Source organism: Bactrocera neohumeralis, chromosome 4 (genome assembly GCF_024586455.1).
Source record: "Bactrocera neohumeralis isolate Rockhampton chromosome 4, APGP_CSIRO_Bneo_wtdbg2-racon-allhic-juicebox.fasta_v2, whole genome shotgun sequence".
Lineage (NCBI taxonomy): Eukaryota > Metazoa > Arthropoda > Insecta > Diptera > Tephritidae > Bactrocera > Bactrocera neohumeralis.
The window spans coordinates 14,093,556-14,381,913 of record NC_065921.1 but is presented as its reverse complement, the minus strand read 5'-3'; the positions used below and the strand labels follow the sequence as shown (position 1 = coordinate 14,381,913).

General features: G+C 35.6%; 1 protein-coding gene across 1 annotated transcript; it reads left to right on the top strand.

Moving 5' to 3' along the window:
- Nucleotides 1–50,759: 50,759 nt before the first annotated feature.
- LOC126755280 (protein sax-3) lies at nt 50,760–286,842 on the top strand. The gene is made up of 22 exons (XM_050467729.1): nt 50,760–51,733; nt 179,416–179,537; nt 183,380–183,560; nt 214,527–214,645; nt 217,541–217,724; nt 229,276–229,545; nt 231,020–231,297; nt 232,424–232,625; nt 233,570–233,652; nt 245,963–246,123; nt 253,743–253,824; nt 255,223–255,393; nt 270,326–270,418; nt 270,616–270,814; nt 274,191–274,312; nt 275,329–275,481; nt 276,427–276,748; nt 277,319–277,539; nt 277,640–277,856; nt 283,423–283,600; nt 283,719–284,036; nt 284,131–286,842. Exons 1-22 carry the CDS (start codon nt 51,406–51,408, stop codon nt 284,825–284,827), a joined length of 4,701 nt encoding a protein of 1,566 aa, XP_050323686.1. The 5' UTR covers nt 50,760–51,405; the 3' UTR covers nt 284,828–286,842.
- The last annotated feature ends 1,516 nt before the right edge of the window (nt 286,843–288,358 follow it).

The window sequence follows — 288,358 nt, the reverse complement described above, 5'->3', positions numbered from 1 at the left end:
TTTCGCTCCGGGCGCAACACCCTCAAAATTGTCACAATTTCCCACCACCTATTGGTTTAATTGCTGATCTCTGCATGCTTTTAGCATTTAATTAGCTAATTTTTCCACAATACCGTTGGGATTTAACGGGACTCAATTACCTAATGGCGGGACCTTGCTGCAAATTAAATACCAAATATTGCTCTAAATGGAAAATCAATCATTAATTTATAGTCTGAGAACCATTGCCATTAAGCATTAATAATATTAGCGGTACATTCCCCTTATATGTAAGTGATTGCCTTTCAATGCATTCTTGTTAGTCTTTTATACTTTTATCTCTCCGCCTTTTCATCCTTGCAACATCTGCTAGCGAGCGATAATAATTTTTCAGCACAAAATGTAGAGTATTTCTGAGAGTAAATTACGCTTCGCGGTTTCTTTTTCTTTTTTTGGTAATCTTTACCTTCACCCTTTACTGGCAACCAACTGTTCAATCGTTCCACAAACACACCGCCCCGATCCGGTTTGCCTTCACCGCCGATTCGATATTCTGGAACGCGTAGGTTGTTGCCTTATTTAATGTGTTCAAAACGCCCATTGCATCCTTTCATGTCGGCTGCTTATTTTGTCGTTGCTTCTTTTTCGGCCATGCCGCGCTTGTGTCGCATTCATTAAGCGCAAAAACAAAAACAAAATGTAAATATAAATAATCAAAACATACAATTGCAGCTGTTACAATATTTCGTTCCATGTTGCAAGGCATGGAAAATGCTCTAAATTGGCATCATCAGCAATAACCAGTGGTGACAGCAAAAAAGAATCACTTACAATAACAACAAGTACGCATTATGACTTGTGCGACTTGTCCTCGCAGCGGCAAACGAAAACACCGAGCGGTGCGACGACAGTTATCGTTTGTAATGAGACGACACCGCTCGTTCGTTCGTGCGTTGTAGTTGTTTTTGATACATGTGTGGTTATAAGAGTTATTTGCTGTTGTTTTTGTTGTTTTTAATACATGTGTGGCTGTAAGAATTTTTTGCTAATAGCTGTGTGCATACCCTGTCGGAATTTTTTGGCAAAAAAAAATAATTATTTTCAGTTTGCTTACTTCACCTTTGATTGAAATTTCCGCACTTCTTTTAGAGACTTTTTATTTATATTTTTATAAAAAGTTCATAGTTCTTTCATTTGTAAATAGTTATATAAAGGTTAAAAAAGAGATTAACACACTCAAAAAAAGAGTGTTCTCTAAAAAAACATGTTATAATATGATTATTCGATTCGCCATTATTAAGCTTGCTAATACTGTTTTTTTTTAATATTTGAAAAACTCAGGAATAGTTGAATTCGCTATAAAGAGATTTTTAGGAAGACTCATTGAAGTGGTGCAATGCATGATAGCTCTCTTAGTTATGTTTTCTGTTCGATTCACCACTCTCCAAAACTTTCAAACGCTAGAGCACGTTTAGCACAAAAAGCTTCTTAAAGAGCTTTATGACCCACAAATAAATTAGACTTTTTAACCGACCGCGGTATAAATTTAAGGCTGGAAAAGGAAGTGTGTAGAAGTTCACGCAAGTGAGGAAGGTTCTCTGAGCACCATTCACGTAGGAATGGCCAGAAACGACTTCCGGTCGTAGATCAAGTAGCCTCTGGGTACTTGAAATACATTCGTTTGAAGGCGAGCTGAAGTGAGAAGGCGAAAATCCCTCCCTAGGGTTGTGCGCTGGGTTTGGGACGAATTGCAATAAAAACAGAGGTTCACTCTGAGATACACTTAACTGTCTATAAGACTTTCCTGCAAAGGGGACATTGTTAGTTGAAAAATCCACTTTCAAAGCGGTTGAGACCACAGAATCTACAAAATATCACACTTCATCTATTATTACATTCCTCCTTGGGCTTAGCATGCGTAATGAATCGCGACGCGCTGAAAATGCGCGGCTCTGTAACTTCGTGAAATGCAACGCGCTTGGTTGCCTTCAAGTATTTCCCGGGCGTTTCAAATTATCTTTACATGCGCGCGGATATATCACCGCCTTTTCGCGTGCTTAAATCTTCCTGCTGTTTGTTATTGCACAGTTGACGACCCTTTGCTTCCGCACCCACTTATCCCTTAAACTAAAGCAAGGCATGATCCAACCCGCGCCTTATATAATCGCTGAATGCGCCTTCAATAATCAAATACCGGTAGTGGCGTCACGAAATACACGCAAAATTATTACAGCAACAACAAAAAATACTGATGACAATATCCAACGCGCACAACAAACTTGCACCGGAATGCTGGAGAGATTAACGCGCTTACTTAGTATGCGCCAGACAGCCGCCGCCAGTGCACGTTGTAGCGCTACATAAACGTATTTATATTTGCATGTGTTGGTTTTGTTGTTGTTCTTTACTTTATGTATGTAGAGCTGGTCTTCCTGTTGTTGCTCCTGCTGCATCATTAATGTACCTCCGATTACAAGCGCTGCATGGGCGCTCCGATTAGATTTCACTATAATCAGCGGCGCTGATATATTGTAAGCCGCGTCGAATTGCGTCGCGTTGCATACACATCAGCACCACGCGCTTCACATATGTCAACGCGCAACATGACGGCGCGCTATGTAGGCACAAATTTACATGCAAAACTTACACCTACATGCACATGCAACACTGCAAATTTGCTGACACAAAAAATGCGCCTCAAATATGTAACCGCGCTGTGGGCGTTGAATGAGGCGCACACCTACGCTTATTCACATATGCATATGTAGATGTGTGTTTCTGGCCGCGCGGCATAAAATTTGCTTACATCTGCTTGTTAATTTTCGTGCGTCGCTTGCTTGTGCGGCATGACACGCCCGGCTGATATGCGCCATCATCCTGTATGGCACGCAAATGTCGGCGCGCAGCAACAATAACGACAAAAGCAAGCGCGTATTAACCCTTAGGGTGCGTTTACTCTCGTCGCAAAAGGATTGTTATTCCTGCCGCGGGACAGCAAGAGGCGCAACGCCTTCAATTTCCTAACGCTTGTCTGTGTACGTGAGCGTGTATGCGTGCGTGATTGACAAGCACAGCAGCGCGCGGCTACCAGCCAACAGTCACAGAGACACAGAGCCACAGAGACAGTCGTCATCACAGCTGTACGCAGCACGGGAAATAAGATACGATCACACCGCGCTGCCGTGACGCATCTTCCGCAGCTGCCACATTTTCATATCCATGCCACATACACGCATTTGAGCAACGGAAGCCGCTTTCGTGCGGATTAGCAATGCTGGAAATGTTTTAAAGTGCTTGCGCTTGGCTGTATGTGTGCGGCAGCATTGTAGGGAAGAAGCTGTTGGTGTTGATGGCGCAGAGCCGCTTGTTAATTTCGTTGTAATTCGAGTCGTCGAGTGTTGTTTGGTGTGTGCTAAGTAAACGCTTTATTGCTTGTAGACATTTCGGAATTTACGCATTTACAGCTACAACAACATCTAGGGATCACAACAAAGTAAATGAAAGATAGACAAAAGAACGAAAGCATCGCTTCGAGGCATTGCTTTGTAGCGCCCAGCGCTCTTTTCTATGTCTGCCGTTTGATTTGAATGTGCACATTTGTTGCTTTGGTTGTAAAAAGTTGAAGTACTTTTGGCATTAAATGTGAGTAATGTTTTACTTGTGGCAAATTAAATGAAAATTTAAATTTTAAATAATTCGGTACTCGAAAAATGCCAGGTTTCTTATTTTGTGTGCATGTAAATATAAACTGGTTTTGTCAGCATATTTACCTCACTCAGTCAAGAAACCTTCAGGTGTAACGCATGAGTATTTTTGTGAAATTTTATTAATGTTTATCGTTTTTTACTTCCCGCTCTCCTTTAACTACAGTTCCTACTGAATATTAGAAGTAATGGACATACTTCAGAAATCGTTTTAACTCATAGCGGTCTATTTGTACACATTTGTGTTTCTTAAAGTCCTTAACAGCTTTGGGAAAGCAGAAGCTGGCTGCTTTAATTTGTTTGAGGGCTGCTTGCAATATCTAGACTCCAACTTCCACAATCATTGGAACACGATATAACACTTCTAGCAGAACTTATGTTTTTATCAAAATTTTTGAAATTTTCGGTGTTTTTGGTTTCTATTGCTCGCCTATTTCCCTCCAGAAAAATTATTGAATTACCGTTACTACGACAATTGGATTTATGTAACCGATACCTAACCGAAACTATATCCGGAAATGGTTTTTATCCTCAGCAACATTTCTCAAAATAATCTAATGAATGTTTTCTGCTTTTACAGGAAGAAGAAGAATAAAGTAATATATCTCCAAATCCATTATATCAATCTCCAATTCTGGCAGGTAATTTCTAAACAATATACCGTCTAATCAAGTTTGATCCGGACAGACAAAAACTACATTTTCACGCAGTTTAATACACATCTTCATTATCGCCTTTAAAACAGGCTTCTAAGACAATACAAACATTTCTACACTTACTCCAATTTTCTATTCACATGATATAAGTCTTGGCTGGGATGACCTTTCTTTCTTAGATTATTTGTCAGTTTGGAAAATTACCAACTTGTCATCAATAATGATGTGTTTGATGAATGTCGGGTCTGTTCTCACCTATGTTGACAAGCACCTTTTTTGTGTCCCGCCGTCGTTTTTGCAAAAGATTCAGGTATTTTGGTTAAGTCTACCATTGACACGTTTCATAACCAAAACATCATTAAAAGACGTATAGATGACTTCCATGATTTAAGTTTTAGATGGCTTCACGATCTTCACTGAATGCCTTGTATCACTAAGATATTTATGTTCGTCATAAAGTAGATGCGAACTCTAGAAAATGCTTCCGCAAAATTTTCAACGATTCCGTAGTCGAGATTCTATTGGAAACACGAAAGGAAAGGCATTGTTCAATCTTATTTATCATGTTAGAAAGCGCCAGACAAACAACCAGAAAAAAATTTATCGAAATAGATAATAGATCAAACTTCACACGAATATTAAAAAAGGACTACCAGTCAAGGACTCGCAGTTTAAATGGATCAGTCCGAGTCATTATTGATCAGATAGTAAAGTGGTGACTCTGAGGTATATTTTTGCAATGAGTACCTCTATCAGAAAAGTTCAAATTTAGTTTTTCCCTAGTCTTATTAGTAGATGAGTATAATAGACTGCCGCATAGTCGTTGTAAGACCCTTTCAAGAAAAGCAGCAACGTCCTATTGCCGCATATTGCAGTTTGAGTTCAAATTTAATGAAACTAACCTTGGATAAGTACAGAGTTTTAGAAAAAATTTCTCTTCTCACCACCGAAGAGCTAAAAGATTTTGAAAAATGTATGAGAAATGAAAAATGTGTGAGTCTTGTGAGCAAATATCTATGACTTGCTTGGAATAAAAGGTGGTCAACATAAATATTAAAAAAGTTAAAAAAAAAATTGTAAAAAAAAATATTTTATACAGATAATGGTTTAATATTTAAATAAGGGAGTATAAAATATAAAATTTAATATAAAAATACTTAATTTAAGAAAAATATTCAATATTTATTAATAATAGTTAAAGCCACTTCAGGAAAAAGAAAAAATTGTTAAATTGATTTATTAAAAAAAAATATTTTTATTATTTATACAAATAGCAATAGTGTTTTTATATTTTTTTCCACAAATGTAAATAAAATTTACATACTCATAATAAGTTCCGAGTATTATTAATTTAACTATAAACCACAAATTCCAACTCAAGTTATGAAAATATCAAAAAAAAAGGTAAATAAAAAACAAACAACAAAAACAAGCATTTCTTTGAATCGCAACAGAGTTTAATTAATTATGGCATTTCGCCTGCAGCGCGGCATGTTGATTTTTGTCTGACAAATTAATTATGATGCAATTTAATTACACACAACAAGCAAATAACAGCGACGGCGATAACAAAAACAAGAAAAGCAACATGCAGCAGAGAAACGTTTCAATAAATACACACTTAAAACAATAAATAGCACAAATAACGCAAATAATACAAATGGTAACACATGTACAGTTATGCTGGTTACAGCGAGCAGCAGCATATTGACAACAACAGCAACAGCAAAAGGGTTTGACAAGCGCCAGCAACGGCTGCCAATTGAGGTTGCTGACGGTTGTCATTTCGCTCATATTGTTGCTGTTATATATTTTGTTGCAACTACCGCCCGATATTTGCCAGTTCGTATGTGCAACATTGACAAATAACGGCACATTGATATACATCAATAATTTCTGTTCAATTGAAAATTGTGCAAATTGAATAAATAACAGCGACCAAAAAGCTGCAATTATAATTTGACGTTGCATACCTTTGGGCGTGCAAGCGGGCATGTCCGTTGTTTGTAGATATGTCACGCCATAATGAGATTCAATTAAAAACATCAATGCAAATATGCATTAAATCATTATCAAATGGTGGGGGTGTGTATGAGCAAACATAGCGGTAAACTTTTGATACATACAAATATACATTATAAACTATCGTACATACATATTTATGTTTGCATATATGTATATAAAAATATATGTGTACGCCTGTAGCTTAAACACGTGCTTTATTTGCAGATTTATTCGATTTTGGTGCAAACACTCGCATATAATTTTTTGTTGTTGTTGCAGTTTTGTGTTGTCGTTATGTTGTTGTAACTGACCACCGTCAATGCCACTGGCGCCCGCGCATTATTATTAATTTCGCTGGCTTAATAATGCTCGTTTGCTTGTTTGTTTGTTGTGTTTGCTGCTATTTGTGAGGCATAATTATAGGCGCTGCGGCATGGCAAATGCCATATTATTAAGAGAGTTATGCGCTTGATTTATTGGTAATTTTGCTATTTATTTATTTATATTGACAGTGGAATTGACTTTTGCGGATATTGGTTGCTAGTGGGAGAGCGTGTCTCTCTGCTTTTAATTGGACGGGGCCTGAGGGCAGCTGATTTTAATTAATAATTATTTGATATCTTTTGTATCACAAGTGGAGTAAATGTTCAAAGTGACGTTGTTTTGAAGAACGAAAATATTGATGACAGTTGTGGAGTCATCATAGTTTTTTAGACATAATGTTTTGCTACTAATTCAGAAAAGAATGGACACAATTTCGTTTCTTAAAATAAATATCCGTCTGTTTTTAATGGTTGCTCGAGTGGCTCTCGAAGATTTGCGAGCTTTGCTTGTGTTTGGCAATCATTTTTATTTTGTAATGCTTTCAGTTTCTTATCTTAAAACGTGTTTGGTCGCCCAGACATACAAGGACAACAACTTTTCAACGCATGTTCGTAGTATGGGTATCATTACTGCTTCTTTTTCCAAGCCGCATGAATAAAGTCAGTAGACACATGCAACCAAATTCCATTTCCATTTCTTATCTCTAATTCTGTCACTTTCATACTTCTCCTTATAACTGAAATTATTTTGCACGCTTAAAAGTATGCTACAGTATATTCTAGAGCTTAAAATTGTGAATATAGAATATCTATTATTATTCTTATTATTTTTAGCAATTTAAAAGCTGGCTTTTATGCAAGAAACTCGAATTTCCAAGCACTAAAAATCAGTAAAACTTACTATTATTTCCCTTTTCCATTAGGCAAGAGGTAAACACGGTAGGGAAGTAGCACTTGACATATTTCGCAGACAGCGTTCCCATAAACCTGAGCAAGCATGCGTTAGTTTTAAAACAGTTCTGGATTTAGAAGTCTGTTTAACTCAATTAGTTACAGGTCCTCGCGCCCTTTCTCTCGCATTTCGAACAATATATTACGAAGCATACATCTAGGCGAAATTGATTAATGAAAATATATCTATTTTTTTCTTTATATTCGTTTAGCTTAAGGGACGGTAAAGAATTATACGAATTATTTGACGGGAAGATCAAATTTGTTGAATATAGTTAAGAATTAGGGTTATCAGGCAGCTACACAGTTTTGAACTAAAATGTTACTGACAGTCATACTAACATAGAAAAAAATCGACTAATGGGTTTTCGCGTAAAATTTAAATTAAAAAGTTTGACTATTTTTTGCCCATGGTAATGTAAGCAAGAATAAATGATAGTTTCATGGAGAAAATATTTCGGTGTAAGTCTGTTATATATATATACTATTAGCTATATACTCGTACATATATCATATTGTTGTCCAATCTTTTCTCTTACACTAATTTCCAAATCAACACTTTGAATGATGGTCTCAAGGTTCACTCCATATATACTGACTTTAGCAAAGCCTTTGATCGTGTAAATCACAGAATTCTTGTTTCTAAGCTTCAAGTCTACGGAGTCGACGGCAATGCCTTGGATTGATTATATTCCTACCTGGTAAACAGATCCCTGCAAGTTAGAGTCGATAGCTACTTGTCTGAGGAATATAAGGATACATCTCGAGTGCCACAGGGATCTCACTTAGGACCTCTACTTTTCAACATCTTTGTCAATAATATTGGAAAAAATCTCCTGTCAGAATACCTGCTCTACGCAGATGACCTAAAGATCTACAGAACCATCAAAAATGAGCTAGATGTCCAGCTGCTTCAAGATGACATTGACAAACTCTCGGCCTGGTGTACTAAAAACAAACTTGTCCTCAACGCAAATAAATGCGCGGTAGTCTCGTACTCGCGCTCTCACAGCAATATTGCCACCAGTTATAAACTAAACGGTCACAACCTGCAAGAAGTTCCCGACATCAAAGACCTGGGCATCATCATAGACAACAAACTCACTTACTCGAAGCATATAGACAAGATCACACTCCAAGCTTTCCAGGTTCTTGGATTAATCCCGAGAACAGGCAAAGAGTTTCGTAATCTCTACACATTGATGTGTCTATATCGCGAACTGGTTCTATCCATACTTGAGTACGGCACTGTAGTCTGGTCTCCTCACACTGATGTCTCAATCAACAGATTGGAGAAGGTCCAAAATAAATTCTGTAAGTCTCTATCCTTTTATACAACCTTGAGGTCGCAGGTACTCTCCACTGATGATATTCGTTCACGCTATAAAATCAACAGCCTAGCTACACGTCGTCAAGTCGCTGACCTAGTCTTTTACTTTAAGGTTGCTAACAACCTAATTGATGCCCCAGAGATTCTTGGTAATTTTGAGTTTGCTCCTACTGCATTCTCGCTGAGACAATCACGGAAACTTAAAACAACAAAGACACAGAAAAACTACGTCTTCCACGGACCTCACAACAGGATTGCTAACCATGTAAATTCACTTCACCAGAACATCGATTGCTATGGAGGCTCCCTGAGTTCATTCGTCAATAATATAAAGGACAAACTCCTTCCATACCATTAATTTGATCACTGTAATACAATTGCCCTTATTATTATATTTTTTCTCTTTTTTCTTTTACTCATAAAAGTAACTGTTGTATATTGCCGATTGGCGTTAATTTGTTAAATAAATAAATATTTGTATAAAATTGGTATACCATTGGTTTTGGTATATATATATATATATAATCTCAAGAGCTTCTGAGTTGATTTTTATATATTCCAAAAAACCGATCAGTGATTTCTTTACGACAGTGCAGCCAGGAAAAGTTGTGGGTATAATTCTTTTAAATTATATTAGATTCTTTCGATGAATTATAGTATTTAAAATTGTACAGTAAAATGATTCCGTAAACTCATACTTCAATTTGTTGGACACAAGTCATTTTATTTACTCAAACAATAAGAAACAAATTTTTCAAATTTATTTAAAATTATTTTATCAACATTTGAGCGCAGCTTCGAAGGGAACTGCTTACTTCTTCATAGTATATGACTTCAATCACACTTTTCACTCTTCTTTATGCCGTTACGTCTTCAATTTAATTTTGAATTTCATCAAAAATATCTTTCTGCCTTTCTTACTGAAACAGCGCGCAATGACAGCGCTGGAATAAATAAATGCAACATAAATCAAATTGTTAATAAATCAATCAGAAATGCTTGAGATGAATTCAAAAAGCAGGATAATAAGTGGGCAAAAAAGAAAACAATAATTTAAAAAATAAAAAGGGCAATTTCGCAGATTGGGTTGATGAAATCGATTTTGAAAAGCGTGGCAGGAGCAAACGGCCGCAAATAAATTGCAATAAATATCTTTTAAGCGACATGAAGCAAACGCATAACTGCCGCTTTTATTTATTTCATAGCGTTTTTACGATAATTTAATTTGAGCCACTCAACGCGCTTGCTTTTGGCGCTTCCACAAGCACACAAAAGTCAACAGACGCACACAAGCTTATAAAGTAAGCGGCAATAAAAATTAAGAAAAAGGCCATGAAAAACTCGTAGAATACCTAAAAATGCCAAGTGGAGAGCGTAAGAATTGAAAAAATTGCGCCACTTGTTAGCAAATCAAGCGGCAAGTGGTTGGGGGGACTTGAGCTGGAGCGTATCAAGAAGCAAATAAGAAAAGACAAAAAATGTAGGATAGCGATCACTTCAACGGGTTTAATGGTTTTATGATGATAAGCCGAGACATTTGCGAATATTTATGCGTTCGAGCAGGCAGCTGTCGGCGTCGATGATGCTGCGGTTGCTGCCTGTGCGACAACGACGTGTGGGGCAAACGCGTCAAGTGCCGACGCATGAATGCGAGAATGAAATTAATAAAGCAATTGGCGGCAAGATTAAATGCTTGATAAAAGATAAAAATTTCCCAAATTAAAATTTAGAATTTTTATTGCTACTTAGATTTACGATTTTGGCATGGAATAGAAAAAAGTGTAAAAATTGAATAAAATTTTTAAATGAAAAAATTGATGAATTGTGTGAATTTAAAGCAGCCGTGTCAATGCCCGCGGACGATGAGTGGTCTGCAAGTCATTATATAGCGGCATATGTGCGTCGTGGGTCATAAAATTGCGTAATTGGCGCAACATTCGCAAGCGTCATTAAGGCAGCGTTACAAGTAGACGCGCATGCGCAATGCTTTTCAAGCAAACTTTCGTATTTTTGAAGCTATTTTGTAATGCCCTTAAGCTATGAGGCTATTTGCGATTGTGCGAACATGTAAAAATGTATTTATTCGCACTCATATAATATTATTTATAAGCGAATATACGCAAAACCGTCGATTACTTGCAGCTATGTATTTATTATTTGCACGCATTTGTAAGCGCCGTGCCACATGTGCGCTTAAAATGATTTATAGCAAGGCTTACGAAATGCGAATTCTTAAAAATTATGATGCACTCGGTGGCAAGAGAGCAATTGCTCGGCCTTTAAAAGCATTAACTTGCAACAAATGTGTGTTACTTTGCATGTTGCATATATAATAATAGCAAATCCGTATGTGTGCCTGTGCAAATTGCCACACAGACAGCAATAAAAATTTTATTACTGAAAAAATGTATAAAAATAATAAAAGTAATAACAACAAATAGCACTGCCAACAGCCTTTTTTTCCACAACAAGCGCTCAACACTTAGCGATTGCAACTCGTTCGCAATGCATATGTGCCACATAAAAAGTGTTGCAAGTGTAGCATGGCATAATTAAATGCGCCCACAGCGCAGCAAATTGTATGTATTAAGTGATTTAATATTTTTTTCCATAACTCTTTTGCCTCGAATTTACGCAGGCAATTCTTTTTCGGCTCTGCTGCGCCGCGCTGCTTTAAGAATTTAAATGATTTTTGGCTTAAATAAAGTTATGTTGTATTTGCTTTGTGGCAGGCAAAAATTATTTCGCAATTCACTTAATTTGTTGGTATCTTTAAGTGCAACCCACGAGGGTTGTTTAATAAAAAGCCGACAAAGCAGCATTTGATTTGACTTGATTGATTTTTTATGCATTTAATAAGTGCTTGAAAAAATGTATTTAATGGCAGATTAAAAAAACTTTCAAATTTATATTACTTTATTAAACTTTATAATACACTGTGACAAAAAATTACCCGGAAATTGTAAATAAAACATAAAATATTTGATTATAAATTAATACTTATTTTATCGCCTTCAAAGTAATCCCCACCAGATTTACTATACTTATGCTAACGGCTTTTCCAGTCCTCGAAACATTTTGGGATGGCCTCCGGCTCCTTCAGTGAATCAACTGAAAACCAGTTCCATGGAGTGGCAATGTGTTTCACATTAGAAAATGTTATCCACAATTGGCTGATTCATTGATGGTCGCCAAGTCGCTGCAGTTATTTTGCGATGTAATAATGAAACGGCCAGAAATATTGGAAAACGTCGAAGTCTCAGACGAGCCTTAAAGGTGTCAAGGTTGGGTCATTTATTCCTGAAATTGGAAATATTATGAATTTACGTGGATTTGTAATATGAATTAAGTCAATTTAACACGATTATGTCAAAGCGTTCTGTTATTTTCAGTTCCACCTCAAAGTTTGTTGCTTGAATCGATAACTATGAGTAAACATTCCCATCTTTTCCCATGTGATAATTTAAACTGAATGTAATTATATTATTTTAATAGTGAATGCATTCTTTAAAGTTCAGAAACTAAAGAAATTTTGAGAAGTAATTTGTTAAGTCAATTAGTTCAGTTTAGTTTTAAGAACATTAGTTGAGCCGTTAATTATTAAGTTTTTTTAGAGAATTTGAAATAAATAATCATATATTTATTTTAGCATAATCTTCAATTGAATTTAAAGTCATATGATTAATCCGTTTATTGCTGATTATTCAATCATTTAGTTAATTCATTAATTGTGGAAAAAGAGTCTGGCATATGAATTAACTACTAAAAAATTAAAACTCTTGAAAGAGTAATTTATTTAGTCAATTAGTTAAGATTAATTCTAAGAACATCAGTGCCTCAAATTGAGTTTTTTTAAGAATTTGAGATAATCATATAGTTATTTTAGTATAATTTTCAACTGAATTAAAAGTCATATGAATTTTGCTGACTTAAAATATTATTTAGTTATTTAGTTAATTCATTAGTTGCGCAATATGCGGGACATATGAATTAACTAGTGAAAAATGAAAGTAAAACTTAAAATTAAAGCGAACTGAAATTACTTATGCCTCAAAATGCCACATCTTTAAATCAGAAATTCTCCCTGGGGCGCACTTTAAGTCAAGCTCATGACAAACACCAAAAATCAAATATTCAAACACCTCTGTCTATATAAGAAGCTTAAAGATACACTTGCAGCTGCTTATTTACCCAATGGATTACGGAAATTTCGCAAGTGTGCACATGACAGCTATGTAAATAGGAGCACAAATATTAGAAATATATGGAGAAAAGTAAAAAAAGGGAATATATATATTTATGTCTGTATGGGTGCGTTGAAAAATAGACACCCTTTCGTGCATGGCTCCACATAAGTCACATGGCTATCACGTCTAACCTGTACGATCTTATTTGTCAGACCTGGAGAGACATGAATGAACGTAACTGTATACCATATATTCCTTAATAAGGGAGAGCAGCCAGTCAGCTAGTGGGGGGATGCGAAGATGGCGTTGGTGTCTGCATTAAGCTATCAAAAAGCAACACCGCGTGGAGCAATAAACGAGTACAAATAAATACGATGAGAAATATAAATTGAAGTTGAAGTTGAAACGCACACACACACACACACATACGCACAAGCGCAATAATGCCTATATAAATCAAGCCTGCAGTTGGGGGGACGCAAGCAGACACAGGCATAAATTGAAGTGGAAAGAAAAAAGTGAAAGGTAACACAGATGACAGGGTTGATTTTTTGCGTGCATTTGAAAATCGATTTTGTACGAGTCACCGTCGAGGAGTTGAACCACGAAATGATTATGTGTTGCGGCAAGGGGGTCGCGCTCATGAAATCATTTTATTATATTGAAAGGGAAGCTTTCATGCGTTGCTTGAGTTCTGGCGTGATATATATTTCAATGTAGGCTTTGGCATAACAACAACTGCATTTAAAACAAACAACAAAAAATTTCACGATATGAGTATGTACAAATACTGGTGCATAAGGCAGGAGAGTAAATAAACAATCGGAAAAATATGGTGACAAAGTGGTGGCGCATGGCGTCAATAAGGCAATCAAGCGCCAGCAATGCTTTGATGAGGGGGAAAAGTGGCGAGTGGATGTGGTAAAATGTTTGGGAGTAAGGGTGATGTCGGTTTAAAGTCGAATGTCACCTCAAAGTGAAGTCACATAGTAAAGATTATTTTAAAAATCATTCATTTCTACCAACACGCTGAACCTAGTTGATGAAGATTGTGAGTTTAGAGAGCTTAAACCCAAGGATTACCGTTTAGCGTAAGAGGATATTTTAAGATTATGATATTAAGATATTTTAATTGTCGTAGAGCTTTTCAAAGGCCAAAAATTACCATGACAAATACTTGGTCCTGAGTAATATATCAATATTATCTAACAAGAATCGGTAATTTGGCAAAATATTTGTTTATTTATCTTTTAATAAAGTACAAAAAAGACAAAATTGAAAAAAAAAATTATGATATGTACAATTTGACTCCGAAACAACCCCAACATTGAATAGTTTTAAAAAAATAGTTCTATCGACAACTTTTTCAAACTAATTTAAAGAAGAAAAGCACTTACGTTTGTCACGAAGTTTGTAACTAAGCCCGCAGATTTTGGAAAATCGTTCCGAAATGTTGAATACATCCTTTTCTGCTCAAAAAGTTACTCATTTGTGGAAACCGCCGATATCGGTCAACCATAGCATTTAGCTACTATACAAACTGAAAGATCGGAAGCAAGCACAAAAAACTTCTCTTTTGATGAGATATCTTCACGAAATTTGACGTGGTTTATTGTCCTCTAGTCCTCAGGAGGATAAAGTCATGTGTAGAAGGTACACGCAAATGAGGAAATTTCTCTGAACGCCATTCACTTGGGACCCAAAGCGATTCTTTTACATATGGCGAACCACATCCGGTCTTGGACTCTCTGGATAACCAAAGAACATCCGTTTAAAGCCGAGCTAAAGTGTGAAGTCCCTATCAAAGGTGGGTTTGGGACCCGCCCAGTGTCTACACCAATAAAGAAGAAGACTGAGTCAATTTAAAAAAGATTATTGAACCAATCGTTACAATTATTTAAAAACTTTCAAAATAGGCTCCATCTGTGCCGATGTAGCGCTGCCAGCCCGATTTCCAAGCATTGAAGGCGCTACGGAAGGCATTCTTCGGAATAGCCTTGAGAGCCGAGGTGCATGTTGTGTGGATCCCCTCTGTAGTTTTAAAATGCTTGCCTTTCATCGGCATTTTCAGGCAAGGAAACAAAAAAAGTCCGGGGGGCCACATCTGGGCTGTAGGGCGGCTGCGGAAACAATGAGATGCTGACCGTCTGTGTCACTCTCCGATCCAAGCTCCGAAAAAATTATTCAGATTGGTCCACTATAGCATATAGCTGCCTTACAAGTTAACTTTTGGAACTCATTGGAACATATTATTAAATGATTCCCTTAAATGGTTCCACTGACTTAATTTAAAGCTCGTAAAACAATCGTCGAAGTTATTTTGCATAATACTCAGCTGTTTCAAGAAAATTATAAGTAAAAGAAATATTTTAGCAGTTAGCACTTACAAACGTATATAAGTATGTACATATAAATATATTTCAGCAACCCCCCTTATACTTAAATTTGTAAGAACAGGAATAACACTCTTATATATGTACATATGTAAATTTGCGCGTGCCTGCGTGCCTTGGTATGAGCCTGTCTGAGGACCTTGACTTGAGCGCATAGACGCAGCCAGACAATGGTGTCAATGCTATTATTAAAGCGGCTCTTCTGATAAAATACAAATTATCGGCAAGCAAATCGATGGCAGTGCGACCGAAGGCGACAAAGTGGTAAGAGAACGACTGGCAAATGTGTCAAACGCATAAACAGAAAAGGGAAAGTCGAAATCAGATTGCGTTATTGCTTTGTTGCTTGTTGTTGGCCTTATGGATGCTTGCCAACGGCAGGGAAAATTTCTTGTGGCATCATAACAACAAAAAAAGCAAAAAAAAATTGAAGAAAATTAGAAAGCAACAGCAGGGTCGAAAGGAAATCATCTGAAGGAAGTGGCGGTGACGCAAATAAGGACTGTGGTAAAATTGATAAGTATGTGGCATTGTGGTGAACGCAAAAAAAGTGAAGAGAGCAATGAGGCTTTAAAAGATGTGCCGCGCGTCTGCTCACGTACGCGACTTGTGGGCGTGCAGAAGACGCAAGACAAATAAAGAATAAAATAAAAATAAAAAATAAAATAATGCCGGAGTGACAATGGCAAACAAATCTGTTATCAAATAAAACAAATGGCGACAGCGGGTGCAACAAGAGCATAAAGTGTTTATTGGTTTGGCGAATTTGCGCGCATTGAGACGGACTTTGTGTACATATATGTATGTTTGTATGTATGAAAGTACATATATATTTATATATTTTCCTGGCGTGTCCCTGTTTAAACACTCGCTTTTCTGCTCATTTTCGCCACCATGCCACTTTGCCACATAATATTTGCTTGTGTTTTGCTGTTGTTGTTGCTTGCAACACAAACAATTTTTCGCAATTTGCCGCAATTTACAATGTCGCTTTGTTTGCGATTTGTTTTTTGTTTTGTTTTGTAATTTTTATTTTGACATTTATGTGTTTACGAGTGTGCGTGCCTCAGAACGTTGGCGGCAGTTATTAAGACCCACATTCTCATATACAAATATATGGTATAAAAACATATCCGTGTTCATAATTTATATAGCACGGCACAATTTTTACGATCCATGTATACTCACACATATATATGTATATGTAATACATACATATGTATATAAAACAAATGGGTATATACTATTCTTCAACCAACAACCTCATACGGTTTGCCATTATAACATTTTTTATTGCCATTCTCAATTTATTTATTCAACACCTACGACATCACGTGCATAAATTACGGCCACGCACAAATCAGCTGTCAAAGTGACAGATCTACACTCGCTTCTTTCAGCTAGAAGCCATAAGCTGACGTTGTCTTCACGCTCTTTGTTGCCATCGGCGAGACATTGATTTTCACGCTTTAGTCTTTTACTATTCGGTAATTTATTGTTTTCGCCTTCTTTTTGCGCTGATCAAAGATTTGCGATAAAAGACCACATCTGCTCGGCTCTTAACGGATTTTATGTTCTTGAGTTTTGCCGAAATTCATTACTTTTATTTAAATTGCTATAGAAAGCATGCATATATACATATTTTAAGCCTTTATTTGAAACTTGATTAACTATTTGGTATTTTATGACTATTATGTAAGATATGTATCGAGACTTCTTTTGGTATTTTGATTTTTGATAATATATGGCGAACGTTTTTGGCATGGCAGATAGGCATTTTAGATCTGTGAGCACAGTTTTTTGTTGACAATTACTATAAAAAGTAATAACTAAAATTTATCGATAGCATAATTTTATCGATAACTCACAATTATCGATAGTATAATTCTATCGACGACTCATATTTTAGCCCATTTAAAACGATTTATACTCGAATTTCTTTATACATGCTATAAACGGAACTGAGCCGAATGGTGGTCGAAAGTTAATGTTGGAAGATCCTTTATTTATACATTTTATCAGTTACCGTAAATTTATCGATTATTTTCTTGGAAATTCTCGATAATTTCTTTTCGACTACAGTTAACTTTTCGATTATTTTCTGAAAATTTTCCGATAAGATTTTATCGTTTCTCGTAATTTTTTCGATTATTTTCTTGGAAATTGCCAATATTATCTTTTCGTGTATTATTATTTTTTCTGAAAAATTTTGCGATAACATTTGCTCGGATATCGCAATTTTTTCGCTAACTTTATGGAAAAGTTACCGATAATATTTTCGATTACTTTGTGAAAAATTGTCCGGTATCACTTAGTATATTATCTTAAATACTTCAATAATCTGTTAAAAAGTTGTCCGATAAAATTGCATCGATTATAGCACTTTGTTCTTATTTGAAAAAAAAAACACATAAATTATAATTTACAATATGTTGGAAAATTATTGATAATCTTTCTCGATTGCTGTTATTTTTATCGATTATCGTAATTTTTTCGATAACTTTGTGGAAAAGTTACCCACAATTTTTGCGATTTCGAATTTATCATTTCTGAAAAATTATCTTATAACACTTTGTCTATTATCCTAAGTTTTCCGATAACTTTCTTGAAACAATTTCGTTATAATTTAATCGATTATATCAATTCTGCTCTTAACTTGTGTTGAAAGAAAACACATAAGACATAATTTTGTAATTTTTCCAAACATGTTTTTTAGTATCGATAATCGAAATGCATTAACTAGTGAAAGTTATCGATAACAAATTATAATAACAAATTATCGATAACTTTTATAAGTATGCATTTTAATTGTATTTATTAAAGATATAAGATAACAAATTATCGAATTTTATAAGTATGCATTTTAATTGTATTAATTTTTTTGTTTAAAAGATTTTATATTCTCATATAAATCAATTCATATTTGTGAAGAGATTGCAGCGCTTGTGGTTAATAAACTTTTTTTTTACCATTTTGAACAATAGAATCTCTAAATCTTCACATCACATAATTTATATGTATTAAGAGTAAATTAATTGTTAAACTGAAGTATGTATATTAAGCAGCTGAACTTAATTACGAGTCTCGTGGATATTTTTGTTGTTGCAACCATTATTTAGTATACATTATTTAGTATATATTTATAGTAGAACTCAAATAAAGCTGCTACTCAGATATACAAGTATGTGTGTATGAACACATTTCATCCAATAAAACTTGCTACATTTTCCAAACTCGATTATCAAGTTATTAATAGTAAAGGCTAGGCGCTTAAGCCTGCGCACGAACTTTTAAATCAATCTCTGATCCACACTCGCCTTAATACCTTTGCTGCCAATCTCGAATTATTTACGACACTGCCGATCGAGTACAAAAAGCCAAAGATAAAATTGAATAAAAATGTAGAACTTAAAAGCAGACGTGCTTAAACGGAAAAAGGAAAAAAAATATAATAAAATTCGTTAAAGTAAAGATATAAAAAATCAAAGTCACCAAACTAGTGCTTGCAACCGTTTATCAATCAACACAAAGCGACACCAACACATCTACCCAACAATTTAGCCGTTAAAAATGTGTCAATTAACAATTTATCAACACGCCAGAAAGCCCAAATGGCTGCTTAAATTTATGAATGCCTAACGAAATCTGACCCAAATCGTGCCAAACGGCCGAAGACTACCCACAACACTGTTGCGCCTAGGTTGTGGATGTATAAAGGAACATGCATTTCAGTGTGTGTGTTTATGTTAATGTCTTTATGTAGAGAAGTGGGAATATCCGACAGCATTTAAAAGTTAAATAAATTAGAATTTACAACGTAGCATTAACCGCGCTGCATTATCGCTGTGATAAGCCGCAGGCAAACAAGCCTTAAACACACACACATACTTAGCATATGTATAATAAGCATACAAATACATATAAACTATATGATATACATACATAAGTTGTTGTGTGACACAGGCGCTTTAATGTTTTCACTCTTTTCTTTACAGATTTATCAAAAAGCAAATATTGTACGTGATTTAAGGCGGCACTAAGCGTGAGCAAGTACATATAGCTACAAATAAACATGCCTGTATATATACAGATATCTATACAAATGTATTATATGTAGATAGCTGCTTGATTTCCATGGAAGGATCACGCGTTTTTCGTTCAAACAAAGGTGAGTGCTTTGATTGTTACGTTTCCACGAGAACTTTATACGGACCACATACAACTAACGGTAAATAACTTGAAACTTGACATAGCTTAACTGCTACCCCACTATCACTAACCACCTACCGCCCTGCCCCCAACCGCCGTCCGTACGTTAAATGTCAAATTTAAATGATGGATCACTTGCCTAATGATTGAATGTGGCAGCTAAGCGCACTTAGATAAATGCAGAGTCTACGTATGTATATGAGAAGCACACCTGGAGTGCGCTGTAACACAGATATATTCTAAATTTCATGCATCATCAGCACATGTGATGGTTTGTGTGTGTGGCATGAAGGCGTGATGGCCCAACTTAACTAGCTAACTTGGCTGGTCTGATAAATCGCTGCAACGCCGGCGCAGTCACAGTCAAACATATGTATACCTTTACTAAGCATACATATATACATGTAGCCTTTTTCCATTTAATCATAAATTTTGTACATATTGACAGTTCTAGTGAAATTTCAAAGTTAAAGAAGACACATACACACTTATATATACACATGAAGATAGCACATACCGCTGCCCAGTGCAGGTGGCAGCCAACTTTTCCATATCAAAAGAAAGCATTGCGTTGAGAAATTCAGTTTTCGCTGTCAAAATACCGTTAACTGAACGTTGTGATAAGCTCAACCGCCAACACCTTCGCATATGTAGATTGTTGCAACTACTTTTGTATATAAAAATCATAGTTGTTGTTGTTGCTGTCAGTCGATTTTTGCGCTACATTTCAACTCCTCATTGCATATACTATAAGTAACTATTACCATTAATTCTTCCAATGATAAGCTATCTTTCTACCACCGGCTTACTGTGCTCCACTAAAATTAAGTATTTTGGTGGCAGCGTTGCAGAAGCGCCATTAATCATGCCACAGCGCATTTTTTAATCGAAAGTTCAAAATTATATGAAGAGTATGTATCTCTACAAGCGCTTATCAAGTCAAATATGCATTTGAACTATTTCGGTAGCCTACTTCGGAGCTGTGGCGTGTTTGTTGCACTGTCAGTTATCCATTAGCTTTGATGAATGGGTTGGTGCAACTGTTATGCAGCATATTTTGGTTTTAATAGTAAAAAAAGATTACAGATTGAAGAAAAGAAAGTACTTAAACCTACATTATAGTTTCTTTATAAGGTTTGACGCTTATAAGAGCTCTACTGTAGATTGAACAAAAGTAGAACAAAAATAATATTTTTTAATAGAAAATTTTATAAGCCAGTCAGCCAGTCATAAGCACTAAAAATTCATTAATTTAAATCTCATATGCATGAAATAACGGTAATTTAAATGAATTTGTATTCAATCAATGCGCGCTCTGAATTTCTCTTTTCTTTTTATTTTCTCTCATGTGAGTTCTGTTCTCTTCAGAGCACGCTGAGGAAATTGACTAAACAAGAACTAGAAAAAAAATTATATTTTTTATAAAAAAATATTGTGAGCCAAGCTCTTAGCATTAAAAAGTCATTAACTTAAATTTTCATATGCATGAAATAGCGGTAATTTAAATGAATTTGTATTCAACCAATGAGCGCGCTGAATTTCTCTTTTCATTTGATATTACTCTCTTAAAATTTCTGCGGTTTTCTGAGCACACTCTAAGTAAATTATTGTGGGTTGCGAACAACGCTCGCGTAAATGGTTCGAAAATTGACTAAAGTGTATAAAACAATTTTTTTTATCTCTTTTAAAAATTTTCTGAGTCGTAGTTCTTGTTTCAGTCGCTATTAGTTCCTATCCCTTCACGTCTTCACAAGCTGAGCCTTAAGTAATGCAATTTGAGCTGTCACTATGTCAAAGTTAACAAGTGCAATTGTCAATAATACCGGTAATTTTTGACTCTGCTACACCTTCGTCTTCTTTCGTGGCAAAATTCTGACTGCTTGCTGCTCACTTAGCTTACCTTGAACCTCGGCACATTCTTTGCATTTACCTGTTGTTCAGAACAATTTAACGCCCAATTATCGCAAGTATTTTGGAAACAAGGTTCACCATTAAATATCGAATTGCTATGTGTCAGCTGTTGCAGCATGTTGCAAGCGCCCAAAAATGTGTATGCCTGTCCTTAATTAGGGGTTATTTGGTGTGATTTTGGTATGTGAAGAGCAAAGCGGTTCTGAGATCAGAAAAAAATTTTTGTTGTTGATCTTTTTGTTGTGGTTGTTGATTTTTGTGTTCTTGTTGTTGATTTACTAGCGTTGTTGTTGTTTTTGTTATTGTTGCAGAAGCAAGTTTTAAGCCAGCTGTGCGAGAGTCGCCTTCAAATAAGCTTGATCAGCACTTTGCCAGCCATGTAGACTGGCAAAGCAAGCAAGAAAAGCAGAACAAGTGGCAGCAATGCAGCAACAGAAACAAAAACGCTTTCAACTCTAAAAATAAACAGCTGAATTTGTCAAGTGCTCAGTTGAAGCAAGAAAAAAAAATATTTCTTCTGCATATCTGCGAATATTTCGCTACATTGTTTGACTTTCAGTTTGTTGTTGCATGCAACATAGCAGGCATGCCGTATGCAGCATGCAACATCAAATACAAGCTACTTTGTAGTCTAATTGGCCAAAGTGAAATGCCAGCGCGTTGCCAAATCTCAGCTTTAGCGGCGCATTAAGCTGCCACAGACGTGCCACAAATGTTGGCGGCAGCATCCAAGCGTCTGGCGATGCGCCACGCCAACACGGTCAGGGCGTGGTCATGCCACACTATAATTTCGCAATATGCGGCGTAAATAATGAAGTGAAATTCACGTTACTTGGCCGGCTTAAACGTTGAGTGGCGGCATGCAGTAAGATGCTGCAACAGCAGGCAGCTAAGTGGCCAAATTTGTTGTTTTAATTTAACATTTTTTGGTTGCAGCCAACTTGGCAGCGCTCTGAAGTGGCACAGAGGCGTTATCGTTGCACAAAGCGGCAAACCGTGTGGCAGAAACAAGTTGCCACAGCTAGAGCCAATTGTATAAGGCTGAAGGCAGGCGGGAAGGCAGCTCGGCAGGAGGTTTGCCAATGCAGCAATACGAATTTGGACAGTCATTTCGCTAGTTAGGCTTATAAAATATTGCGATTTGGCGCGACGCCAGCCATGGGAGGTCACCAAAAAGCGATGAAAGCGATAGCAAAAGCTTAAAGCTGCCGCATTTTTAGAGCAGAAACGAGAAGAGGCGCAAAAAGGCAGCTCACAGCAACACAAGCAAACAATCGGCGCTGTTTGCACAGAATTTTGTAAAATTTAATTTAAAAAAATGCGAAATATTTTCCTTTCTTGCTCTGTTCCCCTCTATCCTCTTGCCACTCCGCTGGCAGCTAAACTTTTACTTACTTACTTCCGCTGCTATCAGCTACTTGTTTCCGCTAACAAGTTGCAAAGTCAACAAACGGAATGCCTACAATACGAAAATAAGCTGCAAGGCGGCAACAACAAAAAATCAACAAAATTTAAGCTTAGCCTGTTTGTCCAGCAGCTCGTTGTGTTTGCGGCAACAACATGCGCTTTGCGTGTAAATAACAAGCAAACAAATATATGCATATCAGCCAGCGCGCGCACACACACACAACTGCATAAGCTGACAAGCAAATATTGTAGTGTGTATTTAGGCGCAAGCACTTGTTTCTTGCCCAACATGCGACTACCTATCAAACGGCGGCTCTCTACAGCCCCTAAACTTACCCAACTAAGCGTGTTTTATCAAATTTATTCTCATTCCACATCGCGCCCTGCTACATGCTGCCTCATTTCCTGTGTTTCTGTTTTTGCGCCTAAAAGCCGACTTCTGGCATAGCAGCCTGCACGAGCATCCGCCTATTATTGTCTGCATACTTGCGCCGGTGATAAATGCGATAATTATTGTTGTTTTGCCATTTTCGAGACTGTAAGCTGTCTCGCAGGCAGGCAAGCGCGCCTAAAAGTTGGCAATAAATATGTTCATGTGTCGCAAAAAGTTAAACTTGCAAAGAATTTGAATATTGTCTTCCGCTCATGCGACTGACAGCTGGATTACTTTTGTGTTTTACTTTGTGATGTTGATGTTATTGTTGTTATCTTTGTTTTTTCTGTTTGTTGAGCGTAGGCAAAATGTAATAAAGAACTTGTCTGCAGTATTGAATCAGGCTTTAGTGAGATTTTTTATAAGGAATTTTTTCTTAGAAGGAAACAGTTTGAATGAGACTTTCCGGTTTTCTATTTTGGTTTAAGAAGGGACTATTCACTCTCTCACTCCCTCTCGCTCTTCTGGAAACTTTTGGATTGTTTTAGGATTTTCTTCAAAATTTTTTCCTTATAGGCTTAATTTCTCAGAAATGCTTTTCAAAATCGGATAGTAATTCACGTTGGGTCTCACTTTTTCGAAGTATGTCCTCTCTTGATGCTCATACCTTCTTTCCAGTTTTTCGCTCATACTATCGCACAGTTTTTCAAATTCAAAAATCTATGAGATATGTATTGATTATTATGTTATAGGGGTTTCACAAAGCTGCTAAAATAGATAGCAAGGTGCTGGAATTTGATTTATAGTTTATACCTAGTATTAGAGTCAAGTATCTGTTGATCAAGTTTTGACTAATATATCGGATAGTTGAAAAAGTCTTTTCGTATTTCTAATCAAACTTCAACTTATATTTTTATATTTATAATAAACTTTAAGTAACCAAATATATGTATATCATTTTGGTCGACCACTTATTGCCATTTTTCCGCTAGAGACATTGTATCATCAGTGTAAAACTTTTCTGATTTCTCGGCGAAAAACTGCGACAAGTAATTTTTACAGGCTTTTCTTGAAGTCAACTTTACTTCATTAAGGGAGCTATGCATTGACCAAAACAAATGGTAGTCCAAGGTCAGGGCTATATGATGGATGCATCGAAACTTTCCAGCCAAGCTCTCCCAGTTTTTGCCGAGCCATATAAGATACATATGTGCTATCCTAATGGAAGACAAAGCCCTTTCTGTTGATCAGCTCTGGCCGTTTTTTGGATTGCTGGCTTCAATCTCATCAGTTGTCAGTAAAATGTAATATCAATCGTTCAGCCAGGCTGGAGCAGCTCATAGTGGATGATTCTTTTCCAATCCCACCAAACACTCAACATAACCTTTGAGCTTCACCTTGCTTAGACCAGATCTTTTTCACACATTATTGTCGTATTTGATCCACTTTTTGTCTCCTGTTACCATTCGTTTCAGAAATAGTTCGATTTCATTTCGTTTCAGCAAAGATGTTAACTCGGTCCATCAAATTTTTCGTAGACAATTCATGTGGTACCCAAACATTGAGCTTCTTTTTGTAGCCAGCATTATTCACATCTGATACAGCAGTGAGTTCATAGGAAGTTCACTAATTGCCACTCAACTTTTCTGCCTCCAGGTCTATAAAAATGCTAAAAATAAACGCCGATAGCAGACTAAATAACGCACATACTTAATTGCAACATGAATTATGAGCAGTCGCATATACCATAACACAACCGTCGATTGGTTGACTGTGGCAGAAAATGTTGATGTTGCACGTATGAAGCGCAACTGCATGCAAAGCAGCTGCCCGTGGCTATAAACCCCGCACTGGTTGCTATAAAAAAATCATAAAATATACAGACTCGCGCAGAAGTAAGCAAAGCGCTACAACAACAACAACGAATTTGATACAACTACATAAGAAACATGCTTGCAACGCGCAACTAATTAAGCAAAAATTGCATTTCTTACGCCTGCCAAGCGAACGAAGCAGCAGCCACTGCGGCAAGCATGCGTTTGGCGGTCAAGCCATAAAACAACAACAACAAAGCTAGTAGAAAGAATTTAATACATGCAGCAGCAAGCAGAAACAGGGCACATGACATTAGTGGCATGCCACAATCAACACGATCTACAACAAATTATAGACACTTTTGGCGCATTTAAGAGTGGACCAAAGTAGAGGCACAAAGCAAAAAGGCAAAAGAGCGAGGCATAAAGAATCAGCGCAGTCAACGACACGCGCAATATTTTGCCTCATCACACGCTCACACACACACCCAGGGGTGCACAAATTCCCGCTTTGCTAATCACGTTTCGTAAATCTGCGCGCCTCCTCCACTTTGCCACACTTGTTGTTTTTGCTTTTGTTTTTGCTGGAATGGGCACTCGGCTGCCCTTCGCTGTGTTGCCGCGTAGGCAGTGGTTGCCACTGGGTGCCGGTATTTTATTGTAATTTGCTATGCCACATGCATGAAGCGCGTTTGCCGCATGTTGCAGGCAGCTATGTATATGCTGCCGAGCTTCCCTTTGCATGTTTTTGTTGCTTCCACATCCGCGATTTTAGTGCCTCCGGAAGGCATTTGCTGCCGGTAACCGCATATACATACATTCGCCACCACACGATCGTGTTGCATGCTGCTGCTGTGGCAATTTATATGATCAGACAAAGTGGCAATGGCGCTGCCTCTGCTCGACTGCAGTTGTTTTTACAACTCGTGTGTAAATATGTGTGGCAACTGTTTGTGCTCTCTGTGCTCCCAACACCCTACTTGCCACAACTCGTACTGTATATGTGTGTTGCATAGGCGATCGCGCCGCGCATGCATTCGTAATTAAATGCGCTAAATGCCATATGCGTTACATTTTTGTTGCTGTTGTTAGTGCTACAAAGTGTGCAATTGTTTTTGTTATTGTTGTTTTTTGCATATCTGTTGCCATATCTTGCATATGTGCAACATTTACCATTTGTCGCGCACTTACTATGTGTTACGTCTGCAACAGTATTTATTTGTTGTTATTATTTCTCTCAACATTTTTATTGTACTTGTTGTTGTTGTTGTCGCACAGCATGCGCTAATTGTTTGCATGAAAACGTTGTGCGAATTCCGCTCTATTTGCAGCTCTCTGCGGCTTTTCAACTACTGTTGCATGTTTCGCTTTTGTTACTGTTGTTGTTGGAGCTCTTACGCCCACTCTTGTTTGTTTTAGGCTCAGTAGCTGTTTTCCTTTCGCCGCATATTAAATTTACAAAGTATTTTTTCGACTTCTGCTTCACTTTGCACTTCTCTATGTTGTTGTTTTTTCGCCATTTGTTGTTGCATTTAACTCTTTAATCGTTTTATGGCCCTTATAAACCGTCGGGGTAGCGTAAATTATTGCTTGTTCGCAGCCATTTTGCTCTTAATGCCCGATAATTATAAGCAAATTTGCTAGCATGTTGTTGCTGCTTGCCTTGTAACCCTCACTAATGTGCTAAATGCCGTAATTCGCCGCTGCAATAAATTAATTAATTAACCGCTTGCTATTTTTGAACGGTTTTGAAATTGGTTCTTACTTCGTTCTCGTCTTTTTCTGATAGTCGGCGTGGCGTAAGCTGTCAGCGCTATTTTATTTGACGATCTCTTTGAGCAGCTGATGAGCTTTATATGAAGCCTTGTAGGGCAGAAATGCTCTCAGTGGTTAGCTATTCCATGACAAAGTGCGAACGCTCTTCGACCTTTTTTGTATTAGAGTATAACTGGCATCGAACTTTTGTACAAGAAAGTGGTAGTGCTTACTTCGACCAACCTATATAACCTAAAAACCTAAATCATCTAATTTTCCTTGAGCACAATATCTGATTATCTATATCGCTTAAGTCCTCAAATTTCTAGCTGTTTTTTCTACAAGCTGACTTCTACGCTTTCTAGCGGATTTCTATTTTTTGTCTCTTAACTAAACTCAGTGTCCCCGGAAATGGATATGATTTTTTGTCTACAAGGAACAAATTTATTTTAAGTCTTATCAGCATCTTCAGGTAATCTTATGTTTTAATAAGGTGATCTCATTCTAGTCTCAGTAAACTGTTATTTAGAAAATCAAGAAATAAAATATTGCAACTGAGGGAACTATTGGATTTATCTTCCCATCAAATTTGAACCAGACTGACCAAATAAACTACATTTTCGATGTTCTTGTAATATATTTCGGCTGGGATACCCTTGAAAGCCTTCAGAAAGTTTTACATTTTCAGATGGTCCATTCGTGGAGTTCAATTTTCGATGACTTGTTTCAACATTTCGACTGGTAACTGGCGAATGACAAGCGTGATGTTTTACTCCATGGCCTGAATCGAAGCGAAATTGTCCACATAGACTTCAGACTTTACATATTCCCAATAGGAAAAAGTTAACGGTGTGATATCACATGACCTTGGTGGCCAATTGACTGGCCCAAAACGTGAAATTGTCCGCACATCGAAGTGTTCTCTTAATAAATCCATTGATTTTTGCAAAGTATTGGAAGTGGCGCCGTCTTATCGAAACCAAATGTCGCCGAGATCACAAACTCCAATTTCAGGCATTAAATATTTGGTTATCATGGCGCGATAACGGTCACCATTGACGGAGACCTTCTCACCGGAATCATTTTTGAAAAAAATGGAGCGATGATTCCACCGGCCTACAAATCACACCAAACCGTTGATTTTCTCGATGAAATTGCAGCTCCTGAATCTCTTCAGATTGCAATTTCGCTTATCGACGTATCCTTTGAGCAAGAAATGGGCCTCAACGCTGTATTTCTAACGCTTTCAATTTAAGATCTCGACGTAAAATGGCCCAAATCGTTCCACTCGCCAGTCCGAGTTGCTGCGAACGGCTCCAAATCGACTCTCCACAGTCTTCGTGTACATCCTCAGCTCGGGAAGGCTGCTATATATTCTGCAAGATGCTGGGCGTGCTAACGACTTTCGAATATTATCCAGATATCGATAAATGCTGGATCTCAAGATGGGTGATGGTTTGCGAATAATATGTACTCTACGACCGATTATAAGTTGACCATATGTTGAGCGAAATGTGCGAAAAACATTTTTCACAGAACGTTGTTTTTCGTAATAAAGTTGAACGATTTGTAAACATTGTTTAGGCGTAAGTCTTTCCATAATGAAATGCCAAAAAATACTGAACAAAAATGACATGACAGCATGACACGACTCACGCGTGATCTATCAAAATAGAAAAAAGTACCTCTAAATTTTTTTTTTTAATTTTTAAGAATTTTCATTAAAACTATATCACTAAAAACACTCCATAAAAGTGGAAAGTGAAAAAGCACATTCAGAAAACTTTATTGCGCTAAAAGCATAAACCAAACGGATCATTGCGCAATCTTTAACGCTGTCATAAAGTTGGCAATTAAAATTCCAATCGTCCAAAAGGAAAATAAAGGCAATGTTGAATGAATTTAGCTGATAACAGCAACTAGCTGGTCTACGGAAGGGTATAAAAGCGCAGGGGTGCACGTGGTTATGAAGTCCTGAACTAACCATAAAAGATTTGAGTGAAAGCAGGACACTTTAAAACGCTTTGAAAGCAATAAAGCAAACCAACAACAAAAGCGCCGCACATAGGGATACACCCTCCATTCTACTGTATATACATTATAAAGCTCTTTAGAAACCAACGAAAGCTTTAATTTACTTTTATCGTTAGTTAGCCAGAAGCTTGTTGTTATTTCGCTATTGAAAATAGTTTATGCTTTTGTGTGACTGCCATTGCATAAATGGAGCCCGAAACAGATTCAAGAGCGTTTCGGCATAAAAATTTATTTTGTGAAAGCATTTTCTTTTCACTCAACGCCAGTGAATGCAAAGCTTAGCTTTCATTTCGTGTGTTGAGTTTCATTTTGTAGTTTAGGGTTTGCCTTTTTGTTGTTGTGTTCTGCGTTGCTATTTTCGTTTTTGAAGTGCATGCCAAAGCATTACAGTCGGGACAATTATTATAACTCACTGCTGAATGGTAATGGGAGCAGACCTCTTTGCTGCCTTTGTACCTTTTCATGGCTGAAGTGCGCCTGCTCTCGGTTCCCTCTGCAATGCTATGCTTGGCAATTTGGCGCTAGTTTTGACTGCGTTCGCCAGTTGCATGCCCCTATTTTATGTATGCTTTGTATTTTTATAAAATAATTTTCCTTCTACTTGCTTGTTGTAATGACATTCGTGCTATGCCGCCATATCCTGTGCGCCGCTTTTAAACATTTTCGCCCTTGCTGATGTGACTCTTGAACGCAATGCGCCCATTCCGCGGCCGCTGCTGCATTCAGCAGTGAATATAAATCTTCTGCTCGCGCACAATTTAATTATGTTGACGCTTTTTATGTATTTTAAACTTGCCACAACGCTCTGGCAGCGCTGACTTTGATAAAAGGGATATGCATAGCGGTGGATTTTTGTACAAGTGCCGCCTGCTTTTGGTTCGCCTACTGCTTATACTCTATCCTTTTCATTTTTGCAGTCCTTAACGGGAATTTTACATTTCACTTGAATTTCTTTGGCTTACTATTGGCTCACACGTAATAGTTGGAGCTTTTTTCAAAGAATGAGTGGAGGTTCTCTGTATGCAAGAAGTGAATATGTGGCATAGGGAGCAATAACTGCTAAGTGCACACATTCTCACACCCGTAGATTCTGCAGTCTACTTAAATATGCGCTCAATTATGTATTTAGACGGAAGCCTTGTGACGCTTATTGCGCGTGACAATGTTTGAATTTTAAATCTAAAATCTGACTTTCTTGTTTATACGAAGTTAGGTTTCCTCGGGTAAAAAACAGCCTTTTTTCAATACATTTTTTGTCAAATAAAAAATGAAAAATTTGGTAGTCGAAAAAGTCTTTTCGTATTTTGTCAGTAGATGTCGTTGCAGTCATAAATCTCCAGTGCTACCAATCACATTGTGTCATACCACCTTTCCAACACGAAAGTTGAAATTTTAAGCTTCCATTTAACCAAAAAAATTAAATTCGGGAGTTGAAAAACTGTTACAGCTGTTCAAAAATGTGTTAAAATAATGAAGAAATTCGCTATACTTTGAAAGATTTGTATAAAAAAGGGAAGAATGCCACGCAAGCCACTAATGAATTTTGTGAATTTTACGGAGACCATGCTGTATCAGTTCGTGTAGCACAACAATGGTTCGGTCGCTTCCGTTCTGGAAATTTCAATGAGAAAGATGCACCTCGCTTTGGTCGACCTATAGTTGAAAAAGTCGATGAAATTATGGAAAATATTGACCAAGACCGTCACGTAAACAGCCATGACATCGCCAAAGAACTCAACATTCATCATCAAACGGTTTTGAACCATTTAAAAAGGGTTGGCTACAAAAACAAGCTCGATGTTTGGGTACCACATGAATTGGCTGTGAAAAATTTAATGAACTTTATTTATTTTTATTATTACAAGTATTCTTTGCTGAAACGAAATAAAATTGAACCATTTCTGAAGCGAGGGGTAACAGGAGATGAAAAATGGATCAAATAAGACAATAATGTGTGAAAAAGATCATGGCTTAAGTGTGGTGATGATCAACAAATGGTCACAAAGCCGGGACTGACGCCTCGAAAGGTTATGCTGAGTGTTTAGTGGGATTGGAAAGTAATCATCCACTATGAGCTACTTTAACCTGGTCGAACGATTGATATTACATTTTACTGTCAACAACTGAAGAGATTGAAGCTAGCAATTAAAAAAAATGGACAGAACTAATCAACTGAAAGGGCTTCGTCTTCCATCAGGACAACGCTAGACCACACTCATCTTTGATTACTCGGCGAAAACTGGAAGAGCTTGGCTGGGAAGTTTTGATGGATCCACCATTTCGAACTACCAGTTGTCTCGGTCAATGCAGAACACCCTTAATGGAGTAAAGTTGGCTTCAAGAGAAGCCTGTGAAAATTACTTGTCGCAGTTATTCGCCGAGAAACCAGAAAAGTTTTACACTGACGGAATAATGTCTCTAGCGGAAAAATGTCAAAAAATGGTCGACCAAAATGGTGCATATCTGGTTCATTGAAGTTCAATATAAATAAAAAAAATAAGTTGAAGTTTTATTAGAAATACGAAAAGACTTTTTCGACTACCCAATATATTAATAACATGCTTTCCACAAATTAATATGTATTCATTTTTGGTGTTCTAGTTCTGAAAACCAAAATTAGTTTTTTACGCATTTCTTTGTGTGGCACATATCTTTTACGCTTCAGGTTATTGTATGGCGGCCAATAGAACACACCTGTCTGCTAGAAGGGAACGACATTTGAATATGAAAGGCTTACAAATGGATAGATGAAATACTGAAAATGCACATGTGTATGTGTGTAATAGATGGAAATCTTATATATGGGTGTGTGTGTAATTAAAAAGCATTCGTGGCATGCGGGTCACTGCATCATTTTGTATCTGGTTTCTTATACACTCCTTTCTTTCCACAATAGAAGAGACGAGTTGCTCTCTTCTACCCAGCTATACATATACACAACTACATCTACAAATATGTATACACACATTGATCTGCCTTGTGACATTTGAGGCACTAATTGCTTATTTATTCCCACATATGTATGCAGATGGCTTTACTCTATTATTCACGCGCATCTCACATCTTTCAACAAAGCTCTCAGCGCGTCTAAATATTTGATATTCCCATTACTGTTGATTAGCATATTGCTACATATTTGTTGCATTAACACCTAAAAAATACAATTAAATTAGAATATGGTGGAATGCTACTGGATTTACGTAGCTAAATAGAATAAATAATAAAAAAAAAAAAAGAAAAAAAAATTAAAATAAAAAGAAAATAAAAAAATTAAAAAATATTAAGAAAAAACTTAAAAAAAAAAATAATAAGAAAAAAATTCAAATATATTAAAAAAAAATTAAAAAAAGTAAAAAAAAAATTTAAATAAGAAGACGAAAAAAGTAAGAACTTGCAACACGGTGAAAAAAAGTGTATAAACAAGTAAGCATATACTTACAAAGTAGTCCCCCTCAAACCAACTTTGTTGTCATTTTTTAAGTCAACACGCATACATATGCAAATAACCGTACATTCCAAAGCCAAAGTGGAGGATGTTTGTTGGTAAATAACACTTAGAGCGAGTGTTTGGACAGCCAGCGGTCAAATTTGTCTGGTGACAAATGCTAATATATGGCCATAGTGGTGTATATAAATACAAACACATTCACAAATGTGTATGTATATGCGTGTTTGTGAACTTATGCATAACAACAACAAATCGAAGTTAACATTCTTCTACAACAACGCTTCGTGTAACACAGCAGTCAGCCATAAATGACAAAATCATTTGTTAAAATTTGTCAAAGAGTCAAAATTTACATACACAAATATACTTTACATATACTTATATTTTTGTAAGTATCTCCATACACATTTTTTCCAGACGCATTTCGAAGCTTCAAAAAATTAAAATTAAATTACAGCTCAAAGAAAATTGATATGTACAGGTGCGCGTCAACTCTGATAGGCTCTACGCAAGTATGTTTGTGCGTTGAGCTCTTAGCATGTGTGTTCGTGTATTTATATTGAACGTGTTCGTCATATTAAATATGCATAACATAACAGCCAAAGTTAATTCTTTCGCTCAATTTGAGTTTGAGTTTTTTTGGTGCTGACACGGTAAATAGTGTGACTGAGAAAATACTAGACATTTGGGGAGTAACAATAAATAAATATTTATAACATACATACATATATGGAAGATCTTAAATACATATGTAGGTCTTTGCTAGAAAAAAATCGTTGAAATTTTGGTGGTTACTTTTGTTTTTAGACTTAAGGCTGATCATAATGAATATATATGAAAAATATTCGACTGTAGCACTTCTTCCATAATTATTTTTAGTGGTATTATTTCTGAGTATCACAGCGATTTTCTGGTTTAAATCTCTTAATTTCCCTTCTTAAGTTCCCCAATCAACGATAGACCCTTCATTAGTAGGTACTTGTTAAAAATGATGGATAAGTAAAAAACCTCTAACCTAACTTATCTGTTACATTACAATAATCAGACTTAAGCATCATTTCTCGAAGAATGAACAATTTTGGAAAAAATATACTTCTTCCTTTTATAAATTCTTTTTTGATTATTATTTATTTTTACGATTCTGCTTAATTTATTTACTATACAAAAAGAGTTCTTCACTTCCGTAAATGAAGGTTAGGTAATCTGGTGGTCTGAAATATCTCTTAAAAAGAATTAATTGGGCCAGAAACTGCAAAATACATACTGAAGAACATATCATAAACATTGAAAATGTCATTTAGGAAGTCGAGTATGCGAGTAGTTCAGTGTAGATGAGCTGTTTCCTCCCTTCGAAGTATGTTGTGTGGTTTGTGCTCGTAAGAAAGGAAGAAGAAGAATCCCGTTTTGAAATAGTTTACTCATATTCCTGTTTCTTAAGATAGTTTCCGGTTTTATAAAATATTATCTGAGAAAGAACAGCTTATGCAGTTTGAGTTTAGGGTTCCCTTGATTCAAAATCGTGTGGACTGCAAAGGGTTAAAATTGGTAATCATCCACCCACAAAACCGAATATTAAGGAATCGAATAAAAAAGGATATCAATATAATATCCACCTTTAGGAGCAAAAATAAGCTGGTTATGATAGTCTGAATATTACAGAAGAAGGGGAAAATATAAAGAGCAGATTGGAGAGCAAAATATGTAAGTATGCTCAGAAGTCAAAAAATGTGATTTGAAGGTAGAGAGAACCAGTGGTGCTGAAGATATCCAAATTTCAGCAAAAATATCTACAAATAGCTATAAAGTCGAGCCAAGTCAGTCTTGAAAGAACCTGCTTCAGTACTAACTCATGGCATTGAAGTAGAACCATACAAATCTAAATGGTTTAAAAAACATAAAATTAGCATAAAATCACTTCCATTCATACCTCTTTTAAGGGGTTGTCATCCACTATCTCTCATCACCTCTCATAACAGAGTATTCCAAACAAACATAACCTAAAATACTAATACCCAACAAAATTATGACAACTAGAAGTACACTCAAAAAGATAAACAAACACAAATCACATGAATAATAATGATCCAGAGCAAGCAAAGTATGCAAATAAACATAGAAGATAAAGAAGAAAAATTGAGAAGCGAAGGGATAAAAAGGCAAATAATAATAATAAACCATCTGCATGCGAATTTGACATGTCACATGTGACATATGATGTCATGTCAATACGGCTTATTGACAGGCGAATTGTAATAACATGACAACAACAATAACGAAAACATATTATTACTTTTATGAAAGGAATGCTATGATATAAATGACAGCAATACAGAATGAAAATCAAAATGAAAATAAACAGAAGAAACCCTAACAAAAGCAGAAAAGTAAATAAATAATAAACATAAAGGCCTAGAGAATATGAGAGCGAAATTGAATGTGGAAAATATTTTATATCTATTTAAAATACCGTTGTAATGCATGCCAGCGCATAATAAACAAGTTTAGAAGTGAGTACACCACCTGTGATGGCGACACCAACGAGCTGCGCTTTGACAAGTGAGGGGTCATAAATTTATATAACTGTAAATTATTATGTATGCAATGGTTTAACAATATATATATATATATTTAACATAAATAACTGTGCTGTTAGATGGCAGGGTTTCATAGAATGTCTCAAAACTGTTTAGAATAGCACCATTTTAGGTTTAACGTGTTGCCACCGTAATCAAACTTAATGTACTCAAGAATTTTTTATTAAGAGCGAATCCAAAATAGTACAATTTTGTATCTTAAAATTACACCAATTTTTAAAATTTGTTTAAGTGTGGCAACCCTATCAAAAAAAATTAAGAAGGAAACCAAAGTAATATTATTTTGTTTCTTAAAAATAAATGATTTGCGAAATTTTTTTTATTAGAAGGGTTGCCACCCATTTTCATTACTAATAAGCAAAGAAGAGATCGTTGAAAGACAAAAGCATTCTGACTTGTGTCATTAAATAATTTAAAAAAAAAATTATTGGGAGTAATATTTTTTATAGGGTTGCCACCTTAACGTTATATTGTCGAAACAAAACTTAATAAGAAAACTCTTTTACAAAAGAAGAGCTCGTTAGAAATAAAAGCATTTTGACTTGTGTAATCAAATAATTAATAAAAAAATATTGCGCGCAATACTTTGTTTAGGGTTGCCAACTTAAAAATTACAGTCAAAGATACAAAAATATAATATAACTTTATATTTGTCGAAACAAAAATTAATAAAAAATATTTTGTTTTACAAAAAAATTATCAAACAGAGTTGCCACCGTAATTTAATCATTTAAGCAACATTTATATTTTTACATACAATTTAAGCAATTTAAACTCACATGCAATTTTTTAGCATGATAATTTTGTTTTAAATAACAGCACATAAGTAAGTTGCATGCACCATCCACTTCAAGTGGCACCAACATTATAGCCATCACATGCGAAAGCAATGACAGCTAATAATACTACGTGCAACACAAAAGAGAAGCTCAAGAAATGAAGTGCCTCCACAGATGAATTCCGATGGACTCTGACAATTCTATGCGCCAGAGATGATCAATGCATGCCACACAAGCGCACATGTTGCAACAAACACGCATAACAGCAAAAGATATGAACAAGTGTGGCATGAGTATAAAAATGCTGAATGGCCACTTTGTGATTGTTGCATGTACCGTGAGCGACTGCCACTGGGAGTAGTTGTTGTTGCTGTTGCTGTTACAGCGTAGCACAGCAACCGTTGTTTTTGTCAATGACTACGGTATTTCTGTACTTCCATTTTATTATGCAATGTATTTTAGTTGTATGCATTTTTCTCCGCAGCTTTCACTGCTGCGTTGACTTTCAAGTGCACTTGAAGCGATGTTGCATGCAGCAACAGCAACATCAGCTTAGTTACAGTTTACTTTTATGTATACACGAGTACTTGCACGCGTATGCTCGTACTTTGGGGAATACAACACGCTGCTTGTGCGTACTTTTCATGTTATTCGCTTTGGCTGCTGCATGTTGCATGCCACACACAAATGCCACAGTCGACAGTAGCAATTTACAAATAAATACAAAGTGCGGGCGCTGATTGCTGGCTTTCAAGTTGCAACTGTTCGTCTGCATTTGTCTATCTGTCGACATGTCTGCTGCCGCAGCTGCCGCCTCTGCTGCTCTCTGGTTATTCATTCGGGGCCGCCACATGCGTAGGTGTGTGGGGACGTGTGCGCGTAATAAAAGTAAAATGAAAACGGCACTCAACGTGGCAGTAAATTTAATTAAAAGTGCACCGCTTTTGCGCTTTTTCTATAGAGTTCTTGAAAAGACCTTGAAAATTTATACGCTTCGAGGCAATTACACTTCTCCCACATTCATTTATATTAACTGCCACAGCGTAAGTTTGTGTAATGAGTAGCAAACCAACTTGTTATTATGCGGGTGAAGTGCTCAGCGTTAAAAAAAGTAAAGCTCTACAAAAATATTTGCATTTAGTTGCTAATTGAAATGGTTGGCAGGGTTGTATTTCGGTGGTATTTGATGTCTGACGGTACGCAAAGTAAAACTGCAAATTGGAGCGGAGTAAAAGGAATAAATATTTTAAATTTAAATTAGTAGAAAACGAACAAAGTAGTTAAATGGTGCTTAGTCATTCCCACCAAATGATTTTTTTAAAGAATCTCTGTCTGATGACTTCTTTTATTTTACAAAGATCGAAATTGAAATGATTTAGCTGGTTAATCCTTTTTCTCTTTTAATAAACATTTATACGTTTGTATTGAAGTAAACTGTGTTATTTTCATGTCACACGAAAAGTAAAATATACCCCAAAATGTAGCTGAAAAACCTTGCCTACATTTCAGCGCCAAAAAAAAAATGAAAAGCGCTTAACATACATGAAATTCGATAACAAATTTCAGCACAGTCTTTACGCTTACTAATCACATAATAACTTTACCTCTATAAGACATATTTTCCTTTAAATACATAAGTTTGAGCATAATTTTTGCATTTAAATTAAAGTGTTTAAGTCTGTTGCCTACATTTCGGAGCGAAGAAAAGTATTAGTTTCTTGTTACTGCTATATTATTTATTCACACCTTGGTTAAATGGGCTTAGAAAGTTAGTATAATGGAGGAATTGGAAGAGGATATTATCTACCATATGTACGAGGTGTGTTCAGATTATAACTGGAAATTTAAAATTTCGCGCCTTTGGAGAGTCTAATTATCAAAATTTGTATTTGTTTTGTTGATTTTTTTTTATGCGGATATACTTTAGAGTGGGTTGATTTACAGGGAGCCAAAATACGGAAACTTGAAAACTCGCGTGTTCTACTGATCCGTCCGTTGTAATGACCCGCTCGCGTCATTGATCATTCATAGTCTCTTGGCTGAAGGGGTTGATTTACAAGGAGCCACAAAAATGGAAAAATCTCCTGCGCTGGAATTGATACGTCTGTTCTACTGGTCATTCTTAACAACATTATCCAAGAGAGAGTGAGATAAAAAAACAGGAAAATCGTGATTTCGGGAAATATTCTACTGAACCGTCCGTTCTACTGATCTTTTTGAACAAATTTGTCTAAGAGACTATGGGTCTAAAACCAGTTTCGAGCCAACGGTTTTTAAAGCAAAATTTTCTGAGGATCATAAAAATTTTGTCCGTTAGTTTTTGAGATAACCGACTGAAATTTAATACCCCGGTGTATTTTGATAATCTATTGATCATATGTCGAAATGGGATAACTATATACTATAGTATATCACATATTTTCCATATAACAGTTTATTTATATTTTTTAAAGTTTGCTCACACTTCGTTGCTTGTTCGTGAATTCTCGGTAAAAAAAAATACTGTAACGATGTACCAGCTTCCATATTCGTCAGACGAGGCTTCGTATGACTTTGTACTTTTTCAAAAAATAAAGAGATACTTAAAGAGCCGAAGTTTTACGAAGTAGATGCAAATCGTTGAAAGAGTTAATGGTTATCCTAAAAAAAGGGTTTTGAGAAGTGTTTCCATGAAAAGAAGAGCGTTGGCATAAGTATAAAATTTGGAATGGGGACTATTTCGAAAGTGACAACATTAATGTGGACGAATGAACAAATATTTTTTCAAAAATCGAAAATTCGCGTTATTTTTTTAACACACTTCGTATATTATAGTTACAGTGAATGCAAGTAAGAATTGAAAATGATACGGTCATAAAGCGTAGGGCGTTACTAGGACGAGCTTTGTCCTCTGTTAGCTTGCATTATAACTCATCTCGATCTTGTTCGGGTCCTTATATCTTTTATTGGCGTCAATAGGCTCCACACGCATTCTGAGTCGAACCTTATAGCTATTTTGAGGCTCTTTACTTTCTTACAGCAATTTGATAATCTTATTAAAATGTCTCTAATAAAGAGTTCTGACATAAGGTTCTGTAGAAGAAGATCTTTCCGATATTGCACAAGTCAGACTGTTCGCTTTAACACCCTCTATCCTCCACACTTACCGAAAAAGCTTAAATTCTGTAAAGCAAAAGCTCTGATCCATTAAGAGTACAACTTTGTGCCTTTTTAGTATCAAAGTTATAGAAAAATATTTCGTTCAGAATGCTTGGACGTTGCACGTAGAACACTTTTTCTATATTTTTAGTCAACCAGATTCTTCGTTGTGTTTTTAGGTTTTTATTTTTCTACACTGGACTATTCAGAACTACTTTGCGGTATATGAATTCTCTTAGATTTTTCGACATTTGAAGGTGAAAACTTTATTATAATTGTCCACAAATACGTTACGAATCTTTTAAGCCCGCAAGTAAATAGTATGTTTCAGAGATAGATTTTTCTTAAGGGCCATGAAAGAGTGAAATTTATACAGAAAAGACAAGCCCGACTCTGAATTGATGACTATTGGCAGTACCACTATCGGTTTGTTCAACCATGGTAAAAATTAGTACGACGTCAAGAATATTTTAAAATTTTCAACGAAGCTAGAATTCATACCCTACCTATAAACAACGTAATTAACACAATGAATCTCCCGAAAAATTACATTACCGTAAATAAATTAATTAAATACAAATTAAAACTTTACTATAAACAAATATCCGAAAACATATTCATTAACGCACAACAAGTAAAACCAACATTTGCAGCGGAAGATAAGCCAAAACAAATCGAGGAGTTCAACGCGTCCTAAACAAACAACGAGCACGACGGTGTCACGTTTTTCGGCATCCCGATACGTGAACCTTTAAATTAGAGTGTTGGGCACACAACGGGAGGTCAACGGGAAGTCTTCTGACAAAACTGCGAGCAACGCAAAAGCAAAGAAACGAACAACAAGTACACGTACTTGCAACACCGGATGCATTTATAAAATCAACAACAGCATCCTCCTACTCACCGAACTGAAGTGTGTGTTTAGTTGACATTGTTGTTTTAACTAAATTCTTGCTGTTGTTGCGCTTGCCGTTAACATCCCATGACAATGAACGAATGCTGACGACACTTACACTTAATGCGTGTCGCCAGTTGCTCCACTTTCTTGCACCGGGCACAAAGCGACACTTAAGTGAGCACGCAGACGGACGAAGGAATAAAACGACGGACGAACGGAGGAACCCAGAGACGGCGAAGGAACGTACAGACCAGCCAACGGGCGAACGAGCAAACTAACGGACGGACGGACGAATGAACGAACCGACGATTGAACAGAGGAACCCAGAGACGGACGAAGGAACGCACAGACCAGCCAGTGGACGAGTGTTTGTACCCACAGGCGGCTGTGTCAGTGTTGGTTAAATTGGAGGCCAAGAATATAATTGCGGTGGCGTTGAGGCAAAGAGGAGCCAGCGTGTAGGGACAACCTTTGTTTTTGGAAATGTAAGAAATTAAAACCGAAGACGCAAAGGAAATGCGAAACTGTAAATTTGTAATGTGCGGAGGATGGCGAGCTAAAATGCTGGTAAACAAAGAAAGTTGTTGAGGTCGTGTTTATGCGACTCCTGAAGTGGCAAAGTGTGTTTTCCGTCACCGCTAAGAACCTGTGGCGGCGCGTTGACAGCTGTTGCATGAAGAGTTTTGTTTGTAGTTCCATGTCAACTGCACAAAGAAGCGCAGAGTGGTGCGTACTGTTAGTTTGCCGAACGTGAAGAAGTGAAAGCACGACGCAGGATGTGGAAACAAAGCGAGCCTTTATCTAATGGCCGCCTTTTCAGAAATGCTGCGACCGCAGTTCCTTTCATTTAACTGCGTTGCGATAAATAGTTGTTGCGCGAAAGGAGGTTTGCTTTGGACGGAGGCGAAAAATAGCACAAGTGGGCAATGTGTGGCATGCCAAAGCGCGCGTAGCACCTTTCGGAACCAACTAACTGCATATATGTATATGTGGCACAATCAGTTTTCATGTTGGCACTGACACAATAAGCCAGCTATTTGCTTCAGCGTGCTTTGTTGTAGACAGCAAAGTGGTCTATGATAGCTGAATAAAGTTTGAATTCAACCGAATCACGAAAACTATGCACAAAGCTTGCCACAAAGGTGAGATTGCTGTTAAAAGTGCGTTATGTTTCTGAATATGGCAGCAAAGCGCTCGATTCCATTGAAACCACTTGTGAGCCACCAATATTTCTGTTATATGACGGTGTGGTACGCCTAAAATGCTATTAAGCTGCAGTTTTCATTATTTACCTAAGGCTAAGCACGTAGTGGCTTTAGAGGCGGCGAAGTATTTGAACAATGTTTGAAATATCGATCCAAAATTTTGCACACGTTCTCTTCTCTCCAAGACGCTGCCCGTACGTCGGAATCGTCGATATCACACCATTTTAGCATATAGCTGCCATACAAACTGATCGTTCAAAATGAAGTCTTTATATGGAAATCCTCTTTAGTTGACATGATATCTTCACGAAATTTGGCACATATTATTGTGTAGAGTAGCGCTATAAGCTTCCTAAATATTATTCAAATCGGATCACTATAGCATACAGCTTTTCTATAAACTGACTGATTAAAGTCATGTCCTTGTATAAAAAACTTTTTTATTTTCCAAAATATCTTTACGAAATTTACCAAAAATTAGTATCCTAAGAAAAAGTTCAAATAGGACCACTTTCACATATACCTACCATGTAAACTAACCAATTAAAGGCTTATATAGGAAATATTTTTTTCGACAAAACTTCTTCATTAAATTTGTCAAAAACTATTGCACAAGATCTCCGAAGAAATCGGTCAGATCAGACAACTATATCGTATGTCTGTCATACAAACTACTTGGTCAATTTTATTAAGCCTCAATATAGTCGAAGCTAACGGTTTTTCTTGGTTTTGTTTTATTTTGATCTCTCTTTTCTTTCTATCACTCCCTCTCTCTCTCTCTCTCTCTCTCTCTCTATCTCACTATTTCTCTGTCTTGATTTTTACTCATTAACTTTGTGCCTATAGCCTAAGTTAAGAATTTTGGTTCTCCATAATTACCTTCATATACATATTTTGTTTTGCGTTTGCCTTAATATTTGTTTAGGCACGCATATTCGACATAATCAGCATCAGCAACAGGATACACGCACAATTTGTAAAGAATATAACTAGCGAAGAAGAAAATAGACAATAACAACAAGCAAGCTTAGTGTGGCATATCCAGTTGGCTTCCGAAATTATTACCCACAGGATATGCAAACGGAAAGGACGCAGGAAATTTACGGAAATTTCGCGCTCAAGCACCGAGTACGCACTTCGAAGTCATTCAAGCGTTCAGCCATTTATCTGTTCATCCGCTGGCGCGCAGGAAATTGAAATGTAAATTCAAATCGCAGGAAATACGAATTTACATACATATAAACAATGCGTGTGCTACAAGGTGTACAGAACTAGAGAGGTAGAAAGAGAGAGAGAGAGAGAGAGAGCGGCAGTTATTAATGCACACCCCTCCTTCGGCTCACGCAACGAGCCAACTTAATTGAAACATTTGACGGCTTAATTCCGTTAGCGGATGTAGCTATATTCACACAACGCCCACACCTCGGCACTCACTTTTGCAACAGCAAAGAAAAAGGAAAATTGATGAAAGTGGCAAAAGTGTCACAAACAAAACTTTTTCAATTTAATACTCTCGCCATGTAACTGTTTAAACGATAAGCGGCGGCGGTGTGAGAGCCGCATTTAACCAACAATGAAGAGGGTGTTGTTACAACAGCAAAAATTCGAGTTTAGAAATTTTGCAAAATTTAAATCAAATGCAAAAGAACAACTGAAGAAATGCCTGCCACTTCGCTACAAGCGTCGGCGAAGAAGTGTCTGCAAGCAATCTGGGAAGAAGACTATGAGAAAAAGTTCACAACACAGTCTACATATTCCAACTAAATGTACTTGTATGCATTTGAAACTTTTGTACACGCTTATTTAAAAAGTTCTTTGCCACTTTTCGACTGCCTTTTTCATGTTGCTGACAGGCATTCTGTGGGCTGGGGGCGTTTTGGACAACCCACTGTGTGGCGAACCTGAATTCTCACACATATTATGAATGCGTATCGAGCATGTGTTGTTTTTATGTGTATACTTGGGACACAAGTAGTGTCGAAGAAACTTGTTAACCCGCATCAAACGCACTTTTTCGCACTTCTCTGCTGTGACTTAGGTGAAGAATGATGCACTGGAAAAAATTATGAAGATATATGTTAAAAGTGGTAGAAGTTTAGTAAAGTTTCGAAAATTTTAATCAAATCTTTTTACAACTTAGAGGAGGCACTTGTTCAGAAAAGATAGATATACTGAGAGATATATGTATATGTTGAAATAAGAAAACGGTTTTTTCGACTGACCATTGCGATATTTAGGAAACAATATTCATAACATCTCATACTTTTTTTGTACTCCTGCAGCTACATTATTTTGAATTGATACAAAAAGTGTGTGAAAGCTCTTTAATCCTCTTGTTTTTAAATATTCTACTTTTCATTTTCTAATTAAGTTCAATTTATTTTATATAGATTCTCATCAAAAAAATTATTTTTTTTCAAAATGAAACTTTCACTTGTGAAAGCTCACAAATTCATCGATTTTTTTATTTACTTAGTTAAGTTTTATATATTTTTTATAGACTCTAATCAAAAAAATGTATTTTCAAAATGAAACTTTCACTTATGAAAGTTTAAATTTTTTTTATTTTTTTTTATTTTTGGCTCTCCAAAAACTTTTTAAACTTTGCAAAGGTGTAAAATTGCAAAATGAAACTTTCATTTGTGGTAACACTAAAAGTTTTCGATTTATAAATAATAGTGAAAGCTCCAAATTTTATATTTCTCTCCAATTTTTAGATATGTTCTGAAAGTTAAGTTTTAATAAACAGTGAAAATTTTGCGAAAACTTGGGTAGGTTTTCAATTGTAGAAGCTACAAAATAACTAGATTTCACTTTATTTCGAAATGAAGTGAAAGCTCACAAATTTATAAATTCAAAATGATTAGTGAGTTTTTGCAGTTAGCAGTTAGTCTATATATACTGACACATAATTAAAATGAAAGCTTTTACTTGCGAAAGCTCCGAAATAATTCGTTGTGCCATTGTGAAAGCTTTCCAATTTTAAAATTTGTTTTCAAAGTCAAGTTTTAATAGGTGGTGCAAAATTTTGTAGAAATATATACTAAAGAGAGTCTTCATTTGTAAAAGCTCCGAGCGCATAAATACTTAGATTTATTATGAATATTTCGTTATTGTAGATAGAATATTAGTTTGCATATACGAATATATAATCATAACGAAAATGAAAGCTTTCACTTGTGAAAGCTCTGAAATAATTAGATTTGTCCTGACAAACCTGTAGACAAGTTATAATCACAATACCACGACTTCTTTTCGCACAGTGCTTGCTTGTAAACTTTAATACAAATCACCGCATTAAATCAATTTCAGAGTTGTGCATACATATACATACACATTCATATATGTAGGAGTTAAAAAAAAAATAAAATAATATCTTTAAGAACATTGTTTAACACACTCGATGGAGACCTTTTATTTTCTGCAAAAAGTTGTGAAAGAGCAACGCAAATCTGCGCTTGAGTGCACAGACACAACACAAATTCAGCTAAACAAATACAGACATATGTACGTATGTACATAAATATTTGAGACTCTGCACACAAAAACTCTATTGTGTGAGCGAGGGTCTTCACCACAGCGCCAGCGCCAGTCTGCGGGCTTCTTCTGCATGCGTGAAATAGGTCGCTGTAAGTTCAACGCCGCAGGATATGCGCTCCAAGTATAAATATGACCATACACACACACAAACACCCATACATGTATGTTTACACTGTCACATGGGGAACACAATAGTGCTGGCCCTGTACCGTAGCGAAGAATACAAATACAACAATAAAAGAACACAAGTCCACAGTAAAGAAGATTTTTCGCTTGAAATGCTCAAAAGCTCTGAATATGAATGTTACAATTTTATTTGAGTTATTATTGTTATTTGTTTTTGGTGGCACACATTCTACTTGCCAGTCTGTAAATACACACACACGCACACATACACATACACGCATGTGTGCATAATTCCACGCAGTTCATGCATTGTTGAGGCGTTGTCGCAGGACCCACTGGCCTCTTTCACGCTCCATATGTCCACGGTAGCGCCGGCATTATGTGCGCTTAGTCCTTCACCGTTATTATGGCTACACTTCACACACACGCACATATGTATATGTGAGCAAGTGTGCATTTGTTTAATTTTTCTGGCTCAAAAACTCATTTTTGCTTTCTCGTTCACTTTTTCTATTTCGTACTTTGAATGGCATTTTTACCGTTAGTTGGAGCGTAAGCTGCTTGCTGTGTGGAAAATCGTTAAAACGTAAGCGCATCATTGAAAAAATGACAGTACATAAATAAAAGCTGCACACTGAAGGGCGCGCCTTGAGTGTACTACTGCCCAGATGAGGCGGGATGTATTTGCAACGGTACTTTTGTGGATGTATGAAATGAGTATATGTGTTGTTAAGACTGTGCAGCTTTGCTTAAATTGCTTCTGTGTGCTCTTGCAAATTTTATGCTTCAAAAACCATATTTTTTATTTGTCATTCTTTCGTTGGTTAAAGCATATTTTTGGGCGTTAAAAATGATTTCAATAAATTTCGTTGGTATTAAGAGTTGTGTTCATATGAAAAATTATATAAAAATCTATCGAAATATATGTGTACATATATATTTTGAGCGCTTCATTTACTGCGTGATGAGGTATACACAATAAAGACGGAGAAGGTCTGAGAAGATTTGTATTTCTATATCTAAGGTGGTATATTCGACCGGGTACTTTAAAATTTGAACATTTAACCATCTGCAAGTCTATTACTCAATATTATTCAAAGTATTGCTCTATCAAAAATTTCCTCTCAAATGAACTACGCCGGCAGCCAAGACTAAGTCAACTTTTGATACCCTTTTCTGAAATGGGTCATATTTCAGTGAGGGCATTCTGCATCGTTCAGAACAAATGTTGGTCAAAAGGGTTAAGATATGTAAATACCACGTGCTTCCAGGTTCTTCTCCACCTGATCTGTGCAACGGAGGGAAGGTCCTCCTCTTCCCCTGCTTCAATCGAATCCTTTCAAAACTGGAGTATGCTCACCTATCCGCACAACATGACTTAGCCAGCAGAGCCGCTGACTCTTGATTCGTTGAATTATGTCAAGGTCGCCGTATATCCCGTACAGCTCATAATTCCTTCGTCTGCAGTATTTGCCATTGCCAGTGCGTAAAAGACAATAAATCTTGCGAAAACTTTTCTTTCGAACGACCAAAAGGCGTACTCATAAGATAATGCCATTGATCATGCCTCAGCACCAAATAGTAGGAATGATGAGAGACTTCTAAAGCGTGGAACTTTACTTTTCAATTGCGTACTCAGTCCAAAGTAGCACCGGTTGGCATAAGTGATTCTGCGTTGGATTTCAGTGCTCATATTGCTGTTGGTGCTGGTTCAGAATAGATGAAATTACTTACGACTTCAAGTTATGCCGGTCAGCAGTGATTTGTAAGCCGAGTCGCGAATGCGATGACACTTTGTTTGATGACAGGAGATATTCGTATTTTTCTCGTTTTCAACCAGACCCATACCTAACCCACTAAGAAGGCTTATCCCATGGTTTTTGGCGGAGATTATGAGATCTCTTTTAAGTGGATTGGGAAGATCAGATTTAGGTAGCGGCAGAAGTCTACCGAGTTGACAGTCCTTGGCTGGATAAAAAATCCGTGTAAGTTCCAATTACGTAGACCCGACTGTCGTGGGAACGGACTTAGGTTTTAATCGTCGGACATCGACTCCTGCCGCTTTATTGTTCTTTAGACAAATAATTATTATTAGTATCTCTTCATAGTCGTTCAACAGAATATCTGTTCCTTCGTCATGGATTGAGGAATCGGGTTTGCCATCTCCTGATGTTACACTTTCACTACCGTTCACCAGGCTGGAGAAGTGTTACCTCCATACATTCAGTATGCTTAGGATAGTGGTACCTGTATCACTTATTTGGATTGTAAAAGAGTGTGCTCTGGCCTTCAAATTGTCCTTTAGTCGCCGCATCTTTTCGTAGACTTTTCGACCATTAACCTTGTCTGCTGCTTCTCTGGCTCCTCATATTCACGCATTTCGGTGTCTTTCTTATTTGTCTTCTTTGGTCTTCCTTCTCAGTTACGCCGCTCGTATTGTGGTCGTTCGTAACAATTTGAGGTAAGTAGTCCGCTCTCTTTCCAGTTCAGTTCTCATCGCACCAGCTGTTCTTTTAAACCATGTTCATACTTATTAAAACTTGATATATATTACCTGCATACTGGTCCATGTTTAGATATTGGCTACGCGCAGTCTAATTTACGTGATTTACAAACACGTTTTTTCATAATAAAATTTCTGATGAACTACTATATATCTAAACCCTTTACTTTTCAGATTTCGCATACTCACTCATTTAGAAATATATTTTCAGCAATTCACTGTATAAAACATGATTAACAATGCAACTAAATATACCAATTAACTCATAAAATTCAAAAAAATAAACCATTACACTAAGTGCACTTGAATAATTTATTTCATTGTAAGCCTACTTTTGTGCGCTGCCAACATTTATTTATATTCTAAAAGTATCAAGCATGCAGTGCTCCAAAAATCATTACGTTTTCAAACAATTATGCGAACTCTTCAACTACTTTATGCTAACAAATTAACAACTGCGCTTTAAACTTTGAAACTTTTCATAAATAAATAAAATAAATGAAGTATGCTTTAATTGCAACCTCCGCCTGCAAGTATGCTACAATTACTTACATATAAATATTTTTGATAGACAAAATAATTTTAATAGCACAAAAAGCATATTTATGCTTAATTCATGCCACATCATCGGATATACACCACCTGCCAACCATTATAATTAGTTCTAGCGCCGACTAATGGTTAGTTAATTTAGAGTAGCGCGCATATTATCGCTATCCAATGCGGTTAATGAGGTGGAAAGTGCGGTCAAAAGCGAAATGTGTAATTTAATGATTTTCAGCGCAAGCCTTATTAGAAAGATTATTAATTTCTGCTTTCTTCATAAAATCACTGTTGTCCCTTTTGCCCTTTACTAGCTTGTTTTTGCCCTATAACATTTTGTTTTTGCTTCTGTTTCGACATGCCTGCGTTGTAGCAAGTGGCGAGTGCGCTGCGACGCTGTTGCTGAAATTAATTTGTCGCAGCAATTATTTCCAAGCGAGTTGACTTGAGTCAAATGGAAAGCTGCAGTAAAGGATTACGCGTTTCATAGCGGGCGAGTAGTTGAGTACAGTGGCGTTTGAAAATGAATTGCTTGAAAAAATAAAATGTTTACATTTTTTTTTTCTAAATTATATATAAACATGTTTTTAAAATTTTTTTTTTCTTTTTTCTAAATTCTTGCTAAAAAATTAATATAATAAAAATTAATATATAACAGAAAACAACTGCACAAAAAATTTTTTGAAACTTTTACTAATTATTGCAATTTTTATATTATTTTTTTAATATATATTACCCACAAAATAAAAAAAATCTACATACCTAAAAAAATATTAGGTAAATTATTTAACATTTTTATAAACTCATTTTTTTATTCAAACCTTCATTAATAAAAAAAAAAATTTAATTTAATAACAAAAAAAATAAAAAAAAATTAGATATTAATTTTTTAAAAATTAATTTTATTTTGTTATTTTATTTTGATATTTTTATTAACATTTATTAGCCAAAAATTAAAGTATTTTTTGTTTAATTTTTCATCTTGTGAAAGAAATCTATTAGAACCAAAAAAAATTAAATAAATTATTTGAAATTTAAAAAAATTTGTTTGAGAAATAAATTTTAATAAAATTGAGTTTATAGAAAATTTGTGTCTCAAAATATATGTATATTAAATTTAAAGAATTTTTAAAAATATTTTTTAAACATTTACTGTACACAAATGTATCTTAAGAAAATTTATTTAACAAAAAAAAAAAAAGAAAAAAAAAATTTTCCAACATTTATTATTCATAAAATATTTTGCTAATTTTTTTTTTGTAATTTTTTTGAATATTTATTAACGCAAAATAAATGTTTTTTTGATATTTCGTTTTGTATTAAAAAAAATCCTAAGTATCTCAAAAAAATATTAAATACATTTTTTTAAATTTTTTGCGAATTAGAAATTTTTTATTGATATTTTTTGTACAATAAATAAAATTATTTGTTTTACTGTCTCATATATGTATGCACGTATGTATATTCAAACCTAAAAAAAAAATAATTATGGTTTTCTAAAATATAAATTAAAGAATCACTAAGAATAACTTTTGGTAAAAATAAAAAAAATATATAAACTAATTTCTCAGAAATTGTAAAGTGGTACCAAATATTATCGATAAAAACTAAAAAAATTAATTATATATTTGTTTTCTAAAATGTATGTTATATACTATATATCCATATCGTATTGAAGAAAATACATTTCCAACAATTTCTGCACCCAAAATATCACACTTCCATTATCAAGGGGTTTCAAACCCCTTATACTGTCACCCCTTCAAACCCAGCGGCGCTTATCTCCCAACAATCTGAGCCAACCAAGCGGCAACGTCCATGTCTCATAACTTATTTGCCATAATTTCTCACAAGTTTATGATAAAAAGCCGGCAAACCGGACAGAACAAGAAACAAATTCGACACAGACAAGACGAAGACAACGAAAAAGACAGCAACTTACAACAGCTATAAAAGCGAAGGACATAAACGATACAAAGAAACGCTGTAGCATGACACAAAAACTTATCAAAAACTTGTTTACAATTTCTAACTTGAACTTTTCCGCTTCTCGAATTTTTATTTACAGTTGCATAAGCACCATCAGCAGCAGCAACCTCAGCAGCAGCAGGATATGGACGCCCAAGTGAAGTGCACTCCAGGACACACTACACCAGCGCAAGCTGCAGGATATTGAAGCCAAGCCAAGGAGGAAGTCCGCAATCGCACTTGCAGGATGCTTAAGTGAAAATGTCGGCACGTCCACTTGCGACTCGCTCGCTGTAAGGACATGTAACAGCAAGCGGCAAGGACACTGCACACAAAACTTCGCCGCCGTTTGCTGTAAGATAGTGCACGATAAAAATAAAAACAAACTTGAAATGAATAAATAAAAAAATCATAAACATAAATAATAGTCAACAAATAACATGCAACATACTTGCAACATACTCCGCAAAGACACCATGTAACCAGAAATATTTTTATTATATAACAGCAAGCATAAAATCGAACAAAAGTCAAGTGTTGGCGCACACACAATGACACGTAACTGTAAATATGTGGCATGCAACACACAACAAGCAATAAAGTAGGTAGTGATAAATTGAGCTGAAAGTATCAAGACGCTCATAAAAATTTCAACTGGCGCAAATTTATGGCGCAAGGACTTTGAAGAAAGCGCAAAAACCGTTATTTACTTGCTTTTTAAATTTTCGTCATTTTTTTTTTGTTTTTTCGCCGACGCGCGTCGTCTCGCGTACGTTGCACGTAACCGTGTCGTCTTGTAATTTTTCAACCTCACTGTGCTGCTGTCGCATCCACACGCTGCAACATGCAGCATGCACGTCCTTGCCACATCAAGTGCAAGGTTCGCTCATGCTAGTTTAACGCGCGAAAATTCAACAAATTTCATTTTCCTCTCCACCACTCTCACTCTCTCTCTCTCTCTCTTCGCCTCTCTTTCAGCAGCTGCCACATGAATTTTGAAGCATTTTGCGCGTAGGAGCAACGCGTCTAAGTGGCAGCGACGCGACACAGTTTGCCGCTGATTTTAGGGGTCGCAGCACGTCGCCGGCTATACGAACCCGGAGTGACACACACATACATACAGCAGCAGAGTGCATGATTGTTGTGTAATACCAGCAATTCGCTCGCTCACACACAAACACACACATGCGCACACTTCATTTTATGCGACACGATTTTCATAGTCGCCGCTAAGAGCACGCAAAACAATCGTGCAACAGTGAAAACAACAACAAAAAAAAACGAAAATAAAGTGTATTTTGAATAAAAGTGAAATATTACGAAAAGAAAGTCGAGTCGAAAAAACAACAAAAAAAGAAACTAAAAACGACAATAAACGCGAGTTCAAAACAAACACAATCAAGTAAGAATAAAGTGCAACGTTGCAATCGCATATCGCGTCTCGCGCAACCGACCGTGCACCCTGCCCGCCAGCCAGCCAGCCTGCCACAATGCAAGTTCAAGTTCGGCGTTCTTGAGCTACTTAAGCTACTAGCTATCGCGCATAGTTGCAACGTGCCACATCTTACGCTGTGGTACGTTCGTTCGTGTGGTCGCTCGGTTGGCCATTGATTCTTGTTGTGGTCGCGGCAGCATGAAATCGAAATCGAAATTGAAATTGAAAATGGCAAATACAAAAACAAACACAAACACAAATCGAAATCAAAGGCACAGTCGGTGCAACAGCAGCAATAAAAGTGCACACAATGCCACTGCTGTTGTTGCCGATGTTGTTGGCCAAAAGCGCTATCGTGCTATAAACATGTCACGCAACAGCGGCAGCACGTCGTCAGCCCTGCCACATGGTAGCGCCCGGCAGCGTAGTCGGCATTACTGCGGAGTCCGCGAAGCACACCCAGGATTACTCGTTCATGCAGCACTTTGGCTAGCATTGTTGTTGGCGCTTGGCGTTGGTGTTGAAGGTAAGTGGCTATGCGAGTTTTAATTGAATTTATTTACTGCTACCGTTATTTTGTATGGATGCGGTGCGGTGTTAAGCAGCTAATTTAGTTCGTTGTTATTTTTTAACTTTGTTGTACAATTATTTCCTATGTGGGAGGATATGTTTCTTGAGAACTTCACTAATGTAAATTTATATTTTGTATCTAAAGTTTAAAAAGTTTTAACTCCCTTATTCCAAATTTAGTTTTTATCAATCCACTTATCTTAACTTTATCAAGCCTTTTTATATGTTCGAGCTCAATAAAAAACTTACCGGCAATGTCATGATGTTCAGTTCAGATAAAATATGAGCCAAACCATATCATACTTCAAAATTGTTCAAACGATAATCTCTCTTCGAAACCTCTACGAGAACATGATTTAATAACACAGGTCAACACGATTTTTGGGTCTGACATCTACATGTTAAATTTTAGTTTCTCCTATGACAAAAATAAGGAAACAAAATTTTTTCCGGTTAAAGTTTGCATTCGTAGAAATTAGAGCAATTTTTCGATTTTTAACCAGAAATGACTGATTTTTATATTTTTTCTACTATAGATTATAATTAGAAAACTTTTTTTTAGATACAAGAGTCGTTTTTATTCCAGATGTGTGATAAACAATAATATATAAATGTAAAATAACAAGAAATTACTGTCTAAAAGTGAATATTTTTTGTATTTCTTTTATGCTCATATGAGCTCTCTCGTATTAAACCCCAAATATACTTATCGATGTAGATCAGCCCAAAGCAAACTTAAAGAACTAAAGATTAATATTTAAGTGTTTTTCAATGTCTAGAAACAGAATCAAAGCATGAGAACAGAAACCCAAAAAAAAATATTTTTTTTGTTGACCGGTGTAATCGATACAATTTGAGTCAAACACAAGAACTCATTGGTTCCGTTACATGCACTTTTGGTTAGGTTAGGTTAATTTTTCGATACCAGATGGAGATTAGTTGCTAAGTCCATGACGACTTGGTCTTACCAATGGGGGAGAAATGCACAAGAGACGCTCCATTGTTTTCCTGGTAGGCTCTAGATATTTCCTGACGTCTTCTCGATCTGTCAGCCCCATTCTGCGGACGTGCGTCGCCAACAAGACAGGGACCAGTGACCGCATGACTATTGCAGTTTTGCACCCAGGTAGCTCGTTCCATCGGTTTTTTATTTTCTTTATCATGTTTCTGTCCGGATCGTCGTATGGACAATGCATGAGTTTTCCAATGATGATCCACTAGTTCATTGCCCTCGATGCCTTTGTGGCCTGGTACCCAGTAGAAGTTGCTTGCTTCTGGCAAAACTTTCCATTACTGCCTTGCTACCCAAGATACTTCTGGCAGATATGCGATATGAGGTTACTATCTTTATTGCTACTTGGCTGTCTATATAGATGTTTATTCTAGAATTGACTGCAGTGCTTTAGAGCCAGCTTCGCGGCTTTCGCATTAGTAAAGACCTCAGCTTGAAATATACTGCAGTGGTCCGGCAACTTAAAAGGCTGCCTTATGCCTAACTCTGGTTAGTTTATTCCCGTACCAACTCCATCGTCCATTTTCGAGCCATCCGTCTAGATGTTTAGAGAGTCGTAAAGAATAAACTGCCAAACCATACACTAATTGGCATATGGAAATCAAATTTGACACAAATATAAGAAAAGGTTTTAACAATCTGGGAAAAAAATTTATTGACTCAGTTTAAATAAACCAGTCCGTGTCAAATTTGATCAGATGGTACAGAAAAACCCAGTAATATTTTCGAGTTCCCATAAGCACATACATATATTAAACGCTAATATCCCTTAGAGAGTTGCCACATATTTTTATTATGCATTTGAAAAAAATGATACACAAAACTAAAATGCTTTTCATGGCACTAAAATAAAATATATCTGTTGATCTATATAGTTTTTGAACCAAATAGTTTGTGAATTAATTTAAGATGTTGCCACGCGTCTTCCTTTCACGTTGCATGAAGTAAAAACAACAAATAAAATAAATATTCAATACATATTTCAGCCACAACTTATTTTAAAAGGACATTGTGAAGTCTTGATAGTTCTAAAATTTTATGGGTAGCTTGAAAAAATCAAAAATCTTGGTTGCTGAGTTGCCATGTGAATAATATTTGTTTTAAGCTTTCCAAATCATTAAATATAAACAATTTATATAGAAATTCCATTGTAGCTATTGATAAGCAGAATTTAAAAAACTCCTATTTCCAAAGTGTTGCCATATGTTTTATGAATAATTTATGTTCTTAAAAAATTCGAAAAATATTTTTTGATTGAAGAATTATTGTCTCCAATTTTCTATGTACATAAGTATTAATAATCAAACTGAAATCACATAATTTTTAACATAGGGTTACCACATATTTAAGCAGTAATGAAAAATTTGAAGTTTTGGAGAATGGAGAACTAATGCCTATTAGCCAAGTTTTTATATACAAACTTAAATCAGATAAATTTTTACATAGGGTTGCCACATATTTATACAAAGTGGGAGTAATATTTTGTAAATGAGAAGCTAACGCTTTTAATTGTCTACGTTGGTATTAATGAGTAAACTGAAATCAGTTAATTTTAAGCATGGAGTTGCAACATAATTAAGAAAAAAATAAAAAAATTCAGGTTAATATCCTTTTAGGCTTACAAGCAGGAGTTGAAATGAAATAAAATCTATTAAATTTTTCCAAAGGGTTGCCACATATTTTAAGAAAGTCATTTTTAATTAAATATGGTTACGGCTGCCAAATTTTTTTTTAATTATTGGTAATTTTGAGTTTTTTTTTAAGTAAAACCAAATATATTCAATATATATATTTTTATTTTTATTATATTCGCTAGTAATAGTCTTTATTAAGTAAAGGTAGTAAAATATGTACATATGTATGGTATATAATTTGGGTACACAAATCCCACATATCTCCAAAAATTAGTGATGCATGCGCATAGTTGATAAACTTTACGACTGCCTCTGCCTTTGTTCGCCATCATCAAGAGCACTTTGTCGCATCATTAGCAGGCTATTTTCTCATAATATATTTGTACATATGTAGATGAGCTTTCACAACGAAGAGCACTGATAGCGTCAACTACCTTTTTCCTTTCGTTCAAACGCCAGTCTTTATTATGTCGTTAAAAATACCGACAATCATTTAAACAAAAGGACATAATAAAGTTTGAGATCATATAGAAATCACTAGAATTTATCACTCAATCGACAGCCATACAAAGAGGCAGAAAAAATGCTTGCAACAAAAGGCGCCCACAGTACCTTTGACCCAATTCGCCGGTGTGTGCGCATTCATTCAGCCGCAGCTTGTCTACGTTAATTGGGCCGTTTTGTCAACGGCAGCTGTATGCTGTAGAGATATGCAAAACAATGCCAACACACACACAGAATCATACATATTTACATATTTGAGGCAAATTATTTTGAACAACAATAGCAAATGTAGATAGAAGCCAAAATGTATGCATGCGTTGATGCTGATAAAAACTCATATAAATTCATATGAATGTGTATGTATAAGTTTCTATAAATGTATGTATGTGAGTCTTTATATGTGTATATGTGGTGACCGCTAAACAAAAGCCGAACAGCTTGAGGCAACTTCGACTGCCAAAATCGGGAAAAAAAATCGAAACTGAATTGTAAATAAAGTGGTAGAACACACGTCCGGCGGCGCGGCAAGTCGCAGAAAGAAATGTGTGTAAAGGCCACAACGTCGCAACTTATCGCTGATTGTATCTGACGTGTCGTCGCCGTAGACTTTGTTGTCGTCTGACGCGTTTATTTCTTATTTTTCGGCTGGCGAGCGCACATATTGATGCTTGTATGCTGGTGTTGCAAGCATTCTACATACTACATATGTACATATGTTTAGGCATATATGTAAGTAGTTGCGCGTTGTGTGTGTGGCGTCCCCTGGTGACCTGTCAACGTTTACAAATTTATGGATATTTCTACATTTGGACACACGTTGGAGTCCCGTCGAAGAAATAAGAAAAAATGCCAACAGAAGGGTCCAGGCGCATGTGAGGAAAATACCAACAGTAGCACGCATGAGAAATAAATGTAGTATGTACATAAGTATGTGGCAAGTAGAGGTGTTTCAGTGGCAGTAGAATTCTTATTTTTTATCACTGCTGGGTAATGTGACGATTGGACAGTCAAGCGGCTAAGTAGGCAGGCAGGCGGCTGACATTAGGCAGTTAAAGAAAAAAATATAGAAATATATATGTATATATTGTATATTATACATATATGTATATGTATGTTTACAATAAGTAGCCCCGTCATTTAATATTTGTTCCTAGACTGCTGCTTACTGCACTGAGGCAAATGTTGCATGTATGCTTATACCACACATGTGTATGTTTAATATGAAAAAGTCACAGAATTGTATTGGAGGTGCCATATGTCGAATTGCTAATATGAATAATTCACTCATAGAAAGGTAGGAGAGGACACCAAAAGGCAGTCAAATAAAAGTAGAGGGCAAAGAGACGATAGGCGCTAAGTAATGGTAGTAAGGCTGTCGCAAGGTTGGGAGGGTAGCTAGAAACAAGCCAAACAAGCAAAGAGACAACCAAAAACAATAACAACTAAACATACATATATACATATATTCCAAAATAATAAGTTCACATATACATAAGTATATAAACATATATATTTGTACATGTTTCTAGCGGCATCAATAAGCAGAAGACCACTCAAGCGCTATTTACTAAAGGCTACGCGTAATTCCATAGTCTGGCATAGCGCTGGAATGCTCGTGTGAACATATTGCATTTTGATAAACGTCATTTACATTTATATCCACTTATATACCATATTTTGTCTTTTATCTAAGTTGCTAAGTGCTCTTCATATCCATAAAATACTTTATTGAACCAAGGAAAAAAGGAAAAAAAGAAGCAGTAAAACTATCTTATAAATATCTACATACATACATATACATACATACATATATCGTCACTTAAAATGCAATATAACATAACATCACTTTTCATAAATTTACAGGCGAAGGAAAAACGATTTAAAAGAAACCACTCAAATTGAAACAAAATTTGTTTTGGTTATAAAATGGTTATATATTGGTTATACCTGAGAGCGAAATATTGAAAAATAACGATATTACATATATAGTATGTTATGGTGAATCGTATATATTAAGAAGGCTATAGAGGTTTTGAAAGTGCCATTATAAATTTATTAATTTCTAGAGGCATATTGGGATGCTCAAGGAGAGTATATTCGCTCAGCCTTCAAAAAATTACCGTATGGCAGTTTCTTTTTCGAAAAATATTGTATTGTTAAGATTCCATTTAAGTTTTGCAGTTATCTTTCCGTGAGAACTGAACTCAATTATTTCAGATCTACACACTGTAATCATTATTCAAAATCAAACTAAATTTTCAAAGTATTGAATCTCTATATTCGTCCGATGTTTTTGTTTTTTTAATTTGAATGCTCATTTAAGAAAAACGTATAAAATAAGATCGTTCAAAATATTGCCGATCTAGCGCTACAACAATTAGCCATCTCTCTGCTAATTTTTGATTTCTATCACAAAAGAATAGCGTCGACGGTACGACCAAGAATAAAACAAGCTTTTGATAACCTATACTGATATGAACCATAATTCAGTGAGAGCGTCCTGTATCGACCGGAACAAATAGTAGTCAGAAGCGGCAAACTCTGGTCTAGAAGGCAAGTGAGACAGTACTTTCCAGTCGCTATTTTCCAAATAGTTTTCAATCGTCCCGGCAACATGAGGCCGAGCCTTGTCATGCTGATAAATTCTTTCTTCGTATCTAGTTGCAAATTCGGTTCATTTTTCTACAGCCGCTCTGTTCAATTTGTTGAGCTGTTGTTGGCAACGTTCTCACGGCACGGATGGAATTTGACCAACCTGGCTATATAAGTTTTTGCATTTACATAGAGTTGTCAATGAATCCATTTTTCATCGCCGTTTACAATCTTAAGCGTAATCGATATTAATCGCTTTTTTCATATACGTAAGGCACTCAAATTCCTTGCTTTTGAAACCATCAAGCTGCTGTTAAATGTTTAAAGATGGCCGGTTGAGTAATTCGCCAGATTTTGTGAGTTTTTCTTGTGTTTTGCAAACATCTTCTTTAGCCATTCAGAACGTTCTTCGTCTCCCAACTCAAAATCACCATTTCTTAATCGTATAATCCACTTTCAGAACATTCGCTTACTTTTGCACAATTTGGGATACATAACGGGGTTTTCAATAAGAGCGCTACAAAAGTTTTTAAATAAAACAAAAACGGTTTAACCACGGGCACTCTCGCAGAAGTGCAGACAGTAAAGCGATTTTTCGACGCTAATTTCAGAGTCGACATTCGTACGAAGTTCATCAATCGTCGCTGGCTTGTTTCATTGATCATAGACTTGACACAGGAAATAGTCTATTAGCGTTAAATCGCACGGCTGAGGCGGCCAATTGACTGGGCCATTTCTTGTGATAACACGTTCACCAAACTTGGTTTTCAATAAATCGATTGTATCATTCGCTGTGTGGTTTGTGGCACCGTTCTGTTGATCTTGATCATCAGGAAAGAAATACGCCCCAATGACGCTGCCAACCCATAAACCACACCAAACCGTAATTTTTTCGGGACGTAATGGTGACTCATAGAGTACGTGTGGTTTGCTGCCTGACCAATAACGCATATTTTGCTTATTGACAAAGCCATTCAGTCAGAAATTAGCTCATCGCTGAAGATGATGTTTCGATGTAAATCCGGATCATTTTCAAGTTCTTGCTCGTCCCAATTCACGAGCATACGATTCTGGTGGTCAAGCGGCTTCAGTTCTTGTGCCAATTTGATCTTGTAAGAATGTAGGCCAAAATCTTTTCACAAAATTCGCCCCAACGACGCCACAAAGATGTGCAACGGTTGAGAACGACGTGTGAGAGACTGATTTGGGTCTTCCTCAATTGATGCGCTAGCGGCAGCAATATTCTCTACACTACGGGCACTTCTTTGTCTGACCAGCACGGGATCATTTTGTACTGTGTCTGTGGATTAAAATTGTTCCACTAGACGCTTAATTGTTGATTGAAAGGCCGATTATGACGACCATAAATTAGCTCTCTCTTAAAGCTGGGGCCAATGACTCCGAATTTCGGTAGTAAATTTTAATAATTTCGACTCGTTGTTGGATCGTATATCTTTCCAATGATGAAATGGCAAATCTTACTGAAAATAAATGTCAAAAGAGCGGAAAATTATCTATTTTTGTTGTTCTTTATTGAAAAAAATTATATTTTCCACTATCTCATATATTAAGCTATCGATCACTTAACTTATAAGTTTTGAGTACAGAATATAGATAAAATAATACTTTAAAAAAGTAAAAAAAAAAAGTCTTTTCTTGTGAAACTATTTTATTTTCTAGCGCTAGCTAATAACTGTAATATCTGTTGATTTCTAAGTAATTGTAAAAGTTAGAAAATTTCATAATCAATAATATTTCATATAATTTATTATAATAAAAAATAAAATAAAATGTATTATAATGAAATAAAATGTAACAAATGTAGCAAAAAAATTAGTGAATAAAAATATAAATCACTTTTTTAAACCTGCAACACTACAATGCAACACATTAGTCACACAACCAACTAACTGCAACACATAATAATTCAGTTTTAAGTTTTAATTAAATAAAAATGACTGCTTAAGCAACTTCAACTGCAAATCCACTTATTTTCATACAACAAATTAAGTTTTCGCCCAAATTTAATGCACAAAATGGCGAAGAGTTTAACTTGTGAAACTTTTTCGTGCAACAAAACGTGAGACAGCCAGTAAATTTAACTTAAGAACTTTTGCAGCTTAATGCGTTAATAGGCGACAAAATACTTTCGAAACTGCAGACGGCAGCTGGCTGGAAGCAGGCAACATACCTTCAAACATACACGCACACACATGTGCATATGGCAACATATGTGAGGCACACAAGCGGCTAGCGAAGCGCATGCAGAATTATATTTAAATATACCAGGTTTATAAGCAAAACATATGCACCCACACATACTAAATAGACGGAAAAGTACTATATTTCATGGAAAACTCTTATTCGCACACACACACGCACACTTATTTACATTTAAACACATATGTTGAAGTATAAATTTCCATTTGTGCAACGAAAGCGCCAAAGTCAACGGAAAAAGCACCTCCAACTGAGATAAAAAAATAAAAAGCAACAACAAATTTACTAAAAAGTAGAAAACTACTTCACAAAAATACATAAAACAACAACAATTTTACACACTTTAGTGCACTTCTGTGCCAACTAAAAACTGAAAAAGCAGCGCTTGTATTTGTTGTTAGTCCACAAAAAGTGCTAAAAATACGCTTTATAAATAAAAGAAAATAAAACACACTTTTGAAAGCACTGTCATATGTGTGCATGGCGAAATAACTTATTCTGGCAGTCAGACGTAATTCAGACGATCAAAAAAATTACGTGTTGCAGCATAAAAATTGCACTGAAAATGAAGTTGTAAAAGTATAAAGTATTATAAATGCGCATACTTGTACCTGTATACATATGTGTGTGTGGGTGTGTGCATGCCGAAATATAGTAAGCAGCTCCCACAATAGTAACAACTAATAAAAGTGTCTGGCTGGCTGGCTGCAAGTTAAACGAAAGAGCTCTAGAGTAAAATTTATAACGGTGTTGCCGAAAAATGCAACCAAGTACTTGAAGGAAAATACTCACACGCACAGGCAAAAACATAAATTCTTATTTAGTATAACTATTTTTTGGGGAATAGGTGTACCCAGTGAGCAGTTGGAGGAGTGTTGGAGTAAGACATACATTTGAGTTGAAGAAAATTATATTAGAGCGAATAAAATTGAAGAACGTTAAATAAAATAAAATTAAATTAAATTGAATTAAATAAAAAAATTAAAATAAATTAAATTTAAAAAATTTAATTAAATTAAATTTAAATAACTATGCAAAACAAATTAAATTAAATTAAAATAAATGAAATTAAAATAAATTAAATTAATTAAAATTAAATTAAATTAAAAGAAATTAAACTAAATTCAAATAATTAAATTAAATCAAATTAATCTGAGTTTAACTAAATTAAATTAAATTAAATAAAGGTATATTTAATTAAACTAAATTTAAGTAATTAAATTAAATCAAATTAATCAAAACCAAATTAAGTTAAATTAAATTAAATTAAATTAAATTAAATTAAATTAAATTAAATTAAATTAAATTAAATTAAATGAAAAATATGAAATAAAAACAAAATATTATAAATTTAAAAAAGCAATAAAAATTAGGTAAAACAAACCAAAATAAAGTAAAACAAAACATAAAAAAAAATTATAAAACAAAAAGTATATAAAAATAAATTAATTAAATAAACAAAAACAAAAAATAAAATAAAATTAATTGAAATGAATTAATTCAAAAATATGTAATGAAATAAACAAGAAAAAAAACGGTTGCACCAAAGCTACAAAACCTTTCACAAACAAAGAAGATTTTACAACAAAAACTCGTTTTTAACCGGTCAGTTCATATAACAGCTAAGTATATGCTATAAAGAACCTTTCTGAACAATTTCTTCAAAGATTGTATTGTTATTTGGATAGATGATCCATGCCAAGTTTCTTGAAGTAATTTGGCCAAATGAAAAACCTCACCATACAAGGACTGAATTTGGATCGATCATTTTGTATGGCGACTTTAGGCTAAGGTGATCCGATCTCAGTACTTTTTTTGGAACTTACACCATTGTTTAACGTAATAATCCATGCCAAATTTCGAAAATATATCTCATCAAATGAAAAAGTTTGATGTACAAAGACATGATTCCGATCGTTCTGTTAGTATGGCAGCTATATGCTATAATGATCAAATCTTATCAATTTCTTCGGAGATTGCCATATTGCATTAGACAATAATTAATGCCAAATTTCGGGAATATATTTCGTTAAATAAAGAAGTTGTCCATACAAGGACTGAATTTGAATCGATCAGTTTGTATGACAGCTATATGCTATAATGATCCAACCTCATCAATTTTTTCGAAGAATACAGTATCGCTTTAGATAATAATCCATGCCAAATGTTGTGAAGATATCGCGTTAAATAAAAAAGTTTGTCATATAAACACTTTATTCCGATAGTTTACTTTGTATGACAGCTATACGGTATAGTGATCCGATATTGGACGATTCGACAAATGAGCGACTTTTCGAAGAGAAAAGAATATGTGCACAATTTGAGATCGATATCTTAAAACGGACAAAAGGATGGACCTGGTAACATCAACTCAGCTGGCCACTCGCCCCATATATACGTATTTTATGGGGCCTCCGACGTTCCTTCTGGGAGTTACAAATTTCATGGTAAAATTAGTATATTCTGTTGAGAATATAGTTAAAACTTTGAGAGCTGCCTCTCATGAGAAAGCTAGTCTGACTTTCTACAACAAGGTTGGAGTTAAAGTTGAGTCTTTTTAAGCTTCTGAAGGCGTTTCATAAATTATCTAAAACTCTTAGGAGGCTACAAAGTGCCTCCTGGCGATCCACTCAAAATGTTTATGGTGCATAAATATTCACTAAAAAGTGAGTTAAATTCTGCATTTGCATGTGTGACTATTCCAAAGGCGACCAAATTACCAAGTCTGACACTCCGATGCTATTAAAGTGGCAGCAGTTACGAGCGCCCGCCGCTGACAACAGCAATGAGCGGACGCACCAGACGAAGGAAGGCAATATGTGCAAGAGCAACTTTTGATAATTCAACTATCTACACAGAGAATTCTAGACATTTGTGTGGCTGTGCGTGTGCGGGTCCAAACTATTTGCTAGTCATAAGTTTTCATTTATGCAATAATATATGCAACATACATTCTTATGTTTGTGTGTGTGTTGGTGCAAAAATATTTATGTGCCGCAAAGAAGGTTAAGAGTTGAAGAGGCGAGAGCGCTTGAGTAGCATAAATTTGTTGCCGCTGCTTGTTGTTCTTATTAGTGTTGGGTGGACTAGCAAAAAGGGACTGCCGTGGCTGGTTGTTGGAGTGGCATGTTGCAAAGACACCTTACTCAGTTGTGCTTTTGGGGGCTGAGCGACTCATACATGCAACCACTTAAAGACATACATATGTATGTACATATGTAAATATATTTATAAGCAACAAACTATGGGATCGTCGCAATAAATCAGCACACATGCATAACTTAAATAACTTATGACTTGCAGGACTGTTTTATGCGCCTGAACTTCGACACTGTCTCCGACTACCAATGCTCCCCGGCAGCACTATGAGAGCCAATGCCGCCAATAAAAAAGCGCCTGCCGTTGAAGGCCAGTGGCAGCATATTTTAGCAGGGAGGCAGTCATCCTGTCTAGCCGTGGTTTTCCGTTGCTCCTCACAGTTATTAAAGATGGGGGGTGGAGATGTCGACAACTAGAACTACTTTTGTATTAACAACTATTTTCAAGAAGGAAAATGTGTAGCAAAAAGTTGCCGAAGCATTTCTAGTTGGCGCAAAAAGTTTAAACAAGAAAAACTGCTACAATTCTCATACAAACAGTTAGGTATGTTTGTATGTATTAAGCTGCTGTCGACGCGTGTGGCATGGTGGCGGAAATATGTCAGAAACTATAATATATGAGTTGATAATGAAAATTTAGAAGCAGCAGCCAGTTGTCGTATCTGTAGTCGTTTCGGTTTGACAGGCCGGAAATAATGTGGCTCCTGCGCAGCTGGCAATGCTGGCAGCAGCGCCACAAACTAAACAGCCTGTCTGCCGAATTTAGGCTGCTGAACGTTTTTTTTTGCAATTTCTTTGCTTTCATTTCGTTTATTTTATTTTCCTTCGTATAATTTTTGATAATAAAATACTTTTATAAAAGTGAAATTTATTAGTTTCCACACATGAGCGCCTTCTATTAACAACAAAAGATAGTTGAAATTCAAGTACGTTGTAGAAGCTTGAAATGTGGGGTTCTGAGTTAGACATGATAAAAGCAAATTCTCATAAAATGGGCATAAAAAGCTGATGTTAATAGAAAGATAGCGCAGTACGAGTACGTATGTATGTATGAATATATGTGTGAGTATTGGGGGCCTTGAAGTGCTACGAAAAAGGCTGGTAATTGTTATGTACCCATTTTTTCGGGTCGTAAAAAATGCGTATGAAATGCTAGCAAATAACGGTGGCAATAGTTGAGAATGTTTAGTTGGCCGTTAAATAGAAATAATAATACAATGAATAACGGGAAGGGTTAGGCGATAAAAATGGGTATGCAAGAAAGCAATAAACTATTTTTTAGTAGTGAAATAGTATACATAAATAGTGTTGTAATAGTAATATTGGTGCTAAGCAAAAAGTTGTTGGTCAAAATATTTATATTTCAATATTGAAATTTTTTCCAAATTTCAAAACATTTTTTTTTAATTGCAAACTACATTTTAGCTGTTAATAATGCTTAAATTTGAAGTCATATGGTGTATAAAAGCATAAATTGCATTTCTAATGCATTTTATTAGCTTTCATAGCAAAATCCCGAAACAATTCTCAAAAAAAATTTCGGGATTTAAAATTTAAAAGCTGAAATATAATTCCTAATGGGCATTTTATTAGCTTTCGTAACAAAATCCCGAAACAAAGAATTCGGGATCCCGAAAATAAATTAATTTTTATATTATTTTTAATATGTATGTACATATTTTTAATTCTCCTTATAATTTAGAAAAAGTTGTATAAGATGCTTACAAAAATTTAACGCCTACTTAGTGCTCACATCAAAATTTATTATTAATTGTTGTAAATTATTGATTTTTTAATAGTTTTAAAATGCATCGTTGGTTTTATATGAATGTTGCATATAGTCAAATAAACCTACATATACTGTTTGTTTTCATTTTTTTATAAATTGAAATTTCGAACATCACAATTTTTCCAAATTTTTATATGAAAAAAACATGCAAAATATAGCTTTATTATTTAAAAAATTGTTTGAATGCCCATAGAAGCTTATAACTATTTAAATTTGTTAATCCCGAAAAAATCGGGATTGGTAAATTTTGATCCCGAAATTTCGGGATTCAAAAAATTTGGAAAAAACTGCAAATCTTAAAATTTCTTACAATTTACAAAATTTAGTAGTATATTCCAATATGTGTCACATAAAACTTATTTTATCAAAAATAATCGAAAAGGAAAATGAATTAACTTATCCAAATGCATTTTGGTGAACATTTTTAGGGATATGTTATAATCATACTATTTTTATGTGAATGAAAGATCTAATGACTCAAAACCGTAAATTCTGAAAAATCTGGAGTGATCCCGAAATTTCGGGATTATAAAATTTTGAAAAATAGTGCAAATCTTAATTTATTTTATCGAAAAACAATTAAAAACGGAATATAGCTTGAATTTCCTTTTCCAAAGCTATTCTATATTTTTAAAGACATACTTTTTTTAGTGTTAACGAAGATTTTGCTTCCAAACTAGGGGAAAAATAGCACTTTTTGGAAATTTATTTGCATAACTTTGCTTCCAAACTATGAAAAAAGAATTTTTTGGAAGTTGTGAAAATATGTAATAATATAGAATAATTTGGCTTAAAGATCCATAACATTTATTGAAAATTATACCAAAAAGAGCCAACAAAATGTGTGACCAACTCGCAGAATCAATAAACTGGAAATAAATACTGAAATTTCAGATAAATTTAAAGTGGTCCCATAAATTTTTATTTTCTCAGTATCTCATGCGCGGTTTTCTATCGGAATTGCGGCTTTCTCAGAATATCGCTTTCACTCAATAACTCAAAAAGCACGCATTACTCAGCATGGAAACGCCTACTAAAGAATAATACCACGAGTTCCCAGCGAAAATCTTTAAACGAAACCAGACACAAAAATAACAACAACCGTAAGCATATTTCGATAATCGAAGCAAGTGTTAAAAGCTTTAAGTTTCAAATTACTGAAGACACAAATTTATGGCCTTCTCATATATGTATGTACATATGTATGTATGTGGAAAATTTCGATCCTTATCAGGCACTGTAAAGTGGTAATAAAATGTGTTGAAAGCTGAATTATTGTGTGCACGAGAAACAAATCGAAAATCAAATTGAACGAATTTCAAGTTTGTGGCAAGTAAATGCTGAGGGGAAGCAAAGAGTAAGATATGCGCATATAAATGTTAAAATAAAATATAAAAGAGAAAGAAGGCAAAAATTGAATAAAAAGATAGAACTGCATTGCAGCTTTTGCTCGTTGGCTTATCCTTGACTTTGAACTGCTCAATAAGTTATGCAAATAAATTCCCAACAGCTCGCACATGTCCGCCCCATAATGAAATTCTTACTTGCATGAAGACACAGAGACTGCACTGGAACAACTGTCGTCCATTCATTGAGCGAGAGCGAAGCGGCAATTGGTGGACAACGTATCACAGCTGTGTCTTAGGCCATAAGCAGCTGTGAAATTTGCTAGTTTTCGAGTTTCCACAAAACACACGCACACACATGTTTACATATAGTTATGTATATTTAGTAAGACTTGTGACTCCGCTGAGGCGCCTGCTGCGCCACACCATAACTGAAGCAATCAACACACTGCGCGGCACTCCACGCCTTCACAGGCAGTGCTTGTACTAAGTGTAAATATGTTTGTTGCTTGGCTGTTGTCTGTCCACTTGCTGTCTGCTTGATTGACTGACATTTTCATTTTTACGCTCGTTTTAGTTGTAATATGTCTTGAATATGAATTTATTGCACTTGAAATTGCAATTTCAGTTGCGAAATTCGTGCTTGAGGTAGCGCTGAGATTGCACACACGCAGACTGTTTGTTTACATATACATATTGTATGTTGTGTAGGGACTCATATGTTTGTTCGCTTTAAAATGTGACTTCCTGCCTCAGCATGCTGTCCTGCTGACTAACAACTCGTTAAACTGGACGAGCATAACAAATCAGGCATGTAAATGCAATGACAGACACTTGACTACCAACTACCATGGCTTCTACGTGGTAGACATAAGTGTCAACTAGTTAGTCTGTTGAACTTTAGGCACCTGTACACTATAAAATTGTGTATATTAAAAGTACAGAGTTATTTTATTTTACTAAAACTTTCTTAGCTGTATTCAACAGATATTTTGTTAAACGCTTCAACTCAAGATCGTATATACGTTTTTTCTCCTCAAATGCTGAGAATCTGCCATACAACGTGTGTTCTGTAATGTTATTTTATACAGTTCATATTTATCTCACAATTTACTATATTTAAGCGCAAAAAATCAGAATTCTATCGAGGCTTTCCCCCTACACATTTCGTTGTTTGAGGTTTGTAAGCATTTGCGAAGCCTTCTAACTGCAATTCGATATACCAAATAGCTGCTACGTAAGCTGATAAGCTTCTAGTAGCATCTAAAGTTTATTATATTTATCATAATATCATCTACGCTATTTATTACATTATCAATATCATTTTCTGACTGAATTAAAGTGCATTTTATCAGCATATGAGCGCACAAAGCCACAAAGGTTACAAATGCGGTTTTATACATTTATTCACTATATATTTACCGTTAGCTAAAATAAATCCATACACATGTAATACTTTTTCTAACATTGATATTCATGCCTTGCCAATAAAATTTGCGGAATAAAATTAGCCGTCAACATGACGTTTATTGAGGGTTTCAATGACAAATCCGTCTATGAATCCTTTGACTATTTTGCATATATTACGTATATTTTTAACACAACAAACACACACTTTTACAATTTTTTCCAAAAGCTATCAATACTCGTATTTTCCATGTCAATCTTTAACTCTTGACATTATAACTTTTTATCCCCGCATTGAAATGTTTTTTCCTTCCTTTTTTATAGAAACTTGATAAGCTTACATTTCAGTCGCATATTAACCACTCGTACATTAAAAAATGCGCTACCGTCGGTAATACTTATATATACAGGAGTAAATGTAATAAAAAACTATTTGCCACTGAATGTGAGTTTATACAATCCTGTGTAATTTTTTCCATATATGCCACTTCATCACACACTCATATGCTTGATATGACACGCGGCATAAAGAGGATTTACCAACCGGTGTGGCATTGCAATCTGACATGGCAAATATGCAAAAATCATCAAACAGTCAACGAAGTGAAATCGATAGCGTTGCAAAAATGATATTTAAATATGTACTTTTCTTTATAGTGTATATATGTATGTATTATATTATGAACACATAAGCATTAAATATCTGATTTAGATGAGACAAGGTTTGGTATGAAGCATATGGAAATTGCGTTGATTTTACAGTCTTTAAAGGCGCTTTGACAGAATCAGCTGTTTCGGTGACGTCACATTAGCGAGTGTTTAGTATTGTAGGTAGTATTCCGACTGTATTCATAGGAAAAGGTGAAATAAGTTTGCGATTTGAGACAACGAAATCATGAAAATAAAATCGGCCTTATGAAAATCGCAGCATGTGGGTCTTTTCAGGTTAAAGCTCAGAATATTTGTATAGAAGGAAAGCTGAAAAATAATTTATTTTGGTTTGGTTAGATATACATAGGTAGTACTTTTAAGGTTTCTGTTATGATAGATTATATCCATAGAAAGTAAAACTTATATTTTTATATTAAACCTCCGTATCCAAAATTTGTTCTGTAGTAGTAATAAAATCCACAAGGCGGTACTTTCATAATGTAACAAAGAAATGGGTTCGTCAGAAACGCCCATGGAAGTTGAGGTTCACAAGCAACCCTGTTTAACTTATTTAGTCGTGCTTAATTGAATGCATCCTGATGATTTTTCCGAGCTAGTCTTTTCAAGAACTTTGAGTTTATTTTACATTTGACTTCATCAAGACGAAAACTGCATTATGCGGACACATAGGTCTTGTAGAGTCTAATATTTAGAAATCTACCTCAAACAAAGGCGTTCAAGCTTCCTAAGTCAATAGTGAAATATCGCAAGTTTGAGAGTGAGAGGACCTCAAAATTTGGTCTGGCCTTAGACGAAATTTTCTCTAATAATTTCAAGAGCTAGTGATTTAATTTACATCTCACTTCATCAAGACGAAAACTGTATTATGCGGACACATAGGTCTTGCAGAGTCTGATATTTAAAAATCTGCCTCAAGCAAAGGCGTTCAAGCTTCCTCAATCAATAGGGTTTGCTTAAAATCAGGGCAATATCGCAAGCTTCATAGTGAGAGAACCACAAAATATGATCTGCCCTTAGGCAAAATCTTCTATAATCTTTATGATATCCCATAATAAGGGTTAATATTTGATTTAAAAAACTGAGACGTGTTCGTCGAAACTTTTTATCGAAAGAATCTTTGTTAAACCCACTGATTTTGGTTGTAAAGTTGACTAGTTCTGATTGAACTCAAAAAAGTCATATTTTTCCAGAATGTTGATCTCTGTGTTATAATTTAAAGCTCCAAATAATTTGTCATTTGCTCTGGAGATACCTGTTGGCCTGTTCATACAAGTTACGATGTATTAAAATCGAGAAAAGTCAGACAGAAATGGCAGATCAGTCTATTAGTTATAGCCTGAACAGGATTTATTATGTTTGCCACGATGTTTGTAACACCCCAAAAGGAAATGTTGGAGACCCTATATAGTATTTGTACTATTTAAACGACCAGCATGTTGAGTTTCGACCGTGTCATGTTCGTCTGTCTACATATGCACGAAGTAGCCTCTCAATTTTTGAGATATCGATCTGAAAATTTTCACACGTCTTTGTTTGCCAAGAAACTGTTCATTTTTATGAATCGGCCACAACAGATTACTATATTCTATAATTATCATATAAACTGACCGATCAGAATTAAGTTCTTGTATGGAAATTTTTTTGTTTGACAAGATTTCGTCATCAAATTTGACACACGTTATTATGTCAGTCAGAGGTGTAAGGTCAAAAAAAGTACCGAGATCGGATCACTATAGCTTAATGTCACCATAAAAACTGACCAAACCAAACTCAGTTCTTGTATAGGGAACTTTTTTATTTGAAAAGATTTTATACTGAAGACATCGCTACAATGTCCGAAGAAATTGTTAAAATTGGACTACTATATCCTATAGCTGTCATACAAACTGACCAATCAGAATTAAGTTCTAGTACGGAAAAATTCTTCAGTTTTTGAGATATCTTCCCGAAATTTGTCACGATTTAATATCAAGGGCAGCCCTACAATATCCGAAGAAATGGTTTAGATCGGACCACTATAACATATAGTTGCCATACAAACTGATCGCCTAAAATCAAGAAAAATATATTTGTATACACTTTTATGAACATCCTTTTGGCTCACTGGGCAACACAGCACCAGCAAACTCATATAAGTAAGCTGTCAATTTAATAGTTGCAGGTATAGCCACCGCCAACACAGTTGCTACACAACACTATCGTCACCTTTTTATTGCCACACACAAGCACAAATTCTTTGTTGGCTTTTTGAGGCTTTTTGCTGCTGACTACCGATTCCGAAAAAAATAGTTGGGGTAAAGTAAAATTGTGCGCTTCTGTTGTGCGTTGTCTGGCAAATATTTTCGATATTTTCACCAGCAAATACCAACCGAGTTATTTATTTCACTTACGAAAATATGCATATTTATGTGGAAATGAATGCAATCGCCAATTTTATGCGGCAAACAATTTTTGGTTATTTTCAATATAAAACGCAGGGAAAAAATCCGCACACATATGTAAAGTTGTGTATGTGTGTGTGTGGAAAATGTGTGGTGACGCAAAAACAACAAACAGCCTGTCATACTGCACGCCCCAGTTGGCAATATTAAGTATGCAGATGCAACATGCAACATACATACACAAACCTTGTATTTACTTGCTTCATGCCGCTGAGCCCCCTCACTTCCAGCCGCTCATACTCTCACACGCTTCAATTGAGTTGCTGCTGTTGCTGATTTTGGTGATTTTGTTGTTGGTGATGATGATGTACATGGGTGTAAAGCATTTTCGGGTGTTAAGCTGCATGAATGTTTTAATCATTTCACGCTTTGCCGGGTAAATACGCCGTTGCAATGAAACAAAACTGCCGTCGCGTGGGTTTGAGGAAAAAAGTACAGAAAAAATAACCAAACCAAAAATAAAATGGGGTGACAGTTAAAGAGTGTCATAGGCGAACGCTTTAAAAGCGTAACACCGGTAGCAATTTACAGTTATTTTTTCTAATTCTGCTTTACGCTAACTGCCATCGTTAGATTCAGCGAAGCGTGAAATTTGGTGAGCGTGTTACGAACTCTTGTAAAAATAAAAGCGAGAAATAAAAATGAAATAAATTCAAGCGTGGGTGGAGAGCAAGTAGCTATAGCTAAGCCCGGGAGCTTACTTTTATTAGATGCATGAGGGGTTCAACTTTTTCAATTTTTCAATTCATAACAGAAATAGTTACTCTTTCTTACACTGTTCGTACCGTTCTGAAAATAAGCACGTGAGTATACCACCAGATCAAATTTGAGCCGGACTGGCGAAAAACATACGACTTTCACGTATTTTTCTATTAAGGTCTTTAAAATAGATCATTGAGCTAATATAAGCATGCCTAAGCTTTAAAAAATTCTCCCTGTACTTGTTATACCTACGCCTCTGCTGGGATGGTCTTCAATGAATTTTTGTTTTCTCACTAGATTGTTGGTTAGTTTCAACGTCATATACATAAAATCACGTACTCGCGTCAGTAAATGTATGGTTCTTGGCAACTTTGTAGAAGAAGATGAGTCTAGCTTGCTCAAACCCAAAACATTAACTAAAAAATATTGAGTCTGTCCATAAGAGATGCTGAGATCCTCTGATATCTCTCTGCCAACTCTGATGCCAACATAACGTTTTTCGTGCACTGTTTCTTTAAATTTCTCGATGTTATCGTCATTAACAGAGATGGATAAATGACTCCCAAGAGACAAGTTTTCAGTGACTTCACGACTTTCGCCTTTAAACCTCAGCCGAACGTTGAGAAGGTTACACCAATATGGGAAAAAAGTGACATAGACAAATAGGTAAATGGATCAGTCCGGGTCAAATTTGATCAGATTGATGACCAACAGCTCTAAAAAGCCTACATTAGACCAAAAAGCTCTATAAAGCTCTTACAAAGTATTTAATATCCAATATATGTCCTCCTCTTTGCGTTCCACACCAACCCCACTCATCTCACACGCCTCTCCCTTTGGTCCGACCCCGTCGAAACATCACGTTTATTGGGCCTTCTGTTGGATGACGTCGACGACTTAGCTAATCCTTACCATCCTAACAGGCACTAGGTACCCGCTAAAACAACAACAAACAGTCCTTTTGAGTAAGTTTTGAAATTTTAGATATCGGAGAACAGCTTTACTAAACGCCAATGATTTCTAAAATAGATGTTCTAGGGATTGTCTGTTACCTCACTACCACAACGTTCCGACGTCTTCGAAATGAATTAGAAACTGCTGAGGTCAGGCTCTTCAGAAGTAGGCGATCCTAAATAAGACTCGGTAGAAGCATTGCATCTTCTCTAATTGGGATCAGTACATGAGATTGTGATAAAACTGTCTTTGTTCTTCGTAATGGTTTCCTAACTCATTATCATACAATCATGGCAGGACAATGAGTCAGCAAAAAGTGGCAGTTCCTCATATTAAAGCAGCCACGGTATTTACTTTACCTGCCTTAAATCATTGTACGAAAAAACCGTTAATGTTATTAAAGCCTTACCATAGGTCGCTACAACTTTAAGTTGTCACCTTGTGTGCAATACCCGTAACACTATGGTAGACCCGAAAAGTACAAACCACTTTGAAAATAAAGTAATGCAAGTGACAGCTGTCAAAAGGTGGTGCGTTGCACCGTATCGCTATCAAAATCGCCTCGAGTCAAGAGTGTGCCGAAAAACCGGCAAATAAGGCGCTACGCCATTGTTGTTGCTTAAGCGCTGTGTGCATTCGTGCGCGTCGCTGGAAGTGTGTATCCGCGCATGCGCGTTGATAAAGTGACAATGAACGCGCAAAGATACACATTACAAAACGGACACGGACACATACAAGAGTATATTTATGTACATATATGTATATACCGTGGCAAAGTAGTAAATGTAACGGTTGTTGGTTATGGCTCGTTTGTACAACTGTTAAATCACACGTTATGTCAGAATTTATGCGGGCGCTTGTGTGCGACAGACCTTAACACTGATATTGTGCCGTACTGTGCCCATTCTTTGCTTTAATTCAATCGTAAATTTCTAGATGCTGGCCTCAAGATATGCCGTAGCAGTTACGCAGAAACTAAAAATAAAATTTCATTTTTTGGAATTTTTTGTTGCTGCTTTAAAAAGTTTTGGTGGCTCATTCGAATTTCAACAAATCAATCAAATCGCCTTGGCAGCCAGCAATCACTTGCAAACAAGCAACAACAACTGGTACAACATTAAAATTACTTCTCAGCGGCGCTTCAACTACATATTAACTTGTGTATCACCCACAAGTGCTTGCAACAAATCCATCTTGTTCGCATCCGTAGGAAGTTTTCAACAAACAACAATCGCTTGCCAATTGCTGAAATGTGTTGTTGTTGTTTGCAATGCCTTTTCAAACTATTTTGGGCTTCTATTTCGGCGCCCAGCAATTTTCACTTAATTTTACGTCTGTTTATAGGCTTGTTGCTCAACATGTTGCTACACATGTTCTTTAAATTAATAAACATATCTACATACCTATAAGTATGTATATATGAAATATGTAGTGTTTTTTGTTAATTTTTGTGTTTGTTTTTGCTTTGTAACTCAACTTTTAAGTGAGTTGTTAACATTGAATCGAATTTAGCATGCTTGTGACCCATCATTCAGTTTGACAGTTTGAAGTTGTTTGGGAGCGTAGAAAATGTGTTGAAGTAAATTAGGGGTCAAAAATAAATTTTTGTTGTGAAAAAAAAAACAAAACAAAACAAAACATATTTTTGTACTTTTATGGCTTGAGATGCTGATCATAAGATGGTCATATTTTATGGTGAATATTTTATTTATATAAAAAATTTAAAAAAAAAAATCGAAAGCAGTTAAGTAGTAAAGTAAAATTAAAAGGGTTGAGAGCTACACAATGATTTCCTATAGACTGCTGACAGTACAGCGTTGTCACATGAGTATAGCAAAATATCGTAATTTTTAGACATTTACGTATGCCTTAAATGTCTAAAAATTACGATGTTTTGCTATATATAAATAAACTTATAGGTAGATATAAATTTAACTTTAATATTAAAAATAATATTGTCTCAAATATTTTTAGTTGTAATAGTGCAGGATTAAAAGTCTCAGCAGATCTTTGAACTGAAATGAAGGCTGTAAACACTTGCTTATGTTTCTTCAATATCCCGCTGAACAATCTAGCATATAGGGACAGACTCTTCATTAAGTTAAATTTTTGAATGATTGATGATAGTAGGAAATTAGTTTATTTTTCTAAGTAGTGAAGAGAATTTCGAGTGAACAAACGATACTATGAAAGTTTATAAGTATGAGGCAGGGGCTAAACTGTGCTCATTAAATAAGTTTTGTAACCATATTGAAAATTTCAGATTTTATGAACACAAAACATATGATAATTTGATTGATAAGAACATATTTTCTGAGTAGTTATTAAGTAGTTCTTAATTTAAAAATCAACACTCCTTTATAGAGAGATTTTTTCTGGGTTTTCCAATTTCTCATATGAAACATATCCACTCAAACTATGGTATTAAAAAAAATATATCTTGCTTAAAAAATTCTTAACTACAAGAAGAATAAAAGAATTTACAAATATTTGTTGCAGAAGATAATTGAATTTACACAAATTATTTTTAAGAAGCCATTGCAATTAATGAAATTTTGAGAAAAGGTTTTTTAGAGGACTAGCTGCTCCAGTATATGACTTAAGGGGATACATGGGTTTCCTCGGGTAAAAACAGCCTTTTTTCAACAATTTTTTCTCATCAAAAAAATGAAATATTTTATTAGATTTCTTTATTTTTACACATACACAAACAAATTCTGAAATTCTTGGAAAAAATATATTTTAAACTCGGCCATTGCAAAGCCATTTCTAGTGACCCCACGGAAAAAAGATGCATCCGCGTTGGTAGGATAACTTTTTATAGGATCATTTAAAGTGAAAAAATACCTGTTTTGGTAAAAACCTTAACTTATAATTTGGACAAAGGAAAAAACTGAAAATTGGTTTTTTGGCAGACATTTTTTCAAAAAAAGAAAGTTTCAGTGAAAATTTAGCGAACATTTTTTCATATAATTGTAATAGAAAAAAAAAAGAAATCCTTCGTCCAAGTCCAAGAACTGTATCTTAAAGACCTTTGTAAAATTTCATGAAGATCAGTTGAATAGTTCTCGAGAAATGTTGCCAACCGACTGCAAAAACACAGTTCCGAGAAAAATGCTTTTAAAGACGGCGTTTTTAACTTAGCTAGCCTCGAGCGAACAAGTTGTCAAGGCTGTATCTTCGAAACTATTACTCCGATCAACTTGAAAATTTAGGATATTATTCTATATATAATATTCTAGAGGTGTTTAGAATTTAATAAGGCAATAAAAATAATCGGTTTTTTTAAGCCCGTAAATCCATGTAACCTCTTAGGAGGCAGCTGTCAAACCGACTTTCGTAACCTGATAAAAGACGGCTGTATAAAAATATTAAGCCAATATTGAAAAAAAAAAAATGTTAATCGACTCGTCACCAAACCAATACCGGAAACACAAACGTCAATGAAAACGATACAAAATGAAATTTCTTAAAGTGCTGACAGACCAGATCTGAGTGAGATGTAATGTTTTAAAGACATGCAGAATTGCCAAGATCATGTGCAGTGTTAGTTCACAACTTATTGGCAACACATGCGAGATGTTTGGGGATTATTACCTATAGCATATGTAGAAAGTGCATGGTGCAAGCTGGAACACCTCCTCTGCTTCTGTCCAACCTTATCTACAGCTCGTTTTAGATATCTATGAGTTCCGTAGTTCAAGTGACAAGATAAAATAATAAAATTAGTTATTAGGTCTCTTTTAAATTTCCAAAAAACGTTGACGTCCTTTATGAATAATATTTCTGCCCGAAATAAAATAAACCTCCATCTGGCTTCCCAAAAGACTAGTAGGTCTATGCATGCCGTTGCAACCAGCCAGTATAATCGAACCGAACCTATAACTATGTATATGGGGAAAATAGTTTATATGTCTATCCTCTTTATCCGGCTATTTATTGTGTAATAAAATATATACTTCTGTGTCCACCTATAATTATACCCTGAAGAATGTATATTAAGTTTTGTATGAGGTTTTTAACATCCAAAAAGAAACGTCAGAGTTCCTGTAAAGTTTACCATATATATTATATAAATGATCAGCATAGTGAGCTGAGTCGATTTAGACAAGATCGTCTATCTATATATACGCGAACTATTGTTTCAGTTTTCGAGATATGGATCTGAAATTTTTCACAAATTATCTTTTCTGTTAGGAACTGCTTATTAGTCAGTACCACCGATATTGAACCATTTTAGCACATAGCTGCATACCAACTGAACGTTCCGAATAAAGTGCGTGTATGGTAAACGTATTAATTTGACAAGGATCTTTATGAAATTTAGGAAATGATATTGTCGAAGTCTTCTATAAGATCTAAGAAAAAATTGTTCGGAACGAGTTTATATCGCATATAGAATATACAAACTTACCGATCAAAGTTCTTCTAACGAAAACTTGTACATATGTGTGAAAGGTACTATAGTTTCGTTGCAAAAGAAGTTAGTGGTTTTTCTTTTCTAACACCAATTTTGACTTCATTTTTCATCTCTTCCCTCAAGAATGTGCACTTTCAAACCATTTCTTTTAGGGGTTATATACAGTTAGAAAGCCGAAAAAGGCGAATTTTCAAGATTTTTTTCTGAGAGAGAAATTAAATTTATTGATCCAAAAATTTGTACCCAAATTACTACATCTTCTAGCTGTATTCTAAGTACTTAGTATTAGTAAAAATATTTATTTGCAAAGTAACTACAGCTAATCTCCGGGAGTTCCTCTCAAAAAAGACATTGTGCGGTGACTATTACATCTCCGAACTGAATCCTCTGGCAATAAAAAAACAAACTGATTTCATTAAATTATTGTGAAATCTAGTAAAGCAAGTTAAAGAAATAAGCAAAATATTTTTTTTTTTTTGACAAAATGGCGGTTTCTAAAAAAATCGATTTTTGACCAAAATTTCGGCCTTAAATTGTTCATAAAAAAATATTAATCGGTGAAAAAATCTTGGTTTAATCACTAAAAATACATTTCGGAAGCTCGTGTTAAAATTGGAGACTAATCGGCTTAGCTGTTTTTGAGTAATGTTGGTCACCGACTTTGAAAACACCATTTTGAGAAAAACGCATTTAAAGTTTGGCCTTGCACTTCCAAGCACTCTGAAACGCCTTTTCAAATTTGCGTGTAACTTCGAAAATATTCGCCTCAACGATATGAAATTATTCGTGTATATTTGAGAATATATGCACATTAAGAAAATAAAATAAAAAAATTAATTTTTACAAAATTCTAACTGTATATAACCCCTTAAAATTAAATGAAAAACTCTAAAAATAATTTTTCGTCTGAACAATTTCCTAGTTCAATTAAATCTATTTCAATTCGCAATATTGCCATTTAAATTAATCAAATCTTGCGTTGCAACCAAACTCAAGCAAGGAGTGAGAAATAACTTAATTAATTGCCATTTGATAACTGAGTTAATGGCGATCGCCAATTAAATGCGACTGAGTTGATTCGATTAAGTGTGTTGGGAGCAAAGAGACGCAAAGCAAATCAGATTGAATGAAAGAATTACATATATCAAATTAAGAAGAAAGTAAGGAAATGGAGGAAGAAGTATAGGAAAGTAAAATATGAAAAATGTATGGTAAAAAATATTGGAAAATGTATGAAAGATATTTTGTAATGAAACTAAAGAAGGAAATATCAATTTGAGGACGAAGTTGAGGGAAATGAGGCAAATAGTGATAGAAAGAGTGACATTTATATAATATTGTGGTTAATGTCGTGTTATGAAATTGTACAGAATAGCAGAATAAATTAAGAAATTAAAAAAAAAATTGCCAATAAAAGTAGAAGAATTAAGTCCAGAAAATATTGCAAGTTATGAGAAGAGAAGTACTAATTAAATTAACAAGCACAGCAACTATCGCTATAACGTGTAAAAATATGGAAAAAAATTCCTTCTCAGAAAGCTTCGCAAACCAAACACAGCTGTGCACTCAATATACTAAATATCTATGGCAGTGGAGTAATAAAAAAATATATATTTGCGCTCTACCTGCTCATATTTCTGCATTCCTAATAAATCGTTAGTTATACACACGTACGTGAACTTCATGCTGTCACCATTGACAGCTGTCAAAACAGCCACGACATGCGTGCACTTAACAGCTTTTGTATACGTGCCGCAATGCACAACGCGAGCCGCGGCCTATCGCAATGTTGCCGCACACCAACACAGGCACACGCGTGTGCGAAAACTTTGCTGCACAAACAAAAACACAGCTGTGATTTGCGATTTGATTGTTTTATTGCTGCGCCGGCACATACAATTATTCACATACAAACACATATACACATTTATCCAGTCATATATGTATATGTGCAACATGGACTTGCCGCCTTTTGACCACCGCACATGCATTGCATTGCCTCGCGGCTGGTTAATTGAAGCAAAAAGTTAACGCTCGATTGCACTTTGTAGCGATAACTCGATAATGATGCGATTTTTTTGTTGCAACAACAGCGAAATTATTATAATTAAAGGCGACGTGCAACACACTCAATCAAATGGACACATTCACGCATGCATAGCCAGGAGGGGCGCACACGAAGCTTAGGCAACACTTTCTCATGCTTCAACGGTGCGGCTTACTGTCTTCGTTGTTACTGGCTTGTGCCACACAACTTTTTTGCGCCCTTGCAACGTCGCGCGGTGCCGCATTCATTACATTTAAATTAATTGCAACAGTTGTATGTGTTGACAGTTGTTTAAGTTGCGCTTAAATGCGTGAATGTAGTTGTTGTTGTTGTTTTTATTTGTATTTTATTTTGTATTCTTCCGAGCAACGCTTATTTTAATTCAAAACAATACCAAGTTCAAAGTGCTGCGGCCTCAACATTTTATTCTACACACACACACACACACACACACATCCATATACAGTATATATGTGAATTGGTTTTCTGTTTCATTTCTCCCTTTTGTTTATGCTACAGTTTCTCATTGTTTTATTTCTTAATTGAAAACAATCTAACCACATGTAGCGGCCGGCATAAATTCAAACTGCTGTTGACAGTGGCAGTGTGGCAGCAAAATTGCTGCAGCCCGTGCTTTTGCCGCAGCGCACTTTCAGGCATCTATGCCACTAAGAATATACGCGCTTATGTATTCCATATATTTTTGTAGTCCGTGCAACACGCTGTCAACACATTGTCACATGCCTTTGTTGACACAGTTGTTCTTGTTATTGTTATGGAAAGTGTGTAAAATGTGAACAAAAATGCAAGCAGGTGTTTCCGTTTTGCCAAAGCGGCACCTCAAATGGGTTCAAGTTCAACAAAGTGTCCGCAATATCGAATGGCAATTGGAATGCTGCGGCATAAATATTTTCACAGTTGGTTTTAAGCTAACAATAGTTCAATGCAAAAACTCAAATAACAAGAAGATGATATGTGTAGTGGCATAGTAAAAAAAATTAGAAATATTAGCAATTAAGGCGGCAGTATTTGTGTTTAGTACCTAGGATACTGAACTTGATCTATGTGACACTAAAATTTAGTGACAAAATAACTACCAAACAACTACCTTAAAGTACAAAGCATGGCTGCTGTGAACCACTTTTAAAGATTTTAAGTGAAAACGTTAAGAAATACGCATTTTATACTACTTGCAACAAAGGTAACCAATAAGGTAACGTATCCTTATTTGCAGAATAAATATTTTTCTACAATGAACTTGGCATATTAAGTTTGCCATGAAGATTTCAACACCCAGCAGGATATGTTGGGAAACCTATAAAGTTTAGATGTATATATATACATACATATATATATATATATATATGAATATATAAAATATCAGCATAATAACCTCGATTTAGCAATGTCCGTTTTTCACGATAATTTAAATTTCAGAACTAGTTACAGTTTTTTAGATATTGTTTGAAATTTTGCACACGTCTCTTTCTACAACAGGCTGCTATTTTGTATCACATATATCCGAGCACTATATGATATTAAATTCCTTGATCGCTAAGCTAAGATCTTCCAAAGTTTTGTTCCGATCGGACAACTATATAATATAGCTGCCATACAAACTACGCGTTCAAAATTAATTTCTTGTATGAAAAACTTTTTATCTTATAAGATATCTTCACGAAATTTAGCACAGCTTATTGGCCAATACAACGGTATATTCTCCGTAGATATTATTCCGATCGGCTCATTATCATATAAAATGAACGACAAAAATTAAGTACTTGTATGGAAAATTTGATTCTTTGATTAACTTTTAATTAAAATGTAGTAAGAATTCTTTTAAAAACTTTCTAAAAAGCATTTTCTGTTGAAAAAGTAATATTTTTGGCTCAACAAAAACGTTTAAGGTTATGTTCGCAGCCAAGCAAAGATGTCTACAAAACATACTCTTTTCGACAAAAATTTTTGGTTCCTCAAAAATATCCATTTTTTATCTATTTAAGCAGCCAAATCTATCCATATTCATTCTTCAAGAAGATATAGATCCTTAACTAAATAATATATTTTTCCATCTTAAACTCTCCATAGATCAAACATAAAAAAATCGGAACTCAAACTCCATTCACAGCTTCTTTCTCTATTTTTCCAAAAACAAAAAAAAAAAACCAAGCAATTTTTAAATTTGCTACTAACTAACATGTGATTGACAATTAATTTCGTATTCTATGCTGCCACCTCACCGCTACTCCACCACTTACCTGCCAGTGGAGTTGGTTGTGACCGCTCCTTTATCAACTGCAATATCGCTCAGCTTTTTTCCTCGAAGAAATCGAAATTCTTCATCACTGCTTTCACATTCAATTAGAGAGTTGCAGAGAAATTAATTGAAATGTCCGCTGCAGCAATTAATCCTTGCAACCAATGCTTAATCTGTAACTTGTAAAACGGGCAGTGAGTGCAACAGCAACAACAACAAAGCGACTCGAAGCTGAGATGGACCGGCCGACCGACCAACACAACCACTCACACTGTCACGCTGTCATTCATGCAGCAGAAGAATCGCTCAAGCGAACAAATAGAAAAATGTCCATTGCAGTCTGTTGCAGCTGCGCTCCTTACACCCGTGTCTCTTGAAAATAACAGTTATGCCTTGAGTCTTTGGTTCGTTGTCCACTTCACTGCGTTGCTTGACGTACATTCTCTATCATTCAGTCCGTTTAGCTATCTGACGTTGTCTTCCTTCCATCTTAGCACTAGGCGGGTGCGAGGTGGCAGCGCTGGGATCTCTGATAACTCTCCTGCGGCTGATTTGAACTGATTTCCCGCAGACAGACACAGGCGCTTGCCTTCCACAATCATTCGCATGCTCCACACGCCTTTGCGCCGACCCATCAGTCATTCATACATTTCATCAAACTTCAAATCAAGCGTGAATTTTACCATCGAGTGCAAAAATCTCCGCGCATCATGCCCTCAGGGGTGTGAGAGGTCGGGTGCAGGAAAATTTGAAAAAGCTGCCTTTTCCACTTTCATGCGCCTTGAAGTGGACATCAATTTCTGGCCAATCAGCAGAACACAATCGGCGACCGACGAAAGTGTGTGGCAACAACAGCAATGACTATAACTATGTGGCATGAATAAATCTGTGAAATGAAAGTGACAGCAAGTTGTGCGAAGTAAGACTGATGGACGGCCGTGCAATTGCGAATCTGTGACCATTGAAAAGTTCAATTGCAAAACTAATCAAAAGTGATGAGATTATGAACTATCACTCATCAAGCACACGCTTTCAAGCAGGCACTATTGTGAATGGCCCATTGGTTATGATTTTCAATCCTCTTTTACACTCTTAAGCGCTGTCTTCATGGCCTGAAAAAAAGGTGAAAAAACATCTGTTGATGAATGACATTAAATTTTGCCACGTGACACTGTTAAAAGGTGCTCAAAAAGCTTCGCTTTGCTTGGAAAATTTTCTGAATTTCAGCCAATCAACTGCACTGCTTATTTTCCTACAGAAATCTGTTACTTACTATATATTACTTTATTGAATTATAATCTATTTGCCTCCTGTTAACTCAACTCAATTATTCACTTCGACAGTTCATTCTAAATTGACAGCTAAACGCCTGTCAAATGTCATTCACTGACACAAGCAATCCCCGTTATGCAATCTAAACTTCCATTCCACTACTTTACGCTGACATTTCTGCTAATCACTGCACCGTCAAGCCAACAGCGAAGCCAAAAAGTATTTAATTGAATAGCGAAATTCCTCACACATGCTCATGCCTTTCATTCGGCAATTTGTTACAATTGTCAGAAAATTGTCTCTAAATATTTACGTGTTCGCTTGTTTGCAATTCAGGCACTATTTCTTTTTGTTTAAGTTTACTTAAGTGACTTTTAAAAAGGAAACCACGTTGTCGCTTTAACTTGGTTACTCAAGTTAAACTGTATACTTGTCGAGTTACGTTAGTGCTGTGTAACTTGCGTTTCGCCTTAACGGTTACTCTTTCGAAGAGACTCAGCATTGAAAATAAATTTGTGCTGCTCTCAAATGTATGCTAAATATTTATATAGCATCCTAAAGGTAGGCAATATTCTTTTAAAATCTTTCAGAGGAATAGAAATATGCCAGATGTGCTTCGCTTCTTCTCATTATTCTAGTCGGCTCTCAAATGTATGCTAAATAACTTTAGAGCGTCGTAAAGCTAGGCAAAAACTTTCAGATATTTTCCTCAAAATTTTTGTCGCCCTAAAATGTATGCCAAATAACTTTATATCATCCTAAAGGTAGGCAAAACTTTACAGTCATTGTTGAATTTCCCTCCAAAATCATTCAAAAAATAGTAATATTTTATTACCTAACGAAGGTTTACGCATTTTCTTCACTTTGTTCCTGAAATTTTGGAAGTGTACATGGAAAAGTGATCAGAGCGAATAGAGAGCATAGAACACAGTTCACTATTATAATCATACAGACAAAGGCCGTTAACGTAGTGGCGATATATTTCTACTAAGAAAAGACTTTGATTAATTGCAAATAATTTCGGGAAAATATTCTAAACTTTCTTGATGGGCTTTCTCATCTAAGAATAGAGTCCAAAACGCTTGGCTTCTGTGAAATGGAAAAGTTGACTTTTTCAATAGTTGCTGAGTTTTTACTTTACGAAAACCTCATATTATCTCCTTTACTACTATAGTCCCACTGATTCTCATGCCGAATCTATCTATCTATCTATTTGTGATAGAGTCTGGGATTGGAGAAGATCGGTACCAAATTTCTAAACTAATCTCATCTAAATGTCAAAAGTAATCACCTGCTCCTAACCCGGTTCCTTGACACACTAACTACCTCACCGAATGCCACAATGAACATGCCACAATGCTGTGTTGCAGTCATCACCGCAACCATGACATACACTTATCAGTAGTGAGGCATCTACAAGTGCATTAACGTGCTTGCAGCAATTTTTGTGTCACTATGACAGTTGCAACAATGATGATGTTGCAAGTTCTCGGCACAGTAAATAAACATTGCAGCACAAAGAATTGTGTGTGTGTGGCAGTCAAGAAAAGAATGAAATTAGTGTGTAGAATGTAAGCTGCGGCATTAGAAAGCAATTTGTGGCACAAGCATTTGTGGTGAGTAATTGAAAAAGTAGTTAATTTATAATTTGTTGCTCAAAGCTATTGTGTGCAGGGTGTGTGTGGCAAGTTGAGATGCTTGAAAATATGAGCGTTTAAAGAGAGCTTAGAATTGCAGCATTTTGTGGCATGCAACTACATATTGTGCTGTAATGATATTAATGCAACGCGTTGCAGCACTATAAAATTGCCGCATTTTGTGGTAGACGATAAAAAAAAAAACTTTATGTTGCAACTCACTAAAAATTATGTTGCAAATTAAATTTTGGTTGCTACAATTTGTTGCAAATAGCTTTTTTTTTGTTTTGTTGCAAATCACTAAAAATTATGTTGCAAATAAAATTTGTGTTGCCACAATTTGTGGCAGATAATAAAATTTTATTTTGTTTTGTTGCAAATCACTAAAAATTATGGGGCAAATTAAATTTGTGCTGCAAATGTGCGCTCTTAAAGTCGATTTTGTGGCAATTTATGCGCTGCATAAGCGCCTACGCTACTTTCTTCCTGCTGCCGCGTACCAAACTGCGGCGCGTAGGTGTTGCACGGTGAATTAGTGCGAAATTCGGCTGCACGAATTGCCAGCAAATGTGAGTAATTTATAAGCGTAAACGCCCACAATCATTTTCTCCAACATACTTTGGTGTGGCAGCTGCAACACTTTGCCACACGTACAAGCAAACTTGCCATTAGCTGCTACATATTGCATCAAACCATAAGTAGTTGCAAGTATGCCATAATTTGACGCTCTACTTGCAACATTGATAGCTGCGCGCTTTGAACCGCCCATCGACGCGCGCTTCCTGCCTTCAATTGTGTTGCACTTACTCATTTTTCTTATTCTTATCACTGCTGCTTCCTTATATAAATTTCTTATATTTCTTGCCGTCATTGCGTCGACTTCATCTGTTGTCGTATTGTGTTGCATGAATGCAATTTAACAGTAGCCGCCGCAATTTGCAAATACCTGCCACAGATTCTAACACCAAATAAGGTGCCACGCGGTGGCAGCAAGTCAGCGCAAGCTAGTTAGCCAGTTGCACGGCCAGCTTGTTGTCTGCTTGATGGCTCGGTCAACTGCCACATACCCCACTGGCCTACGCCGCAACCACAAACAACAAATCAAACGAAATCAGCAGCATGTGGCAGCAAATGGCAGTGGCAAGCAATTGCCCGCCATCATGATGCACGTTTCTGCCAGCCATTTATACTCAGCGCACGTGTGTGTGTGTGGCAGCTGCTTGTTTTCAATATTGTTTTTGCTTACCACTTCTTGCAACTTCTGTGCCGTTTTTTGTCTATGCGCTATTGTCTGCATGTGGCAGGCAGTCAGCCGGCTACATGCTTGTGGACGTGTTTAGTGCCACCGCAAAGCGCTGCACACTTATAACCCGCTAACCGCTCGAGTTGGACAGTAAATCATTTTTACCATGCTGACCGCGTGGCCAGCCAGCACCGTGGCCAACAAGACGGCAACAACAACAACAACGACAATATCTCTGTAACTGTTAGTGCATGTCTGTCCACAGTGCTTTCTTGTTGTTGTTGCTTATGTTACATGCGTGCTGTCTGCCGCTTGTGCGCCAACTCGCCAGCTCGCCGGTAGTCTTCGGTAGCTCTGCTGATCGAAGACAAGATAAAGTCGATTTGGAGCGCGATTGCTTGTTGGTCGCGCCCGTCCCGACACTGGGAACCAGGTCTGCTGTCTGCTCGTTGTCTTTTTCGTTTCGCCTGCATACTTTGTGACTCATTCTGCTTTCTTTCGTTTGGCTTTCTGCATTCAAACTTTGATTTACTTACTTACCTATTGTATTTGTTGCACCATTGTTGTTGTTGTTTTGGTTTTTTGTCTTGGCGTTGGCGTTACACATGCATTATCCCGTTTGCCATTGTGCCGTTTTGCGCCAATTTTTCCTGGTTAAGCAGATCTTTTATGCGATATGGTCGGCTTTGGTGTTGTTTTCGTTAAAAAGGTGCTATTTATATACACGTGTTTGTATGTGTACTTATGTCTGATGGTATCAGAAATATTATTTGGTAGTTTGTTGTGTTATTCTTTATAAAAATGCCGTTATTTTCAGATTTTCTCAGATTAAGGAATTTATAAATTCTCATAACGCACTCGCATTATCTTTCTGTAGGGTCTTCCATCTGTTTGTTCAATGTGAGGCTATTTGGGTTTACTTGGAAAAAGTTCTTGATCTTTATATCACAAAAAGTGCGTTGAGTTCGATTATCAAAAAATTTGTGGTGATGTAAGGTCTTCTTTAAGATTCCCATATTCAAAATGGTTTAAGATAGCTTGAAGCCAAAATAACAGTTTGTTGTTGTAATAACCTACCTAGTATAGTCTCCTTACTAATTTTCTATATACTGGAATTGCTTCATAGTGACGGCATTCCAAAATACGGTACTATGAAGGTATGCGTTCACTCCGGTTGCAGAGCTATTGTACAGACCTTGAGCTCTCTGAGACTGCGCTTAACAAAACTGTGAAAGGCTCAAGTCCTTTTATCGATTTACAAATTTTTATTCAAAATCAAGTTTTATTGGCATGCTCAGCTGGCCATGTGGGATCCTATGTGACTTCTGTCATGAGCATAGGTCAGTTTTCTTCAGCTAACCTAACCGAGAAACAACATTTGTGGCTTAACATCAGCTTTCCTAAGCAGTAAAAAGTAAACGGAGTCCAGTTATTTAGTTTCGTATTTATAAAAAAAAAGTTTACTCCTTTTACTTTTCTGTGGCCTTGGGGGAATTTTGATTACGTTCAAAATTTTGATACTATGCAAATTTTCATTCGGATTTGGAACAAATATCACTGATTCATCTTTGAACTAGTAATATAGTTTCGCGAGTATGTGAGTGAAGTCACATATCGCATACAGAATTATTTCATGACTATGTCATTTCACACTTTTTTTACCAGATTCTTGACCATATCATTTGAAGGCAAATAGTTTTGAAGCTTGCCTTTCTTTCTTATGCAGACGGATGTCACACTTTGTATAAAATTAAGCCGGGTTGTGTCCAGTTTGTTCCTTCTTCCCAAATCTGCGTACCAATTGCTCTGGAGTTTATTCCTAGAAGTATGAGATTTGCTGGTTAATGGGTAGCCGGTACTAATTTTCCTAATATACGACTCGTGTGAATCGATACTGATAACCAAAAAGGAAATTTCCAGTAAAGAACCCTCTAATTGACTTCTAAAGGTGCAGAAATTTTTGTCCTCGAAGTTTTTGCGGTAAAGCTAAGATTATGAAGTACGTCTTAGGGTTATTGCTCTTCTTTTATGGTAGGAGGATGCAACGAAAGCATTCGAGCGAAAGTTTAATTCCCTAAACCTAATCTATTCCCATCTCATGTCTCTCCCACCGGACCACTGAACAAAGAAGTTATACTTGATGGGAGATAAAAAGAAATTTAAGTCTCCTCTATAGTACAGTCCGTACTACTGACCCCTAATCGGTTGTAAATGTCTCAATCTTGTCATAATTAGAGCTGCCGCTTCACTACCAGCTTTCCATTTTACAGAGAACTAAGTCCCCTTGTTTGCCACCGTTGCTGCCACATTGTGGTGGTTTTGATTCTCGCTTCTATTTTTTTTTTTTGCTGTAGACGTCTCTGATAGGTCATATATTCGCGGATGCCAATCGGCGCCATACTAGCCAATACCTCAGCAGCGTGATTTGATATGGTTCGAAAAGCACTTATCACGCGTTGATTGGTCTAACATATCATTTTATGTTAAGCACCTGTATCCATATTGCAGCCAGAGTAACTGAACTCATTACCTTAGCTATTGAAAGTCGACGGCTGGAAAACACACAGACTTTAGTCTAGATAAAGCATTATAGATTTTATTTGCTTTACGTGTCGTATTTTCTAAGCGCTCCTTGAATTTGAGTCTTGAGTCCACTATTTCACCAAAGTACTTCAACTGCGGCTGTGAAGTAATCTCACTTTCTTCTATGGTGAGCGATAGCTTTTTTCAATTTTTCTTGAGCTTATGAGCAAGACTTCTGTTTTCTGCTCAGCCAGCTCCAGACTCATGGTAGCAAACCATTTATGCAGTCATTACATTTGATCCGGAGGTCATCCAGATGTTTAGCCACTGCTACCACTATGAGATCATCCGCATATGCAATTACTTTCACATTTTTTGGTTGTGGTCAATATATTTATATACCTTTCGGTGAACCACATTCCAGTAAAGCGGATTCACCTTTGGCCTCACGCGTGTTCTTCCATTGCGAGCGGATGTCCTCAACTAAACTGGAATTTAATAAAAAATTAAGTTGAATGGATTGAAGGTATATCTATGTACATATGTATGTTCTTTGGAAAGGTTAAAAAAAAAGTTAAGTCGATCTTGGCTAACGATGCTTTTTACGATATCTCAGATTCAGGAGATTCGAATTTTGTTGAAATACTAATAAAGTATATGACCAGATTTTCCTTAAGATAGAAGAACTCTTTTCAACTTAAATCGACTTAATCTACTCAAGCATATTGCCATACATTTATTTATTATTTACAAGTCATCTTTATATACCGTTAGCATATCCTTTAATAAACTACATTTCGCCTCCCGAAATACATTTATGGCAGCGAATTCGCGCATAAGCATGCAAAAATAACTGCTTTTTCGCAAATGTCAAAGTAAATTCGGCAATAATATAATTTCCTTCGGCATTCCTTGCCCATATACACAGAGAAATATGCCGTGCATGCCATTCCTTTGGCTAAAATTTATAAAGCATAATAAAATTTGCTTTGTCGCCGGCTTTTTCGTTTCCCCCCTTCACCTCGACTGGCTCGTGTACACGAATAATGCGCCTTTCTGCAATTATTATTTATGTTTCGATGCTTGTTAATTCGTACATATTGCTCGGTGTTGTTGCTGTTGTTGTTGTTGTGTGAAGTGCTCTATTGCCGCCTTGGCGTTCTTGGCGGCCACAAATGGCCCGACAGACCATAAACCGCTTTGTTAACATTTGTTCCTTTTTTTTTTGCATTTTTTTTGTTGTATTTTGTCGCATTTACATTCATTTTGTTTCGATTTTTTCGCCATATTTTATTTGTGAATTTCATTTGTACATATGTATGACGTTTTTTTCATTAGCTTGTCTTTGCCATAATTTCTGCGTTGCAATTATGGTTTCGCATTGGTTATGCGCGGACACGCGCTCACCGCCACCTTATTGCCAGCGCTGTGTGCCGAAGTTGTTGTTTTTCGGCGTTGTTGTTGCTTTTGGTTGATGTTGTTGTTTTTCGTTTATGTTGTTGCTGTTGTACTAGAACGACAGTGCCGTCATAATGACCATAAGAGCGTGTTGTGGCAACGTCTTGCCAATTTGGTCATTGTGGCAGTAAGAGTCTTTAGTCTTTATGGGTATCTGCTTGCCGCAATTGCGCATACACACACACACACACATATGCATGTTTGTACATGCCTGCATCTATGCTCCTAAGCGTGCTTGCTAGTCTGCTTATAACTCTCCAGTGCGTTTGGTGTGTGTGCCTGCCACTTTGCCTTCCTGTGAGCCACCAAATTTGGCTTGCCGTGCGCATGCATCTCTGACATTTTTTGAGATAAAAATCTTTATGCAATAATAAAACACAATGGCAAATAAAACAAAGCGGCAAACTACAGTGCGTCTTTGCTTGCTAGTAGAAGCATACACACACACCCACATTCATATGGGTATAAATATATATTTTTAATACTCGTACATATCTACAGTTGCTTTGCCATGTAGCCAAAACTGTGCACAGTCTACGCTGGTATTTGCAGAGTCTCATATTTATTATGCAAATATTCACTTTAAATTAAAACATAAATTGCATTAAATGAACTTGCAACGCCGATGTGGCAGTTTTATTGGCCAATCTGCAGTGGCAGGCGCACACGTAGTAAATTTAATAATCTGAGTTTAGATGTGTATGAACAAATTTAAGGTGATTTTTATATTTAGAGATGCAGTTTAGTAGTTATAATTGGAAGCAAGGAGTTGCCGTATGTTTTTTATCTATTCTTTTATTTGAAAATTATTATGTAGTAAAGAAAATTTTAGGAAAATGTAAATTTTTATAAATTTAAAGATTTAAAATTATTTTTTAAAATTCTTAGGTACAAAGATTTGGTTTTCGGTACAAACACGGTATATACAATATGATTATTTTAATATTTTTTGATGAAATTTGCATATTATTAATATTATAAGGTATAATAATATGCATTTGAAAAATTTCTAATATAGTCAAATTTAATTAAAGAAAGGGTACATTCCATGTTTTCTTTAACACCAATATAATATGTTGCTATTAATGATCAGAAACAGTAACTTTTAAAAACCAAGCGGTGCAAAGTTTTGATTTTCGGTACAAAAACGGTACATACAATTTGATAAAATAATAACATTTTATGATGGTTGCAACATATTAGCAAAGTACATAAACCAAAATTATTAAAACAAAATTTATTTGAAGGACTTTTTCCTTAAATTATTATTAATAATATTTTAATTAATTTCAAGTAATATTAATATTACAGTAATATGTAAGCAAAATTTTTAAACAGGTATTTTTTTGTAATTTTTTAAACATCGATATAAAATTTTTTTGCTGATTTTCAAAACCAATCAATTAAAAAATATCTTCGGTACAGTGAACCAAATCACTTCTATATTAAAATTGTACTCATATTATAATCGACTCACATTATTTTAAGAACGTTGGAACATATTAGAATTTTGTTAAAAAAAAAAATATTTCAGGAATTTTTTATGAAAAATTTGTAATAAGTATTACTTCTAGATATGGTAAAAAAAATTTATTACTATATTAAATTTTTTTTGTAGTATTTTTTGAATAAACTATTTCTAGAAATAATTTTCAATGCAATAATTTTTAATACGATATCGTAACACATGCGAAAAAATAAATTCTGTACAAAAACGGTTCACAATAAATTTTGTATTTAAGGGGGGGGGGGGGGGGGGTTAAGGTTTGACAACTTTTTTTTTCATTTTTAAAATTTTTTTTTTTTGAACCATCAACATCTCAAGAATGTTGTGTTAAGGTTTTAGGTCATTCGGAGAAAAACTAACGAAGTTACAGCAGGTTGAATAACGGTACCTCTAGCTACCTGCGCTGAGTGTACAAAACTTTGAATCGATTTTCCCAAATATGTCATTTTTAAAGTTGGTGACCAGCCTACAGAAAAAACTACTGCATCGATCGTTTTGAAATTTTGTAATTTTGTACAAATATTCTACATATATGTATATAGCTCTCGAATGACATCGAGTTTTTCCAAAAATTTCATCTAAAATCGTTATTTTGGCTTGAAAATGGTACCGAAAATTGAAAAATTAAAAAAAACTAGACGTCAGTTGAAAGATAAACTATTAAACTAAAGAAAGCATTTTAATTTTTTGCTTTCGGATGATCCAGTGATGCTGTGGGCTGGTCACCGCACAAAAACTTTTTTTCGAGGTGCCTGCAGAGATCGACTATAAATCCGTTATTCCTCGCTATTTTTCGATAAAACTTTTTTTAAGTATCCTTCAAATGTTCTATCGGGTGATTTTTTAGGAGCTTGATAACTTTTTTTAAAAAAAAACGCATAAAATTTGCAAAATCTCATCGGTTCTTTATTTGAAACGTTAGATGGTTCATGACATTTACTTTTTGAAGATCATTTCATTTAAATGTTGACCGCGGCTGCGTCTTAGGTGGTCCATTCGGAAAGTCCAATTTTGGGCAACTTTTTCGAGCATTTCGGCCGGAATAGCCCGAATTTCTGTTATTTCTGTAGACTTTAGACTTGACGTAGCCCCACAAAAAATAGTCTAAAGGCGTTAAATCGCATGATCTTGGTGGCCAACTTACGGGTCCATTTCTTGAGATGAATTGTTCTCCGAAGTTTTCCCTCAAAATGGCCATAGAATCGCGAGCTGTGTGGCATGTAGCGCCATCTTGTTGAAACCACATGTCAACCAAGTTCAGTTCTTCCATTTTGGCAACAAAAAGTTTGTTAGCATCGAACGATGGCGATCGCCATTCACCGTAACGTTGCGTCCAACAGCATCTTTGAAAAAATACGGTCCAATGATTCCACCAGCGTACAAACCACACCAAACAGTGCATTTTTCGGGATGCATGGGCAGTTGGCCACCAAGATCATGCGATTTAACGCCTTTAGACTATTTTTTGTGGGGCTACGTCAAGTCTAAAGTCTACAGAAATAAGCCAGCAACTATTCCAGCTTTGGAAGACAACATTTCCGAAGAAATTCGGGCTATTCCGGCCGAAATGCTCGAAAAAGTTGCCCAAAATTGGACTTTCCGAATGGACCACCTAAGACGCAGCCGCGGTCAACATTTAAATGAAATTATCTTCAAAAAGTAAATGTCATGAACCAATCTAACGTTTCAAATAAAGAACCGATGAGATTTTGCAAATTTTATGCGTTTTTTTTTTTAAAAAAAGTTATCAAGCTCTTAAAAAATCACCCGATACTTTCATATAATAATAAGTAAAATAAATCTACAGCAATAATTTTTTCTAAAAAAATTCACGAAAAAAGGTCTTTTTTCGACGAAACAAACCTTACCCCCCTTAACTTTATATAATATTTATTTTCGGTATAGATATAGTTTTTGCATCTTTTTTTGGAGATTATAATATATAACAGGTGACGCAAAAATGACCTTCCGATGTTTTTTGGAAAATTAAAAATTTTGATTCTGCTTGTGGATTATTTTTATTTGGTATTTTAATTTTTTTTACATCAAGTCGAGAATATGATATTATGTAAGTGGCTGCCACAGTTGATTGTCATTTGAGCCCTTTTTATGGCATTTTCCATCACTTTGGCCAGAACTTCCGGCGATAGGCCCTCTTGACGGATATTATCTTTCAGAGCCGCAAGAGTCTGAGGCTTGTTGACATAAACCCGCGACTTCAAAACGCCCCACAAAAAGAAGTCTGGGGGTGTCAAATCAGGCGATCTAGCTGGCCAGTATAAATCTCCAAAACGGGAAATTAGGCGCCCGGGAAATGCATCCTTCAGCATATCGGTTGTGGCACGCAGTTAGCGTGCCATTGCATATTTACGTGTATTTCGCATGTGTTTACTACACAATTGTCAAAACAGAACTGACATTAGAGGTCAATTGCAAAATATATAGCTTCTGATATCTTTTGCGCCACCCTGTACTTACACAACACTTTTCGCAACAAAGATTTTTCGTAAATTGAATTATGAAACAGAATAGGTACACTTTCTTTTGAAAATAGTAATACGAAAATGCAAAATTCCGTTTTCAACAGAAATATTTTCAGTTTTCAGGTACAAAACGGATACAATTTTTACACGTTTTTGAAAATTGAAATATGTGTGCACATATTAGTATTTTTACTACTAAACACAGAAATCTTAATTTTTCGTCAAATTTACGATATTTAATTTGAATTTCGGTACAAAATAGGTACAATTTTTATTTTTTTTTTCTGAAAATTGGCAATTGCAAGTACAATATTTTACCATTCAACACATAAATTTTCAATTCTCAGCGATTTTAGGGTACGTAAATTTAATTTCGTTACGAAATAGGAAATAAATATGTTTACTTTTGCATGATTCGTATTACTTTATTATTTTTTTGACAGCACCCCTACAATTAAATCTTCTTTACTATCATTAAGCTTTTTGCAAACAGCTGTGCAACTAATATTGCCAGCAATATTCGGTACATGTGCTAAGCAATCCAATTTAATTTGGTTCATTGAGCGTAGCATTAATATAAGCGTAAGCCCACGAAATAGTAAAATATAATTTGAAACAAAATATCGTTTCATTTATAAATTACAAAGTACATAAAATCTCTTTTTATATAATAGTATATACAGATCTGGCAGTATACACATGCCGTAAAAATACAAAAAACGTTTTGCAAAGCCGATAAATGTCCTCAAAAATAAGTCAAAGCCACAAAAGCATTGACAAGCTGCCGAAAACAATACTCTTGACTTACGCCAGGAACACAATAAAACCCAATAATACCGCAATGCTCTGAATGTGTCCTTAAGTAATGCCATTTTCATTAAAAAATTTACTCTACTTATCTGATTATGAAAATATCATTTTCATGGCAACCAGAAGAGAACAAAAGGGAATGCGGGAAATGAAAAACGAAAAAAAAAACACAGAACAAAAAGGGATTTGAAGGTATCAAGCTTAACTGTGCCATGTGTGCTTGCGTGTGGGAAAGGCAAGGAACGAAGTGGACGGATAAGGAACGCTATAATATGTCATGTGGGAGAAGCTAAAACGAAAAATTTGAAGAGAATGAGGTACAGGAAGAAAAGCTATGAGTTGTGAAATTAATAAAGGCTGTTGAAAGGTAAAAAAAGATTTTTTAAATTTGATAAGAGAAAAGTTTCATAAGAAGGGTTTGTATAGGAAAGAATTTAACTGAGATTTTAAATGCGCTAAAGCTTCAACTGTTAACCAACTTAACATAATATATGAAATATCACAAAAAAATCGTAAATTTCAAACACTATAAGCAATAGAACATATAAAGTGGCCTACATTGTGGCGCTATAAATGCTTTATTCAGAATGTGCTTAAATATTTCTATTTAGTTATTGCAAAGTCGATTATATTCTCACGCGTCTAACAACTTCTATCAATAAGGCAACTTCACAATTATGCTTTCTGTGGAAATGCTTTGCCACACATCCCGATACCCGCTCAAGTATGAATTTGCGCCTAAAAGCCTCTGAAGCTAACACCTAAGGCAAGCGCACAACTGCACACAATGTCACACACACATTGACACTAATCCAATTACCTGACTTGGGCCACATTCAGTCAATGCTTACGACCTTTTCTAACCATTCCACTCATATCGCTCGGCACAAAATGCGTAAATCTGAAGAAAAGTGTGGAGGATATAGCATAAGTGGCAAAGGCGTAGGCAATACACGCCGCGTATGTCCCAAAGCGCCACACAGGAAAGTAAAGTAATGTTGGTAATATGGACTAAAGGAAGTTGAAATGGTTGCTAGGTGACTGCTGGTGCTCACAGCACTTTTAAGCAAAACTGAGCTGAGCTAAGTCAAGTCGAGTTGCCTTCTGTGGCTTATCACTGCACAGCCGCAGGCTGGACCGAATGTAATTTCCGCACGCCGCAGACGCGTTTGAAGGGGAGGAATTCACAAATAAAAGCAGGTTGTGTACAATTTTTAGAATATTCCCTTTTCATTTGTGGGTCTCAGTCTAAGTGACACCTTTCAAAATCAATGCCTTTGGGCAAATGTAATTTTCGTTTCTCAACGTTTTTCTGTGTGAAAATTGGAAAATGCGTAAAGCCCACAAGTAAATTAACAGTCCTGCAGCTGCGGCAGTTAAGCGAGTGTGATTGTGACAACGTGTGTGTATAATTTAGAGAGAGACCTCAGTGGAGGCAATGTGCGTCTCTGTTATGGAAATCTTATATTCGTCTGTCTTTTCGCAAAGAATAAGTTTAAAAGCAATGTAAAAGAAAACGAAGTTTCTGACCCTAACTTGCTGGACTGAGAAAAAGTTTATAAAGCAAGCTGTGACCCTCTTTCATTGCCTAGAAATACTTCTAAATGTGTGCAGATAGTCAGTGAATATATATTAATCTACCCATTTGCTCTTTCTTGACTTAACAAAGTTTGGTTATCTAACATTTTTCTTGGAACTCAATGGATCTTTTAAATTGCCTTGAATAATTCTCTGCACAAGGAAGATGATATTTACAGATAAAATATTACTCTCACAAGAATTGGCCATTTATTTGAAAGTACTCTCTTTTACTGTTACAAGGCTCAAAAACTCATGAGCTTTCAAAGCAGTTTTTTATTTTGTCATTTTCTTTTAAACGAAAGCCTCTCCCTTTTAAGTAACAAATTTTAAACTTCCATTATTAGTTAATTATTTAAGAAAAACCGCAGTCATGGCCATTTATTTGAAAGTACTCTCATTACACTGTTATAAGTAAATGAAAAAAGCTCCCAAAAGCTTTTTGCTCTACAATTTTTTTTTTTCGAAAACGCAATATTCAAATGAAGCTCTTTGCCTTGAAACGAAGTTTTTTAAATAGTCCTGTCTTTAGGTAAAAAATCATCCATAAAAAGAACAAAAAAGCTCCTGAGCTTTGAAAGGAATTTCTTAGTTTATTAATCTCTTCTAAATGAAGGCCTCTCTCTTTTCGGTAACAAATTTTAAACTTCTATTCTTTAGTTCTTTAGTTAAGAAAAAGCGTAATCAATGTATAAAAAGTTCAGAAAAGCTCATTGGTTTTTGGAAACAATTTTTATTTTGGCGTCATCTTTTAAATGTAAGCTTATTGAAGTTGGCGTTACTTTTTTAAGACCTCTTTCTTTCAGGCAGCAACTTTTAAACATTATATGATTTACTTCTTACTTTAAGAAAAAGCATAGTCAATATACAAAAAGCTTGGAAAAGCTCGTTTGGTGCCGAAGGAATTTTTAATAACAACATCACTTACTAATGTAGCTCGCTTACTCCTGAAATAGAACACAGTATGAAACGAGTTAAAAAAAAACAAATTAAGCTTTTAAGCTTTTTGTAAAGTTTCTCAAAGATTCTGGCATTGAATACTAAATAAAACGCAATTAACCTTTTTGGGGAAAATTTTATATATAAATATGTACTATGACCCTTCGGAGCTTTAAGCTCTAGTAACTATTTTAATATACAATTTCTATTTTAGAGTTCTGAAATGTAAAAAGTTTATTTGAAAATTTAAGAGTCTTTCATTCAAGAAATAAATAGAATTTATTTGGCTAATTTAGCTACATCCTTTCTGCACATAATTTTCTTTTTCCACATTATCAATAATTTAAATGCGAATTTTAAAACCTTTTTAAGATTGGCCTCCATATTTACATTGTGGTTCATTTCAAATTTAGTTAATGGCTTTAACTTCAACAAGATTTTGCAAGTTTCCCTTCCCAAAGGTAGCAGACCCTTCTACTTGCCTTTTCACAGCCTTACCTTTCCCTTTTATGTCGCTCACAATGCCTTTTTCTTGCAACCGTTATAACACCGCGCCCTTTTATGCCTTCACTTCTACGCATATCATCGTCGTTTGGCGTTTCCTGCCAAACAGCTTTCCGGCCTTCGCATTTCTGGCTTTCCTTAACCTCATATTTCCCTTTTCATAGCGCTAATCTGCTGTGCGCACTTTCGCCGCCGCTTTCTTTTCCCCTGATTACTTTTTCAATTTAGCAAATTTCCATTTTCAATTTATAGTAATTTGTTGCGGCAGTTTACAAGATTTCTTTTGCACCACAAACCAGCACCGCACTGCGTCGCTCTGGGCACTCTCACTCCCTTGCCAGTTGTGCGCTCACGCTTTTTGCGTTAGTTTCTTAAAAATTCCCTTTGATGTGGCAGCCACGTAGATTTGTTAAGCTGCTTCCGGCGAGACGCATAGAAAGTGATAGTAGAAACGCTCGCGGTCTCCCAGTTGGCACAGGAGAGACGCGCCCACAGCCTAAACAGTTGCTCCCGCTGTCTCATTTGTTGGCTGTAACTGCTGGCGTTTGTGGCAGCCTGCTTGGTTAATACCCTGTGGTTTTGAGACGCGCTTTTTTCCCTTCCGCTGTGCCTAATTCGATTTGTGGCAAGCTAAGCGGCGACAAGTGGCAAATGAACCGCATGCGCACTTTGTGGACTCTTAAAAATCAGTCAAGGAGCTCAAAGTCTTTGCGAGCAGAAAGGAAGAACAGTGAGGCGCTTTCCATAAATATGTGTATGTTGCATGGAAATAAATTGGTTGGCGTCGAGTTTCTAAATCTTGTTAAACTCTCACTCCCACTCATACATAGCGTTGCCGTTAAACATGCTTCCACAAAGTTTTTAAGCAAATTGAAAAATCCTGCTTCCCATTAAACTTCTGCCAAACTTCATTAAAGCGTGCCGCAAATCTTCAAAGCATGCACTTATAAGACACTGAAACACACACATCCAGAAGCTGATATGCTTATCCTTTCATGCTTTAGCTGCTCCGCCACCCGCTTTATGGCAAAGCCTGTTTGTCTGTCTTTCTACTGACGCTTCTTTTTCTCAGCTTTTATCAGCTACACGCCTCATATGCACTTGCCACACTCTGCGTTTCTTTTTTATTGCAACTTCGATTGCTTGCAACACATCGACTTACTTCGTTATCCTTCCGGTGCATGCTTGCTTGCTTAGAAATATATGTAAACTTTCCGCCTTAACACTAAAGCAACATCAACTTCGACTTATCATCAGCGACACCATCAACCTTCATTGGCAGCAGCCAGAAAATTGCATGAAAGTTCACACTTGACGCTGAGTGTGCGCTTCAGCTGCAGAGCCTGACACATGTGTGCGCTATGAAGGCTGGAAAGTCTATTTTATTTTCAGAAATATATATAATGGTTATACATTATGTATAAATAAGTGTTAAAGTATATGGAAAAGCATGCCGCAAGTGGTAATCCACTTTTGCAACAGTTTACAGCAGCCAAGTTGCATGCAACGCATATCCTTGCAGTTTTAAACCCTTGTGCGTTCATATGCTCAGCAAGAAGTCTTATATACTCACACACACATACATATATGAATATATATCGGCAAATTGAATGATTACGAAATTTATTAGTCAGTTGTGTGGGAAAAAGTTTCGCTTTCCACTGTAATTGCAAGTTGCAAGCGCCGTGCTCAATAGGAGTAACTTTTCGCTTGCAATCTCTTAGTTGTCACATATACAAACATCTGTATATTATATAGTATAGTGGGTAAGCATATTTACCCCAGTATCTGTTGTGGAAAATTGAAATTGAAATTGCGACAGAAACGGGACTGAAATTGAAATGTTAACGCAGGCGGAAAGTTTGCTGATTAGTGGCAAGTAAGAGCACACAAACAGCTTTGGTGAGAGGGTAGAAATGACGCTAAGTAACAGCGTGATAAATTTCTAAGGTTTTATGTGTAAAAAGGCAGAAAGATAATTTTCGGATATAAGGAAAATAAAATTTTCGAAAATTTTCAAGCAGAAAAAAGTGACATTTTTAGGATGGAAGGGCTCAAACAATTTTTTTTGACAACAGACAGCGACAGCTAGACAAATGTTTTACCAACTATTTTTTTCAAAATCCTAATGGAACTACATATTCACATAAACCTCAGTACTGTAGTTACACATACCAAGTGCCAGTAAGTGAGTCTTTAATAAGTAGCTAGCGCGGAGTTCAAGCGCCATCTGTTGAATCATATTTATTTTTCGGACGCATATGAAGCGGCTAAGAAATTATTATTGTTTTTTGGATTATCCACATAAACCATTTTGTATATCCAAATCACATTCTAGTGGATACGTAGTAATGTTCCAATCCAATCAGCGCCATCTAGCGACTTATATTTATTTTCAAGATTAGTGCCCAACTAAGAATCGGGTAAAAATATTGGTTATTAAAATGGATGTCTATCTGAAAAAAAAATATTCAAGCATAACTCACCGATAACCAGTTATGTAGTTATTGTTTAGGTCCTTACCTTCAAAACTTTCAAGACTAGAACGTTTAAAGATTTCTAGGCTAGAGTTAATAAATTCTTAATTTGAGGAGACGGGTGAAAAACTTACAGTATACATATATGTATACTTATTACACGTTAAATAAAAAATATAAATTTTTAAAGTGTTGCCACTTAGTATATTTTACAGCCAACAATTATTAATGGGCAATCAAATGCGTTGTGCAATCAAAATCTTTCAAAAATAATATATTTAAAAGTTATAATATTTTTAAGTGAACTAAAAACTATATCCAGCGTTGCCACATATTTTCAATATAGAAATAATATTTCACCTATATTTAAACGGATTATGTCACGTTAAATTAAAAAAAAAGCAATAACGGAAACTCTTATTTACATTAAAATGGCGTTGCCACCTGGCATAAATTTGCAAGTACAATTTTTTTTACTTTTTTGTAGTAAGAATATTTTAACGGTTTATTGGTCAAAGAAGTTGAAAACTAAAATTTAAAAAAATCAGAGTTGCCACCCTTTATTGTACATATGTATGTATGTACATATATACATATACACATAGGTATACTACTATAACATAACTATAATTTTTAATTAATTTTTGAAATATGAGTATAAACAATAATGCATAGAATTCAAAGGAAATAAAAGTGGTGTGGCCACCTGACATAAATTTTGCAAGTAAAAAATATTTTATTTATAAAAATATAATTTTTTTAAAAGTGTGGCAACACTGATCTTTATTAAAATTCTGCTATCACACACAACAATAACTTTTAATAATTATCAAATATTAAATATGCCACACACGAGTATCCTTAGTATACACCGTCCTATTTCATACATTTTGCTGCATCATTTTCAACTAAACAACCAAAAACACAACAACAAGAACAACAAATAATTTTCAAAAAACACTTACCGAAAATTGCCAGTTCAAATCGCTTCATTCTCGCCAACTTGACTGCAATTTACTGCTTAATTTAGTCAAATATGAGCGCATATTCAGCAAATAGCACCAACTTGCCACACCACTTGCAGGCAAACATACACATGCAAATAGATATAAAGCTCGCACACACACTTGCGATGTGAGGGCACAATTTTCGGCCAGATTATCAGCGTCATCATCACTAGCATCATCGGCAGTGGCGGCAGATGCTGCCGCACTAGCACAAACTCAACTTGCAACACAGCCTCTATTACATTTACATGCCAAGCGCACACACAGCGCTGCATTTGTAGCTTCATATCCGCAGCAGTAGCTTAGTCTCCACCAGCCTTGTTGTTGTAAAGTGTACAATTTTTCAATTTTCACAACTTAATTTTGCCACAATGCTGCATGTGAGTATTTGGAGTGCATACATGCTTGTATGTGTGTGTTTATGAGTGTGCACAGCTGCTGCAAATAGCTGCCCTGCCTCACACATATGCCGCTTGGTCTTGCAACACTGCCGCTTGCCTGTTTCTTGCACTGACAGCCTGTTTATTTGCCGTCGTTTTCATGCCACAAACATAACTGTTGTTGCAAGTCAACAACGTTAGCAGCCACAAACACATACACTTGCATGTGTGCGTTGCATTTATGCCACCGAGCAAGTATAATTTGCGTTTTAGGCATGAATGAGTGCGTCTTTTTAACCCTCTTCACTTCATCTTCGCCACACAGCGCCTCTTCTTCTTCTTCATCTACTTCTCATTAGTTATGCATAGGCATCATAGTTGTTGCTGTTGTTGCACTTTTTCTGCAACACGACAGCCGACATGTCGGCATAGCTGAAACGTAACATTTACTTTTTGAAGATAATTTCATTTAAATGTTGACCGCGGCTGCGTCTTAGGTGGTCCATTCGGAAAGTCCAATTTTGGCAAGTTTCGGCCTATATGCAACTCTTGTGTGCGGATGTTGCACGAGTGTCGGCAGCAGCGGAAGAGGCAAATGTAAACACCGATTCCGTCTAACTGTGCAGCACATACAGCCGCTTGCCACTCACACACTGCCTTGAGGAAGCTATTAGAATGCAGGAAAAATCCTTACCACGACATTGTCGGTTTGACAATGCCATCTCTGGTTGCAACTCCAGCAACGCTAACTGACTTGCCACCACACTTGTAGTAGGTTGCAGCACAGTCAAGCATATTACTTTGGCAGCACTGCATATAACAATTCTTCCATTACATTGCGTTCGCTTGCTCATGTGTGGCATTTACATATGTATGTATTAACGGAAGTGCGGCAAGATGCCTATCGTGTGCTTTTATGTACCACAAAATGCTCATAAAATTCATGCGCACCCACACACCCACACATTTATATCTGTATATTTATATTTCCTCAGCCTTTTTAATTCGCTGCAACTCCGGAAAAATGCATAAAAGCGACGCTGCCACTCGCTGCAGAATTAATTATTTACTTGCCACAAGCGTATTGCCGGCGATAAACTCTTGTTAAAATATATGAAAACACATTGCTTCGTCTCATACCGTTGCAGCAATATAAAAATTTCGCATTCAAAGAGCATGTTGCATGTTGCATGTATTATAAAAATTGCACAAAAGTTGCCACAATAAAGTGTCGCAAATTGAAAACAGCCAGATAAGTTTTTATTTCGTACTTTTGCATGGCCACCAGCGAGTTGCGTAGTATGTGGTAGAATGCTGTGTTGCAACATGAAATTGGGTTACAAGAATTTACATGCCAGGAAATGCAGTTAGTTGCTTGCTACTAACATTTGCTGCGCCGTGTCATATATTCTATTTATGCGGCGCGTATGTTTTCATTGCGAATTTATGAGTGTATATGAGCCTGTTTTCTTATGTGGCACAAATGTGGGGCATACAAGCAGCATATGTGTGTTTACATCCTGTTTTTTGGCAAAAGTATAGTGCTGTATGAACATGGGAAATGCAGCGGAAAGATAACATACGGTCCTTTTTTGCTTAATTTCTATGAGTTATGCTCTTCGTGACAGGATGAGAAGACTAGATTTGGGTTTCTGAGTTTAAATTTTTTTGTGTTAAGAAGAAATGTACAATATTTTTTAGTAATTTTTTTCTACTACTAATTTTCTAGTAAGAACCTAGTTTAGGTTCATCTACTCAAACTAGAAATATATAACAAAAATTCAAGCATAAATAATAAAATAATGAATCAGGTGGCAACATTTCAATTTCATTTCTCTATAATCAGCGGAGCCACACCCACATCGAATCGGAAAATTTAAAACAAAATTCCAGCAATTTTCTAAGAATTTTATTTTTGCATTATTTCAAACAGGTGGCAACATCTCAATTTTATTTCTTTCCAATTATATTTGTATGGCTTTCTGTAAAACCATTCTCTTGATTGCAGTTTTTGGAATTGTGAGAACCATACATTTCTGAAAATTTTAAATAGGTGGCAAGGCCCACCACTTTTATACGTTAGCCTAAGCCAGTCAAAATAATTTTTTTGTACACAAGTTGTACTTGAGTAATTCTACTTTTTATTTTATTTGAAACAGACATTTATGTAATTTTATTCTTCAAAAGGTGGCAAGCCTAAACAAAAATATTAATACCTCAAACAGATATGTATATCAAATTTGCCAAAAATGTTGTAACACCCAGAAGAAAACGGCGGAGATCTTGTAAAATATATGTATTTTCTGGTGATCAGCGGAACGAGCTAAGTCGATTGTTGAATCGGCGACCTTTTCCGTCTGTATGTCCCTCATTATATACGCAACAGGTCCCTTAGTTTCAGAGACATCGATCTGAAATTTTGCACATATCCTTTTCTCCTCAAGAAGCTGCTCATTTGTCGAAACTACCGATATCGGATCACTATAGCATATAGCTGCCATACAAATTGACGGATAAAACTCAAGTCCTAGTATGGAAAACTTTTTTATTTGACAAGGTATCCACATGAAATTCGACACAAATTATTTTCCAAAGCATTGCCACAATCTTCGAAGAAATTGTTTAGATCGGATCACTATAGCATAGAGCTGCCATACAAACTGATCGATCAAATTCAAGTCATTGTGGGGAAAACTTTCTTATTTGTCGAGATATCTTCATGAAATTCGGCACGCATTATTGTTTAAAGCAACGATATAATATCCGCAACAATTTTTCATATCCGACCACTATAGCATATAGCTGCCATACAAACTGGTCGATCAGAATCAAGACCAAGGCTTTCTTCTACTATTTTAAGTTGTGAAGGGTATTAAGCTTCGGTGTGGCCGTAGTTACTTCTTGTTTTCATTTTTTTCCAAAGTTTACTCTTTATTTAATAAATATTTTTTTTTTCAACACATCTGGCAACCATTTAAATTTTAATAACTTTCTGTTTCATCTCTTTCGTGTTAAAATTTGTGAAAATACAAAATTCAACACTTGTCTTCTAAAAGCTTACTCATTCAACTCTTGTATATGTGCATGTGTTGGTGTATTCGCTGCCACACACGTAATACTTGCTGTGACTCCGCATAAAAATTCGCAAATGTAGCAGCACATTGCGAAACAAAAGCGCAGAGAACAATAAATGAGCAGCATGCAAAGAAAAAACAATAAAAATAATATAAAACAACAACAACCAACATAACAAAATGTCAAACAAACACTTCAACAATAAATTTAGGCAATAATCCACGAAATAAAATTCATGATTATGCACTTTAGCCTCAAATATGCAAACAGACATGAAACAAAAGCAGAAACAACAAACTTAAGTCAGACTATAAAAAAGAGAATCAGAAAAATTCAGCAAATGGCAGTTTTTCCAAAAAGCAAGTGTGCGTTTACAATAATATACTCGCACAACACTGCTTACACACACATTCACATATTTATTTGCATTCATATGTATACACATACCATTTATATGTGTGGTCTCCTTTACATACATATCTCGGCTAGTCGTACCAAAAAGCGTGTTGCACACACCTTTTCTAAATATCCTTTGCTGTCACCTGCACTTGTTATCCTTTTTCATATGTTCACTCGGCGCGTCAGTTTCACGCCGTCATGGCTTTCATTTCGTCTCGCTTTTGTGTTGCGCGCAGCGTTTGTTACACTTTTTCACTCCTGTTGTATGTTGTTGTTATTATAATATTTTTTTTTCTGCGCGTATATTGCACGTTTCCAGGAGTGGATCCGTGTCGCGTGAACATTTCAAGCATTTTTTTCCTGTTTTCAATTTTTGTTTCACGATTTTCCCGTTGATTCCATTTTTACACCCGCACACTGCTCACACTGTCACTTTGTTGTTGTTTATGTTGCTTACTACACTTGTGTGCGGCTTTGTTGTTGCTTTTGTATGTGCGCGCTAAAACTTTGCAGACACAATGTTTGCTACTTCACTGGCGGAATTAGAAAAAAAGCGCAGCCAAATGCGGGTAGTTGTGAAAAATGTAAGCAAAGCATAACGAAATTATTTGCATATCCTTATTTTGTTTCCTCTGTCATGAGACATTTCTTCCTTTTTGTTTGCTCTTTTGTTTTCCGCATTATTGCTGTGATTTTTTTCTTTTGCTTTTGTAATATAGTGTGTGTTTGTGCGTTGGTATTAAAATTAAATTTTCCTCACCAGTTTGTACATGGAAGTATACGCTTTTATTTCAAGGCAAGTGGGCTTAGGTTTGTTACTAACAGAAAATAGTATACTAATATATACTAGTAGAAAAGCAAATGTACTAGCAAGTATTGCTCATATAAGAGGCTTTTCAGCGTATTTTTGTTTTTGAGGTTGTTGTAATTTTTGTATTTTTTCCCCTATTTCATCATAATGCATTAAACTAACTTTTTCGTGGATAACTTACACATGTAAGCTTTATTCTTCTGAAATTTTCTACTTCAGTCAATATTACTCATACGCCATGTTGGCTACTACGTGTGCTTCCTAGAAAACCTTATTTATTTATTAGTCATATTTTTTATATTTTCTAATATCGAAAAATACAGCATTTTAGAAAAATAAAAACAAATTTTATTTTCAAGTACAATAAAAACAACTTCTGGCTAAGAGTTTAGCTTACCTCATACCAGAAAAGGTACGTTAAGAGGTTACCAAAAAATGTCTATTTTCACCAATTTTTTTTATATGATAAATTAATTAGCTTATTACAAATTTGAGCATATCAAAGACTAACTTGAATAATTTTTGTGTGAATTTTTCATAATTTATTTTTTTGGAAATTCAGCCAATGACAGCTGGTTCCCGGAAGCACCACTCAATCTACTCGGTAAGGAGCTGAATGTTAATAAAAGGATTTAAAAATAATATATGTTTGGCAAAGTTGCAGTATGATTTTAAGTTTAGATTTCTATCACAAATTACTTAAAAAAAAATTAATTTTAATCTAAAAAATCCTTCAATCAATCACGAAGTCATCTTATTTAGAAGAACTGCGAAAAATTTCAATAAGATCGTTTTTACTAGTTTCTAAGGGCACAAATCGGTATGAAATCCTCATCTATTTATCTTCTGTTTCTGAGTAATCGTGACCACCGTCTTTGAAAACGATTTTTCGAGAAAAACACGGTCAAAGATTGGAGTAGTCGAACGGTCTAACCTGACTAGCCGCTCTCCCAAAAGTTCTAACTCCTCTATTCTAGACATATCACAGTATTTAAAAAAAAATATGATAAGAAAACATTTTTTTTAAATCTAAAACCCACGTAATACCGTAAAACATTGAATTATAACTGTTGAGTAGCACATTTTTACCAGTTACCAAGCTGAAACTACTTTGTGTTGCAAAATATACAATAACATCTTACGTATTTCAAAATTTAATCGTCTTGAACGTAAGATGACGTATATTACATATCTCAAAACCGTATGGAACTCGTAACAATTTTGGATTCGCACTTGTTTTCTTTTCACTCAATAGTTTTCGAAAACTTCTTAGAAAAAATATACGCTTTTTCTGTATGAGTAATATCAGAAGTCTTTATCTTGACTTCAGATATTCTTTGTATATTTTTTTCTATAATTTTTCTAATTTTTGGATTGACGCCGAAAAGTATGCTATGAATTAATTTTTTCGGACCGATTTGACAGTTCCTCACCCAAAATAAACGAATATTTGACTTTTCGCCTAAATGTAGGCAACAATTTAGCGCGTAACCTTGGTTTATGGCTTTAAACATAAGAAGGGACTAGTCGTATGTTAATTCTAGAAAAAGTTGATAACGATTTTATGAAAAAAATAAATTCTTGATTTAATAAAGTGCTTTCCAGATTTAATTACTAAATATACGTACTGAAATATATATATTTATAAATAAAAGACTGACTATGTGGGCTTTTATTGTTTCCCTACCTGCTTTTACAACTTTCTTACGAAGTTTTATGATCCTTTATATTTCTGTAGAAAAATATTATTACAAACTCAACACAAGGAACACCAACGTATCATACATAGTCAATAATACTTGGTTTCGAATTTAGATTTCTATTATTAAGACTGTTTTAAGATTAAAAATAGATCAATTCGATTACACTATATATCCACATAAAACTGGGAACTCACACAGGTTTGGTTTTTAGTACTAAATTTAATACAAATATGGCAACAAGATTCCTCAATATAAAATTGTAAGCAAGCAAACTGAAAGCGGCAAATTTTTGGTTTAAAGTGCTCGCGCTTACCTTTGGATCAAGTATTTCTTCTTTCCCTCATTTGTGTTGCAACTTAAAATCTCGCGTTGCTTTAACAAATAGCCAGTCATTGGTTCGTAAATGCCGAACCATTACGCTGATTTCGCTTTTATTGCCAGTTGAGAAGCCAGAAAACAACAAAGTCCAACTATAACAACTATTTACAAAAACAAAAAAAAATTATAGCAACAACGGCAAATAATAAATTCAACAATTTTTACGTTTAAAATGCCGGCAAACATTAATCTTGTGGCGCGGGTGCGGGCAGCGTAGGCGCCAGCAGTTAGTGTACATAGTGGCGGCGGCGGCGACGTCACGCCACATTGCAGTCATGCCGACGTGCAGCATGCAACAGTGACTGCATAAAGTAGTGAAATAAATTACAACAACTGCATACAATAACAATTTAATATAACGTAGCGACACTTTTTGTTGTTGTCGATGTTGTTGTTATGGCTTTTTGTTATGTTGTAAATATTAAATGGCATATGAACATGAAAATATGCATAAATAGTAATACTTATGTATGTATATACTGAGCTGTTGTTGCAAGTTTGTTTTGTTGTTGTTGTTATTTTTTTTTATTTTTTTATGGCATGCAAATAACTTTTTGATTATTTTTCAACACTTTTGTTATTTTCTTTTTCTTACTTTTCTGCTTGTTGTTGTTTTGTTAGTGTTTTTGTTGCTTTTTAGTGTTATTGTTGTTGTTGCCGCCAGCCAAAACTTATGCATTATGCAACAGCCGCCCAGACGCCAGCGGCAAATATTTGCAACATGCCACATATACATTATGTCTACTTACTTTGCATGCAACAACACTGTGTTGGCAAAAGGTGTTAAATGCAACAACCGCAGGCCATGCAGCAGTAATGCTTTATATTTATTAAAAGCGCAATATTAATATATAGAAAAATGTCGAGTGCGTTCCGAGGATTTTTTCCCAATAACACCCTGTACTAAAAAATCAGACACACACACATACGTGCAACTATTTGCTGCAAGTGTATGTGCCTGCAAGCCCTTTGCCACTTCAGCCAGCAATTCGAATGCGCTAATGCCATGGTTACTGCGGTTATTGCACTGCGTCGCCAACAACAACACCAAAAGTAAAAAACAGTAACCACAGCAAGAGTTGCCACCATGTAATGCTACACTGCTGCCAGGAAGACATGCATCATGCAACAGTGCTGACGTTGGCGGTAATGCAACGGAGAGTACTACAACAAAAACACCATGTGCCGTTAACATTTTCAAGTGCGCGTTTAATGTCAGTAACACTTGACTGGCTGCGTCTCGCGGCAGCAACAGCAATAACAACAACAAGTACAATATATGCACTTGTAATTCAGGAAGCAAGCTCAGTAGCTGGCATGAACATGTGTCGCGTGTATGTATATGTAAATATTTATATAAATATATGTAAGTGTAACTAGTTTTAATACCGACCCTGTAGGAAAAGTAGTAGTTGGACTTACGCACGGTTTTGAGACCACTATCGAATATTCGATAGATTATTTTTACATTTATAATACCCTTCACAGCAGCATTTCTTATAATAAAAGTGTATAAAGAGATTTATTTTAATTTTCAACGGTCAGTTTGTATGACAGCTATATGTTATAGTAGGTCGATCTGAACAATTTTTTCGGAGATTATAGTTTTACTTTGGCCAATAAGCCTTGCTAAATTTCGTGATGATATCTCGTCAAATAAAATAGTTTTCCATACAAGGACTTGAGTTTGCCAGATCAGTTTGTATGACTGACATAAGCCATTGTTATCTGATCTGAGCAATTTATTCAGAGATTGTAGTATTTTCTGAGGCAATAATTTGTGCTAAACTTTGTGTAGATATTTTATGAAATAAAAACGTTTTCCATACAAGGACTTATGTTTGCCCGAGCAGCTTGTATGGCAGCCATAAGCTATAGTAATCCGATCTGAACAATTTATTCAGAGATTGCAGGGCTTTCTGAGACAATAACTTGTACCAAATTTTGTGATGATATCTCGTCAAGTAAAAAGTTTTCCCAACAAGGATTTGAGTTTGACCGATCAGTTTGTATGGTAGCTATGTATATGCTATAGTGGGTCGATCTAAACAATTTTTATAGGGATTGTAGCGCTGTCTTGGGCAGTGATCTGTGTCAAATTTGGTGGCGATATCTCGTCAAATAAAAATATTTCCATAGAAGGACTTGAGTTTGATTGATCAGTTTGTATGGCAGCTATAAGAAATGGTGGTGCGATATAAACTCTACAGGGTGTAAACAAATATATGTATGTGTTGGCGTTCCAATTAGTCGCACCGTGTGTGGCAGGCATTCAAGCTTGACTGCTGCAATGTGATGCTGTCGTAATTGTAGACGAATTTTCAAGTGCATATTTGTTTGTGTGTATGTATGTTTGTGTTTATATCGATTAAAACAGCAAACAAGCTCATATATGTATATATGAATCAAGAGCTGCAGCTTCTTCACGCATGTACTCACTCCTATACTAATTCACTCACTCAAACCGCTTCAGCCTCTTTAAAATGCTCCAACTCCTACTCCTTCGCACCGCTTCGTATCAACATTGGTATGTAAACATATTTTGACATATCACATTGCAATACCGATAGTACCACTGCCACACACCCACACTTGCGCGCGAAATTTCAGCACACACTGCCCCGTCATTGTCGCCTTTATGCTCAGCCACGTATGTGTAAGCGTTAAATTGATGATAGTTAAGAAAGTCAAGTGGCTGTCGAGACTTGGAGCGGCGCACCAGTCAACACTAGTGGCAGTAACTATACACACGCACATACACACATATCTGCTAGTGTGAATAAGTGAGTAACTAAGCAAGTAGCAAAGTATTAAAATAAGTAGTGGCAACTAGCTGCTTCAAAAGTAGTAAAACGTATGCTAAGTGCTGCAACAAAGTATGCATATGACGAGGCAAGCGACCGCTGAACGTTCTGTTGCACATGCCTTACTTGCTTGTAGGTGTTGCTTTATTGACACACACACACACTTGCGTGTATATCGCACTTGCAACTAAAATAAGCGTCCAACGCTCGTACAGCATGCTGCTAGTCAGTCAACAGCTTGCTGCTGCCACAACACACCGCTCGCTGCATACCCTTCACATACATAGCTATACTAGTATGTGTGTATGTATGTATATGAAGTGCACTTTTCTCGCCATTGATGATGGATGGCTGCCTGCTGTTTTCACTACTAGTTTTTACTACTTTTCCTACAACACACTTGACTTTTAACTCTTCTTGTTTAGCAGTTTTGACAGCGTTTTGTGTCACAGCTACTGCTGTAGTCAACGCACATGCACAGCTACACTTTTATATATACATATGTGTGTGTACATTCACTCACTCAATCACTTGAAATGTGGAAGTGTTGCAAACAAGCGCATGCCACATATGCCATAAAAGTAAGAGTTTTTATGTGTTTATGAGTGTGTGTATATGTGTGTGCGTGAAACAAAGCAATGTTTTCTGAACTCTACTTTGCTCTCAAGTATTATCTTGTTAAGCTTTACGGGCACTAGCTGCAGTCATAATGCGAAATATAGTTAAAAACTTACTTCCTTAAACTAATATGCCGTTATTTTTGCATAAAAACTTGAAAGCTGATGAGAGTGTGTTATTGTTTGCACTGGAACAATGCACTGTAATCGCATTGTCGCCAATCAGCTATGAATGCTTTGTGTTTTATTGAGTCTTGGAGCTTTTCAGTGGCTTCCTTACGGGCTTCTGGTTGCTTCTGAGTATTTCTGGTTTATTTTCATAACTGAGTGATTAGGTGTATGCATTGGCAAAGGTCATTGTAACATATTTTCGGGCTTTAAGTATTTTTATTTGTTAATGTTAATGTTAATGTTAATGTTAATGTTAATGTTAATGTTATTGTTAATGTTAATGTTAATGTTAATGTTAATGTTAATGTTAATGTTAATGTTAATGTTAATGTTAATGTTAATGTTAATGTTAATGTTAATGTTAATGTTAATGTTAATGTTAATGTTAATGTTAATGTTAATGTTAATGTTAATGTTAATGTTAATGTTAATGTTAATGTTAATGTTAATGTTAATGTTAATGTTAATGTTAATGTTAATGTTAATGTTAATGTTAATGTTAATGTTAATGTTAATGTTAATGTTAATGTTAATGTTAATGTTAATGTTAATGTTAATGTTAATGTTAATGTTAATGTTAATGTTAATGTTAATGTTAATGTTAATGTTAATGTTAATGTTAATGTTAATGTTAATGTTAATGTTAATGTTAATGTTAATGTTAATGTTAATGTTAATGTTAATGTTAATGTTAATGTTAATGTTAATGTTAATGTTAATGTTAATGTTAATGTTAATGTTAATGTTAATGTTAATGTTAATGTTAATGTTAATGTTAATTTTAATGTTAATGTTAATGTTAATGTTAATGTTAATGTTAATGTGAATGTTAATGTTAATGTTAATGTTAATGTTAATGTTAATGTTAATGTTAATGGTAATGTTAATATAATGAAACGTGTCATACCGGGCGTATGCTCAACATTGCTCATTTGCAAAACTTCTTAAAAGAAATTTCTTATGAAACATTCACAAACATTGCTAGCATATATGTATGTATGTTCTCTCACACCCTCGAAGCGCTCCAAAATTCGAAATTCCTAGTAGATTAATGCTATTTTATATTCTGTAAATATGACTTTCAAGTTGTAATAATTCTCTGACGAGACGACATGGCGTATACGTAATATAAAAAGACTCAAAGCTGCAGGCGTTCGCATGAATATTCTCAAAATTTTATGACTGAAAATTATAAAAAAAACAACAAAAATAGATTGATCCACGTGGACTTTAATTGCCTTAGCTGATTTTATTTATAGAACATATTTATATATTTTCACATTTTGCTTAATTAAAAGCAGTAGCATATTCCAATTTGCCCACAATTAGTTCGTAATCCCATATGCAGGTTTAGGAATATATTCATAGAAATGTTTTAAAATATTTTCACAAAAAATGATTCTAAAATGTGTATGCCAGCAATTTTCAGAATTTTCTGACCCAATTTGTTAAAATTTATTAGTTTTGCTATTTTTTTGTGAGTTGCTTCACAAACAGCCGTTAAAATACTGCGCCGCGAAATATTTCAGCCTTAAAATCTAAATTTTTGTTGTTTGTCGTTATTGTCAAGCACAAATTTACAACTTCACTGACAACACGAACAAACTGCTGTGTGCCACATCACAAAATGACAGCAATTAATAAACAATGATTTACGATGTGTCAATGGCAGTTAGAGTTTCGGTTGTTGAAATGTCATAAAAACGAGCGAAACGAATAAGAACCGAAAATGAAAAACAAGCAAACAAGCATTCAAATTTCAAAGTGAAAACAAGAGAAAGGACTGCGTGCGTCCATCTGACGATGTCAAAGAGTGGGTGAGCAAAAAACCAAACGAAAGATAAATTTAGAAAAGCGCTGTGGTAGCAAATATGACTTTAAATTTGGGGCGAAAAGCGCAGACTACAAAGCACAAGGGAGAAAAACGAAAAAATATTAACAACCGGATATAGCTTTGGTTATAATATCCTTCACAGGAGCATTGCCTATAGCATAAAAGGCTAAAAAAGAACTTTATATAGATTTCTGCGGCCAGTTTGTATGGCGGCTATATGCTATAGTAGGCCGATCTGAACATTTTTTTTTGGAGTTTATAGCGATGCTTTAGATAATAATTTCAGCCAGATTTCGTGAAGATATCTCGCCAAATAAAAAAGTTTCCCATATAAGTAGGAGATTTTGATCGATCAGTTTGTATGACAGCTATATGCTATAGCAAGCCGATATTGATGGTTCCGAGAAATCAGTATCCTTTCTGAGAGAAAAGGATATATGCAAATTTTCAGAACGAAATCTCATAAACTGAGGGTTAAATAGCGAATATATGAAAGTTAAAGTGCCAGAAATCAACCATTTTTTACCATTTGACTATCACTGTGGTACACCCATATTTTCAATTTCTTCATTCTACGACTCTGTGGATGCCATATTTTTTATTGCGGTCTGCACGCGGCCTTTTGAGTCCACTTAAATTATGGCAACAGCAGGCCGAGTGCCCAAAAACTGCATCAAAACCGAATAAAAACGATGTAAATTTCCAAAAACTCAAAAACAAAGCCGAAAAAATATCTTCATCTAGAAAACTCAGCCAGCCGTGGCGAATGTGCGCCTGGCTTTCCTTTTATTACTTATTGTGTTGCACCTTTGTGTGTTCATGCGCTCGGGTGGGTGTGTGAGTGTGTGCGTTAGCTTCCGGCCAACCATTAAACTCTGCGGTCGTCCATGCAATGCGCCTTTTCACTTCGAAATACTTTACATTTGTGCCAATATCTCTTTTCTGTGGCTTTTTTGCGGCGTTTGCACGCCTGCAGCGCCGCTGCCGCACCATCCACCGCCGTGTGGCTTTTGCGTTTGGCATTAAAGTGTTTGCGCGCAGTCATTGCTCCATCAGCGGCATCATCATCAGCACCGGCATCAGCGCTGAACGGCATACCAGCTCTGGCAATCGCGGAAAACACACCCTGTTTTTGTGGCATGTGGCAGACAACTACTCTCAAGTGAATGTTATTGCGGTGGAAAAAAGCGTAGCGCGCAGCAACGAATGTGGCAGGCAAATGAATTTACAACTATATATGCAAATGTATATGTGTCGCTGTGTGTGTGGCACAGAACTTTTTCCTTTACGAATTTTTGACTAATTACGCCGAGCAAACGAATGCTTGACTCAAATGCTTGAACGGCTGAATGGTTGAATGAATAGCTGGCAAGCAACTAAAGTGTCCATGTATATGTGTGTGTGTGTGAGCGAAAAGTTTTTGTTTTTGGTGGTTGAAACACGCTGTTGGCAGTTTACATGTGGGGAAGGGTGCTGCCGTTGCTCTTCAGTCACTACTCCAAAGTGGGTGTAAAAGTCATAATGAATATGTGGAGTGTAGAGGCGGCACGGAGCGACCAGGAGGAAGTTCGCTGTTACCGAATGAGGAGGTGTTTGATTCTTTATTTTTTTGTCCTTTGTTGTTTGGTAGCGATTCGCTCTTCAGTGTTGCAAAATGCCTACAAATCGATGCAAATAAGTGGATAAGCTATTGTGATTATTCGACTTGTTGACTTAACAAAAAAAATTTTGGTTCAAAAATGTTGGACATGCAATAGCTTGCAACATAAAGTTTTGGTTAAATTTTAAACAAATATATTTATTTATATAATATACATATAAAGTGGTGATAATTTCCTTAGAAAGATTCCAGTTTTCCTTAATATTATTAATATTGATTTATTTACTATTAACTTTTTTTAGAACAGGGTGGCAACCCTTTTAACCAATAAATTACTGTTTAAAAGCAAAACCGACGTATTATTAATATGATCAAACTAAAGGGATTTAGGAAAACTAGTACATTTGAGAAGAGTTGCCAGCTATGAAAATTTAAATATGTTAAAATGTTAAAAAAATGAGAATTTTGAAAAAGTAGGCAAGACTAAAAATTGTTAAGAATATATTATATAAACATTATTCCCTTCTAAATGAACAAATAAAAGAACAACATTAATGAAATGGGCTGCCAATGCAGTTGGAAAATAATTTGCATAGAGTTGCCATATAAAAAAAATTCTATTCAATAACATTTAAATAGAAAAAACATTAAATATATAATATTATTTTATTAAGAAAATAATTTTTGGAAGAGTTGCCACTTAATAAAATTATTGTATACAATAACATCTGCAAAAAATTCTTAATTATATAGTGGTACGAGTATTATAGTTACATAATACATATATACACATTACATACATACATATGTATAATGTAACGTTATAAAGATGAACCTATTGCAATTGGAAATTATTTTTGGGTAGAGTTGCCATCTTTTGAAAAATGTATTCCAGAAAGTTTATAGAGAAAAGGCATTAAATTGTTATAAACATAAAAACAAATTTATTTAGGTATTTTTAGTAAATTTTTTAGTAGGGTTGCCACGTATTTAAAAATTTACACTCCAAAAAATTGTTGAATAAGTCAAATATTACGTTATAAACACCAACTTCAGCAAGTTAAAATTGTTGAGGATATTGTTTAATATATTTTTATAACAGTTGCCACCTTTTAAAAAAAAGTATTTCACTAAAATGTTGAATAAACGAATTATTGCTATTTTAATATCGAACTAAATATGTTAAGGACGATTTTTTAAAAAATATTTTAAGGGTTGCCACTTTTTTAAAAGTAGTATTCCGTACATTTTTTGAATAAACGAAATATTGCAATATGAGCAGCAAACTAAATATGTTTAAGAAAATTTTTTTGAAATTATTCATGGGGTTGCCAACTTTTTAGAAAATAGTATTCCATTAAATTGTTGTTAAATACAGTAATATGAGCAGCAAACTTAACATATTTACAAAGATTTTTTATTAATTATTTCAAGGGTTGCCACCCCTATTTAAATCAGTGTGCCGTTTGTTAATTAAATTTAATAATGCTATATAAACATCAAACTTCATATGTTTAAGAAGATTCTTAAAGAAATTATATTAAGGGTTGCCACGTTTTAGAAATCAATTCGCAAATAAATTTTTGACTAAACTGAATATTATGATATGAGCAGCAAACTTAACATATTTACAAAGATTTGTTAAGAAATTATCTTAAGGGTTGCCACCCTTTTTAAAATCAATGTGTCATTAAATTGTTGATTAAATTGAAAAATTGTATATGAACATAAAAAAATAAGTTTAAGGAGAATTTTAGAGGAATGATATTAAGGGTTGCCTTGTTAACATTAATATTCAATTAATTTTTGCATTAAACAAAATTTGCAATATGAAAATCAAACTTAACCGAGTTTAGAACGAGTCTTTGAAAAAATATTTAAGGAGTTGCCATATCTTGAAAAGTTAAATTCAAATAAATGGTTAGGTAAAGTACATATTACTCTGTTAACATCAAGCCAAATATGTTTTAGAAGAGCTTCAAGAAAGAGTTGCCACCTTTTTAAAATTAATATTCAATTAAAATGTTTAGTAAATTATATATTACAATGTTAACTTCGAAATGAATATCTTTAAGAAAAATTTTTACCGGAGTTATTTTTGATCAGGGTTGCCACATATGATAAAAATCTAGAACATTGGTAAACTTAAGTCCCAATTGCTAAAAATGTGCGTTGTTTTATAGAAATTTTTCAATTCATATCAAAGATATAAACCAAAAAGTTTTGGTTCTGTTCCATAACAGATGTTGAGAGCATCTGCTGTTTCTCTACTGTTTAAGCAGCGATTATCGAACACAAATCACAAAATTGAAATATAATTATACTAAATTTGGAAAAAAGTTATCGAATCGATTCACTCATGCAATTTGATACCTGAATAAAAAAATCCTCCAAACATATTTCAAAAACGCTGAGAGAATCATTTACTGTAATTGAAGTCATTTGCAATTATTTTTGCTATTAAATGCTTTCGAGTGACCTTCATTGCATACGAAAGCACACCAAAGTAGTGCATAAAAAAACTTTTTAAAAGTACATATATATGTATAAATGTGTATAAGTACAGCGGTAATCGGCACAAATCAGCCATTGCAAAAGCATTTAATTTGAATTAATTAAATTCACTCTCAATTAAATGCAACCAAAAGATACATTTAATTAACAGTGGTGCAGCTTTTACAGAGCGTTTATCTATGTTTGTATACCGTTATGTGGCATGTGTTTATCCGCTTCAAAGCAATGAAATATGTCACCACAGATATGATTATTCCAAGTGCGAAAATACGCCTCTGCAACGCGCATACATAATTTATGCTAAGCAAATAACTTTAAACCAAAAATTGCTTTCAAAAGCAAAAATGACTGGACAAATATATTTCAAAATGACTGGCAACAAAAGTTAAAAAAAAATGTTTGAAAAAAATTCAAGATTGAACAACAATTATTTATGCATTTTAGATAGCGCTGAATAATATTATGCTCAGCAAAGAAAAAGTAACAACAAAAACTACTAAGAAAAATGCTGAAAAAGTACGAAAAACCGTTAAATCGAATTATGTTGCAAATCAAAATCTCCGCGCCGCAGCCAACGCCGTTAGGCGCGCAGCTTTACAGTCGCGACTCACGCGTAAATGTCAACAACTACTGTGCGCCATCACTAAGCGCGCTATGCAACATGCCCCAAATGTGCATGCTGTCAGTTAGCTGCTTGAATGGCGTGTAGCAATTACATACACATAGTCAGCTAGATATGGGCGCACATGAAGGCCTACGGACACCGCCTACAGGCGTTGCAATGGCTGGTGAGGCACTGTGGCATGCCGTGAAGCTGGAGCTTGGGTGTAGGCCGTTGTCATGCGCCCACCGTTGCACAGATAGCCGGTGCGCTAGATTGCCGCAGTCAAATATAGCAGTTTTAGGCTGTTATTTTTTATTGTTGTTGTATTTCGTACATAACTGTTGCATTTTACAACTGTCATTTATATTTTCACGTTTGTTTTTTGCGCGTTTTGGGTTTGCTCAACTGACATTGAGTGCATTTTCATGTGGCCCATTTTGCATGCTGCACGCTACATGCCACATGTCGCATGCTGATTTTCACCATTTCTACGAATGCATGGCTTTCTTTTTGCCTTTGTCTACGATGCATGTAAATGGTCAAGCGCATGGACGGCACAGCAGCGTGGCCGCCACTGTTATATGTGTCGATATGTGGACATGTGCATGCCACTGCATTTGTTGCAAATGCTGCTGGTAGCAATTGCACGGTTGCATGCTGTGTTGTTGCCACAATAACTGCATTTATTTATGTTTACATGCGCAATTACAGTTGCAACTACCCGAAACGAAGCAGGTTGCGCACACAAAACACAAATAAAAACGGTTCGTTGAAATCACAGTTGCACACACGGCTGCGCGTTGTGTATGCGGCTGCATGCACTTGGCTCACTGATTAGGCGCTGTCGTCTGAGCAGTTGCAGCAAACAACAACCACAAACAAAAAACAGCGCAAACCGCAGCCAGTTGAAACTCTAAGCAAAATGTTGCAAGTTGCTAGCTAACGTGCCACATAATGAGTTCATAATTCAAATACGCTGTGACAGCGTACAAGCGTTTTAGCGCCAGCCAGCCAGATAGTCAAGTCAAGTGAATGAGTGCGCTCATGCCAGTGTGCCACATACTTACACACATACACATATGCGCAGAGTTGCCACAAAAGCGCGACGAAAAGTGGATTTATCAACTAAGAAACATACAAGCGCGCTTATATTAATGGCTTGCAATGTCAGCGCGCGCAAAACTTGTGCGCTGCTTAACTCGCTGTGACGCTTGTACTGCATTTTGTTGTTGTTATTGTTTTTTTTTTTTTAGTTTTTCGCAGCTATTTTTGCTTATTTTTTCTGCTTTGCTTGCAAAATTTATTTATTTTTAATTTTTTATGTTTTTTTCGATCTGTCGTTGACTGCGCATGCGCTAATGGATTTGCTGCATATTGGCGCCTGTCGTCCACGCTACATACTGGCAAGCGCGTGTAGCCAAGCTGCCAACTCTTTAACGTTTTATTCACAATTCAGTAATTCATTCGCTTGGCAGTGTCATTGTTATTGCATAATATAGTTCGCTGTGGGACCTTCGCACTGTTTATTAAACAATTCCATTTGACAAGGGTATCGAGTTGTGAAAGAAATTCTTTGTGCACTGTGGTCCATATTGAGTTTATTTTTTACATATTGTCTATGTAATTTTCAATATTTTTAAGGGCTATACGTGTGTGAAATTTTGAAAAAAAAAAATTGTGTTTTTTATTTGATGTTTTGATAGTTAGCCTATAGCTTTGAAAACATCATATTAAAATTTTAAATGAATATTATTATTAGTTTCGCAGCTACAGTTTTCTAAATGGTAGCCGTACAGCTCAATTAGTTCTTTCAGTTTAATACACCCTGAACAGTTCGTGAAATATCTATCTGAAACTGATACTCTGTCTAAGTGCTATTCTCCTCAAGAAGCTGCTCATTTTTTGGAACCGTTGATCTCGGACCACAATAGCAAATAAATGCCATATAAACTGAAGGATGAAAATCTTATCCTTGTTTGGAAAACTGCTTTACTCGGCGAGATATTTACGCATAAAGAAGGCCGTAACAGAGCCTTTTTTCAGCTCCTTTAAAGATTGCGCGTAATTCGAAAAATATTTTTTTTTTTTCAAGAATTTTGCTGTGTGGTTAGAAGACTGTTTATAATAAACGCTTAAAGGCATAAACCGCCTAGCAATAAAATATTATTTTACTCACGATCTAATCAATAATTTTTTATTTTTTCATCGGATCTATTTCAAGGCCTCCTAAGTGTAGGCAATAGTTTATTAGCACCACATTTCTGTTCCAAAATTTTAATATTCTAGAACTAGAATAATTAGTCTTTTTAAAATAAAATCCAATTTTCCAAGCGGTGGTACTAAGTATAGAGGAGGCCTGTAAAGTTCTATTGAATAACTGCGGAGGATACAGAAAGCAACCATATACATACATGGACAGCCAGGCGGCTTTGCTTGCCTTGTTGACATCACAGATTAATCTCAACTTCAGATAAGCTTTCAGCCCACTTGCAGGTGAACGCTACTTGTCCATAATTTGGGTTTCGATGATGATGTGGAGAAGGTGGGATATCTTATGAGTACATTCGGGAGGCTGGGTTTGTTAGGATAACCCAAACTTCAGATTTTGTGTGAGTCTAACCCAAACTCTGCTCACGGGGAATGGGCCACTGAATGCATTTTTTCTCGTGAGTTGTTTAAGCGGCGAAGGCGTTCAGCTGAGAATTAGGGTTAGCTTTTTTATGAGTGGTGTGGCTATCAGTCCAGAGCTGTATGGAAGCACAACTGTTCGCTCCAACTTGCTCATGCGGACTGGCCACTCAGGGAGTAGCTTGGTGGTTGTAATTAAAACCGAAATGCGGTAAGAACTGACACTCTGTCGGTTGAATGTGGAGTTGCATTGCAACCGCGTGACGGACTCAAAGTACGGCAGAGGGGGGGGACCTTAGTGTGTCCATTCCACACTGCCAATTGGTACTGAAAAAGCCTGGCGCTGATTAACGCTTTGATTTGATTTGCTGTGCTTTTGAGCGCCGCGGGGTAAGGTTGCAGGTAGCCACGTTAATCACACTGGAAGTTGTCCATAATTTAGGTTACTGCAGCCAAAAGGAAGACGAGTTGGCTAAGCTAGGAGCTTCTTTAGATGAGTCCGATACGGAGCCAGTACTATGCCCGCTAGAAACGATTAAAGGAAAGTTTTATAAACAATTTGAGCAAATGTCACAAAGCAAATCGAACACAACAAAAGCTGCGGACATATGTAGTTTCATTCAGAGCAGCAAATGGTTCGATTGCAACGGAGTAGCTGAGCTACAAGGTCCTAAATAGGGTATCAAAATGGCGCATCCAACGCCACCAACCAGTTTACAAAATTCAAAAATAAATATAAATATGTTAATCACAATTAAAATAAAAATTTCATAAAATGTTGCCTACATTTAGGGGTATTTGTAATTTAGTGAAGTCATGCACCTAATAAGGGAATAATTGATAGCTGCTGTAGTTATTATAGAACTTGCGGAAAATATTCGAATAGTTATAAGTTGAATACAACTATACTTAGGAAATACTATTGGGTCAAATTTTAAATAGATTTAATTTAAAATGGATATTTTTAGTTATTATTATGAATTCAAAAATGTTGCTTCATTCAACATTTTCTGCAATCTAAGATATTTGTTTCTAATTTTTTTTTTGCTTAAAAATAATTTTAGATTTTTTTCTTTTTCTCTTGATTTAATCTCACATTATAACTCACTTTAAGTCCATAGTTTATTGCATACCACGAGTACTTATATTACAAGCGTTCTAATGAACTGTAGTCATCGATCAACCATTGACATAACTTATATACTTTAAGTGTATACATATGCTCGTGTGTACATATGTAATTTGTGTCTTTTTTAAACCTTAGGCTATATATGTACACCGTCGCTTTTTTATATATTTTACCGCTTATAAGCAGCATGCCGCCGCATGCCGCCACATAAAGCACTGCCCACTGCTGTCGTAAGCTGAGCTGGTTAACTTGCAACAAGCTGTTTTTCTTGTTTTTGTTCCCGATTTGGTTAAGCCAAACGTCAATGACTCTTAATAGCCAACCAATTGCAATATGACCGTGATAAAGTTGTCGCAAAGGCTTACATACGCTCATATTCATATCGATGGCAATATTTATGGAACTAAAAAATGTTTGTTTTTGTAACTTATTTGTGCCCATATTTGCAGCTTTGCATGTGTCTTATTTATATAAGTACCGTTACTCAAATATGTGTGCAAAATTATATATATATACAGCTGTACATACATACATACACTTTGAGCACAGCTGTTGCCACGGTTCATTAATTAAATTGACTGCCGTGATTTATGTGCTGCGGCCTGTTCATTTGTGCCAAAATTAATTGCAAATCGCACATTTTAATCAATTTTCCAAAACACGTTGCATAAAGTGTTTGTAAAATGAATTTATGTTAAATAAAGTGTGTGTATATATTTAGATATGCTTAACAAATTGACAGCGATAAGCGTGGCGCAAAAACAAAAATATATGTATTAGTCATTAATTACATGCCTGCTGTACATATATATTCAAAAATTTCATACATAGCTACTTATCTAAACTATTTCACACCATATACTCCACTATCTTTCCACCTGCAACCAATTTCATTTGGCTTGCTACATGTTGAGCTGTCATAATCCTGACTAATGAATTTTCACTCGTTACTATTTAGAGTACCCTGCGCATAAAACCCTTAATAACTAGTTGGTTGCAAGGTGTTTTGCGCTTGTCTTGCCACCTGCCACACGGCTGTATCAGCACTACGCAGTGTCATTTAAATATTTTGCACCCTCTTCAGCGCAACAAATTATAGCGCAACATGCCGACCTTTGTTGAGATTTTAAGCTCTGCTGCTTCAGCAACCGCAGTTATATAATAATATGTGCGGAGGACGTTTGTTTACTTTTCATTTGCTTGCTTGTGACTATTACAGTGGTAATGTGCGTAAATTCATTATATCACAGTGTCCATAATCCGGCAGCTTAGCTTTTGTTATAACTCATCAGCGTTGCTCTAATTCCATTTTTCACTTTCTTTGCATTTTATGGTATTTTTGCATATTTTGAGCGTGAAATTGTTGTTGGTGTAATGTTATGTAGTTTTTTGGTCGAGTATATATCTCTTAAAATAGTTCAACTTTGACTTATGGAAAGGAATATTGTGAGTATTAAGGATTATATGTAGATATTTCTGGAATTGAACGAGATTTTTATTAGGCAAAGTAAGGCTTTAAGCTTAGCCCGCTAACTCAATTATATGTTTACAGTTATAAAGTAGATGTATGTGCTTGTATTACCTGTTATAATACGAAAATATTTTTAAATTGATAATTTTCCCAGATTTTCCTTTAATTACTTTTGATAATAAGTCAAACATTATGTATTTAGCCAGTTTCAAGTGCAGTATGTTTAATTTGTAAGCCTTAGTTCGGTGTGTGTCTTTGCTAAAGTAAAAGAAAATATGCCCAAACGTAGGCAACATTTTTGTCATTTCCTAATAGAACTTCTGCTTTCAACTGGCTTTGAAAATTATTTTTGATTGCAATTTCGTTATACTTCAACAAGTATTAGATTTGGGTAGGTTTTAGGATATTTTGAATCAATTTTTAAGATAACTTTGAGTCGACTTGTTTGGGTGGGTGTCTTTGCTAAAGTAAGATGAAATGTGCCCAAATGTAGGTAAGGTTCTTTTGGTTACCCTCAAAGAACTTCTGCTTTCGACTGAAGGTATTTTGAGAATTATTTTTTATTGACAGCTTGTTATACTATTTAAACAAGTATTAGAATTGGGTAGTTTTTGAACTATTTTTAATCAACTTTTTATATTATTTTGAATCAACCTTTTGAAAGCTTGATACCTCGTTTGTCAAAATAATATATTTGCTCTTTAAAGCAGCAACTCTGGATGGAACTAAAACTGGTTTTACTATTATTTGCAATATTTTTGTTCGGTATTGAAGTAATATAGAAGTTGAAAATTGTTCAAAAGTAAGTTTTAAAGTTTTATTTTCACTTTCCACTTGTGTCACCTGATACTTGTAGAATTTTTTGCTTAACAGAGGACCGAAACTATCTTTCATTGCGCTATGTTATAATAAAGTATGTGTTCATAATTACATAAGTAAGCAACTTAAGCCACTAACAAATGAGATTTTTCCCCCGTTGAGTGAGAGAGGCAACTTCATATACAACACTAGTTACTCTAACAACATTTTACTACAACAAACTGCAAAAAAACTAGAACATCTGAGGTTAGTAAAACTTCTATTCACCTCAATCCCCTCGACCACTATTCAACCTCGCTGGCCACCCACTAAGCACACATATCCTTTAGAGACTGCAGGGAGAGCTTGCATCTGCTCGGGTTAAGCTCACTTTCATTCACAACGCGCCCAGCCTCTTAACCTCATTTCCACAAAGAACTACAGCTACGTTAGCGTGTTAATGTTGCCGTTGCCGTTACCATTCCCATTCCAATTACCGTCATCATCGTCTTTATCTTTTTGAAATCCTTTCGTAGATCAACGGCAACGCCTACTGTCAGCTTTCAGCTTTTGTTCGGGAATTTCTCATTAATTTTTTGTGTTTATTCATTCGGTCTAAAATGCCAGCAAAGAACTCTCTATAGAGTTGCGAATGCTAGGTATGGAGTCACAACAATCAGAGCAGCTGGAAGACCTGCATTACATGTTGGGGAAAAAGTGTGAAAAGTGTCAGGCTACACGACGTGTGTGTGGATGTGCGTGCAAAGGAATTAATCCCGACGTGCTTTCATAGAAAAGCTGCTGGCGCTGACAAACAAACACACTTCAATTCAAGTATATGTGGTTGTGTGTTGGTGTGCTTTAGGCCGAGCGCTCGCACCGCTGGTGGCGTCCCAGGTGCGCCAGACAGGTCATTACTTTTGGGACATTGCTTTTAGCATAGCCTTTTACACACCCGCAAACAAACACATACAAACAAATCTGCTTCTAGGCAAGAATGCATAACTCCACCTACGACCTCATTCCTAACGCGTTCATTCTGCGCAATTTTTGCTTCGCTCCTTTCAGCATTTTTTCAACGTCATTTTCTTGCCACTGCTTTCACCTTGTCTTTTCGGTAATTTCTTTTGATTTTGCTCCGCTTTCGGGGGCGTCCATTGAGACTAGTCGCTCGTACACGGGGTTCGATAGGTGGCCACCGGTAGGCCGGTGACAGGTGCAAAAGCCTCTATCACATGTGGCACATCAGCACTAATGGGTTTTTTACTAGTTTCCTCGCCGACAGTTAGTTGAGGATTTTTTCTCTAAGTCACTTCTGCGCTGTTTTAGGCTTTTGAACCGTCGAATATGCGCTATTTTTCATTTCAGTTTTTTTTGTTGTTGGCTTTTGTACTGCCATGTTGCCTGTGTCATTTTCTTTGGCGTTGTTAATTTGGCTGGGATTTACCGTTTGGCAAATGAAGCAGCTAAGGCTAATTAATGATGGTTCGCCGTCCGCTGTCTGCTGTCAGCTGGCTTTAGCTAATGGTTCCATCCTCGCTGGCAAATTTTTGCTGTTTTTTCATCCGGCTGCTCACTAATGAGTTATCTTTTAACTACGCGCTTAGTGGGGAAAAAATTGGGAAAATTGCAAAGTTGTTGCGCCTTTGAAATTTTCTAGTTAAAATGCTTCGCACCGAAAGTTTGGCAAATTGTGTTTGTTTTTAGTAAATGAAGCATTTTTAGTATTTTTTGGCATAAATGTACATAATCTATGCTTCTACGGGAGAAATTTGTTGCTTACCCAATCTTAATCTCACACAATTCGGAAACCTTCTCTAAAAATGCTAAAGCAATTTAGTTTGAATGACAAATCAACTTCTGATTTTAGTATATTGAATGTAATTAAATAAAATTAAGTTCCCTTAAATGTTGAAAAATATTTAAATTAATTTCCAAAACACTTTCTAAAAAAGCACCACGTTTACATTAATTTTCATGCCGCCCATGAAATATAGAGAAATTTGTAGTTAACCATTTTGCAAACATTAATTTAGTCCTAAAAAATATTGAGAACGAGTATATATTGAAAGTACTTAGTACACTGGAGAGTTAGCTTTTTTAATAAATATTATAGTGTTTTCAAAATTTTCAACCCGAAAATTTAAGTACAGAAATTTAGTACACAATTTTAGTACCTAACTAAAATGTACTAAAAAAAATTCAATAAGTTTGAAATATTTGTTTACAGCTATTACACTTAATTTTTACAGCAACTACGCAAAAACGCAAAATCAGTCAAAACTTGAAAAATTAGCAAACAAAATTCAGTACTTTACAAATTCTAATTTACTATAAATGTTATTTTTTTAAAAAAATAAGAAAAATTAAAAAATTTCTTCTAACAATGTTGGTTAAATTCAGTATGCATAAAACCAGCATCATATTATACATACATATGTTACGGTAAAGCACAGATTAAGATCTAATGATTTAGTACAAAGTTTTTCTACTGCAAACATCCAAATCGGTTATGAAATATTCATTAATTTAAGTAAAATAAGAGGAAATATATCAAACTATTTAATAAAATTTTTTAGTACATATCGCTTTAGTACTAAAATTTTGTACTAAATTTTTATACGAAAACGTTTGAATAGAAAAAAGAACTAAAATAAATAAGATATTAAATGAAAACATAAAAACACATAATTTTTAGTACTATCACTTTATAATCGAGCACGAAGTTTTAGTACAGAAGTTTACATGAACTCTTAACTTAAAAAAGAAAATAAAAATAAATAAAATTTCTTTAAACTAATTAAATTAACTTCCTATAAAACCAGTACCATATTTTTTATGTCACATTTTAACATAACTTATTTTCTTTTTTTTAGTACAAAGTTTTTCTAAACACAAAGGGAAATACCTAAAGTTGGGTGTCCAATTGTTAATAATTTAGAGAAATTCAACAAACATATTTCAAACTTATTGAGAATTTTTTAGTACATTTCGCTTTAGTGCTAAAACTTTGTACTAAATTTCCGAACTAAAACTTTCGAGCCGATAATATTGAAAACACTAAAATATTTATTCAAACATTAACATAACAATTAGTACTTCTGTACTAAAATTCTGGCATTTAAAAAATTTCAACAGTACTAAAATCTCAAATAAACTCATATGCAGATATAATATTTAGTACCTTCAATATATATTCGTATTCAATACATGTAAAGAAGTTAACATGTTCCTTTTACTTCAAAAATTAATACATTTTGTGGAAATTTCGAATTTTCTGAAATTATTTTTCATTATAAAAAAATTGTACTAAAATTATCGAAATTCGTCACGTCTACTTGTATATCTTAAAATTAATCTAATCACAAATATTATACAAAATATACATATGTATATGTAAATCCAAATGAAACATTATAAAATATCTAGGATCCATAGCTAGATACAAGCCTTAACAGCTTATCAGTGCTTAGAGCGTCTCAACTCAAATGCCTGCTAGGAACTATAATCGCAGACAAGCAATCAAAGTTTTTGCAAATTAATACACACACATGATTGCATAAAAGACATAAAAATTATACAAATATACCTGCCAGAAATTGCGTTAAAGTACGCCTATATGCCGCGCAGATCAAAGCGCTGCCGCCCGGAACGTGCTTTACCTTTTAACCCTGCCAAGCAAAGTCAGCGCAAAACCGCAAACACCCACCTGTCACACCGCGTATTATACACAATATACATATATGTATGGCGTGATGGTGACGGTAGAGACAGTGGCAGCAACTCAGAGGCCGCCTCGCATTGACTATCTAACGGACAGCGAAAATCTACACACATGCAAGCATAGTTATTTGTTCTAATCCACGTCCACCCACTTGAAATATTGAACGCTAGACCGCCGCACGCTTGCCGCATGGTGCCATGAACTCTTTTCTCAAACTTGCTGACCACAAAAATACATGCAGTGGAGTGTGCGCCAATATTAGATGCCTCTATCAAGTCTAAAAAGGACTCATAGTATTGCCCACAGACCAGGCAAATAGCTTTTAAGCGATCTGTCGGTCAAGCGGGTTTTCTGCGTCGGTATTTCGTGCTGCGGTCGAAAGTATTAAACTTAAGTCGCCGGTTGACAGTTGAGTAAAATTAATGGTTGCCGCCTTTGAGGCCCATTTTTCGGGATTCACCTTGGCTGATAAGTGTGTGTTCGTTTGGTGGGTTGCTTAGTTACATACGTATTTTTGTTATTGTTGGTTTTTGCGTTTGCTTCTTCGAATGCTATTGGGAACGTTTGAAGCGCGTCAGTTGGCGCTTGCTTTATTTTGTTTTGTTTTTTCTTTTATTTATTTTTTACTTTTTTGTTGTTTATCCTGACATTTGTTTGTATTATCAGCGGTCACTCTGCTTCCACTTATCGCACAAGCGTCGCTTCTTTTGTTTGTCTTTCCATTTGTTTATTTGTTTATAAATGAGTATAAAGTATTTTTCTTTTCTACAAAAAAAAGAAATGAAAAAATAAAAGTTGGAAATTAATGTGAGATAAAAATCAAAGAAAAGCAATGGAAAAACTTTATGTCCATTTGTTTATTTGTCTACGGCATTAGCTTTTCAAAGAGCCATGGACACGCGCTCATCCTCGCATACACAGCAATACACCGGAAGACACATTGAGACACACACATATAATCATACTCTCTGGCGCTTCACTGTCTTCTTGCTTTTGTACTTTTCCAATTTTCCACCTTTCACACACACACTCTCATATCACTTATTCACCTTTATACCTGCTTACTTATCCACTGCAGACCCTTCCTTTGCCTTCACACTGTTTTTTTGTTTATTTTGAGTTCTTAAGTTAGTATTTAAACAACACTGTTGTTTGGTTATCTGCGCCCTACCCACTACGCGCCAACGACCCTTCTCAAACGCGCTGATATCAGTGATTATTCTTGGTCTCAGCACTGCAATGCGCCTCAATAAATTATCGATTTTATTGACTGACATTGCCACAGCTCCGCAACGCCGCACGTCGTGTCTTCTACTCCTTTGGCACTTCTTTCGTGTAATGCCACGCTTTATTTATAATTCGTTTTTAATTTAATTGGCATCTCGAGATGAGATAAGATACAAATAAGGTACTCCAGTTCTCTAGTTTGTTATAAGAACTTTTTCTATATCTTGTGGTATTTACTTTTTGAATGTTAATATTTACTTTTAGACTGTAATGATAAGCTTTTTATAGTATATAAAATGTGTGTATAATATGTTTATTATATGTATGCATATTTCTAATCTTTCCTCCTTTTTTCTACTTTCAGGTATGTGTTTTCCCAAAAGTTATTAACTTTTCTTTATCTGTGCCTTATTTATGGCGGATTAATGCGGTGATTTGTTCGCGCAAAGCTTTGTGAAGAACAGCGAGAACTTGTGAGTTTTTTCAACTTAATGTTTTTAATGTAATAAGAGCTTATGTTTGGCAAAAAAAGTGATTTATGTAAGGCTGCCTGATAAGTCTTACTAAAGTTGTAAACAAATTCTTCACGAAACGAAGTCCGTAGAAGGCACTACAAAAATATTAAATTTTATTGGATTAAATATATTTCAAACACTTCTTCATCTAAACTCTATTTATATTTTATATTAAAAAAATTAACACAACAAATAGCTTAACCGCCTTTGAAACCTTTGTCATAAAAATTAAAACCATAACTCTTATTTTAGATACTACTTACAAGTGACACATGACAAATGACAGCATTATTTTATTTTTTTCTTGCATTTTTCGAAGCCTGTCAGTCATGACTTCCTGCCATTGAAAGCTAAAACATGTTAAATATATCACAGACAGTCAACCTCCTTAAAATTTTAAACGATATACATAAATTCGTAATCCCGAAACATTGCGGGAAACGTCTAAAGCTATATATATTTTTGTTTTGTTCCCACATACATAAATGGTTAGCACAGTCCTTTCCTTCAAGTAATTCTAATACCATGTTCAGACCGAAAATTTAAAGGGATTAGATTACATTTAATCACTAATCAGCCCGTTCTCACTGCCGTCGGAAAGATGAAAAAAAGCTGTTTTGTCATTCAAGAATTCACACCCCTTAATATTTATTTAAAAAAACATTGCCATATAGTATTTTGTAATAAAAGCTGTCTTATTTTAAATATTTTCAATGGAAATAATGGACGCATTTTTTCATTTGTTAAGTCGATTTTCGGGTGAAATTACGTTCATTGTTTTAAACAACATTCGATGAAGTAATTTTGAATTGTCATTTTTGTATGGCGAAATCTTGATAAATTTATAGGATTAGTAGGATAAATCACTCAACAGCCGAAATCGTGTGATTAAGTGACGGTCTGAACATGGTATAAGTTCATTTAATGATTGGACTGCCAACATATTGCATTACTTCGATTTGAGTACATATTTTTTATTTCTAATTAAATGGTATACCAATATTTCGAGAATAAAATTATTACTGATTTTGATCTACTATAATAAAATTGAAATAATCTTTTAAATAAATAACAGCTCCAAATACCTAAGAGTGTTCCAAGACTGTTTTTCATTAACCGTTTTCTATGTTCCACAAGATTATTTCAAATACAAACAGTGACGGAAGTGTTCCAAAAGTTCATAAAGCAGTGATATTTAAAATTTAAATAGTACTTGGTAGATTTTTGAGTTTTCACAACTTACATTTCAGTGGATTATGGACTTCATACTTTTATAGTTCATGAAAAATCACTTTTTTATTCAAAAACCATGTAGAAAACATTGAAGCCGTGCTGTATACACAGAACCAAAAGTGAAACCTTTACCACGTTAAAAAAAAATTCATCGTAACTTATCTTCGAAACTAATTACATACTAGTAACAAATCAACTAGTTCAAAGACTTTTCAGTTTGTAAAGTTTTTAAAATAAAGATGAAATTTTTCCTGTAACTGTGTTTTTTTCCGGACTAGTTCAACACTAGTTACAAATTATTTAGTACATTAACAATTTTAGTTCAAAATGAAACGGAAACTCACTTCAGATTCACACATATTCTGTGAAGCTTTAAACTAGTTACAAACTAGTTACAAATAAACTACTTAAAAATGCGTAAAATATATAATAATACTAATTTTCCTATGCTCATGTTAAATAAATATAAAGATTATGTTAAAATAGTGACTAATATGAAAATTATTTTTTTTATGTCAACATTACTTCGAAACTAGTTGCGTACTAGTTACAAATTATTTAGTACGAGTTAGTTGTTTTTTGTAAAAAACAAAGTGTAGACCAAAATAAAAGAAAACTTTTCATATAATATATTTTCAAGAACTAGTTATAATTATAATTGCACCACTTCAAAAATAACCAAAATATAAAAGAAGATTATTTTTACTCTACTCACGTTTAATACCAAGACACATGTGGAAATATCAATTTGGAATTAGTTCCCCAATATGATGAATGATAACATATAAGCTTCAGGAAAATTATAATATAAATGCGTTGGAAACCACACGAAGCATACATATAAAAGCATGCTTTTGACAGCAAGTGTTTCTATTGAATAGCAAGTTGTCAGCAGCCAGTGAATTGTGGCTATTGAATTGCATGCCAATTGCCAAACAAAAGGATAGCCGACACACTCACACACTCATACGGAGAAAGTTTATGCCCCTACCAGCACCTAGGCGGGCATGTGTGCCTAAGCTCTGACATTTCTTTGTATATTTAGACGCACTTTTACTTCGGCTGCCAAGTATATTGTCAAGCGCACAATAGAATTCTTGGCCTTGCGCCTCAATATGCACTACATGAATACTTGTGACACACACACGCACATGTGCATGTGGTGTGAAGTTCAAGTCTGTCGTTTGCTATCATTTTAGTACTTTTGTTCAATTGCTCCACTAAACCAATAGAATTCACAATAATAACCTTTTCTTTGGACACTTCACCATATTCATTTATAAACCTCTTTTCTCCTCACACACAGACACTTAAACACTGCAGAAGCACTCGACTGACTTTGGCGCCTATAGCTTTCCACTTGTTATAATTCCAGCGCTCAAGTTAAGCACTCGCTGCTATTCAATGTCGCACACGCTTAGCTGCCAACAACTATATTGTGTCTGTATGTATGTATGTGTACTGCCTTGTGATTTGCTTTTGATATATGATTATTACAGTTATTATAAAAGCTTTTGTGGTTATTATAACTATTATAGTTGGTGTGTGCCGAAGCGTTATTGGCCAGTGGCAGGATTTTGATCGAAAAAGAAATTGCCGTAATAAATGCGAGCCAACTTATTATGCTTGTATGTGTGTATGAGAATATGCGTTTTATGTATTCATGTTGGTCACATGTGCTAGTGTGCCTACAATCGAATAATTGGATAATTGAATGGACAGCAAATTGAAGTCGAGCATAATCTGCACATATAAAATATGATTACCTGCCATGACATTAAATTAAATATGCATTGCTCGATATTGTTATTGAATTTTCCTATTAATAACTGTATTTGGTATGGAAATACACATTTCATGGTATGAAGTGCTGTATAATTAGTACCAATACTAAAGTAATGTGTTGGTAGCGAGTAATATAGATAATAAAAATAGAAATTTTCTGAAAATGTTAGTAAAACAATATTTTAGTACAAAACTTAGTACCAATATTTTTTAAATTTTATACATAAGTTTACATTATTTTTCATTAAAAATAATAAGTACAAAATTCAGTACTTAAATTTGTTCTAAATTAAAAGTTGACTTCAATATTTTTAGTACAAAATTTTAGAAATTTTCTGAAAATGTTAGTAAAACAATATTTTAGTACAAAACTTAGTACCAATATTTTTTAAATTTTATACATAAGTTTACATTATTTTTCATTAAAAATAATATTTTTAGTACAAAATTCAGTACTAAAATTTGTTCTAAATTTTCTTTACAAGTTGACTTCATCCTTTGTTGAAAAAAATATTTTTAGTACAAAATTTAGTACAAATAAAAATTTTCTGAAAATGTTAGTAAAACAATATTTTAGTACGAAACTTAGTATCAATATTTTTCAAATTTTATACATAAGTTTACATTATTATACCCTGAACAGGGTATATTAAGTTTGTCACGAAGTTTGTAACACCCAGAAGGAAGCGTCGGAGATCCTATAAAGTATATATATACATAAATCATCAGTATGTTGAGCTGAGTCGATTAAGCCGCCTATCCGTCCGTCCGTCTGTCTGTATATATACGAACTAGTCCCTCAATTGTTATGATTTCCCTTTGAAATTTTGCAAACGTCATTTTCTCTTCAAGAAGCTGCTCATTTGTCGTAAACCACTATAACATATAGCTGTCACACAAACTGAACGATCGGAATCAAGTTCTTGTATGGAAAACTTTCACATTTGACAAGATATATTCACCAAATTTGGTATAGATTATTTTCTAAGGCAACGATAAAAAAAGAAATTGTTCAGATTTTGCTATCAAAAACTATCGGAATCAAGTTCTTGTATGTATTTGACTAAATCTTCGCGAAATTTGGTACGAGTTATTTATTGTAAAAATAATGTAATATCTGAAGAAATTGTTCAGATCAGAATCAATCAAATGCTGGTATGGAAAACTTTTGCATTTGACAAGATATATTTACGAAATTTGGTATAAATTATTTTCTAAGGCACCAATGTAATCTGTGAAGGGTATATTAGCTTCGGTGCAGCCGGAGTTAACGTTTTTTCTTGTTTTTCATTAAAAATAATATTTTTAGTACAAAATTCTGTACTAAAATTTGTTCTAAATTTTCTTTACAAGTTTACATCATCCTTTGTAAAATAATATTTTTAGTACAAAATTTAGTACAAATAAAAATTTTCTGTAAATGTTAACAAAACAATATTTTAGTACAAAACTTAGTACCAATATTTTTTAAATTTTATGCATAAGTTTACATTATTTTTCATTAAAAATAATATTTTTAGTACAAAATTCAGTACTAAAATTTGTTCTAAATTTCTTTACAAGTTTACTTTATCCTTTGCTGCAAATAATATTTTTAGTACAAATTTTAGTACTCATGTTTGTTCTAAATTTTCATATACGTACATTATGCTTCGTTCATAATTCATTTCATAAATGGATATAGTTTCTTAAAATTGTAATTTAAGTTTAAATTTTTATATTTTAGTAACAAATATTTTTTTAGAGAATTATATTATTTATAAAAAATGATTGCCTACTTAAATTGGCTGAGGTATTAAATTGAAAATATTATATGATATTTTGTATATAATTTTTTTTTATAAAACAAAATTTTGAATGGGCTCTTGAACTCTCTTCGTACGAAAATTTGTCACACTCTTCTTAAATGAAATCTCTTCGGTCATGTGGCAGCTGCATAATTGGCTTTCAACCTGCAACGAACCTGCCTCAGTTCTATGCTCATGCTTGAGATACCTGTTTAGCAGGTAGAGCAAAAGTTATTGTTGTAAAATTGATACTTATTGTCTTCAGGAAGCAGCAGATAACAATATGCTGAGCGCACCTCACTTTTCAAATGTCAAAAAAAGTATCTGCTCTGGTCACTCAAAATTTTTAATCGGCTTAACTGAGTCGAGTTCTTGCAGGTGCTTCTCTGAGACAGCACTTTTGTTGTATTTGAACGAAAAATCTTTATTAACAAAGTTTGAGGTAATCTCACATGCATATTGTTTGGTTTAGGCTTGCCAAGCAGCAGACATTTTATAAAATTTGAAATTTTTTTAATTTTCAAAAATAAAAAAAAAAAATTGTGAAAACACCTTCATACTAAATTAACGCAATTCTTGGCAACATTTTTGACTGCTTATCTCAAAAATGTTCATTTCATTTATCCGCCGCACTTCAAACAAATTGGCTTCCACACACACTTAACTGCGCACTCGGTGGCACCCAGCGCTGCCTCTTGAAGGCATTTAGCTGCTCCTCGCCGAAATTGGCTTACATTTATCAAATTATGCTTGGCAGTAAGCCAACACGAAAAAAACCTCAACAACAGCAGCACTTTGAACAATGCTGCCGCTATCAGCACTGACAGCTTCAACTGGCCGCCGCTGCCTCGCGTCCCGCCGTGTTGCAACATACAAGTATGTATGTCTGCGCGCTGCCATCATTATCATAGTTTTGGCAACATCAGCGAAATTGCCGCAAAGTACCCAGCACTCAGAAACACACGCACATACACATGCGTATTTGTAGTGCGTTCCGTCTTCTGGTAATGCGACTCACACTTCACGCACACACTTACACACATTTCTGATTTAGCCCATCATGTTGACTTTATTATTTGAAGTAGATGCCTGCGTTCTTCCTTCATTTTGCGCACAATTTTGAGTGAAATTATTCATATTGCGAGTTCATGAAAAAGATCAACTTGCCAACTCATAGCAGCAGCTGCGGCACATGCACACTCACGCACATTAGCGTCTACTTGCAACACACGCTGCATACGCGCACATTTCCAAGTTGCACAAACAAATAATTTTCAGTTGGCTGCAAATGTACTTGCTCGTACTTGCAGCACTTGCTTTATGACTCCGCTTTATTTATTTTGCTTTGCCAACAGCCGTGTAAACGCAGCCAAGAAAAATATATCGCGCTCGTCTTCTTATTGCATTGCTCTGCTTTCTGCTTTCTCGATTTCATTCTCCGTTAAAGTGTACACAAGAAGTCATGTTATTTCGTTAGCGTAAGTGATGTCTCGGCTCGCGCCCTGATTGCTCCTCACGGTGGTTTTATGTGTTTCCATTTGGCTGAAAGTTGGAGCGCAGACTTTTTTCTAGCTCGAAGCTTCTTGGCTGTGCTTCGCATTTTTTTTGATATTTATTTATTTTATTTTATTTTAGCTTTCGTGTATACTGTTGCTCACTGCAATTTATATATATAATATTTATACAATATATGTTGCATAAAGTGCACTCGTGAGTCATTTCGGTTGGCAAGTACTTTAAGTAATTTTATGAGTTACACTGCTGCTTAAGGTGGTTGGCAACTTAGGGGGAAATATCTATTGTATTATTAAAATATTTTAAAACATTAAAAAAAATTAATTTATAGTTAATTTAGAAATTTTTTTGAAAATGTGTAATAATTTTTTAAAGAAATAAAAAAAAATACAAAAAAATAAAATAAATTATTTTTAAATATTATTTCTTATCAAATTTTGAAATCTAAAATATTTTTTTTAAGAAAATTAATATAAATACAAACTAGTAATTTTTAAATATATAATGATAATAATAATAAGTGGCTTAAAACAATAAAAAAATATTTATTTTAAGAAACTTAAAAAAAAAAAATAAATAAAAACTGATAAATCTAATAAATAAATAAAAAAAATATATAAATGAATATACTAATATAAAAAAAATAAATAAAAATTAAAAATTTTTTTCGAGGCATAAATAAAAATACAATAAAATCGAAATAAAAAAAATATTTTTTATATTATTGTATACCATATTTGAAAATTTACGTTAATTTTTTAACATAATTAAAAGAAATTATTTTTAAATATATGATATGAAAAATTAGTTTAAAAATATTGCATGAAGCAATATTTAAAAATAATTTATTTTTATTTATACATTTTTTTTTAAATTATCACAGGTATTCAAACTTTTTTAAATTTTTTTCGAAATTTTTTCGACTTTTTTTGAAAGTTTAACAGCAAAAAAAAAATGTCATCACTTGAAAAAAAAGTTAGAAAACTTTGTTTATAAAAAAGTGTTCTAAAAAAATAACATTTCATCTTTTAAAAATGCAAAAAGTGTAAAAAACTAAAAAAACTATATCTTAAAATACACTGCTCAACAAAAATTTGATTTAATAGTAATATGAAAAACGAAAAATTTTAAAACTTATTATATTTCAAGAAATTTATTTTTTAAAAATGTATTATTTTTTAATGCTTCCAGTAATGACGTTACTTTTGCATGGCGGTTTTAACAAATAATATTCTTGCAGCACCCTATTGTAAAAAAGTTTATAAATTATTATATGTTTTAATAAAAAAAGTACTTTTTCGGCCGTTTATATGACGGCATATACACGAACTAGTCCCACAGCTTTTTGTGGTATACATCTGAAATTTTGCGCAAGTGCTTTTCTTACTAAAAATATACTCACTAGTTGGAATCGCTACTATCGGCCTACGAAGGATATAGCTGTCATACAAACTGTCGAACAAAATCTGGACCTTGTATGACATTTTTTTTTACTTGACAAGATATCTTCAACTAATTTTACATAAAAGACAGTCTAAAGCAGCCCTACAATCCCTGAATAAATTATCCGAATCGGACCGATATACCATATAGCTGTCATACAAACTGACCGATCAAACTCAAGTCGTTGTATGAAAATTTTTTTTTAATTCGCAAGATATCATTACTAAATTTGGCAAAGAATAATATCTCGGGTATTGCTACAATCTCCGTATAAACTGTGCTGATCGGATCACTGTAGCATATAGCTGCCATACAAACTGACCGATCAAAAGCAAGGGTCTTTTATACCCTTTTATGCTATGATAATTGCACCGTTGAAGAATATCACAACCCAGTGCAGCCGAAATTAAGGGGGTTTCTTAAAAAGAAAATTATGAAAAATACAATAAATAATTCCAAAAATTAGAAATATAGCTGCCAAATCTTATTATCATAAAAATTTATTTCCGTCGAAAATAAAATTTGCTTTCAATTTGCAATTTCATTTTTAAACTTTGCCACTCACTCAACACTCAGCCAAAGCGGGCGGCCAGACAGCCCGAGTATCGCTTTTCAGCAGCAATGCCTTGTGAGGCGTGCCGCTGAAATAAATATAGACACACTTGCAAGCAAAGTATAACACAATACATAGAAACAACCAAAGACAGTCTGTGCAAAGTTTGACGCGCGAAACACGTCATTTCATTCCAGGCGTTGAAGTGGCACTCAGCGTGCTGCTTGGCCTCAAGCGTCGTACACACATACGCACGTGCACTCATACATATAAGTACATATATAGACAACAGCAGCAAGTAAGCGACGAACATTTAGCTGTTGACGCGGAGCATTTGCCAAAACTCTTTCTTGTTGTTGTAGTTTTGCAAACGCAGCGAAATGCTTGAGGTGGCTTGCCTTGCTGGTTGCTGTTGTTACGAGTATTAGTGCCTAACCTGCCCCTTTGTAAGTACAAGTAGTAAAACCTAGTCTAAATTAGCACCGCTGTTGTTATTGTTATTGTTGTTGCCTTATGCCTTGGCCGTTTTTGCACTGCAACCATGGAAATTGGCCAATTAGAAATGGCATATAAATTCAATTAACGCATCATTTTACAAAATGATTTTGCGCGCCGACGGACTTTATGCTCACCATTTTTCCCAAAAACAACAATAACAACAGCAGCGCAACTCTTTGCTTTTGCTCGCACAAATACATTTACAGTTGCTCAGTCATTCTCTTTGACTTTGTCTATTTTTGCAAGCGTTTTATGCGAAATTTTAATTAATTTACGAGCTACAACGCCAAAAACAACAGCAACGGCGGCGAAGGAGTTGCCCACAAGGAATGGCGCAATAAAATGTGCACTTATTTCTGTTTGTGTGTGTATGTGTGTGTTCGGGCACAAAGGAAGCGCATAAGTTAGTAAAGAGTCTTGTGAAAGAAGTGTGACTAAAAGTGCGAATGAATTTATGACTGTTGTTTTAGTTGTTATTGCTGCCAGTCATATTGCAGCAGTGATATTTATGAGTTGCTAGTTTTATTACTATATTTTTACGATGCCAAAACGCTCTCCTGTCTCGCAATCGCTGCGTTGTAAACTTGCGTCCATTGTTTTTATACCCTGAACAGGGTATATTCTGTTTTTAACACGCAGAAAAAAAGTCGAAGATTTTACAATCATCATATATGAATGTTCTCGGTGACGAGCTGACTCAATTTAGGCATGTCCGTCTCTTTAGTCCCTCAGTTTCTAAGAAATCGATCTGAAACTTTGCACACTTCTTTTTCTCTCCAAAAACCTACTCATGTGTCGGAATCGTCGATATCGGACCACTATAGCATAAAGCTGTCAAACAAACTGACTGATTAACCTCAAGTCCTTGTATGGAAAACTTTTTTATTTGACAAGCTATCTTCACGAAATTGAGCACAGACTAATCGTCAAGGCAATACTACATTCTCCGAAAAAATTGTTCAGATCGGATTACTATAGCGTATAGCTGCCATACAAACTGAGCCATCAAGGTCAAGATAAACCCCTTTTATACTATAGGAAATGCACCTTTGAGGGGTATTAAAAGTTCAGTGCGGTCGTAGCAAATATTTTTTTGTTATTGTTGTTGCTTGCCTTGACTTTATGCCTTTGTGTGTTGTGTGTGGCAAGTTCCTTTGAGTTTGGCTGCAAGATGAATAACCAGCGAACGACCACCCATTCGCTGATAAAAAATAATAATTATTGCGATTTTTACGGTCATCAAATGTATACATATGTATATATACAAGTACATCATATGTATGTGTGAACTATCGCCGCTGCTGGCAACATGCTTTCTTTCACATTTTCTAAACGGCGTTTGACCTCAGCCGATAACCCGTCGTCGGTCAAGTATATAATAAATTCTTCAGTTTAATACCCTGGCGCACATTGAAACATCACATTGTCTTATCAGTTTGAAATATGAAGAGCAACAACAACAACAGCAGCAACAAGTGAGACCAAAGTTGCTATTGAAATGAAGTCTTCAAGCAGACAAACACATTGTGGAAGTGAGTTTAATGTTGATTATGCCATTATATTATTGGTATTATATGCTGATGTATGAACACAAGCCGACATACACATGCATGCATGCTCAACCATATATGTATGTATATATTTACACACATCTCTTCATATAATGATTATAAACAATAGTATTTATGCGCTCATATTTTTTATTACATAACGATTATTGTTCCCCAAGTGACTGTGACCAATTGTATATATGTATTTAGTATACATATGTATTTATATGTATGTGTGTGAGAAAGCGCTTGAGCTCGTAAATTTTTATGTTCAACTGCTGCGCTCAAAATCGTCACGAGTTCAAGCAGCTCATGATTTGAGATCTCATTTTTCACTATTTTTAATTGCTGAGATTTCCGTTGTTTCGAGTTATTACGTCGTTCCAAATGCTGATAATTTTACATACAGATGTACTTAACGGAATAATAAAATATGCCGATTTATAGATTGCTCTCCAAGTATTACTTCAAAAAAAAATCATATTTTTAAAACTTATTATAATCTTAGAACAAATAATTGTAAAACTTCTACTGAAAACTGGTCCTGACATTACGTAGAGGCTCAGAAAAATACCGGCTTTTATACCGAATTATGCCCTCTTTATGTATGATCTCAAGGTCTCAAGTACTTTCGCCAGTTCTGGTTGAACAAGAGGGTATCGACACTCCTATCTCTTTATCTATATATCTATCTGAGAATCTTTATCATCTACTAAAGTATTGCTTGAGCCAACGACTCTCATACTTGCGCTATCTGTGAAGCTTAGTTATCCTATGATGAATGGCTTTTTTTACTCAAATCACTCCCAAACAAAGTTCTCAAGAATATGACTTATGTGAGGGTAAATTCCTATATTAATCTTAATTGTTGTCCTATCAAGGTCTCCGACTCACTATCTTCTTTAACATATGTAAGAAACAAAAAGTGCAGCTGATGAGCTAACTGTTTATCCAAGCATAAAGGCTTCATGTGAAAACTCTTCCATTTATATTGGGTTCTCAAATTATTGCTCCGTAATTAACAAACTTCTCTTGTCTTTAAATTTTGGTTAGATTAACCTTCTTTGAAGAAAACTTCTATTCTAATGAGCTCAAGTGGCCGTTTTAAATAAAGGGGATTAGGGTTCATATCGCTAAAATCGCCATAGATTTTTCAAGAACTTGCCTAATGGGGCTATTATTTTGTGCGTGACACCTTTAAAATATATTCTCAATAAAAAGGATCACATGAATGGTTCTAAATAGTTGACTTGAGACTTTAACTCTCTCTTTTAACCATTTCCGATTATTATTCACCGTCTCCGAAAACTTCACAAATTCATTGGTGGCGCGCGTCGCTTCCTTTTTACACAAAAATTTCTAAATATGGGGACTTTTTTGGAACAGTTGTAACTTTTTTTCAACTTCTCCAAATTTTTAATTTTTCATAATTTTTTGGTTGAATGAAGCTTAAAATCTCACCTTTCCAACGCTATATAGCATGACACAATGTGATTGGTAACACTGGAGATATACGACTGCAACGACATCTATTGACAAAATACGAAAATACTTTTTCGACTACCCAATATAATTGAAGTTAAATGGCGGGATTCCCATCAAAACGAGATAATCGTCGACAAACAAGAAATATATAAGAAATAATTTGAAAAACTGCTGAGGCTTTTTAGAGATAAAAACTGTTAATACTAACTAAAAGAATTCTCCATTCGCCAATACTTATAGAGCGGCGAAACGAACTAACAGCTCGCATAAATGTAATGGATTGTCAACGTGAGATCTTATTAAAGACAAGTAATATTATTTTCAAGGCTTTCGTGGTATATATCTATAGAACTTCGCTGGCTCCACTGCTATATGAATTTCTTGACAAGAGAACAGAGCTTTACTGGACCGAGAGTTAAGAGAGAGAGACAGAGAGTTATTGGAGAGACAGGGCGAGAGAAAGACAGTCAGTTTATGCCATTATAAATCCATTTATTATATTTTCTGAATGCTTAAAGTCAAATTTAAAACTTGAAAGCTCTTTAAGACATTTTCACAAACTTAGCACTTCTGGAGTACCACATATTTCTCTGATCAGCTCAAAATTACAATTATACTAATAAACTATTTACTATCAATTTATTAGCAATTGTTTTAATGCACTTTCAACTCTCAAGTGCTTTAAGTTCTTATTGCGCTCTAATGATTCATGAGTTATGACCATACTCGTACTCGCTTTGGTATATTATTTAGTGCCATCCACTTTTTAATGTTCACTTAATTTAGTGTTTATACATTTCTGACTATACTAATGCGATAAAAAGCTCTCGGACAGAACGTAGCCAACACCAGCGGGGTCATAATCATAAACGTTGAGCCATCAGCCACTAACAAAAACAAAAGCAAACAGTTGGTCAGCCAACAATACTAGCAATAACTGAAAATCATGAAAATATGATGGTGAAGAAAAGGAAAAATAGAAGAAATTTAAATAGACACAATCAAGAGAGAAGCTAAAGAGCAAGCGGCGACTAATGCCACAACAGCGGCGCTGATAGCGAGCGGAAGGCGTAAATCGTTATGTGCCATGCGTCGGTAGTTTAGCAGCGGACACACGCGGACGCTGATGAGGAGTCATAACGCTTCTGGCATTGGGAGCCATTGTCGCGACGAGCATTAAAATCAACATTGCCAATGAACGCATATTAAAAAACAATTGTCATTTATGAGCGTTGTGGCAATATAATGGTGCTATAATGCTGCACACGAGACACCACTAGGTATACTTATATATGGTGGTAATAAGCGTACCATAAGCGCACGACTTCGAGGGGGGTGAGTACCGTCTAGCCGTTGCATAAGAACTTTTATAGTGAAGAAAAAGCGATGTACTGAATCCAACATACACACCCATTTGAGTGCTTATAAGCGCTAGAAAAGTGAGGTTAGTGCCTGCGCAGGAATTCTTCGAGTTTATAGCTTTTGTTTAGAAAAATTTTAATGTTCTATTTTATTTGTTTTAACAGCGCATATGCAGGCTTCGGTATGCAAATGCGAGGTTTGAGTTCTTTTCTCCGTTTTTTATCTTTATTCTTTCAGAATTAGGTATTGAAGTTGTGCGGTTACATGTGTACAGCCATTGGGAATGGGTGATAACTATAAAATTTTACGATTATCGGCGTTTAAGTGATATATGATTGACCGTTTGTGTGTGTCTATTTGTAGGAAAATATTCAAAGGAAGCGAGAAACGAATGCCATGAAGGTTTTAAATTTTCCTTTAGGATTTTTTTTTGCACCAAGAGACATTTCTTCATATTTAGGTAATTAATGCATTACTGCTGCGCTGAGCAATTAGACATAAGTTGCATGCCTCATTTTTCTATATCAAACCTCGATGCCACAGGAGTTTACCGAAATTCTAGTCTATAGTGGAACTAAAAATATTAATAGACGCCTTAACTTCAGGACAGCTTTGATAGCTATCATAATCATCACCATAATCCTCATTGAAAACTTAAACAATTGGAGACAGGTTCATATGAATACGTACAAATGATTACTTGGTCCGTTTCTGAACTTTTTGGAACACAAGAAAAACTTTAGTCCTGGTTTTACCAATCCAAGCCAAACCTAACAGTTTTGCTTTTTTCTCAAAAATCACCTCAAGTAAAATTATTGTATGATAGCTGAGAAAATTAAAATGTTTTTTCAAAGCTTTTGGTCTATAGGTGGACAAATAACTCAAAGCTCTATGAACGGATAGACTAAAAACTCAATAACTTCCTAGTTCGAGGTTGAACTAAATCCATTGTTAATTGAAAAAAAAAATATTTTGAAACTTTGTGGAACTCGTCTTAAAAGTTTCGTCACTCAAACCAAAACTTTTTAAGTAATGCGTGGAAAATATCGTTGTCAATTGAGCTCGTGGCTACAAATTAAGAGTCATGAGTTCATACTTTGTAAGCTTTAGAACCTCAAAGCCAAAGTTTGCCGAAGATATATCGAGACTTATTCATCGAATTAGTCCAGAACACATACGTAGGAAGAATTTTACTAATAAAGAAGGGTGATCTCAGTTATAATGAAACAAGAAAACCTTTAACTTCGGCTGCATACTCTTAACATTTTGCATAGCATAAAAGGGTATAAATATATTTTTATCCTGATTTTGATCATAAAGTTTGTTAAGCAGAAATAGCAGACTGTTGATTTGGAGATTGTACCGTTGTCTTTGGCAGTAACTCATGCCGAATATCGTGAAAATATCTTTCAATTAAAAAATTGTTCATACAAAGACTTGATTTGGATCGGCAAGTTTAAGCATATAACGAAAAGGGTAACAGACATTTTATCTCTAGAAATGAATATCTATAATAAGCTCTACCGCGCTCACTCTAATGCGCTAAATAAAAGTTTCCTTCAATAAATCTTTAATTTCGTTGGCTTTATGTCATATAGCGGCGTATTTTTGCAACTAAAGGTCGTCCAAATCAACAGTCTCCAATTGCGGCGCGAAAAAGTCTTCAATCATGGCTCAATGGCGTTCCTCATTGATTATAACATTATGAGCGACTTAATTTTTGAAGAAATATGGACTAATGATTCTCACTGCCAATAGAGCAGAATGAGCAAAGAGTTTTAGAATGTTAAGGCATCTCAACAATGGCTTGAGTATTGTCATCACTCCCAAAAAGGGCATAAGCACAGTTTCAACTGTTGTGAGCGATGACGGATGTATTTATTAGGGTCTCTGCTCCACAGCAGCAATATCGTCTTCGTTGCAAATGTGGTGCAAAACCGATCCATGGTTGCTCGATTTATCGTTTCTGCTGGGCAGTTATATCGACCGAGCAATGAACGCACCACGAATTGCGTCGCGCTTACCGAACCATTATGTTGGATATTAATAAATTTGAGAGAAAAAGTACGGAGAAATATGTTGGCATACAACATTGATTTCGAAAAACTTTTTAAAGATCTTCAAAAGGCAATAAATTGAAAATTTCCATTTCATCAACTTAATATTAATAAATTCAACTCGCGTATAAACGAAACGATGCCTATGGTACATACAAATGAATTTTAGCATCTAATGATATGTAATATTGCCTGTACAAACGCCTGCCAAATCAATGCTGATTCCATACACAATTTCCACTTCATCAGCATTGCTTTTTAAGTACTTTTTCAAGTACTCCCCGCTGTTATTTCGATTGCCGCAGCGAAACTTTTCACGAGAACTTTTGCAATACAGTATTTTTCTTACACAACAACAACATAAATAGGCACATGAATGCCTATATTTATATACAGATATATAGAGATATGTTGTGACCCCCTCCCATACGCCCTTCCCCCCATCTTACACTCACACCGCTTTAGTTATGTGCTTGGATTTTTTATGCGGCAATTTTGGCAATTATGAAACGAGCATTTTATGAACTTATTGAACCACTTCTAGCGCTGCCGATATTGTTGGAGGCACGCACATTGCCAAAAAAATACCCTAGCGAGCAACTTGAGAACAAACTGCGTAGCAAAAAATCAAACTAAACTTGACTTTGCCTCCGCAGCTGCTTGCCTTTATTTATTTATATGGTCTTTGTCATACTTATAATAAAGAATTTTCCACATGAGGGCTGTGAATGCAGTCAACGTATTGAAACAGGATGCCACCCCAAACCGAAAAAAACGACGCATTTCCGCTTTTGTTTGGAAATAGCAAAAAAATAGCAACCAGCGCCTCAGCACAGCGCTTAAGTGGCAGCCGCACGTGCCGCATAAAAATTGCATAGCTAGCATTTAAGGAAAACGAACGAAAATGACCCAAAACAAATCAGGAGTGTGTGCAACTGGGGGAGAAAAATAGAGAAAACTAAGCGCGGATAAAAAGTGAGGAGCGAAGAAGAATGCAGAAAATGACTGTAAAAAAATGTGGCACAAAAAAAGTAATAAAAAACGCACGTAGAAAGTTCTTCGATTTTTTTTTTTTGTTTGCTCGAGCAGTTCATGAGGGTGGTCCACACACCTTCGCTGGGCACATGTGCACGCGGTGGGGCCGCCAACAAGAAATTTCACTAGCGCTGAGCCAGCAATTCTCGCTTAAAAGCTTAAAAGGGCAGCTAAGTTTTCGTCGTTGACCGCTTACTATATCCCGCTATCTGCCAGGGTGTGTCCAGGATCCAAATGTTACAATGTTGTAACGCACATGCATGCATTCGACGCTGTGTCCACTTGCATACTTGTCAAATGGAATTTATGTCACAACAATAAAATTTATTGCATATTACATTGCTTGTTGTTGTATTTTTCATATTGGCCACGGAGATATCTGTTCTTTATTTTCTTTCTTCTCACTTGACCACACAAGTGACCGTTTGCTGGTGCGCCTTTAATCCTTCCGCTTTCATACAATTACTTCGACATTTTATTGTGACCGCAACTGTGTGGCGATAAACGGCAACATGGCCAATTTTCCGGTGGCTTGAGCGATTGGCGTGCAATTGAACTGGTAAATATTAGGTTTTATTGAAATTTTGTTGAGGAAAAATGTTTGAATTTTTAGGAGACACAATGAAAGGAAGATAAATGCAGCATTTTATAGCAAGGGACTTGGAGGGTGCTTTTGACTGTACATTTGAATAAGTGATTTAAATTTTCGTGAGAAAAAATTGCAACAAAGAACAAGCGACTCTTCTACAAATAAGGTTCACGTGAATTGTAGAATATTGACCAAAGGCTGTCGAATTCATTTGACGTATGTTATAAAAGTTATTTACGACCAACCTTAAGTTATTTTAGAGAAAAAAGAGAAGACATTGCGTAGTAGACCTGAATAACTTTGATCCATTCAATCCCGCTTATATAATCACCGAACTCATTTTCAAAGGGAACAAATTGTGTTTTCCCTAAAAAAATATCCCTGTAAAAATGATTCTATAGTATTGAAGCAGCAACACGATTTTTTAAAAAAAAGTTCGTAAAAATATCATCATCCTAAATTTGTCATATACTTTTTACAGATTAAGTCCGAGGGCATTACTCTTGACCCGTGTTATATAAAATGTGCTGCCACAGCTGAAAGCTTTTATTCCAATAATCCGCTTTTCTGCACCAAGAATAGGATATATTAAGTTTGGCTCGAAGAAAATAATGGTGGGGGTTTTCGTCATAAACGTAAACTGGGCCCTCAGTTTTCAAGATATCATTCTGAAGTCATTTCACAGAACATTCGAATAGATAGGGATCAAAACCTGCAGAAATTATTAGCCAAAAGTGTCTGAACGTGGAGAGTCTCTTATATATTTACTTAACTAAGATGAAGCTCTTAAGTTGATTATATAGTTTTCTCTGTGGTTTCCTTATAGCTTTGAGCTTTTCAAGCTTCCTCGAAATCGAGTATTTTCACTGACGTTTAAGAGCTTTCGGGTTTGTTTTTTACTCCACATCGAGTTTATTCTTTGGCGTATTTTGCCGTTACTTTATGTATTGAAAAACTCTTGAGATGTATGACGTCCGAGACGTTGATAGCGCGGAGAGAAAGGATCATTTTTATAGCTTTCTTTTTCAAGTATTTTTCAAAAATTAAAAAAAAAAAACAATTTTTAACCTTAAATAAAGAATTGATTATTCCATAAAGTCTTAATTTTTTAATAACCAAAAATGTCTAATAAACGGCGTTCCCTGCAACGCTGCGAATATCCGGCATCCGCACAATGTTCGAACATTCAAATAATTTCAAAATTTTATTTACATTCATTTCCTGTTGGCTTGGACCGGTGCCGATATTTAGAACCAGCAGTGCGTGGCTTCTGCAACACCATCGCCTCCAACACTCTCCCCTGCACGCTTTGTATTCGAAGAATGCATTTAGTAAATTTAATTTACTGTAAAATATGCATATGCCGTTAGAGCGAACGCTTTGACTGCGGCAGCAGCCAGTGGTGTTTCGGTTCTTTTGCCGGTTGAAGACACTCCAAAATGTCTGAGGCAGATTTTTCACTTGAAAAAGCAATAATTTTAATTTTAAGGCGAACAGCATGGCTGGCTGGTGGCAGACACAAAGGCGGGACGACGACGGAATGTACGAGCGGACGCATAACCGATACTCAACACTTTCTAAGACAAAAGGCGTTGCTGCAGTTGGCTGGGCGACAAAGGCGTGGCGGGGAGGCGAACGTAACAGACAATTATCTTGAAGTATATGTTCTCTATATAGTTTGTTGGTGTCCATGTTTGTTGTGCAAGTTGCTTATTTGAGGTTGCCGCAAGTCGTTTGGCCCTTGCTTGCCACACTTTTTGTTTTGTGCTTGCAACTTTTTGTTCTGTGCTTGCAACTTTTTGTTGCGCTTTCAAGTTATGTCCGGGCAAAAACTAAACAACAAACAAGCAGAACAAGTGCCACAACAGCAAAACGAAAGACAAAATGCAACAAAAATGCAAGCGACTTCAGTGCCACGCCACTTGTGCATGCGAAAAGTTGCTACAAAATTGAAAATGCTTAAAATAAATGTTGCTACAAAAAACGGTTTGAAAAATGTACGCAATTCACAAGCAGATAATTACCGCCTTTAGCGTATTGCTTATTGCCACATTCGCCAACAAAGTGTGGAGCTATCCCCAATGGGGCAGACAGACCTAATGGATACTTATATAATATATACATATATACTGGATCCATGTGTCATGCATATACAAACAATGTTGCTGGCATTATTATGTTTATCTGCAATATTCCTTGCTTTTTGTCTTGCGCTCTGCAATTCGCAACTTATCGCTCTTCTGCCACTTGGAATGTAGCAGCTAAGACAATCGCATTAGAAAATTTAGTAATTACATTAAAATGTTGCAAGTTCAATTCTGCAAAATAACAATGAAGGAATCATTTGATATGTGTTTACATATATGAGAAACTACAAAGATATATGTATATTTATTTTCAAATAAGTCTTTCTGCGTCGAAATTGATTCCTGGCAACCTTTTGCTCACCTCAATATCTCGCTCACGTACTTCTCGGTCGTTTTCAATATTTCTTTGTAAATTATATATTATTTTCTAGAAAAGTATTCTGATAAGAGCATTTTAAAACCCGAAAGCACATTTAATACAAATTTTAAATTCGAGATCCCGAAAATTTTCGGGACCAGAATGAATTTACTTTGATTTTTATTAAAAAAGACAATATCTGATTTTTTTATGATAATTTGTTATAACATCCTTTTCATAACCTTATTAGTGTTATATGAGCTTAATTTAAGTGAATTTTTTCGGAATTTGAAAATGTATTAGGCAATATCACTTTTTTTAATCGCATTAGTGGACATAAAACATTATAAGACAGTTCGATTTTTAATTTTACGGAACATTAATTTTAACCTTACAGACAGAGCTATTATAATCTTATAATATAATATTCGTATACAAAAAACGACAACAATAAAAATTCTTAGAGCGCTGGAACTTTAGGACATAAATTTACAAACTTGTTCATATAACCGACGAGTAATTCCCAAATTTCGGGGCCCCGAATTTCCAATCTCGAACATAAAAATGCAAATACGTCGAGGTTTAGAATGTAAATCCATACCTTTAGGCAGCTTCTGCATTAATAAAAAACAAAAACAAATAAATCCCGAAATTTCGGGATCCCGTTCTATCAAACCCGAACACGAAAGATTAAAAAAATAGTATATTTTGAAAAAATTTAAAAAACAAATGAATCCCGAATTTTCGGGATCCCGTTCTATCAATCCCGAACACGAAACATTAAAAAAATCGAAATTTAGTTTAAAGAAGAATATTTTGAAACAATTTGAGAAAGAAACCCCGAATTATCGGGGTCTCGTATTATCAAACCCGAACGCGAAAAATTAAAAAAAATCGAAATTTAGTATTAAGAATAATATTTTGAAACTTTCAAAATGTCCAGCTTTAGTTTACAGTGTTTTTGCAACAGTGATATTAGAGACTGTTTCTTGCTAATATAAGGTTGCTAAAATCGATCAATGACAGTAAAAATTTCACACATAGGGTGTTTTGAGTCGTAGTCAAGGTGTCAAACCACAAAAGTAGCTGTACTTAATTGACAATTTTTTAACTCAAATTCGTTATCAGGATACCTCAAATACCCCACAAACCTCTTAGCACATCAGTCGCAAATTTTTCCTACGGAATTGTTGAGTACTCTTATCAAGTAGAATACGGCGTCGACTTCTGCATTTTTCTAGAAGGTATCGCCACAACAACCTAACTTCGTCAGAAAACTTATAAAATTCTTGTTTAAAAGTCTGGTATATTTTTGTTCGCAATCATAGTATTCTCAAGCCCAATCAGCTAGTTTATTATAAACATTTTCTGAGCGTCAAATATTTTATGAGTTCATTTACCTAATGGTCACTCAGTCAAACTTATACTCATGCGTATATACAGACATTTAATCTGCTCAGCGTAATAAAATTTTTGTTTACAATCATAAAATTTTAAATTACTCAGAGATATAAGAGACATATTTGCATATTTTTGTGCTTAGTGGGGAGAGGCAGAAATGGTAGGAGCGAGAAATATTAGAAAAAGCAATTAAGAAGTTTATCAAAGAGTGTCACAAAAGCAATGACTACTAGAAAATAAAAACCCGAAAGCCAAAACTGCAGATTATTAATTTTTACAGAGCTTTAAGCTCATTTTCGCCAAGCTTTCATAATTTATGATTGCAACTAAACTAGAACCGACTTTTATTTTAAAATTATGAAAAAGTGCTCGTGTAAACCATCTTGAATTATTTAAGTTCTCGTGCACTGTTGAGAAAAGAGAATACAAAAGAGGATAAATACGATTTTGAATATAATAAAGGAACACCTCGTAGTTGTTAAAATTTAGGTCAAGATATGAAAAGTGAAGCTTAAAAAGTTTTGAGCTTTTCTACAGAACTTTTTTGAATGAAAGCTTAGAATTTCAATGAAAGCTCCGAAGTTCTTAAAGAGGTGCATTAAGGTAATTCTAATTTTTTTTGTAGCGATTTTCATTAGTATGTAATAAAATGTATTCATACGAAAAATGCTATGAAAAATTTTGGGCGACCTTTTTCTGTAATTAGAGTGTTATTCAGCGAAATGGCTCACATTACTAGTTGTAATCCACTTCCAAAGACCTATTAAATGATATGGGAAGCATTTTAGTGAGTGAAAACTCCCGAAAACCTCTAATTGCCTCCGTAATTGTCAAAATACTCAACAAACTTGCCATAACCTCACTTTGCACCAACTCTAATGGCTCCCAACAGTCACAAATTCACATCGGCACAGCAAAAGTTTGGCAAATTGTAGCAATGATAGGACGAAGGCACTAATGTACTAATGCACCCACATCTATTTATATAACTGTATATGTTCTTTTGAGTACTATCGTTTTACCCTTTTTTTGCTGTCTACAAGCTTGTTGCAAGTTCATAGTGTGAAATAGCAACTAATGCCAATGATTGCCACAAATTTCATTTCATTCGGAAACAAAAACAATAAGCAAAGTACTCGCATGCGAAAGAAACGCAAAGCAAAAACACAAGAAGACCAAAATAGGAGAATGGTGTAATAGAAAAAGTGAGCGAAATAAACTTTTACGCGCCACCATTGCCGCTGGACGGAGACAAATCCACTTGTGTCATCCATCAGCAAGCGCTTTTCCGCCTCCCACCTCCCTCTCACGCACGGCAGACATTTGCGTTTTTACGCCAAAACCAGAGATTTTCACTTTTCCTTTTGCGCCGGGTACTTCGTGCAACACACTTTGTGGGCTTACTTGCATGAGTGTGCGTCTGTTTACGCCGGTTGGAGCAGCGTGGGCGATTTTAGTAGCTGAAGTAGCGTATTAACTCGTCTCGTTTTTCGAAATGGCTTTTGGACCCCTCTCCTCTCCTCTAGCACTTCATTTCATCTTGCTCTCTGCTGTGATCCGCATTTAGTGTCCACTCGGCGTGCACGCGTGTGTATGAGTGTGGATGCGTCGGTTAGTTGGCGAGTAATTAGTAAAAATTTGCGGTAGTAGTTTTGTCGCAAATTACGGTTGAGACCACTCACTGCTTAGTTGCCCGTTTTGCTGCCCTTTTTGCTTTGAAAGACTACTTTTTGGTCTCCACTTGGTTTTTATTGCTGCTGTTGTTGTTTTTGTGTTTGGTTGGTGAAATGAAGCGGCAAATTAGCGCGCAGTTCCTTTGGCGATGACTTGCAATCTCTATCGATTTCGGTTAAGTCCCTTTGCTGAGTAGTTTTGTGTTGTCTTCAGCGCATAGTTTTTGTGGTTAGTTTTTTTGTGTGTATGTGTGTTGTAGCCTCTTCTATTTAACTTTATTTAACTCACTAATCTCTCTCAACATTTTTCGCATTTCATTCGCAGACTTGTTATTGGAGTTCCTAATTACCACAATTTTTTGTTCGAGAAAGTTGAGTTGGTTTCAGCAGGAAGGGTAGTGAGTTCAGCTATTCGGATAACTCTGAGAAACCTTTTTTCTTTCGCACACAAACGCAAATGCAATAACACTATATAAGCTCCATTCTGTCCGCAATTAGCGGAGAGATTTGGAAGTTTCTCCAAATTAGCAGTAAATTTGACAGTAAAGACACTTCATAGCATATTTGAGGGTATTTGCTTTTATTGATTGGTAACCACTTTTCTCTAGACAACTTTCGCAAGATCGTCCGAATAAATATTGGACAATTTCAAGTCAGAATAACTACAATTGCGGCGAAACAGCTTTTGCTAAGAGCCAGTAGTTCTAAGGATCTCTTACGGCTCACTATAGGCCAGAAGGATATCGCAGTCGTGCAAGACAATTCCATTATGTTCCATGGAGTATTTATGTGGTGGAGGACTCTAGAAAAGACTACACTTGCAAAGAAACTTGAGAGCGTTCAATAAACGGCGCTCATCAGCATGTGTGTTGCACTAAGGTCCACTCCAAATATGTCACTTAACATCATCTTGCACATATTTCGCGTAGACACTGTCGGAAGGTGTATTGCTGCGAAGGTTGCAATCAAAAAATTTGGGCTTCTAAAAGAACACGTGTCTAAACACTCGGTAATTCTCACACACTTTTATTTCACGCTGGATCACTTGGATCATGGAGTCCCCAAACCGAACCTTGGCAGCTCGTTCTCTGTCTATATACCAGGGAAGGGGTTGTGGGTGAAAAAAAGCTGTTGGAGGAGAGGAGCAGAACTTCTTTACGGATGGTCAGGAGCTCTCTATTAACTCCAGCTTTAAACTTCCTGACTATTGCAATGATTTCCAAGCCGAGGTTGCAGCCATTAAGGTAAGGTAAGGTATCCTTCAGATAAGTGACCATTCACTGAGATAGCAAAGTTGCGATGTTAGCCTTGAACTCATTAACAGAACATTCAGGACTGGACAAGGAGTGCCTAACCTCACTATCAATATCGAATAACTTTGTGATAAGACTGGTATTGTTGCCAGGCCACAGCTGAATCCCAAGAAATTGCATAGCTGATGAGCTAGTAAGAAAAGGCACCCTGAAATCACTATCGGTAGAATAGGAGCGGATCGATGCTCTCGTATTCTTTTATATTCTACTACTAGATAATGTAGTAGAGTGAGAGAATGGAGTTTGTAATTATTAAACTCGAACTCTACTCCCAGGAAACGATCGTGACTGTTGATATTGCCAAGACGTCCAATATCACATCCAGCGTACAAAAATCGACCAATACCATCTGATAATTTACCGACTGAATTTTTTTTACTTTAGCTTCCATTTCCTTAAATCAAGTTTATTGCGAGGAGTCTATTCGTTTTTAGAATTAAGTTATCGTTGTTATATTTTGGGAAGTTGAAGAACCTCCTGTGACAGCCCATAGCTACTACAACTTCGAATTCAGTAGATCCTATTCTAAATCCCAGCTATAAACTCTAACATGAAACTAAAAAAATAAAATAATCATATCTTTTTAGTATTTTCATTGCTTGTTTTTGCTATAAATTGCTGCCCCCCTTCTATGGTTTGGTGCATTTAACACAGCCGTCGAGTTTATTCCTTTGCGCTAAAATGTAGGCAACGCTTCTCACATGCTCTTTTGTTCCTCTTAAAATAAGGCTTCAAGGTAGAAAAAATAAAAGTTTTCAGCACTAAAGTAAAGGCGAACTAGGTGCGAAAAAATTTTATGTTAGTTTAGTTCAAATTTGAAATATTTTAAAACTTTAAAAAATTTTAAAAGTTTGAATAAAAAAATTTAAATCATTTTAAATTATAAATCTGCCATTAACAATTTCGTGGCAAATTGAAAATATATAGTTTCCAGCATCATATTATATTCCATTTGCATATCAGAAATCGACCATTAAAATAAATTATTACACCAGCTTTATAAGCTGCTAAAAAGCACAATAACATTGTTGCCCCAAATCGCACAACTTCAAAGCCGTTCCCATTCATTGCGTGCAACAATTTAATGCCATGCCATTTGCCAACAAATTTCCCTATTATTACTTCCTATTTCGGCAACAAATCTCCCGCTGCCATTTAGCTTCACTATTTATCGCCAGCTGCAATTTATGTTTTCTACATTGGCTATTTTCTCGCTGCAACACTGGCCGTTGTTGCATATACAAAATCAATGAAAAAAAAAACGAAATCAAAAACAAAATCGAAATGACTTTCAAAATGCAAAATAAACATAATAACAAATGAGCTTACGCGAATTGGAAATATAGACCTGCATTCAAAATATACAATTTTAGCTTTCAACAGCAGAGAAAATGTTTGGCGAGCGCGCAACACACAGCCGCGGCATGTTGCAACACATCTTCATGTTGCCGCGCAACAAAACAAAAACAAATGACTGCAAAAACAGTGTGCACAATGCATTTTATGATTTTTATTATTGTTGCAATTGCAATTCTGCAGCGCTGCGGGAGATTTTTATTGCATGCAATTAATTTGGATGAGAGGAGAGCGAACTGGCGAATGCGCGAGCGCGCTGGCAAACGGCTAAACGAGTGGGTGGCTGGTTGGTCTGGTGCGGATCGCAAGCGCAGCGGCAGGCAAATAATATAAAATCGCGATTATTGCGAATTTTGTGGTGGGAAAATGTGTTGCGCGCCTTTGTTGCAAGCTGGCGCGCTCATTCATTGTTGCTGCATCTTCGCTAGTACCACTTAAGTGTTTTACTATTATTTGGGCCTTCATGTTGCATCTTGTTACTACTTTCTTGCCGCTTTATGTGCAATTTTTTCCTGCTTTATGAGCGAACAAAGCGCGCGGTTGAGCTCGACGCTTCAGTAAATATATTTATTGTTATATTTTTTTTTCTTTTGTCTACTGTAAAGCGCTTTCTCGCACGCTAGTTTTATAGAATTATATATACTAAGTTTTATATTTTGCGGCTACAATTTCATTTAGATTTTTATCTATATTCCGCTTTGTGCGATTAGGTTTTGTTGTTATTGCACTTCGGCCGCTTTATTGCGGCAAATCAACACCTCACGCGTATCACGATTTTGCAAACAGACACACACCTTGTAACATACATTGACTTTAGACCATATGAGTTTGTATCCATTGTTTAACCTGGTAGGCATACATGAAAGTGAGTACCCACTTGATTTTGACGTCATATCTGCCTCCTAGCGTCTGTTGGTTTGGAGCCTATTGTGTCTCGCATTGAGAAAAGCTTCATTCGATCAATCAATCTGCTCTTCATTCGCCGCTGATTGCGAAACTGAGATTTCATTGCGGAGGGACAGCACATATGTGAGGTTATGTATGACTTATGTTTGCTTTGGGTTCCCATTTTACTTATATTATTATATAACATATTTTTACTTCAATTAAAAATGTTAATTTTTCTTAAAAAGTTTCTTGCCATTATTTTTTTCAGTTTTAAAATAATATCCGATTCAAATAACGGAATATTGTTTAGACCATTTAATAATACTCGATTCAAATATTTTATAGTAAATATCTCTAATATTGCCTATCCATAGTAAAATTTAGATCTTGAATGATTTGACATTGATCCAAGAAGTCTAGGTCTTGGACCTAAAACAGAAATTCGCTATCACTTAAAGACTGTGATTTCTTATTTCGAATACTTAATCACTTAACCGGAAATTTCACCGATTGTCGAAGGTGAACCGATCAATCTTTTCTGAAAATCAGCTTCAAAAGGCAAGAAATGGGAGCATTTTCATTTCGGACACTACTGGAAAGGTTTTCTTCATCGGCTCAAAATTTATTTGTAAATCAATTATTAGGATTTTAAGAAACCGTTTGTATCTTTCAAGGTAGGCCACTAAGAAAAAATGTTGGAACAGAGCTATGAGCGCCTTTGTTGAGAAAAAGTAATATCTAAAACACGTTTACATGATCCGGAATGATAATATTAGACTCCTGAGACTCGTTAGCAGTAATGACGTGATAGATGAATGTAGGATCCTTTGCTATGTCATAATTTATCTCTGTTGCGACCTCTATTCGATGATTTTCCAAAAGCGACGTACAAAAAACTTTAGTTGGCACGCTTCATATCCAAAACCAAAACCAAAATGTGTTGAAATGAGTCTTGGTAAAGTTTTTTTATCGATTCGCGCCCGAACCGAGCAAAATTCCGCGGAGAGTACGGAGAGTCACCTACCGCTTCTACTCTAATACTTTCGATCTTAAATTGAAGACCCATTTTATCACCTTAACATACTCTTTCAGTACGATGGTATTCAATTGCAGTTCTCTGAGGAAAAGTATTTAAATCTACCTTTCTACTGTTCCGTTACTATTCTTCATATTCTTCTTCTGGTTATGCGATCAGAATACTGTATTGCAAGAAATGATTTTCAAATAAACTCCAAACTTCATGAGAATTTTGATGGTGTCTGTCCAGAAATTATATGCATAACTTTCTAATCTGGAAATACTTTGAAATACATATATATTCTGAAAGGAGATAAGTATGTTTCTCAATACTTGGCGAGAAATTCTTAAAGCTCTCAAGTAGGTGGATCGTCAAACCTAAACCATGTGTTCTCTATATTATTTCCCTTAGGAAAACTTTTATCTCCACCCGTAAGCTTGCCACCAGCCACATTCAAGTCTCACAATACATCCTGCAATTGCAGAAATTAAGAATTCCAACCCTCCGCACACATTTGCTCAGACGCAATTGAACTGAAAAATTTATTTCGCTGGAATTAACGAAAATTATCATAAAATCATGAATTCACCGCATAATGAAGGAACCGCAAAGCCAAAGTAACCATAGTGAACAAAAAATTTAAATGGAAAAATAATAGCAGTAAGGACTGAAACGGATATGACTCAAAAATATTGGTGAAAACCAGCGATATTGCCTTCGAAGGGCTCAGCAACAAAAGGGAGGGTATTCTAACATAAATATGAGTTGCCCGAAAGTTAAAGGTATACCAAACAAAACAGCAACATAAATGAAGGTGGTGAATTAAAGCGAAAATACGATTAAGAATTGGCATGAGGATGTTTGAAGTGAGGGAAGGCGGATGTATGTGAGCGTTTGAACAAAGGCAACAGATTGCATGCAGCGATAAAAGTCAAATTACCTAAATATTTTGCAAGATAAAGACAAATTGTGAAAAAGAAAATTATACACAAGGAAATATATCAAATTAAAAGGAAATTGTGGAATTGCGGCAGCGAGGACAGTATGGGCGAAAAAGAATCAGCAAATATACAATATATGTATGACACTAAGTACAAATGACGCAGATATGAGAGATAAGATATTTATGAATAAAAGACGGAATGAATGATGGCGCTAAAGCAGAAGCCTGAAAGGAAAAACACTAAATGCAAAACAGACGCCAAGTCGAACAAACGTAGACATGAATATGGAAATAAACGAAGGTGAAGAGAAGGTAAAGCAAAGCAATTTAATTAGATTTTCAAATAAATGAGGGACTTTGCTTTTGCCGGTCGTTCGGCACACTCACCGGTATACTCACCGGCTGGATGAGTGTCACCGGCTCACCGCCTGACTGCTTGACTGAGTGACTGAACAGCTGCTAGGCAAAGCGTTGAGCTTCCTGAATTGAGGCTTCCGGACAGCCACACATACACCTTTCCAAGGCCCAACATACATTGTGGCATTTGCTGGAGTGCGACCGTCAACTTGCCACATTTCGTGTCTCTAAAATGTGAGAAAATTACTAAGTTTTTCGTACGCCATGGAGAGGAAGTTAGTATGTACACATGTATGTATGTTTGTGGCAGGGGTAAATGTGTACATATTTGCAGATAAATTTAGCTAATTTGAAAATGAAATTATGCGTGACTCGGCCGACACAAGTTTGCAGCGTCGTTGGGCGGTGTTGTTGCTGGTAGTCAAGGAGGCGTTTAGGTGGGCGGCAGGCGCTATTTGTAATTTGCAGATATGCTTTGTGTTATTTAATGGGTGCGCAAATATCTGCAGGCATATCTTTTTGATGTTTTTGCTATTGATTAATATCAAATTCTGTTAAAATAATTATATATCTAAAAATAAAGTACCTTTATTATAATCAAAATGTATATTTTGATAATTTTTAATTTTGATTTTTGAAACAGAAATGAGATTTACAATTCTGTCGCTGTCGAACGTATGTATACTCAAATTCATATATATAATACTGAATTTTAGAAGTTATAGATAACAGAATTTAAAAAAAATCGAATTTTCTTAAAACTAATTTCAGATTGGTCGGGTTTTCAAAGTTGAGCAAAAAAGTAATTAATTTTAAAAAATAATCGATTAATCGAAGTTAAAAATCGATATTTACAATAAACGCTCACTCCGAAATTACAAATTTTTAACGTGATTTTACATTTAATCGTTTAAGATCAACATAATACTTAATTGTCGATATATTCATAATCGATAAATATATGTATGTATATACGTTTAGACAAAACTAGTTTTAGAATCGATTTAATAACACGTCAATAACTCTTAAGTGTATTTTTTGATCGATGTATAATCGATAAATATACATACATATGTATATGTAATCGATAAAAAGTTTTATGGGTATCGATATAAAATTAATAATCGATATTATAACAGAAAATGGTGTCAAATAAAGAAATCAAACTAATATGGAAAAAATCGATAAATGATTATATTATTAATATAATTTCATTTGAATAAAATTACGAAGCTCAACATATTCGCTTATCGAAACCGCTACAACTTTGTAATGATATTTCTATTATTACATCTTTCAATTTCAAATTTAAATTTATATTTACTGGTCAATAGGTCATAATAATAATTTTTAATTGATATTCTTAAACTCGATTAATCGCAAAAACGTACTCGCTGTAGAAATGAAAATACGCGCTTCTGGGTTAAAAAATTATTAAGAATAACATAATGTTATCGATAAAAAATAATCGAGTTATCGATTTGTGTATAAATAAATTATCGATAAACGGTTGATATAAGTTTACTGAATGGCTTTTAAATAGTTCAGCTTAAATCGCAACATTGTTATCGACATAAAATAATAGATTAATCGATTTAGATATAAATTATCGGTAGAAGTTGTGATGTCAGTTTACTTACTGGCTTTATATTAGTTTAAGTTATATGTACATAGATATGTGGTTATAAGTGCCAATCAGATCCACGTCACAATATCTGAAACTATTATCGGATGAAAATGTGTTATCATAAAATTTGGTATACTGTTGAAATCAGAAATTTTAGAAAAAATAATCAAATTTTAAGAGCAATAATATTTATAACACCAGATTTTACCTTTATAATTGTAATCATAAATCTATGACAAAAACTCTTAATACCTATACTTTCAGAGTGATATCGATAGTTGCTAAATATCGATTCATTTATATTGAATCATTTAAACGAAAAATTTAAAAACATTACTGTAGAAAACTTTCATTTAATACTATATTTTTCATTCTTGACTTCACTTTAAATCCCCAACTTTATTACTAAACAATATTTTTGTTTGTTTTGTTGTTGCTTTCTAAAGCATACTTTAAGGAACTTCACTGCATTTTAGTACACTGCAGCTATTTCAAGGCTTTCGTGAAACAAAAAACACAACAAGTCCCTTGAAAGCAATCAATTGCCTGCCAATACATGCCAGACTAGCTCGCCAATTTTCATTTTCCCTTCAACCAAAATACCGATTTGATTGGCGCTCCTGACAGCAGGCATAGAAAAAAGAAGAATGTGTATAAGGAATCCATAAGGCTTCCCATTCCAAAATTTTTTTGTGTTCTGCATTGCAAAACTGACGTTAACACGATCCCCAGGGTATATTTGCTGTGTGCTTGCAGGGTTCAACAGTGCTGGGACTCTTGCATTCCGTTCTAAACAAGCTCGCGCCGTTATAGCGACAACGCACGATTGGGCTTCGGCGAGAATAAAAAAAGGTGAAAAAAATTCGCTGCTGAAAATATGTAATGAAATGACGTGTGTGTCCCAGGTAAACTTCGACAAGCGGTGGTCTGTCGTCGGTGTACGCACAGGAGCGCAGCGGAAATGTAAATGCGTGGAGCGGAAGTGGCGAAGCACGCTTTTAGGCGTAAATACAGATGATGCGAACAGAGCTGTGTACAAAAACTGCAGTTTCGTATTAGAAATATTTTTTTTTTCAATTTTATTTTCCGTGGTTCTCTCAATTGCCGCGCAATACATGGGCTCGCTTGCCTTTCAACTTTGTCGGTTTAAGCATTTCGTTGGAATTTCTTGTTTGCAGTTTTTCAACAGCTTCGAGTGTCCTTCAGCTTTTTAGTTGAAGTAATGTCCAAACACGTGTGGCGTTTCGTAGGCTTTTTACATCGCGCATGCCACTTCAGAGGCACGTGGCGCGCTGAGTGCAGCTCAGAATATATTTGCCAAGAATTTAAGCTAATTTGAAGAAAAAAACACAAAAATAATTCAGCAAATAAAATTTCACAATTTTCAACAGCTTCACAATTTTTCTCTGTTATGCATTTGTTGCTTTTTTAGAATTTTCATGCCTCACAAAATTTAGTCATTCACATATTCCACGTATGAACTTTAACCTTTCTGCCACAATGCAGTTATTATAAGCTAATATTACTGCCTCTTTGATGAGAAATTTAAAAAAATAACACAGTATGCCCCATAAAAGGCACATGCCTCTCTAATGTTGCCATAAATTTCGCACTAAAAGGGCACAACTACATGTGCTCACACATAACCTCACTTACTCAGCTCATATCCTGTTGGCTTTGTTCCTTATTTTGCCTACTGTGGTGGGCGCTCTGCACGTACTCTGCTTTGTTTTATGCTTTCTGTTTACTGCCGCCTTACATGCAACTCTGTGTTACTACGTTCCACATTTGACAACAACAATGCTGTAATGCAGAGCGCCCATTCACTTGCATCGTAAGTTAGCAGTAAATGGAATTATATGCGTTGTTAGTCAGAAATTTGCATAAATTAATTGCGGAGAAACGCATGGAATGACAAAACAACAACAACAACAAACATAATATCATTAAAAATAACTGCTAAATAAAGAACATTTACTTTTTGTGTTGTTATTGGAAGGCAAAGCGTAATTGTACGCGGTTTTAGGGCTTACTTTTACTTATATAACGGTATATTTTTGAATCAATAGAGAAGATATAACATTAGAGAACTTGGTGTAGAAATAAGCATAAATCTGATAGAGATGTTAAGGTAGGAGGATAAAGATTGAGATGAAAATATAATTAGGAGATGAGGATAGAGACTAAGATTGAGGACGAAATTGAAGTGGAGACAGGGATAGGGATAGGGATAGGGATAGGGATAGGGATAGGGATAGGGATAGGGATAGGGATAGGGATAGGGATAGGGATAGGGATAGGGATAGGGATAGGGATAGGGATAGGGATAGGGATAGGGATAGGGATAGGGATAGGGATAGGGATAGGGATAGGGATAGGGATAGGGATAGGGATAGGGATAGGGATAGGGATAGGGATAGGGATAGGGATAGGGATAGGGATAGGGATAGGGATAGGGATAGGGATAGGGATAGGGATAGGGATAGGGATAGGGATAGGGATAGGGATAGGGATAGGGATAGGGATAGGGATAGGGATAGGGATAGGGATAGGGATAGGGACAGAGATAATTTAGGACTGCCATAGAGATTGATATGGACATAGAGATAGCTATAAGAATAGAAATTGTGATAGACACAGAGATGGATATTATAGATATACAAGTATGTATCTATAAAAGAAGTTTTAGAGTGGATAACACATAAAGGTTAATAACATTCAAATTAAAATATTAAAATTTCTTTAAAAAACGATTGTTTCACTTTTCGAAAAATTTCGAAAACATGTTCAACCAATATGGAAACACTCGATAACCTAATAATAATTTTAGTAAATGATGATGTGAAGAAATTTACGATATTTATATCGTTAATAACATATTTTTTTAATTTCAAGTCTAAATTTTCATGGAAGAAAAAATTTGGCTTCTGGCTTTTTGTTTTAAACTGTAAACTTGAGCGTAATGTTATCGATAAAAAATAATCGATTAATCGTTATAAAAAATTGATAAATTCATATAAAATAAACAATAAATCGATATAAAATAATTAATAAATTTACAAAAAATAATCGATTGAATGGATATAAAATAATCGATAAATTGACACAAAATAATCGATTAAAAGATTTTCATATAAATTAACGGAAAAAATTGCATTGCCAACTTACAAATTGGCTCCTAAATATGTTCAACTGGCTTCTATGAACTACATTCAAATATGATTTATCCCTGTACTCTTTATTAATAAATCATGCAACTATTTTATTTTGTTTCCAAAAAGCCATACGGCATACTTCATAATAAATAATATTTGTATTCCAAACTTTAGCTTTTTCTGCTTTTGACTACCGTTATACATTACAGTGGCTGTCGAAATTAATGAATTCACCAGACAGATACTTAATGCATAAATCAACGACCATCGCCAAAAAGCCCCACCAGCCCTGGCCGAATCAACCAAAAAATAACTAATAATAAGTGTCAATGCCATAAAACTATTAAAATGTCAAAAAGCGAACAAAGAGCTAGACAACAAAACCAGCAACAACAGCAAACAAAGCTTACTTTGACGATTAATTAAAACGTGCGTAAAACCTGCAGTTGACAGTGTGGCCACTAACACACACACACACACATATTTATACTTTTGTCGTTGTTGTTATTGTATGTGCTTATGCGATTAACAATTCGTCAATATGAGCGCTGCTACATGATATCCTGCTGTTATCCTAGCTGTTTGCTCAATAGCTGTCGATTATGTCCTTTATGTTGCCGCCAAGCACACAATGGGCGCAAGTTAGCAACAACAAAACAACAACCAAAAACTACGTATGTGTAATAAACCAAAAAACAACAACTAAGCAAATATTTGTGTAGCAAATATGTACTTCCTTGACGGTGTGTTGCAGTTTAATTTAATGACTGCCACTGCTCGAGTGTTACTTGACACATCAGTTGTTGCTTTTGGTGGGGAATGGGTGTTGTCTTGTCATGTCTCGTGCCCTGTCGGGATTTGTAGGCGCCTGGAGTTGGTGTAGAGCTAAGTTTAGCTATGAAAATTGTCAACTTTAACGATTATTTATAAATTTTGCAGGCACATATTTTTGTAGTCACTTGTCAGCAGTCAGTTGTCATGAGTCAGTAGTTTCACTGACAGTTTTTGAAGTCAGAATTAACTTATAATGTTGTAGTAGTTACTAGTCAGCCATCTTACTATACTTGTAGGTTATATTACCTGCCAAATATCAAAGTCACTAGTCAGCTGTCATCTGTAATCAAACTTGAAATTCCGAAATCCAATGCAAAATTTTGAAAGAAAAATATTAAAAAAAATACTATAGCATATTTTATTGAAAGTAGTAAACTTTTTACTATCATAAATCATTAATTAAGTCAATTAATATACTACCCACAGTAGGAGTTGATGAATAAAATGCTAATTGACTCAATTAATGAACTGTCAGTTGTCATACAAAGTAATCAAAAGGGTTTATATATTCGTAGGTTTTATTATCTGTCAAATATCAAAATAGTTAAATAACAAAACTTGTTATTTAAAATACATTGCACAATTTCGGAAAGATATACATAATTTATATTTTTTTACCTTATTAAAGATACTTAAGCCAATTTGTAGTATAAATAATAATATTTGTCAAATTAAATTGTTAATTTATTCAATTTAATAAATAATTGACTCAATTAAGAAACTTGGTCTATTAGAATAATATCGGTAACAGTTAATTGTCGAACTGAATAACTAATTGACTCAATTAAAATGCTAATTGACTTAATTAACGACCTAATACTAATACAATATTTGTTTAACTAAATTACTAATTGACTCAATTAAAATGCTAATTGACTCAATTAACGAATTGTCTGCTGTCAAATAAAGATGTAAAAGATCAGATCGTTATCCAATCATTTAATAAAGTAATTGTATATATTTTTTTGATTTCAGTAGAAAACATTTAAGACTTACCAAAGGTCAGAGTAATAAGGCTTGTAATGGTAACCTTTTGTTTCCAAAAGCATACATGTGGATGCATATGAGTATATTTAAATTGTATTCCTCTAGAAATAACTCAGAATAGAATCCCTTATAATTTCTAAATGTACCAACAAATTCCATTAGGGTTCCCACATATGTGGGGCTTGTATGAGTACCGCCGCGTGCGTCCATTTTGAGTTGTTAACCAAATTGTGGAACAAGTTATGGCTGTTGTATAAATTAGGCATACCATTTTATGTTGTGTAGCAGGTATGTAGAACAAATAACACCAAATCGTGTACTCATTCATAGACTTTTAACTACAAGTAATTAACTTCCATTAGAGAATGCAAGATACTTAATTAACAGTAATTCAGTAGCTTTATGGATACAAGAATATTTTGTTGATTTGACATTATTAAAGTTTCCAAAAATATTTTTGTCACTTAAAACCGTTATTTATTAGCCCACAGCGACAACTGACTCAATGAAAATGCTTACAACAAAATTTTTGAACAAAATTTTATTCTTTCTCTCTTACATGTCACTCAAAATTTTCTAATAAAGTCGAACAAAAGCCGGAACTTTTACGACTTTTGGTTGGTAATATTAGCAACCAAACAAAAAGAAATAAGTTTTGAATATTGAAAATAGAAAATGCATTGGTCCAAATATCCCCTACTTGCCACACGGCGTGCCGCGCTACGAGGAAAATATATATTTTATGTGCTCAGCGCAAGTTATTACGACTCTTCAATGGCATACTTAGATACAAATGTATGTATGTTTTACATATATGACTGTTACATATACATTCTCTACTTTTCCTTCTTTTAAATTCCGAAAATTCTCCAAAATGCCACGAACGTATAATTTTCGGTCGTATTCGAAGCAGTCACACGTTTCGCTTTGCTTCGGCGGCAATCAAAGCGATTAGTTGGAAAATTTATCATCAAAAAGTGGGCGAGTGCAGTCGCGCCAAAGTTCGGAAAAGCATCACTGAAATTGCTGTTATTTGATTTTGAATGAAGTGAAGTAACGATTTTAATGGTAGAAGTTTTTATGAGGAAGTGACTAAGCGCTTGCGGTGCTGGAAACTGAATGTAAAAAGAAAATAAAATATAAATTGAAGAATCGAGACTTTTTTGATAATAATAACCAAAATTACTATGAAAAAATATAATGAGTATAATAATTAGAAATTTAAAATACACTGCTGACAAATACATTCATTTTTCTTTATCACCAATTGCCTATATTTTTAATAGTCTTTTAATTAAAATTAATAAATTTAATTTCAGAAGTAAAACTATTCTAATTACGAATTGCAGTCATATTTTTCATTCTTTCTTAACTTATTTTATTTTGATTTATTTAATTTAATTTAAATCAATTTAATTTAATTTGATTTAATTTAATTTAAATTACTTTAATTTAATTTAATTTAATTCAATTCAATTCAATTTTATTTTATTTTATTTTGTTTTGTTTTATTTTATTTTATTTTATTTTATTTTATTTTATTTTATTTTATTTTATTTTATTTTATTTTATTTTTTTTTTTAGCGAGCGCGTCACTCACGCGTTGCATGCATTTGATTGACATTAAAACTGTCGCTTGCTGTCATGTCGTCAACATAAAAATCATTGGCAACTTGTTAAAAATAGCATTGGTTCATTAATATCAACACACAAGCACAGTCAACACTCCCACCGATTTTTAATTGCACATATAAAATCATCACCAGCGCGTGCCAAACAGTACAGTGATGCGTAAATTTGGGGCAGCTGCATTTTGTCGCTGTTCCAATTTTGTTCTTTCGCCTTCGTACCGGCTTTGATTGGCAAGTTTGCTGCGCTGCAAGTGACATTTACAGGATAGAAACATTTGTTTAACTAATTTGACAGATTTATTGCGCTGCAGTGAGCGGCCGGCAATGTGTTGGTGGGTGGCAACTTGCATGGGCGGGGAATGTAAATTTACGAGCTCTCTTTAATATTTTTAGTCACAATAATATGTTAATTTTTTACTTTGAGCGCTGATGCTTCTAATATAACTATAGGCCATGTAGGGTTGAGAGGAATAAGCTTAAATATCAGACTTGATAAAATGTCCAGAAATTGAAAATGCATTGCCATCTGGTCTTTTGAATATAAAATTCTTTAAAAAATATAAATATTTTTGAGTGTTTCTTGAACTAAATAATTAAAGGAATAGTTATGGGACGAAGAGGCTTAGCTAATTTTCATTCTATAGCGCTCTACCGGTTAATTGTTCTATTTGCATGATTTCATATTTGCATAAAAACTAAGCATAAACAAGAAAAATTATTAAATCAGCTGCAGCAAAGGTATAATACCCTTCACAGGTGCATTTATTACAGTATAAATTGGTATACAAAGATTAATTCCTTGATTTTGATCAGTAGGCCTGTATGGCAGCTATATGTTTAAGTGTTCCGATCTGAACCATTTTTTTAGAAATTGTACCGTTAGCTTTGAAAATAATTTTTGCCAAATTTGGTAAAGATATCTTGTCAAATAAAAAAGTTTTCCATACAAAAATTTAAATTTACAGACAAGTTTGTATGACAGCTATATGCTATAGTTGTTCGATCTGAGTAGTATCTTCGAAGATTGTAGCGCTGACTATGAAAAAAATATGTGCCGAATTTCATGAAGATAACTTGACAAATAAAAAAGTTTTCATACAAAGCTTTGATTTGATCGATAAGTTTGTATGACTATATATTATAGTGGTCTGATATCGGTGGTTCCAAGAATGAAGAAAATTTTCGCGAAGAAATAACGTACAACAAACTTCAGATCGATACATCAGAAACAAAGGAATATTTGATTTGATGTTTCCATTTTATACAACATGCTCTTATTTTTCATCATGCAACCGAAAGTTGAAAAAATATTTTTATGTAATTCATTTTTACGCCAGCACTGCCCGCATATCTTGATTCTTGTCTACCTACATAAATACCAACGCGACTTTTCGCATTTCATATTCTTAAAGCGTTTCCCCAAGGAAGCAAATGCGGACAGCTTTGCGTACGATTTCATTTCGCTTCATCAAGTCAAGTTGTCGTCATGGCACATTACTTTAATTAAAACTTAATCCACAAAAAAGAAAATACAACAATAATGAAAGTAGCACAAGCAGCTTGTGGCAAAATGCGTTGGAATAGAGGGGAATACGTGCAGTGTAGCATACCCCAAGGCGCCACGACAAAGCACACATGCAGAAAGCACAGATAATTACAGCCATGTAAGCATGAATTTGTGTGTGTGTGTGTGTTAGTAAGTGCACACTATCCATCATAATAATGCATTTTCGCGCTTCGGCAATAGTAATATCCAGAGGGGAGAGCGTGTAAAAATATTTGCGGCAAAGCAACGTCTCAGCCGTAGCATACTTTTTGGGGTAAAATATATTTTGCTTCTATTTACTATGCCAGCAGTGGGCGAAAAATGTAGACAGGGTTCGCCAGTCTATTAATTTAGTAATTCTAGCCTTCTCTCACAACGCTCCTCATACAAACCATAATTTACTTAATATTTTCATGGCTGCTAGTGTGCAATATTAAGCAACTACTTAACACATATGCGGCTGTGCCGGCGGAGTCATAAACATTCGCCATTGATATGCAAGTGCCAATGCAGCAATCTTTATCAATAACTGACACTCATGCCACCGAAGTGTCTACGCTCTGCGCACAAGCAAAGCGGATTGTAGAGAGGGTGTTGAGAGGGTGTTGCGAATGACTATGTGGTGAATGTGTTGCCCTCCATACGCTTTGCTTTTAGCCACCAACACGTTCGCACTTAGTTATGGCGAATTATGCGCATTGTAGCATGCAACATTTATATAATAGATACGTGTCGCACTCACTCCCACATAACCGTTACAGTGCCGGCAACCGCGCTCCCTTGTGTCTACACGTTCGAATGCAGTCGGTAATCGTGTGAGTATGCGGATGTGTGTGATTTTTATTATCTTGGCACTTGCATTATTGACTTTTTGGCAAAAGTCAAATGCTGTCAGAAATGTCAAAATGTCATTGCGGGGCACATTTACTTACATATACAGACATATACCCCGAAATATTATATTATATATTGTTTATAAGCTTGTGGCCACCCTCGTGCAACGCAGTCAAAAAGCTTGTGGCTGGAGCAACAACAAAAATAATAAAAAGTTGTAGGGTGACTCGCAGCCGGCAGCTCAAGTGGGTTTCGTTTACCTCTAGTTGCATGCGGCATGTTGCAAGCTGGCTGTGTTTTATGTGTGTGGCATGGCAATAGTTTTTTGCTTCGTGGCATGAATATTGTTTATGCGCTAACTCATGTATGAGGAGACGCGCATGAAGAAAATATGCATTTCTGCACGTACGCGGCAACAACAAACAGCGGCGGTGGCAATAGCAAATGTCAATTAATTTGACAGCTTCATCCATAAGGCATTTCTTTATGATATACATATGTATATGAGGATAGCTATTATATGTTATTGAGTCATTTATGAGTTTCGTTTGTAATCGGAATATCTACAGACGTATTAAAATTATACTGTCGACTAATAAATGAATATATACTTATATTTACAGAATTAAAAAGAATTTAAAAAAAATTAAAATAAAATTCCTTAAAATTAATTTTAATTAATTATGAATTTTAATTAATAGATTAATTAAATTTAATAAACTTTTAAAAAAATATTTTTCAAAAAATTATTTAAAAAAATTAAATTTGATTTTTAATTTATTAATTTTTTTATTAATTAAATATATTAAAAAATTAATTTTTTTAAATTTAATTAATAATTTTTATTTTTAATTTGATTTTTAAATTTATTTATTTTTATTTTGTTTTTTTTTTAAGTTTCTTATATAAAGAAACTTTTCTAAATAAAATATTTTTTAATAATTTTTAAGTTTTGAAAAAATTAGTTCAACAAAAAAGTTCAAAAGTTTAAAAGAATGTTGAATGTTGAAATATGATTTTTTAGATTACTTAAATTTATTGTTTTTCAAAAATGAAATTTTTAAAATATTGAAATTTTTTATGAAATATATTAAAAAACTGGATTTATAATTATATATAATTATTAATGAAATAGAGTTTCATATAATTTCTTAAGTAATTTTGAAAAGATAAAAAAAATGTTATAAAAAAAAATCAAAACTCCATGCTGAAATGTCATATTTTTAATTAAGTAATTTTCTGATAAAACTTTTTTAAATTAATTATTTAATTAATTTTGAAATTAATTTTGTTTGTTATTTTTTTTTTTAAATAATGAAATTTTTTTTTTTGGTTTTGAGTTTTTAAATTATTGAACAATTTTTTAAAATACTATTTTCAGTAATTTTCATCTTATAAAAAAACATATTTCAACAAATAAAGTTCAAAAGTTTAATAAAATATTTAGGGAAATGCTGAAATATTATTAATTTATTCAACTAAACTTTTTGTTTTCGAAATATGTATTTGTTTATTGTATTGAATTTTAATTTTTTTATGAAAAATATAATTTTTTTAATTAATGAAAACAATTTACTTTTAATTATACTCTCGCAACAATGTTGCTAAGGAGAGTATTCTAGTTTTGTTCACATAACGGTTGTTTGTAAGTCCTAAAACTAAAAGAGTCAGATATAGGGTTATATATACCAAAGTGATCAGGGTGACGAGTAGAGTCGAAATCCGGATGTCTGTCTGTCCGTCCGTCCGTCTGTCCGTCCATCCGTCCGTGCAAGCTGTAACTTGAGTAAAAATTGAGATATCATGATGAAACTTGGTACACGTATTTCTTGGCTCCATAAGAAGGTTAAGTTCGAAGATGGGCAAAATCGGCCTACTGCCACGCCCACAAAATGGCGGAAACCGAAAACCTACAAAGTATCATAACTAAGCCATAAATAAAGATATTAAAGTGAAATTTGACTCAAAGGATCGCATTAGGGTGGGGCATATTTCAACGCAATTTTTTTGGAAAAGTGTGCGTGGCCCCGCCTCCTACTAAGTTTTTTGTACATATCTCGGAAACTACTACAGCTATGTCAACCAAACTCTACAGGGTCGTTTTCTTCAGGCATTTCCATATACAGTTCAAAAATGGAAGAAATCGGATAATAACCACGCCCACCTCCCATACAAAGGTTACGTTGAAAATCACTAAAGGTGCGTTAACAGACTAACAAAAAACGTCAGAAACACTAAATTTTACGGAAGAAATTGCAGAAGGAAGCTGCACCCAAGCTTTTTTTAAGAATTGAAAATGGGCGTGGCGTCGTCCACTTATGAACCAAAACCCATATCTCGGGAACTACTAGACCGATTTCAATGAAATTCGGTATATAATATTTTCTTAACAGCCTGATGACATGTACGAAATATGGGTGAAATCGGTTCACAACCACGCCTTCTTCCAATATAACGCTATTTCGAATTCCATCTGATGCCTTCTCTGTATAATACGAGTATATACATTAGGAACCAATGATGATAGCGGAATAAAACTTTACAAAAATACGGTATTTGAAAAATATGTAAATGACGTATAATGAAATCTCGATTATCACTTTATCATGCGAGAGTATAAAATGTTCGGTGACACCCGAACTTAGCCCTTCCTTTCTTGTTTTTGAATTACTTTTGAATTAATAAAAATCAAAATTCATCAAAAAAGATTTTAAAACTCATGCTGAAATGCCATTTTGTAATCAAATCATTTTTTTCGGGAAATTTGTTTTTTCATTAATCACATTTTTTATTGGGTTAATTCGACAATTTGAATTAATTTAAAATGTAATTTTTTAAATTAATTAAAATTTTTTTCATACATATTATTTTCAATTATTTTGCTATGATAAAATATATTCCAACAAAAAAGTTAAACAATCAAACAAATAAACATTCGGGAATACTGACCTGTAATACATAAGCTACAACTACAATGACAGAAGTACACTCAAACTATCAGCTAGTCTCTTACCAATATTTACGCCCTAGACGAACTCTCCCTATATGTACGTATAAGTATAATGTATAATATATACATAGTACATGCACTTGCAACCACGGAAAAACTTTCTTCATCCATGCTCTGGGTCACAGGTGTCAGCAGCGTCAGCTGGTAAAACCGTCGCTGTCAAAATGTCACCAGCAAAAGTGACCGGTGTTGACGCCTTTTTGCGCATAATAATTAAGTATTTCCATTTTCGCCGCTCGCCGCACGAACACACTTTCCAATGACAGCTTTCAACATGGCGGCGGTGTTGAGAGTGTGGATCGATGTGGGCGTGGTCGTAAGAAAATTTTGTTTGTTAAAGAAATGAAGTGACAAATCCTCTTTGCATGCACGTCAGCGAAAAGTAATTAATGTTTAATGCGATGTGGCAACAAATAGTAATGAAAGCAAATAATTGCGGTGTTGCCTTAAGGTGTTATCGTTTTAATACCGTCATTTTCGTAATTGTTTGCGTTAATAATAATTGTAAATGTGTCTTTAATTGAAGGAACTGTGTGCAAAAAATTACTTTTTTTGGGGTAAGAGAGTAACTAGATATATGAGGATATTCGAAAATACAGAAGAAATACGAAACTAAAAATCTTCTGTTATTAAAATTTCTGTATAAAAAAATAATACCCATATTATGACAGTCCTTCGCTTAAAAAGTCTCCCTCAGTTTTTGGTTTCCAAACTCTTCTTAACTAAAAAATCTGTATATCATCAATCTAAATGGAAACAGTTGCCAACATTTAGGCGTAAATTGAATTGCTTACATTGGAAACATTAAATTTTGAATTAAACGCTATGTCTCTGATATATTTTATTCTAAAACAAGAAAAAAATTTCAAAAATACAAAATATTCCATACAAAAACATGTTTTTGAGCGGCTACTTTGTATGAAGGCTATATGATATATTCGTCCGATCTGAACAATTTTTTAGGATAATATACATTTCCCTCGGAAAATATTCCCTGTCAAATTACGTGAAGATATCTTATCAAATACAAAAGTAATCCATAGAAGGACTGGATTTTGATCGGTCAGTTTGTATCGCAGCTATATGCTAAAACAGTTCGATCTGAATATTTTCTTCAGATATTACAGTATTGTCTTTGAAAATAATCTCAGCCAAATTTCGTGAAGATATCTTGTTTAATAAAAAAGTTCTCCATACATGAAAGTCGGTATGTAAATTTGCTTGGCAGCTATAGCCTATAGTCGACCGATTAAGACGATTCTGATAAATGAGTGACATATTGAGAACAAACAGACAAATGCAAATTTTCAGATTGATATCTCAAAAACTGAGCGACTGGTTCCCATATATACAGACGCACGTGACTATGACAGCTAAGATAGTCACGATATATGTTTCATAGGGTCTCCTACATTTCTTTCTGGGTTTTAAAAACTTCTTGGGTAAACTTAAAATACCCTGTTCAGGGTATAAAATCAAAAAACTCAAGAGCTTATATATCAATATCCATTGATTTACAGGAATCTTCTTCCTCCCACCTCGAATATAAAACTAAACTATTTCTGCTGAATTACAGCTCCCAAAATCATCCCCTCTCCACAAAACTCATAAATCTTTTACTCACATTAACCACAAACTACCACTCCACTGCCGATTCTCTCCATTGGTTAACACGTTGCCGCAGGTAAAATGCGAGTAAGTTAATTGCGATAAATTCATTAAAGAAAATAACCGTCAAGTATCTGGAGCCCTTTGGAGTATCGATGTAAGCGAGTGCAACGTTTGCGGCAATAACAAGTCATTACCAATTAAAATTGTAAACCGTTAAGTGATACAGAGCACAAAAAGAAACACACAAATAAGTTAAAAAAACAACGAAATTAAATTAAACTATAAAGTGTTGCAAAAGGGTCGACGTGCCACGTAAAGAAAAAACAACACACATATAACGGTTAAATAACATAGTACTTAGTAAGAGCAGTACACATGCATACACATTTAATACCCGCAAACCAGCCACTGTCTCTCCGCGGCTCACCACAGAACGCCCCACCGAGAACCTGCAGCAAATTGTCGTGCAACAGCAGAGTAGTAGGTAGTGAGCAATGTCATCATCAGCCATTCGCATAATTATAATGTAATCAAAGTATGCTAATTACGTGACAGACACGACCGAACCCCGAGAAGAAAAGCGTAAAAAAGGAAATAAAAAGCGAAATCAGCAGCAACGACGAAGGCAAGTGGCAATCGTGTTGCAAAAGCAATGCTGCGAGGCATTAACGGTGATATTGACCAACAAGCTGGACATGGCAATGACGTTGTTGTGTCAACGTGAAAAGTGACTGGCCACGCTGGTGGAGTGCTGGTGTGGTCGCTTGTGTATTTTGTTTGGCGAATTTCATGCACGACCAAACCACACGCTCATTCACCGGCGCTGAATGCCAACTGTGCAACAAAAATGTTGATACATGTATGAGTGAACAACGTAAGGACCTTCTGGCAGTCGCTATAACTTCGTGCCAATTCAGTTGCTTAGCACAAATACAAATGCGCACATAATTCGTTGGCGTTGCCATAACACGGAGATATTCACTCGCCGCAGGTGTCTAATTGCGTGAGCGGCTGGCGCTGTTCCTAATGCTGTTCAAACTCATGCACAGAATGGTGAAAAGCTCCAAATTGTTTGGAGGACAATGAAAATATGCACGAATGATTGTGGTTCGGGTCTAATGGTCATTCGTCAATTTACCTTTTGTACTCACATTTATATGAATTACTTCCAGCTCAATGGCTGGAGGTGAGTGGTTACTGGCGGCTGCAGAGCTGCTAGGCGAATAATAATAAAACAGTGTTTGGCAACTTTTGGTGGAGGTTTGATTTCAGAGGCTTTAATTGCTGTCTAAATGTTGGGTGTTCATGCACTTTTTATTCTTTCCAAACCCAATTTTTAGTTTTCAATATTTAATATTTTGTTAATTTACCTATTACTTTTGCTTAAATTTAAATAACAATACCATATATTGGTAGTCGAATAAGTCTTTTCGTATTTCTAATCAAACTTCAACTTTTTTTTGTATTTATAATGAACTTTAATGAACCAAAAATGTACCATTATGGTCAATCACTTTTTGCCATTTTGCCGCAGAGACATTATTCCATAATTTAATCGCCATTTCCAACGCTAGGTCGACCAGGGCGAGGTGCATCTTTCACACCGAATTTTCCAGAACGGAATGAGCGTTGTGCTACACGAACTGATACAGCATCATCTCCGTAAACTTCATACATTTCATTGATGGCTTGCGTGGCATTCTTCCCTTTGTCATACAAAAATTTCAAAATATGGCGAATTTCTTCATTATTTTCACTAATTTTTGAACAGCTGTAACTTTTTTTCAACTTTCCGATTTTTTTTTAATGAAGCTTAAATCTCAAATTTTTAATACTAAATGGTATGACACTATGTGATTGGTAGCACTGAAGTTATATGACTGCAACGACATCTATTGACAAAATACGAAAATACTTTTTCGAGTACCCAGTACCGTATAATCGGCCTTTATTTCTACCTTTGTGTCATTATCATTTCTTTTTGTTTCTATATTGTCACTTGCAAATTCAATCATAACCTCTAACCTTTTATCTGTTATTCGTTTATTGCACATCCTCAGTACTTTTATAATGATACAAATTTTCTTGTCACTATCATTGTCATCTTAGGTGTCAAACAATTTGACAAACTCCCTTTCGCTGTATTTATTCATATTTCCTTTAATATCCGTTTAAATACGCTTAGTATTTTACTTTCTTACCATTACCTTACCGTAGTAAGTGGCATTGTCATTATCAGTATCATCGTGGCAGCCAAATATTGTCATATTCACTATCATCACTATTATAAGTATTATCATGATAGTTGCGACTGTTTTGTATAATCCTTATTGGAATGTTGAATTGCTCTCCATAAATTAATCGTTGACACTTTCTATACCACTGTCAAAATTGTTGTCATTATTACTGACATATTCTAATATTTTTCACAGATATGAACCATATGCACAATATTAGTTTCAATTTCATACTTTTTGTCATCAGCATTTTGACATTTGATAATGACGAAAGAGAAATAGTTGACAGACAAAAAGACATTAGAAACAAATATGATTATGGCAATGATGTGGTCAAAATTATCATATTTGTTTCTAATGTCTTTTTGTCTGTCAACTATTTCTCTTTCGACATTATCAAATGTCAAAATGCTTCTGATTAGTGTCAAAGTTGTTGTCAGTTTCACCACAGTCTAATCTTTTCAATATTACCACATATACATACGTAGCTTACTCCAAAAATATTTGTTGAAGCTACATATAATTGACACTTTGAAAATTCCTAAATATTTTCTCATAAATGTACCCAATGACAAACCATTACCCCACCCTAATAAGTGGTAACCGCGCGTGGCAACTGTGGTACGCTCATTTACATATTAAAACAAGTAAGGAATAGCTAAGTTCGGATATACCCGAACACGTCATACTCTTGCAGCTTGCAAGGATTAAAATTGAGAAGTACCTTCCGCTCCATAAGGCTTGTTTGTTATATGGGGTCTAGGGCGAGTTTTCACCCGATATCCTATATATCATATATCTATCTCGCTTAGTTTTATCTGAAACATAGAACCGTTAGGTGAAAAAATTACAATACTCTGTAGCCACATGTTGCAAGTGTAGAAAAACCGCGAAAACTCTGCACACGCCAACATATATGGGATGTGGCAAGTCGCTTGGTGGCTTTGGTAGGCACACACACCAGCAATGGCGGTTGCCAACAACGACCGCCGTCAAACTATGTCGCACCCAAACCAACTTATCGCAGCCGGCAATAGTTCATTCAATTCGATGTAGCCTTGCAACATGATTTTATGTGGTGGCACACTCTCCAGCTCTTCCTCAAATTGCGTTTTTCCTCCTTATTAGCTTGTGTCAGTGTCGTCTGAACGTTGTTTTTGCCGGCGTTAGCAATTTAAATACCTGCAGTTTGAGTATGAGCGCTTTGATTGGTGTAGTATACTGGGGTATTGATGTCTCTGTCTCTGAGCCTTGTGTCGGCATGCTTAGTCGCTACAAATATACTGCTGTGTACGTGCAACATTTAACAACTGCCTGCGAACGCAGTAATTTGCCTCTTCGCTGTACGTGGAAGAACTGTGGCAGCCAAAAATAGCATTGTTGTTGTTGCAACATGTCACTTGTATACGTCGTTGTTGCTGCTGTTTGCTTGTTGTTGTCTTGTTTGTTGTCGCTGTTGCTTACTTCATGGTTTTTGTCGGTGGCATTAATGTTGGCAATAACCAAACCACTTGCCACTCGCCACCCATTCTTCAGTTTAGTGCTGCTTCTTGTTTTTGTGTTTCTTTTTGGCTTTGTTGTTGTTGTATATGCTAGCTGCTGCACACAATTTGATTGTTTTGCCTACAACCCAGCGGTTGCACTCAATGTCTATTTGCGTCAACGTGGTTACCGTGCCCCACGTCATGTTGCAAGTTGTTTGTCTACAACCGAAAGGCACACAAGCGCCAACTACACACATACATACACACACAAATGTAGTGCTGAGCGGAGCGTCGTGCAGCAACATCATCCTTCAACAATTCACCGTCGGCAGTAGTGAGTTGACTTTGTCGTTGATCAACTCATTGCAGGATAATATTTCTATTACTTAACTGTTTGCTGTGCCAACAGTGTATGCGCAAGCCCCGCTGCCTCGTCGCCGTACGGTGTGACACTCAGCAGACATTTACAAGGTTCCATATATATATCAATAGAGCGGTATATTTACAGCAAATGACAAAAATTTTAAAGAATTTAAAAAATTTCTCCCAATTTAAATTAAAATACCATTTTTTTTTTTAAGTTTTTTATTTTTTTCATATAAAAATAATTTTTGTAAAATTTAATTTTTTTAAAAAAAAATTTTTTAAATTTAATTTTTTAAAAAAAAAAAAAAACATTTAAAAATTAATTTTTTTAAAAAAAAAATTTAAAAAATTTTTTTTTAATTTAAAAAAAATATATTATTTTTTAAAAAAAAAAAAATTATTTTTTTATAATTTTTTTATTTTTTAAAATTTTTTTTTTTTTAATATATTTTTTTTAATATAAAAATATTAAAAATTTTTTGTTTTTATTTACCATAAGAAAATGAAATTTTTAATTTTTTTTTTTTTTAAAATTCAAAATTTTAAAAATTTTTTTTAAAAAAATTTTTTTATTTTTAAAATTTTAAAAATTTATAAATTTATTTTTTTTTAAAAAAAAAAATTAAAAAAAAAATTTTTTATTTGCTTTTTTAAAATAAAAAGTTACCAATAAATTTTTACCCTTTTAATGCCCTTTTAAAAAACCGGGATAGTCCCATATTATTAAAAGAACCCAAACCTTCTATAGTGTACCCCCCTTAAAGGATTTTAGGTTTTTAGATGTTTAGAAAGAGAGATAAGGGATCATTGGGGAAAACCCGCTCCAAAACCGCGGCCCCCTTTTTGGGGCTTGGGGGTGGAAAAGGTAGTTCGTTCCCACACAGTCCTTTTTTTAAGAACAAAGAGGATTTTATTGCAAACGCCTTAACCCCCAAAAGGGTTTAAAACAACAAAGATTTGTCCTCCCCCCACTTAATTTTCGAATACCCGAGGTACCTCACCCGAAAGGGCTTTGAAATCCCACTTGGGGAAATAGTCCATTTACCTCATGCTTTGGTTCAAGATGGCTATTTATATTTTAAAAAAGTTTGGGTTTTTTTTGACAAAGTTTTTATTCCCACGATTTTTCAAAAAGATTTCCCCTAAATAACCAAATATGTACCATTTTTTGTCATTTTTCCGCTAGAGTCATTATTCCATCAATGTAAGTAGATATTTCGAAATTTGCAGAACGGAAGCAAGCGAACCATTGTTGTGCTATACGAACTGATACAGCATCGTCTTCGTAAACTTCACAAATTTCATTGGTGTCTTGCGTGGCATTTTTCCCTTTTTTGTACAAAAATTTCAAAACATAGCGAAGTTCTTCCTTATTTTCACTCATTTTTGAACAGCTGTAACTTTTTTTTCAATTTCTCCGAATTTAATTTTTTTCTGGTTAAATGAAGCCTAAAATCTCACCTTTCCAACACTATATGGTATGACACAATGTGATTGGTAGCACTGGAGACATACGACTGTAACGACATCTATTGGCAAAATACGAAAAGACTTTTTCGACTACCCAATATTAGCAACCGATTACTTCAAGTGAAAAAATTCTTAGCAACACGCTAATATCTAAAAATCTAATATCTGCGATACTATTTTCCGGATCAATTACAAATTTTCGGAGAATTTTCTCAAACATGTTATACGCACATTCGTTATGTTTGAAAATAGATAATAGATTTGAGGAAATTATTAAGTGAACAAAATCCTTTAAAAAATATAAAAAAAATATTTGTTTCATATAAATTAAATTTAAAATATCAATTTTATTTTCGCTGTCACAAGGTTTCATGCTAATTAATTGTAATTCGTATTTTTTACTAAAAAGACTTAGTTTTATAAAGGTTTTGTGTGTTTGAATTCTGTGTATTCTTCATTTAAGCCGTCAATAAATAGATAAAGCAATGCCGTATATACATTCAATTACAACAATTTATTAGCCAAAAATAAAGTTTATGTTTTTTCTGTAACTTTTTATTAGTTTTTGTATTTTTCTGCTAAATTTTTAATTTAATTAAAAATATATATTTTTTTAATATTCTTCAACCCAATTTATTTAATTTGACACTGGAATTTAATTTTTAAAACTCAGCCGCAAATTCAAAAATAAAATTTGAAACTTGCAACTGTCGCTAAAATGTGCCAATAAAATTCCCTTGCGCTGTAAATTGCAGGTTTAAATAAACGAAAGGTTTGCAATACGCGTATGTATATAAATAAATAAATAGATCATGATCGGCTTTGAAACTAAACAAATTTACTTTTTTGATATTTTTTCAATTTCAATTTTTTTTTTAATTTTTTCGCAAAGCGCATTCGCTAAGCTCGTGTCCAAACTGTTATTCAAAGCTTTGCAAATGAATGGAATATAAAATTTCCACAATCAACACGTTCACCACCCAACAAGCTGCGTGCTACTACAGCGCCACGCTGATCAAGGAAACCGAATAAATTTGAAAAATACAAAAACTTTTTTTTTGCCTGTGAAAAAAGCTGTCATAGCAGTTTAGTGAGCAAAAAGCGTAGGACACAAAGCCTTACAGTCTGAAACACAAACACGTTGCAACAATAAAACCGCACACGTTTAGACATCACTACTAACAGCGGTGGATAGCAAAAGGAAGTGGAAAAGTATTTTTATATAAAAAATATATATATACTCGTATTTATTGCATATACCTATGTATGTGTGGCAAGCTTAAAAATGCTAAATTTATTTATAAAAATGTAGTCTTACGTGTGCTTGTGCGTGTGTTGCCACACAGCTAAAATATTTGCTATCTGCAACGCCAACAATGCTTAACCCTATTCAAGTGGCAAATAGTTTGCTCCCCATGCAACACACAGGCACGCAAACACACATGAATTTACCGCCACATTGCTTTTGTTTTTGTATATTTAGGCCACCGCATACCCGTTTATAGCGAGATCTCTTTGTTTTCACCGCATTTCCGCAAATATTTTTTCAATCCTTTTCCTGCAACCAAACTATTTTTTACCGTTTGAACGATTTTTTCCATTTTACTAAACATTTTTTTCATTTCTTTTCGTATTCTCTTTGCAGCTCAGTATCAATCACCGCGTATAATCGAGCATCCAACAGATTTGGTTGTGAAAAAGAATGAACCTGCCACACTGAATTGCAAAGTCGAAGGCAAACCGGAGCCGACAATTGAATGGTTTAAGGTAAGTCCATGCTGTAGAAAATAAACGCTAACAGGGATAACAACGTCATGTGGCACATATACTGGCATATGAGCATAGTTTATATGTATAGTTTATATGTATATATATATATATACATATGTGCCTGCACAAATTTGTAGTTGTGTGTGCGCTTCTTTGCGTTATTTATACTCACTAGGCGCAAGCAGCCTGCAACACATACATATGAGCATGGAAGTGTGCGTGTGTTTGCCAAGGGATTACTGCCCGTCAGTGTATTAAATTCTCTGCTCTGCCTGCAAACTTACTCAAATACATCCCTGCATATGTGGCACGAATTTTATTTAATTTTCCGTCGCTTTCTCTTGCCATCTTTTTGTTCGACTTTCCTTGAATAAAACAATTGAAAATGTAAATCCCGGCAATGCCATGGCAATAAAGTCGCTTACAATTTGAATTGTAATAAATTTGAAAAGGTAGCGGTGCATTTAACTGTATATCTATGTATATATTATATATTTAGTATATATGAAATCAGAAGAAGCTCACGGCAGGCGGCATTTTCGTAAGGTTGTGCTGTAAGGTGGTAGCACTGGCTAGACGGCATTTGAGCTTTTGTAAATGCCACTAATGAATATTGAGTTGTGGATTAGTTGTCTGCAGAATTGTTAATTTATATTTTGGTAGCTTGTTTTCAATTGTTGCAGTGCAGACAAAAATGATTGATTTTTATTATATTTAAGAGGGAAATTAATTTTCATCAATTTAGTTTTAAGGAATCAAAAACAATTTGGCTGTGTTTATTTTATACTATTTTAGCAACATATTACTTTATTATTATTTATTATATTATTTTATCAATATGATATTCAATGTTTCTGCTTTTCTGTGCTCAACCAACATCAGCCTAGATGTAGGCATCGGTTTTTACATATACTGCTTTCGGACAATTACTTAAGTGGACCTAAAGTGAAAAGCCGAAAAAGTTCTGAATTTTTTTTTTGTATATTTCGATAGTCTATGCCTTTAAAAATATTATAAGAATAATATTAAATATTATTAAAATAATATTTCAAATATTTTTTGAGTTACAGCTATTTAAACTGTGGGCACTGAGCTCAATCAGCTCTATCAGCCTGGCTTTAAACGCGTATTTCTCAAATCTACATTTGTCAAATTGACAGCAGCTGTAACTCAAAAATAAAAAAACCGACCACTAGACTTTTTTCTGCATTCTTTGTACATATTTCCTTAACAAGACCTCGCAGTGTTTCGATTGTTTGACAAATGTAATTTTTAGTAGACTAAAAATCATAATTTTTCGGTCCCAAAATTAATATAAGAGTGAGATTAACTGCAGGGACTCCTATTATAGCGGCGACCGTTCGAAAATTTCGTAAAAATATGGACGAAATAGTGTTTTTACTCCGTCAATTGCGAAGATTGATGGAAATGGCGGCAAATATAAATCTTGCCTACACACCCTGTATTTTAAAATTCTGCCATTAAGTCGTTGTATAGGTAATTTCTTACTGATTTAAAATACCTCTTAGACTTTTGTATTTGGTATCTGTGAAGGTTAGAATCACTACAGCAGTTCGTGGCTTTGTTTTAGTAACTTTATTTAAATTATTTGTTTATATTCACTAAATATAACTAAATTAATCCTGAACATTTTAAAACAATTAGTAGTTTTCTTTCGAAAGTTCCTGAAAATCTTCTTTTATAAAAGTTCTAGTAACAAATACCGTATATGGTACAAATTTTTTATGTGTGTCAAATCACAAAATACCATATGAGCAATGTAGTATTTTGCTGGTAACAATACTATGATGTTTCATTGTGGTATTTGTATAAACACAGCTAAAAAACAGGTAACAAACTTTGCTAAAAGCTTTTACACAAAAGCTCTTCGAAATATTCTGTCGACTTAAAAAATTAATTATTGAAATGGAAAACAAATCATTTTTCACAATCTTTCTTCCGGAAAAGCATGAAATGCCTCATTTTATCTGAGGACGACAAACTTTAACCAAATCGCTTCTTATGAAAATTTTTTAGAGTTTTTAATAATATTTTTTCTCATAACACACAACATCATATATTTTTACTTTTTCATATTTTTTGAAACAAAGCTAGTATTTGAGTTTAAATAATGATACCTTTACAGGTATTGTTACTACATGTCTGTCTCGGGTAACTAAATCACACTAATGCATGTTTGCCTATCATTAGGTACATACTATATTTATTTTTTTTGTTTTCAATTTTTTTCCCTTTTAAATTTTCATATCATATTTTTTAAATTTTTAAAAGAAATAACAGTAACCTTATAGTTATTATGCAGCTTATTTTTCGGTTTTCGTTCCATTATTCCTTTAAAGTATAGATAAAAGCAATAAAATAATAATTTTACTTTATAAAAATTAAATATTTTGAAACGTTGCCTACATTCAGGCATGATAATAAGATTTTAGCGAAGACACATACCTTTTTAAGCGATTAAAAAAAAGCTTTATTGCTTTATGAGCCAGAACGATAGTCTACTAATTGTTGCTTTTAAAATTTTTTTAAAATTTTAGTTATTACTTAAATCTTTAATGAATTTTTTATTAAAGATATACTTAGTGAAATGAAAAAGTTAAATATTCGGGTGAATTCGCTACTTAAGATTATTTTCCCCATACAAAGTTCTGCTTCAATTCTATTTATTTCAATTTAATAAATACTTTTGAATTTCTGAATTCTATTTCAGCTCACTCCAGTGTATTCCTTAGTATTCTCTTTTATTGCTACTTAATTTCAACTCATTCTATCTCACTTCCTGCCCAATTGATACCTTATTTTCTTGAACCCAAATATTTAATTTAAAATTTTATTTATTCTTTCTTCCATTGTATATGTCTTTATGTATCATAATATTTTGCTGAAATAAGAACATCAAAAATTTAAAATAATCTGAAAGGCATTTTTAAATTCATTTTACAATTAAATGACTCATTTTACCTTACCTCACCACCGGCTTTCAATGCAATTATACTGCTCTCTTTTCTTGAAAAATTATACCAAACCACAAAAACAGAATAACAAAAACCTAAAGGTAACCGCATTTGTCGCAACAGCAGACAAAAGTGTTTGTAAGTCATGAAAACGAAAGTGGCATGCAACACATACGTAACACACTCTTCTAAGCCTGCCACCTACAGTGTAAATTTTAATTCAACTGCACCTGAGTTTCACTTTTGTCACCAGAAACACAGAAGCTGCGCAGTTAAACCGCAAAAGTTTGTAAAGTTTGGAAAAAAATTTGCGGTTTGTCTTTTGCAGCCTGATATCATCGGGTGACTTCATATCAAGTGGTGTGAATGTTCCTATATACATATTTAAGTGCGGAGTATTCTAAAACCGCATTCATTGTATTTTGAACCCATCATCAAGAAATGATATTGTTAAACTAATATACTAGTTTCACATTATACATTTTGTGACTAGTTGGCAACCAGTTCAGAAGTCATTGCATCGCTTTGAGTAAAGTGATGATTATTCGGATCGAAAACATATAAAATGTGAGGGCTAGTTATATAACTACTCAAATTGAACCAAATCGAGACTCTGTACAGCATGATATTATAGAGTAACTAGTTGTTGATTGGTTATGGTTTGTTTTAATGCAGCTTATCTAAACTGTTTTGGAGCTATTCCAACCAATTAGTTTTTAACTTTTTTAAGTCTATACTAATCATTTGGTGTCTCATCCAAAAAAAGTTTCATTTTGATTTTTTCAAAGTTTAATTTTTTACAAAAATTCCACTTAAATATTTTCCTCAAATTAATTTATGATTTTTTGCTCTTTTTCTCTTTAGGATGGCGAGCCGGTCAACACAAATGAAAAGAAATCGCATCGCGTGCTCTTCAAGGATGGTGCGCTCTTCTTCTATCGCACGATGATGAGCAAAAAGGAACAAGACAGCGGCGTCTATTGGTGTGTGGCCAAGAATCATGTCGGCAAGGCGATTAGTCGGAAGGCCACGCTACAAATTGCCGGTAAGTGGAAGAAAAGTGCAAAAAACACAAAGAAAATAACAATTTTCTCTTATTTTAATTAATACACATAGCATTTACTCTTAAAAATACCAAGAAGGCAGTGTGGGCATGGTGCTCTGCGAAATTTAGTGCCATTCCTTTGTAGTTTGTCTTCTTTCCTCTAAGTGCGAGAGCAATGTGTGAATTGCGTTTGGTATTTAACACGGGATTTGCAACTGTACTTTTAAGTGCTAATTTGTGGCGCCTAAATTTGTTAGCAAGCTTGTTAGGTTAATTTTAATGAGTGGTTGGCTTTTTAAATTTCTCTTTCTTTTGACTGCGAGTTTTTAGTATTAAATCTTGTGTAAATTGTATGTATTGAAGTCAGATTTAAAGTTATGGAAATAGAGGTAGGATTCTCAATATTGCGTTAACCTCGATTCTATAATATTTAGTTCAGAAGTCCTTCTCAAAGTCTGGTCCTCTTTAGATAAGCGATTGTGAAAGGAATGAGCCTAAAAACAATTATCAGCATTAGTTCTTGGGTTTTGAGAGAGAAATTGAATGACAATGACATCCTTATCCAATCTTCATGAATCCGATTACTCTGACATAATATTAAAAATGAGAAACTGTTGAAATAGCAGAGTGTGGAGAGAAAAATGATATGAATGAGATAAATTTGTTCCCTTGAAGTCGTCAATCTTGCGGGTTCTTGCTTTTGAACAACCTTTTTCTGACCTTTCGTCTTTTTTTCTCTAGCTTCTTTTATAGGACTTCTTTTCTTGATCGATTCCAAGCTTTTTCTTTCACAATTTCGAGCATTTTGGATGTATGTTCTCACACAAATACCTCAATACGGCCAAATAGAACTCCTTAATGATTAAAAAAATATTGATTAAAAAATGAGCATCACCTTGTTTGTTGCGCGGCTTTAGCAGTTAAAATGCTCTAGATGAATGTGGGATCAGTATTCGCACGATCAAACATGTCCAAAGAGACCTGTTCCTTATATACATAAGTATGCACTTAGCTCGCACAACTGTTATTCAGCCACAGAACTTTTTTTCAAGGGGAGAGGTGACCTATTTCCTCGATCTCAAAAAAATACAATTTCATGTCATAATAATCGAATTCAAGGTAAAAGACCAAGATCAAAACAAAAATAAGATCTATAAGAAATATCACATCAAAGAGTGAGAAAATAGTTTTGTATACATTTAAACAGTTCTTATTGAATTTTATTCAGTTTCAGAAATCAATAGGCCCTCCGTCGTTTAGTATTAATTTTTAATAACCCTCTTCGGCATAAATAATCGCTTCTTTGGTGTTTCTTGTGGTTATTTACCCATCGTCTCTTTCAAAGTTTCTTTGGAATAACTGAAACCATAATATATCTCATACGCTGTCTAATGGAACTTCATGAAATTTCAAATGAAACAGAAAACAAAACTTTAATTACACCGTTAAAAGTCTCTCCTCTATTGTTGTTGTGCAACATAAAACATCAATCTCCCACCTAGCGGTTGTTGCAAGTTTACTCGTATAGTTGAATTTAATGTTGTTGTTGAGAGATGAAAGATGGAAGATGACTTTTGTGGTTGATATGATGAAAGTGAATTAAAGCGGAAAAATAGTAAAAATGACGAAATGAAAACAACAAAATGCGAGAAGAAATAACAAACTCCGCAACAACAAATAACAACAACTAAGTGCCAGCAAGTGCGTACAAACAAAGACAGGAGCGAGCGCAGCAAGGCAAACAAACAAAAAGCCGCAAAAAACAACAACAATTACACAACAAAAACTCATCAAAATGCAGTGAAGCACACTTCGCTGCAAAGTGAGAAAAAAATTCCAAAAAAAAAGTTTTGAGAAAATAGGTAAAAAATGAGTTTGTTTATTTTCAAAGGATTTGCCGAAGTTCAGCGTGTATTTTGACCGCAAGCAAAGTGTTAAAGCTTTGAAAGTTGCACAGCTGGCAAGAGCAGCAACGCAATTTAATTGCGCCGCCATACACACGTCACTCAGTGATTGCTCGCAACAACGCAACTACTATGCTCAGGCCCGTGCGCACATACACAGCACGACAGGCAGTCCGGCAGTCAGTCAGTTAGTGAGTCAATCACTCACCTGACGTGGTAGTAATCGTAAAAGCGCCCGCTGCACCCATGGTGGCCCAAGCGCCAACTTGTCCGCCCGTAAGCCTATGCAATAGACACAATTTCACAACTTACCCCCAGCTACCTGGCTCCACTGCCTGCTCCACTACTCTCTGCTGCTGCGTGGCTGTGAATGACTGCGTTCTTTGGTGAATCAGCGATCAGTCAGCCGCTAGACAGATTGTTTGAATTTACTTTGCATTTTGATGAATTATTCTGCAAGGTGAATCGTAAATGTTTGCAACAACAATGGCAACAATTATAATTAAAAGCACTTCAGCACTTTGTGGCGCTTGTGGGTGTGTTTTTGTGTAGCAGATTTACTTTTATTTTTTTTCGGTCAGGTGGTAGCAATTTGCGCCTGAATGTGAGGTTATTCGTAGTGTGAGGAAATTATTGCGAGAAATTACTGTGTATTTGTTTTCATATTCGTTTTCTGATTTATTTCTTAATTATATTTTGAATATGGTATCCACGAAGTTTGCAATAACCAAGAGGAAATCTTGAAGACCCTATAAAATATATACATTTAAATAATCAGCATGTGGAGCTGAGTCGTTATAGCCATGCCCGTTTGTCCCTCTGTCTTTATATACGTCAGCTAGTCTCTCAGATTTTGAGATATAGATCTCAAATTTGGCTCTAATAATTTTCTCTTCGGGTTCATTTGTCGGAATTGTTGACACCGAAACACTACAGCATACATATAGCTGCCGTACAAACTGTACGATCAAAATCATTTTTATATGAAAAACTGTTTTATTTGACGAGATATCTACACGAAATTTGACCAGAATAATTTTTTAAGGCAACAGTAAGAAAACGTTGAGATCGAGCTACTATAGTATATAGTTGCCATAAAAATTTGCCGGGAAAAATTAAGTTTTTGTATGGAAAACTTCTTTAGTTGTAAAAATATCTTCACAAACTTGTTTAGGCCGAACTTCTTTAGCTTATAAAAGGTGATCCATTTCGAGGTTACCTATTTTTTTTAAATAAAAACTACAGAAAATTCAAATTTAATGGGAGAATGTTTATTATCATTCGAAAGAACATTCTTTGGAACTTATTTTTTGGAGATTATCTCTACCAAATGTTGGCCGCGGCTACATCTCAGATAATCCATCCATTTCGTCCAATTCGATGACTCGTTCGAGCATTTCGACTGGTAACTAGCGAATGATACGCGTGATAATTTGCTTCACGGCCTGAATCAAAGCGGGATTGTTCGCATCGACTATAGACTTTACATGTCTCTACAGGAAAAGTCTAACGATGTGATATCACACGATCTTGGTGGCCAATTCACTGGCCTAAAGCGTGATATTATCTGCTGTGTTCTCTCAATAAATCCATTGATTGATGCGATGATTGAAAATTGGTGCCACTGATCCGCAAGTCACATCATACCGTTGTTTAACCGTTTTGGAGCGAAGCGATATCGCTTGCGAAGGTCGAACGTCTTCAGTTCTGGACGTAAAATGCATCAGGATGTGCCATAAATCGATGCTTCACTGTCTTCGTGTACACTCTGAGCTACAGCAACTATATTTTTGTATGCTGGAGGCGGTCTATTCGATCGAATATTATCCAATAATGAATGCTTGGTCTCAGGATGGTTGATGGTGTTGTGAATAGTACACTCAGTAGGCCGATTATGTTGATCATAAGTTGAGCGAAGCTCACGAAACACATTCTTTACAAAATAAATGAATTCTCGTAATGAAGTTGAATGATTTGTGAACGTTGTTCAGGCGTAGGTCTTTTCACGATGAAATGTCAAACAATACTGGACAAAAATAACCTGACAGCGTGACACGACTCTTGCGTGATCTGTAAGAGGCTATTAAAAAAAGAACCTCTATTTGGATCACTCGTTATTAATACTCATGATCACACTCATACTCGTACTCATATTAATACATTTCCTTTTGACTCTCAAAACTATACTTCGTACTCCCGTGATACATACATACATATTCGCATCTTTCCACATACAAATGTATTTATGTAAATAATCCCCAACAGCTAAATTTAAAATATGAGCTCGCTAATTTCCTCCAATTGCAACTACTCAACGACAAAACATGTTGCCCCGCACACACCACCCGTGCCACATGAGAATCGTTGAAAACCACAGATTTTCTGTGACAAAAATACTTCAACAAGTCAACAACAAAAAGGAAGACGACGCCGCCGCTGAAACACAAGTGACACGACTGACATGTTGCAAGGCAGCATAAAGCAGGCGACGCCGAGCTTATGTCAGCAGCAGTCAGCAAAATATGGAAAATAAAAAGTCGGAAAAAATAAAGCATAAAATAAGGACTGAGCAAATGTGCGACAAATACTGACAAATATGTATACTTGTGTGGCAAAAACAATAAAAAAGCGAAAATTTTAATTTTACGCCGCATTAAAATTTGTCGCTAATGCCACATCACTTGCACAACGCGCGGTCTGCTTTTTGTACGCACACCACACTGCGCTGCTGCCTCCCCCTCACGCTGTGGACGCAAAAAGTATTTCTCAGCGCATTAAAAATATACAGTTATTTTTGTTGTTGTGCTAGTGCTTGAGTTGTTGTGTCGTTAGTACATGCGACAATTGATGTTTCCTAAGTGTTGCCATGATAGATTTATGGCGCATAAATGACCCCGCAATACCTCCCCTTGCAAATGTATAGAATATGGACGCTTCAGTGTGGCATAAACACATATACTTACATACATACATATGTATCATATTTATGTTTATAAATACTTGAGTATGAGCGCCATGTGCGTCGCTTGGCGCTTCCTCCATCTTTCTCCTTGTATTTGTACAATATTTTGCGCTAACTCCACGCTCTGGCTGTCTGTCTGTCTGTCCGTTTGCTTATTTGTCGTGCTGGCAAAAGTGTCAACAAATGTTTGATTTTATATTCTTGTCGGCTCATAAGTGCTTTTGAGTAAATAAATTTGATTTTTTCCACAATGCAATAAAAAATAAAAAATAAAAGAAAATGTGTTTTCCTCAATAGTCAAGCGTGCGCCTGGTGTCTGAAGAATGAAACGAAATAATTCTGCATTAAATTGGCATGAGAAACTCGCATAAGTGTGCCTGTGTGTGCGTGTCTGCTGGTGAAGTGTTGTTGCGGCAGCGAATGTGTGTCAATAAGTTGAAGTGTTGAGCAAATGAGTTAAGTACTTATGTGGACTATTTACTGCTATGCGTTATGAATATGAGTCAATACATGTGTAAACACACACACGAACATGTAATTGTATATGTGTATGTGCGTGCACTTATTTAAAAGCAAAATCATATTTACACTCGTACTTTTATTGACTGAAATGAGAATTATGTCAATATGTTCATGTGTACTTCATGCTCAATTGCTTCATTTACATATCTATCGTTGTATGTACAAATATGTAATATTGTATGTATGTGTATATATGTATTTGTTGTGAGAAAAGTTTCAAGGCATACAAAAGACTTGAAGGGAAATTCTTGTATGAGACATGCGTACTACTTATGAGTATATAAATATGCACGTATACAAATACATACATATGTATGTATATAAATTATCAAAACTTCAAATATTTTACAATAAATTAGTCAACTTAAGGATTTTTAAAGTAACTTAATTTCAAATGATAATGTAATTGTAGAATTGTGTACATATACTTTACATTTTTCACATCATCCATTTACATTAAACGCTTATTGAATATAGCCTTTGTTTTTTTTATGGTTTTGTCTAAATTTTTATTGGTATTAAATTCAATCATTTCTTATACATACATATATGGTGTGTTTACTTGCTTCTGGACGTTATTTGAAAGAGAGGCAATACCTATGTATACCGCTGTTGTTTCCTTTTCATTGAAGGCGTTTTTTTTTTGTTTTTAAGTGGCGGGTTCCAAACACACATCTATAGTCTATACATGGCTCCATCCTCCAACCCACCTGACTGTACCTATACATATGTCTCTTATGTCTATTGTTATTTTGTCTTAATACCGTTCCAACTCATCCCATACCTCAATCAATTATGCCTTTGCTAATCACTTCCATATACTTACATACTTACATATGTATATTTTTTAACTACTAAGTTTTCATTGCAAAACAATGCTCACGCTTTGTAGATCTTTTAACAGTCCCCTAGAGCGCAAAACAGTCACTGAATATTTGACACTTTTGAATATTAATAATACATAAATTCAGCGAATGTTTTGTTGTCACACCATGATCAAAAGTATAGAAGTATGTCACACTGTATGGTAAGCTCATATGATATACATATAGTCAGACAATGATAGGGTAGCACCGGTGCTGCTTAAAAATTTTGTTGTTAAAGCGATCTGTGATAATTAGACAAATTCTGTAATAGTAGTATTATTTTCAAATAAAGATATAAGATATTTAGTTATAGGATTGGAATTTTCATCGACGGCGACTCGCGGCAGATTGGGAAATTATTATGGATCCATATTATAGTCTGTACTAGGCACCAATTGATTACTACCTGTTCCTGCCTATGACGAATGATTTTGATTCTCAAAAATTACACTCAATAGTAGCTTCTGAAAATAGACTGTACCAGTTTTGTTCCAATAAGGACGAGGGTTTCTATGAAAATAGTATTTTGACTTTACCTTTAAAAATGAAATAAGTTATCAAGAAATGGTGCATATTTAATCTAAATTGAATTATTCTACCTATGTTAAATGAAACTTTCTAGTTAAAACTAAACTCGACCGTATAATATCTATGAAATGTACATTGTTTGTTCAAACAGGTGTCTCATAGAAATATATTAGTCAACATGTAATATAATCGTATGTATGTAATTGGATACACATTTGTAACAAGTAAACCAAAAATACGTGCAGCTAATTATCTGTGGATCGAAGAAGTATTTAAGCTACCTTTTCGAGAAAAAATGAGCACAGATCTTTTGATATGATCTTGTCTAGTCTGACCTTTGTTTCCAACAAAACGAACAAACCAGTGTTTCCAAAACTAGCTAAATATTCAATGTATAAATTCGTTAATGTCGCGAGATGCGGAAAAAGTCGACAGCTTTGCAACGTGAGAAAAACTTCAGAATGAAATTCAAATCGAGGAAGCCATAAATTATTTTAAGTTGTTTCTTTTTTTACTCTTTGAAGTGCAGTTAATAAGTGTGTGCAATAAATTCAGCCGACATTTTATAAACAGTTTTTTGTTGTGTTTTTGATTTTGTGCGTGTTAATATGTATGTATGTGATATGGGCACAACAACAACTTAAAGAAAGCCAACACAGCGGGTTGCAATGAGGCTGCGATCGAGCGTGAAAGAATTGGCGTAAAAAGCGACCGCCCGTGGTGTTATCAATCAACACCAATTCAATGCAACATTTTGAGGCAACAATAAGAAGTACGTGAACCAGAGCAACGACGAAGAGCATAACAAAAGCAGCATATATCAAAGCGATGAAGAGCAAAACCCAAGGCAACTTACTTATCGTGCGCTGCACTCAGAGCACCGTTACGCCCGCTTGCAACACGAGCGCCGCGTATCAAGCATAAGCTTCAATTTGCGGATGAAAATAAAAAATGACAAGAAATACAAGTAATGTTGCAAGTGAAACGCGAATGCGCTTTATACGCAATTTTGCAGCATGTGGCATGTAGCGCAAGTTTGTCAAACAGCGAGTAAATTAAAAAAAGCGAAGTACTCGCGTAAAAAACAGTACCGGTTATGTACAACGAAAAGGGTTCATCCTCGAGGTGGAAAAAACTGTGGCAGCTTGTAGCTAAAAAGCTTCAACGAAAGTGTGCATGTTGCAACAAATCACTGTTGTAGCAGCTAATATGCCAAGCCACATATGCAAGTCATTTGTTCCGGCTACTTGCAACAAAAGCGTTTGCTGTTGACAGCGCCAATACTATGCCACTTGCTGCAGTGATGAATAACGCTGTTGCAAGTGGTGCAATTTGCAACACGAGTGCACACAAGCTGATGAATTGTTTACAATTCGTCTGCGCGGTAAAGTGCTGACTAGTTGATGGACGTACCACAAGCGATTGCTACAAAGCCAATGGCGTATGCGCCACAACACAGCAATGCACTCACACTGTGTTATACTGCAGATGTGGCAACGCCACTGAAGTGCAGAAAATCATGGTAAAACGCTGATTGACAAATGTGCAACGAAAGCCATAGATTTATATGTGGCAAGTTGCTGATAGCGCAGATTTTTGTTGAAAAGTTGCCACACGCGTTGGCTGCAACATGGAGTGTGCTGCAAGTTACATGCAACAAAAACTGTCACTCTGCCACAAGAGTCAAAGTTGGGAGGCGCATAAAAAACGTAGAAAAATTGCATGTAGATTAGATAAGACTGCAACATTTAAGGCAGGTTGCAAGTTTGTAGACGTATGTATATGCAACAGTGCCTAAAAGCAAATTTGTTTCTGCTTCATTGCAAGTCAACACATTTGTGCTCGTGACTTTTGGCCTTGGCCACGAAACGCATGCACATCATACTCTCAGTTAGACATACATGCAACATTAATAAAGATTTGCCGGTAGCGATGGGCGGTGCAACCTTCGCTTGCTGTTGCATGCATTTCATTGATGCAATCATTTGCAGCGTTGCAAGATCAGCCATAAGCAATGGTAGATACAATTTAGTGTAGATGTGTGGTGCAGTGCAGTTATGACAGCGTTCGTGGCATTCACCATGAAATCTGTGGCACACACAATGCAGGTCATTCCATTCGAAAAATGCGGAAGAACTGTGTGGCACGAATTGGTATTATATATGAACTGATACACGTATGCGCTTATTTCATTTGCTGCATAAACAATTGCTGCTACGTGCATGTGGCATGTCCGAATCTGGGTTGAAATGATTTACCTGCCCAATCGTTTGCGCGAATCCTCCTCTCAACACATTATTTAGCGATTAACCCTAAAGTGTTTCGGTGCCCTCATGTCGTGCGCGAGCGTGTGTGTATGTGTGGAAATTGTCGCTTCCAGCGCCACATATCTGTTGCAGCATAATAGCTACTCCTGACTGCCACATTTCACTACCACAATAATTTGTTATTAACAATCAAGAAATACTATGGGTGAGATGTGAGTGTTTGGACTCATGTTTTGTAGTAACACAGGCTAAGGCACTTAACTGTAATCAAAACTTTGTGAACTTTTTTTAAACTTAACCTTAAATTTAACTTAACATCAAGCACAATCTCAATCTTTATTTTAATTTTAATCTCAAGCTCAATCAAAATCTCAACCTCGATATCAATTTCAATATCAATATCAATATCAATATCAATATCAATATCAATATCAATATCAATATCAATATCAATATCAATATCAATATCAATATCAATATCAATATCAATATCAATATCAATATCAATATCAATATCAATATCAATATCAATATCAATATCAATATCAATATCAATATCAATATCAATATCAATATCAATATCAATATCAATATCAATATCAATATCAATATCAATATCAATATCAATATCAATATCAATATCAATATCAATATCAATATCAATATCAATATCAATATCAATATCAATATCAATATCAATATCAATATCAATATCAATATCAATCTTCATTTCAATCTCAATCTTGAAAATCAACCTCAACTTTCAACCTCAACCTCAACCTCAAGCTCAACCTCAACCTGAACCTCAACCTCAACCTCAACCTCAACCTCAACCTCAACCTCAACCTCAACCTCAACCTCAACCTCAACCTCAACCTCAACCTCAACCTCAACCTCAACCTCAACCTCAACCTCAACCTCAACCTCAACCTCAACCTTAATCCCAACCTTAACCACAACCCGCAAGCTCAACCCGAACCTCAACCTCAACTTCAACCTAAATTTCAATCTCAACTTCAACCTAAATTTCCTACCTCAACTTCAACCTCAATCTCAACTTCAACTTCAACCTCAACCTCAACTTCAACCTAAATTTCAATCTCAACTTCAATCTCAATCTCGATATCATTCTCAATCTTAATATCAATCTTAAACTCAGTTTTAAACACAACCTCAACCTCAAATAGTCTCTCTTGTCCCATTGTACCTTTCAGCCGAAGGCCATCGGTGCTTCAAAAGCAGCAGATATCATTCTACTGATTTTTCAAGTTCCATTGCAATTTGCTCTTATATTTTTGGCATGATGCTCGCAAACACACACATTCTCAAGTAAATATGTGCGTCCATATACCATATGTCATTATTTGTATATATATTATCCGTAACTGCGAGCTAACTTTTTCAGCTGACAGTCCGCAACCGAAACCGTGGCAACTGATGCAGATGTTAAAGATTTGCTGCAACCGATAACTCGATATGCTCATGCACAACAACAAAAGACATAACAATGCCGCAGCGCAGTTCAAACCACCATGCCACATCAGCGCAGCGCTACAGCTATAGCAACAGCCGCAAGCTACCGCAAAACAACGCGTGCCGCAATCGCACATTACGTTGCAAGGCTCCGCAATCTGCCACACACACACACACACAGACTTGCAAAACAACCGCGTGTAGCTGCACCGCAGTTGGCAACACACGCGCGTTGTTGTTGCATTTTTATTTTCTATCATCATCAGCACTTTGCGGCTACAACTTTGTCGTGCCTTGCCCCACCCCAGTAGGTACGAGCAGCGTGCAATTTGTGGCGCTGCAAGTGAGTGTTGCCCTGCCACCGCCTCAGAGGTTAAAGTGTACGCTCACAAACTTCTACTTCGTTGTCTTTCTCCAAGTTGCCGGTGCCTGGTCGCAACCTCAGGTGATACTCACTCGCGTACGAAACGAAACGTTGTTCGCCAAGTGGGTGTTTACGCGCGCCCAACAAAAACAAAAACTCATCAACGCTGCATCTCTATTGTGTGGCATGTGTTTATGGGTTATGACGTGGCGCTGCTGCAACATGCCACAGTTTGTGCTGCTGCTGCTGCTGCGGCATTTATGCGCCGAGTGAGTGCACCTTTGCGGCGCGTTTGGTGGGTGGAGGAAAGCTTTGTTGCCTGCAGTAGCGTGTAAATTGCTGGAAATTTGCAATTTCACAGCAGATTTCCATGCGCTTGCAATAATAGTTTTCCATTGCTTGCGTCTTTTATTTGATTTTTATTGAATTTTAGGTAGGTACGGTACTATTTGTTGGTTGTTGGCACTGATCTGACGATTGGCGTATGCAATGCGTTGTTTCTACTTTTTTCCTTTTGGTTAATGTTGGTTTTGGTGCTTTCAGTTTTAATAATTTGAACCCCTGAATGGAATAGATTAAGTTTGCTACGAAGCTGGTAACACACAAAGTCGGAGACTCAATAATATTATATACAAGTATATTTAGGGAAAGACGAACATGGCTAAAGTGACTCGACAACAGCGCGCCAGTCGTTCTTCCTTTTCGCTGTTTAGCGCCAATTGGAGATTACAAGTGTGACCAGGCACTTCTCCATTTTGCCATTCTAACGAAGTAGATTTCTTTCTCTTCCTTTGCTTCCCCAGGCGGGTGCCGCGTCGAATACTCTCAGATCTGGAGTGCTTTCATCCATCATCATCATCCGACATGACCTAGCCTGCGTAGTCGCTGTTTTTTAATTCGCTGAACTACGTCAATTTCGTCGTATAACTTGTACAGCTCATCGTTCTATCGAATGTGATATTCATTGTTGCCAATGAGCGAAGAACCATAAATCTTCCGCAGAACTTTTCTCTCGAAAACTTGTAACGCCGACTCATCAGATGTTGTCAGCGTCCATGCCTTTGCACCATATAGCAGGACGGTGATGATGAGTGGCTTGTAGAGTTTGGTTTTTGTCCGTCGAGAGAGAACTTTACTTCTCAATTGCCTACTTAGTCCCAGGTAGCACCTGACGGCAAGAGTTATTCTACGTTGGATTTCAAGGACGACGTTGTTGTTGGTGTTAATGCTAGTTTCAAGATAGACGAAACTATGTACGACTTTGAAGTTATGATTGCCAATAGTGGGAGGCAAGTCGCGAGTGCGACAACTGTTTGTTTGATGACAGGAAATATTTCGTCTTGCCCTCGTTCATTACCAGATCCATTTGCTTCGCTTATCTGTCAAACGTGGAGAAAGCAGAACTAACGGTGCGGTTGTTAAGGCTAGAGATATCAACATCATCAGCATACGCCAGCAGCTGTGCACTTTTATATAAGATTGTACCTGCTTGATTAAGCTCTGAGGTTTGAACAATTTTCTCCGGCAGTATATTCATGAAGTCGCACGATAAGAACTCGCCTTGTCTAAAACCTCGTTTGGTATCGAACGGCTGGGAGAGGTCCTTCCTATTCCTGTCGAAGCTTTTAGTACTGCATAACGTCAGTCTACATAGGTGTATTAGTTTTGTAGGGATACCAAATTCAGTCACAGCGGTATAAAAACAGCTCCTTTTCGTGCTGTCAAAAGCAGATTTGATATCGACGAAGCGGAAGTGTATGCCGATCCTCTTTTTCCAGGGTCTTTTCCAAGATTTGGCACATGGTGAATATCTGGTCAGCTGTTGATTTTCCTAACCTAAAGCCACGCTGATTGGATGAAGCACAGCATACTTAAGTTTCAATCGTCAGGCTTGCTTTCGCCCGACCATATTCTACAAAGAAGCTGAAGAATGCTCTTGACTAGCTCGGCCAGCAATCCATCGGCCCCGCCGCTTTGTTGTTCTTCAGACGGGTAATTGCTATTCGAACTTCTTCATGGCTGGGCAATGGCTCACCATCTCCTGGTGTTAGGATTTCACTGCCATTCAATAAGTTGGAGAAGTGTGCATTCCAACTTAAGCTCAATTTCAATATTTTCTCAAATATCAAATTCAACTCATTCAGAAATCTTCACCTCATTTACCTCACCTCAAACTGTAATATTAACTAAAACCAATGCAACGCAAATTCAATTAGAAGTATGTACATATGTGTAACCACTAACGCTAAATTAGAATTTAATAAATTTTGATTAAAGGCTGTAAGTTATCAGTTTGTGAGGTTTAGCGTATCAGTTTCCATACGCTTCCCACAAGGAATATTTTCTGCTCGAACTTCCTTTAACAGTTAACCCAGAAATATAGTTCTTCCCCAACTTTTGCTTCAAACGTTAGTTTATTTCACTATTGCTTTTCATTATTTTTATATCCGTTTCCCGTTGCTTAACGGCATTTCACTTTTCGAAACTTTCGTTTAACATATTTTATGGCTTAACTTCCAGCATCCGCACCATAATTGCAATAACTTAACCTCACATTACACGCGCACATACAAACACACTTATAGTTTCCAATGGACAAACACACGCACCCGCGCACGACTCCGTTTGACTCATAAAACTTCATTTAATTTAACAAAATGGCTGCACTGCTCATTCGCCAATAATTACTTTGCCAATTACAGCTGCGAAAAGTTTTTACTCAATCAATTTTCATTCAAAATAACAGATCAATAACTTTTCCAATCAACCCAATTTGTATAAATCCCTCAATTGCATTGCAGCTTTACGAAAACAGCAAGACCAACAACAACGACAATAAGGTTGGGGGAAAGAAATATCGACAGAAACCCGAAGCTAATCGACATTTGTTTTCATAAGTGCTGAGCGCATAAACCACGCTACGCTTAAGACTCTAGCAAGCAACAACAAAAACAAGCATTTCTATTAAGCTAAGAAATGCAGGAGGGTTGCACACATACACACATACATATATACGCACCTATATATGTAGTACATATATTAGCACTCCCGGCTCGCGCCTTTGGTTTATTGCTTTAGTTTAGTCTAAAACAAATAAATCGAGTTGTAAATTACAGCTTAACACTTTTCAACCCCGTTAAATGGCCGTGCACCTATACATAAATAAGTATATATAAATTGTATGTAAGAAAGTGCAAGTATATGGTGTGTGTGGCTGTTTGGCGCTGTAAACCTATTCAACTGCAATTTAAGCCACTTTTCCTGCGGGTGGTTCTTTGGATTCAGGAGTTAGTTGAGCTACTTTGCTTTTATTGCAAATCGTTTACCCTAATCCTTGCGTGGAGAGTTGCATACACGTAACTGTACGAATTGTTTACCTAGCGTGGTAAATGAGGTTGCCAGATGTATGAATTTTTTGTTGGGTTTTTAAAATTCATCATAATATTTTCTGAACACCAGAAAGCAAATTTTACGTTCGAAGTACCGAAATTTATTTATCGGGATCCCGAAATTTCGGGATTAAGGTTAAGGTATTTTGTATTTTTTTGTAAAATGATTGAATAAAACATTAGGAAAAAGAATTGCTCACAAAATAAATCAAAAAGTTTCGGGATCCCGAAATTAAAATCTTCAATCGAGAAATATATATGTATATTGACCGAAAAGCGAATCTTACGCTCAAAGTTAGGAAATTAATTTTTCGGGATTCCGAAATTTCGGGATTGAGGTTACTGCAGCTTGTATTTTTTTTTTTTCAACGGTAACATAAAACATTAGGAAAAATTGTTGGCAAAATAAACAAAAGTTTTCGGGATCTCGAAATTGAAATTTTCAATCACGAATTTATTTTTCGGGATACCGAAATTTCGGGATTGTGGTTAACGTATTTAAAAAAATTTTTTTAATTTTTTTTTTTGTATAATAGTGAATTAAATATTAGGAAAAAATTGTTCACAAAATTAACAAACCGTTCGGGATCCCGAAATTAAAAATTTTGTTCTCTAAATTTTTATTCGGGTTTAAAACGCTAATCATTTTATTAGTCAAAATAATTTCCATTTAAATCTTTAACGCCTGAAGTCAATCTGGCAACTCTTCACAACCGCATTCAGCACTTTAAACTCCTTTGCCTGCTGACTCATGCACCAATCAAGAACAGCCAAAGCGACGATGGGCGAACGATGAACTGCCAAGCTGACGAACCCCAACATGCATTTATTGCAAAACTTTTCCAATTATTTTCCCAATTTCCACATTTAGCCCGAAAAACTTGCTGGGCAAAATTGAGCGATATACGTCAATGCAATGTGCTGTAGACAGCCCACAGCCCACCACTCTGCACCGAGTTTCGCATCCAGTGAAGCGCTGCTTTCTTGCAGCGAAGACTCTACACGCTTTTGTTTTCGAGTGTGTGGCATGCATAACTCATAAGTATGTATGTTGCTATGTACATACATATGTATGTTTGTCTGAATATGCCTTGAAAAAGTGCTTCAGTCTTACACAACTCCTTTGCCGCACATTCACTTACTCACTCCTTCAGCTCCGCTGGTTTTGTTTCATTTCCGCCTTTGACGCCGTCTCACCTCTGCTGCACACATACCCACACACTCACACGCGTCGGCAAACAAACTTCAATTAGTGCAAACAACACCGCAGCCGCATCAATCAAGCGGAAATAAACAACGGTGTGCATGCTGCCTGGCTGGCTGGCACTGGGCGGGCGGAGAGTTCGGTTATTTGCCCAGCGAACTTGAGCCAATTGCTGCAAGCACACACTCGCTGACACACGTGAACATGTGTGCTTAAGGAGGAATGAAAACTGCAGTGTGCAAAACAAAAACAAATAAATAAGAAAATGCAGCAGAGAAGCTTGGCTTAACAAGCTCACGAAGACTGAAACACACATACGACACACACAAATTTCAGTACTAGCTTGCTTGCACCCTGTGTGCAACATGCCTGACGACGCACATAATCCTGCGGCTAAGAACTAATAAGTCAATCAAATTGGCTTGAGTTTCAGTGTTGATTGCTGGCAAACAACAGCTATAACAATACAATAACAATAACAACAGCAATAACATAAAAGTCTACGAGTAATAAGGCGAAGAGTCACGAATTCAGTTTTAAATGGCTGCAACTCCGAAATATAATACTTCAGCACACATAGCGCGTATGTGTCAATATATAGGTTTATGTGTATGTGAGTTGTTAAAAAATATATATAAAATCATTTGATTTACACCCCATTTTTCGCGCATTGTTTACGCTCACTGCCAACTCCTCGTCACTTGGTGAACTGTATCTCTTTCTTTATTTGCTCATCTGGTTCACGCAGTTTTATTGCTTTGCAGCACGACTGCCTAAGGCTCTAGAAATAAAATTAACAAAAACAGCAACACATGGCGCTTAAACGTGAAAATAAACACGTCTGCTTTGGGCACTCGCAGGCTGTTACAATTTTTGACATCTTGCTTATTAAATGACGAGAGAAGAGAAGGGATCATTCAGAGCACTTTAAAGTATATCTAGTAACTGGTTTAATTTTCAATTAAATGTCTTCTCATTTAGTGTAAATATGTGAGTCTTGGATAATATAAAATAAATATTGTTATTTAAATTTGAGGCGATTATTTCGATCCAACAATCTCTTTCTCGATATTAACTTTTCGAGTTTTCCTCTCATAATAACAGCACTACCAATAGTTACGATCTCTAAATCTAAATTCAAAAGTCGCACTATAAGCCAGCAAGTTTTAGAAATTTAGCAAAATATTTTCTAATCAACGAAAGTTAAATTATAAACTGTTAAGTCCCGAAATATAGGTTTCGGGATCCCGAAAATTCGGGATTGGGTGTAACAGTTTTTAATTTTTCTGAACAATAATTTTCTAAAAACACATAGGGTGGTATTTTGGAATTTAAATATTTTTCGGGATCCCGAAAATTCGGGATTGGGTTTCACATTTTTTAATTATTCTGACGAATAAAGTTCTAACACACATTTGGTAGTTGTACACAGTGGTATTTTAGAATTTGAATTTCAATTAAAGCTACAGGAAGTAGCTTCCAAGCGTCAAACACTAGTGAAATGCCACCGTTTTTTTTCACCCGAAGTTAAATATTCTTTTTTCACTTTCTAAGTCAGCATTTGTTAGTCTTTATTTTCTTCTTCACAGAGAATCAATCAATTCTTTCACTTACTTACCTTCTCACAAATCTAAGAGAACGAACTGGACTCAGTGATCATTTGCTCTTAATTACATAATTATCTCAAATACTCACCAATGATCAAACATTAATCCTTAACTTTGCAACGAAACCTCACAACCAAGTGGCCACTTCATTGCTTACTCCTTCGCTATTTACCGTTTAATCTACGGAACTTCGTCGTCTGGACCTGTCTTTATAGTAAAACAATTACAACGTTCAAAATTTACCCTGAAACGTTAATGAAATCGGATTAAAAAATAATCGAAATAGTTTTTAAAACAAGTGAAAACGTAAATTTTGGCTGAGTCAAAGCTATAATACCCTTCACAGGTAGATTTTTTATAACAAAAAGGGATATAAAAAGATATTTGACTTGGTTTTGGTTTGCTAGCTTGTATGGCTGCTATTTGCTATAGTGATTCGATCTAAATAGTATTTTCGAATATTATTGCGCTGCTTTGGACAATAATCCTTTTGAGATTTCATGAATATAGTTTGTTTAATAAAAAAGTTCCTCATATCTTGGTTTTAATAGGTGGGTTTGTATAACCCATATTGGTCCGCTATCTGCGCCTCTGACAAAAAACAAGAGGAGCTTCTAAGGAAGAAAAAGAGATGTTCAAACCTTTAGACCGTTATCATGAAAGCTTGGCTTAATAAGCTTATCTCGTCATGCTTATCGTTCAGATATATATATTACAGGGTCTCCGACTTTACCTTCTAGGCCTTACCAACTTCGTGGTCAACTTAATATGCTCTGTTCAGGATATAATTACTACTTTAACACGCTAATATAACGTTATGGGAGCAAGCGCGACCTCTCAAGTACGAGTAAATTTTTGCTGACTATTTGTATGCTCGCAAGTTCGTTTACTCGTAGTACATGAAAGAATTGGCTGTTTCTTTGTTTTAGTTATATAGGGCTTCAAATCTAAGAAAAAACATCTAAAAGCATAAAATAGACATCTGATATTTTTTAACGATTTTTTTTATTATCATAAGCGTTGTCAGGCATTTATTGCTTCGAATTGCCTACGAACTCCCACTCTTTCACAATTCGGCACCTTTTCATACAATTTTCTTTTGCATAAACTACAAAACGTTGAATATTTCCGTGTGCCTTTGAGAAAATTAAACTTTATCACAGACAAAGGCGAACACCACTTAGAAGGCTGCCAGAAGCTATACAATACTGACAGACCATTGTCCTTTATTATTACAGAATGCTTGCCGAGGCTAACAAAATATTTGCAGCATCAAATTAGCCATTGTAAAATAATTAGACACGCTGTGATCGCCATTGCCATGGAAGCCTCTAATCAGCTTTATAACAACAATGGCGCTGGCTTGTCTGTCAAAGGACAATCAATCTACCTATTGTGCTGGAGAATTTATGGCGAATTTATGCCTCGATTTATTAGCCTATTTAATGGGCATATTCCAATGAGAACAAAGCGTTGATAAATGACTGTTGGCCTTCTGGTTTAAGTGCGCTAACATATTTGCATAATTGAATAGAGTAGACCATTCTCGGTGCTCCTTTGGATTGTCTATAAAAAGTGCTGGTAATGCCTCTCATTTTAATAAGATTCCATTAGGGTTATTCTCCTTATGTTGTGACGAAAATTTCGATATCTCTTAATGGTCCGAAGTTGGAAGTATGAATTCTATAGAATTTTGGAGTTAGAAAAATTAAAAGAATTTGTTTCTGGTACAAAAATAATCGAAATATTAAATTTCTCCTAAAAGCCCACTACAAAATAAGTGAGCCAATAATTTCTCTATACCTTAAGGTTAAGCACATAGTGAAACACGGAAGTTAGTAATGATAATATTGAAAAAAGCTCGAAAAAAATGTATTTATAAGCTTAATACGCATTGCAGAGTATTCACACAAATAAAGAAATAAAGACCGTATAAATATTTTTTGTTGTGTTGTTGTGTAATATATCATTGCAGACCTTTGAATTATTTCCTTATTTGTCTAGCTTTATGTTACATTCCAGTTTTATTACTTTTAAAGCACGTTTACTTCACAATTTTTAACACTTCAAACTTTCCATTGATTCAACGATTTTACAGCTTTGCGCTTCTGGGTACCCTTCTTCGTATTTGAGCCCCAGCTCTGCTTTTTACTACTTTCTCACACTCGTCATTTTATTACATTGTAAAATGTGCTGCTTCAATGCTTAAGTAAATAAAAAATAAATTTTTGGAGAATTTATTGTTTACAATTGACGCCAAATGCCATCAAGCATTGTCTACTTTTAGGCGCTCAGACCAAATCAGTTTATTTCCATGCCACCACTTAAATACAGACAATACAGTTGAGTTTACGTACCTTTGCATACTTTGTAGCGTGGCTGAAAAGTCTTGAAAAGTTGTTTCTAAGCGTCAGACTGTCAATATATTTCGCTGCTACAAACTTCTTGTTGCCTACAAGCAAATAAGCCACCTTTACAATTTTCCAGCCTTATTGCGCTTTTCGTTGAAATTTTGGCCTTTATGCCTTCTTTACAATTACTTGAGGCATACTTTTAGGCGCATTGCAGGGATAGGTAGTAAATATAGCTCATTTATACATATGCAAACATACAAAAAGATAATAAATTTAACAACCGGCAATTAAATTTATACTTTTGCTTATTTTTATAACGGTATATTTGTATGCATGTATGTGTGTGTGTCTTTGTTACACGCCTCCTTTCTTTAAATTTACTTTTTATTGTAACAACACCGTGTGCAGTCCCTATAAAATGGGGTCATTAAAAAATGTGAAAAGAAATGCCTGGTCAAGCCAGCGCCAAGACACACACACATACACATGTATGCATGTATTTTGACCATTCTCCGCCGGAAGGTGTTTGGGTGGGTGGGCATTAGCGATTTAAATTTTGTTTCGTGCGGCAGATTTTTTATAGCGCCAACTTGTGTTGAACAGACAAGCACATAAACGTATATTTATTACAACGACTGTGAATAAAAACAACAACAACAGCAAGTCAGAAATGTAAAAGGCATACAAATCGTGTTTAACTTTTAACTTTTAATGCCATCTTGCATAAATCTTCATTTTCCTCCACAAAACACACACACAATCACAACAACAGTTAAGCGCTGAGATCTTGTGTGGCACATTGCTTGCCATTTTATTAGAACATAAAACAGGCACTGACATAAAGCAGCTACTCCACCTCCACTCTTACTCTCTCTCTTCGAATTGCTAGTTAAATTGGATTGTTTTGTACGAGTGTATGCATGTTGTTATACAGTGGCTGTTGTGGCGCACTGTTAGTTTGTTCAGGTAGCTTATAAAAATCAGCAGGTGTATCCAATTACCAAATTTATACTCGCATAAATTTGATCACCTTAATTTGTTCGCTATTGTTGAGAAATTTCAAATGAATTTTGAATTTCGTACGAATTTTGATATCAAAGCGTTTTAATGGTTAACGCTTGTATGCAAATTTCTTCGCAGACTAGTTGCAAGTAGGAAGTTTTAGTACGCGGTTATGTAATTAGGAGGTCTTGCTTAGGTAAAATTTAATTAATTTTTGTATTGAACAAAGTGTTTGCGACATAAAAATGCGGAATTTGTGAACGCAAAACAAAAACTCTAGTGCGCTCTAACAGATTTGAAAGGAAAAGAAGCTAAGAAAACATCTTTTGAAGATTGGTAAACAAGATTTTCACGAGCTATCGATTCATTGTTGCAGCTTAATGTAAACGGGAAGGCTCACATGGTTAAAAACTTTTCAGTCTGAAAATAAAAAAAATTAAATTTTTTTAGGAAGAATTTTTAAGGTTTGAAGCATACTTTTAGGCATTTAAGCATTTGTATACATTTTAGATTGATAATAAAGCATATCCTTAGGATTGAGACACAAGAAATGTATAAACTACAGAAATAAGCCTCTAATTTTTTGTCAATGCCATTTAGAGTTTTTTGATGCTTCAAGTGTATTAATTCTGAAAATAATTAGTTTTAAAAGAAAATAAAAATTAAATTTAAGAATTGAAGCACACTTTCAGGTCTATGAATTTTTTCATATTATTGATCAAATTTATATTTACGCATATAATAACAATCATCTGAGGTGTTTAGAGGGTACTCCTTTTTGCTTGTTTAAACCTCGTATACTTCCAAAAGTAAAATTTAGAGCTATATAATAGCGACGTCTGTAAAGGACAGGACGGGAAAGCAGAGCCAAACTTAAGGATATAATTATGAGTATCTTCTTATTCAAATACTTTATTAATTGTAATGCCAATGCATTGAAGTGGGAGGGGATTACTTTGAAGGAGATGAAATGGACAAAATTCACCTTACAATTTGATCAGAGTAGTATTATCATGTTAAAATATTCATACAAATACGGCCTTTCCTTTGAAACTACGGACCAACTTAAAATTTTCAAAAATAAAAAATCAATAGTGGATATAAATCTTTCAATAATATATCAGATTTTTTTGGATCAGATAGTATCCCAAAGTAATACATACTAGTTATAACGAAGTAAATGGGAGCATCTTCCATAAAAGCTAAATGGGATACACTTCAAAGAAAACGTTGCCTACAACTAGGCGAAAAGTTAAGCGAACTAAGTGTTAGGTACAATTTATCCAAGTCATGCACCATATTCGGTTTTCAGCGATCATCTCACCAAACTTAAACTATATTTTACAAATTATGTTATTTGATACAAGATGTTATAAAAATAAAGAGGTCTACAAAATAGTTTTAGTTTCGGCAGATTTTATCAAATTGTATGTATACAAAACCAGTAAGATGTCATGCAAAATTTTCAAAATAAACCAACACTTACATACTATTTTTTGGAACGAGACTTAGAACGTCAGTACAGTTGATTTTGTATGCTCTAAGTCTACTTGCACTAAATGTGCTCATGATTTCTCCACTTCGTTCTTACACTAAGATTATTATACAACAACAACAACAACTGAAGTGTCACTAACGGCATCACTGAGCTAAAACACCATTAGTTCTATTATCATTATTGGCACTATCAGCGTTGGCTTCGACACCATAGCCAAGAGGCATCGATGGTGATGACAGCGACTGAGAGCAAAATAAACAAGAAACTAATAAGCAATAGACAGACATCTATGAACACACACATACATACATACATTTTGTATATACATATGTGTATACATATACATACATATGTTGACAAAGTAAAAGTAATGGTAAAGTGCTAAGGAATACAATTATCGAGCTGGGTTGTCAAGTAAAAGGTGTTGTTTTGCTAATAAAAGGAAAGGGAAAAGCAGCTTGATATTTTTGTCTCCTGTAAATGACATTTCTATACTTTAAATATGTTTACGGAAAAGTGTTAACATATTGTCATCGTTGAGTTAACTGACGCGTAGTCCCCGTTTAAGTTCAGACAAACATATTTATAGCATACGAGACAAAGCAACAGACAGCTGAGACAACTCTCAGCGCGAATTCGACAAACATATAGACACACACACATACCAGCAGAAGTAAACTCAGTAAGCTTGACAAACATTTGCAAATATCAGGGGCGCAAGCAAATGCATATAAAAGTATATTTTATACAATAAATATACACACAACTCACCTTATAACAGAAGAGAACACACCGCCAGCCGTTGCAAGTGTCAAGTAAACAAATACACACGAACATACCAAACAACAACACAAATTTTAGACGCTTTCCTTCAACTTTGTGCCTGATTTGCATTAACTTTGTTCTCAAGCATCTTCCGCTGCCACTTTTACAATGCAAATCAAGCACACACATGTGGCTACATATGCATGTGTATGTTTGCACCTTTCTATTTGTATTTGCCACAAACAGTTTGCGCGTATTTACTTTGTGCCATCATGCAGCCGCAGGCGTTCAGGCGTTGGGGCACTCAACAGCAGCCGACCAGCATGCGAGCGAACAAATGAATTAATAATAAATGCGACACAATGAAAGAAGAGGCAATTAGCTGTGCATGTATGTGTGTTTGTGTGGGTATGTTTACATAAACCAGACATTTTCAATTCAATTAGATACGCGCCTCACCTTTGTCTTACTCTCACTCGGCTCTAACTCTTCCTGCACCAGCTCCAGCAATCGCCATTTACTTGCAGCTACCTCGCGCACTTGCCTCACCCTCCCTCTACACACGCTTTGGTAGCACCTTCAAAGCCAATCCGCTTTACACTCTGCGCTGCAGCGACATCACGCGTGTTGCAAATATTTTTGTATGCTAATTATGGCATAATTAAATGCATGCACCGCCAGCTAAACTACAATGCAAACAAGCGCGCGCGCAAACACACCTACAACACAAGTGGATTACAGCTAACACGCACACCCACCCAGCATACTTATACACACTCACGCGCTCATACGCGCTAGCGCTAATTTGCCAAACACATGTTGCCACCCACGCTTTCAGCGCTCAACCCACGAATTTCCGCAATTAGATTGAGTCGCTTTGAGAATTTAATCCTTTCGTTTCTTTTAATTGCAATCGTTAGTGTGTGTGAGTGCGCGCTCTATTGCCGTTAGCGCTCAGCTGGTAGAGGAATAGTAGTTTCAGTTGCCTACACTTAGGCGTAGCCACAGCACGCATCGCTTCTCACGTGACGCTAATTTAATATTTTAATTAGCAACTTAATGTGAGCGCCGCAAAGCGCGCACACACACACACCTACGCAATTACAAGCAGGAATGTGCAACAGTGTGTGGCATGAAATGAACAGTTGTTTGGAAAAATGTTGCAAAAAGCATTTGTTTTACATGAAACGCTTGATAGTCCTTTGCAGGAATGTGCCACTTTCGTGTGTGTTGGAATTATCATTGCCCTGTGGCTTAAGCGCGCTGGTGTCCTTGATTGCTGTGCGCGTTAGGCATTCTTGAGCGCTTCGCCTAGCAATTATCATTTTATATTTATCTGTAACACATACCGCTGATATCGTTTTCGCTGCTTTGCATTCTATGCCTTGTTGAGTTACTGATTTTAATTATCCGAAAATATTTTTCTTTTAATTTGATGCTTAAAAGTTTGCTTCTTCTTAGTCTCAACGACAAGCAGGTGAAATAACAGCTGGCTCTACTGATTTCGGTTAGATCTATATGGGTAGTTGCAAGAAGCTTTCCAATTCGGTGTAATAACTCGTTACTTACCCACTCATATAAACATGTTTATCATTATTGACAAAATACTGAGCCAGTCGAGCTTGTCTTAAGGCGAATTTTTTACCACCACAGGAGCAGGTGGTAATCACTTGGTACCAAGCTCTACTTAGTCAGAGGAGATGGATGCTTAAGACCCTCCCAACCAAGCTCGGCGACAGCCGATTCACTATTGATGTGTGTGGCTTGGCATTATTCTGATGGAGCACAATTCTTATTCCATTGGCCAAAAGTTGGCCACTTCTGAACGAATGCTTCTTTTAGACGGTCCAAATGCTGACAGCACTGATTCGAAAACTCTTCTTAAGAGTGCATCTCATAGTATGGTAAATGGGTTCTTCCATATTCAATGTTAACAAAGCTCTTCACTACTTCATTTCTGAATCCAATATAAATTATATTCTAATTTCTCTACAGAGGAAATTGTTTTTCCAAAATATACTTAAATAATTGGCTAAGGAGCGCCTAACCTCGCTATGAATAGCATTGAGTGTCTTTATGATAAGACTTGTATGGGTGCCAGGCCACAGCGGAATCGCAGGAAATTGTAAAGCTGTTGAGCTAGCAAGGAACGCCCGCTAGAACCGATATCAATAGCAGGTCGGTGCTTCCGCGTCCTCTTGTGTCCTACTACTAGATAGCTGGACTTCGCGGGAGCTTAGCCAGCGCTGTACATGCGCTGTCGTAAAAGCCCTTTGGCCCAAGATCGATCGCAAGAGTTCTAGTGATCTCTTTGCCCTCAGTAAGGCTAGCCTCTCCCTAGTTGTGGGGTTTTTAACAGACCATTGCCTTATTGGCGTTGGGAATTTCACCTACGCCATCTGCAGAAGCTGTATCGAAGAAGATGAGGTGGAAACAACTCCAAACTTCCTTCTTGCCTGTCCCGCGTTTGCGAGACTTAAACGCTTGGAAGCGACCCACCGAACTGGTGGGAATAAGCGCTTCACTAATTTATAAGTTCGAACACAGGAGCTCACCTATTCTAAGTCTTCACAAAGAACTACATATAGCAGTCTACGAGCGAACTCTCTAGATCAGCTATCTAACCTAACCTAATCTACTTATTTCCACAAGGCAAGGCAAGGGACCTACCACAATAAAGGGACATATATAATCTAAATAATGGATTAAAAGCATGCTAAGAGTGGGTTAGCTTTCTCTGGAAAAGCATTGGTAATGATTAAATAGATAACATATTTAAATTTATTGAGACGCTTAATATCTCTTCCAGCTAATTCGTCGGGTTTGTAAGTAGTATGGCAACGAAGAAGCTGCAGCCTTAGTCTGGCGAAAGCTGGACAGTGGAGAAGAAAGTGTCTAGATGTTTCCACATCACCTTCCTGAGCTTATATGTATATATGTTGACCGGAATTAAGCTTTGTCGGACGTTTACTGCTAAAGCTGTATGGAAGAAGGTGAGGTGGTAGCATCATCCAGGCAATTTCTCCTTCATTTTCCAGCTTATATAAGATAGTCATATCGCCAGCAAACCTGGCGAAATAGCCGAATTTGGTATAAGCCAACTCAAGAGTTTTGGCTCAAAGCGCTTTGCCGATTTTTGAGAAATTTTTCGACTAACACTTTGAAGTAGTTAGGTATCACCGCGAACTGGTTCCATTTTTTTTTTGGATATAGCCTAACCCAAGTTAAATCTATACTTTGCGAGAATACTTGAAGAGAATTCTTTAAAGTATCTACAAACCAGTTTTTCCAGAGTATAAAGTGAAAAAAATAATATTTTTTTTTAGCCACCATAATGTATGCGGACGTAGTTTTCATTAAATTGCGTAAATAATATATTTATTATCAAAGAAGCTGTTCACAGAAGATAAGTATTGCACAAACAATATAATTTTTTGTTGGCAAAATCTTTACTCTCGGTTTTTAAGGCATATAAATGAGAGAGACTCAAGGGAAATTGAAATTTTTTATGACACATTTCATGACTTAAAATGCAAAATAACGTAACATCACTTTACATAAGTTTGCAGGCGAAGGGAAAACGATATAATAGAAATCACTATTTGAAACAAAATTTGAGTTTTGGTTATAAAATGGTTATATGTTGGTTATTATATCTGACAGCGATTTTTAATTTGTTTTGGTGATACGTTGTTTTGCATTTTAGGTGACAATATATTAAAAACAACCAAATTAAAGCTAGTTTGCATAGAAAATATGCAATACAGGCCTTTAGCCCAGTCTAATGAATTCAAATGTCCTTTATCTGCATGCTCTGCGAAATCGATTTGTGCTCAGTGATTTATTTGCCATACAATTCTTGTATTTTGGCAAATAACAGTGGCACTGCAGCACAATTAAAGTCGTTAAAATTTCAATAAATGCATTATTCGTATATATGATGCATATATAGGCGATTTATAGTATATATTAACACCATTTTCCATTGAACTGTTCAATGGCTGCGCACACTCAGCACCGCTGCAGCGAATCTGGCAACTTGACAGCGCGAAAATTTATGCCTGACACTTGCTGGCGTTGCATAAACAATAAGCGGCAAAGGAAAAGTGCCACAAAAAATATATTTAAAATATTTATAGCGCAAGACAATGGGCAAATCGCGGAGACAAAGCGAATAATGAAATGCCAACACACAAACAACCACACGATAAACAATTAAATGCTTGTGTGTAGGTGCAATAAAGCGGCCAAAAATGGTGCAAAAATCGGATCGGAGGGAAAATCTCAAAACACCAAATGGAAAATAAATTTGAATCAAAAGTGGAGCAAAAAACGCAGATAAAATTAAATTGTTTTGCAGCGAATTGAATTGAATTGGCATTCAAGGAAAATTTATGAAGCAGGAAGCAAATAATTGAATATGAAATAAATATCGAAAATGAGCGCAAAAAAATCGTTGAAAAGCATAAAAGTGTTAGCGCAAAAGCAACAAAAACTGTTGCACAAACTCACTACTGTCACAAAAGGCAACGAAGGTCGCCCAAGCTGTGGTTAGCTTGATGGCCAGCATGGCGGCAGCGTTTACCGCGCTTACAGCACTTCATGCCACATGCCACTTTCAGCTGAAAAAGGTGTCGCGCTTGTCTGCGGTTGACTCCGTGCGCTTTGTCTGCGCCACTTTTGCGCCACGCTTGCGCCAAACTTATGCAGCGCCATGCTTTACCGTTGGGATTTCGAAAGCGCTGCCTCATGCGCTTATGTGGCAAGAAAAACTAGGTATGGAAAAAATAAGTACTGTTAATGTGCTTGAAAATGTTGGGCACAAAAATTGGGTGGGTGTATCACAACTAGCTGTAAATTAAATAAAGTGGCGACAACTTTGATTTATGGCCGCAACGCGTCGCCGCCTGCGAGTCGACACCAATCAACTGCAAGTCAATTGCAAGTCAAGCCGAGTCAAGTCGCATGCATTTGCAACACAAAATGAATTGAATTGAATTTTATTTATAATTGCACCGGTGATTAGAAGCAAAATGACAGCAGCATGTCAGAAAGTGTTGCAGTGATTTTAAGTTGGTTGAAAGTGAAAAAGGAGAAAAAGAAACGTTAATTTCGATTGCGTCAAAGCTATAATACCCTCTTTGATATACAAAATTTTTTGGGAGATTGTAACGTTGCTTTTTTGAGGATATCTCATCAAAGAAAAAAAGTTTCCATAAAAGAACTTCATTTTGATCGTTCGGTTTGTATGGCAGCTATATGCTATAGTGAGTCGATCTGAAATATTTTTTCAGAGATTATACCGTCATCTGAGAAAATGGTCTGTGTCAAATTTCGTGAAGATATCTCGTGAAATAAAAAAGTTTTCCATACAACCACTTGAGTTTGATAGATCAGTTTATAAGGCAGCCACATGCTATAGTTCTTCGATCTGCACAATTTGTTGGTATATTTTAGCTTTGCCTTAGGTAATAATCTGTGTGAAGTTTCGTGAAGAAACCCTCACAAATAAAAAAACTTTCCATACAAGGATATGGTTTTGAGCGATCAGTTTGTATGGCAGGTATAAGCTATAGTCGTCTGATATCGGCGATCGCGACAAATAAGCAACTTCTTTATGTGAAATAGACGTGTTGAAAATTTCATATCGATATCTCAAAACCTGAAGAACTAGTTAGGAGGCAGACATACGGATATGACTAAATCGACAAACTCAATATACCCTGTTCAAGGTATAAAATTAAAATCATATTCAAAAATATATTTTGCATATCGCTGATTAAAGTGAATGCTGTCATTTTGTCACCGCGCTCATTTAAATAAATGTTTACGCTTGCGGCGACATAAATTGCCGCAATATGTTGCACAATTAAGTATAAAGCGTGCATGCCACAAGCAAAGCCATACAAAAAAAGATGTTTATAAGCAAATATAACGAAGCGGACAAATAATTAAACAAGTAATATACATAAAACTCAGAGATTATACTGCGCTTGTGATTAACAGTTCCCGCAGTAGACTGCGCAGTACGCCGTTGCACGTTCACTTGCGAACGGAAATGCATTGGCTAACCATGCAACTTAGCTTTCAATTAAAATCACATAAATTCATTGACAATACTTGTGTTATTAAAGCATTTAGTGAGTGCGACTTGATTAGCAGCTTAAGCAGCGGGCGCGTCTATGCGCATGCGCAGCGCACGACACAATTTCTTCACTACACAGCGGCTTGTGGCTTCGTCTATGAGGTTGATGCCAAGATTGCTCAAGTGTTTGTCGCATAAAAAACTATTTAAACAACGCTCAAGCCGGTCACACACCCACACAGAGACGCTGGTGATCACATTAATTGCTGCCCTAATGGAATTTCGTCATAAAATTACGATTATTATTATTACTTGTACGCTATACACCATTAATATGTTATGTTTGTAAGATAGTGTGTGAAATAATTGCGTGAAGAGGATGTCTTTATGTATTTACATGTACATATATTGCTTGGGTTTATGTAGAGTTTGTTGCTGGTTTGGTTGTTAATAAAATACTTTTCTGAGCGTCACTTAAAAGCAGTTTGATAAGTAAACTTTTTAATTGTCTTTTTTATTTTAATAAAATCGTCAAAAAAAAATTGAGAATATATTGAAAATCAGAAAGTGGCAATGGAATGTCACACTCACTAAGTCTGTGTTAGCTAGAACTTCAGTGGGTTCCCTTTGCTTTTGGAACTTGCCTCTTTCACATTTTACTATTAAAACTATGTTTTAGCTTTTAAATGCCAATATATGTAAATGTCCCAAAGTTCTGGCTTTTTGATCATTGCGGAAGCGGCTTTCCAGGCGAAATTGGAGAAATATATGTTCGAAGCAGATCTACTACTCCGGAGCTCATTCTGCAATTGTTGAAACGGATGCCTAATCCCCATTAGGATGGTAAGGATAAGATAAGTCATCGAGTTCATCCAACGGTAGGCACAGAAAACGTGCTGTTTTGACGGTCGGATCATAGGGAGAGTATTGTCAGATATGCAGGGTTCGAAGATCAATCTCTTTCAGTTTGACAACTATCTACTCTGATAGTAGGCTCTAATATTGAGCTCACAAAGCCTATTCCCAAGACTAATAAGGGGATGTATCGACATCTTACTTCTGACATCGAGTTACTTCAAGAACAGACCAGACACCCAATGGTCCCAACGAATTTCCAGGAAACTGCAAACTGATTAGCTTGTAAGATCAGATACTTTTGACTCACTTGCTGAAGAATGGAAACGTGTAAGAGGTCCACTGGCTTCTTGCGGAACCAACCAGCTCATGGGCCCCCGCCGAGCTCATCAAGCGCTGATCGGACACCAATATCGAGCAATCGAAAGGTACTTCTGACTCGAATTAAATCACAAGATGTCTGGTGAGATTCTCGCCCTCAGCACTATTCAACTTTTAATAGTTAAAGAAGTTTTGATTGGACGGGATTTAAAATTTCACCGGCTGCAAATTAAATAAGCTGTTTGGAAGAGGATGTGATAAAATCATCATTGCTTTCTTTTCGGATCTCCTACTTTTACCAAATCAAGAGCTAAAGCAGAAAATAAAATATCTGTGATAGGTTCAAGTCGCTTTGTCGAGAATTTATATCCAAATACAGGAGTTTTTATCTGGCTTCGAAGAAGATTGTTCACAGTTGTCTTAGTGTGATACCCTGCCTTCTTGGGGTATCAGCCACCCAACTTTACATATACATTTACTTAGTTAACCTTAAATATCCATATAATTATTTTCAATATTGAGACCTCTTCAGTTTTGGAATTACATTTCCCTTCATTCTAGTTCATTTCATTCCGTTCTTCCATTCCATTCATATGAAACATAGATTGGTACGAACCACTGGATTTCGCTTTCTTTAACTTTGTTCTGTTCATCACAATTGAAATTTGATTGTTCCCTAGGTCTCATTATTTTTCAAATGCGTTCCATAGGTCTGCTTCTTATCAAGTTTTTTGACTTTACTAGTCTACATTAGTATTATTATTTCATTTCGGTTCAACTCGTTGCTCTAAAATGAACGTTCATTGTGTTTCAATCTAGCACGTTCCATATAGTTTCATACCACCGTTTCAAGTTTAACTTAATTTCTTGAATATTTGGAATATCCATATAAGTATATATACCACTGCTATGCACCATATTGTTCCCGAAGTATATATATAAAATATTTCTAAAGTATATCTTCAATCATTTCTGACTTAATTTTCTTTCTTCATTTCAGTTCTACGCGATGACTTCCGCTCACAACCGAAGGACACACGTGTGGCTAAAGGCGAAACGGCTTTATTGGAATGTGGTCCACCGAAAGGCACGCCCGAACCGGCGTTAATATGGGTGAAGGTGAGTACCAAGAATTATAAAAAAATATTAGAATAACAGGTGAAGCTAAAAGCATATATATTTCTTTCGCGACACACATATCCAACCAAAAATTGTCATCATAAAGCAAAACTAGACCAAAAAATGATAGAGAAGCGCTCATAAAATTCTAGACTTCAACTCTTCACACTTTAGAATTGTGATTACTTGTTGCATCAAAAAGTCTGTACTTTAAACGCTGTTGTTGCATCAACGTTGCTGACATGCGTGCATAATGCATGAGACAGCGCTGTGGCAAATGTTGCAAGTGAAAATTTACATGCTTTTTCATTTTGATTTTTCCCTCCGCATAAGAAAAATCATAAATAAATAAAAATGGTGTTAGAGTGCATTTGCCCAGCAGGTTGTCAGCTGGCAGCGTTTCCGCACACACCCACACATATAAACACAAATTGGTGCATTTATGCGAGTATGCATATATACTGCTTACTTATGTTGGTACAGTCTGACTTACAGTTATGCAAATATATTTGTATATGTATGCAATTTGTGTGTGTGTTTGTGTGCGTAGTCACAAATGTTGCCGTATTTATTTGCACAAATGGAAAAGCGGTGAATTATTTATGCGCCCGGCTGTCAGAAAGCGAAATGTGTGTGCATAAATTCGCTTTGAAAGCGATATGCCAGCGCAGGCGACAAGCCACGGAGGTGCAAGTAAAGACGCACGGTGGCAGCGAAGGTGTTTTGCCGTATTTGTCAAGTGAAAATGTAAATAAAATTCGCTGAAGTGTGGAAAAATTGAGTGTTTGTAATAAATATGTTGTGAATATTTATATTTACATGGCTATGTATATATTCAGAGCATACATATATGCACATTAATGTAGGTAGTTGCATAAGTACATGTGTACATTTGAAATATATAAGTATTTCTATCGCAAGTCAAATTAAAGCTTAATTTTGAGAGGTAAGAATTACTCACAAGGCATTTTCTGCATTAAACTGTTATGATACTCTTGTAACATGTGCCTACAGAGTATAAAATGTTTGTGCATCTAACGGATATTAGTAACACCCAAAGTATATGTATGTAGATAGATACAACGTTAAATATATATCAGTGATCGGTATAAAGGAGTATCGATTAATTGCAAGGCCTACAAAATGCTATTAAGTGCTTTTACTAAGCTCCAAATTAAGCGAACGGGTACTGCGATCCATACTGGAGTCTTTTTGTCCATTCGGACGACATGACCTAGCCAGTGTAGCCGCTGTCTTTTATTTCGCTGAACTATGTCAATGTCGTCGTATATCTCATACAGCTCATCGTTCCAACGAATGCGATACTCGCCGTGGACAATGCGCAAAGGACCATAAATCTTCCACAGAACTTTCCCTGGAAAACTCGTAACGCCGAATCATCAGATGTTGTCATCGTCTATGCCTCTGCACTATACGGTTTCGGTTGTAGCTGTACGTAAAGAGTTTGAAATGCCGTCCCACAGTTCCCATACAGCGAGTGCTCTCAGAAAGCAGGAGTGCAAGTCGAGTCGAAAATCCTTCGCCTGTCTGTTGTGATTGCAGCTTCTCGACGTCGAACCTTCCTTGTGTTTGTTGACATGCGTTTTTTTGCTGCATGGAGGCGGGTGCGTATCTTGGCTGCAACAAGATATTGGTCCGAGTCGATGTTAGGACTACGGAGCTTACACACGTCTAAAACGCTGGAAACGTGTCTTCCGTCTGTCGCAACTTGAACGATCTGATTGGTGGTTTTTCAATCCGGAGACAGACAGGTAGCTTGATGAATTTTCTTATGCTGGAATCTAGTACTACATACTACATATTCTGGGCCCCGGTGAAGTTCGTCCACCCGTTTGAGGATGTTTCATCATGGAGGCTGAATTTATCGACCGTTGTGCCAAAGATATCTGCTTTGCCTACCCTGGCGTTAAAGTCGCCAAGCACGATTTTGACATAGTGGCGGGGCAGCTCTCATAGGTGCGCTTCAAGCGCTCATTGAAGATATCTTTGGTGACATCCTTCTCTTCCATCGAGGCGTGAATGCAAATCAACAAAATCTGAAGAACTTCGCTTTGATGAGAATTGTGGCTAGACGTTCATCCACCGGTGTGTCGGAGTCTCTCTCGCACCACAAATTCTACACCGAATTTTCGCTGCTTTATACATTATATACGTCCACCATAGTAAATGTCACAAGATCCTATTCATCTCAGTCCTGTCCCGTACATCGCACTTCTTGAACCGCGGTGAGTTGAGTCTTTACTTTACGAGGACAACAACCAGCTGGGCAACGATACTTTCCCAATTAAGAGATCGGACGTTCCAGATCCATGGCTTTAAATCGTAATGCTTAACACGTTTGCACGGATCGTCATCAAAATGGGAGTCTCTCATCCAAAGCTGTTTTGAGCCTTTCATTGAGAGTGTTTTTTATGTGGCGGGTCCCAAACCCAGCGCTCAACCCTGGGGAGGGATGATTCGCCTTCTCACTTAACTCGCCTTCAAATGGATGTTACCCAGAGGATACTTGTTCTAAGACCGAAAGTCGTGAGCTACTTGTCGTTTCTGGCCACACTCAAATGAATAGCGCTCAAAGAAATTTCTTTACTTGCGTGAAAGTCTATACATGGCTCCAGTACCTTTTATTATTATTAGGCTCAACCTAACTTAGTTACGCTATTTTAGCATACTGGGGAATATATAATATATATATGTATGTAAAATCCGAAGGCAAATACTTGACAATGAATCGCATTATAATATACATACTTATAATTATATATACACATATTTATAAATAAATATTGCAATATTCTTTAAAAACATATTAAAATCCTTGTAACCAAACTAACTCTCTCTCTCTCTCCTTCTCTCTTTCGACATCTGTGTTTTTAGGACGGCGTACCGTTGGATGATTTAAAAATGAAATCTTATGGACCCACCTCACGTATACGCGTCGTCGATGGCGGCAATTTATTGATCAGCAACGTGGAGCCCATCGATGAGGGCAACTACAAGTGCATCGCGCAGAATTTGGTCGGCACACGCGAGTCCAGTTATGCTAAATTAATTGTACAAGGTGAGTTTGGCAAAAAGTTTCGAGACAATAAACACAATATTACCACAAACAACAATAGCAAAGACAAAACGTGCAACAAAATAGCAAAAACAACAATAAAAGTGACGCTCAGTCACGTGAAGCAAAAACAAAAAACAAACTTTGCCACAACTTGCTTTGCCTTATCCGACACTATTTAATTTTCTTGTATGCATATTTATAGTGTTTCGTGTTGTTTTTGTTGTGCTTAACTTTTGGTTTATTGCTGGTTTACCTGCTTATTTAATTTTGTCTGCTTTTGGTTTTCGATTTTCCTCTTAACTTGCATCCTTTCGGTTTCTTTATGCGCACGAAACGTGTTTATCGATTTTCTTATTATTATTTGTTATTTGTTGTTGTTATATTTTTTTGTTGTTGTATTTTTTGCTGTTGCTTGTGAGGATGCTTTCAAGCAAATTCAATTTGAATATTCAAGCGTTTTTGTTGCCAGAGCAAAAGGTTTCTCATGTTGCCGATAAGGTGTTGATTTTGCTTAGATAACTGTTATAAGTGGTCATGAATGGAAATACCGTTGGCTGTACGCTTGCGTGTGTGTGTGAGTATATGGAAATGCATATCTGTAAATTGAATTGAAATGTGCGTGGACACAGTGACATGTTAGCATGGCGAGATTAAAGTGGAATTCTCACTTATTTTCTGATTTTTTTAAGGAACATACATACATATGCAGATATATATGTACAAATTCTTAGTTTAATGGAATAAATATGTACATATATATACATATGTATATGTATATTTATAAAGCATACATATATTTGAGTATTTGCTTGAGCGTGTTCTGGCGTTCTGTGGCGTTTATCTCAGTGGGTCAGAGTTTACATAAAACACTTTATTGGGAATTCATAATACTTACATACATATGTATATAATCGAAAACAAATCAAAATGTTTCAACACAATGTGTCTCATAAATAAAATTATTTTTTGTCTGTTAAAAGGAATCGTTGATGGACATGCCACAACTCTGACCTCAGGATACTAGACCACTGTAATTTCTTTCAAGTTGAGGTGACTGTTATTAAGGTATACCGATCCAATTTACAGCTTCCTTCAGAGATACATATGTGCATTCATTTCGATAGCAGAGCGGCCATAATGGCTCTTAGTTCGCTGATTGTGTAGACAAGCATCTTCCTTATTAAACAAGTTTGGATGGCCGGTCCTCGGCAAAATACCAAAAATGCAAAATCGATGAACTTGTGAGTGGAGACACTCTTCCCCAATTTTATACTATTGATTTCATCCGAGTGATCATCGGTACTTCGTTGTCAGCTTCGCTATAACGCTGGATCTCGGAACCTCTATTTTTAAAAACTGTATATACCAGAACTGGTGTGGTTGTTAGAATCATGAACTGTAAGAGATCTTTTCCTCTATTTGCTCTACTGTCAGCATCTTTTGTTTCGACTGGTTACTGTTCAGACTCTCGGTGTGGTTAAATATTTTGTTGAATGATTTTTACAAAACTGTATATAAGAAGGAGAAGTGGACTCATCAAAGTCCAGCTTTGGTTAGACTGAATTAAAAATCTTAATAAATTTGTGGACCATCTGATTAATATTTGTGTGTTGATCTGGTGGATAATTTTTGGGAGTTTTCAAGATGGACCAACGTTGACTGCTGTCGAAGTTAGGTGCAGCATACTAACTTAGCATGATTATAAACCTTACGGCCCAAGCCAGTCTAACTTAAGAGGAACGATTGTAAATTCTTGCACTTTCTTGACTGACTGACTTACCTTCACAGAATTTTTCCGTATTTTGTAGATGAGTTCTCAAATCGATTCGTTCTATAATCTTAATGGACGTGAGATGACGAAAGTAAGAGGGAGAAAGAGAGCAAATTAAGTAGCTGTCAATTTTGGCAGTGATACTGAAATATGTTTAACTGTAAATTTGTTGCAAAAAATGTTAATCGACTTAAAGAGATAGACGTAAATGGTTCCGCAGAAAACTTGAGTTCAATATTTTATATAAAGCTCTTCTTTAAAATTTTGGGCCTTAGTCGAGCGTAAATGCGCGTGTGGCGTAAATAGGAAATTGCGCTCGTCTCGGCTTTGAGAGTCCATTCTGCGGACACTCTAAGACCTCGGGTCAACGAATACAACATAAGTCAATTCATTTAACTGTACCGTATCTACGAACTAATTATCGTCAATTCGCCGTAAACGATAAGAAACGCTCCACCTACCGATTGGTTTTTTCGAAAATTCAGCTGGAAGCACCATTTTTATTTAAAAAAACATAAGAAGGTGTAACCATTTCAAAGAATATCATAACTTTATTCCGATGTTAATAGAGCAATGATATTACATACACAGAAGCTTGAAGAAACTTTCAAAGTGAAAGCTCTTGTTGAAGAAAATTTTCTCTACAAATAGAATGACAGCGCAGTTAAGCGAGACGATTCATTTCAACTTTCAAAAAAAAATTATTAACATTTTCTTTATAAAATCCGTAACAGTTGCTCTCAAATTAATTATAAAAAAACGAAAAATCATCCACAAAATCCTGTATTTATTCAGCGCCGCTATTTAGTCTCACTTAAAACTACAAAGAAAATAATATTTTCACAATTTAGACTAATCCCGGCTCTGCACTCTCGAACAAATGCATTTCGCAAACAACAACAAAAACAGCACTCACTACTTTCAGCCCTTCGCTTCGTTATACTGCAAATCGAACGAACGGAAAAAAATCGGACAAAAAAGGAACTTTTATTGAACGAATTTGCTATTAGCATAAATTTTCTAGAGAAGCTGCTGTTGCACTTAGTGGCCATTCACCGCACATTGGCGCAGTAAATAAATAAATACGGTAAGTCGGGCAGCGGCAGCCGACTTAAGGCAATGGAACGGCGCAACAATAAAAAGTAATGACTGCAATGATAAAGAGAAAGAGAAAAAGGAAGAGCAAACGAGAAAAAAGGTAAAGCCCACGGTAAAAATCGAAGTCAAATGGAAATGGCACTATGCATGTGACCGAAATATCGGTGATGCGCTGCTTGGGTGCCAGTCATTGTTGTTGTTGTAGGGATTTTCGCACAGCGAACAGACAGCAGGGCTCACTCAGCGGGTTGTGGAGAAAATGTTGCCAGAGCCTGTGAATTTTCGAAAGCACTGCAAAGTGAAAAACAAGTTGAGTAAAAGTGAATGCGAAATATTGCATAAAAAATAGGAAAAATAAAAACAGAGTGATCATAAAAGAAAAGCGCAAAAATCGCGTATCAAAGCGAAGACACACATAAAATCTGCAGAATTGCATAAGCGAGCTGAGCGCAACATTAAATGCACTCCATTTGCGCAAACAGATTTGGCGAAGGTCCGAGGGGAGGGCCAGTGTACAGCTGTGGGGCAAATCGGCACACATATGCACAAGTGAATATATGCACATATGTATGTATGTGTGTGGCGTAGCCAAGTAAGTCAGCGCAAGTGCATAAGCTTAATGTGTTGGAAAACGTTTGGAAATTCACAATTTGACATACAATTTGATGTTGATTTCCAAATCTTCTCGTAGTCGTGAAAGGCAGTGACGCGGAAATGTGAGTAAAGGCAGCTTTGCTGCAATAAAAGTAAGCGAATATGAATATGCTTTCGAAATGTAAATTTAATGTACAAATTTGTGTAATATTAGCAACGCTTTGACGTCTGCTGCTGATAGAAAAAGTTGTGATACTTTTAATAAAAAAAAAATTTGGTTTATATAGATACATACATATGTATGTATGTGTCATATATTTCAAAAATGTCCAAATTGTGTATTTAAAATTATTATTGAACGAATACAAAGTTTATTTAAAAGAAATTAAAATGTTTTTCATGCGACTGCTTCGTTTGCTTGTGCACCAACGAATGCCTCTCACTCCTCTTCCTGCAAGGACGATTCGTTGTCGCCATCTGAATCACGGCACCATGGTTTCATATGATCTACACTACATGTGTTTCAATAACGCCTTTGTGTATGCGTTGGATCTGGTAGATCTTCAATGATGTATCTATCGTAGTTGTGTATCTTCGTAACGATTTATGAACCTTTGAATACTGGGTCCAGCTTATGTGACTCGCCTGTCTCATTATTAGTATGATCGATAACCTTTAAGTCCCCGACTGATATCGTTTGTCATCACAGTTTTTCCATTTGATTCTTGTTGCCATAATGTTACTCGTTGATTCATCTCGTTTAATGTCAATATCTACGTTAGCTTTATCGTCATCGTGTAATGCTTGTATCATCCTGTTATAAATTACGTCTCTGGGATTGAAATGAAATACGAGTTCCTTTGGCGTAAATTTGGTGACCTCATTACGTTGAGAGTTTATACCACATTGGTTGTTTAGAGTTCATTGTTCCATGTTCTGGACGTCTCACTCGTAAGTTATAAAACATTGAGAACAGTATTATTTACTCGTTTGACCTGCCCATTGGCTCTCGGTTTTCATATAGTAATTTTATTGTGTTGAATAACATGCTTTTCGATGAGCTCTTGGAATTGATGTGAATGCTGTGCCTTGATCAGACGTTATTTTACGTGGTTAAAAAAATGCCATCATGTCTTCAAGTATTTTCAAGATTCAAAGAATTTAATATTACATGTATGACTTTACATACCGTCTCATTCTAGGAAACCAAAAGTATTTACTTAATTATTGTAATATTTTCTCTACAGAAAAATGCTCTGTGTCGTCGTGACATGACTTAACGACTCGCCATATAACTGCTTTTGGAACCGCAAACCTTAACTGATCTCCTACCTTATGGAATAAACTGTTGTTGTGTATCCTATAATCGGTTTTCATTTGTTTAATCGTAGCTTCATTTGTAGTTATTTTTCCGTTAATTATGTTGCCGATTTGTTGTAAACTCTCATCTTGGAGTTGCATGGAGTAAATCCAATCGCTAACGTCTGGTATGTTATTAAGCTGGAATACTTTGTCTCCTACAGTGTTTAAACTAGTCGTGGTCTCAACTGGCGCTCGACTAAGAGAGTCGGCATGTTGCATTTTCGAACCAGATCGATGTGTACATTCAAAGTCAAGCTCCTGGAGTCGCAGCCACCATCTGGCAATGCGTGGTCTAAGTGGTTTTGTAGCTTTAGTCGTTGCCATCGCATTACAATCCGTTCGTACAAAAATGGAGCACCCAATAGATATACTCGTAGTCGGTCAAGCGTCTCAACAATAGCTAAAACGTCTAGTTCATGTGCAGGACAATTCGATTTGGCTGCGTTACATCGTCTGCTGTGTCACCTTCGAGTTGAAGCATAACCCCTAATAACCCTACGGAACTGGCATCAGTCTGCACTTCATGACTTTTCCTTGAATCGAATAAAACTAGTACTGGTTGATTAGAGAGCGCTCGTTCCAATTTCTCGAAAGCCATAACATGTTCGCCTGTCCTTTTAAAAATGTGTCCATACTTTAATAAAGTTGTTAGTGACTTTGCCATGCACCCGTAGTCAGGGATTACTTTTCCGAATAATCCTGTCAAGCCAAGAAATCGTCTCACTTCATTAACGTTGATCGGCTGTGGAAAAGCTTCAATAGATTTCGTTTTCTCTTGACCAGGACTTATACCTTCTTGGCTAACGACATGCCCTAAGAACTTCACTCTTCACGCCATGAACGCACATTTGCTTGGCTTTAATGGTAGCCCCGCTATTTGTAAGTCCGTTATGTTATTAACTCGAGCGGATCGAAAATCAATTAACTACCCAAAATTCTTGGACTATTTAATAAATTCATTCTTTATGAATAAAATTAACTATTTTAACGGTGGTATCCCGAAAAATTAGCAAATATCTATTTATAATTATAATACCTCAAATATGTATGTAGTTCCAAAAAAAGCCGTTAATTGTTCCAATACTAAAGTAGTTATCATTAAAACTCATTGAAAACCAGTAGCAACCGCGCTCCCCAAATTAACTGCTGCTATTTCAATAGATAAAACTTTATTACACAACTGATAAGCCAATCGAGTTCATTAGCATTGCATTAGGAGTACACACACAACCCTAAAAATAGAAACGGCGCAAAGCACAAATGTCATTTATTCGCCTCTCAAGGCATTAAATTAACCTTTTTATTGCACATTCGCGCGCCACGCACACACAAACGAATATACACATACATAAGTATATGTATATGTAGCATAAGTGCCTGCATATGTAAATAATTGGTGGCCCCCTACTGGCGTTAGCGACATGCGCACCCACACACACACCCAGACACTTACACACACGCGTGCAGCCCTTCAGGTGCTTTTCGAACAATTGAAATTACATGCGAAGCGCTTGTAGGCGCCACTCAAGCAGCGTTGCCCAAGCGATCGCAGACAACAGCGCAAACAACAACAACAATTAGAATACACGTAATGTAATAGAGAAACGAAAGCGATAGCAACGGAAGTGAAACAGTTTGAGGGCGATGAAGGGGGTGCCACTGGCGTTCGTATGCATGTGTGTGCGGGGGTTGGCCCTGTGTATGGAGTTTGTGGTAGGGAGGCCTGCCGTTGACGCCACAAATGCTACCCACGCTGGGTGAGCCACTTAAATATGCGCTTATGAATATTTTGGTGGCTTTTCACTGCAGCAAGCATAAATATATTGAATGAAATGCTCAGTTGTGAGATCAGATAAATAATTATATATGTATATAGAACACTTCGTTGCTGCTTGGCTGGTGAGGCCGCTATCAACACACATCAAATTGTACACAAAGTGATATGAGTATGATTTCGTTTATAGGAAAAAAATCGATTAAGTAAATAAAATTGTTTCGCAGCAACAAAAACAACAACTACAACAACAAGGTGTTGGAGTATAGGTTGGGCGTGTGTGCGCTGCTCGTGCTGTGTGAACTTGCGCACATGTGTATTTGCTGTATTTGTGAATGTTTGATGGGTATGCGGGTCGCTACTTTTGTTTACAAATAACTGTTTATTTGCTTGTGATTACGCTGGAATCAATGAGCTTTAAAAATGAATATAAAAGCGCTTTCACACGACATGTATCATAATAAAAAAGTAAACAGGAAGGGCATAATGCTTTAATGCATTGTTTGAACTGAATGATTTTGTCGGCAGCATTGCACTCTACTGCATTAGAAGGCAAAGGAATCGCATAAAAAATATAAGGCGCTTTTCGTGGAAGAACGCAAAGCTTAAAATTCATATTTACACAAAAACATTTACTTATCTTTTTATAAACACAAATTCAAAACTAAAGCGGTTAGTTAACGACGTGCAGTCTGGCTTTTATCAGAGCTAATTTCAACGAGAAAAGTCCTAATATGGTATCTGTGAATATTCAATAAAAATATCTAATTTATTTAACATTTAGAAACAAAAATATAGTTCAGATAAAATTATCAAAAAAAAAGAAGATGACTGCTGGCTACAACAACTTTCATTTCCACTACCGAGCAGCCACTTGAAGAGAAAAAAATATCAGATCGATATCTCAAAAACTGAGGGACTAGCGTACATATATACCGACAGACGAAAGAATGAACGGACAGACGAACATCACCAGATCGACTCATCTCATCGCATAATGATAGGGTCTCCGACTTTTTCTTCCGGGAATTACAAACTTCATGCCAAAATATACCGTGTTCAGGGCTTAATAATAATAAACACAAATACAACATAAATAAATTGTTAGAATAACAAATTTTTGAATTGTTAGACGTTTCGAAATGAAAGTTTAAGCAGTCACATGCAATTTTGATTTCGTCATTTCCAAACAATTGGCAAAAATATCGTTAAAATAATGGAAATCGGCGAGGTCGACCATGATGATTTTTGATTGCTCTGAAGATAAATATTGCACAAAAAACTGTTCTGAACCATTAAATATAGCTGAGTGCGTAAAGCACCTCGATATATGGTTTCTACACGAGTTCCGCATTTTGAACCTAATTACTATTTTCGTCCATTTGCTTAGTGACACAAATATCGATACATTTGTGAAGTGGACGGTTAATGGTGATGAGAAGTACATTCTTTACGACAACGGCAAGCGATAACAGTCGTTGTCGAATCTCGGTGTGTCCGCGAAAACGGTGGCCAAGCCAGCAATTGGCAGGGAATTATTTGCTATGAGCTGCTCTCCCTTTGCCAAACTATAATTCGGATCTGAACTGTCAACAGTTGGTATGAGAGAAACAATCGCCCAGAAGCCGCAAGATTTAAGAGACGGGATAGGAATTATGTTTCAACGCCTAGATGTACATATGGGTAGTGAGACGCCATAACCACAGGGAGCTTGGAACTCCTTTTCCATCTATATTATAATCCGGACCTGACACTAAGTGATTAAATACTATCTGTTCCTCTCTATAGCGAAGGATTTAACTGCTGGAAAATAAAGCTCAAGTAAAGCTTATGAAAGTCGACGGTGCCAATTGTTTTGGTTTCTATGAAATTGAAATTATGAAATTACCTTCAAAATGACAACAAAAAAACAGGATTTTCAATAAGAGCACTACAAAAGCTACAAAAATTGGGATATCATTGAAATTCTTTATTCCTGTGAAAGTACATTCGATTCCATTACGTATTGAACTCGTTTATTTTTTTGCATAGCTACCACAGACACGCTTGTAGAAGTCCAGACGCTGAACCTAATATTCGACAGTTATCAAGTATAAATCCACCGATAGTGCTGCAATTCGATTCGTTCAATATTCGTACGAAGTTCATCAATTTTCGCTGGCTCGTTGGCATAGACCATAGACTTGACGTAGCCCCACAGGAAAAAGTATAACGGCGTCAAATCGCAGACCGAGGCGGCCAATTGACTGGGCCACCTCGTGAGATGAAACATTCACCAAACTTGTTTTTCAAAAAATTGATTGTATCCTTCGCTGTGGGGCTTTTGGCGCCATCCTGATGGAACCACATATTGTGCAAGTCCATATCATCCTATTCAGGCCAAAAATATTCGGTTATAATTGAGCGGTAGCGATTTCCATTCACAGTAACGTGCTGGTCTTGATTATCACGGAAGAAGTACAGGCAATGACGCTGCCGTATGCAATGGTGATTCATGGAATACGAGTGGATTGTGTCTGACCAATAACACATATTTTGCTTATTAACAATGCCATTCGGCCATAAATGAGCCTCATCGCTGAAGATGATTTTTCGATAAAAATTCACATCATTTTCAAGTTGTTGCTCAGCCCAATTCAAGAACATAAACGATTCTGGTGGTGAAGCGGCTTCAGCTCTTGCAACAATTTATTCTTGTAAGGGCGTAGGCCAAGATCTTGTCGCAAAATTTGCCACGACGACGTCACAGAGATGCCCAACGCTTGAGAACGACGTGTGAGAGACTGATTGGGTATTCCTCAATTGATGCACTAGCGGATTCAATATTCTCGACACATGGGCACTTCTTTGACTCACACTGGCACAGGAATATTTTGTACTGTTCGTGTGGATTAAAACTTTTCCACTAGACGCCCAAATATTGATCTAATAGGACGATTATGACGACCTTAAATTGAACGAAGCGCTCTTAAAATTGGGGCCACTAACTCAGAATTTTGGTAGTAAATTTGAATAATCTCGACTCATTATTGGACCGTATCCATGATGAAATGGCAAACATTACTGAAGGGAAATCTCAAAAGAGCGGGAAGAACTATGGCGTTGTTTTTTTTGTATGTAGTGTCTTTATTAAAAAACCCTTATTTTCTTCAATCCATAATAATTATTTTTAGTCAAAACATAACTCTTTGATATGATTGAAAATAATTATTTATATTGTCAAATTGGCTCCAAAATATAGGCAACATTTTATGTTACTACTTCATACAGAAAAATTTTCACTGTCGAGTGATTAAATACTTATTTACTCTAACATCAATATCAGTCAAGACTTTTACAATAAAACCAACATAAATAATATTTATAAAATATGCAGTTTTATGAAACAAACTCTAATGATGAAAGAAATGAAAACTAATTCCGATTTATATATCGATTCGTTTTTTTTTCTTTTTGCGTTCAACAATACAGAAATGAAAGGACATGAAAATATGTTTTTATTTTTATTATTAGGTCTATAACTTTGCTTCCGCCGTTTTTTTTTTTTGTAAATTTAAGGCTTTATTGTAAAAAAATATATTAATATATATAATTTTTTAATAAAACAGGTGTTTTTAACAAATTTGTATTTTACTCTTAATCTTTTGTACTTAAATATTTTTTTTTTTGTAATTTTTAGGTCATATCACGAGTTTAGTTACTCTCATTTAAATATCTGTTTATATGATCAACAACACATACATACATATATGTATGTATATATATTTGCACTTCTAAAAAGTATCACCAAAAGCTAAAAATTGCAAAAACTGTAATTTCGCTCGGTAACGGGAGTAATTAATTACTTTTACCGCCACTAAAAGAAACTCGAACAACAGTGATAAAAACGTGAAATGCACTAGTTATTTGTATATATGTATGTATGTGTGTGTATGTAGTGGCATGTGAAAAGTTTAACGAGTGGACAAAAAGCACTGCTGTAAACTTTATCTCATTCACAGCGAGTGTCTCCCATAAGAGAGAGCACATTAAAAGCTCTTTAAAATAGTTGACCTGTTAGTTTAGTGGCGTTTTTTCACCGCCTCACACAAACATGCTGCAATGTGAGAACACTTTTTCTTGCAACACGAAACTTTTCATTGCGTGCTAAAGCAAAAATAAAATAGAAATAAACGAGAGTATAAATATAGAAGTCAAAATAAGAGTAAATTAAAGCACGAGTAGCAAATTGCAGGCGAGTAGTTTAGACTACACCAGAAGAAACAAAAAAAAAAAAAAAAATGTACGAAAAAGTGCAACAACAACACAAGTGGCGCTTTGAGAAAAATAGTTAAGATTTTTTCTCATTAACCCGGAGAAGTACCGCTCTTTTATGAACTTAAGTACCAGTACTTAGCAGGACAACAGGAATTACCGTTAGCGTTGAGAGTGACCAGCAGTGACAGCGCTGCTGCTGCTGCTCCATTTTATGTGTGTATGGGAGTGTGCGGGACACTTTAAAGAAACTTAAAACTATTATTGGAAAAGTTTTGCCGGCTCCAGTCTGATTTCTGGCGTGGGTGCCCGAGTGACAAAAGCAGCGGTTTCTCGCAGACTTATCCACTTGCAGAAATCTCCATTAACTTTTGCGCTGCGCCACTTTGCTTAGACCGGAAGTGCTATGTAATTGCTATTTATGAGTAACGGTACTTACGCAGACAAAGCTCGGTGCATTGCATAGTTGTCGCTTTAATTGAAAACTTTATTAATTTCGCTCGAGTATTGCTACTACTACATACATACATACTTTCATAGACAATCAACCCTTTTAATGTGAACTTTATATATTTTAGTAGAACTGAATTTTATCTGATGCTCTCGAGCTCATAATTTTTCAATTGCGCGTACTTGTCGCTTTTTAATACGATTTCATTTAATTTTCACCACTCTCTTTCTTTCCTTCTCACCCGCAGTCAAGCCGTACTTCATGAAGGAGCCGCAGGATCTCACCGCACTCTCCGGCCAAACGGTGCAGTTTCATTGTCTCGTAGGCGGCGATCCACCGCCGAAAATACTATGGAAGAAGGAGGAGGGCAACATACCGGTGGCGCGAGCGCGCATACAACACGACGACAAAAGTTTGGAAATCACCAACATTTCGCCAGCCGATGAGGGCACCTACGTGTGTGAGGCGCACAATAGTGTCGGTCAAATAAGTGCACGCGCCTCGCTGACAGTACACGGTAAGTACATTGTTATTACTATATAAGAGAGCGGGGGTGTGGGTGCTTGGAGAGTGCAAATTTTCTAAATTTTGCTATTAATGGTGTGCGCGGGTACAACGCGCAGTGAGCCGGAGGCAAAACTGGTCTAGTGGTTTTGAATGAGTACATGGTAAAATGGGCGCGTAACTTTTCTAATTAACGGTTTTTGTATGAAATGGTGGAGTTCGTGACTAGTATAATGTGAAATTAGTAGAAAATAAAAATTATAACTAGAATTTGCTAGCGAAAAATTTATAGATTTTTTTTGTTTAAAAAAATTAGCGTGACATTTTCGGTAATAATCCATAATAAAATATTATGAAAAGTATACTTTATCGTATGATCAAAATTGACCCGGACTGGTCCAACAGTCCATAAAAAAATTAATGTGACATTTAATGTAATTAAATATTTCTAATAAAATAACAAAATAATAAAATTTGACAAATATAATATACCATATGATCAAATTTGACCCAGACTGGTCCACACAACAGTCCATAAAAAAAAATTAATTTGACATTTTCGGTAAATAAATTGTTCTAATAAAATATTTTGACTAATATACTTTACCACTTGATCAAATTTGACCAGGACTGATTCATATAACAGCCCATAAAAAAATTAATGTGACATTTTATGTAAATAAATAGTTTAGTAAAATAACAAAATAAAAAAATTGTATAAAAATAATTTACCATATGATCAAATTTGACCCGGACTGGTCCACGCAACAGCCCATAAAAAAAATTTATGTGACATTTTAGACAAATAAATTGTTCTAATAAAATATTTTTACAACTATACTTTACCATGTGATCAAACTTGACCCTGACCGAATCGCAATTTCGGTGAGTGTACTTCATCACGTACACAAGTCCATCCAACTCTGTTACTGACGATAACTTTGAAGCAGTTCAAGAAGCATTGAAGAAGAATCTCTACGTTTCTAATGGATCGACTCAATGCCTTTTGGCTAGTGTTTCGGGTATGAAGCATGTCAATGCTAACCAAGGTGTCAAAAAACCTGAGTTTTATGTTAAAATGACGTCGAGTAGATAACGCAAAAGAGGTACTCGACAATATAGCTGAGGACCTTTCAATCATCTAAAGTACCACTACAGGTGACAAGGAAAGACACTGAAGGTCATCTCAGCAAAGGCTCAGTACAAGTGTGCGAAAAGTTGGACTTAGCTTTAGCCTGCTCTTATTGGCTCAGAAACCTATTTTAAAATACTTGAAAAAATAGTTCTTCTTGTCAGTCCGGGTCAAATTTGATCTGTCAGTTCACTCTAATTAAAAATATTTTTTAGACTTTTGCCTTCCATTTACCAGTTGATTTTTAAATTAAAAAAAAAAAAAAGTTATATAAAATACTTTATAGTATATATGTATAATTTAAATTAATTTCTTCCGCCTTTTTCACACACACATTTCCCTTCCATTCTTACAGCGCCGCCCACATTCGTTGTGAAGCCGCAAGACAAAAAGGTCGGTCTCAACGGCGTTGCTCAGTTTCCTTGCGTTGCCGATGGCAATCCGCCGCCATCGGTGTTCTGGACAAAAGAGGGCTCCTCGACGCTGATGTTTCCCAACAATTCGTACGGCCACATGCATGTCTCCGTCGAGGGCACACTGCAATTGAGTGGCGTGCAAAAGGACGACGCCGGCTACTATGTGTGCTCGGCCTTTAGCGTGGTGGACTCGACGACGATACGGGCATTCTTGCAGGTGAGTGATGGCCATAGCGCAACAGACAAATTATATATATGTAATATATTTATGCATAAATATGTACGAGTTGCACAAAAGTGCTTGGCAATTGTAGGAGTAATATGTGCTAGCCAAAAAAGTATAAATTTGTATATATGTATGTTATCAAAATGGCACATCAAGTGCTAATTGAGCCCGATAGGGCTGCACTCCTACCAATATATGTATGTGTCTACGAGTATATACACTGCAACTAGTATCATGCCAGAAATATTTAAAATTCATTCTCTTTAATTGCATGCTCTCTTTTTGCAATTTAATTGGATCAAATTACCTTTGCTGGCCTTAAAAGAGTTCCAGTTACGCTTTTTCCACCTTTGAAAATATCTTTTTCACATTTCATTGCTGAAATTTATTTTTTGCCATAATTTATTTTTCAATACCAGCATATCATTTGGTCGTATTTGGCAGCCTTTTCAGTTGTCCTTACGGCTTTGAGTTACACATTGTCATGACGAGAGACAATTCGTACGAAATTGTAACCATGGTTGCCTTTGTGCACACAAAGGATTGTAATTTTACAAATTTTTTTTGTGCATTGTTTTTGTTGGTGAGCGCACAAATGGCTCCGGTTAGCAGCTTCAATGGAAAATGAAATTTACAAAAAATATTCGGAAATTCTACTTGCCATCTACTAATAAGTATGAACTTAAAATCCTAAAATAATTATAGAATACCCAGTGGAAAAAATTTAGGCAATATGCTTTCTAAAATTACCTTGTCCAAGTCAAATTATTTCTGGTATTACTTACTGCTATATTTCCAGTCTTTATAGTAGAAAAACTGTTGAAACTTAGCAAAAAAATACTATCTGTAATCATTAAAATTTTAATATTTTTTTACCAAAAATCAGCAAGAGAATTAAACATTCTTCCTTCTTTCATTCCCAGCTCAACAGTTCTTTTGACAACTGCTCACTACTCATACTTAATTAAATTTCTGTTGTGTGAATTTTAATATCCTTATTATTTGGTTTCTGCGTGTGCCCCTTTGTCTATTTGTAGGCAAATTTTACATCTGCCTGCTAACAACAGCTTTGTTATAATGAATACCACATTCTTTCTTGTCTTATTTGTTGCTATAGGTTACCTCTGTGGATGACACCCCGCCGCCGATCATTCAAATTGGTCCCTCAAATCAAACGCTACCTAAAGGCAGTGTTGCCATGTTGCCATGTCGCGCAACAGGCAATCCAACACCACGTGTCAAGTGGTACAAGGATGGCACAATGCTGCAGAATGGCAATCGTTATACAATAGTGCAGGGTGGCTCGTTGCGTATCGATGGTGAGTAATGATGAAAAATTGTATTTATACCTGTTTCATTAAGTCTCAGTAGATAGAAATTTAAATGAAATATTGATTAAATACTGATTAAGAGTAGAAATAAATCTGCTTAATTTAATATGTACTTTATTAGCTAACACTTTCCTTCTATGTTACTTAAATTTTTTCATAAAAATTCAATTGATATTCAGATATAATAACAATATGGGACATAGCAACGGGTGTGCGTCTCGGCTAAAGACAAATTATGCGCACAAATGTAGGCAACATTTTAGTTATTTTATTTCGTGCTAAAATAAAGCTTGCCAACTTTTAGGCTGTCTCCAAATAAGTGTATTTTTAATTGGCAAATATTTAAATCACTGCTCTATTAGTCATAAATAAAGTTTACTGTTTACAAAAATAAGAAATTACAGTTTTCAACATTTGGAAACAAGTTTAAAAAATATATATTTTATTGTCTACAACTTTTCTTTTTTTCCTGAGTTTTTTTTTATGAAAATTGAGTTGATATTGAGATATAATAATCATATTGTATACAGCAATAGGTGCGCGTCTCGGATAAATACAAATTATGCGCACAAATGTAGGCAACGTTTTCGTTACTTTATTCTGTGTTTCGTTTGCATGCTAAAATAAAGCTTGCTTACATTTAGGGTGTCCTCAAATAAGTTTGGTAGCGAAGTAAACCGCTTAGAGCTATTTTTGATGGGAAATACTTAAATCACAATTCTATTTATGTGTTAAATAAGGCTTACAGCTTACAAAAATAAAACATTTTAGTTTTAAACATTTGAAAAAAAGTTTCAAAAGCTTTTCTTTAATAGTAAAATCCAAATTTTGTAATAAAAAAAATTCACATTTAAAATTAATTTGATTTGAAACCTCGACCGTTTTAATAATAAAATAATTTAATTTTTCAAATAATTTTTCTTTCCTTTAAGACTTACAACAAAGTGACTCCGGCCTATTTACTTGCACCGCATCGTCAGAGAGTGGAGAGACCTCATGGTCAGCAACGTTAACGGTACGTTTCAATTTCTATTTATTATTTTACCAACTTTGTCACAAATAACTGCCAATATCACATTTTAAATATTTAAAGCTAATTACAACAAAAATATGATATCCAACAACTAACACAAAAAAGCCACACAAAATTCACAAATTAAATATTTATCGGAATCAGCTGTCGTCGGCAAACAAAATATGCCACACGATATCCTAATAAGCTCGCCAAAATGAGCTTTTAATATAATATTTATTTAAAGGCTTCGCCTGTGTGTCACCACACTTTAAAATCTCGCCCAGCCCTCTTGACACCTTCGCACTCTGCGGCACATACGCACAGACACAAGGCTGCAGTTGTTGTCAGGCTCTCATAAATTCAATTTTATGGCATAATTGTCGCGCCATACCACAAAATGGCAATAACTGTAAATATGCACATGCTCACATGCACATATAGACACACAAACTAATTCACACATAAATATTACACATGTGTCCTCCATATATTTGCGCTTCAATTTGCCTTTCCACGGCCTGCGTCCATTCAAAATATTGCAACAAATACTCGCCATGGCACGTCCTATGTCCAATCACTGGCTAAGTGACCCAAGCGTGCCACAGCTGCGCAGCCACTTCATCTACTTTGCCCCCATTTTGGGCGGTCACTGTGGTTTGAGCGGACTTTTATGCCCGCTGCTGCTCGGCTCCTCGGCTGCTCGTATATTTAAATCCTCATTTTGCGAGCGTCCATGCAATCGCCCGACTCGCAGGCTTGTTAGCTTTCAGGCAGGCTGGCAACCGAGCTAAAAGCAATAAATGTTTAAAATTAATTTGCTGTAAATGTTGTGTACTTTGAATTATGCACTTTAATTTTAAAAGTGGTCGTGGCCTCAGCTAGCGTAGGATATACATACAGTGGTGAAGAAGAAAGTGAGTGCGGGCGCAGGAGTGTGAGAACGGAGCGCGCATGCAAAATATAGCAGCATTAATTACCGCGCTGTAATTTATAGGCTATTAAGTTTACCCGTGTAAATATTGTATAAATGTCCCGGCTGAGGTATATTTATGCAAATACAATCAATCGATATCGGCGCAATGAAGTTAGTAAAAAGGATGCGAATATTTAGTTGTGGAGAATTAATATGTATTAGTAATTGAGTTCATTAGGAGCTTTTTCATATTTTTTCCTTTTTACTTGGCAGGCTTGTTGTGTAGGATATTTATGCTGAAATATGGCTTTAATATAAATTGAAATCGATGATTTATGGCTGGAGAAGATTAAATAGGGGCGGTTGGCAAGAGTGTGGTTAATATAGTAATAGAGGAATATTTTATAGGTTTGGAAAGTAAGTAGCGTGAGAATGAAGTATATGCATAATTTCATAAATAGCAGTTCAGTCGCTTTCTTCAGAGGTGGATTGAAAAAAACTGCCTTATCTATGGATCAAAAACGTGAAATTATTTGTCCACCGAAGTTTTCTCTCAATAAATCGATTGATTGATGAGATGTGTGGGAAGTGGCGCCGGCTTGTTGGAACCAAATGTCGCCTCAGATCACGAGCTTGAATTTCAGGCATCAAATAGTCGGTTATCATGGCGCGGTAAGGTTACATTCTCATCGACATCAATTTCGAAGAAACATGGACCGATGATTCCACCGAAGCTCATAAACAACGCCAATGCGTTGGTTTTCTAAGTAAAATGGCAAAGCAACTTGAATCTTGAGCTTTATCATCACTGAATAAAATTTGGCGAAAACACAATCTTCTGGGAACTTTTCAGGAGTACAAGAGCAATTTTGCATACCCATGGTTCAATGAAGATCTCATGAAATGGTTATCATTCACAGAATAAATTTTGCGAACGGCTAGAGTGAACTTAGATCACCCGGATCTTTTGGGAACTTTTTTTATTGACAAACCTGGAGAGGTACATAAGAGGACGAAGCGACTGAAGAGATTAAAAATGGGTCTGCATCGAAGGAGGAGCTAAACTTGCACATAATATTTTGTTAATGCTTTGAATTTAAAATCTGGAAGTGGGGATCCTTGAAAGGGAAAAATAGAAATTCATAAATAAATAAACACTTTCTTAGAAATAGAAAATTTGCAATACTGTTGGGGAAAGCTTCGTAGTTATGGACAATAAATTTTTATTCAGATCGTCCGCTTGTGTACAGATGAAGTCCGAAAATGGTTCAGCGTGTGACTAAATTGTGAAGAAACTTCTTTAGAACCTCATATTTATTCAGACTGTTAATGGAACTTTCAATACTATTCTAGTTTTGTTGAGTAACTTAAGGATTAAGCTCTTTATTCTTCAGTAATTTGGGCAGTTTTGAGTTTGATACACAACACTTTTCATTGCAGCAATGCAGTTTGGCGCAAGCATGATTATTATATAGTATCTTGAGAAGCAGATCTTTTCAGCACTAATTCCATTTGGAAGAATCATCAGTACTAAAACTATTTCCTCGAACGCATGAGCTATTAAAACTAACGTGCAACATTAACTTTAAGTACCGCAAGTGATTTTAAGCACCAAAAATTAGAGAGAATTGTGCCCAAAGCAGAAATGCTAAATCTCTGCGCATCAACGAGTTTTCGTCAAAATTTACAGCCGTTTGTTGCGCCACCAAATATTTAATTGTGCATAATTCCGCACAAACAACAACAGCAGCAACAGCATACCAATGCACACGAAAATGCGTCAGCACAGCAACAAAAATGCGCGGCGCTGAGCAATGAAAATATTTTAATTTGCATTTTCTTGATGCGAAATTTGCAAAATTTACTGGCGCACAAATAAATTCAGCGGAAAATCGCTGAGCCGAAAGCGATAAAGTTGTGCAAAAACTGCAAAACAAATGTGGCAATGTTGAGCGATGAGGCATGCTGCCGCCGCTTGTCGGTGGCAAGCAGCGCTAAGTGGCGAACAGCAAGTGGCAAGTTGTGTGTGGCGCATATGTGTGTATGTCTAATATGCCATGTAAGTGCGTGAGTAATAAGTGAGATTAGTGCGTATGCTTGTGCAACGCGCTCGTAAGTGGCATTTGTGGCATGTGGCGCAAAAATACTCACTTTATACGCCCTGCGTTTGGCAAATCAAATTTTTATGATGCATACCGCAAAAGTTCTAAAGCAGTTGCAAATATTTTATGTACTCGTATGCGTGGCAAACATACAAGCACCTACATATACATATATATACATATGTGTGTGTTGCAGATGTGCATATGCAGCTTGTAAGACACATGTTAAGCGCGCTGCTAAACAAATGACGCTAATTTCATGCGAAGCAACAAAAGCCCATAGCTATTGTTGTTGTAATTGTTTTTCCTTTTTTTCCTTAATATTTGTTCACTCTGCTCCACTCGATATTCCATGAATCTGCGCATACTTTTAGTTAGCTGCGCGCATACTTTGGCAAGTATTGCCAACATCAAAGTGCAAAGTAATAAAGTTTTTAAGGAAGAGCATAACTTTGCTTGGGTGAAATTTTGAAGATGATCTGCATGAATTTAGCCTGATGAGAGCATGGCGGTGAGTCATGGCAGAAATGAGTTGAAGCGGTTGATTGCTAGAAAATATATACACACATTTAAGTATATACTTACATACATATTTATATTAGGGTGGGTCATAAAAAATAGTTTTTTTGTTTGGTACTCTGAGAAATGGGCATCTCGATGAAAATCTGTCCGCCCAGAGCTGGAGTGTTTTCGTCCGTTCGGACAACATGACCTAGCCAGCTGTCTTTTAATTCGTACAGCTCATCGTTCCATTGAATGCGATATTCGTCGTGGCCAACGAGCAAAGGACCATAAATCTTTCGCAGAACTTTTCTCTCAAAACTCGCAACGTCGACTCATCAGTTGTTGACATCGTCCAAGCCTCTGCACCATATAGCAGGACGGGAATTGTGAGTGACTTATAGAGTTTGGTTTTTGTTCATCGAGAAAAGGACTTTACTTCTCAATTGCCTACTCAGTCCGAAGTAGCACCTGTTGGCAAGAGTTATTCTGCGTTGGATTTCCAGGCAGACATTGTTAGTGGTGTTTATGCAAATATACGAAACTATCTACAACTTCAAAGTTATGACTGTCAACAGTGACGTGGGAGGCAAGTCGCGAGTGCGACAACTGTTTGTTTGATGACAGAAGATATTTCGTCTTGCCCTCGTTCACTGCCAGACCCATTTGCTTTGCTTCCTTGTCCAGTCTGGAGAAAGCAGAAGTAACGGCGCGGGTGTTAAGGCCGATGATATCAATATCATCGGCATACGCCAGCAGCTGTACACTCTTATAAACGATTTTACCTGCTCGATTAAGTTTTGCAGCTCGAATTATTTTCTCCAGCAGCAGATTGAAGAAGTCGCACGATAGGGAGTCGCCTTGTCTTAAACCTAGTTTGGTATCGAACGGCTCGGAGAGGTCCTTTCCGATTCTGACGGAGCTTTTGGTGTTGCTCAACGTCAGGTCACACAGCCGTATCAGTTTTGCGGGGATACCAAATTCAGACATCGCGGCATAAAGGCAGCTCCTTTTCGTGCCGTCGAAAGCAGCTTTGAAATCGACGAAGAGATGGTGTGTGTCGATTCTTCTTTCACGGGTCTTTTCCAAGATTTGGCGCATGGTGAATATCTGGTCGATTGTTGATTTGCCAGGTCTAAAGCCACACTGATAAGGTCCAATCAGTTTGTTGACGGTGAGCTTTAATCTTTCACACAATACGCTCGATAGAACCTTATACGCGATGTTTAGGAGACTTATCCCAAGGTAGTTGGCGCAGATTGTGGGGTCTCCCTTTTTATGTATTGGGCAGAGCACACTTAAATTCCAATCGTAGGGCATGCTTTCGTCCGACCATATTTTACAGAGAAGCTGATGCATGCTCCTTATCACTTCTTCACCGCCGTGTTTGAATAGCTCGGCCAGCAATCCATCGGCCCCGCCGCTTAGTTGCTCTTCAGGTGGGCAATTGCTATTCGAACTTCTTCATGGTCGGGCAATAGAACGTCTGCTCCATCGTCATCGATTGGGGAATCGGGTTCGCCTTCTCCTGGCGTTGTTGTATGAGAACTACAATGGTCAAAATTTTTCGAATACTTTTTACCTTTGTTGGCTGGCTTCGATCATTAAAGAAATGCAGTTTTGAAAGTCTTCTTTAAGCACATGATTTATGAAAAAGTATATGTTGCATACGTTTTCCAAATTGGAGGCAGAAAGGCAAAATATTATGATTTTTATTTATATTATTTTATTAAAAATACGAAACTCAATATTGATGTCATTTATTAAACGCATATATTTAAAGAGTCAAAGGATTTTTTCGCAAAGCAATTGCCTTTCATAAAAAGTAAAACCAGTCATCACACATACATACATACATTGTAATAATATTTGGCAATGAAATATCGCAAAGCTTTGGGGCAAACACAGCGATGAATGGACGTTGGCAAGTATATAAATGCAATTCGCAGAAAAAAATATACATACATACACAAATGCACACAAAAATATGAATATGTATGTATTTACATATACATATATACCTGCGAATACACCACAGTGTGTGATAAGCAATTTAATGATCGGCGGCAATTTAATCGAAATTTGTTTACTTGCTTACTGCGTGCTGTTGCAACAATTTTGATTGCCGCGCACGTTGTTGCATACATAATATGTGCATAGTTGTTGTTGTAAAAATCAGCGCGCAATGAATGAAGCGCAATTTTTCAAGCAATTTCGTTGCAGCTGGGAAGAGATGAGGCAAACAGTTCAATTTTTTTTTAATTTTGCTTTTCGCGATATTTTGTCTTTTTAATTTTTGGTTTTATGGAAATCAATTTTATTTTGGCTTTCATTTTTTAACTGCTGACCGAAGGGCAATCAATTAATTTCAATTTTTTCGCTGTTTTACAAATGTAAAAAGTTGGCCTGCAAATGATTGATGGCCGGCATAAAATATGGCGAAAAAATGCCCGCGACAGGCGGAGGAGTCAAAGAGTAAACGACCAAAAATTCATAAAAATGTAAAAATATTGAAAAAGGAACTTCGGCAAATGCAGTTGAATATTAAAATGCAGCCGGCATAAGTTTGCTGCCGGCGAGATGAGCGCCGATTCCGCTATGTGTGTGTGTGTGCGCGATTGATATGAGTGCAATGTAGCAGTGTGTGGCGCAAACGGTTGTTTGTGTATTGAGAGGCAGGTGGCAGGGTTGGAGCTCGATGTTTGGCGGAATGGGAGTCAATTTTTTGCAAATGAATGTGGTGTATGATTCTTTTTGGACTTTTTGTGATTTTTTCATCTTTTTTTGACCTTTTTGTAATTTTTTCCATTTTTTTTTTTTAAGTTTTTTTACTTTCCTTCATTTTTTTGCAATATCCGCCGCACTTGCCGCTCACTGCCCGCGCATAAATTACAATAAAATGAGGCTGCAAAAATTAAACCACAAACCAAATAACGTGGCAGCAAAGCGTTGCAAGTTATTGTGGTTTGAGGCAAGCTTTTGGCAGCTGAGACGCGCGCGGACAACGAAAAGAGCTATACACAGAACTGATAAAAGGGCAATCAGGCAGGCGTTGGTGGGTCATAATGGAACATAAATGGAGAAATATATATTTACGTATATAAAAAGTATATGTATGCAACATCATATATGTATGTATGTAAGTTACATGCAGGCTTGTCACCTTCATCAGCGCCCGCGTGTGCTCTCGTCAAGCCCACTAAATTGTTTTATGCAAATTGAGTTGAAAATTGTGGCCGTGCAACACAATACCTATAACTAGCAACAGCAGCGGCCATTAAAAAGTGCCACTGTTGCAACAGCAGCCTTTCCGAGCAGGAATTCTAAATATGAAGAAACAAAAAATATTTAAATAAAATAAAATTATGCGCAATTACGCGTCATTTAGAGCGACAAAGCGCTGCACAGTAGGCTGTGGCACGCAAAAAAAGTTGGTAAAAAAATTGAGAAATAACAAAAAAAAGCTTTCACAAACACACAAGCGCGCCCAAACAGTTATTATTAGTTGCGCGCGCATTTTTTACTTGCCACTATTTTTTGTTGCAACAATTTTACGCGCATGTTTTTGCTGCCGCTGGAATATTAATAAAAATGCAAATTTTATTAGTAAATTATGACGGCTCAGCGATAAGTGCGATCGATTGTGAGAAGCGCGCGTAGCCACTTGCCGCATAAAAATGCTGGCACACGCACAAACACACATTGAGTTGTGCAGCTAAATTGCTGCTTCGCGAAGTTGATGATTTTCGAGAAAAGCACTTTTGATGCACAAAGTGCATGGCTACACAAAGTGGCGCGTAAAATCACGCACAAACGCATGCAACATAACTGTCACTGATTGCTGATAGTTTCCGCGCCGTTTGACCCACACAAAGGCACACATAGGTGCATTAAATGTAGAGAGGCAGCTGGGGGCATTTGGCAGCGCGGCATATAAAATGCGCAATTTATGTGACACTCGCTGTGCCACAACGCAATTGTCACGTAAATGTGGCATAAAGGTTTTGTAAATGTTGCTGCTGTTGCCTTAAGGCCAAATAGTTTGTGAGAAGATGACGTAAATTTTGTTGCTTTTCAAAAATCTGCTATTTTTTTCTTATTTTCTGCACTTTGTCCTGCCAAAATTTATGGCGTGCGAAAATGTTGACATTTGCCCAGATAAGAGGCGTGTAAGTGGCATAAAACATGGAAATTATGTTGTGCGTCAGGCGCGTCATGACAGTAATTCCGACGGCGACACCTTAAAATCATGTTTTCTGCCATTTGCTTACAAAGTGTGACCATATGTTTGAATGTGTGTGGGGATTAGTGATGCTCTGCTTGTGTTTAGCGCTGCTTTAGGGAACTTACATTATTATTTTTCAACACTAAAAAGGTGTTTTATGCTAATTCTGGGTGGTGTTATTGATTTGTTTACCACATTTGGGTAGCTGTTACTTCGAAAAAATATTTCAGTTACTATAAATCATGTTATTTGTCGCATACAAAGTTTTCGTTAGTGTTACATTCTTAGAAATGGTTGCAATGCTTTCAAGATGAATGCTAAATACTTAGTTAAACAAGTAAAGAAGAGCTAAGTTCGGGTATAAACGAACATTTGATACTCTTGCAACTTGCTAGCTCCAAAGCCAGGGAAGTAACTTCAGGTACATAAGGTTTGTTTTTTATGTGGGGTCTAAGGTGAATTCTCCCCTGATTTTATTCATTCTAAGTACAAATATGCACCGTTTTAAGAAAAACACGTTCACTTATTTTCATTGCGGTATAAAATCACTCGAAAGTTCAAAACTCTTTATATTTGGTATGTGGAAGCGAAGGGAAGTATTGACCCGATTCAAACCATTTGTAGCACACAGACATACTACCGTCAGGAAAGGATTCTCTATGAATTTCAATTACATATCTCACACATTGACCGATATTTTCGGTAAAAAGTTAACTATAGGTACTGGGGCTCAGATAATCGGTATCTAGGGCGGACAGATAGTAACCCGGTTTGCAACTAGTTTTGTTATCTTGATCATTTATATGCTATATATAACCCTATACCCATCTCGCTTAGCTGATACATACAACCATTAGGTGAACAAAAATATTATATTCTGTAGAAGTTGGTCTTCAATGACGAGTGTTCCGTTATAAACTTTAATCAAAGTTAGGATAAATAAATAAAAAAAACTATATATATATATATAGTATATGTTGTATCCATAAGACGCTTCAAAGCACATTATAAAGTTTCTTTACCTAATAAGCCATCCGAATTTGAATTGAAAATGCTGCTGGAAATAGCCCAAAAGATGTCCACTTTGTGATCTTGAAATAATTTCCCTGATAGCTTGTTTAAGTGACAAGACATAATATAAACCAATATTAGCGGTTCGCAAGCAATACCATCTAATCAATTTTGACCCCGACTAAAAAAAATATTACAATTTCACGTATTTTAATACACATCTCTATTATCGCCTACAAAAAGGGCACTTTTTGGAGCCAATGCAAGCCATCACATAATTTTTCAACAGTCCGTACAGTGGTTAAAGGCCTCAGCTGGGATGGCCGTCAGCAAATTTTTCAATTTCGACTCATGTTTAGAGCACCATGCGTTAGCTTCTTGGACATAAATAAACAACAAAGCCGCGTTTCATCAGCAGTAATGATACATTGGCTAAATGTAAGGTCCTCTAATATGTGGTTATGTGTGTCTTTTGCAACATCTACTCGACATGACTCGACTCGATTTTGCAAAAGATTCAAGTATTTTAATATGAGTTCATACCCAGAACAGCAACCAAAATATTACATATATGTTGTGTTGATCCAAAACCAATGTTGAAATCCTCTGATGCCAACACAAGGATGATTCAAGTTTCACATAAAATAATCTAATTGTGTTAGATCTTGATTAATCGGTTTATTTATTTAAAATTTGCGTTCTTGACTTAAGGTCGTACTTTGTATAAAGTAGATATAACAGATGTACGATCTAGCAACAAAATATTTTTATTGGGTCTTTCGTATTTTGTCAATAGATGTCGTTGCAGTCGTATATCTCCAGTGCTACCAATCTCATTGTGTTATAATTGTATATAATGTTGGAAAGGTGAGATTTTAGGCTTCAGTAAAAAAAATTAATTCGGGGAAGTTGAAAAACAGTTACAGCTGTTCAAAAATGAGTGTAAATTAGGAAGAAATTCGCTATATTTTGAAATTTTTATGTAACAAGTAAGGAAGGGCTAAGTTCGGGTGTCACCGAACATTTTATACTCTCGCATGATAAAGTGATAATCGAGATTTCATTATCCGTCATTTACATATTTTTCAAATGCCGTATTTGTGTAAAGTTTTATTCCGCTATCATCATTGGTTCCTAATGTACTATATATTATACAGAGAAGGCATCAGATGGAATTCAAAATAGCGTTATATTGGAAGAAGGCGTGGTTGTAAACCGATTTCACTCATATTTTGTACATCTCATCAGGGTGTTAAGAAAATATTATATACCGAATTTCATTGAAATCGGTCTAGAAGTTCCTGAGATATAGTTTTTGGTCCATAAGTGGGCGACGCCACGCCCATTTCCAATTTTTAAAAAAAGCCTGAGTGCAGCTTCCTTCTGCCATTTCTTCAGTAAAATTTAGTGTTTCTGACATTTTTTGTTAGTCGGTTAACGCACTTTTACTGATTTTCAACATAACCTTTGTATGGGAGGTGGGCGTGGTTATTATCCGATTTCTTCCGTTTTTGAACTGTATATGGAAGTGCCTGAAGAAAACGACTCTGTAGAGTTTGGTTGACATAGCTATAATAGTTTCCGAGATATGTACAAAAAACTTAGTAGGGGGCGGGGCCACGCCCACTTTTCCAAAAAAAATTAAGTCCAAATATGCCCCTTCCTAATGCGATCCTTTGTGCCAAATTTCACTTTAATATCTTTATTTATGACTTAGTTATGACACTTTATAGGTTTTCGGTTTTCGCCATTTTGTGGGCGTGGCAGTGGGCCGATTTTGCCCATCTTCGAACTTAACCTTCTTATGGAGCCAAGAAATACGTGTACCAAGTTTTATCATGATATCTCAATTTTTACTCAAGTTACAGCTTGCACGGACGGACGGACAGACAGACATCCGGATTTCAACTCTACTCGTCACCCTGATCACTTTGGTATATATAACCCTATATCTGACTCTTTTAGTTTTAGGACTTACAAACAACCGTTATGTGAACAAAACTATAATACTCTCCTTAGCAACTTTGTTGCGAGGTTATAAAAAAGGGAAGAATGCCACGCAAGCCACCAATGAAATTTGTGAAGTTTACGGAGAGATGCTGTATCAGTTCGTGTTGCACAACAATGATTCGCTCGCGTCAATTTTTCGAAATGAAATCCAACCATTTCAGAAGCGAATGGTAATAGCAGACGAAAAGTGGATCAAATACGACAATAATGTGCGAAAAAGATTATGGTCCAAGCGTGGTGAAGCTAAACAAATAGTCGCAAAGCCAGGATTGACGCCTCGAGCATAACCTGAGTGTTTGGTGTGATTGGAAAGGAATCATTCACTATGAGTTGCTCCAGTCTGGTCGAACGATTGAAGATTGAATTCACATTTTGCTGTCAACAACTGATGAGATTGAAGCAAGCAATCGAAAAAAACGGCCAGAACTGACCAACCGAAAGGGCTTCGTCTTCCATTAGGACAACGCTAGACAACACACATCTTTGATGACTCGGCAAAAACTGGAAGAGCTTTGCCGGGAAGTTGTGATGCATCCACCATATAGCCCTGATCTTGCACCATCGGACCACGATTTGTTTCGTTCAATGCAGAACTGCCTTAATGGAGTAAAGTTGACTTCAAGAGAAGCCTGTGAAAATTACTTGTCGCAGTTTTTCGCCGAGAAATCCGGAAAAGTTTCACACTGATGGGATAATGTCTCTAGCGGAAAAATTACAAAAGTGGTCGAACAAAGTGGTATATTTTTGGTTCATTAAAATTAATTGTAAAAATAAAAAAGATAAGTTGAAGTTTGATTAGAAATACTAAATTCGACCACCCAATATATTGTCGTATATTAGAATGTCGTCGTTTCTTTATCGTGATTATTTTTATAAAAATTTTTCTGAATATTTTTTTATTATTAACTGGAGTTTTCAGTTGTCAAAATCTCTCAAGAGCTAACAATAAATCCATCAAATTATAATTACTCCACTGACCGCTGAAGTTTGCTGATCGCTTACTCTTTTTACAAACAACTTTACCGTTGCATCTGATTTAAACCACCCCTCCAGAATAATAATAAGAGTTTGCAAGCTTTTTCGGTGGTTCTATGACGGCGAGCTGTCTGTCAACATGCCAATCATGCATGTCAGTCAACGGTAATTACAATTCTGCGGAAGCTGATGGCAAGCATATACATACATACACATTTATAATAAAACTACTACCCACAACCAATATTCAAAACTATAAAAATTTTATTAATTTTTTTATTTTTACCACAATTTATTCATATTTTGCATTTCTTTCTTCTCTTTTCATATTTGCATTTTGCGCGTGTGCAATGTGGCTGCACTGTGATGACATATCGCCGATGGCGATCGACAACCGTTTATAATGCGTCGAATCGCATAAAAATTACAACAACAACTATGTTATGATCAATCATGGTCAACTGCATCGGCGGCTACACTCTTCGCCAAAACGCCCGCCATCTTCATCACTGCCTCAACTGCAAATAACAAAACTTTTTTGCACTGTTGTTTTTGTACTGCGTTACATGGCAGGTGGAAAAGGGCAGTTCATCGCTGCTGCACCGCTCGGTGGACCCAAGCGCCTACCCAGCACCGCCCGGCACACCGAAGGTGGTGAACGTCACACAACACAGCATCGCTCTACGTTGGTCGCGCAGCCAAGATAAGCCGGGAGCGACTAGTCCAATTATCGGGTGAGTGATGCATACAAGCCGGCTGCTTGCATATTTCCCTCTACCTTTAGCCATTTATTTATGTTTTCTTTTTCATTTGAAATTTGCGCTTTTGTTTCAGCTTCATTTGGATTTTGTTTTGTTTTTTGTTTCAACTTCATTTGGTTTTTCTTTTGTTTTTTTCTTTTTGCGTTGCTAAAAAGTTAGCGAACCCTTTATCAGCGCACAAGCGCCATTCACAATTTTCCTCAGGTATTTATGTATGTTTGTGTTGTGCCAACTAATAACCGAAATTTTTCCCAATTTACCACAAATTTCCTTGCAACAATTTGCTTTGTCTGCGTTGTTAGGCAAATTGCTTTGTTGCACCGCCTTTGCTTTTACACGAGCTTCGTCCGACCTTACTCTTTCTTATTCCCAACACAACACTTTGCTCCTTTGTGGTCCTTTGTGACTAGTCGCTGGGTTGTATTTTTTATCGGCGTTAGCTGTGCTGGCTGGGTGATTGACTTCTGCTTTTGTTTAGCAATTTCTCTCAATTTCGCCAATAAGCGAGAATTTATGCTTTGAAGTGGTTTGTAAATTGCTTTACGGCTTCATTTGTTGTTGCTGAAGGATTGTGTGGCATAAAGTGTATTGAACAAATGAAGGAGTAGCATTTGCGGAAGTGTAGAAAATATGGTCCAGCTATTTGTAGAGAAGCAAAATTGTTTGAAATTTAAATGCTTTGAATAAAAGCACAAACACTTCCCTATAAAATAACCCTAATTCAGAGTTCGTAAGTGCTGACAATCATAGAGTTTATATTTTGTATAGAATTTTGTTCGGGAATACGTTTTAAAGGGGTTACATGGGAGTAAGAAACTGCCTTTTTCAAAAATTTTTTGGCAGAATAACTAAATGCGCCTGCGTTGGCAAAATAACTCCTTATCATAAAGTGAACAAAATACGTGTTTTGGTTAAAACCTTAACTGAGAACTTGGACGAATGAAAAAAAAAACGAAAATTGGAATATTGGCAGACATTTAAAAAAAAATGAAAATTTCGCAACATTTTTTTTAAATAGTTGCAATCGAAAATAATCCTTCGTCCAAAGACTTCTTTAATAATTATAGTTCAAAGACCTGTGTAAAATTTCATGAAGATCGGTTGAGTACTTTTCGAGAATTCTTGCCAACCGACTTCAAAGACACTCTTTCGAGAAATAACGCGTTTAAAGACGGCGAACTTAGCCTAGCTAGCCTCTAGTGCACAAGTTCTTAAGGCTATATCTCCGAAACTATTACTCGGATCAACTTGAAAATGTAGGAACATATTCTAGAGGTATTCTAGGTTTAAAAGGAATCCATTTTTAGAAACCCATAAAGCCATGTAACCCCTGAAGCTATAATATAAAAACCGTTTCGGCATGAATATCCAAAATTTTCTTAAGGGGGTACTCTGGTCTAGACGCATGAATTTTAGGCATTTTTTAAACTAAGATAAATAAAACATTAAAAATATTTTTACCATCCATTTTTTTATGTTTTTTATTGACATTTTAATAATATAAAAAAAAAAACAAAATGGCGTCGACTTGAAAAAAAAAATGTTTGACCCGATTTTTTCGACCTTTTCGAATTTTTTAAAAATACTTCAAATCAAAATTTTTGGAAATCCAAGGCAGACACGATAGAACATTGTATAAAGAAGATATACACCAAATTTCAAAGGAATCGGTTTAGTAGAACTTGAGATATCATGTCAACCACCTCAAAAAAAGTAGTTTCGAGAAAAACGCGTTTAAAGTTTAGGAGACAATTCTAGTGAACACGGACGCCACGTCACAAAATCGGCTGTATCTCCGAAAATAAGTCGAGTTTTTAAAAATCCTTCCAAGGTCATATTTTTGAAAGTCTAAGCTTTCAAAATGTGCAAAAAAAAAATCGATTTCAAAATCTTAGACCAGAATACTCCCATAAAATGAAACTTTATACCTTTTAGTGTATATGGCAGTTTTTTTTTAAATTTAATCGAATGACTCTCGGCGCTAAGCTCACTTACCTACATACTATATCTATCAATATTTTCTGCCAGTAGAAATTTATCTAGCAGCTTCCTCAGCTTATACCAGTATCTGCTAGATTTTGGGTTAACACTTTTCCAGCAGTAACTTTGCCAGCTAGTGATAGTTAACAGTTAAAAAAAAAAATTCAAAACGTGAAGTGTAACAAAATCGAATGGTGAATCGAACAAGCCACTTATGCACCATTTTATCAATTTTGGTCATAAAAACAATCACGTAGTCTAAGCTATAGCCTCCAGTGCATTCAGCTAATGAATTTCAATGGCTTCAATGAACTCATAACTGATGCTTCGAAGAGAAGTTTTTAGTTCTAAAACAGCAAAAAGTCACAGGGAGCGTTATGTGACGAATGTGATGGCTGAGCTAATATTGTGTTTCGTATTTGGTCAAAAATTCAGCCACAATTGTGCTAGGTTGGTACAGCGCATTATCGTGGTGAAAATTCCATAAATTTTTCCCTACAAATGCGCTTGTTTACAACGAAATGGTTCACTCAGACGACTCTAAATGGTCATGTAGTATTCCTTATAGACCGTTTAACCAACGAGTGCAATCCACAATTAGCATCGCCTTGATTATTGGCCGACATTAAAGTGCTTTTTTTTCTTTTCGGTCTCGACACTAGAACCATTCGCTAGGTCATATGCAGTCAGTTTAAACGACGTACAAAATGTATGTTCCTAAACACACCTTTGCCAACGCAGTTTGTGTTTTCGAGTATCGCTTTTGCAAAATAATATATTCAAGAACGAATCTGGTATACAAAAGCGTCATACCAATAACTTTAGTTTAAAGGTTCTGTGTCGATCCATAATCCATAAATAATCCATATGTTGAGATTCACTGCTACCTGTTTGATGTGAACATTAGGATTTTCAAACAAAGTTTCTTCAACTCTTTCGATGTTATCGTCATTAACAGAGGTGGATGGACGACTCACATGATTTTCGACGACTCTATGATTGACTTTCACTGAATTCCTAATTAAATTGACTCCCCAAAATACTTTTGGGACATTTTCAAATATTCCGTAGTCGTGGCTTCACTGAAAACACAAAATTCAAGAAAACTCGTAGTTTCATTCCAGGCAAACCTTTCACGAACATAAGAAAGTTCTTTGAATCCAAAATTTTTTCATCACTTTCGCTTGAGCATGCTATTAAAGGGAGCGTGTGCGTCTATTTTGATCTTGAGAGCATAGATCAATTGAACTTTAGTCAATGTGATGAAATATAACGGTAATATGACTGGACCTAAGTTGACTTCGAATGCCTTGTTCATGGAATTGGTTATTTCGGAGATCCTTAATCAAGCAATTTGGTATATTTTCTTCCAAAAGCAAAGTTGCAGTTGCAGAGTAAATTCAATCCTAAATGTTAGTATTTGAAGCCTAGTTTAGATCTACCATAATTTGTTTATTTCTTAAGATGGTGTGTTCAAATCACTATCCCCCGCTCAAGCAATAATTTTTCAAACTTCCCAAAAAAATTTCTAAATAACAGTTTTTCAGCAATTAATGAGCCGCAACCTCAGCTATTATTTAACGCTTAAAGCGAAAGTACTGTTACTTTATGTTGTAGCAACATGCGGCAATGAAAATTTGAATTCCTTTGGTAACAATAGATAAGTGGCAGCACAGCAATACCAAATGATACATAGCGGTTAACAGGCGTGGCAGCAACAACAAAATACTCATTGCCAACAGGAAACTTGAACTGTGAAGCGATTAAATTTCAACGAATTTTACACGGACGCGAAAAACAGGCGCGCGCACAATAAAGCCCACTGCAACACAGCTTTTGTTGTTGCAACACTGCTCTTGTTGTTGTATGCGCTATCATTTTTTGACTTATAGTAAGTTAAGTGAATCTACTGAACGCGGCTGGAAGCGCTAGCTACAACCCGCAACTCTGTTGGCACATGGCACACAAGTGTTGCAGACACGTATGGGCTAGGACTATTGTTTGTGGCAAGGCTTTGTTAGGTTTTATGCCGCATGCCTTTTGTGTGTTTAGCTTATGGTGCTGTGTGGCAGTGCACATTTTTTTAATTTTTGAAATTTTTTGGTGCTATGCCATCAACACATTGTACTTGCAACACAAACGCTGCGCGCGGCAACCTTAAAAAAGTTAGAGGAAAAATAATGAAAACAGAATAATACAGTTTTTTTTGTGGGGCAACGGCAGCTTTGGGCCATTTAACGGTTGCTGCTGCGGCTGCAGCTCTAACTGCACTCTGATTAGTGACGGCGCGCTTCGACACGGCGGCCGTGTGGCTAAACGCCTGCTTCACTTTATGCTTTGTGGCAGCCAGGGCGCTTTTTATTATGTTGCACGCGTGTGTGTGTGTGTGTGCATTGTTTGGCATTGACCGCAAGTGGCTTTGTGGTAAGCGCATTGCATGCCACATGCAACGCAAATGCATTTCGCCCGCCATTTCGCGGTCAATGTTTTTGTTGCTGCGCTAGTTGCAAGACCCTCAGCGCAAAGCTTTCGTTTGGCGCGCATTGCGGCCATGCTATGCATTCTTGCAACTTGCTAACAATCTGCGATTCTTTCCAGCGCATTTCTGCAACTATTTGTTGCAAGCAATTTCATCCACATCTGCTTTTCGCATTCGCTGCGCTGCGCTGCGGCTGCCTCAGCGATGGCGATTTAGATTTGCGCAAATTAACATAATCAAAAGTATAAAATGGCACACGCCATGCCTTGGCAGCATACAACACGCTCAGCAATTGCTGGCAGTGCAACAAACGCTTTTGTAGTTTTGTTCTCCGTTTCGAATGTGCGCCAGTTGCATGTTGCAGTGCCTGCTCGCCAGCTTCGACTTTTTCGGGCATCATTAAAATTTGTTGGCGGCACACAATGGCGCGTACTTTCCACAGACTCACATGCGCGTATGCATTTGTGGCAAGATTTTTTGTCGACGCCTCCATTTTTTTTTTATTTTTTTTGGAAAGCTGCTATCCTTCTGGCTTTGTTTTAGTGACTGCTTGCCTTCTCAATGCTGTTATCGACATTCCAGTTGCTGGCGTTTATTGTTTGCTGGCCTTTTGTTTTTATTGTTGTTGCTAGCAAATAGCATTGCATTGCTTGCATTTGATAAACACGCCCAAACCTGCAGCTGCAACTGTAAAATACATTTCAAATTTCACCATTGACTTTTGTGGAATGTTTGAAAATGTGAGGTTATGTGCATAAATATGCCGCTATATTTGAATATATGCATTTGGTTTGTAGTAAGTATATGCCTATATTGCTTTTTCGGTATAGCTGCTGGCTTTTACTATCGCTCTGTTACTTTTTTTACCGTTATTCGTTCATTATTAAAATTTTTGCCTTATAGCAGAACTTAAGATCATCACACATAGTTAGACGGGCCCCAAAATTGACATATTTATATGTACAAATATATATAGCGGTCAACTGTGGGAGAGGCAAATCCCCAATATAAAAGAATCCCCAAAATCGAAATGTCCAAATTTTATGTATAGTAATCGTTAAGTTCATATAACTTCTAGGTTGCGTTAACTAGTCTCAAACTGGTTCGATGTGGCTGTTTTTATGTTGGTTTTCATGTCGATCATGCGGTTTAGATAATTTCAGTATTTGAAACGCCTTTGACACCAATATATCTAAGTTATATTCCCTGCTATGTAAATCGTCCTGCCACAGTTACCTTTAGTAATGACCTCTTATGTGGGTTGATTATTTTCCTTTGCCCCAATCTCTTTTCAGACAAACTATGATTGCATCTGACTCCAGCTGAATTCTTTTCTACCAAAGTAATTATGTAAAGATCACAAGGTTTATATTCATTCGGAGCCTTTTCTCTTGGGTTTCTTTTATAACAATTTCTTTATGTATTTATGAGCCGGAATAGATATCAAAATTGACGCGGACTGGTCTATTTAAACGTCGCGCAAACCGAAATGGTAAAATTTCTGAATGTTTTGAAAAATCGTTCTCTATAAAGATGCTTGAGAACTTCTCTAAAGGCCCTACATTCATCAAACTCATGTTTACTGGTTACGGAACATTGGTTTATGAATATGACAACGAAACTGTGTAACAATCTGTAGAACGATGTTTCAAAAATTAGCTGAAACCCAAAAAACCATGTCGAAATCGGCCAGAAACCAGTGATGATCCTCGTTGATTACTGTGGTGTGGTTTATCATGGTCAATGAGGAACACTACTTGGCCTTTTAAGGCATTTACGCGAAACAATTCGTCGTAAATTTGTGGTCACGGATTCTTCATAAGGATAATGAATGTTACTGTCTTTTTGAATGAACACGAACCGAGAGTCATCGCTTAGCTACTCGTTTTGCCAGATTTTGGTCTCTGTGACTTTTTTCTGTGCTCGAATCCTCTTCGTGGAACGCGCCTTGAGTCCATTTAAGCCATATAAATGTGTAGTTCTCTGAAGGCATTAAAGGCTAACCAGTCGGGTCTTATACATAGCAAGTGTTTCGAAAATTGTATTAGACTTCGGTATGCTTGTATTGCAAAGTAGCATAAAGACTTGTCAATCTGAAACAAATTTGATCACAAAGTATAATCGCCTTCTTTATGTCTTTATCTAATATACATTGTCTCCATACTGTGACCTTTTTTTAAGTTTGTTAATAGAGTTTCCAAGACATTTTACTTTGAATTGGGTTCTTATAATCCTATAATTTCTCTGTAGAGTGGGACTCATAGTGGCATAATCGTGAAGTATACCTAAGTCACTCATAGTGGGACTAGGCGTTCCTAAACCTATCTTGAGCTCATAGTCTGCTCTCTAAATGTAATAATTGCTTCGAACACAGCCTTCGTTTCGGTAGACTACTGCGAGCCCAATATAAACCATCTCGCTTTCGAAAGTACCGCAAGGGTCAAGTAGTTTGAAGCAGGTGTTGATCGAAAGTTCCACAATAAACTTTACCACGATTCTTAATATAACACATAAAATTAGTGTATTAAGTAAGTGCAGTACTGCAAAGCCTTTCGGTCCCAACTTAGTATCATTATTCTAAAATTACAGCATTACTACAGAATTTTCGAAAATAAATTCTTGAAGAATTTAAACTTCGAAAATATACTATACTACAAAATAAAATGGTATAGGCATCCTCCAAAAGATTTTGCAACAATATATTTTTATAGAACTGACCCCCCCATTGCATGCTCATTACAGTATTTTCTTCCTTCAATTTCACTTTATTCAACAATTTATATTCTTCCTCATTATTTTGTGCTTGCAACATTATCTGCTTAATTTAGATGTAAAATGCAAATTTTAATGACTTACAAGTACCATAGATACATACATACGTATGTATATGTCTATATATACGTCTCCTCCATATTCTTCTGTGTATATTTACGCCATTAGTGGCCAGCTGGGCGTCCTTTGCACAGCATCTTATCGCTACTCTTCACATTTCTCATTTTAAAAGTATTTTTTTTTACAATATTTCACCTTTCGCTGCTTTTATTTTGTCACATCGCCCATCGTGCCACACATCCATATACCTTAGTATTCTAATTTTTCTTTCTTCTAACGTTTATCTCTTCTCATTTTACAGCTACACGGTGGAGTACTTCAGTTCGGATCTGCAGACAGGTTGGGTGATTGCCGCACATCGTGTGCCTGATCAGCAAATAACGGTAAGTATAATGTATACACAACTTGCAGCGGCATTTTAAAGGCGCCCGCAGACTCATATGCATAAGTACTCAGTTGAGCTCATATGAGCTGGTAATAAGTGGGATAAAAGAGAAAATGAAAATTCGCCAACTTCGCCAGGTGTCCTGTTGCCTTTATATAGCGTAGTATTTATACATAGGTGTGTATGTGTGTGTAGTGAAAATTTGAGCATACATTATGTAGGAGTGTTTGTATGTATGCGAACGGCTATTCATTTCAATTTTGCACTTTTTCTGCTGGCTTTCTCATATCTCCTACACATACATCATACAAATATGCACATATGCATTCCTTTGTTAGCTTCTGCATACTGCTAACTGTATGCAAATGCCCAACTTTAGTTGGTTTTTGTAAGTTTTGGCTGTTAGCTAAAATTATTGCCTTTCTACCAGAAAGTGGCTCACATTTGCATCTAATTTTTGCTCGGCGCACTGCTTCTAGTTTTTAGTGCCCTCATTGTTAGGTAGTTACAAATATGTTTGCGCATGTAGTATATGCCTCTGGTCTTCATATCTTTAGCTAAGCAAAATATTCCGAATATATTAAAGTGGCAATTTTATGCATATGTGTACGTGCAACAGTGTTAATGCACCTTGGTTGTGGCTTAAACGGGTACTTTGAGTTTCAAAGCAAAAACTAAAGGAGTCTTTAATGGCCTTGCCTTCGTCTACTGAGTAGATATTTTCTTGATTTACTGTTATTATCAGTCACACAACTTTAAATTTTGGAAAAACTAGCGTCAAGATACAAGTTTAAAGTGATTTAATTGCAGTGCTGCATGTACAATTGTTGTCAGTTCTTGCGCTAGCGAAGCAATAAACTAACTGGAATATATATCCGATTTAAAACTTCATTCTTAAGCATTTCATATTTCTCGCTTTGGGTTATGACTATATTATATAGAGTAGGGAATCCTTAAATATAATATAGACTCCTTAATGCGTATATTCCCTGGTGTGGCTTTCTCTAAAAATGAGTTTCTTAACCTTCATAGTTGAAGATTTACTAAATTTTCCCAACCATAGCTCTTTTTATAAATCCATGACTTGCTAATTCACAAAAATCGATAGGACTATAGCTTAGCTATGTTATATACATATATACAATATGAAATATCATAGTTCTCTCCTTGTTTCCTAACCCACATACAGATTCTCATTAAAGAAATATGTGTGATAGTATATATTTCTTCTACTTTAGGAAATATATCTACTTGTAAGTCTATGTACATAGCCTTTAATAAGGCTCTTAGTTTCCATGCAGTTAAGTTTCTCAACAATTTCACCTAATTTTTCACTTCAGTGCATTTCCTTCCATTATAAAAAAATATTATTAATTTGTTTGATTTTTTTTTTCAGATCTCCGGTTTAAAACCAGCCACATCGTATGTCTTTCTCGTTAGAGCTGAGAATTCACATGGACTGTCAGTGCCCTCCGGTCTCTCGAATGTCATTAAGACTTTGGGCACAGAATCGGGTACAGTGCCGCCAAGTGAAATATCTGCGGCGCGTGCAGTGTTGAGTGGCAAGGTGAGTCAAGCTTCGTATTTTTCTGTACCCCTTTAAATGTAAAAGCTGAGTGTGTGCCATATTGCGAGTAAAATGTGAAAATATTACTTGAGTCCTCATAAAAATGACTAAGAACTCTATTTACTCAGAGCATCACATAAGTTATCAATACAACTCTTTAGAAATACTAGTTTCTAATTAACAATCGATGGAGTAAACTGAAAATGGACTGATTGGGCTTTACAAAAAATCACTCTTTTTGCGACCGATCAACAACATTTCCAACAAATTTTACAGATCTTTTAGCTAAAAAACTAGCTAGCGTACTATCTCATGTGCTTTATACCAGTCTACTTGATTAATGACACTTGTCCGTTCGATTCGATTTAAGTTCAGCAACCCATTTTTCTACTGTTCCAATTGTATGTAAACAATCGTTATACACTTTTATCATTCGTTCGTGAATTTCTTTTGGTGCTACACCTCCAAAAAAAAAAGAATTTTATAACTGCACGATTTTCAATTTTTTCCATTGTAAAAAAATACTGTGACATGGCGACACTAAATGGCTTCTCAACAAAGAATGAATTGATAGATTGAAATGAACTTCACATACGTTCATATGAAGAGTGTACCAACGTGGCCAGTAGCTATGCCCTCTCTAATCGCACAGCGAAACATATTGAACAACCTGTTAATCTGTAGCGAGTTGTTTAGAAATTTACTTCTAATATGTAGTTCCTCAGTAAAATATAGGGATATATATCGTCACTCTTTAATTTTTAAAATTTAGAAATTATTCTAACTATTTTAAGCGCTTTACACCAGTATACTTAATTTATACCAGTTTTACCTAGTTTATACCAGTTGTTTGTTCGATTCGCTACATTAAAATTTTTTCAAAAATTCAAAATTATTATCATCTTTCTACCTTTAGTAATAAATTTTGCTTCATTTTGAATATAAATTATCTAGTTGTTACGAATATTATTTCTAAAATTCTGCTAACAAAATATGTAAACGCTCTCCATTCAATAGAGCACACCCATTTTCCGGTTGAATTTTGCGAAATCTCTAAAAGTTTCTGTTCGACAAGCCATAAAATGCCCTTAAATATAACTTCATTTTGTTATCAATGCTTGCGCACAGCCAAAGTTCTACTCAAAACAATTTGATAAATGCGTTCATTTCCACCACAAATGCGAGTCGATGCATCAATTCAAGCGCTACCGCACACCAACAACTCCAACGCTGAACCAGCACCAACTACTGACCCACTTTTCAGCGGAGAAATTGAATAAAAATCGCATTTTTCCGCCATTGCACAGCAGAGGCACAGAAGAATTTGTTATTTCACTGCGCATTTTTTATGCCATTTTCCGCACGCCAGATGGCGCATGAACTGCATAAATTTTCGCTTGTGAAACGCATAAATATTGCGCGTTTTTTACGTTTCCCATTTGGGCAGTTCACGGTAAGGATTGCACACCTGAGTCAATAAGCGAAAAAATTCGAAGAAACGAAAGTTATGTGCAGGGAAGAGTGTATAAATATTGGTTTAAGGTACGAAATGGACGCAGAGCGCAAGTGAACAGCGAAAATTTGTAAAAAAAATGTTTGTTTTTGTTCTTTATAAAAAGCGGAACTGGACAGAGGCGCGCTTGGAACAGCGCAGCAATTGACCCAAATTGCAATTAACCGTTTGAGTGTCAAGCTATCGAAAAATAATCGAGCTGCGCGATATTTATGCGCCCAAAAGTATGCAGTGAAAACGCTGGTGGCGTGTAAGCTTTGCTTGTGTGGGTGTTAATGCGTACATGAACATTATTCTTCAGCAATTAGTTTACGACAACAGCGAGAAAAATTAGTACAGAAGAGGGTTATAGTCAACAAAATGTTTATTAGGAGGGAGCTAAGCCGAATTTCGGCCATAACAAAGCGGCTTTCCACAGCAAGTTGGCAGGGAATTTTTTTCTTTATGTTGTTGTTATTTTTTATAAATAAAAAATATATTTTTGGTTGCTGCTTGAGCGATTATCATAATTCCTGCCACAAGCGCAAGCAGCAAGCAGTCGAAAAACAGTAAAACTCACGCTAGCCTACATAATTATATCCATTTGTACGAGCAGCAAGTGCTGACAAAGCGCCACAGGACATTGTATGAATGTACAAGCATGTGGTACAAAGCAAGTAACCCACAGAAAATGTGGGCGGCAGCACAAATTATCATTAATATAAAATATGATGTGCAAAACTGGAAACACTCAGTGCCGAGTTAGCGGCTCACGCTAAGAAGCACCAAGCATTGGCTCTCGCATGCTTACATAAGCACATACATACATATACATTACGGTGGGTAAAAATATATAAATTTTGATTGGTTCTTTGAAAAATGGATTTCTGGACAAAGCATGAGCCCTTGGAAGATTCAATATTTTTTATTAGCAGATGGAAAAAATCATTTCTCGCTTCCAACTACATAAGAAGACAGATATGAATTGTTCTATCTGATAAAGAGAAAAAAATTGGAAACTGCAAGACGGAAGGTCCTTTAATCCGGAGAGGTTTTCTAAGAAGTGTCTAAAAATATATTTTTCAGAGAACAAAGCGAAAAAAATTTTCGTTTTTTGACCCACCCTCATGCATATATGTAAATGTGTGTATATGTATGCATGCGAAAAACAAAGCAAACATATTCAATTTTTTTAGCCACCCTAATGCATAAAGGAGCAAAATTTTTTACCCACCCTAATGTCTACAGCAGCTCAAGATTGCTGCAATGAAAGAAAAGACATCCCGATGCTATTAATTTGTGGCAAAGGCGCGCGCTCAGTTCAGCGCAGCATGCCTGCGGCGGCATACACTTCCGTTATTTATTTATGATTCCGTTACAATTTATTGCGTGAATAATTTTTATAAATTGTATGTGTTACGTAGCACAAGACAAGCCATGAAAAAGAGCAACAAAAAAGGTTGCAAAGAAAACTGCGAAGAATTTCCGTGCTGAAAAAGGCCAAACAGGTTTCAATAATCACTTGTATTTGTGTTTGTAGCGCCTGCATATCCTGCCAGCCCACACTTTTTGTTGCGCGCACAAGAAGTTGCGTCTATTGTTGCCACATATTTGCATTGCGCCCGAGCAATTTTGGCCTGCACATGTGTGCTTATATAAATATATGTTGCTTACAGCACGCACACATAGACGCTTGACTGTGAACCTCACTTACAGGTATGTATGTGTGTAACTGCCTCGAAGCGCAGTTTTTACACTGCATTAACAATGATTGATATTACCACTTAGCATCGCTGAGCACAAAATAAATATAGAGGTGTGTGCGGCAGGCTGCCTGCTTTCAGCTCGCAGCTGCAAGGCTTCTATTCAGATATGTGGTGGTATTTATATATATAAATATAGCCACCGTTGCGTAAAGCGGCAACTTAGCACCCAAATACTCTCAGCAGCGCCTGCAGCTATATTTGCTTATAACAATTTCCTCTCCCGCTTGCACCGCACGACTGTTTTTTCCCAACCATTTGCTTTCCAACCACTGCTATCCTCTTTTCATGCTTTGTTCCCTTCTTTTTTGCCATTTCTCCATATTAAATGATGCAAAAAATTCCAAAATATTGTATTTTATGCCACCTTGCTGAGTGTGTACCACGCCTCCTCGCCTAATAACATGTCAAGCATTTGAATTTATTGAGGCGCATGTATTTTTTTTTGCAAACTTGCTTTGTTACTTTCCGTATTCACATTGCTTATCTGGATGCTTAGCATACATTGAGGCGCGCTTATGCTTTATGCAAAAGCATATATCTATATACAATACAAATATATGCACATACATGTATATGTGTGCATTAATATGCGTAAGTAGTTAGGCGTGCTTGCTGGAATATCGAAATGCCATCAATAATTTCTGTGGATATTGTTTCGTGCTCCCATGAGAAATGCGTTTGCTTAAGGATATAAAGAGTTTGGGAAATATTATAAGGATGCTAATGTGTATAGAATGTTATATATGTGTGTATACATACTATATATACGCTATCATAAAAGCTGTGCTTTGTGTCAGTACACTTGCAGAAATTTTGTAATTTCGCTGAAAATCTTAGGCTTAATTTACATTCCGTAGCATACTTCATGGGACATACATATATAACTTTTTCATTTATTTTACCTAAATTTTTGATATTAATCAAACAAGTAGCAACATTTATCTATGAAACATAATTTTTTCTTGGTTCTACTTCATATACTAGCATCCTGTTGTACATTCTATAAACAATTTTCCTCAGTGTTCCACTTACAATTGCCCCTCAACCTGTAAAGCAATAAAGAAATTTGAATTATTATTACCCATTATTTGTTGTTTCGGCTGAATTGCCATTTTTTCTCATACCTCTGCGCTGGAGGCGCTCAACCTACATTGTTATTATTATTATTATGGCAATTTTATTGTTGCCTGACTGCTTAGCTGCTGTATGTACTTATATCGCGTATGTTGGGTATGCCTTAGCCCGCGGGCAAAAATATTAAGTCGAATTACTTAAGTTTGCCTAAACGATAAGGTCGAAACTGCGCTTAATTTGCCGGAAGGTTTTTCTTCTCTTTTGTTAAGGATTTTTAGTTATAATCGGTTTTAGATGGTTGCCCGGTGGACTTTTTTTAGGATGTAGGTTGGATTAATTTTGAAAGCATTTTTTGTGTAATGGATTTTATTGTTTTAAAGCATTTTTATATGGTTCGTAAAATGTGTAAGAATTTTGTTATTGCTTAGGGTCATACTCTTGATAAATTGGGGCAATTAGCTCATTTTACGTCTCACATTATGTGTAAAAATATTTTGGAATTTTTTTTTTAATATTAAAAAATGAAAATTTTCGATTTTTAGAACCAATCATACAAAAGAAAAAAAAAATTCAAAAAATGGTCATGCCGAATTGCAAGCAAATGGTGCGATTAGAACTTAAGATACCAACTGCAGCGGCTATAAATATTTCGAATTTTCATATATGAAAAATTTTTTTATATTGTAGTGCGAAATATAATTTTTTTTTTAATATCTAGGCTAACGTTTAAAATCTTAAATAAATTTTGCAATTTTATGTGCTTCTCTATAAAAAACACTTGTATGTGTGCACCAAATTTCTGTATAATTTATTTTTTATTGTTTATTTTTTTTGTTTTTTTGCTTTCGAAATTTCGTCATCTTCTGCCTCTAACTTCACTGGAAGCTATAACATCAACTACAACTTCATTTTACTTTCACCGAAATTTTCACTTAAAATCACAGCATATCACTCATACGCCGCGTAAAAACTTTTTTTCTTCTTTTTTGCCATATTTCTTGAAAATTCTGCGCTAACTTTCACAAAAATCAAACTTTTGCTTCACTGCGCCTAAAAGTGTGCTTGAACTTGCAGCCATACAAATAAGACACACACCTCTATTTGCATGACTACGCAAGCGGCGTCTATGTACATTAAGTTTTCTCCACCACCAACGCACTGCAAAACTGCTGCGTACAAGAAATTGTTGGAAAATGTTCACGTTTCCTTGCAACATGAAGTTGCGAAGCTCAAAGTTTTCAACTAGAATTTTCTGCATTAATTTTTTCCAATTTTTATCGCTTCAACTAACACATCGACATGCTGTCTTAGTGTGTACAGTAGCATGATGGAAGCAGGCGTCTGGCGGCAATCAAGCCAGTTGGAACAAAATGCCAAGCACGACCGGGCGCCGTCAACCAACCCTCAATGCGGTCGACAGCATCATTATTATCGACAACGCAGCACTGTGTGTCTGCGTGTGTTTGTTGATGACTGCCGTTTGCTGTGGAGGTGAGCGTGCAATGCGCAAAATGAAGCAACTTGCAGCGTGTAGCAAGCCACAAAGCGAGGCATAAAAGCTGGTGAAGGTAGCAGTGGCGGTAGCAAAGGAAGAAACTACCGAAAAATAAAGAGAATGAAATTGCAGAAAAAATCTCAAATAATGGATATGGCTGTTACAGAGATCTGAAAGGTGCAACGAAGCTAGGCATAAAGGCCAAGAAGTTACGGCCGCATAGCGCGAAATAGCCGCTTGTTCGATATCGACGTTTTCAATGACAGCCACCGCTAGCCTCAACAGAACCACCACAATCGCTGACAATGAAGTTGAAGCTATGAAAAGCCTGGCCGACGCTTACAAATCGGGCTTTTGAAATATGCAATCAAACAAAGTAACGGCATTTGATAGGCAGAACATGGCGGCGGCGCTGTGGCTGGCGTCAATGCAATTTGTGCAGCGCTCGAAACTTTTTGAGCGAGTGAGAGATGAGCGACTGGCAGTGAAATGTGGCGTGGCGAGTTTTTACAATTTTTTTTGCGATTTTTTTCTACTTTTCGCGAATTTGAAGAATTTTCCCCGCAAAAATTTCTCGCAAAAAAATTTGAATATTTTTTGTTGCCGCGGTGTCTTTGAAGCTGGAATTTATTTAAAGAAAAAATTAAGTGCCACACAATGACGCAGCTAAATAAACACCGAAAACTGCTTTGGCTTCGCAGCAAAAAGTGTCTTCAAGTTCATGCGTCGTCTAAGTTCGCAGACGAGTTCGAACAGTCAAGCCAGTCGCTGCTGCATTTTATGGTGTTGCAACGTGGCACTGCCACTGTACGGAACTTCATTTGTCTGCCATTGAATGGAAAGAAATTACAATAATTGTTGCTTTTACTGCGCAAATTGCAAGAAAGCAAAATTTTCATAAGACAAATTACGCTATTTTTGTTGTCGCTGAAGAAATTATTTCACAGAAGGGCGCTTACATTGTTGCAAATACAATAAGAGTTAGTATGAGTAATGATAGTACGAGCTATTGTTTTTGTAAAGTCTGCTTGCAAGCATATTGTCTGAAAAGTTGCAAAATTTGAACTATTAGTTGTTGTTGCTGTTACACTTCATTATCTCGATTGCTGTCGCTTGGTGTCTGGTTGTGATCGGTGAGTTTGCCTCTTCGGTTCATTTTAGGTTCTTGAAAATTTTTAAATATTTTTTATGGAAATTCGTAAAGACTTTACAGTTGTTAGTAAAATCTGGAAATGTACGAATTGTGCTATTTATGGGATGTTTGATTGCATATCGTGGCTTTGTATGCCGATTAGAGCATATACTTACACACGCACCTTATACATGTGTGTGAAAAAGAAATAAGCAAATATCGTCAAGGACAAATTTACATCGGTTTGAACTTGCTATAAAATCTAATTGAATCATCTGAGGTAGTGGAAAGCTCTCCTTTATTTTTGTTACAAATATCGATACATATTTTGCTATCTTAACAACAAGGATAACTTCGAAGCTAGTATAGATAAATCTAACCATTTTTATGATGAAAAATTACTTAAAATTAATTTCTCAATCTTCAAACCATTAAAAAAAATCATACTTCGTTTTAAGCCCAGAAATAATTACGAAACTGTATCACAGCGGCATCTAGCTTTTGGTGGAAAGCTTGGCATCAAAATTGAACTCAACTACACTACAATTTCAACAAATTAAAGATATCAACATAATTTATAGTGAAATATTCTTTTTTTATAACAAAAATCCGTTTTTGGGTTTTTTTTGTTGGAGTTAGTAAGTGTAAAAAGATGATCGGAGCGAGATTAAAGTTATGTTCAGTAAATGAGTCTCTCAGGCTTAGGTTGTTGTTGTTGTTGTGCTAACGACAGAATTCTATCGAGTTGACGGTCCTTGGCCGGAAAAAATACGGATCCGTTCCATGTTATGTAAACCCGACTGCCATGGGAACGGTTCAGGTTTAGGTCTCTTATAGCCTTGACAGTCGGCAGTGTTAATCCGGATTAACTGCACACTTAGTCAGATGCAAATTTGTAGATGACAGATGGCAGCTATGCGAATTTGAAACTCTCGTAAACAGCTGATTGTAATTTGTTTATAATATTTTCAATAAAAATGGTTAGAAGATAAACTTTGCGGTTGTTAGCCGACTAATTTTTACAAAGCATTTTTTATTACAGAATCATATCAGCACATTATTTTTAAAACTGCATCATAACATAACATCACAGCATAAAACTTCTTTTTTATCATTGAAAATTTGAAAAAAATCTGTCAGTGTTGCTTATCTTTCATTCACAATAGATTAAAGTTGGCTATTTTCAACAATGTTGCCATGGAAAATGCAGCTAACTCTCTAAAATTTTAAGGATTAAATGGGAGTTAGCAACGTAATTATTTTCACAAACTACTGAATTAATCCAGATTAATGCAGTTAACCCTGTTCCAGGTTTTCAAACTCAAAGCTTCGAAATAATCATCTCTGTGTGTTTTGTGGATTGTTTTTATGCATGACGCTACTGAGCAAAACGTACCAGTGGTAGTTTTGGACTTAGCTTTTGACTATGACATTAGCATGTATTTATATTTTTCAGCGACTGTGAAGCTCTCGAGAATATCATGACTGACATTAATATCATTTAACAGCTTCTTAGTGATGTATTCGCAGCTGACTTATTCATAGTTTCGGGTTATATACCAGTTAAGGCATAAAAATAAGGGTTATTTTCCAAATGGTGATTCGACAGTATTCTAAATAAATTCTATTAATTTTTATACCCTGAACAGGACATACTAAATTTGTGTATATGTAAATGGTTAAGGTGATGAACTGAGTCGATTTGGCGAAGTCTGTCTGTAGGCGTATACGCATACTAGGTACTCAGCTTTTGAGATATCGACCTGCAATTTTTATATACGTCCTTTTCTCTCCAAGAAGTTGCTAATTTTTTTAACTTTACTGATATCGGAATACTATAGCATATAGGTGTCATAGAAACTAATCGATCAAAATCAAGTTCTTATATGGGAAAATTTTTATTTGACAAGATATCTTCACAAAAATTTAAATAGATTACTGTCCAAGGCAGCGCTACAATCTCTAGACAAATTGTTCAGATCGAACCACTATAGCGTATAGATGCTATACAAACACACATAACAAAGTAAAGAATAATATCTTTATTAACATTTTATGCTATATGAACTACATCAGTGAAGTATTGTATAGCTTCGGTGAAGCCGAAGTTAACGTACTTTCTATTTGACTCATCTGGAAGAGTTTCTTTAACACTTAATTGGTAACACATTTATTAAATAATTAATTAGCGGAGAAGCAGGTACTCTTTAATAGTTTAAATAGTAACATATACCAACATCATTAAACAAAAATCTGAAATAAAGTTTGCCTTTCACTCATGAAAATCGCCTAAGCCAAATTAATTTCGAGTAAAATTTTAAAAAAGATAATAAAAAATACTTTTTCCTGCCACAAAATTCGTGAAAATATTGAAAAAGTAGTTAACGCTTAATGATTCTTGCTTTGCTGATATGATAAAGAGGCGCAGCATGCATTTGTACAACCGGCTACTGAGTACGATTGTAGCGACGCAGCAATGCACACACACACACACACACACACACACACATAATCAAAAATGCTACTTGCCACCGCCGCAATGCATGTTCACGCGATAATTGCGCCTTGTTAGAGATTGAAAGGCATTTGTAGCAACTTTTTTTGGTGTGGCACGAAAAACAGTGGCATGCAACGCGCTTAGGCAACGCTTGCCACATAGCAAACAAACATATGTACATATGCGTTTGTGCGCATGTGAAAAGTATTGTTGGTCAGTGAAGTGGCAAGGCACAGTTAGTGGCAACAATAGCTAGAAAAACAATTGTTGCTGTTCGTGCAACATGCATATGTGTGTGTGGAAAAAGTGTCACAAAGATTGCTTGCTGATAAGCAGCCGCTTTTTATGCATACGCTGCTATAACTATGCGCCATGTCTTGTGGCACAAACACTTGACTCGCTGTAGCTGCCACAACAGCGGTATATATAGTATGCATGCAACAAGCACACAGCGTACAACATGATTTCTGCTAAACGCCTCGACTTTTGCATAATTTATGCATGTTTACAATGACAACAAAAACAACAACCAACAACAAACATGTAAAGCAGTTAAGCAGTAAGCAGCCAGCAACCGCAACAACAACAGCACGAACAACAATGTCTGCTTATGTTAACTTGCATATTTGTTGCATGCAACAAGCGCCATCTGAAACACGCTGCCAATGCGGCAATCGATCTTTGTCCAGCTGCTGCTTGCAACGACTTCGTGCCGCTTTTTTATCTCGGTCTTTGCAGCTACTTTCTTGTGCCAATGCTGCGCTCTCACCACATACTAGCCTTGTTGTGGCATGCCGCTAGACGCTGAAAAAATACAAAAAGTGCAAAACGAGAGGGTTTTTCTGTCAGCCTCGGTCGCATAAAATTTAAATAAAATTGAATTTCATAAACACGCGTGGCAGGCGGCGGCTAGTAGTGGCTTTTTAAATGCCGAGGAGTTGCAAAGCAGTCGAGAACAACACCAACAACAACAAGTCATTATGCATAAACGCTTACAAAGTACAGTGTTCTTACAATACTCTCGAACACTTGCCACAAAGCTGGTTGCCAAATGATTTCCCGTTGTATTTTCAAATATGTATTAGAATTTCTTCTCTCACTTGTCCGTGTGTGTTTATGTGTCTCCGAAAGTTGTCATGTCTTCATTTCGCACACTTTTTGCAAATTTATTTTAATTTTTCCGCATTTTTTTGCACAAATGTTTTGTTTATCTTGAGAATTCCATGTCACGCGATAAACTGGTGTTAGCAGCCGATTGCGCTGCAACTGCACGAAGTAGCCGGCAAATGTAACGGGTGTGCTACTGTGCAACTTACAAGCTAAATGTTGCTCTGCAACATATTGATGCTGCGATTTTTTTACTTTTGACTGTTTTGTGCATATATTTTTGGAATTTATTGCTGCAGATTTCTATATTAAAAATGTGTGTTATTTGTGGCGCCACGAATTAGTTATCAATATAGTAGAAGATTTAAAACAAGTTTTTGATAGTTAAAAGTCAATTTCTTATTAACAAAAAAAAATATATATATATTTGTTTATCATAAAATACCGACTGTTCAAAATTAAACTTCGATTTTTTCACTTTCTAGAATTATTTTTTTTTTTTCGTTTTTTTTGAATTGCACATTTTCCATACCTTGAAAGTTTATTGATTTTCATGGGAAAATTTACCATTATAAAATATAGATTTTGTATACCGTCAGAAGGATTTAAATCTAATTATAAAAGTAAAAAAAGAAAATGTGTTAGGAACATAAGAAGGTACGCCAAAGTAACTTCAATAAAATCATGGAATTGGTGCTACAGAATCGACAATGCAATGAACAGTCGGAGGCCTTATGGCATCCTTGGAATAACGAAAGGATCAGTGAAAACCATTTTCACACATCATTTGGGCTTAAGAAAAACGAAAGCACGATTGGTTCCAAAATCATTAAATTTTTTCGAAAACCACCGTCGCCTTAACGTCTGTGAAACAATGCTTTCCTACCAGCAGGATGTCATGAAACATATGATTACTAAGCTTACAACCTGGAAACAGACGATCAGTCGGCCGTATGTCGTGGTAAAGTGGAGCGGAAGGAAGCACCTCAAAGCAAGCCAAATTGTTGACAGTTTTCTTCGATTACTTAAGTACCTATGGTGTACACCGAATTTCTTTCGTCCAACCAAACTATCAAAGAGGAATACCGCTTTTGTCGTACTCGTCGTTTGCGTGAAGATATTCATGAAAATATACCGGAATTTTGGACAAACAACTGAAATTGAAATGACGAACAAAGTGTGAATATTTTTTGCATACGGTAGTACGAGATAAAGATAGGGTACAAAAGACCTAAGATCGCGGAGAAATCCTCGGCTATTTATCCTATCTTACAAGATAAGAATAAAATCCCAAAAAAATTTAATATTTGCAACTTCACATGAGTGAAAAAGGTGTTTATACCAAACTTGTAGATCCTTATATTAGCTACAACTTTGTCGTATAGCATTTTTCTATAGAACCAGTACATTTGCCGGAAATCGGGTTATACCATTATTAATCCTTAAAAAATCAAACATACTCCTCCCTTACTCTTACCCACCTCAGATCGCCGCAAATCATTCCATTTTTAACTTTTGACATTTTATATTTCATTCTACTATACTTTTGTTTTTACCTTTCAAAAATTATACGTTGATCTAAAAGCTATATACTGAAGGAAAATTTTTATTATATTAAATTAAAGGTATAACCTGGTAATCATATCTTTAAAAATAGGTAACCTTAAGAAGGTTAGTTGGGACTTAGATTACTTAGTAACCATATTTAACTCTCTCTGTCTTAAGTAGGGTACTTGGAAATGTAGTAAAATTTTGTCGATCATAGAAAGTTAAATTCTTCGGCCCTCATACATATGTATGTTCAATCTTCATCAGCTTAGAAATATTTTTATTTGAAAAAAATTCAATTTTTTACTGAAAATGTATGTAAATTTGAAGGTCTGTTATGTTCTTAATACATTCAAAACTACTACCTGTCAAGCTCAAAAAGCAAGCTAGTGTCCGAAAAATCCAATAGATGACGCTGGGGTTCAGGTATTTTTAAATTACTTAATTACAGACCGATTAAAATCAAGTACCAAATTTATGCATGAAGTAAATTTAACTTAACATTTGCCAGCCCTTTCTTTTTCTTTATAGAATAAATCGGATAGCTACCACTAAAATAAAACTAGAAACAATACCCATTTAAAGACGGTATTATCGATACATGATTTATTCTTTGTCGGTGCATAACTATCTTTGCTTTCAATGAATCATATTTAAAATTAAAATGACGCTTTTTCCAACTTTGACAAAAAATCATGTTTTCGTTTAGGAAGTCCTACAGCGCATAATGTTTTGGTACACCAAATATCTTTAAAAATCTCAAAATTTATTAAGTTGGAATTAAGATACAGAGCCATATAAATATTCTAGAGTCTATAACTTTTTCGCTTTAGCATTTGTGTTCAAGTGTTGCATTCGTTCGAAACTGCTATTTGATAATTCTCAACGAGTTCATGGAATATATCACATACATCTATACATATATAAATGATCAACGTAAGGTGCTGAGTAGAGTAAGGCATATCCGTCTGACCATCAAACTGTCTGCATATAAGCGAACTACTTCTTCATTTTTTGTGCTTTTTATCGATATAAAATTTTGTACACGTCTTCTCTTTTCCTTTAACTATTTGTCGCAAGTGACCAAATCAGACCACTATATGCTATAGCTACCATGCAAACTGATCGATGAAAAATAAAGAAAATATAGAAGTCTTCAGAGAGTACAAGTATATGTTTCCTTTTCAAGTCAATCAAAAATTTATTTATTTATCGATAATTGTCGAGCTGCAAAGATAACCTTGAAAGTTATACATTATACACGCCAATATTTTAAATATATTTACATAAGTATGCAACATCAGGCAGTGCTGCAGATAAAATGTCAACGGCACAGCTACCACAGCAAAGGCTACAAGTGTTGCAAATGCCGCCTGGACTTTTGTGGCAAGCTAAACAATTTATGAAAGAAATCACTGACGCATGTGTGAGTGTTTGTATGTATGTGTGTGTGTGAATGTATAACTTTTTTCATTTATTTGTAACGCGCGCAATGCGCTGTTGAATATTGTATTGACCCGTTTATTGGGGCATGAAACGCAAATATTTGCAACAGTTGCAGCGCCAACAACAACAGCAATGAGCTCTACATGTAAAATGTTGCTAGTAAGTGAGTGTAAAAAGCTATACAAATACAACGATCTGCAGCAATATGCTATTGCAGCAAAAACAAGAGCAAAAAATGCATGCCACAACAACAAAAAGTGCTTAATAGCGCAAGGTTTGCAACGAAAATGGAGGATAAATGAAAAACTTAACACTTTTTACCAATCAAGCGCGGCCATTCATGACTTCGCTGTGCATATTTATATAAGCATGCAGATGCATACATGTGGTTATGACAAGCTGAGTGCATACACACATACAAATACTCCCGCACATGCATATATTTGCAGACAATTTCTGCCAGGCATTGATTTATAGAGCGCGGCTTGTGGGTGGCGTGCAAAAAATTATTTCATTATAAAGTCATTAAGCGGCAAATTACACTCAGTCACCAGCACACATGCATTCTCAACGTGTGTGTGTGTATGTGTGTGCGTGTATGGAAATGTAAACATTATCTCCGCTCAACCAAAGCTGCGCCAATTTGCACAGCGTTGCCATGCTCTTTGTGGAAATTACATTTTTTTGATGTTGTTGTAAAAAAATGCAAAAACATTACAACGGTTCAAGCCGTGGCGTATAAATTGTGAAAAGAAATTTAATTTCAGTTGCATTCAGATTTTTTACATTGAATATATTTTCAATAAAAAGTGCAATTCGCGTAACTGTACATATGTATATATACAGTTATACATGAAAGAAAATATTGATAGCGTACATTTCTGCAAATATTTTACAGTTATTTTATGATATACACATAGCAAAGTGATATACAGCGACTGAGCGCCGTAAAGTATGCTATAAATTTACTTATGCGACTAATGAGCTGTGCGCGGCCCTGCGTTGTGTGCATGAGCGCGCCGTTATTGGTGGTGAATTGAGGGTTGAAGCTGGGCGGTTAATTTACACAGCGTTGCCATAATTGAAAACTCTATTTGTTGGCTGCAAAAAACAGCAAAATTTAAATAGTAAAAATACATACGAACAACTGGCATACATGCACACTATATAACGGTTTAATTATATGACATATGTATATGCATATTTATAAGCCTACAACTATATACATATATACACATATAACGGTATATTTGTAACACTTTTTGTAGCTCTTTCAGCTTTATTTCCCAATTCACTCTTTAAATTCTCCCAGCCATTTTAAGTGTGACCGCAATTTTTCATTGTCTTTATGCGTTTTCTTTTTTTGTTGTTGCAGGTTGTCGAATTAATTGATGCCGCAGCAATTAATTCCACCGCCGTACGCCTGGACTGGGTAATGCACGTCAGTGTGACGGAGAAATATGTCGAGGTAAGCGCTCTCTTTATATTTATACACAGACTCATTTGTACAGATACAAATACACACAGAGTTGCATTTCATTAAAAGTATTTATACGCAGTTAATAGCATAATTAAACTGTTTTCTTGACTTGCTCATTAATTGTTGGCGCATCAATTGCACGACTTTACGCTTATTCTCTTTTACTCTTTTGCTCTTTGCCACAGGGTCTTTATATTCGTTATCGCGATATAAGCGCCAATTCGCAGCAATATAATATTTTGACTGTGCTGAATCCCTCGATCGAATCGCATGTCGTCGGCAACTTGAAGGAATATACGAAATATGAATTCTTCTTGGCGCCATTCTATCAGACGCTGGAGGGTCAACCGAGCAATTCGAAAATCGTGCAGACTTACGAAGATGGTGAGTGTAGCCGTGGTAGCAGTAGTAATATAATATTATTAAGATACATGCATATTAGTCAAATTGATGAATAATTAAGTAAACTACGACTTGAGGGTTGTGAGTTTATAATTTCGAGATACAAAAGTGAATAGAAAAGCGTTTTCAAGTGCAGGAAGATCTTCGAAAAAGTCAGTTCGGTGATGAGGAAGATTTATCTACGAAATATTTTCTGAAATCCAAAAAGTAAAAAAAAAATATAACTCTAATGAAGATGCCTGGGCTTCGCAGATGCTTGGTCAGCGCTGGGCCACCATTGGTACATGTGCTGTCGCATAAATCGAACGCAAGAGACCTAGTAATCTCTTTGCTTTCAGTTCGGCTAGCCTCTCCGTAGTTGTGGGACTTTTAACGGGCCATTGCCTTATTGGTATTCACGCAGTAAGGCTGGGAATCGTACCGGACGCCATCTGCAGAAGCTGTATGGAAAAATATGAGGTGGAAATAACTCAACACTTATTTCTTGACTGTCCCGCACTTGGAAAATCAAGACTTAAACACTTGGGAGCGCATACCTTCAGAAATCCCACGGAAATGGCGGGAATGGTAATCAAATGCCTGTGCAAATTTGTATTGGCTACTAAGAGTTCGAGCTCAGGTGTTCTTCTGTTCTATGGTGTACTTCTCAGGTGTAACTACATATAGTAGTTCACGTCTTTGACAGATCTAACCCTAACCTATTTGAAGGACTAGCCAAATTGTAATTTTCGACAAAATGGATGTTTCCACAATTTAGATTTCAGAATGGCTTGAAAATCGAAATTATTCCTACCATCAATATCTGGTCTAAGAAGGTGGTATAAAATTGGGCAGAAACGCCTACTATAAATTTTGAAGAAAACTTTGCGGTTTTCTGTATATTAGGTTAAGTTGGCTATCATGCAATACATTGACCAGCAGGCCCTTTGTAATGCCAGTTGGATATTAAGTTTACTTAATACGCTGTAAATTATTACCTTAATTGTCGCTTGACTAACGGCTACCTTAGCAACTTCCCTGATCGAAAAGACTTCTGCCTGGAAATACTGGCAGCTTGAAGGGTCATTTGAGATCTAGCTCTGCTCAATAGATCTCGGCGCCCATTCCATCAGTCATTTTTTATTCGTCTATGTAGACTTTGAAAGTTCCATTCGTGGGTCGCATGCTGCTGTGCCATCCTCATTTAATGTGAGAAGTTCTGGGTTGGAGCAGGTAATTTTTTTTTTTGGAGAGATTAAGTGATCGATCAAAGTTAATCCTAAAATATATAGTGTTATATATACGTTATTGGCATAATCCACATTTGCATCGTATTTCTAAAGGGAATAATATATTTTTTGTCTAAAGCATACACCAGATGCTAATAAGTTACAAAGTCATGATTTCAAAAAAAGAAAAAAATGGCGAAAAATACTAACTTTTATATAAGCGGCGTCTCTGTATATGAGATGAAACGATATTTCTTCTGATATGCAAATTTGTATACTTTTCGTACAAAATATAAGTAAAAATTTACTCACTTAAATATCTATATATTGGGATGCTAGAAGAACGTGTGTTATCAAAATTGATAGTAAAAATATTCCATTTATTCAAAACTGATTAATATGTCAGGCTATAATATTTTCTTAACACCCTGGCAAAAATAATTCAAATTATATACACTCATGTCAAAAAAAAACAAACAAATGTAAGGAGTTTACGTTTAGTTTTTTATATATATTTACTTGCATTATTCAAAAACATCAACACCTGTGCTCTAAGAACTCCCCTAAAGAGTGGTCATAAATTCAAAAATAAATAAATATATACAGCAGTATTGTTGTATTTGCTTTTACGTACTGCATAAATATTTACTTAGAGATCACTCTATTTATTTTTAATAACTACACTAACTGTATAAATGCTGATACTAAATTCGCACTAAAAACTAAAATTTCAAAGGATATTTGCAATAAAAGCAACACAAGCAGAAATATAATATAGCAAAAACAATAATGCTAAGGAAGCAAATGCGTAAAAATATGCGAAAATAAAATATGTTAAGCTTTGCAGTTATTTGCTGAAAAACGCAGGCTTAACGCACATAATCAAAGCGAATGAAAATATTTGCGGAGCTTAAAATTTATACTTTTTTGCGAGCACACACTGCAGGCTAACGCAAAACTACCCAAAACGGGAAGTAAAACTTTAATTTCAAATATTTAATTGGTCAAATGTTTCGTCCAAAACATGAATGTGAATGCCGCTTTCAAAAAGCGCTATAAAGCAAATACAACAACAAGCAAATAAATGCATCAATACAGGTAGCAAAACACAAAAAAACAACAAGCCACGCAGAAAAAGGTAAAGAAAATGCCGCTTTTTAACGGAAATGCTGCTGGAAAAATAATCATAAATGCCTGTATGTAAGTGAACGTGTGAGTGTGTGTGTGTGCATGACTTGGTGCGCGTGCGAGGCCAATAACCGCAACCACACACACGCACTTTTGCACGCTGGCACTGCCGGCAGCAAAAAATTTCAACATATGCACATACACATATATATGCATATTTCATGGCATTTTCCACCAGCAGTTTTTCCCGTGAAACACCAATTTTTTCGGCTGAGTCACTTTTTCTCCGCTATGCTGTGGCTCGTTGTTACTTCACAGCGGCGCCTACACATATGCAACAACATTTTGCAGGCAGGCTTTTCATTATTAACAAGTTCGATGTGCTTACTGCCTGAGCTGCCATTTTGAAAGTACACAAGCATACTCTCAAAATCACATTTATACATATAGATATAAAGGGTGTTTTTTCAGAGCTGTAGGAACTCGTTTTAGGTATGTTTATATTGCAAAAAAATTTAGAAAGTTTTGTGAACTAACCAATGTTTTGACTTGATAATTTTATTTTTTGATAAATTTTTTTTGAAATTTTATGATTGAACAGAGTATGGTTCATTGACATGGCGTACTTTAACAAAATTGTTTGTAAAGGGTTATCATCACAACACAGATTCATTGACATTCACCAGAATCAGGCCTAACTAGACAGCTTGATCTCCAAATTTATATATTTTTTTCGCTTATGAGCTCGCGAAAGCTGTAATGGGTATCAGCACCTTTTTGTGTAAAGAGCTCTGTTACTTTTCCTTACTGAATATGAGTTTTAGAATTATATATCGATAATTTTTGACCAATATCCATAGTCTAATGAAACCAAAGTTCAATATTTGTACTGCGCTTTTGCTGTTAATTATTTTGAAAATTGCATGTGTCTAAATAGACACCCTATACATAGTAGTTATATTTGTTCGGTGTGTATTAACAACTTTTTGAAACTTTTCGCTCTTCACTTCTGTTCATTACAGTGCCCTCTGCTCCGCCGGACAACATTCAAATTGGTATGTACAACCTGACAGCCGGTTGGGTGCGTTGGTCACCGCCGCCGCCGCAGCATCACAACGGCAACTTGTTGGGCTATAAAATCGAGGTAAGTGGCGGTGTATTTAAAATTCGCTATTTTCACATACATATGTAGGAATATATGCAGTTGCCATACTCCTGTAAATATTTTATTTTTTATTTTCACGTTTTTCACATTCCTTTTATTTTTTTTATTTTCATTTTTATTTTTTTGTTTACTATATTTTTATTTTAATTTTTTTTGTAAACTGCGCTCGCCAATGTAAATGTAATTTTGTGGCTGGACGAGTGTATAAAGTTTATGAAAATTTAATTTGAAAACTTTTTTCTACATCATAGACATACATAACGGTATTATGTGTTTCTATGATGCGGGTATTTTCTATTGAAAGTTCCACATGCAGGCGAAAAAAATGCCATGGACATATTAAATTCTGCAAATTAAATTTTCATGGTATTAAAATATTAAACGATTTTGCGCTTTTTGACTGTTGACAATATTTTCGTGATATCAAGCAGCAAGCGCTTTTTTCGCACCGAAAATTTTTGCTAATTAATTGGGTGAAATTGGCAAACCAAACAATATATGCAGTTGTTAGGCTTCTTAATAGAATAAAAGGTTAAAAAAATTTATTAAAAAATATATTTAAAAAACTATAATATAATTAAAAATTTTACAAATAATTTTAGAAAAAACTATAATATATAGAAATTAAAATTTAAAAAATTTTAATTTGAAATAGTAAATAAGCAAAAATATTTTTTAGAACTTAATTTTTCATAATTAAAAAGCACAATTAAGGGGCACACACAGTCGGTAAACTCAAAAAGTTGTTTATTAAAAAAAATATATATTTAAAAGAAAGTGATATGTCTATTGTTTTCAATTTTGAAGGGAGTATTTATAAATTTTTTTCCAATTCACGGTAAAAATTTTGAAGAAAAAATTAAATATTTTTCATTTTACACATATCGCCCACGGTGATAAACAAATATCAAGGAAGTTGCTTGATTTCGGTCTTACCCCTTGATGAAATCTAAAAAAATATTTTTCTTTCATTTTCTAACTTTTTCTTGAAATAGGTCACAGCTGGCACTACACTGAAGGTATTGGCAAATATGACTTTGAATGCAACAACAACTTCTGTGCTACTCAATAATCTTACCACCGGTGCAACATACAATGTGAGACTAAATTCGTACACGAAAGCCGGCGAGGGACCATATGCAGAGCCGGTAAGTCTAACGGGCGCTCTAAAGATTCAGAAAAGTATAAACAAGAAAAAGTTAACTTCACATGCACTTACGAAGATATAATTGTTCTTTTTGTTTGGCACAAATTCAAAGCATTGAAAAAAATTACTTGGCTTACAAGAACTTGAAATTGATTAAAAAAGTTCTTTTAAAATTTTTTGGCAGCTATAGGGTATAGTGGGTCAATCTGATAAAGTTTTTCGGATGTTTTACAGCTATCATAGACAATAATCTGTGCCGACTTTCGTGAAGATATCTCGTCAACTAAATGGTTTTCCATACAAGCAGTGAATTTAATTGATCACTTTGTATGGCAACTATATGCTATTGTGGCCCGATCTGAACAATTTCTTCGAAAACTGAATTATTGCATAAGACTATAACCCATGCCAAATATCGTGCAAATATCTTGCCAAATGACAAAGCTCTTCATACAAGCAATTTGTTCTGAGCGTTCAGTTTGTATGACAGCTATATGATATAGTGTTCCGATCTAAACAATTTCTTGGATGATTATACCATTGTTTCGGAAAATTATTTATGCCAAATTTTATGAAGATATCTCTTCAAATACATAGACTTAATATGCGATAATGGTCGAATGTCAGTGATTCCAGAACCGCTTCTTGCAAAAAAATGAGAAATGTGCAAAATTTAGATCGATAACTTCTAACTATTGAAAAAATAGCAGATCCTTAAAAGTTTGGGCATTACGAAGAGTTATTCACTCAATTTTGACAACTGCAGTTATTTATCTGACGACACTTTAGCGTGAGTCTGACAAATATTGCTATATCATGGCTCAGTATTTTTAATAATGCTATTATTATATAAAAGTATTATTTATATATTATATATTTTAATATAAAACTTATTAATTCCACGCTCTCCTTCCACCTCTCTCTCTCTCTGTTGCATTCTTCTCAGGTCTCACTGTTTATGGATCCTACACATTTGGTGCATCCGCCACGCGCACACCCTAGCGGCTCGCATAGCGGCATAGCCGGCAGTCACGGCCATCCCGGTGGTGCTGGTGTTGATGGTGGTCATTATGCTTATCATCCAGCTGGCATGCCGGACGATGCCGCCACCACCACCACACATCATAAATCAACGAATGTTGTACATCAAACTTGGTTTATGGTCTTGGTGATAGTCTTTCTGCTGGTCATATTCTCTGTCACGGTCGGTGTTATGGTATTCTTTAAACGGCGACACAAGCTCACCAAAGAGCTGGGTCATTTAAGTGGTGAGTAGCGAACATTTAAATACACTTTTTTACAATTATTTTTAAGCAGCGTTGTCATTATATATTTTTGCTTCATATTTTCAAGTGTAAATATTTTTTTTTTTTTTTTGATTGACAAGCATGCTTGCAGCAATCAGTTTGTTATGAGGAAGCAGAAAAAATATACGCCTGCTGCTTCCTTCATATTTTTCTCTCATTAATTCGTCAAACTTCATTACTGCAAAAGTTGTGTGCAACAAAAATGTTGCAACATGCATTTCATACACACATACTCTTGGTATGTGTTCGTCGCTCGCTCTGCAATTAATTAAAATTTGTTCGCGAAATTCCTCTTACATTCTGGCAAAATTAATTGCTGCCTCATCTTTACTCATTTGCATTCGCGATTGCGTGAAATTCCATTTTATACTTCGCTTCATGCAAAAAAGAAATAAAGATGTACATAATATGAAAAAAATATATATAAATTTAACGAGTGACCGAAAATTGTCTCCACTGCCATATTTCATCACCAAATTTGCATGTCTTCTTCTTTGTGTCCACTCACTTTCATGCCTTTCTGCACTGCAGTAGTCAGCGCCAACGAAATCACCGCGCTGAACATCAACGGCAAGGACAGCCTGTGGATTGACCGCGGCTGGCGCACCACCGACACTGACAAGGACTCCGGCTTGAGCGAAACGAAGCTGCTATCGAATGCGAATAGTCAATCGAATTATACGTCCGATGGTGGCACCGACTATGCCGAAGTGGACACGCGCAACATGAGCACCTTCTACAACTGCCGCAAGGTGAGCAAAATAATGTTAAAATTTTTGCGCTAAAAGTGAAATTATGCACGGCATTCATTACTGCATTTACATTTTCTGCTTCTTCTTTTGTTCCACACAGAGTCCCGAGAATCCAACACCATATGCCACGACCATGATTGTGGGCGCTTCCTCTACAGAGACCACCTGCATGAAGACCTCCTCGTCGAGCACTGACCAGGATTCGGGCACAAACTCACCACACTCCGACGGCAATGCACCACAGTGTGTGGGCGCTAATGCGCCTGGTGTGCCAATTGTGGGCAGCGGCAAGCACAACTATCATCCGTATCCGCCAGGTGAGTACCGTTTGTGTTTAAATACTTATAAATGTTTGATGTGCTTTTGTTTGGTTTTTTTTTTCTTAAGTTTAATTTGGTTTTCATGCTACGTGCTTCATATGAATTTTTAGTTATTTTTTAGAAATAATATTTTTTTAATTTTTTTTTATATATCGCTGCTATATACCATTTTAAATATTGTTTCTATTTTTTTGTAAACTTTTATAATTTTTTTTCACAAAAATTAATCACTTTAAGCTTCAGTTTAAGCTTTGTCTGTCACTTCTAAAATCGTTTTATTTATTTTTTTCTCTGCATTTACTTCACTATCTCTAATTGCTCTCTGTCAACTGATACTATTTTTGACTTTTGAACTTTTAATTCTTTATTTGCTATTTCATCCCATTCTTCCTTATGTTCAACTAAATTCGTATTCCGCTTCGATTATTTTTCCAAAAAAAAATTCAAATATTAAAGTCCCTTGTCTTTACTTGCCATTCGGCCATCACTTAGTTCAAACAATTTCCTGTTTTACTCGTTATTGATATCCTTTTGTCTCGCTCGCTGCCACCAGCAAGTTTACGAGTATACAAATCTAACCCAGTAGCAGGTGGAATAAGATTGAGAAGACCATTCTGAAGTGGTAACTATGGTAACTTGTTAGGAGATGAGTAACGCGACGAATATAAAATTTTAAATTATGAACATGAAACTAAAATTAATTGAACAGAAAAATAGCACTATTAAATGTTAGTAGAATCGATAAGTAAAAGACCAAAAAAATATCTAAAAATAAAAAGCCTGAACGTTAGATAGTATGAAAAAAACAAGAATAAACTTTTACTAACTATAAGGTATAATACCCATACACAAAAGTTTCCATGGAAGAACTTAATTTTGATCTTGATATATTTTTGTATGGCGGCTATATGATTTAGTAGTCCGATTCAACAATTTGTTGGCAGACTTAGGCGTTGTGTTCGACAATAATAAAAAAAAATTTTCAAAGAAGTAGTTGATTTTGTCCGTTCAGTATGTATGTCAGCTATATGCTTTAGCATTTCGATCACAACAATTTCCTCTGGGAGTGGTAATAATCTGTGCCAAATTTCGTGAAGATATCGCTGTAACTGAAAAAGTTTTCCACACCAGGACCTTATTTTGTCCGTTCAGTTTATATGGTAGCTTCATGCTATAATGATCCGATCTAAAATTTTTTTTTGGAGTTTATAGTTTTGCTTCAGGAAATAATCTATGCCAAGTTTGGTGAATATATTTTGTCCAATAAAAGAGATACGAAAGCTTTTTAAACATCAGTTTGTTATTGTCACATTTTATATATAGGTTCGATTTCAATTCAATTCATGGTTCGATTTTATTTCGTTTCATAAAGAATTGCAGATGTTAATTCGAACCATTAAATTTTGTCAAAGAAAATTTTCCAAACATGAGCTTGATTTTGTAGACGAAATGGTTCAAATCCGTTGATGGTGAATGTTAAGTTGTCCGGCTTAAACATTTTGTTTTTTTACAAAAATTTCAAAATATTGCGATTTTTTCATTATTTTCATAAGTTTTGAAATAAAAATTTTTTTGGTTAAATAAAAAATCTCAACTTTCCAACATTATAAGGAATGACACAATGTGATTGGTAGCACTGGAGATGTACGACTGCAAACACATCTATTGATAAAATACAAAAATATATTTTCGACTACCCAAAATGCCAACTTTCTTGAAGATATCTCATCAACTAAAGGGGTTTTCCATATAAGGACTTGATTTTCATCGAACAGTTTGTATAGCAGCTAGATGATTTAGTAGTCAGATCCTGACAATTTCTTCGGTGATAGAAGCGCTCCTGCTGATAATAATCTGTGCCAAATTTCGAAAAAACGTCTTGGAAAATCAACCTTCTTGAATTTCAAGGACTTGATTTTGAGCAATCAGTTTTTAGTTATTTTCACTAATCGTTCGATTGGGAATAAAAGGACATATATGTAGAAGCTTTCATGTCGTCTCTATTTCTAAAAATCTGAGGGTCTAATCCACTTATACCTGTATACAGTAGATGGGCTAAGATGACTCGACACTTTATATATTTATTTTATGGGGTCTCCCACGTTTCTTTTTATATTTCTGGTTGGCAAACGAATATATTGTACAGGATATAAAAATGTAATAGTATCAATGGAAATGAATACAACAACAAAAAATTAATACGAATTATATCCAAACACACATACGGGCGATCAAAGTAATCAAGTGACAAATCATTATACTGCTGGGTAAATGTATATCCTGTGCCACTTATAGGCACCCATACATACCAGTACGTATGAAGGCACAGGCATATGTATGTATATGGTATATTCATATGGCCCTGTGTGATTTTTATCCGATTTAGCAAAAGATTTGCTATCAATTTACGTTTCACTTTATGCTCAGCTGACAGCAGTCCAAAATCCACTTCGCTCCATCTCTGCCTTCACAAAATGCTTTGTTTTGATTTTTCGTTTCTATTGCTTTCATTTTTCAATTCTATTTCTTTTATTTGGATTTTTTACTTATATTTTCTCTTTTATGTTATCACGGCATTCATAGACTGGCTGACATTGCTTTTGTTTTCGCACTCGATTAGATTTGCTTAAAGAGATTTCGACATTTTTTTTTGGGTTTCCAAACGATGATATCCTTGCTGCTGCTTATTTCGTGTATTGCAAGCAGTTTTGCCATTGTATTTACACTGCGCTTGCATTTAATATCATTTATAGTCACATAAACATACACACATATACATATACATGCTGGCGCATGTGTGTGTGTTTTTCTATTTTATTTTCACTATTTCCCTGCAAATCGAGTGCCAACAGCCCGTCGTCTATTGCCGCTGATTGCTATTGACAGCTGCTCAAGTGGCATGGGGGGGACAGGGAGAGGCAGGGCAGTGCTGCTTTGTCCGCCACGTTTCATTCAACTGATTGCATTGTAATTTCAACCCCTGCAGCAAGGATTTGTGGAACACTCTAGCTTTAATTCTATTTTTTATTTTATTTTAACTTCTTTTCTACGCTGTGTGGCAGCAACATTCAATCGCTTCGTCGTGCTCGGCGCTCGTGTATCGCCTGCCATTATTATTTCTTGTGTGATTTGTACCGTTTATCCTTCGCTAAGTTGGCATTTCTCGTATTTGCAAAATTAAAAATTCAATTACTTGCGGCAAAACTTTGACTGCATGCCTCACTTTGCGGCGCTTCCCCTTTCGTGTCACTTCGCTCCCTTAGGTTGCTTGAAAATTTTTCCTTGCTTCACCATTTGGCCTTTGAAGTGTTTCCTGTTTCCAAGTGTTAGCTGAGTAGCGTGGCATTGTGCGGGCCTTCCCATTGTATGCATGTGGCATGTGGCATGTGGAGAATTGAGAGATTGTAAATACTTTGACTGCCAGCCGTTGGCAATTTGCTGCTTTGCCGCAGCAGTTGAGTTGCTCTAGATTTACAGCTGATAAATTGCGGTAATGCCGCATTAGTAATGTGGCCTCAGCACCGCTAAGTACTTTATTTAGTGTCACTTTTCTTATGTTGCAAGCAGTAGGTAGTGGCGTAGCTTTTGCTGGCGGCTTTGCAGGAATTTAAATTGCTTTGTGGCATCCGGTTTACATATTTCGCTAATCTTGATTTGAAGCTCCTTGATCCTATGCATGCAAGAGTATTACCTAAGGTTAGAAAAGAACAATTATATGGATCTTGAAAGATAAGGTATATGCCGAGGGGTGAATATGCTTTATTTGAAGGACTTTTTAGCAAAAACTGTTGAATCTTAAAAAATAAGTCCGGCATGACTTAAAATCAAAAGACATTTTACAGATGCCAGACTCTTCTCAGTAATTTGTCTGAATTCCGTCTCAACCAAAAACCTCAACCTAAAAATTTCTCATTACGTTCAAACAATTAAGAACGAAGGTTGGGTCCGTGGTGCCATGTCCGAATATACTAAGGACTCATTTCAATACTCTTGTTGCACATGCAACAAAAAAGCTCATAAAAAGCACACTCGCAGCGAAAGCTCTGAAAGTGTTAAACTTTTCAAGCAAACGCTTGCCTTCTAAGCTTAAGCGAGTATGAAGAGCAAGCTAAGCTGAGTTAAAATTTCCCTGAAGATTTATAGTAACATTATGAGTATTTTACAGCTACCAATATATGAAGGTTGCAAACCAAATCAGGTGAAGAACTTTGATCACTATTTAGTAAATAGTTAGTTGGTGAAATCTCGAAAGTCCCTAGCGTTTATCAAGTCGAAAAAGTTCAGAGAAAACTATGATTCATTCATAAAGTACTGGTGTCTATAGAATTTAGTTGATCGTTGTGTACCGCGTCTCAATGCATCAGGGAAACCTGTGACAGATTTTTTGATTAATTTTCCGAAAGTTTTGCGCAAAGTTGGCTGCGTTTATTTATTGAGGCACGACACAAACTCTAATATTTTTCAAGAGCTCAATCTCAAAGTAGTTGTTTATGAGGCTTGCAATTCTTCGTCTCAAGTCGTTTGTGTTGTAATTCAGCTCTCTGAATTACAAGAAGTGGTTCCGTTATTGCTGTTGATTGCAGGCATCGCAATTGAAGCGGGTGTTCGTTTGACACTTGTTTACTAATTTGCTTCTGTTCAGAATATGATGACATACTCCACAGATTATAGTGGCCAGTGGCGGATCCAGAGTAGAATTTTAGGGGGGGTGGAACTATTCTTGCAACTCAAAATCTTTTCCATCTTGCCAACTATTTCAAAAAACCGCCTTTTGTAGATGTCAGAAAAGGAAACTACTGGATTATGCCCAGTATGCCGATTCCTCAAAAAAAATTTCAAAGAGTTTCAATATATTTTTCGCCGTGGTAAGTCGCTTTCGAAAAGGCTAACTCATTAATGTGTGTTAGATTTTGTTTTGGCAAACTTTTTATGACGATATTTTTCTTCGCTTTTTTAACAATATTTTTAATCATCTTTTTATCATACTTTAACTATAGAAATAGAAAATAGATGCATAGTTTTAGGAGCGAAAGGTATAAGTATAGAAAATTCAAGTAATATTAACCACTCCAAAAATATTTTGGAAAAAGTACTAAATGCTGAGTCTCTTAGATTAGGAGACTATTCGGAATGAGTCTACTTCTAAATATAAGTTTCGCTAAATATAGATTTGAAGACATGCATATACTTTTAGGCTGAAAAATCTTTTTTAGCTAACGCTTTCATATTATTGATTTTATTTTTAGGAATTGTTTTAGTTTTTGTAATCAAAAATGATTTCTGAATAAACTCACTTCTTGATAGTTCACAGTATGGTTTATCATGCTATTATCAAAATTTAAACTACATACTAATTTACTTTAATTAATTATTATTGCAAATGCAACCAAATATTGCGTCTAATCCACAAATATTGTCTATATTACTATTTCATGTTCCCTCCAACTTCCGGTTCCTCAACAAACAATTTACGCTCAACCAAATATTTTGATGTTCAATGTTGTAATTATTATTGTGTTTGCTGTATAAAAACTTGAAACAAACCGAAATGAAAAACTAACAGAACAATTTAATTGGTCAGAGTTCTTGCCACCACCACCAGAGCACCCACCACCGCTGCCAAGCGGCTGCAATGGTGGCGGCGGCGCTAACACAGGCGGCGTAATCTACGCGCCCGGCTCACCACAATCTTCACGCAAAAGCTCCAAGAGCGGCGGCTCCGGCATGTCAACACATCAGAGGTAAGTTGCAAATGCTTTGCTGCACGCAGCGCGCGTGATTAATTACCGCTTAACTAAAGAGTATTTAATATGATTTTAATTAAATGAATATGTTCCCCCTCATGCCTTGCTGCAACAGCGCTTTGAACTCTTCCATACACAGCAGCTCCTCGGGCGGTTTCTCCACGTGGGGTGTGTCACCACAATGCGTTGCCTCGCGGCCAACGGAGAATTACTACAACAATCCTTTGCCCTGTGTGGGCGGCTCACAGAATCGTTACCAGATCACACCGACCGGTCAACATCCACCACCGCTGCCACCCTACTTTCCACCCGGTGCTGCGGGCACCGCACAACTACCGCCACGCAACATACATATCCACTACCCGGCGCCAAGGCACGCAATGAGCGAGTACCAGCCCACGGGCACACACAATTCACGCTGCTCCAATGGACGGTAAGTGCGCGCAACATTGTTGTTACTTTTAATTACACTGCCAAATTAACATATGCACTGCAATTACAATTCGTTTTTACTCTTTCATCCACAGCGCCTGTAATAGCTGCGATGCGCTCGCCTCACCGCTCCAACCGCTGCCACCGCCCGGCGACGGCTGGTATCAGCCACTACAGGCGCACATGCCGCCCAATGCCGGCGGCGGCGCTAATCCCATCTATCAATGTTCCTCCGAGTGTTCCGATCATTCGCGACATTCACATACGCACACACACGCGCACAGCCACGCACACGCACATCAGCAACATCACGGCGCACACATGCACGCGCATCAACATCACGCGCACGCAACGGCGGCCGCGGCGCACGCTGGCAATGGCAACGACACACTGCGCTCGGAGAGCAGCCAGGAGGGCGGTAAAGGCAATTATCGTTGTCAGAAGCAGGTGGGCGGCGGCAGTAGTAACGGCGGCTACGCGGACATCAACGAGTCGACGGAGCGCGAGCACATGCTAAAGAGCGTCGGTGGCGGCTGCGGCAATGGCAACACAAGCACGCTGGGCGGCAGCTCGTCGTGCGGTTATGAGGTGCTCGGCGATCACCGAAATTGCAGCGACTGCTGCAGCAGTTCGCGCGAAGGCGACACCTGCTCGTGCAGTGAGGGCTCCTGCTTGTACGCGGAGGCGGGCGAGCCGGGCATGCCGCCGCCAAGCAGCGCGCACCTAGGCGGTGGCGGCGACAACCGCGCTGTTATCGCTGCTGGCAAGCTGGTGACGCAGCAGGGCAATTGATATGCGGCCGGCGTGAGTGATGTGGTTATGTACTTTTAGTGGTTACCTACGGTGCAGCTGCCAATCTATGAGCATGCTGTAGGCGTTGGCCGGTGCAACAGTGAAGGTAATGGCAACATCGGCGCGGCGCTAATTTGTGAGTAGTCTATGTAAGTGGTATGTAAGTTGAAACTAAGCGAATTAAGCGTATGTTGGTGAGTAGTTAAGTATGTATGTATAGTGTAGCCATATAATTGTGTGTGTGTGTGTGTGTGTGTGTAGGTTAAGCAAGTGTTTTAACGAGGCGCAACGTCGCTTGTCTCTGTGTGTGCATAAAAATGGTTGTGTAGTTTTAGGCGCCGCCATAAGGCGCACGACCGCTAACAATGGCGAACATTACATGTAACCCGGACAAATATAAAAACAACAACAAACTAACAAGACAAACTTAAATAGAAAATAACAATAGCGAGACTTTAAAGCAGCGCTAGCTGCCGACTGACAGACAATTGCATATTTTTCTAACTTCTAACGGCATTTACCCACGAAATCATAGACACGAACGCGTCAGGCAACAACAATATATTGCTATGCGAATGCAACTACTCGCTCAAGGTACTAAAATAGCATAATTTTCCAAACATTTTCCAATTTTGCCAGACAACCTCCACTTGCCACTCACACAACCATAGCTCTCAGTGCCCAAACTCAACCTTGCAGTGCAATTCCACGCTTTCTCGCGTGACTGCCACACATTTTGCAAGCCAACAGCGCGTCACCAAAACAATTTACCAGCGCAAAAGCGACGCGGCGTACCTAGAATAGCACCCTATATGCCTGTTTATACTCGGAACTACGTAAGCTCCATTTAGTAAACGCTGTACCTTGGCATACCGACGCGTCAATTTAAAAAATGGCTACCTTTCAGCAGCGACTGCTTGCCACAATTCAACGTCAATTGCTGGCAACATACTTTCAAATGCAAATAGTCACTAAGTCACATAAACAAAATCAAATTGTGCCGCCGTCTTGCAGTTGGTAAGCCGTATAAATGGTGCTGCTGTTACTAAGCGCGCTTTTGTTCGGCGCACAAATTTATGTAACTCCCGCTTTTATATATAAATACAACTGTACTATATAGCACAACATGTCAATAGTCTAAATATGTCACACTCCGTACGGTTGTTGCAACAAGCAGTAGCAAAGTGGCGTTTTAGCAGTCCTTTATACTTGCCCCTAAAGCTATGCTATGAAAAATGCCTCAATCGTTTAACACGCAATTTCCAATGTCTGCCCATTTGGCGTATATCCTGTGCTTTTAAGGCACTACGTTTCTTCTTTCACCGTGTTCTTCTATTTCTTCCTTTTCCTCTTTCTTTGCCGCTTTGATTGCCAGCAATCGCGTTTTGTCTACAATCTATCATAGTGCTAGTATAAATCTAAGGCAATGGCGGTATAAAAGCGAAGTTTATGCACCAATAAATTACCGAAAGCGGTGATAAATGATTGTTTCTTCCGCGCTTGTTGGGTGGTAGGCCAGAGTTTTGCTTGTTGGGCGTGGGTGGCGGCATGGAAAGGCAGCAGAAGCAGCTTATTTTCTATTTTTGTGTATTTAAAAATATTTTATAACTTTTTTAATAAATAATAAACTGAATCATATGGTTGCTATTCGCTCTGGCTGCTAAGAAAAACTTTGTGTGCTACATGTCTACACATCCTTTGCCTTGCGTGGGCGGCTACATGTTGCCGTTGGGCTCTTGACTTAACAGTGGTTCACTTAATTCACAGTGTTAGTCCAGAGTTTACTGCGGGAAAGAAAAAAATCAGTTTTTTAAGTTTTATATTTTAAGTTTCGTCTTATTATTATTGTTTTTTTGTTGTTTTGAAAGGATTTTGAAATTAATATTTTTAATTTTTTTTTATTATAAGCTATTTTAAGCAAGCCTATAAAACCACATCGCTGTTAATGCTTTACATTAAATCTTCTATCGCTGTTATTTTAACATTTTCTTTTAAAGTGTACACTGATTGGAATATAGCAGTTTTGTTTTTTGGTAAAGTTACTTCATTGAAATGATTTAACAAAATTTTTGAATAATATAGCAAATATATTAGCAAATTAACACAATATTATTTTACTTTATATTAATTAGGTTTTTATCTATATAAAGCCACAGCTAAAAACTTAAAAAAAGTTTTTTAGAAGAGAGTTTCTGTTTCCAATCGAAATATCTTATTGAATTTAACTTTCGCAATTTTCAAGTTTCAGTTTTTACTCAAGAATTTACATACAGAAATATTTGTTTACAATTTATGTTGTGAGTGATTAAATTTTAAGGAATATTGATAAATATTTTCAAAAATAATAATTACTTTTTTATTAAACATAAGTATATTTTAAAAATTAGTTGCAAAACGTTTGGATATTCGATTCTTAGACTACAGATTTTTCTCATTTTCTTTTTATTTTTATACATTATTTTGATTTTCTTAATTTTTTCATATTCATTTTATTTTTTAATATTTTTTGATATTTTTTATTATTTTCTCTTAATATTTTTTATTAGTTTAAAATAAAATTTTATAAATATTTTTTTCGTATTTATTTTTTTCATACTTTTATATTTTTTTATATGTTTCATATTATTTTATTTTCATTTTTTTGAAGTATTTTATTTATTTGATTTAATATTTTTTTTAGATTTATTATTTTTTATTATCAAGATGATGGGACTTTAAGAAAATGTGTTGTTTATTTTTTATATATACATATTTTTGGATTTTAAGATTTTTTAAAAATATTTTTAGTTAAATTTGTATAATATTTTTATGTTTTTTAAATAATTTGTATTATTTTCTTTTAGTTTTTTTTTAGACTTTTATTAATTTTTTTAATGTTTTGTTTTGGCCCTTTTATTTTAAGTTTTTTTATTATTATCAAGACGAAAAATTTGGACTTTCATATTTTTTTTCAATTTTTTGTTGCTTATTTTTAAATTTTTACAATTTCTTTTAATTTTTGTGTAATATATTATTTATTTTTCTAATATTTTTTTTTTTTGTATGTTTGTTTTCATTTTATTTTTATTCGTTATCGTCAAAATGAAAATTGCGGTCAAAAAAATAATTTTATAAAAATGTTTATTTTGCTTTTTTTATATTTATTTTCACATTTTTTTATTTAATCTTTTATATTTGTTTTAAACCATTTTTCTAATAAAAGTATGTACCTCAATTTTACTTCTTTTAATTTTTTATAATTTTTATTTAATTTTTTGATTATTTTATTTTTTCTTTAATTTGCTACGATTTACTTACTATATAACAGTATAAAATCTTTTTTTGATCTACACCTACGTTACAGCGCACTTAGAGGTTAGGTTAAAGTTAAAGAGTTTTTTTAGCGACAGTCAGAGCATTTTATAACAGAATACCATACAAGCATAAAAGTGCAATAGAATTGCTACTTAACTAAATATTTTTAACTTTGCCAAGCGGGTACAAATTTCACAAACCGACTGCCATATTTGACTGTATATATACACATAGGAC

What these genes read in the sequence shown, in the direction of transcription:
- LOC126755280 (XM_050467729.1), top strand. Translation starts at nt 51,406, where the DNA reads ATGAAATCGAAATCGAAATTGAAATTGAAAATGGCAAATACAAAAACA. An exon ending in CGCCTCGCTGACAGTACACG is followed by an intron (nt 229,546 to 231,019) that starts GTAAGTACATTG and finishes CCATTCTTACAG; the next exon opens with CGCCGCCCACATTCGTTGTG. An exon ending in TGACGGAGAAATATGTCGAG is followed by an intron (nt 270,419 to 270,615) that starts GTAAGCGCTCTC and finishes TCTTTGCCACAG; the next exon opens with GGTCTTTATATTCGTTATCG.